The 208,502-nt window shown below is 40.1% G+C and overlaps 9 protein-coding genes across 22 annotated transcripts in view; 6 read left to right on the top strand and 3 right to left on the bottom strand.

The window, feature by feature from the left end:
* Positions 1–4,712, bottom strand: part of pkd2 (polycystic kidney disease 2) — a 12,421-nt gene extending 7,709 nt beyond the window's left edge. Inside the window, exons 1-3 of one of the 2 annotated variants that reach the window (XM_050044975.1) lie at positions 3,745–4,712; positions 2,761–2,874; positions 164–297 (exon numbers count right to left, since the gene is read on the bottom strand). In XM_050044975.1, the coding sequence (XP_049900932.1) occupies positions 164–297; positions 2,761–2,874; positions 3,745–4,168 (672 nt within the window). In that variant the 5' untranslated portion in view covers positions 4,169–4,712. The remainder of the gene's footprint in view (positions 1–163; positions 298–2,760; positions 2,875–3,744) is intronic. The other variant, XM_050044974.1, reaches the window with a different exon arrangement.
* Positions 4,713–7,850: 3,138 nt separating this feature from the next.
* On the top strand, positions 7,851–19,343 carry g3bp2a (G3BP stress granule assembly factor 2a). Of its 2 annotated transcripts, none has more exons than XM_050044018.1 (13): positions 7,851–8,031; positions 9,974–10,092; positions 10,177–10,258; positions 10,739–10,912; positions 11,165–11,255; positions 11,396–11,501; positions 11,644–11,824; positions 12,203–12,304; positions 13,156–13,258; positions 13,350–13,409; positions 13,578–13,709; positions 13,827–13,954; positions 16,056–19,343. In XM_050044018.1, the coding sequence occupies exons 2-13, from the start codon at positions 9,998–10,000 to the stop codon at positions 16,335–16,337; spliced, it is 1,536 nt and encodes a 511-aa protein (XP_049899975.1). In that variant the 5' UTR covers positions 7,851–8,031; positions 9,974–9,997; the 3' UTR covers positions 16,338–19,343. The 2 variants fall into 2 exon arrangements, with proteins under 2 accessions (XP_049899975.1, XP_049899977.1); XM_050044020.1 differs by having other exon boundaries at positions 7,852–8,031; positions 13,827–13,945.
* A 6,752-nt stretch (positions 19,344–26,095) lies between these two features.
* Positions 26,096–51,576, top strand: uso1 (USO1 vesicle transport factor). 5 transcript variants are annotated; one of them, XM_050044209.1, is made up of 27 exons: positions 26,096–26,351; positions 29,008–29,094; positions 31,006–31,070; positions 31,200–31,276; positions 31,533–31,544; positions 31,820–31,873; positions 34,156–34,256; positions 34,345–34,447; positions 34,619–34,674; positions 35,548–35,668; positions 35,795–35,973; positions 36,075–36,215; positions 36,322–36,410; positions 36,490–36,644; positions 37,275–37,480; positions 37,632–37,652; positions 41,707–41,817; positions 42,091–42,209; positions 42,750–42,931; positions 43,036–43,157; positions 43,250–43,388; positions 44,698–44,864; positions 47,028–47,084; positions 47,458–47,556; positions 47,651–47,755; positions 47,972–48,187; positions 50,404–51,576. In XM_050044209.1, exons 1-27 carry the CDS (start codon positions 26,286–26,288, stop codon positions 50,476–50,478), a joined length of 2,925 nt encoding a protein of 974 aa, XP_049900166.1. In that variant the 5' UTR covers positions 26,096–26,285; the 3' UTR covers positions 50,479–51,576. The 5 variants fall into 5 exon arrangements, with proteins under 5 accessions (XP_049900166.1, XP_049900167.1, XP_049900168.1 ...); XM_050044210.1 differs by lacking the exon at positions 31,533–31,544; XM_050044211.1 differs by lacking the exon at positions 37,632–37,652.
* A 2,074-nt stretch (positions 51,577–53,650) lies between these two features.
* On the top strand, positions 53,651–125,664 carry coro2aa (coronin 2Aa). 4 transcript variants are annotated; one of them, XM_050043868.1, is made up of 13 exons: positions 53,651–53,889; positions 59,427–59,615; positions 98,235–98,435; positions 103,782–103,898; positions 106,360–106,509; positions 107,049–107,228; positions 109,394–109,510; positions 111,900–112,004; positions 112,091–112,187; positions 113,314–113,426; positions 113,567–113,657; positions 115,512–115,771; positions 118,682–125,663. In XM_050043868.1, exons 2-13 carry the CDS (start codon positions 59,601–59,603, stop codon positions 118,814–118,816), a joined length of 1,581 nt encoding a protein of 526 aa, XP_049899825.1. In that variant the 5' UTR covers positions 53,651–53,889; positions 59,427–59,600; the 3' UTR covers positions 118,817–125,663. The 4 variants fall into 4 exon arrangements, with proteins under 4 accessions (XP_049899825.1, XP_049899827.1, XP_049899824.1 ...); XM_050043870.1 differs by lacking the exon at positions 59,427–59,615 and having other exon boundaries at positions 118,682–125,664; XM_050043867.1 differs by lacking the exon at positions 53,651–53,889 and having other exon boundaries at positions 59,334–59,615.
* A 2,710-nt stretch (positions 125,665–128,374) lies between these two features.
* Positions 128,375–136,200, bottom strand: anp32b (acidic (leucine-rich) nuclear phosphoprotein 32 family, member B). The gene is made up of 7 exons (XM_050043898.1): positions 135,969–136,200; positions 133,442–133,591; positions 133,227–133,349; positions 132,167–132,359; positions 131,707–131,831; positions 131,533–131,599; positions 128,375–128,595 (listed from the first exon to the last, which is right to left on the bottom strand). The coding sequence occupies exons 1-7, from the start codon at positions 136,020–136,022 to the stop codon at positions 128,513–128,515; spliced, it is 795 nt and encodes a 264-aa protein (XP_049899855.1). The 5' UTR covers positions 136,023–136,200; the 3' UTR covers positions 128,375–128,512.
* Positions 136,201–140,432: 4,232 nt separating this feature from the next.
* On the top strand, positions 140,433–142,835 carry hemgn (hemogen). Of its 2 annotated transcripts, none has more exons than XM_050043891.1 (4): positions 140,433–140,600; positions 140,993–141,071; positions 141,538–142,208; positions 142,354–142,835. In XM_050043891.1, the coding sequence occupies exons 1-4, from the start codon at positions 140,537–140,539 to the stop codon at positions 142,458–142,460; spliced, it is 921 nt and encodes a 306-aa protein (XP_049899848.1). In that variant the 5' UTR covers positions 140,433–140,536; the 3' UTR covers positions 142,461–142,835. The 2 variants fall into 2 exon arrangements, with proteins under 2 accessions (XP_049899848.1, XP_049899847.1); XM_050043890.1 differs by having other exon boundaries at positions 140,434–140,600; positions 140,993–141,083.
* Positions 142,836–145,187: 2,352 nt separating this feature from the next.
* Positions 145,188–152,159, top strand: trmo (tRNA methyltransferase O). The gene is made up of 6 exons (XM_050043877.1): positions 145,188–145,369; positions 145,629–145,777; positions 147,948–148,122; positions 148,968–149,125; positions 149,351–149,944; positions 151,743–152,159. Exons 1-6 carry the CDS (start codon positions 145,281–145,283, stop codon positions 151,976–151,978), a joined length of 1,401 nt encoding a protein of 466 aa, XP_049899834.1. The 5' UTR covers positions 145,188–145,280; the 3' UTR covers positions 151,979–152,159.
* Positions 152,160–153,328: 1,169 nt separating this feature from the next.
* spag5 (sperm associated antigen 5) lies at positions 153,329–166,763 on the top strand. 3 transcript variants are annotated; one of them, XM_050043851.1, is made up of 25 exons: positions 153,329–153,390; positions 153,910–153,972; positions 154,066–154,194; positions 154,286–156,579; positions 156,671–156,863; positions 157,031–157,147; positions 157,303–157,395; positions 157,499–157,633; positions 158,023–158,142; positions 158,246–158,338; positions 159,110–159,244; positions 159,365–159,458; positions 159,560–159,707; positions 159,877–159,927; positions 160,426–160,600; positions 161,262–161,395; positions 161,895–162,063; positions 162,370–162,511; positions 163,904–164,150; positions 165,267–165,399; positions 165,512–165,592; positions 165,900–166,049; positions 166,175–166,249; positions 166,403–166,483; positions 166,566–166,763. In XM_050043851.1, the coding sequence occupies exons 2-25, from the start codon at positions 153,934–153,936 to the stop codon at positions 166,635–166,637; spliced, it is 5,100 nt and encodes a 1,699-aa protein (XP_049899808.1). In that variant the 5' UTR covers positions 153,329–153,390; positions 153,910–153,933; the 3' UTR covers positions 166,638–166,763. The 3 variants fall into 3 exon arrangements, with proteins under 3 accessions (XP_049899808.1, XP_049899807.1, XP_049899809.1); XM_050043850.1 differs by having other exon boundaries at positions 153,355–153,455; positions 166,566–166,762; XM_050043852.1 differs by having other exon boundaries at positions 153,386–153,423.
* A 1,842-nt stretch (positions 166,764–168,605) lies between these two features.
* foxe1 (forkhead box E1) lies at positions 168,606–170,543 on the bottom strand. Of its 2 annotated transcripts, none has more exons than XM_050043884.1 (2): positions 170,372–170,543; positions 168,606–170,224 (listed from the first exon to the last, which is right to left on the bottom strand). In XM_050043884.1, exon 2 carries the CDS (start codon positions 170,198–170,200, stop codon positions 169,106–169,108), a length of 1,095 nt encoding a protein of 364 aa, XP_049899841.1. In that variant the 5' UTR covers positions 170,201–170,224; positions 170,372–170,543; the 3' UTR covers positions 168,606–169,105. The 2 variants fall into 2 exon arrangements, with proteins under 2 accessions (XP_049899841.1, XP_049899840.1); XM_050043883.1 differs by having other exon boundaries at positions 170,376–170,543.
* Between the last annotated feature and the right edge of the window lie 37,959 nt (positions 170,544–208,502).

Genomic DNA, 208,502 nt, shown 5'->3' with positions numbered 1-208,502 from the left:
AAAAAAAAAAAAAAAAAAAGATGGAGCCAGGATTGTGAGCTGTATTTCTCATGTGTGTCTGCACACTCAACCCTAATGAAAGTTGCATAAATTTTCTCACCTAACTCACATCAAGAAGGCTAATAATGTATTTCCAAAAATCATGATGAAATTTGCATTTTACCTTCCAGAAATCCTCCATGGATGAGAGGCTCCTAAAAGTGGAAGGGTCCCCAGCAGACAGCGGTGTGTCCAGGAAAAGCTGAGACATGACTTTGGTGTAGTAGTACATATTGGCACTCACCATCCCGTAGGTCACTGCAGAGCAAATCACAATACAACATGATCATTACTATGCGCGATATTCCTGTTAGCATTTGTTACAATGCAGAATGACATTTGTGCTTTTTGTTTGTGTGACACTGCCAAGACCTGACAAACACAAAAACTAGTTCAAAATTAAACTTAAAGGCGCTGTATGTAACAATGTGGCCAAAACGGTTACTGCACTCAAATTCAAAATACTGCCATGAGTCGTGTCCGCCCCCCCTCAAATTCAAAATACTGCCATGAGTCGTGTCCGCCCCCCCCTCCCCTACAGATTCGAGGTTGCTGGACAGTGGCACGCTGGAGACTGATTTGTTTGCCCACAGGCGGCTGCCGTGGCAGGGCGGTGTCGCCGTGTCCTTGATCTTCGGTTTTTCAGCGGACCGTTCGAGCAAGTCCGGCTTCTCTGCTGCTAACGCTGCTGCCGGGATACAGCTGAGGAGACTGCTAATGCTATGTACCGGGACACTGCTAATGCTGCTTGCCGTGCTGCTGTAGCTCAGTCGTAACTGTAACNTTCTTACATATAGCTCCTTTAATTTAGTTTCACCTATACCTTACTATTTCCTGTAGCACTACTGAGTACTCATCGGGGAGCAGCTCTGGAAACTGCATTTAATAGTTGTGCTCAGCCTGGCAGAATATGCCTCACTCCAGTCTGCTGGGAAATCATTTCCTGATCCACCCTAAACCACAGTTTGGCATTTTTCATTGCAGCAAAAACGAGAGTAGAGAAACTTTACCATTACTTTTCTCATCACACACATTTTACATGTGCGATTTCCATCAATTTTTTTACCAACCCAAAATGCAGCCATCGCATTAGTGCTGTCGTTGGAATCTAAACCCACTGATGAGTGTCTGAGATTTGATTTTTAGCTGCCAAAACCATTAAGCAGTCACTGTGAGCATGGAAAATATCTCTTCAGCTAAAAGAAAGGTGCCCAGGCTGGCGTATTTGGTGCCACATTTTAAAGAGCTCTCTCTGACTCACTTGGATCGACTGTCAGTTCACTTCAGTCCAGGACTAACTTTAAGGGCTCAAGCATGTACTTTATATGTATGCCACCAAAATGGTGCACATATTTTGGGCGTGTTCCTTAAACCATGTGACCATTTATAGCTGTGTTTACACCACAAGTCCTAATACCCAATGTGTATATGTTATTACATGTTATAGTATACTTTTTTGCAGTTATGATACAAGTAGTCAATATACTTTACTGTCTGGAACTAACAGGAAATGATGCAATGGGTGCTGAATGGAAGTGCTTTGTTTGTTTGTTTGTTTGTTTGTTTGTTTGTCTGAGATCTTCCTGGAGCTGTTGCACCACCATGAACAATTAATTTAAATATTTTGCCACTTTAAAAAACAAGCAATTAGGCATACTAACTGTTCTGAGATTATGTAATTTTGTCTTTTTTTTCAGTGTGAAAACACTAGATACCATCTACACAAAACACCTAATGGAATTATTAGGCAAGCCAACTACTAGGCTGCTTAAAGAAATGGGAATTCAAGGCCAAGACCAACGTCAGGCCATCAAAGCCCTCTCTGGTGCAGCCAAACGGTCAAGCCGGTGGCTATGGATTAAGATGAGACACACCACCTGGGCCCCGAAATACCACTAACAACAGCAAGTTTCAAGGGACTAAAAGCAGAGAAGGCGCACCTGGGATGCCAGGTTGTGCCAATGAGCCCTCCGGAGGTGTTGTGGTGAAGGGGGGTACCCACCTGATAACCCCAATGAAGATTTTACCCTCCCTAAACCCCCACTCCCTCCCCAGGCATGTCTCCAACTTTCACTCACAATCTTAAATCTGTGTGTTGTTGCACAAATGAACAGTTAAACTCCACCTGGATTAAAGTTAGGTAAATTAATCTCCTGTTAGTTTCTTCTCTTTTCTCACCTCATCAAAATTAAGGGAGTAGAGGGAGGTGGCGTGTACGGGGAGAGTCCAGTCTGCACAGATGTCTCTGCTTGGCTCTGCCTCCCCATCTTACTTTTCTACCTACCTATGCTCTTTCCTACTTTTCTATCCATCTAACCTTAACCCTTTGGCTCCCACTCGAAATAAACCCTGACAGTACTATTACTCCCACTCATAGTCTCAAGTATGTGCATCGAGTTATTATAACATCTAGTGAACAGTATGAGGAATGGAACTGGAACACAGTTTAAGACTGGAGGGTGGGCTGTGTATTAACAGAGCCTTGTAGCACATGATTAGGCTCCACTAGAACTTTTTCCCTATGTTAGTTACTCACTAGATGTGCAGGTAGTCCAATCCAGTGATGACTACCTAAACATTCACATCAGTTCAGTTTAAAATTGCCTTGGGTCACATTTATTTCTCTCTACTTATCACAGATGAGTCATTTCTGAAGGGCATGCCGACCAACCTTTAACATAAATCTTATGTCATTTTGCAGGATTTTGCTTGTTTACTTACAGATACAGATAGTGATGAGGAATGTGATATATGTGATCATCTCCCTCAGTACGTTCCTGAGGTACCTCTCTCGACTGTTGTCACTGTCCTCCATCAGCTCTGTGCCCCACAGAACTGTAAAGAAAAAACAGAGATTCGACAGGACATCAGCATACCGTAAAACTTCAATTAGTGGCCCGGGCTATTATTTGCTTAAATCACTGAACTCACCAAGCCTATATTTGGGACAGGCGTCTATATGGGACAGGCCTTTAAATCCTTTTACACAAAACTACATTACATTGGCTACACTAGGGGTTCCCAAATGTTTAAACATTAGACCACTAACCTCAGAAAATGTGAGATGATTTAGGAAGACACTGTAAGAAAAGGGAATTTGTAAAATCACTTTTTAAGTGACAGATCAAAGAGTTTATCCTGTTTTCCACTTAACTGTGCTTGATTTTCTTCTTTCTATTATTTTACCTTATATGACTAAACTTTGTTTTACCTATTCTGGTCCAGCCAATGCCTTTGTTATATAAGCTCACCATCTGGGTTGATGTTATATTTGATTATATTAATTTGCTGTATGAAACAAATTTGTTTTTTTAAAAGTGCTCTATAAAGATCATTATTATTATTGTTACCATTACTATTATTATTATAAGTTAGCATTGAACTTTAGTAGATGGGTAATGTAGGGGCACTGATAATAATAGTGGGGAGGGTAATATTTCTAATGGCAAGTGTAAATATAATATGGATAAATGTATATTTACAGAATGGGGGAAACTATGACTTTAAATCAGTGCCATAACCCTACAAATCTGATTGACATCTTACTGTACAGTGAAAAAGCTTGATTTACTTTGGTATGCTTGATAGACACTACAGCCCTAAACCCTGACTACCATTTATTTATACATTATGATCATGTTATTGATCTGTAGATAATAAATAAGCTATTCATGTTTAAAAGAAAACATAAAAATAGAGACTTACTTCTGATCTTGTGGAGTATCTGCTTCATACAGCTGCGGTGATCAAGCCTGTCCTGCTGCCGAGCATCCACAGTCGGGGTCGGGTACAGTCCTCCCCGGGCGATGTGGGTGCTGCTGCCCGCGCCGGTGTAGCTGCCCAGGCCGCTGCTGCAGCTGCTGCTGGAGGCCGTGGACACCGACCTCCTCCCGGGGCTCGCCGGAGGCCAGTCGGCTTCCATGATCTCATCCTCGGGCTCAAAACCCGGGTTGTCCCGGCTCCACGCTTGTCTGGACGGAGGGGACGGGGTGCCTATGACTCCTCCGAGACCCAGGTCTTGATGCTGGATGTTCTCCATCTCTATCCCTTCGCTTGAGTCGAGTCTGTGGGGCAGCCGGCCAGGCTGGCTCTGCGGGAGCTGCTGCGGTCTGACTCGGGATGAACTCATGGTCCAGTTAGCCGTTATATTAATCTGGTGTGGGGCATCTGAGAAAAGCTAAACCTTATAGAGAAACGCAAAAATCTCTGATAAACGTTTATAACGGTTGAAGCATGTCGAGCACCTCAGAGATACTCAACCGTTAAACGCCTAAAAACAAAGCTAATTAGAAGTTATTTAGCTAAATAACCTACACACATAAAACGTTACACTATACGTTAAAGTCACGATATAAGCATTTAATTAACGGTTTCCTGCTCCTCATAGCAACCGTTAGTAGTTTTCACTCTCAACTAACCGTTAGCAAAACTTTCCGATCCTCAATTCCGTCTCAAAAAACGATGTCCTCCGTTACAAAGCGATGCCTTTAAACCGTTTAAAGTTGTTACCTATTAAACTATTAAAATTACCACCTAATTAGCCCTTTACATGTCGCTGACAGCCGCATTAAAACTGCCGTGTTTATGTGGACGAAGAAGAAGAAAGATACTTTTCTTGCCCCAGGACAGCCATCTTGTTCTTGAACTGTTCCCCTAAAAAACCCTCTCGAGCTCATTTGTGTGGGACTCAGATTACATTAGGAGTCATGGCGTCGCAGTAAAGGATGGAAAACACCTCTGTGGAAAACATTTTTCTTCACTGACGTTTTTTATTTCTCAATTATTAACGGCTAAAATTGACAAATTGCAAAGATTGAACTGCTTCGGGTTTATTTTTGTTGTGTCGTAATAATCTGAAATAAATTCCTCAAAGTAATAATTTTCTTTGAAAGCTCATTTAAACCCTTTGTGGCCATCAGGAAGCCTTACATTTACTTGAAAATGTTAAATACAGTGTTGAGATGAATATAGACATTACATACTGCTACGTTACATAACCGCTGTATGTTTGGGTCAGCGGTTGCCATGACAACAAGGCACTTAGCTAAGAGGAGCTCATTGACAAGAGGTCTGCATGTGAACCTGCACTGCAAATGCAAAGCCAAGAAAAGGGAGCTTTAATGCCTATTATGGGCAGTAAAGATTTGCACAATGAAACGACGTTGCAAAAACTGAGAAAATGCCATTTTAAAATGCTGTAACAGGTGTTTGAGGACAAAACCACAACTGTAAGTGGTTAATTTAACTTTTATTTTTAACAGCAGCAGTAGTAAAAGTGAAAACAGAATTTCTGATACAAAAATATAAAATATATTCATCAAGTCAAATATCAAAACTACTCTAAAGGGTGAGTTGTCATACATGTACAGAAAAAGAATGTATGGCAAATAAGTCTGCAAAATATTATTTTTACAGATAAAAGTAATTGTTCTATTTATCATTCTATTTAAAACAATTAAAAAGAATTGTACTCAGAAGAAACTGTCTACCCAAGGTGTACCCAGGACATCTGATAGCAACTGAAAAATATTTCACCAATATGTTGTGACTCGTTGGCTAGTGAGGCTGGTAACTGCCAACAAAAGTTGCACGCTGGACTAATATTTGGATACATTTTACAGAGCTTATTTTAGAGTTTCCTTTTTGAATAAAGCAGATAAGCTGCTGATTCTCCAAAAATGTGCTTATTTCAGACCTATTTTACATCAGACTGTTATATAAATCTGATAACACTGATAATACCCGAGTTCACTTTAGCAATCAATGAATTGTTTTACATTTCAGGTCAGAAAAAGAGTAATTTCCCAGTTGATATTACCTATTATTAATTATGCTGACATTGTCTATCAAAACACATCTCAGCTTGTAAGGTGAGGTGAGGTAAGGCATTCGAAGCAAAATATAATAAAGAGACAGGGTGAATTCCTGATTTCACACTACTGACTGATGGGATAGTATAGATTTTGCACACTTTAGCATGAACTTATCTTAGACCACTTAATGTAGTGTATAATTCTCTGTAGATTTGTTTTCAGGTGTCCATACAGAACTCATCATTGCACATTCATATGAATCATTGAATTGGTTGTAGCCTAAATCTAGAAGGCAGTTTCACTATACGTTCATTTTCAAATGTGTTCATTTCAATTGTCCCTTATATTTGGAACAGTTTTTGACTCCATGTAGTTCCTTATATCCATTCAGACATGCAATATCCCTTTCTCTTTGTCCCAGAATTTTCAAAGATGGTATCACTGCTATGGTTGTTCAGACCTTTACCTTTATTGTCCCTCAAGGGGACAATACAGAATACAGAAAAGTACATCATAAATTACAGTTAAAGGAATATGGTGGATTAATGGAAAAAGGAGGGACCTGATCTCCAAATTCTTTAAAAATAAAATCATCAACTCAGTAAAAGAACAATATAATTTCTACATAAAGTCAAAGTCAAATAAAAAAAATTAAACCAGTCCTCCTCAATATTAAAATGTCCTTCAGGATGATTTGTTTAAATTTGTGTCAAAGGCTGGTTAGGCAAAGGTCAGTTCACTTGCTGAGTTAGGCTACATTTAATCATTGGATTGTACTATTTCTTATTTGTTTGTTTGCTTGTTTGTTTTGTTGTGACTCTTGATTTTCATCAAAGCAACAAAATGCATAAATCGACATGCTTCTGTTACATTTTTTTTTTTTTTCAAATTCAGGAGTTTTTATTTTATTTGATGTTGTGATATTTTATTTTATTTTTTATTTTTTTTGTAACCAAAATGCTGGCTCATGAATTGTCTGCTTTCCAAAGTAAGACACAGAGCTTGTTTTACCACTTGGTGGCGCTCAGTATCCAGACATGTGAAAACTGCGCCAGTGACAACACTAAACATCAGGATCTGCATCCCCATTATTAAATTTATACAAATTTGTATCGAAGCACAGTTCTTGTTTGACACACAGTTTATCACAAAACAAACAAGACAATGATGCAACAGGTTTTGCTCCTTACAGCAGTTCAGATAGCACAGATAGAAAAGCAAGATGAATGGTGATAGAATACTCATAGAATAAAGATAAAATACAAAAAAATAAATATCAGAATTAGAAAACTATAAAGTACTAAATTTAGACACAACTATACACTCAATACTATTTACAATATACACCTTTCACTTATGCACATATGTTTAAAAGAATATGTATATATAAATATATGTATGGAAAATATTATCCAATGTATGACTAACTTATCCCTCTTGTTTGTCATTTACAAGAACAAATCTCTGCAGCTGCAGTGACCATTCATGAGGTGACACAACCTAGTTTTATCATTTTGAAAAAGCTCAAACCAAATATGAGATAACCCAGATGACAATAATAATTGGGAATAGGATGTAACTATTCTCACACCTTATGATGAGTAATCTTCATGTACAAAATCCAGGAGTGCACCTCTAAGACCATGGGAGAACATGTGTACCAAAAAGGCCAGTTTTCAGGAATATTTGGTAAACATGCAAATGTTTGCAGATTATATTATGAGGCCATAAACTGCATAAAATTATAAAGTTTTTGAGTTTTAGGTGAGCAAAACGGATAGTAACAGGAAGTACTATGGGAGACAACAGTGTGTTTGTCAACACTACAACAGTCTGGTCCAGTGTGTGAGTGTTTTTTTGGGACAGCATTAGTAGAAAGTTTTGGGGGCGTGGTTATTTGTTTGGCGTCATAATTTATGTTGCCTAGTGTAAACAGTCCATTGGCTGAATCTGTGTGATGGGGGTTCCCTGCCCCAGATTGCAGGGGTAAAACAATAAATAGAACCTATCACTTTAAATCTTCAATCTCTGGTACAGCAGAGATCATATACTGTTAGTTAGTGGAGCGACGGATATATCACCACATACACCTAGGATATATTTCTAAACAGTTTACAGCCGGTTACTCCTAGAAATTTATTACAAATAATTCTGTCTACATAGATAGGTCTTTCATAAGGTAAGTAAACCATCCTGCAAGCTAAGCTACGAGACGGCTGACAAGCTAACGTTAACCGAGCGAGCTAACGTTAGCTGCATTGTCTGGTCAAAACCACGACTACTCGACAGGCAGGCAGTAATCAATCAGGGTTGGCAGCTAGGTGTGTCGCTACTGTACAAAAAGCCTACATGAACCGTTTGGTTAAAAATTACGAGTGTCAATTAAATTAGTCAAATCAGCCGTCCTTTGTTTTCCCAGAGCTAGCATAGCACTGAACTTGTTTCATTGATAAAGCTTCGACAGGCAGCTAAGTTGGTGTGACGCTAATTTATTTAAAAGTTTGAGCAAGCTTTTTATATCGCTAGCGGTATGTATCGATTATTACGGAATTAATTATAAAGTAATAGTCGATGTAAAATTCAGAGCCTCTCTGGCATAACATGGACACACTTTAATGGTGCACTACAATGGCTATCACCGGGCTCAACGTTATGTCTGTTTGGTGGGTTTCCCCGCTTACAATCAGTTGTGTGTGTGTGTGATAGTACGGCAAAGTAACATCGTGTCATATGTCCATTTTTCTGTGTTTACGGACTCTACCAATATGTTCCTTGACATATGTTACTCCCGCATTTTGTAAAACTGACAGCCGGCTGAAAGAATAACGACGACGCCACAAGTTAGCTTGAGCTAACGTTAGCTAGCTAACTAGCATTGCCGCAAGCTTGGCGTTGATTTTCTAAATGCCGGGGCTAGCGTTAGCCATTTAAGATGACAGCGGAGAGGCCGGTAGTGTAAAGTCTATATTCCCTCCGTTGTTTTTACAGTCTGGATAACGTTGATATGGCTGACAGCGTGGGCGCACAATTTCTAGGAAAGGAACATACGATGGAAATCATGAATCTGTCATGTCGTGTGGCTAATGAATATGCGACAAATGTCAGAGATGGGAAAATGTTGTTAGCCTTGACATGAAAGGCCTAGCTCACACAGCAGGCCACTTATCTACAAAGGGGTGCACAGCTGTATGTAACACATGATGTACATTTTTAAAATCAGGATTTAATTATAGTGAAGTTAATTTTCTCTGCTGCCAAACTTGAGCGCAGCACCAGTCGCTTCCCTTTTTATCTACAGCCGGTTTCCCTCTTTGTCTCATTGGATGAACGTGATGGCGCAGTTGAGTGTTAGCTTGTGTGCTAGCCAGCTAGCTAAACAGTCAGCTGTCTTGTTTCTGCCATAGGATTGATGTGGGTCAGATGAAACGTGGGAGTGAGACAAAGAAAACGAAACGATGTTCAGTCAAAATGAATTGTTCACATTTTTAACTTCCTGTTTTTGCTACTAAAACCTATTCGGTTTACCTGAGGTACAGCAAACGTACATGTGTACTAATATGGACTTCCTTAAAATGGCCTGACCTCAAACAACTCGTATAGCTGTCTTACTGACGTGATCTTCCAAGTCTTTGCCTCTTTCAGTTGGTTACAAACGTAGTAGATGCCTCTCGCTAAAACTAATGCAGTCTGATAGAAACAAATCCAACCTTTCTAAAAGCTGAAATGTCCAGTTCTTGCTTGGGTGTTGTAACGTTTAGGTAATGTTGAGGCTGCAATTCGTGTGTGATGCTGTTGAATTGTTTTGTGTTACACCAGAAATAAAACATCAGGATGAAATATGAGAAACACCTGTCAGTATAATGCAATATAATTCATCTGCACTAAACACAACAACGACCGTGACCATTTATTTCAATCAACACCTCTCTTAAACAAAAACTAAATAAATAAAATGAAGATAATAATAATCGACAGGAAGGAAGGGTTTATAATAGGGCTGTAGTATTAGACTGCTTTTTTTTTTTGTACCGGTCTACCTCTTAAAATACCAACTGTGTGTGTTATCGTCTTTTTCCAGATGGCATGATCATAATTAAGTTCTTGTTTATCTTCTGTTTCAGCACTTAATATTGTTTACCAAAGAAATGGTGATGGAGAAGCCAAGTCCCCTGCTTGTAGGGCGGGAGTTTGTGAGGCAGTATTACACACTCTTAAACAAGGCACCAGATTTCCTGCACAGGTAAACGCCGAAATGTGATGTGATCGACCCAAATTCTGTGGGTGTTAAGAATGCTCTCTGACTGTCATATATTTGTGCCATTAGGTTCTATGGGAGGAATTCTTCCTATGTTCATGGAGGACTCGACCCAAGTGGGAAGCTGGCAGAAGCGGTTTATGGACAAGCGGTAGGTGCAATACATATTCAGATTGAAAATACTGTGTAGAGTGTCTGACACAAGGTTATTCATAAGTATGATAATATAAGTATTCCTTTTTAATGAAATTAAGTAGAGCAAAATTAATCATTGGCAGCATTTGAGGAAGAAACAAATGTCTGCCTTTTTTGTAACAACCTTATATTTCCATATATCAGTATTTCTGGCAATCAGGTCTGACCAAAATGGAGTCAAATATAAAGATGTGCATCCTCAACCTGCTTTCAAGGCTGAGCTGAATAATAACTGTGAAAGTAAACCACACTGGGGCAGACCTCAGATTGTAGATAGCTGCCAAATTCTTTAAGTAAATGGAAATCAGCATTAATCACATGCAATGCATATCTTTTTTAAATGACACGATAATGTTAGTTTTTGCAGAGCCGTCCCTTCCTTTTCTCTTCATAATCTTTGTTTGTTTGTTTATTCACTTGTCTCTGCATCTTGTAGGAAATCCACAAGAAGGTCATGTCCCTGCAGTTCAGTGAATGCCACACAAAGATCAGGCACGTGGATGCTCATGCTACACTGAGTGATGGAGTGGTGGTGCAAGTCCTCGGAGAACTGTCCAACAATGGTCAGCCAATGAGGAAGTTCATGCAGACTTTTGTGCTTGCTCCAGAGGTGAGTACCCCTCTACCTTTCATTACTGTTAACAGGCATTGAGGTTGAGTTATAACAGCAGTAACAGATAATTATCTCTATTTATGGCTCAATAAGTGTAAATAGAAATTTTGGACATTTTATTGAAGCTGGTAACAGGGGAAGAGCTGCTGTTGCTATAATGAATTGGTCCTTGATCTGATTTTTAAAATGGACCCTTAAACATTGAAATGTGTGTGGATTTTTTTTTCTTTTTTTTGTACGACAAATTAGGGTTCGGTGGCAAACAAGTTCTATGTCCACAATGACATCTTCCGTTACGAGGATGAGGTCTTTGGAGACTCTGAAGCTGAGCTTGATGAGGGTAAGATGTTCATAAATATCCCCAATTATTATTTTTTATTTGTGAGCTATCTTTCAGTCTGTTCATGGGTAAATGTGAGGGTGCTGTTGAAAATAACTTCTCAATTATTAATACTTAATTATTTTCTTGCCCTCTCTTAGAATCAGAGGAGGAAGTTGAGGAGGAGCCAGAGGAGAGGCAGCCGTCCCCTGAACCACTTCAAGAAAGCCCCAACAGCACCACCTATTACGAACCCCACCCTGTCACGTATGCTTAAACTTAATTATAATCTCAGTAATACATATTACTTTGTTTCTCCGTAAGAAATTAAAGCTTCTAGCATAGAGGATTTTGCCTTTATAAACATACTTTTCTGTTGAAGTGACAACATGCTTTTTGTGCACTGTAGTAACGGAGTAGAGGAGCCCATGGAGGAGCCAGCTCCAGAACCCGAGCCGGAGCCTGAACCTGAGCCCAAAGTAGAGGAGATAAAGCCTGAAGTAGACGAGAAGGTTCTGGAAGAGATGGAGGAGAAAGCACCGTCACCGGTCCCTGTGGAGTCCCCACCAAACACACAGGAGCCTCCCAAGGTGAGACTGATGTGTCTCTGCGTTCTCAGTCACTTCTCTGTATCACATTATCAGGGTCCACACTAGTCTGCATTCATGACTCTAAACTGAAGTGCCCAAATCCCTCTCCTTCAAGTTAGGTTTTTTCTTTGATGAATCAGCTATGCTACATGTTTAAAGACGACTTCAAATTAATAAAAAGCTGTTTGTGTCATTGATGTTTGGCAACTTGAAGACAGTTCCCACACAGGGAAAACCTATTTTCATGTGTGTGTGAGTTCCCACACAGGGAAAACCTATTTTCATGTGTGTGTGTCTGTGTGTGTGTCTNAATATTACAGTATGGTATTGAGAGGTAGTTGTTGCAGCCCTAACAGTGCATTACTTCATCCCTCACAGACATTCTCGTGGGCCTCGGTTACCAGTAAAAACCTGCCTCCTAGCGGCACAGTCACCTCCTCTGGAATGTCACCCCATGTTGTTAAAGTTCCAAGCTCACAGGTAACCAACTAACACTAGACGTGACATTTGCAGCATGTCATAAAACTTAAGCATTTTTCTCATAAAACAAATTGTCAGCACACATTATAAATGGGTCACTATACAGAATAGCACCACAGTGTTTCATTTCAAATACATAGTGCATTGAAGACTAGATGGTGGTTAATTGCAGCAGTGCATTTGAAGTGAATGTGAGGAGGTCGATTTTGTGCAATGGCACTTATGTAACGAAGTGTTCAGGAACATTAAGGTTTGCCCTTTTCAGACATCAGAGTCCCACAAACTCCAAATAAAGGAAATTCACTTTACACACGTGTTTTAGACGGGAGAAGGTTTTCTAAAAAAAAAGGGTTGTGGTTTTGTTAGTGTCTGTATTTATCCCTCAAAGAATATAGCTGACTGGGGGTTTGTTTCCGGACCTGCTGCCTGCTCTCTTCCAGTGATGTGGTCTGTGACGGTGGGGAGTGAGGTGGAGGATACACTGATTCAAGGCTCCCGCTAACGTTAGCTACATAGACGTGAACATGAAGCCGGAGCCTTCTGCTCCAGTTAGCAGGCGACTAAACTACTAGCAACATTTTTTCTTTATCTCTGCAACGCTTTGCTGGTATTGACACATGAGAGTCATCTTGAATTCCAGTCAAACCTACAGCTTCATGTTATCGGTCAATATACAATACAAATATATGATTTAACAATAAAATAAAATGGGTATGGGGACAAAAATGGCCTCAGACAGAAGGTGTAATTCTGTTTATATTACCTTGTCTGGAGCGCCATGTGATAAATGCAAGGATGAATGGATGTGCAGTTCATTTAATTTTTTGTGTGATGCTCCTCTCCTCACACAGCCCAGAGTTGAAGCCAAGACGGAGACACAGACAGCACCACTACGGCCCAGAGACCAGCGCACACGGGACAGACCAGCCTTCACTCCGCGGGGTCCCAGGCCTGGTAATGCCAAAAGTCATTCCACAGATTAATGAATGTCTTTAGCTTTTCATTTGGTTTATCCTTATGGCGTACATGTCTGTGTCACTCTTAGATGGTGTTGCATCTTCGGAGTCACAGACGGGAAAACCACACTTGAGTTTTGTTAACAAAGGTAAACATTACCCTTGAAGTCACATCAAAATGAATCTAAAACCCTGTTGTCTTACACGTGGTTTGAGTTTAACGCTCTTCATGCTGGGAATTTTACATTTCTGGATTTTTTTTTTTTGGTGCATGTGAGCTGATGTGATGTGTTTTCCCCCACTGTTCTGACCTGCAGGTGGCAGGGGAGAAACTGAATCCGGTGAAATGGACAGCAGGCGGATCGTTCGGTACCCAGACAGTCACCAGCTTTTTGTTGGCAACCTCCCACATGACATCGACGAGAGCGAGCTCAAAGAGTTCTTCATGAGTATGTTAACTCGGAAGGCAACATCTTGTCAATACATTTTCCATGTCCTGTAGAAACCAGACAAAGCTGTTTTTTTGAGTAAATATTGGTTGAAATACACTGTTTCTTTCCTTGCAGCATATGGAAATGTTGTGGAGCTGCGGATTAACACCAAGGGCGTCGGTGGGAAGCTTCCCAACTTTGGATTTGTGGTCTTTGACGACTCTGATCCTGTTCAAAGAATCCTGGGGGCCAAGGTAGAAGGGGCATGTATTGAAATTTCATTACCCACTTTCATTGGTGGTGGTTTGGTGACACACATTTCTACAACTAGTTAATGTTAGTGGGGATAAATCCCTACATTAAATATCTCAAACATTTGTCTGTCATAGTACATATATAATGTTTGTTTCAAGCACGCAATTAAGTGTCTACGGTTGTGTTCAGACCGATTGAAGCATTGCGTTTAAAAAAACAACAACAAAAAAACACGAGCTGCGTTGCTGTGTTGAAACAGGTGCAGGTGATATTAAATATGAACCAAGAAGAGCTGTTTGAAGGCTCAACAAATATCAGGACGCAACACTGCTTTGAGGCAGGATATCATGACCCTGAAAAGCTATCACTTTCAGCTTTATCTTAAAACTGAAAACAGACTGCCACCGAAGCGTCATATGACGTGCATCAAGTCCCACTCCTTGCTCCAATAGCAAGTGTTGCACTGCAGCTCGTCAACAGAAGATCACACGCAGTTATTACTGTTCTTAGTATAAAATTTGTACTTCCACCTCTGCATTAAGTTAAAATCATGTGTGTAAAACCACTTCATCAACTTGATTTCTCACCTGAAGAGCCAATCTCCACAGCTGTGGCTCACAAGGCAGTATATTCTGGCCGTTGTCTTTATAATGTCAGGATTGTGGGCCATAGCTAGTGATATTCCTCAGCCTCGACAGATAGTGTCTCCTCATCCATCTTCAACACACTCAAGGGTAGGCTGTACCTGACTCAGAAATATGCAAGTTGAATCAGATTTGGCTGTTGAATACTAATATTTGATCATTCAGAGTTTGTTTTTTTCCCCATATATAAAGTTTTAAAGTTTGAGCAGGGCTCAGTGGAACACTCAATGTGACAGCTTCATTCATGTAATATAGTAAACAAACTAACTGCGCTAACGACAGGTCAGAAATGTGTAGCAACATTTTTTGCCAACACTAGATCTCAAAGGACTGTGTCCTGTTAAGATGCCGTGAGCTGTAAATTCACAACTTCTCAACAGAAGAGCGAAGAAAGTGTTTTCTAAGAGTGCAGAGTCTCTTTTCCTCTGTGACGCTACCTGTGTGTCAACAGCAGCTTGTACCAAAGAGTAGCATGAAAGTAGAGTGAAAGTCAAGAGCTCTCACTCAGCAGCAAAATCTCGGGACCAAAATGTCTCCAGAAGTACACTGCACAGTACACTGTCTTTCACAAAAAAGACTGCTTTCTCAATCTCAGTCAGTTGAGGGGTCTTCAGCTACTGACTTGAATCTCCGACAGTGACGTGGGTGTTGCTAGTGCACCGGCTTTGGTCCCTGTTTACTTCCTGTCAGCTCCTGCATAAACAAACACCCAAACAGGAAATACAAAGGGACTTATGTAGAATGTTTATACTGTCAAGTTTGAAAAGATCTATACATCCATGGTGAGGAGAGGAGTCGAGCTGCCACAGGAGAAGAAGAGCTGCTAAGGTAGTCAAGATGTACAGGCAGGAAATTTCATTTTCAGGGGCAGCAAGGCTGGAAATGGGAGAGTGGCATGAAGTGTTGGCCTTTCTACACAAAATGTCCCAGGCCAGAGAAAAACTGACACTGGACATTTATAGAAAATCTATTTACTGACATCAGAAATAACTGCCCTGTTTACAACCTGTGTGTTTGGTATGTGAATAACCAAACTTGCTGTCTTTTGTCACGACAACCGTGAGGTAAACAGGAAGAAATACTTATGTTACAAAGTAATCCACCAGGAATGTGCACTTGCATGTGTTTGATTGACAAACGTGTTGCTGTAAACAAGTTCAGCTGGGTCACACATTTTTGCCTCCACTGCAACATCAGATTTGCCTCTTTCAGATGAATAAAGGGGCTGCATTTTTCCCACGCTAGAGTCGGTCTGAACACAGCCGTAGAGATGAAATAGTTTCACTGGCAGGGACACAGAACTTGTCAGGTCAGACCAGTGTGACACAGCAGTGCTTACATGGAGTCTGGGACAGATTGACAAACTTGTGTGTGCAAACCAGTGAATGATGTGGGTTGTGAAATTGACACAGGGAAATATTCAGTACCTGTTTCGGCTCTAGTGACCGTGCTTTTCTCCCTGCAGCCCATCATGTTCCGAGGTGAGGTGCGTCTGAATGTGGAAGAGAAGAAGACGAGGGCGGTGCGTGAACGAGAGACCCGCGGCGGAGGAGAGGAGCGCCGGGACATGAGGCGCAACGACCGAGGCCCTGGAGGTTCGAGAAGCATCGTGGGAAGCGGAATGATGCGAGAACGCGACGGGAGGGGACCACCACCTCGAGGCGGGATGGCCCCCAAACCTGGCATGGGCTCTGGAAGAGGCTCCGGCGGCCAGGGAGAGGGTCGCTTCACAACCCAGCGCCGCTGAGAAGAGCACCACCTGCAGTGTGGAAGTAGTTCCGTGTTCTTCATCTTCAACCGTTCTCGTTAACGAAAAGAAATCTTCATGTATAAACGTATATATTTGTTTTTTGTTTTATTTTTTATTTTTTGTTCCCTCTTTGCTTTGGAATGTGACAGCCTGTCAACCTTTGTTTGTGAAATAGACAAAACATAATAAGCAAACAAAAAAATTTCGCTTATTAGTTGTGAGCTGAGCATCCTTTTTCGGGTATCTCAAGAATTCACAAACTTTAATTTGTAAATTCGTGAAAAAAGGCGAACCAACCAGGAGTAATCTGCCACATTAGGAGGGACTGATGAGACTTTTAACTACGATAATACAGCCCATCATTTGGAAAAGAGATTATATGCCTTGACTTAACTGGGGCGCTGCTTCACGAAATCCCTCTATTGCACATTTTATATGGTAGTTTTCTGCCCGTTACTGTTGGAAAAGAGTGAGATGCAAAATTTGTGCAGTTCCAGGGGAAAAGCTTGCCTTTTACTTTTTTCCTTTTGAGAGACCACTGCTTCAAAATTGCATAATGCACTCATCAATATGCACTAATGGGTACTTTTGTCGTATTACATTGACATCCATGCTCGGAACGCAGCTGGAGAGACCTGTTTTGTCTCAAAGCGATACGACTTTCCGGGGCAGGCCTCGCTCACAGCCGGTCTGCTGTGACCAATGTACTTTTCACACTTTTGACCCAAAACTACGCTTCAATTACTGCTGGATGGACAAGATGACAAGCAAATCTACATTATATTTTTCCTCATTTATAAATCGACTTAAAAAAAACAACAAAAAAAAGCTCAAATCCTGGACTTTCACCAAATGAGTGGGGGGACAAAGGATAAACAAGAAACAAAGTTGAACAATAGAAGAGTGGTGGTAACGATGGCGGCTCGCTCTGTTTTTTTGTTTTTTTTTTTCCTTTCTTTTCCTTTTTGATTCCAAGTTTGCTTTTCTCCATGTTTTTCCCTGCCAGCTAGACCGCGAAACTGGGACGGACGACACCTTCCCTCCCTCTTCCCTCCCTTCCTCTCTAAGTGCGGAGTAACAGAATAAATGTACAGCAAAAATCATAGTTTACTGTATGTTTTGTTTTCTGTGTATATTTTAATTTCTCTCTCGACTTGATAAAAGCATGAATGGTGCCTTCTATTTCACCTTTTCCAGTCTTACTGAAGCGGTTCGGGGCGTTCAGCCTCCTAATACGGAGCTGCTCATTTGGGACTCTTATGTTTGGGAGCAGATAGGAAAAAAAATTGCAGTATTCACGAGTTATTTCAGGTGCATATTTCATTTTTTCCATACTGTTTTACTACCTAAGATGATCTGCTGTGAGTTTTGTACATTTGTTTTGTATTGTGTCTGTTCTGGGTTTTGTAGAGACAGTAGGTGCCTCCAGTTCTGTTTGATGTTAAATGGTTAAGAGGTACATCTGAGAACAACCCCCCCCCCCACAAAAAAAGGTACATTAAAGATGGTGGCAGTGAAATGCTTGCTCCGTGGTTTCACAAGTCATAGCTCTACACAACTGTGATTTCAGAGGACTTAAGTTTTCAGTTTGGAAAGAGTTAAACGTCTCACAATGTGATTGAGATTCTGTTGATCCTTATGTTCAGGCTGACCATGGCTTTTGCAGCACTCGGGTTAATCGCTGGACTCAAAAGTTGTCAGACTGTTCTTCTCTCGGCAACAATTTTGTAATGACCTGTGTGGGCAGGCTGGCCGTACTTCCAGCCCTACAGACTAGCAAATAATTGTGCTCACTTTTTTCTAGCCATTTATGCATTTGTATTTTCATATGCTGATTATTCATTGTGCTTATTTTATTTTCATTTTTTCCATTCAAGGCAAGTGTGATCAGGTTGCCATACTAGTAGTCTCCCTCTGGTCCTCTGTTTTCTTTTGTACCACTCGGCAGGGAGGGAAGACCTTTTGGTTTCAGCTGGAAAGGAAAACATGACAAACATGAGATGTTAATTTTTTTTATTTTTTTATTTTTTTTTGTTAATCTTGCACTGAAATGGGAAATGATATCGATGTAGCATTTTTCTGGACAAATATACTAATGAGGTCTTCCTTGTCTGGTGGTATTGCACTATTTACAACATTTCTGGGACAATCTGTCATTTTGAACACAGACTCCAAATTTCTCATCTGGCAGTGAAAAAAGAAAATATTAGTGCTCAGCATGATATTATATTCTCTCTCTTTTGCAGCTAAAAAGATTTGATGTATAGACTCGGCATATTTTAGTTAGTTTCCCACAGAAATGCTCGGCTACTCTCCCCTCGTAGTTGAGTTCAGTAGTTTTCAATAGAGAGACTCTTAATTTGTTACCATCAGTCGTTGACCTAAAGTCACAGAAAAATCACAGCTGTTTGGTCCTTGAGTGTTTTAAACAGACGGTTTCTCACGGATGCCTCTACCACGAATGTTTATTTGTCAGGTAATTGCTTAACTTGAGCACTTGACTGCAATCATACTTTTTACAGCAATGGTCAGTGAAGAGGGTGATGAAGAAGAGCCATCATGCTTTCAGACCAATTTGTGCTTTTTACATTGAAGTGGTGGTAAAAACGTTTGAGGATCTAAATTTACAGTTGGGTAGTTTATTCTTTTTCACTGAGGTTTTTGACGACCCAAACCCTTTTCCAAACGTTTAAGGATCCTCAAAAGAAAAAAGAAGAAGCTGTAAATTAATTTTCCTGTGGTTGAAAATGCAGTAGAGTGGATCCTCATTGTGAATCATTCCAGTCCTTTTTGAATGGAAATAGAAGTACCTTCTTGGCTTTAGCAGGTGTGGTAAACCATTGGCTGCCATCTTAATTTTACTGTGTTTACCCTTTACTTGTTGCTAGTACAAAAGTGTTGCAGGTGGAGAATCTTTTTATTTTTTCTTTTGTTCTTTTTTCCTTTCTATTTTGAATGTGTTGGACTTAACATACAATAAACTACTGATATCAGCACCACTCATACCGTTTGTCATGTTTACAGGTTTCTCCATAAAAGGTAATACCTAAATAAGCTGTTATTGTGCATTGCTCCTGGCAGGTTTGTTGGGATCGCTCAATCGCAAGAAGAAAATGATGGCATTGTATGTTTCTGCCACACATATGTTAACAGTTGCATGTTTCATTTGTGTCGTATCACTGTGATGTAGTAAATGAGGTGACTTTGGGGAGGTCATTGGGAGGTGGAGGCAAGGTTGGATGTGACACTATGGCCAACTTGCTGACCCCAGTTTGAGATCAACAGGCAAAACCAGTTGTGTTTTAGCAAGTCGTTGTTTCCAGTTGGGATAGTGCCAAGAAAAGCAGTTGTTTTTTTTGTAAGGAGGTAGCAGGGATTTTGCCCCTAAAGCTGTGTATTTTAGCCAAAATCTGTTTTTTCCAAATGATAACCAAGTGGTGTTTGTGCCTGAACCTACCCACACCTAAAAAACAATGTTATAATAATTTGATAATTTACAAATTTAATGTAACTGTGATTTGCAGAAACGTACAATGCCAAGATTGGACAGATTTGACAACTGAAGTTGATGCAGAGAAAACTTGCATGATTATTTGTTTTTATCTTGAACAATTTGCACTTCAGTTAGAACCCAGTTTTTACTATCAGCCCTGTCTGGAGGCATTATGTTTTCAGGTTGTCCATTCGTCCATCCTTTTCTTGTGAACGCAATGTCGAAGGCAGTGGTTCCCAATTAGGGGGTCGTGGGTCCAGTCTGAATGGACCGCGAGTGACTCGCAAACCTGTCAAGTTTGTAAAAAAGCACACTGTATTTTGAAGTACAGTGAATATACAGCACAGAGCTTTTATTTTGAAGTGCCTTTTCCTGCTGTAGAGTGAATGACTAATGGACAGCTATTTGACAGAGACAGCAAACCAACTCAATGACATGGCCAAACACAAGTATGACGCTGAATGTATTAAACTGTGTGGACCTTGAACTAATCTGGACCCGGTGGTTGGACCAATTGGGAACCACTGGTCTAAAGAACACCTTGAGGAAATTTCTTCAGATTTGGCACAAACATCCATTTGGACTTAACGATAAACTGATTAGATTTTGATGGTCAGAGGTCAAGGTCAGTGTGACCTCACATCTGTCCCATACTTATGAATGCCAGAATGGAATTTCTTTGAATTTGGCACAAACGTCCACTTGGACTCAAGAATGAACTGATGGTCACAGGTCACTGTGACCCCACAAAACATGTAGTTGGCCATAACTCAAGAAGGTATATGCTAATTATGACAAACATCTCTGGTTACGATTCAGTGCCATACCTCAGACATTTTGTCAGATACTGAATTGGTGACACCAATCTCGGGTGACCATCTTTAAACTGTGTGGATTGTACTGATCTTCTGTGCTGCCGGGTTGAAGACGTGTATGACGCATCCACATTTTGCCAAAAAATTCACTTAGTACCCACCACATATAGAATACACCTGTAAGTCTGAACAGACATGGATGTAAACTCCACTGGTTGGCAGAGGCTTACAACAGTGAGGTGGTTATGCCGCATTCGTTTGGCAATCCAGGCCGGCCATCTTCATTGTGACGTCAATTCTACCGACTCGGTCTACCTGGACCTTGCCCGAGTTTGATGACGAGACCTCCGGGTAGAACGGGTGTTCTTTTGTACCTTTCCGGACCGGAAACCGTATCAATCCCGGTTCCGGCTACCAACAGAATGCAGCATAATTTTAGATTTGCAAGCATTACACTTATTTAAAATTAAAGCGGCACTCCACTACAGCTCAAGATCAGTTTACTTCTGTGGCTCTGAAAAAGCTTTGTCAAGTCAGGATAAAATCCCTGCTAGAAACTTAAACACAAAGCCTGTGTAACAAACTGGGGGTGTGAAATATGTGGGTGTTCACCAGACAGGTAGGGCTACAGATGGATTTACATTGTGGAATGCTTCTGGGCTACTTCTGATAATTTGGTGCTTTAACTTTGCAGCGTTGGTGGCGAAAGCAAACAAATCTGTAAACACACTACATTCTCTGTTTTCCTCGGAGACTCGTCCTTTAGTGGATTTGGAATCCATAGCTTATCAAGCTAGCGAGACTCAAGATTAGCCACTGGCAACATTTAGAGAAAAAGGCGCCAGGTCATAGACATATGACACATTTTAGTTGGTGAAATGTTAGAAAGTTTTATTATTTGGTGTTTAGGCTGCACACTTTTACAATCAGAGAATGTAAGCATCACTTTAGGCCTACAACAGTAATAAATGAAAAAGAAAATGTTAAAAAAGAAAACAATCATTTCCATATATGTTTTTTGTCAAAGCCACATGTAGCTGCTGGAGAGGGGCTAAAGAAGTAGCCTACCCCTGACCCATACTTTGGACTAAAGGTTTGGATGTCTCAATTTTGACCATTGATTTTAAGTGTCGTCCCTCCCAAGTCCCCCTACCGCCCCACTAAAGTGGAAGTGCAGTACTCAGTGGAGGTTTTGACCACTATCAGTATTATGGAGAAATATTTTTATGTGTGGCTCCCCGTTTTTTCGCTACATGATACACATGGTTGCACATTATTTTACCGATCTACAGGTGGGAGTAACATGTCAAGAAACACACTAATGAGCCAGCAAAGTAAATTAAGGAGAGAACAGCAAGCCAGTGAACATAAATGTTAAAAAATACAGAAAACATTTGAGAAAAAACAGCTTTTGTTTTATAATAAAGGAAGTATGTTCAACATGTTGATTAACACTGTTTGTTTTGGTGAATAAAACTGAATGCAGAACAGTAACAATAAAACTCCACCCACAGACACCTTTAAATCTGAAAAATACCCTTAGACTGAAAGTTAGTAACTGCATGCATGTAGCCTCACATGTTCAAAGGGTTTAATCAGTGTCATCCTCCAGCATCTCTTCAGTCACTGCGACTGCCCTCTTCAGATGAGTCACTGGATGTGGAATCAAACCTCCGAGCCTGAAGAGGACGTCTTTGATTTCCTGTTGGATTGTTTTGAGGGCGCACTGAGAGGAGTTTGTCTCTCAGGAGATCCAAGAACCACTGAGGAGCTGGGAGAAAGCCAGATGCACCAACAGGTGAGTGTTGAAGAAGCTGACCGGCCCCTTGTCCGTACACATATGACCCTCCTCTGACTGGAGAGTGGAGAACGTAGTGAGGCATGATAGGCTGGTAGAGGACATGAGATGGAGGGGGAGGAGGAGGAGGAGGAGGAGGAGGAGGGCGAGGAGGAGGAGGAGGAGGAAAAGGAGGAGGCTTCTGTCCTGGTTTATTGACAGAGACTGAAGGTGGTGGAGGAGGAGGAGGAGGCTTCTGTCCTGGTTTACTGATGGAGACTGGAGGTGGAGGAGTGGTGCTCACAGGATCATCAGTGTCAGGAACAATCTGACATGGAGGGTCCTCGTTTCTTGCCTCAGCAGCAGCTGAGGAAATAAGTAATACAGATAATATTTAGCAGGACATTTAAGTTCAAACATGTCGTGCTGAGAAATTAATTCATGTCGTACCTTGTTTGCCATTTCCTGAAGCTTCTTGGTGATAGTTGGCGACATTGCGCCTAACAGGAAGAGCCCCTTGAAGAAGAGACAGCTTATTATTCCAGGATCTTATAAATACTGAGGTCACAAATACTTTTTTAAATGAATAAATACAAATTATTTGCAATGATTTTATTGGATTTACAACATTTTATGTATTAAGTTTACTGTTCATAATAAAACAAATATGTTTAAAAGAATAAATTAAAATTAACAGAATTTATTTATTTATTTATTTACTTATTTTTAGCAAGTCTAAGATAGTCCAACTAAATGCAAAAGAAGAAAGAAAAATAATCTGAAAATTCTGCAAAAAAATATTTTTGGCTATTTTCCTATCAGTATGTACCAAAACATATATTATTTGAATTTTAAAACCTTTTTTTTTTTTTTTTTTTTCAGTTAAAGGCCCTTAAAACCCAATTTCTCAATGATCATATGAGCCATGGGGTCCTACAAGAAAACCTAATGTTTTGTTAAAGTTAAAACAATTTTGGTGATTTCACATTAATGTCTGTATTTGGTTTTTATTGTGCTTTTTTCATTTGCTATAAGTTGGTGATGCTCTGCCAGAGGAAAATTAAAATTAATAAATAAAATAACAGTCCCAGTGAGTCAGATCAGTTGAGTTTTTGACTATTAAGCTTATAATAAATAATAACTAAGGATATTTTTCCGACTTTAGCTTTGGTTGTTGCTCATTTAGTCGTAAATATTTAATGTTACACTTAGATTTTTACATTTTCAGAGGCTCCAACTGTTTACCAGTATGAAGCTCTGAATGTTGTATCTAAGAAAAGTCTTGTGGAGACATAATTAATTCTTTTTTATTATCTTAAAAGACAGAATTGAATATATGTAGCCTAAACGATACTGGAATCAGCCTACAAAATATATGGAATTTACACAAAATGTCTCTGTCCTTTATACAGTATATATTACTCCTAATGATGTGTCATGATGGCCGAATCGAGTCTTACCTGTGTTTTGTGAGCACAGGAGAAAAATCAAAGCCGCTGTCGTTTTCAGATCCATCGCTGACAGAAGACGTTTCCTGAGGACCCTCTGAGAGGCTTTTTAAAACACGATGTGACACCTTATTTGTTTTGTTAATTTGTTTGTGTTATGACTCAGGTGTTGTATCACTCTGTATATACTGTAATTATCATGTATGATCTCACTGGATTGCATCACTGTATCAACAGAATCTTGATGATTACTTTAATCACTGAGTGTACAGGACTCAGCCTGTCTTATTTTTCTTTTTAAGTGTGGAAAAACAAGTTCAGTGTTTCAGCTCTGTGAGAGACACAAATAAGAAGTACAAGATAGATAATGCAGACCTGCAAAGTATCTAAAATTAGATAAAACATTAAAATGCTCTTGCATGTATTTGTTGGTGATAAAAACACCATAATACAACATCCTACAATAATATAACTGTATGAAAGGAGCCATTCTGCTTTATGAGAAGGCTACTTTTAACACTTTAAATTACTTTCTTGTGTATTTTACTTAAGTAACATTGTGAATTCAGGACTTTAATTTGTAATAGAGTATTTTTAAACCATGGTTTTTCTACTGATTCCATACTTACAGCACTACATGTTTATGCATCAGCAATAATACTATACTGATAGCATGCTAAAGTGGCACTGACAGAAACCTCTCTTCTGCTTATTGACTCCTTTTATTTTCTATATTTATTTATATTTTGCAGAAGAAATACCTGTACTGTCCAGTGGTATAAGGTAGTTACCGCAGGCCCCAGTCCACGCTACTGTGACGGGGCCTAGTGCACGCTAGTAACTGGTTATAAGGTGCACAAACACACTACAGGCAACTGTTTATAAAAAAGGCCAGAGGAATCTAATTTAGGGAGCTTTGCTATTTATTTCTCTTGTTTGTCTCTCTCTCATAATAATAATAATAACAACAATAATAATAATAATCTGTATTTATAAAGTGCTTTTCAAAACAGAGTTACAAAGTGCTTTATATGTCAATAATTAAAACAGACAAGATATAAAAACAACAGCTTTAAAAAGAACTGATAAAAACCACTTTAGTGTATAAAAACGGAGGAAGTAAAAGACAGTTTAACTTAAAACTCGAGTACAATCGGGAAAGGCTCTCTGATAAAAGTATGTTTTAAGACAGGACTCAAAAGAGATCACTGACTCAGCTGACATGATTTCCTCTTGTCCTTTCTTACTGCTGCTGACTGCCATCTGGACTTACAGATGTGCTCAGCTTTTCAGTCTTAAAAGATCTTGCACATAAACTAGTTACTGTATTGTATCGTCTTGTCACATGATTGAATAGAGACTTGACACTAGAAGTGTCAGTGAAAACTGTCCCCAGATAATTAATACAATTACTCTGTTGGGTGAAATACTTTTAATTAAAGCTCAATCAAGTAAAAAATTGAATTTATGTTTCCTGAAAAATACTGTGCAATCTCAATTTCTTATGGAAAAAAATCAGTGCTGCAAACCATTGTAAAGTAGCACAACATAGCATGAAATGGGAGAAAATTAGTTATAGTGAAAAGTGGAATTATATAGAATTATAACTACACTCTACCTGTCATATAAACTCATTTATTTATTTATATTTTTTCACAAGTGCCATTAACTTTTATATGTCATTTATATGCCTTTTCTTTATCCACTTTGGTCTGTGTAAGTCTAACTTTTGTTTTGTTTAATTTGTTTTTGTTTTGCCTTGATTGTCTTTGTGAGGTCATATTGTCATGTCATGTTGTGTGATCTGTGCTTTGTGTATTATTTTTTGGCTGTAATTAAAAAAAGACAGTAATCATGGTGGATATGGGTTTGCATTTTTGAGGGCATATAGCCTATAATAAATGGCACTATTTTTAATTTGATGTGAGTTCTTTGAACACAGGTGTAGCCCCCCTCCCCATCCACCGGGACCCAGTGTAACAGCACTGCCTGCACTGTCTTTATTTACGCCCCTGGTACTGTCAGAGTATTTTTGCATCATTTTGCATTATTTCTTTCATTGCTAATTTTGCATTACCTTTCTCACAGTGATGACCTGAATGAAACTGGTCTTTGTGTCAGTGTATGAACTTTCACACACACTATAATCAATGACTTTTTCTTGCCCTTTAAATAACTGATCCCAATTGTCTGCTGATCAGCCACGTATCGCCACGTCTGCGCGCATGCGCAGTATTCCCATAATTGTGTTCCGGGGTCGATCCGGGCCGATCTGTCAGAAAATCTTCAGTTAGTATCGGTTTTTCCTTTCACATTCATATAGTTATCACACGGACGACTGAGGGAGTGTGTGAGGGATTTTGTCAGAAGGAGAGACGCTTTGAACACGGCACCGAGAGGACGTCTGTAAACATGAACTTCTTCAGAGGAGTGATGGGTGGGCAGGCAGCCGGGCCGCAGCCGTCCGGAGCGGAGACGGTAGGAAACCAGCCCGGCTAGCTGCGGCTAGCTGCGGCTAACTTGCTAACATTTCCACCGCTGTGTACCCGACAAGCTGAGTGAGACACGTCAGCAATAAACCGTGTCTATCATACACCGAGGGTTATTTTTCTATTTCTCCTAAAAACACCAAGAATGACATGTGAATAAACTGGAGCCTGTCTAAATTAAAACAACGAGCTAGTCAGGAGGCTAATTAGCTAACGTAGCATACCTGTCAGTCAGCAGCAGGCTGTCTGACATATGTGCTAGTGTCTCTACGTGTAGCTGTAATGAATGGGGAAATGAATGAAAGAAGACGGACAGGAAGGACATTAGGAGTATTAGCTGTTATTCGCTCAATCAAAAATTTTCTACAACATCTTTATTTTCAATAACCTCCAACATAATTCATGTTTATAAGCAGCCTGTCAGATAAGTCATTCTATTACAGCACCCTTTGCACTCTGCACCATTGCAGACGTCATTGTGTTACTGTTGTTTACATGTACTTATATACAGTCTGCTTATAAATATCCGTGTACAAAGTAGTCAAATATTCATGCTCACATTGATAAGCTTTGTTGTCTGTGTTTTTGGCTGTATTTGTACATTCAAAGTCAGACTCCTTGTATGTGCACAAACACGTGGACTTTAAAGCTGTTTCTGATCCTGAGCAGAAGCTAATATACTGTAAAACTCCAATTTATAGCCTGGGCTGTTATTTGCTTAAACCACTGAACTCAACAGGCTTATATTTGGGACAGGCATATATATCTGGGACAGGCCTTTAATTCCTTTTAAACAACAGCAAATTTTGGAAATACAATCAAGTTGTGTTTTTGAACCAGTATGAATATTACGTGTGTAAAAGTTAGACTTTGAATAACATATCAATTATGTTACGACACTTGTTTCACAGCATCCGAGGATGACAGCACCCGGCACACCGACACGACCACTTTTTCCTGTTATAACAACATTCATAACTTGGATTAATTTTCATGAAAATCACATTTGATTCTCTTGATTGGTGGAGCGCTACTGAGTAAAGGAATAAGAATAATTTACCTGGTAATCGACAACTTCTGAGGAAGGCAGCAGTCCCCACTTGTTTTTTGTCATGCCGGTAAATCTGAATGACTTAGGGTCTTCTCTGGTGCTCATGGCTTCAGTAAAATGAAATTAACCAAGCTAACAATGTGTAGCATCTCCATATTGACAAAAGTTAAAACATTTATATTTGTATGCACAATCCAACCAGCTAACGAACGTCAACAGTCCCGTTTTATACATCCAAAGAACTTCTATTAAAATGACTTGCTGGGCAACCAGACCAGGCGTGTGATTGAGACAGGCCTTTATTTGTCAAAATGTGTAGCTGCATCAGGCTAGTAAAAGGGACTGGGCGTTTATTTTGGACTAAGCTTTTAATTGATGTTTTCTGGTTTATTAACATTCAGTAAAAAAGATAGAATTAAAGGCATTTAGTGTCAAATAAAAAAAATAGGCCACCTTCTTGTAATGCACTGTCATGTAGATCTGCAGCTGATGGTTACTTTCATTATTGATTTATCTATTTATCACAGGGATACTCAACTGCCCTGCCCAGGGGCCACTTTTGTTAAATAACAGGAGGCCAGGACCACTTAATAAGCAAACATCAATAATATATATCTGAGACTGAATAAATGAGATAGATCCAGTGGCAGCAAACCTGCACAGGTCAGGTGTTCACAAGGGCATTTCTAGAATTTGAGGACATTCAGCTATTAGCCCCAATCTGCTGGCACTTCTTTTATAAATAAACTCTATTTTGATGCTTTATTATGCACTCTGGCACCTTATTTATTTACATTCAAAGTACAAAAAAAATTGCAGTGTGAATCAGTTTAATTTCATTGTGAATTAGAAAATGGTCAGCAAGCTACCCTGCACCCTATCGCAGACCACATTTAGCCAACGGGCCATAAACTGAGTATCGCTGTTTTACTGTCTACTCAATAAATTGGTTAGTCCATAAAATTGTGAATATTTTTCAACACCATCTCAGGTTCAAACATCTTCAAATTGCCTGTGTTAAGCACTCAAACATATTCAGTTTCCAGTGATGTAAAATTAATACAAGTATCAAATCCTGATAGGGTGTAATCCCAGTATGAAACACACCTAAGCCTAATGTACAGCAGCATGTGAGATGCATGAGTTTTGCAGGCATTGCACGAGTGTCATAGCCACATAATCAGATCCTTGTCAGTAGACATTCCTGTTTGGGCTGTTTGGGAAGGCATCTTGTCCCCCCTGCAGGATGCATAATACATTCATCATGAAACTGTGTTAAAGTTTTAGGTGCCGTCTTTCCTACTACTGGTATTTAAAAAGCAACTAAACATTAATGCATTTTTTCAAGTTAGTAAATCATATTAACTGTCAATTTATTGTATGACTGTGACCATGTTAACCAAAGAATGTTTTTTCCTTTACAATAATTTACAAAGATTACAGGACAGTATTAAAAAATATGCATTCCTGAGTAACAAAATGTTTTCTGTCAATCATCTTATGACCCCTCCGACCACAAAAAGAAAACAAACCACAACATTTTGTGATGATTCTTTGTACTCCATAAAGTAAATAAGGATTCCTCTATCAACAGATTCAGAAGTTGTGTGACCGGGTGGCCTCCTCGACGCTCCTAGAAGACCGCAGAGATGCTGTCCGGGCTCTCAAGTCCCTCTCAAAGGTAAAGTGAAAAGACAAATTTAATGGAAACAGTTCCAGTAGTCGACTTATGAGGTACACATCACTAAAACTAATGCAGTCTAATACAGCAGTAGTCCTCCCATCATTGATATAAATAGGGTGGACAATAAACTAGAAACACCTGTCAGTATAAAAAGCAGTTTCAAAAAGCAAAGCAGATTCATTGCAGAGCTGTTTTTGACTTCAGTAGATATTATAAACTGGTAACTGATTGTGTAATGGGGTTTGTGTGAAGCCACATTCATGATGCTTCCAGTGGGTGTTCAGTGTATTAACCTTTTTTAATTTACATGAGTAGCTGTCAGCAGAGGAGGAAATAGCAGTGGAATTAAATCCCCGTTCCCCTGTATTAACGTCATGTAAATGAGTTGGGTCCTTTGCGAATGTTTTCTCCTCTGTCACACTCTCATGGATAAAGCTCTCATTTGTGAAACTCTGCTGAATGAAATGAACTAATCATAGACATAAACCTCTCGAAAGCCACCTCTCAGTTCTCTTCATGGACAGTTTTGTTACCGGCTGCCACATCAACCATGAGTAATGAGTTTATCAGGCATGAATAAGGGGTTTAGGAGGCACAGGGTTTCACATTAAACCACAGTGGTGTCGGTGCTGGTCGAAAACGCAGACACGGATGTGTTGACTTCCTGTATTTTATAAGAAACACAATATGTATAAGTTTATGAATGTTGTTTTTCTTTGTACACATGGATTGAAATTCCTTTAACAATATCATGTCCTGTCAACAGTAAACCATTGAACTTATGAGTAATATTAAGATACCACTGTTGGTTTATAAGTCATGGATGGTCTGGACCATGAAGAGAAAGCATATAGATGTTATGCACCACTACATATCTAGAACAAACTTCCAGAAAACAGTTTTTTAAAAGGGATAGTTTGGATTTTTTTTGGTTGTATGAGGATCTAGTGTATAGTCAGTTTATTATCTACAGTTGATGTCAGTTTGTACGCTCCAAGTTTTGAGAGAGACAGGAATCAGCGATGGAAAGCAGCATACTGCTGTGGACAGGGGCAGCAGCAAAACATATGGCCTAACCAAAAAGTCATTACCAGTTTAAGTGGACGCTATGTTGAGAATATTATCACCGTTTTACCTTGCTGTCAGAGAGCCCTTTTCTTTGGCACCACATTTTCTAAACCATAGAACTTCCATATTCCTACGCATCTCTCTTTTTCAGCTCGTTCAGTCTCTGTCTGCAAAAGCTCTTCCTCCGCATACTCTGGTTCATAAAGGTATCCTCCTGTCTCCACAGTGAGCCTCATTTATTCTCCACTGTCATAATCAGTCAGCTTTCTGTTTTACTGTATTTGTTGTCTCTTCTATAAACCACTGAAAGTCTGACACAATCAGCTGACCTGTGGCACAGCACAGTGTATGACACAGCTGTGCTTTTGCGTAGGAATACAGACATGATAGAGTTGAGAAAATGTAGTGCCAAAGAAAAGGGGGTGTCTGACAGAAAGGTAAAGCAGTGAAAATATTCTCAGTATAGCATCCATTTTGGACTGATATTGATTTGTTTTTTAGGTTGCAAAAATACATTTTGCTGCTAACCCCCCTCCACAACAGCGCATTGATTAGCTTCTGTGTTGGCATTCCTGCCACATCTCCAAACTGGCAATGTGCTGACTGCCATGTATTGAGGGTAATAAACTAACTATGGATAAGTACCTCATACAACCCCACTTAAAAAAATCCAAACCAACCCTTTAAGTCATGCTTCTGTGTTTATAGCACCTTTTATTGAATTAAATCTGGGACTGTTCGCCCTGTAGCTTATTTGTCTTTATCTTAACAACACTTCGACTTGTGTTCTTGTTGTAAGGTGCTTTACAAATAAGCTGCCTTCCCCTTTATCTTTTGTAGAAATACCGCATGGAAGTTGGCACACAGGCAATGGATCACCTGATTAACATACTGCAAACCGACAGGTATGTTGATGTAGCATTTGTGTTTCTGTGTGGTCATGTTGGCCTAAAAAGAGTTTTGTATTTTGTTCGACTCAAGACAACAAAACCTGTATTTTACTAACGCTCTGCTTCTTCCTGCTACGTGAAAAGGTCTGACTCTGAAATCCTTGGCTATGCTTTGGACACACTCTACAACATCATCTGCAATGATGAGGAGGAAGAACAAGGTATGAAACCCTCCCAGTATTATCAGAAATTAAGAAATTCACGTTCAGTTGGTTAGTGTTTGGAGATAATTCCTCCTAATTGTGTGGCTACTGTAAATGGGGATTGAGCCATTGTTTTGTTTGCATGTGTAAATGACTTAAACTCATGTCAACTGGACATCAGTGAATTTGCATTCCCCTCGTCTGTACACTGATATTGACTGCTTTAGTTAAAGATTCTCGTCTCTCTTTTCTCTTCCATGTTTTAACCCTACAGATGAATCAGAAGGTAAAACTCTTTGACTGTGCATGATGCTACCCCCCCTAACCACCAGCAGCACTTACAAATCATATGTTGTTCTTGGTTGGGTTATGGAGAAAGAGCACATTAATAGTCTTCCTGCAGTGCACAGATTGTAACCAGCTGATGAAATTAAAGTTTGAGTTGTTGTCATGGCATATCTTCACAAGAATCACTCAGCTGATTCTTCAGAGTGGTTGAAATGGATGCAAGCTTTTGGGTGAGGCTTTAAACTTCCTCTTCCCCCCACCCTGCCCTCGCAGATGCAGTTACCCCTCTCCCTGCTTCAGGGAAGCAAAAGAATGTTTCCATGCCTGGTCAGTACTGAAATCAAGCTTTCCCTGCTGTAGTTATAGGAGTGCTATTTAACTAACTTAACTAAAATTAGTTGGCACTAGAGAAGTGACTAGAAGGTGTTTGGGTGGTAACAATAATGCTTCACTAATCCCATCACATCCCTGAACCTCTGTCTGTTAATATGTCATCACTCATTGCTCCTTTGTTTCCTTCACATTTTAATACCTGGTTGTTTTTGCACTGCTGTGGTGAAATTATACTGTTTAGTCTTTTGATTTTTAAAGGTATACTGTGCAGGAATTGTCTCTCCCTTCTTGTAAACACAATATTCAGACTTGGGCCTCCTCCCTGCACTGCTTGTTTCTACACTGCAAGATGCAAGATGCAAGAGTACTATTGTAGGAACGTTACATTTGTTGTAATGGAAAAACCGATACTTCAGTAAGCTAACTAAGCTAACCACTGGCACCTACTGTCCAACAGAAAACAGGTCAACTCCCCGTTTCTCTTCATTCCCATGAAAATGAAAGCCAACCCCAGATTTATTTGCATTTTGGAAGCTTTATCCTTTAGGCATGTTGCCTAGCTTTATTTTTATTTATTTATTTAGTTATTTTTTCGGTGCTGTGTCCTCGAATTTCATAGCCTCTTCTTGGATACTTGTTATCTACGGTCTGGCACTTGGTCACTACCTTTGTATATAGTCCCAATGTCACCTATGTGCTGTTATTGGCTGGGGGCAACACACCATGGCTCAAATGTTGCAGCCCATAAACGTCCCGCACACAACAAAATAATAAGGAAATTAGAAAATGCAGGCAGGGTGCAGAGTTTCTGAGGATGAACACACTGCCAGACACTTCTGCTGTGATTGAGAGGGATTACTTTTGCATTAGTCTATACATTACTATACACAAATCCTACACAGTATACCTTTAAGTGTTTTTTTAATCAGTTTACCCAATTTACAAAAAAAAAATCATATTTCCTCACTTTCCTGTAGCTTTTTGAGATTTGTGAATTGTTGTTAACAAGCACATATTTCAATCTACATTAAGTGATTTTGTTTTGTCATGACATGTCATGTCATGACAAATACGTTAGTGAATAGTTGCCTATTTACATATCCAACACACTGAGAGCAAACGTAGTAGTAATTTGGGATAGTGTTTCTGGCCACCTGGCTCCATTTACCTTTTATTAAATTTTGGTTTCATCCATCGGACTCTTATTTGCCATATGCTTCACCATTTTATCTTCACCAGCCAGTCGCTAGTTTTTTCTGCCTGTCGATAGGTGCTGGGCAGCTGGAGGACAGTGGTTTTATTGGAGTGCTGAAAACATCTGCTTGCTGTGATCAGAAATTACGCTGATGACAGCAGTGAGAGTGAACCAAAACTGTAAAGATGTGAGCTGGAAAACCAAAACAATGAGCTAAAAGAAGCAAAAAAGTGCCTCCTCTTACATTACATATACTCGTTTGGTCCATTGCTAATATGGAGATATTGAGTATTGTAGCTTTAAATGTAATTTTCTAGAGCCACAACATTTTTTGGGGGGGGGTTAGGGATGCAGTAGGAAACAGTGAAACCCTTATAACGTCATCATATTGTGTACATTTGCTTGGGTACGATATTGAAGAATGTTTTCAATAGTTTGAAGTTTCAAATCTCATAAATCGTTTGTTCAACCAAATAAAAACCTTCTGTTTTAATACTGATTCTGAAGCCATAAAATTCTCACACTGTTGCAAACCTTTTTGGGGTTGAAGCAAAAATCTTGGAGACGGATGCATCAAAATATGGATAAATACATCTAAAACTATCGGCATTGCTTGCAGTTGAAATACTTTTTAAGTTATGGTCAGATTTCCAGGTGGGTATACACTGACTCTCAGTGCAGTGATGTTGCTAATTTGTCACACTAAAGCTCTCAGCACACCTCACATTAAGTGTTTATTCCCATGTATAGAATCACTTTTATTGTAACCTTGCTGCGCTCACCCTCTTCACTCTTTTATCCAGCTGTCCCCTCATCTGTGTGCCACCCTTTTGTTTTCCCAGAAGGCGCGTTCACAAGTATCACCCTGAGCATGTGCACATTTCTTTAAAGGATTCACATATTACATATAAAGTCATTAATCAGTAACAGTGATTAAGACTTACCGAAAGATTTGCATATCAGTAAGTATTGCTTTCTAACTCAGGCTGATTGTTATGGACAAACCAACTGGTCCGCTCACTAGACTGTTGCAGGGTTTATTGGAGGTGTTGCTAATTTCAGCTTTCACCTCACTTCACAGATGAGGCTGCCCAGAAGCAGGCTGATGACCTGGGTGCCCAGTTCACAGACCAGTTCATTCAGGACCCTGAACATGTGACTCTGCTTCTCACTCTGTTAGAGGTACCAAACCGTTTCTGTTCCAGTGGCATGTGTTGTAATATTAGTCCAAACAACTGCCTGACGTATTCATGCACTGTATGATTTTTAGGAGTTTGACTTCCATGTACGCTGGCCCGGGGTGAAGCTGTTGACTGCTCTCCTGAAGAACCAGGGTCCCCAGGTGCAGGGTGTCATTCTGGTGAGCCCCATGGGTGAGTGTCTCCGCTCCACATCTGATCACACTGGTTTTGTAATGTCACGATTTTACTCACCATCAGTTTAATATCATCATGAAAAGCTGACAAGTTGCACAAAAAGATGAGTCAGTCTATCAAAATGTCACAATATTTAATCATCCTTTTTATTCATGTGTCCATCCGCAGGTGTTTCCAGATTGATGGACTTATTGGCAGACTCCAGAGAAGTAATCCGAAACGATGTTAGTACTTGTCCCCGCTTTCATGTTAAGACCAACTTAAGCTCTGTGTGAAAAAGTGCAGTCCTTTCATTCATTTCAATGAGGCCTGTCCATTGACCAGCAAAAATAGTTGTTCCTTACTTAATTTGTGCTGTGACGCTATCTTACGCTGCATTTGCCAGTTAAACCAATGTGCACATTCCTGGTGGATTAGTCTGTAGTGTGAACGCTGTATTTACTGTATAGTTTACCTCACTGAACAAAAGATGAAATAACTGCGGCTGTGTTTTGGCATCTGAGAAGGCTTCATACCCGCACAACTATTGCTATGTTTAGCAACATCAACACTTCTACTGCGGTGTATTCAAACCCCGTAAATGGAAAAGTTTTTTTTAAAAAAGCTGCTGACCGGGCTTGCGTCTTAGTCTGGAGGGGCAGAAACTGGGTCTTTTAAAAATGATGACGCAGACACCTACGTTCACTTCCTGACTGGTTCTTATCAGTCTTCCAAATTTGCTTTCCAAATCTATGTTTTCCACAGCCCTAACAATGTTACTGTCAGCAACAGTTTCAACCCAGTCCTCTGTCCAAGCATCGAAATTTGTGGTCTATTTTGCATGTACTGTCCTTCCTCTGTAGCGCTTTTTCTGCAACTATGCAACCAACCGCAGAGAAGAGAATCTGCTTCCTGATTACATTGGCACAAGCATGCCCAGTGTGCATGAATGGTCATGTGATAAGCATTTTTAGGCGTGTCGGTATGGATGGTGATGATTTCTCAAACGGTGCTAAAATGCTTGTGTGAATGGAGATTGTTGTCATTTTAAAGCACTGTTTTAAAATGAAAGGGAACATCAATCAGATGAATGACGACCTGTTTTTCGCCTCCAACAGGGCCTGCTGTTGCTCCAACAGCTGACCAAAAGCAATGCTGCCATTCAGAAAATTGTGGCATTTGAAAACGCATTTGAGCGTCTTCTAGATATCATCACAGAAGAGGGCAGCAGTGATGGAGGTAAAGGGATTTTGAGATTTGGAAGTTACTGATCTTCAATACAGAATTGTCTCAAAGTATTTACATACAATCCCTATATGTCTATATGTCCCTGACTGATTCACACATCCTTCTCCCTCTGTTCAGGCATTGTGGTGGAGGACTGTCTGCTGCTGCTGCTCAACCTGCTGAAGAACAACAGCTCCAATCAGAACTTCTTCAAAGAGGGCTCCTACATTCAGAGAATGAAGCCCTGGTTTGAGGTCGGTGATGATAACTCTGGCTGGTCTGCTCAGAAGGTCACCAACCTCCACCTCATGCTGCAGGTAGCGCAGAACACTCATGTTAAACTGTTGCTTAAATCTATTCACAAATTCAACAAGCACAGTGATGACGATAACGTGATATAATTTTGTTCTGTTCCCAGTTGGTGCGAGTCATGGTGTCTCCAGTGAACTCTCCTGGAGCTACAGCCAGCTGTCAGAAGTCCATGTACCAGTGTGGGCTGCTGCAGCAGCTGTGCACCATCCTCATGGCCACTGGCGTGCCTGCTGACATCCTCACTGAGGTAATGACAGAGAGTACTACCTAATACAGAGAATAGCTCGACTCTTTTGAGACATAGTGTATTCAAGCAGTGTATTCAAGCTCATGATGTGGCCGCTTTCTTTCAGACCATCAACACTGTATCAGAGGTCATCAGAGGCTCACAGGTCAACCAGGACTACTTTGCATCTGTCAACGCTCCTTCAAACCCACCAAGGTGAGATGCTACCAGTGAACCAAGACATTGAATCTCCCATATTGATCTGTACTGATCTCTCCTCTTCTTCTGTCCACAGACCTGCCATTGTAGTGCTGCTCATGTCCATGGTGAATGAGAGGCAACCATTTGTGCTTCGCTGTGCAGTCCTCTACTGTTTCCAGTGTTTCCTGTACAAAAACCAGAAAGGACAGGGGGAGATTGTGGCTACGCTGCTGCCCTCCACCATTGATGGTAGGTTACACTGGGATGAGAGCATAGAAGTGGCATTATCAGATCTTTGTAAGAGTTTATAGACAGTTTGTCCTGATTAGACACCATGTGTTGTCTTTGTACAAACAGTACTCAAGTAGGTTAATACATTTTATGAATGCAGTGTCAGACAAAACAACATATAGGCTCATACAAAACTAAATCCTCTCAATCATCACTTACGACCCACTAGAAGTGTGTGGCAGTGTATTTATCTGCAGAGACTTTGCCCTCTGTCTGTATTTTCCTCATTTTTGCTGTGCTCAGGATGTTCCTGAGTGCGGAACTTTATAAACAGGTTGGCAACCAGGTGCCAGACCGTAGGCAGCACACATCCAACAGGGGGCTTCAAAAATTGCAGACACAGCACTGAAACCAAAACATAAAAGCGAATATGGCAAATCTGGAGTTGGCCTTCGCCTTACATTCGCTGGCGAAACTGTTTGTTGTTTGCAAACAGTAGCCGGACGGGGTTAGGCATTTCTGTGTTGAAGTTACACAATGCACATTACCACACCCAAAGATGGATTAACATTTTTTTATTCTGTCTTCAGCTTTATTTCTGTATTCACAATTATTTATTTACTGACTCGCTCTCTTTTTTCCCCTCAGCCAATTCCATCTCAGCGGGCCAGCTGCTGTGCGGAGGCCTGTTCTCAGCAGACTCTCTGTCCAACTGGTGTGCCGCTGTGGCCTTGGCTCACGCCCTGCAGGACAACCTCACTCAGAAGGAGCAGCTGCTGAGGGTCCAACTGGCCACCAGCCTGGGAAAGCCCCCCGTCTCCCTGCTGCAGCAGTGCACCAACATCCTCTCCCAGGTAGGACGATAACAGCAGCACTTAGCCACAGGAGTAAAGATGCTAACAGGATATGAGTGTCTGGATAGGAAGGATTTTTGGTAGATAAAGGTTAATACTGAAGTGTCAACAACAGTGAATAGAACGGTGTCACATTATTGTGGTTTTGCAGGGAGATAAGATCGTCCGGCGGGTAAGTAATGTGTTTGTGTGTGTGTGTTGTGAGTATTTGGGTAGCACCTACGCTGGTTATTTTGGCTTGGCATCTGTAGAAGGGATCTTGTTGGCCGACTTGTTGGGGGATCTTGCTTCCCTTTTAACTCTTTACTACCCCTCTTTCGTCCCTAACTTACGGCTATGACCCCGTTCTTTCTCATCAGGGTGGCACATGGTTGCGCTCGTCCCCACAGAGTTGAACGCTGTCATTGCTCTCACTGTGTTCACTAGTGGGAAGTACACAAGTGGACACCTAGAGAGGTTTAGAGAAAAGGGGCGCAGCAGCTGTTTCTTGTGGTTTTGTCATCCTAACACCTGCTTTGAGCTGTGACCTTGGTTTGTATGCTGTGCTGTAAGCCCTCATCTGTGTGTTCAGGATGTGTCCTGCAGCAGCTTTTGGGCCTTTCTCCTGTCCGAGTGAGAGATTGCTGCTTTTAGTTGTCTGGTTACTTACATGTACAAATGCTCAGTACAGGTGCCACAAGATTTTATAGTTTATACTAACAAGGATTATTCAAGCTTTACTGTGGATTCAGGTTGTTATAAAATCGATTTAAAGGGAAGTATTTTACAACCTGGACCCTATTTTCCTAATGTCTTCATGCCTAATGCTGTGTTCACACCAAATGTGATGTGAATTTTTGAGTTGCAGTACTTGCACAAGTTTAAACGCTAGAGTATTTGTGTTGACTGGCTTCTTCCATGCGTGAAATCGCTGAATTGATGAATGAACTTAAGCCAGTACGTCCTCGGCGTCATATGTCCCTGGAGGATCTCAATGCTGATTGGGTATCACGGCGTGAATTGGTCACTGAAGTTCAGATTTTTCAACTCTCGCAAATAAGCATACAACGTGAAATTGCTCTATTTGCTTAATTTGCGCCGCTTACTTCATGTATTTTGCGTCATTCTCGTTGCGTCCATTCGCGTCTGATCGTGTCATTACATTACCTTTACGTGTAATTCACTCGGGGGAATTGTCTTATTCGCACCCGGTGTGAGCACTACATAAGTGACTAATGGAGACAACAATTTTTGAAATTGGTCCAGTATTGAGCAAGGGTGCTGCAGCTGGCAGACGTGAAATAGGCTGCAATTTAATCTTCTGAATAATGGTGCACCATCAGTGTGTGTCCATGAAGTGCTTGTTTTTGCCACTGACAAGCTCCGATTGTTACCTTTTGCTTGATCCAGCGTGGTTGTTATTGTGTCTAATCAAGTCTTGCTCAAGAAGAAGTCTTGTTCTGGAGTCTCGTTCGTTGAGGTCTTGCAGGAAGACAATAGACAATTCTTTGCGTGAATCCTTGCCATACTGTTGTCAGACACTTAAAACAACAACCTGAGCCTGTCAGTGGCAAAAACAACCTCTTCCTATTGACATACATATGCCCCGAAGGATTACATTGCAGCCTGTGTTGTGGCTGCTGGCTTCAGTGCTCTCGCTCAATACTGGACCTATACAAAAAAAATTTTGTTCCCAGTTACCTAGACACAAAAGCTTGGGAAAATTTGGTCCAGGTGAAAAAATAAAGTTTTGTTTTAAGGGTTTCAGAGTTGAGATGAAGGTTGAAATCATTCAGCCATACTTAACCAACCCTCCCGGTTTCTCTGGGTGTTACATTGCTCTCCTCATGCGTCCCCTGGAGCTACAAGTTCTTCTTTTTATCTCCCGTTGTAGATTTTGCAATGGGGGTCATTGGCAGTCTGCTGAAATGCACAAACTTGGCTTCACCTTCCCGGTGAAACTCCTTGGTTTCGGTTAATTTGATCTTAAGTGAGGTGAGTGAGTCTGAATCAAGGAAATTGGACTCCTATCCTAGGCAACCAAAGTTACTTTGTCATGTTCAATTGGACGAAGTAACCAGGGGGCCAGCACCAGGGCTTTGTGTAGGGATCTAGTGTATTGTCGGTCAGGCAGTGGGCAAAAGCGGAGGTCTTTGTAAACTTACCTCTGGTGTTACCCCAGGGGATAAAAATCAGCTCTTAAAATGTCTCTTTTTTGTAGAGAAGGAGTTTGAGTACATGCAGGATGTGGAGTGATGTTTGTGTTGTTGTGGCTTCAGGAGAAGTGCAGGTTTTTACTGGACTGTTCCAGTAAGGAGGGAGCTGATCCAGAAGGTGAAGCCCTCACCTGTGGTCCTTAACTTGAGATAATGACTGGAAAAAATGAGATTGGGAACAGGGTGAGGAACTCGGAAGCTCAGAAGTAACCTGGAATATAACTCCTGCTTGTTTGTGTTGAGAAGAGACAGCAGAGGTAGTTCAGACTTCTGAACAGGTTGCCTTCTGGACGCCAACCTGTAGAGGTAGCCTGAAGTAGACCAGTTGGACCAGTGCTAACATTGTTTTTCTCACATCCCTATGAGCCCCCAGGCTGACGAGAATGTGGTCAGTTTGCTCTGACAGTTAAAGATAATGTATTCATGTTAAAACTCATTGTAATGGTGGTTTTTAGTTTTAAAGGAGGAGTTGTGCCTTTATTCTTCTGGCTCGAAACTTCAATTTTAACTGTTAGATTTTAGTTTTAACCACAATCGCCGTCACAAACACACACAGAAGCTGAGTGTATGACTTTTTTTTTTTGACGCAGAGGCCAATGTTTGTTCAACTTGTGGTCATTTTCCTGTCCTTTTGTTTTCCTCCTTATTTTTGCATTTCGTCACATTTGGAGACAAAATCTGAAAAGGTGATTTCGTAAGTTTTTGTAGTTTGTAATGCTGATAAGTTTTAATTTTTACCCACATCTTCATCGCTCAAATCTCCATACTTACAAACTTTCTTGGCATTTCACTTCAGGAAAGACGTCTGCTCTTCTTAAAGCATGATGTGCATTAAGTGTTAATGCACCATCTTATTAGCGGCATCAAAATAGTTTAGAGTTTACAGATTATATTTGCCTCTGCACCGTTTTAATCTGGATTTTTTTTGCATTCCAGCTCCATGAAAATCACAATTTCTTTTTCTGCAGCTGATTGAGATTAATTATTTTTAACTGCTTTCGTGACTTACTGGCACAAGTTTCCAATAAATGTCTGTCTATTGGAAGCTGACTTTTGTAAAGCGGAAATGTAGATCTTAAACCTCTCTTTCTCAAAGCTGTTTTCATGGAAATGCATGATCATTTTTAAACCATCTTTTTTTTTTATTGCAGTTCCTTTTTCATTTTTCAAAAGCACCTTCAGCAGGTTTTTGCTTTGCATGTGCTGCCAGCTAGAAATACAGTAAAATATCAATTCTGACTTTGTGATACTTGGATTGCAAGTCATCAGTCGCTCGCAGAATTAAAATTTCAAACCACAAACTAGTTGAAAATTGTGGTATACGTGATGCCTGGAGGTAAAGATGAGGGCTTTTTAAGGCTTAAAGGACTTTGATTTCTTAATACAGGATATCTAACCTTGTTTGAATATAATAATGTATTAATTTTGACTGTGTCCTTGTTTTTTGTTTGTGATAACCTTATTAACTACTAATGGTTGATGTGATCGAAGTGCTCCCAGTTAAGCTTCAATGGGTTTATTTGACCATTTTCTTATTTTTGTTAACTGGCAAAACTCCCTACATGACAGGATGGGAAGAAAATTGGATTTACTGTTGGAAATGTGCCAACAAAATTAATGCTACCTATAACACCAATTCATAATTAAGCACTTTTGTTGTCATTTTTTCAGCCCCCCCTTTTTACTTTGCTTTTTCCCTGTTTGAATTTAATACAATGGCAATAATTTTGTTGGATTTCTTTTGCAAATTATAATTTGCTCTTTTGAAAAAATGACCAGAACTTTTGCTTAAAAGTCTACGACCAGGATTTAAATTCTAATTAATTGAAATTTTAGTTGCCATTCTGATCATGGTTACGATCACGTACCTTGATGTACGTAACTTCCCACATTTAACATCTTCATTGTCTAAGCTCAAACTATTTTAATAGTAGTAGAATATTACATATTTGGACTCTTCTTAGCAGTTTTTACTGTAATTCAAAAAGCACATGTTGACGTCTGTTTTGTTTTTTCTTTTTTTCTCTACAGGGCAGTAAAGTGCAGACCAGGGTGGGCCTCCTCATGTTGCTGTGTACTTGGATCAGCAACTGTCCGATCGCTGTCACACACTTTCTGCACAATCAGGAAAACGTTCCCTTTGTATCCTTGAAGCCGTTAACAAACCATCCACCAATGAATGTCTGTATTTAATCATAGTTTTGTTAACTAGCTTTAAACTCAGTCTTAATTAAACTTCTTTCAGATGGACCTTTTATTTTTATTTTTGATTAATAACTTTTAGGAATACAGTTAAATCTTCTCAGCTATGTTCTATATAACATTGTATTCCACTTCTAGGTTTAAAGAAAGTGTGTGTTTGAGACAAAAATGTCTGGTGTTGAATGAGTCCTTGACTGAGTGTGACTCCTGCAGCTGACAGCACAGATCTCAGAGAATCTGGGAGAGGATGAAAGGCTGGTGCAGGGTCTTTGTGCCCTGCTTCTCGGCATCTGCATCTATTACAACGACAACTCGCTGGAAAACTACACCAAGTAAGTGTCAGCTCACACACACCCTGAAAATAACACAGTAAACACGATCCCTGAACTTTGCATGAACTGGCATAGTCTAAAACCCCAGTTTAAATTCAGTTTTGCCACATATTGTTGTTTTTGGTCGCTGAATTTGGACTCAGTGAAGCTTTATAGTGGGAACACAGTTGTATGATATGTACAGATACAGTATGGGGATCATACAAATAGCTTCTTGTTCTACTGTAGAAACGCAAGTGCTATTGCAATTTCAGTTTGGATTTAATTATTGAGGTTTATGATACATAGCTACAAGTAATGATCTTTACTTTTTTCTACTTTACTATTACTGTGACATCTCTGTGAGTCTTTGTTGTGCAATAAATGTGTATATATAGTATATATTAACATTTAAAAACATGCATGGATACTTAATCAGGATTTTCCAGAATTGTACCCTTTTTGGCCAAAGTTCATCTGACTTAAATCATGTCATCATAGTGTTGGTTGAAAAGCTGTGTCCTGTTTTAAGACGTGCCACGTTGTCTCTGTCCTCCTCAGAGAAAAGCTAAAGCAGCTCATTGAGAAGCGCATTGGAAAGGAAAACTTTGTAGAGAAACTGGGCTTCATCACCAAACATGAACTGTACTCGCGGGCGGCTCAGAAGCCGCAGCCCGTCTTCCCGTCTCCGGAGCAGATGCTGTTCGACCACGAGTTCACCAAGCTGGTCAAAGAACTGGAGGGTCAGTCGCAAATAATCCTCCACGTCCAGTGATAGTTCATTTATCATGGCAGTAGCAAAGTCATTTGGTGTCTCATGAATTACTGTTCTCCCTGCTCTGAACAGGTGTGATCACCAAAGCAGTTCATAAATCCAGTGAGGAGGAGAAGAAGGAAGAGGAGGTGAAGAAGACATTAGAACAACATGACAACATTGTAACGCAGTATAAAGAGCTGATCAGAGAACAGGTAAACAACACACTTATTCTGCGGGTGGTTTTATTTGTCATCTCTGCGTACTTGACTGTTGACTGATTTATTTTTGATTGTGTGATCCTCAGGATGCTCAGATCCAGGAGCTGAAGGAGCAGGTAGCATCCATGACGACTCAGAACGAGCAGATGCAGAACACAGTCACCCAGCAGCTGTCTCAGATCCAGCAGCACAAAGATCAGTACAACATCCTCAAGCTAAAATTAGGTGGGTTCACCTGGCTGGTTGAGGTTTTTCTGTCCTTGAGAAAGAAGTACTCTGTGTCTGGTTTGTTAGTTGAATAAATTGCCATCCCAGCTGATAACATTTTACTGCTGCAGTGCCAAGATACGGGGCAGCAGTGATATGCAGCGACATCGCAAGATACAGTTTTACAACTGTATGTGCACAGGGCAACAACACAGATACAGTCATTATTTAAAGGAACACCCACAAAATATCACATCCTTAAACGTTGTGGGGGAAAAGAAATTATTTGCTATCATGCTGAAGAATTGCATTGTCTCCTGACAGAAATAAACTCCAAAATCCAGAGGTAAAGTTTTTTTTCCCCATGTTCCTGTGTCTAAGTGACTAATAGGAACAACATTTTTTGAAATTGGTCCAGTACTGAGCGAGGGCAGCGGCCAGGCTGCAGTGTAAACACTCACGGCATGTTTGCACTGCCAGTTTATCTCCACTAAAAGTGACTTATTTTCTAGGTTGGGTGGAAAAGGGACAGTGAAATAATTACTTTCTGTACAGTGCTCTTGTGTTTCACCTGATACAAGCCAGCTGTTGTTCTTTTTCACATGCCTCATCTACATTTACGAGCTCCTTTCATTATGATCTCCTGTTCATTAGCACACGTCCAACTGGTTAATCTCCTTGCACTAGATCAGAGAAAATTTCCCAGAGGGTGCGTTTTTGTTTCCCCCTCCTCTACTTTGGGAACCTCAGCAGTATTTACTCGTGTCACGGAGATTGTTTGTCTCTATGAGCATGAATTAGTGTTGTTAATTTTTGTGTTACTGGGCTATGGAGTTTCATCTGTTTTCATTAGAAGAATGAGAGAAAGTAGAGCAGAGTGTGTAGTAGAGACAAAGGAAAATAAACCTGTGTTCATTTGGGAAAATGGCTGACAGGCTCAGATTATTATTCAAAGTGTCTAACATGTTGGGAAGGATCCCTACAGAGATGCCCAACTCTAGGCAAAGAAAATTAGTCCCTGATTCAAACCAAAGCAAGTGGACTCTGGGTCTGAAAGCTCCCTAAAACAATCTGAACTCGTCCCTTAATGTGATTATTTACTCTACAAGAACCACACTAATAAATCATCCAGGCTGATATAACGGGTTGTGTGCCATCAGATTTTTTAAAACTCCTGAATAATGAAATCCAGTATCCCTAGAATTATGTCACCATATTTCCAGTAGCTGATGTTGCATTTAGTGCATGTGTGAATATCTGTAACATCGACATCTATATGACATTTTAACTGAGTGTGTGTGCGTGTGTGTGTGTTTTATAACTTCAGGTAAGGACAACCAGAGTCAGTCTAACAGCCAGGGAGAGAGCTCTCAGGTGAACGGGCTGCAGACGGAGGAGCTCACACAGCTCAGAGAGGAGGTGGAGGAGCTCCGCAAGCAGCACTCACTCCTTCAGACACAACTCAGTGACAAAGATGCACTCATCAACACCCTGGTTAGTAGATGTCTATGTTCCGTGTGTTTGTTTGTGTGTGCAAGCTTCAAGTGGAGGTGGTTGAGCTGTGTGGGCAAATCACACACTCCTCCAGACACAGTGACACACTGGGCGGAGTTTTGCCTCAGACAGCAGCGGTGGTCACTGTTCAAACACCAGAACATGATTGATTAGCAGACAGACTAATATTCAAGTCATCAGTAATTAGTTGACTTTATTACACAAACTGTGTTTAGCTATCTCTGGTTGGATCTATACATAACATACAAACAACAGACAGACTTTAAATAATACACGACATGCACTGAACGTCTGACCACGCCTTTACTGTCATGGTAACAGACAGACAACAGTACAGTAATAGTCATTAACTACAGTTTTCATACAAACCAAACCAAGCTAAATCAACAAAAAATATCACATCAAAACCTTAACAAAACACTTTGTGTTCATTTTAAGAATTGTATGTGTCTGTAAGACTGACTGAATCAGGGCCGGGACGCATGCCACGTCTTTAGCCGCCTGGAAAACACAAGATCGGGCGCTGGGTGCTACCCTTGTGCCAACTCTATGCCAACTTTCAGGGCGCAGAGGCAGGTTATGAAGTTACTAAGCAGGCATAACACGCACTGAATCATAGCCTGCTTGCCTGATATCTTGAATATGGAGCTGATCTTCGTCAAGGTGGTTTTTAAGTGTGTATTAGGCCTAAAATATTGTCCATGGCACATATTGAAAGCTCTGGGTAGCCCTGCACAAAATAATCAGCGTCTTTCCCATATTTATCACAGACTGATATTTACAGAAGAAAGGGAAGATACACCAGCTTTGATCTGTTGTTTCTCGTCACATGACATGCAGTGCACTTTGCTGCGTTCCAAAATCTCAGGGTGCAGCCGTGCACCCTGAAAAACGGGCGCTTGGGAACGCTTGCGTGCCGTGATGGCATCACTTTTGCTTTTAATGAGTCTTTTGCGTGTCTACATTGAAAAGAAGGGATTTGAGAGCACAAAAAATGTGGCATGTGTACCGGCCCTTAGAGCTGCAACAATTTGTTGATTAATTGATTAGTCAGTTGACAGGAAGTTATTAAGCAGCTATTTTGTTAGTCGATTTATCATCTAAGTCAGGAGTCAACATTTTTCAGGCCAAGGACCCTTAGCTCAAAGAGAGAGGGAGCAGGGACCCCCTACTACATACACTTTGTAAACTGAGTTGCGGGGTGCCAAGTAGCTCACCTGGTACAGCAGGCACCCTGTTTACAAAAGCTACGTCCTTGCCATGGCAGCTGCAGGTTTGATTCAGACCTGCAGCCTCCTTTCCCACTACCACTGTCCTTTCAATCAAAGGCCAAAAAATAATCTTTAAAAAAACAAAATTGAGTTTCATTTGAGATTATTCTCTTAGTATTTGTCTTGTGTGTGCTGGCCTGTAACTGCTAAGTCAGCAGCAGTTGTAGCATAGCTATATGCATTAGCCTGACCCTTGGCACTGTTGCTGGTGGTTTCTTAGGTGGACGGTTTGTCAGTCTTTTGCTTGAAAAGTTACAAAACGATTCATTGTGGCTCACAAGAATGTCCGTACACTGGGAATAATAATACAGCTAACTGGCCAACATGTTTCAATAGTACATAAATGTTAGCTAACCAGTTCACCCTGCCATTATAGATAAGTGCCACACAGTCATTTAGCGTTAGCTAGCTCACATGACGGCCCATGGATTGATGTTAATGTATATATTCAGACATGTTTAAATTCTTGAAAAAAAAAAAAAAAAAATCAATTAAAACTCAAATTATCAATCAATAATTTGGCGGCTCTCCTGCAGTAACTCTGACAAGTTTCAGATTCTTCAATGTGATGATTTGCTGTTTTGTTTTTTTATCACTGTAAATTGAACATCTTTGTGTTTTTGGCTGTTGGTCTGACAAAGACAAGACATTTAAAGTCGTAACCTTCGGCTCTGGGGAAACTCTGATGGACGATTTTTGCAATTTCCCGACACTCAACAGACAAGGAATAAGAAAATAATCAGCACATTAGTCGACATTGAAAAATGTTTCTATTGCAGCCCTATTCTGAATGTAATCCTACAAGTAGAGTTTTACTTTCATCATATTGCCTCACTCATGTATTTTGTTTCCTCTGTGTGTGTAACTGTAGCAGTCAGAGAAAGCAGAAGGTTCAGCAGCAGGATCAGACAACACAGAACTGCTCAAGGTAAGTTTCATCACTAACACACTTCCCTCGTGTTAATTCTTTGCTTGTGGGCAGATGTGAAAGGGGAGGGCTGGCATCTATATTTGTTTGTAAGAGATGAAACCAACACCGTCGTTCTTAATTCTTTTCGACTTCCCTGCCTTCTGTTACTCAGCCCAGAGCCCATTTGGAATGTCATCAGCCTTATCCCTAAAAACCTTCATCTATGTTTCATCATTTCATTTCAGTCATTCAGATTCATTCAGGACCCCCTCGCAAACGAGATGTTGCATCTCAAGGGGTTTATCCCGTCAATAAAGAAATTTCAATATTTCAAAGATTTTGTACATGACATGTATTTTTGTAAGTGTTGTTTGACTGTTGTCTGTTGCAGGAGCTGGAGGCTCTGAGGAGTCAGGTTCAGTCTCAGTCGGCAGAAATCACCCAGATGAAGACAGAGAGACAAGAGCTGCTCAGAAGAGCTGAAGCCGGGGTAAATATCAGGCAAATGAGACATTTTGTGGCAAATACATCACATTATTCTTGATGGATACTAAATGAATCAACCTCCCACTGGTGTCTCTCAGTCTTCGGACGCAGTCTCCAGCAGTGACGGTTCATCAGATGCTGCCAAGATAACAGAAGTAGAGAGCAGACTGGCAGCACAGACGACCGAGACAGAGAAACTCAAGGTGTGTGGGAAAAACTGTTGCAAAAAAATGTCACCCTGATGCACTTCCTGTATGTTTACACCAGTTGGCTCTGATCTCTTTGAAATGTTGTATTTATTCATTATATATTTTATTTCCTTGGCTCCCATTATTTGTATTTATGGATTATTCTATTCAACATCTACACCCTTTTCTACCTGTCTATTCTGTCCTCTCCTTCCTCCTCCTTGGTTTCAGGAGGAGGCTAAGAGCCTGTCGCAGAGTCGGGCGGAGCTGGAGCAGCAGCTGGCCTCAGCCAACAGCACGGTGGCCATCCTGCAGACGGAGAAAACAAAGCTGCAAACAGAGGTGCAAGAGTCCAAGAAGGAGCAGGACGACCTGCTGATGCTGCTGGCAGACCAGGACCAGAAGATCCACAGTCTCAAACAGAGACTCAAAGACCTCGGAGAGACGGTAGACAATCAGTATTTGTTATGTTTGTGGCGATTGAAGGTTTCACAGATAAGAGTAAAATCCAGGAGTAGAAAATATGGAAAAATATCTGAAGTGTTAGTCATTGCTCCACTTAAAAAGGATATTTTTGTTAACTTTAGGTGTATTTAAATAAATATTGAAACACACACATCGGGATTATCGTCAGAAAGTGGGTTCAAAATATATTAAAAAAACATAAGTATAAAGGAAACAGGCACACAAATGATTTTCTGAATGACCTCCCTGCATGTTTGACTAAATGCAGTGTAAAAAAAAACATGTTTCAGCATAAAGCCGTACACTGGAGGATTTTAGAAATGATATTGTCAAATTCTAACCCCTACTGTACAAGCAGATCGTCTGGGATGTGAAGCCAAAGCTCACGATTTATGTGCTCACACTGTATGGTCTGATCGTCAAGCCACGATCTGAGTGCACATACGGGGTTCCCACGGTCATGAAATTCCTTGAAAAATTATGAAATTGGAAAAACTGGAAATGGTTTGCAATTAATGTCACCAGTATCATGCAATACATATTGGTGTGTGCAGCTTGTCAGCGACAGGATTGTCTAACAAGTGAGCAAAGTTAGCAAGCGCTAGCAGTTTGCGTATTTGCAAATGCCTGCGAAGTGAATGTTTAATATAATTTGGCTTTCAAATGATGAATATGATACATGGCTCAAGCGAGAGGCAGACTGTAGCTGTGCTGGATGTACGCTCTGCACCAAAGCGTTTGACATTGGCAACATGGGGAAGCGGCTCTGGTCAGTCATGCTATAAGACAAAGCATCAAGATAACCAAAAGGCTACTTAACAGACTGCCAGCGTCAGCACATATTTTGTGCCTGCCATCCCCAGGCACAATAGTTGTGTCCAGTGTATGTGTACACACAAAGGCACTCTGTTCCACTTCATGCTATATTTTCACTACAATGCCTGTCACAGAGCACACTGGAGCAAGAACCTCATTATGGTGCCCTATGATAAGGTAAGGTAAGGTAAAACTTAAATGTCCGCAGGGGGCAGTACAAATACATAACACACAGAATCCAGTATCACACACTGTCAGGGGTAAATCATGCACAGTTAATGGTCACCGATGGTTAAGAAAAGCGATCACAGACAGATCGTTCTACATTTAGGGAGGCAGAACCTCCGCCCTGATGGAAGCATCTGAAACTCAACATGGAGGGGATGCTGAGAGTCCAACCAACACAATAGACCGAGCTTTAGAGGTGACCCTCTCTTCACACAGATGCTGGAGGATACTTTACAGGCCTATATTACTTGAATTGAGTCATGAAAAATAGGGGCCAAAATATCATGGAAAATTTGCAGAAAAGTTTTGTGTGGGAACCCTGGCTCATACTTGACTGTGTAAAATAGAAAATAAAAAGGTCTGTTAGCTCCAGTGGACCGTTTTGGCTATTGACAACTGTCAATAAAGATTAATTTAAAAGCATCAGGGCTGCGGGCAGGTAAAAGTCTCTTTTGCTATCAGAGTCTCGCTTCACTTGTAGAGACAGACGTCCCTAAAATAGCTTTAAAGTTCATTTTTGTCTAAGTTTTGATTCCTTCTCTGTCTTCAGCATGCGCACACAAGTTAGCAAGTTAGCAGAACCAACAAACTAGCTGGGTATAGGTTACACTGTACACCTGATTGACTGAGAAAAAGGGCATCTTGATCTTGGGGAATTGAGTTGTGGCACTGCTTCAACTGTGTGAGAAGAGCCTGATGACACCCAACCAGAATTTCTGACTCGCCAGAAATTGCTCTGAATGACCAACGGCAAGGTCGTGAGCAGTTGATCAGTCCACGGTTGGTCCTCACTCCCCCAGTACACTGCACGGTAAATGACACCTGACAAAGCTGAATTTTTTTCCCGACCATAACAACAATCGGGTCAGACACTGGCTCAAATTGTACAGTGTATATCTACCTCATGTCCTTAATATTGTCCTCTATACTTACTCATTAATTTTATCTGACTGTCGAGACACAAAATAGACTGAAAGCTTTTATAATCTTAAGCTCTTCTCTCAGTTTAACTTCTTATCTGTGGTGGTAGTTTTTGGTAGCAGAGATGTTGTGAGTAGTGAGCTTCACATCTTCAAACAAAGCGCTTTGTGTCCTGATCACTCAGCTGCGTTTCGTGTGTTTGCTTTAGTTAGACTGTGGCACTTTCCTTACAGGTGGACGATGAAGACGACCTGGATGCGCGGGACCAAACAGACGACGACTACGAGGAGGATGAAGATGAGGACTAGAGGAAAAAACACTGAAAGAAAAGAAAAGGAGAAATGGGAATATTTGTCTGCCAACAGGCGAGAGAAGAAACTTTGCAGAAACACACCTGAGAAACTTAAGAGTAGGACTAATGTACCGGTGCAGTTTCTCTCCCCAGCTGCCATGCGATCTTCATTTTTCTTTACCTCCTTGTCACATCACATGTACATGTTAGTTGTTTGAATATTTTTTTTTTCCAAGGATTCAGTTTTCAGTGGCGGCGGAAATATTTGGACATGTCAGTGATTCATCTCTGCTACTTTTGCCATCAGCTTGTGATGGATTTTACCAGTCTTGTGTTTATTGTAATGTACCGTCATATAGTTTGTAATCACAAGAGAACGCTAGGTTAATATTTACACACAAGTCATCTGGAACATTTAGAGAGGAGGATTTAAGATGTAGCAAAAAATGCACCTGTAAGCAGATTTGTTATTATTCTCGTTTTATCATAAACACGATGCAGCCGTTAGGAATCTCCACAACCCTGAATTTATTTTCACACCTCATTGGTTTGAGTTCAGTGTGTATTTCAACACTCTCTTTTTCCATTTCACTTCGACAACACACCCTAACCGCTCTACGATATGCTGCAAAAACACTGACAGAAAACATGTAAAGACAAAAAAGATATTTTTGCAACTTTTTGTCCAGTACTGGCATCCAGCTTCTGTATGATACTGTGTAACTTATCAGTTTATGAACCACGTTGAGATGAATAAAGAATCTATCAGTCTGAATGCCTGAATGGAGGCATAATTGTAGATAAATAATTAAATTTTACTAAATCCACAGTGAGACTTTTGTGTTTGTTTGTTTTTTTCGGGTCATTCATGTCTAAATATAGGACTGGATAACTTTTAGAGATGCCAACACATACTGTAAGCATCTTGTCAGTACTAATATGAGACCTGTATTGAAATATCTTTGTGGTATTGTCATGTCCACACCACCAAACATATTACGGCAAATAATGGCAATGATCGCTGATATTTCTTGGACATGAAAATGTGAGAAAGATACTGTCCCCTGCAAAACTCTTTTTGTTAATGTAACTAAATAAACCAAACGTGTACACAAATGTTTCTGGAAACAGGACATATCTAAATTCAAGTATGAGTGAAGCTTATAAATCTGATCAAGTATTCAGTGGCAACTTCGGGGGGGGGTATGCCTTTATTAGACAGCGATACACGAGAGAATGCAGGAAACGAGGAAGAGGGATGCAAAAAATGTCCCAGCAGGATTTGAAAGGGGGACGTTTTGGTTTGTGGTCGTCTTTATCACTAAACCACTGATTGGTTTTTGACATTCGCTGCTTGATGGATGGTGGAAAGGCAACCAGATGGTGTTAAAGGAGAGAGAACAGAAAGAAACATAAATGATTAAAGAGGCACTGGATTATATATCACGGTTATTGTCAGTACTGGTATATCGTGACACCCTTATCTGATACACAGGCCTTTTGTGACTAATAATCAAACAGTATTATAGTATAGGTTAGTGGTTCCCAGCTGGTCCTGCCACGGGGTCCAGATTTCTCCGTAGTCATTAGTTCAAGGTCCACTCAGTTTAATATATTCAGCGTCATACTTGTGTTTGGCCATGTTGTCAGGCTAGTTTGCTGTCTCTGTCAGGTAGCTGTCTGTTAGTCGCTCACTCTACAGCAGGAGAGGGCACTTCAAAATAAAAGCTCTGTGCCGGGAATTCACCGTATTTAAAAATAAAGTGTCTTTCGGTCCATTCAGAATCGACTGGCGATAACTTTTGGACCACGACCCACCAGTTGGGAACCACTTATACAGACATTATAATAACAGGTAGACAAAAAAAAAAGATAATCCAACAATTAAAAATTCTTACTGAACTGCTTTTACTGGAAACAAATATCAACATCAACACTCTAAACTGCTCAGTTACAGTGTGCAGCCATTTGTCCAAACGTGGTCACCAAAACCTGAAAAGAAGGCTGTTCAGCTGTCCTCCAGTTCATCAGAATGATTTCAATCTTGTCCTGTCCTTCATTAACTGCTGAAAACAGATAACACCTTACAGACAGTCAAATATATGGCCCGTGGGCCAGAACCTGCCCGCCAAAGAGTCCAATCTGGCCCACTGAATAACTTCGCTCATCTAATATTGATGCATGTGTGAAGGCTAAGAGGTGCCAGGTTTCAGGAGCAAGTTAAACAGTGAGCATCCTACATCCTCACATTAAATGCTGCTGCAGAGGCTTTTCCACCCTGACCAGGATACCATTCTCTGAAAAAAAAACAATGAATACTTACTGTCATATTTTAGGATATTGAACATTGTGTAAGTTAAATTACTGTCAATCCACAGCTTCAATACAAACAAATCTGTCTCACACACAACATGGGTGGAACATTATGTGTAAGGCACTGCCAAAACTTTTGATTTGTAAATGGTTTGTAAGGCAGGGAAAAACAAACATGTTTCGTCACAGCTTCATCTTTAGCTTGGTGTGATGCTGCCATCATTACCACACAGGACTATTAATGTATGGAAAAATGTACATGTCATGAGAGTGTGTAGCAGACTGACTGGATGTGGAAAAACAGACACATTGAAGTTGAAATTATTTTTCTTCAGGCTGTTCATCATCTGTGTTATAAATGTATACACTATTTTAGAATATACGTCTTTACCCTAAAAGAGAGGGAAACATTTGGAGGGGTTATTTTTAGTTATTATGCAATGGTTTCACTGGTCTGGCCCACTTGAGATCCAGTTGGGCTGTATGTGGCCCATGAACCAAAATGAGTTTAAAGTTTGGCAGCATACAAACAGTGACCTTCAACCTTTACTTAATGCTCTTCCACATTTTATAAAAGCCACAGAATCCTTTAAACAAAGTCTGTTAAACCTAACGAGAGGCCAACAGAAGCAATCTTAAATTTGTTGCTCATTTATGCCGAGGCAGCGTGAACAAACCCGCAGCTGTGTTTATGAAGTTGTGTTTGTTTTACACAGCCCAGACAAGTTGTTAGAGCAGTTAAAGTATTCGACCCCTGTAGCCTCTGGGGGACGAGGAGACACACTTGCTTCGGGTAAACCACGCCTAGAAGAAAAGGCGCTGGGAGCAGCCTGAAGATCTTGATTGCCATGTTTCCACACAGCCCTGCCCAGGTGACGAGGCGCCCTGCTGGATCTGCTCTACTTCAGCCAGCGGTGTGACGTCTGGTCAGGAGGAAACTTCCTCTGGTTTTACACACTGTGTTTGCACTGTAAGGTTAATATCTGAGGCAGAGTCCAAATCTAGTGATGAATTTGACAAGCAAACATGCCGTGGAGGTTTTCCTGGAGGAGGTGACGGGTTTGTCGAGTCTGTGACAAACCAGAAATGAGGAAGCGTTTTGCATACAGCCCAGGTAACAAACATTTTCTGTCATTAACATAGCACCACAGACTCATACATCAAGTCCTCTGCTGTACCAGACAAACTCGTAGCACAGGGCTCTCTGTATGTTTAGCCTGAATTCCCCCCTCATGCAGTTTGTTGCAAGTAATTCAAGATGCTTTTTCAAATCTTGTTTGTTTTAGGAAAATCATATTCGTCTGTAGTGATGAAGATGTGATGTTTCTATGTGATGTGAAGGTGCTGCTCTTCACCACAGTCAGTATGACCGCCACATGGTAGAAGAGAGAGAGAAGCTAAACATCCTGCTGAGAGCAGTTTAATGTGTCTCCTGAATGACCTCAGAAACATCCAAAAAATGTTAGTGTTGTTAATCAGTGTTAAAGGGACAGTTCACCCCAGAATCAAAAACACATATTTTTCCTCTTACCTGTAGTGCTGTTTATCAGTCTAGATTATTTCAGTGTAAGCTGCAGAGTGCTGGAGATATCAGCCGTAGAGATGTCTGCCCTCTCTCTGATATAATGGAACTAGTTGGCGCTCGGCTTGTGGTGCTCAAAGCGCCAAAATATACATGTGAAAACTCAACACCAATGTGTCCTTCCAGAAATCATAGCCTGGTTACTCAAGATAATCCACAGACCTTGTTGTGAGCAATTTCATGTAGGAACTATTTTCTCTCTAATGAGCTACACCCACCAACCGTATCACTGCTCAGAAGGAAGCGTGCATTGACTCATGGACGAGAGCCTTGTGCTTGTCACAGTTCAAGGCGTTAACAGTCACTACATTTACATGGCATTAGAGAAAATCGATTTAGCCTGACTAAAACCGGACTTTTAACAAACATGCCAACATGTTAGCCCGACTGAAATCGTACTAAAATTCCTCAAAGTCGGACAAACACACCCAGATAAGGAGTATGTATACAGTCCATTGGATCCAAACTGGCTGAGGCTCTTGGCGCATGCTCCACAGTGTCCGCCCCAGGCTTTGACCCGGAAGTTGAATAGCATTAAATGTGTAACAGAACATGGTGAAATCTACATACAGAACCGTGCCTTTTTGGAATGAAGAAATGTACAGAGCTGTAAAGTTGTCCATCATGGTACCAGGTTGCTGCTAGCTAACTGTAGCTAACTCATTTGTCGATTGTTTGTTCTGTGACGTAATAGCTCAACCAGAAAAGGTCCAGTTCTTACAAGCTAAAGGGGGCATATTACCACCTATTGCAGCGGAGTCAGGCATACTTTTGTCAATAAGTTGATTCCCCTCCCGTGCTTGTGCACAGGAACAAGAGCAGTGGTTCAATTAAATGTCACAAATGTCACAAGCATGTCAGAGATATATTTAAGCGCTGAGCCACAGAGTGATTTACACACAAGCAGCAAGATTTTGAAATCAGTTCTCTGAGTGACAGGTGACCAGTGTTAAGATTGTAGAACTGGACCTGTGTGCAAAGTTTTGTGTATTTTCATGCATGGGAAGGCAGATGTCATGGTAGGAAGAACAAGAACAAGAGGGACCTGCAGCACAGCAGCTTTGTTGTGTCTCTGATGTTCCTCCTGGTGGCCTCCTGCTGTCATGATTTAAAGATTAAAGTTGTTAATCTTTAAATCATGACTCCTCTTGTGATGGCTGTGTTTCAACACTGGGGGGCAACAAACACTCTCAAATAAAGATATGCACCAAACATCACTCAATGACAAGTGGAGTTCTTTAAAATATTTCATGACAAAGGTAAGTGGGATTAAAACAAGCTTGTGTTACAGCTTTAAAACCCTAAAAGCTAATCTGACATGAGTGTTTAAGTTTCTGTAAGAGGTAGGGCTCCAAACATTAACTTTGTCTCACCTGAGCGAGTCTACACGACACCATGAATCTGAACATTATAACGTTAAATCTCAGAGTCCATGTTGTATCTCTTTTGGAATATGATTTTTATTAACAAACCTGTAAAAAATAAACAATATTGTAATTTAGAGAAACATATACCCCCACCAAAATTAGCAGATAAACAGAAAAAAATCATTACATGCATAATATATTTATGATTCAAAGAGACCTTCAAAGAGGTGTAATAAGAATACATGTTTAAGAACACAAATATTTTGCACTTAAATTGAAACACGACACAAATTGCCATTGATTTAAAGTGAACCCAGATGAAGTCACTGCACCTTTGAGCATTTATGAGTATTTTTTTTAAATGTTTGACTAACAACAGGCGTGACCAACTTACTGATGCTTTTGCGTTACAAGAAACATATCAGCACCTGAAAGTAAAATAAAAAACAAATATAAACGGATCAAAGGGAACTTGTTTGGAGGCTCTCTGAAGCTGCGTCACTTCTCATGTTAGAAACCCTGAATCAGAGGTAGTTCTCCAAATCTATAAAAATGTAGAGTGACAAAAAACAGAATGTATGTTATTAACAAAAAACAACAACAACAACCTGGCACTGCTTTAGAGACACAGTAGTCATGCGTATTATATTGGAACAAAACCATGAACAAAATATGAGTAGTGTATATGTATGTGTAGTTCACACATACATGATAAAAATTAGAAAGATACAAATTGTTTGGATTCCACTGTGTAAAATGACCATTTATGCAAGTAAATCAACCTGTTATGTCACAAATGCTAATAAAATGTATCTAAATCGCTTAAATAAGGTTTATGAAATTACTGTAAATAAATTCTATGTAGTTTAAATATGTTAATCAACATATCTGAAATACATAGAGATAACAAAGTTTACTGTTCAAAGTATTTAAAATACTCAATAAAGTAAATTTAGTAAATTGAGCTACAGTCAGTGTTGGGAAGGTTACTTTTGAAACATGATATGTTACAAATTACATGCTACCCTGATATAATGTCATTCATTCATTCATTCATTCATTCATTCATCTTCTAACTGCTTCATCCTCTTGAGGGTCGCGAGGGGGGCTGGAGCCTATCCCAGCTGACATCGGCAGGGTACACCCTGGACAGGTCGCCAGACTATCACAGGGCTGACACATAGAGACAGACAACCATTCACGCTCACATTCACACCTACGGACAATTTAGAGTTATCAATTAACCTAATCCCCAATCTGCATGTCTTTGGACTGTGGGAGGAAGCCGGAGTGCCCGGAGAGAACCCACGCTGACACGGGGAGAACATGCAAACTCCGCACAGAAGGGCTCCCACACCCGGGATCGAATCAGGAACCCTCTTGCTGTGAGGCGACAGTGCTAACCACCACACCACCTTGCCGCCCAATATAATGTCATAAGTAATGTTAATATCTAATTGCTTCATTAAAGCAATAACTTTTCTAATAAATATTTTAAATTTGGCAATAAAGCTGAAAAATGTCGGGAAACAGGCTGTGTCAAAATAAAGCATTCCTGCTCTTCTGGAAGATGCAAAGCAACAGAATGAATGTTATATTCTACATGCAAACTCTTTACCGAAAATAATATAGTCGCATGTAACCTTTCACCAACATTTCAATAAGTGAACGTAATTTAATTACATATTTTTTCACAGTAACTGATTACAGTTACATTTCTTTTGTTATTTAATTACTGTAACTAGTTACATGTAACCATTTAATCTCTGGCTAGTTAAACTAGTTAAACACTGGCTATAGTTACATACATTTACAGTCTATTCATCTCAGTTTTATTTGAATTAAAGGTCCAGTGTGTAGAATTTAGAGCCATCTGTTGGCAGAAATGGTATATAACATTTATAACTATGTTTACATCAGTTTATTATCACCTGAAAATAAGAATTGTTCTGTTTTCGTTTCCTTAGAATGAGACATTTATATCTAAATTCGGAGTAGGTGTAGCTGCCTTGACATCACCCACTGGTTTGTCGACTCCTGGTTTGAAGCCTCAAGTTTACACCGTCGCCATCTTTTTTTTTTGCAGCCAGAAGTGACCATATTTGAATGAGAGGGTGGAGCGTAGAAGCAGGCCGTCACTAAAGCTGCCCTGCCCTCAAATATACGTAACCTTGGGCATAGTGTTGTCACGATACCAAAATCTTTGTTTCGGTACCAATACCAATATGAATTTTTTTTCAAAGTACCGGTATTTTCCAAATGCAGTATAGCACCGTTTGGAATACTCTAGTACCATGCAACACTATTTGGGCCTTAATAAAATGCAAATGGATGAGTTACAGGGGATTGACTCTGTTTTGGAGCCAGCCTCAAGTGGCCATTAGAGGAACTGTAGTTTTTGGCACTTCCACATTGGCTTAATTTTTCAGCCTTGGAGGTTGCTGCTTGTCTCTTCCAAGGAGTCGGCCATGTTGTTTCTACAGTAACAAAACAGAAGCAGCGTTGTAGACTGTGGTTCTCTCTGCAACTATATGACGCTACATCCTGACGTGGACAGAGAATTCTCCTCACGATATTATTGAAAAATTCCATTCTGCCATTATTTAAATATCTTTGTCGTCTCCTATGGTCACTTGAATTACACTACACTGCCTCCACTGTCTTTGGTGGTACTGCTCCATTTCGTCGGTATCCACAAGCTTTCAGGAAACACACACAAATACAGACAAAATGAACGTCTCTGTACCTAATAGGGGTGGGAAGCGCCAGAGGACTTACGATACGATATTATCATGATACATAGGTCAAGATACGATATTATTGCGATATGCTGAGCATTGCAATACAATATATGCGATTGATTACGTTTTTGCTCAACTGCAAATTATGATCTTTGATTTAAATGCCGATGGCACATTTCTGATTTCTCTCTCTGGTGCCTCCATCTTTGTTTTCGATGAACAAGAGACCTCTGCTGACCTCACCAGGAAAAAAAAACCATCAGCACCATCTAGTGGACAGAAAAATCAATTGATTTTATTAATCTAGTAGCAAAATTTGTATCAAAATGTGTATTTGCAAAAATAATAATGTATAAGAGATCGATACCGTATCTGTGTATCGATACAATATCACCATGCAAAATATCGCGATACTACACTGTATTGATTTTTCCCCCCTCTCCTAGTATCTAATCTTTACCCTAAATGAGCTGTTCCTCTTACACACTGGACCTTCAATATTATTATATATCATATTATATCTAGTAGTGCTTTTTTGGTTTATGTTAGAATTACTTGACGTAATTGGATGGAATTTTTAATGTAATGAAAAATAGACTAAATAATTTATTTGAGTGTACATAATAAATTTTATTTCGCCTGATGAGAGAAAAAAATCAGCTTTGAAGCGGATTAACTGTTGTTTTATTTTGAAAGATCAGTTTCTAATGCACTTTTGGTTTTTTATCACTCTTGAACGATACAGTATGTTTGTAATCAACCTGGATTGCCTCGCCCCTCCCTCCTCTTCCTCCTCCCTCCTCTTCCTCCTCTCTCGTCGCATCCTGTGCTCCATCCCTCCTCCTCCTCCTCCGGCTCTTGTTTTCTTTTTTTCATGGTGACAGTGTGGTGTGTTCAGGAGAGACATGCTCTGTCTGTGAGCTTTTATTTTTTTATATCATTATTTTTGGGGACTCTCAAGGTCGAGCCGAGCATCATGACTTTAAAATGACCACAATGCCACAAGCCCCGGTGTTATAACACGACTCGTCTCCGCCCGGCACCTCCACCACCTCCACCTCCACCACTACCGCTGCACTTCACCCAGTCCTCTCCAGGGAAAACTACCACCACCTGCCGACGCCTCTCGCAACATATGACCGTCTCAAAGGTGAGTTTACTTCAGTGTGAAGTCCTGCAGCATGTTGGTGCTCGTCATGCTGCAGGCGTGTGTGTTTACAGCGCTGCTCTTCAGTATAAACGGATTGAGCTGCTGCTGCTGTGAGTCGGACAGTTTTATTTTAGGCTTGATACACTTGCAGCGTGCAGCTCTGCCATGCGGCTGCTCAGCCTCCTCTGACCGGGCAGGAAACACAGCTCCAGGGTACAAGTGTGTGAGGAGGTGTTTGAGCTGCTTGTAGAGGAGGTTATGTTGCATGTGTTTATATCTCTGTCACACAGACCAGTGAGCTTATTTAATGGTGCTTTAACTTGCAGACACACTCTGAGCAGATTCAGTGTGTTGTTTCATGACACAAAAGTGCACAGCTGTTTCAACTGAGGCTAATCACACTTCTAAATGCTCCTTTACCTCACTTGCATAACTTCAAATAAATATGGTCAATGTTTAATAAAACTAAGGATTATTTAATTAATTGTTCTGATTATAAAAAGTCAGAAAACTGGCTTAAAATGCTCAGTATTGTTTCCCAGAGCCCAAAACATAATCTGCAAAATTCTTGTTATATAACAGTCCATAACCCAAAGATATTCAGTTCACTGTCATATAAGCAAGGGCATAGGTTTCATTTTAACATTTGGGGGGGTGGAGCTCCTGGGCCAGAAATTTTGGGGCATTAAACTCCTTTTCAAGATCAATTTATGGTGTAAATATCTTTAATTTTGTCAAAATAAAAGTCCTTTGCGACTATTTGGGGGGGAAGACAAATGCACATTTTAAATATTGAGGGGGACGTGTCCCCTGCGTCCCATCCAATGTCTACATCTATGTGTGCAAGACGAATAAAATAATGATTATAATAACGTTATGTAAATAGCACCTTTCAAAACACAGTTACAAAGTGCTTTACAATAAAACTTAACACATTTTAAAACACGAGGAGAGTGAAAAACAAAACTAAAATGTCATAAAATGTCACCAAAGTACCACTCTTGAACACTTTTGACGAAGGTGCAGGTGGACCGAAATGTTATTGTGTAAATTGTGAAGCTGAACAAGAGCAGTGTGCCGGATTTTCTCCTCAAAGACTCAGGTGATATTTTCCAACGCATCTGCATCTGACACAGTTGGATGTGCGAATACCTTTCTTCAAACCAAAAAAAAAATCTCTGTCCCCTTTAGTCTTCAGTCTGGACTAAAGGGGGGGGGATCCTCTGCCCAAGGATCTCAAACTACACATGGGTTCATAAGGGACAGTCAGGTCTGAAATGTAATCTGGAGCCAGGCCATGAAGAGCCTTAAAAGTAAATCAATAAGATTTTGGAATCAATCCTAAAACCGACAGGGAGCCAATGAAAAGAGGCTGAAACTGATGTGACATGAGAAGTACAATATGTTGTCATTTCAAGATTTTTTGATTAAGACAGGAATAAAGTTTGTCACAATAACTTAAGATGTGAAGTGATACAAGCATATACAACAGTTTCTGTATCTCTAAAAGTTAAAACAGATCTTATTTTTGCAATATTTGATAAAAACATGAGTTGAAAATTTGCTAGAAAGACTGGCCGAAACTGTCAATTTCTGGTTTTATTTCAGTGCTGATGAATTATCTGCTGATTGAAACATCGATTTATCTAGTGATCATTTCAGCTTTAAATTAAGCTGACCATTATTTTGTTTGACGAACGCCTGAAGCTTCCCCACATCCCTCTTTAGTTTAACCACTGAAATAGATTATTTTTTAGACATAGTTACAAAAATCTTTAAAAACGTGCAGCAGATAGACAAATACTTATTTGTTATTAACTAAAAAAAGACCGAAACTACACACAAATTCATATGTCACACAAAAAGACGTGTCAATTCAGAGTTGATAACTTGACTGAAAGAAAATCAATTCACAACAATACCTCATTTATGAAGCAGAAATGCTGCCTTCATCGTTTCAAATTTGAGAATTTTGTGTGCTTGGTGGGACAAAACAAACTAGATCATTTTTTTATATAATCGATTATGTAAGTAGTTTTCTTGATTGATCAGTGGAAAGTTTTCGTCATGAGAATGTAGAAAATAGTTTAGAATAGCTATTATTTCTCAGAGCACAATGACAAATCTTTATTCATTTCTTGTTTTATCCCATTAACAGCCCCTCCCCAAAAAGTTTGCTATCATATATGTTAAAGAAAAACATCAATTGAGACTGAAATCATTGAATATTTAGTATTTTTGCTGGGAAAAAATGATTTAATAATTAACTGATTATCATAAATGCTGATTAATTTTGTGATGACTGACTGATAGATTAATTGACAAATTGTTTCAGCTTTTAATAAAACAATTTATTTTATTTCTGAAGGTTTCCCACATCTCAATTTAGAAACCACTGATTTTAATCATTTTAAGGGGTAGATCATAAAATCTATACAAATATTGATTGACAAGAAATGTCATTCACTGGAAACATCATAATATTCTTATGTAGTGCTGAAACCACAAGTTGATTAATTGATTAGTCAAATCGAATAGAAAGAAAAGTAACCCCCAATAATACTCATAATTATTAATTCTTTAGGTCAGGTTTCTCCACCTTACACCAGCACATTTAATATCTTTGTTTTGTTTTTTTTATTTGTTGGACAAAACTCAATTTCAATTTATTAAACAGACCGCACAGTGTGAGAAAATGAATAAAAAATTAAATCTTTGGTTGCGGCCCATCAGCAACAGTATCCAGAATGCACTGTATTGTACCCGTTTGGTTCATAATGCCACCTTCATGTCTGCAAACACATCATTAGTTAGAAGTGAAATCTATTATGGGGCTCTGTGGGTGGCTGTATTCTGTCCGTCCACCAGTTCACCACCAGATGGTTCATTGTTTTTACTCACTTTTGTCTGGACGGACGTAAACAAACTTAAGACAAAAGAAGAAGCAGTTTGAGAGCTCTGTGTTTAATGACCTGAGGCTAATGTTCACCACATGTGGAAGCAGTGGGAGAAACTCAGGACCTTGTGCCAACTGGCTCTTCTGGTGTGGCATCACTTCCACAGAGGAAGGTCCAGGGCGTTCGGACTGTGTGGCCTCGAGTACAGTCTAATATTGGTCCGGTCAATAATTCAATGTTATGAATAATTTAAATGAACTCTAATGTCATGAAGTAAACATCAGCATGACAAGATTATATGTGATTGATGTCATCCGTAAATAACCACAGATACAGAGACGTCAGTTAATACACTTGGCTCTGGATGGTCGGCCTAAACAAAGATCTGTATGTCTGTGTACTTACGAGGGCTCCACATTTTTGGGGGAATACACTTATTCACTTTCTTTCTGAGAGCTGACTGTTAGTTAAATGTACCTATGTTAGGTACAGAGCTGAAGACTGGAGGCAGTTAGCTTAGCTTAGCATAAAGACTGGAAACAGGGGAAATGGCTAGCCTGACTCGCTCCAGACTTCACAAATAGTCCAGATTTAATTTGATTTTCAATTCGATATCGATTTGATTGGGGAAATTTCAGTAACAATACCAATTTTCACTAGAATGTGAAAGGTGTTCAGTGGCTGCTGCAGCACAATAAAAAAACTACAACAAAATGTAAAAAACTAAGCTAACAGTTACAGATGAAAGTACAGGTAATGTAGGAGTTTCTCAAGACTACGGTCGTTTATGATTTAGCATCTACTGGCGAGATTAACAGGGTTAAAGCTTCAAACATCTGTATAAAAAGGCCTGTATTAAAAGATCCATCTTGGACTTTATGAATCGATATTGGGTCATTCAAATGAAGATCAATCTGAATTGGATGAATGGATTATTTTAACCCGGCCCTATAAATACACCTCCCAACAGTTTTGTTGGAAAAGATATATCTTTTCTATAGTTACTGGACACAACTCTCCCTAAAATCACATTTCTGTTTGTGTTACTGTTAGCTACAGATTTAACCAATTAGGTGTAATGTGCAAACTTTAGTTTTGGAGTTTTATCTTTTTACAGAGCCATGTCAGTCGTTGTCCATGTCCTCCTGTTTCCAGTCTTCATGATAAGCTAAGCTCATCATTTTCTGGCACTAACTACAAACTTAAACACGCAGATGTGAGAGTGTAATCAATATTCTCATCTGACTCAAGGCAAGAAGGTGAAACACTGCACTTCACAAAAGGTTTAATTATTTCTTTTGAAGATCAAAGGTCATGTCTAGGCCATAGATTTAATATTTTATTCAGTCTAAAAGGACAGTTCACCCCCATTAGGCTATTACTTTAGATTGTTTTTGTGTGAGTTGCAGAGTGTCGGTGATATCGGCGCAGAGATGTCTGCCTTGATGGTGCTCAACCTGTGGTGCTTTAAGTGGCAATTGAAAAACTCAATAGCAATATCTCTCTTCAGAAATCATGACCCAGTTACACAAGGTGATCCACAGACCTTGTTTTGAGCCAACGCATTCTCACTCCAACCTTGTCACATACCGATGTTTGGTCATGGACTTTCCACGTCCAGATGTGACGTACAAGGTACTTCGGGTGTGTTGGTTGTCGATGTTCTGGGACGCCTTGTCAAGTTCTGCCTGTTACATGCATTGTCTTCTTTTACCGCTTACATACACTCTCTTTGAAAAATGTCTTGTCCCACCATGTTTCCTCCTGACGCCACCAGCTGCTGTTAAACTTTAATTCTAACTGGCCGCGTATCATGCGGATGTTAAAGGACGGATTTTTTCAGTGGTGTCTGATGCCAGAAGTCACTGCTCAAGCGCCGGATTTTGACGACTTTGGAGTGAGACTTGAGCAGTTTCTGTCTGCCAAGCTACCCCTGCCAACCATATCACCACACAGAATGAAGCATGCATTTACTCATGGACGAGAGGCTTGTGCTTGTAAGAGCGAGATGTAAACATTAATGGCGTCCTCCTTGGCTAAGCTGTAACGTTAGCTAGCTCAGTGCTGCTAGGTGGGTATACAATTAGCGGGTGTAGTACAGTAGAAAAAAATTGTTTCACCATGAAACTGCTCACAACAAGGTCTGTGGATTATCTTGAGTAACCAGGTCATGATTTCTGGAAAACGTATTTTTTTTGCTGCTTTGAGCACCACAAGCCGAGTGCCATCTAGTTCCATTATATTGCAGAGAGGGCAGACATCTCTACGGCCGATATCTCCAACACTCGAGAACTTGCACCAAAACAATATTGATAAATAGCACTACAGGTGAGAGGACTGTCTCTCTAAACGCTGTTATGTAACACACTGCCCACTGCTCTGTCCCAGTTACTACACTTTGGCTTGGGCGGACATTGTTTGATAAGGTTGTGATGCAAATGTATATGTAGGCCCTTCGTGATTGTTGCTAAGTAACCTGTGGGTTGTAACCACCAGCTTTTCATTCATAAACCCGCATGGTGACCGTGAAAGGCAGTAATGTGCTGAGTGTGACAACACGAGTCCTGACTTCTGGAGTTGTGTGGAGTGAAGAGGTGTCGTGCCAGCTCTAGATCCGTCTAAGTAGGCCTGTCATCTACCTAATGGCAAACTGCTGCCAAAATCAGCATTAGACTAATGAGTTTGCGCTCTAACTTGTGGGAAACAGAAAACTGCTGCAGCCAAAAATAAACCTCACCGGGCTTTAAACTGGGGTGAAACAACACATCCTCACGGCTCATACTATTTTTTTAATGAGGAGTTTGTTGTATTTAAGGACATTGTACTCTCTTTTATTTGATTCTGCTCTGTCTCTAGTGAAATCTGTTGTGCACTTTCATGTCGGGCCATAAAATGCTACCTTTTATCTCTGGCATGTTATCACAGACTGTTAACACATACCTGGGATTCTCCCACATTTGTCCAACCTGTGACTGGTGCTGTTTGCTCTGTAGAAGCTGAGCTGTATACAGACCCTGTAGTTTTTTCACTCAGTTATTTATTGTTTATCCTGTACTATAGTCGCCCACGTCAAAACAATAACTAGAGTTGATTTCAGGTTTCTGAGATGATACAGTTACAAATATCAAAGTCCTACCGTCTGTAATAACTGCTGTGAATTGCAGGCGTGCTTTTAAACAAACATGCCCTCGAGCCCGAGGGCGTTATTGGCCTATATTTCTCTGCTGTTGTGCTATAAAGTGATTGCCAAATAACAGAAGGTATAACCTGTATTCTGGACAAACAGTGTGCCTTAATTACCTCAGACGCCTGTTGATGTTTACCCTTAAGATCGGACTCTGAACTGCAGGTGTTTTCGATCTCGTGAAAATGAGACAAACTGTGTAGGACGTGTTGTACTGGAGCTGAATCAAACAACAGACTGATTTGTTGACAGAAAAATCTTATTTTCTGTCAACTGTGAGATTCGGTTAAGTTTTATATTCAAAAATACCTCAGATTCATTGGTTCCAGGTTCTCAGATGGAAATATTCAGTGTTTTGCAGTCTTTTATGAAAGATGGGATTTTGTGGGATTTGGGACTGTTAAGCCAACGTGGATATGAAGTGCTTAGTGGAGCAGTGTTAGTAATAATTTGAACATCTACAGTTCCTTGACTTTTGGGCATTACTTTGTCTGCCAATGACGATCATGTAAAATGATAGAAAGCTCTAGAAAAAGCTACTAAATAGAGAGTCAAGATAAGGGCTGAATACCATTTTGGGGCACTGAAGCTTGGGTCGTAATGATATTTGAAGCATCAATGGGACTCAGCGGGACCGCCAGCACCCAACCCCACTTTAGAAGGACTTAGCGCTGCGATGTGTTTCCTTATTAATAACGCGGGACACCACATGTTGGGCTGCAATTTGACTCACCTGTTCCTTCTCCCTGTCAGACAGCCAATGGCGGCATGGTGGTGTAGTGGTTAGCACTGTCATCTCACAGCAAGAGGGCTCTTGGTTTGGACCCAGGGTGGGGGAGCCCTTCTGTGCGGAGTTTGCATGTTCTCACCGTGGGTACTCCGGCTTCCTCCCACAGTCCAAAGACATGCACGTTAATTGGTGACTCTAAATTGCCCGTAAGTGTGAATGTGAGTGTGAATGGTTGTCTGTTTCTATGTGTCAGCCCTGTCCAGGGTATACCTGCCTCTCACCCAGTGTTAAGTGGGATAGGTTTCAACCCTCCCGTGGCCCTCAAGAGGATAAGCGATTATGGAAAATGAATGAATGATGATGTTTCAATGACTACGTTGAGGACACTTGCCCTGATGCTCGCCACCCCCCTCTCAATTCAGTTTAGTGGTGGAAGTACAACGAAACAAATAATGAAGTATTCAAATACTGATTTGGATGTTGATTACCAGTGACAATGGCAACAACTGAAGCTTCAAAGTTTTGGGTCAGCCCTAGTCAAGATTGAACTTGATGCTGTTGGTCAAGCTAAACAAGACAGAAAGATGAAGCTGTGGGCTCTGGGAGATTGTGACGGGTCCTATTTTTTTTTTTTTTAAATTAAATTTTTTTTTTTAAACTACTTTCTGACATTTTATAGAAAGGCAATCAAAGGAACATAGTACTTTCAAGTTTCAAGTTCTTTTTTATCATATGCACAACAATTACAGAGAAGCAGTCCCTGGCAATAAAAACCTTGGATCTCAAGCTCGCACCAACAGTGCTAATTATGTATAAAAAAAAGAGAATAAAATGATGTAAGTAAAAAAGAAAAAAAGAAAAAACAGAGACAGAGAGAGAATGTAAGCTTAAAAAAGTCCATGTTAAAACAATGGATAAAATAAAACAAAATATGAATAAATATAAATAAATAAAGAAATCTTAATAAAGTAATACAATTTGCTGGCTAATTAAATGAAAATAAATATCGGTCGCAAGCTGATATGGTTTTGATGTATTCTCACTTTAATGCAAATGACTCAAAGGCCTCAGCTGATAAGAGGAGGTCCAGCTGTTCCAGATGCACAGATATCTTACACGCTGCTCTCCAGCAGTGTTACGTCTGTTGAATGTGTCGAGTTTGTGGCACTTTGATGGCTCATCAGCTGTTACTCCACACTGAGGTGAAGAAACCAATTAAAGGGTGGCAAGTCGTTATGTAACCAGGTCAGACTGTCGAGCGCTGTGTGTTTATGTGCTGATGAACACAGGACGGTAATAACCTCCAGCTTTATGGTTAATTTAGAGGTCTGTGACTAATTTATGTTTCAATATTATCAATGAATCCCAAGATAATCATATTCAAGAAGCTGGAACGAGAGAATATTTGACATTTTAACCCTGCTAACACCATGGCTCAGTGTCAGGCAAAGTATATCGACACTATTTAATGCTTCAGTGCCTCTTGATATCAGAGCTGCACATACTTTTCAGACAAATATCCCAATGTACATGCAGTAACGTGGAATATAAAACCCATTTAAACAGCCTATTGTTGACTTCAAGACGAGAGAACCGGGGGAGCTAATGCTAACTCATTACCTGGTTTAAGGACTCATTCCTGCGGCACCACTGGCCTCAGCTGTACTCTGTGCTCAGTGCTAATTAGCAGATAGTGGTACTCTAACATGCTAAACTAAAATGGCCATAAACACATACCCGCTAAACTATCAGTGAGTTAGCATGCTGACGTTAGCATTTAGCTCAAAGCACCACTGTGTCCGGGCCTCACAGAGCTCGGCTGTAGGGAATAGTTTAGTCTAAAAAGGTAAATAAACTGCGATGAATGACCACCATGACTTCAAAGTGCCTCAGACGCCATCTTCAAATTAGGCTATTTGTTAGCTAACCAACAGATATTAAATGTTCAACAGTATAAAACGAGGGAAAACATATTTGAGCAGCAAATAAAAGTCTGTTAGCAGCAACTAAAACTGTGTGTGTGCCCTGTATTCCTATTTGCCTTTATGCTGAATTATATCACTGATTTAGGAACAAGTTACAAACAGCCTGAGGGTGAATGAGGTCACCTCACATGTCCTCTGTTGCTCCACTATCAGAGTCAAACCACACATAATGCCTCGAGGTGGTGGTGGTGGAGAACCTGATGCTTTCACTACATGATGCCTCATACATGACTATACCTCCAGAACAAAGCCCCCAGGGGCCTGAGATCTCTGACTCCACCACCATCACCATCACAACCATCACCACTCCCCATGTGGTTCACTCCTGACTAAACCCTATAAAGACTTGCCAGAGGGGACTTAAAGTTGTTTGTGCCCACTGTTCTCAAACCGTCAATGAACCTGTCGATACAGATCCATACTCACTCTGTCAGGATTCTTAAACAATGTTACTTAAAAACATGTCAACTAATGCTTTTTGTTTTGATCAAATACAAAAATCCAGAATCTTAGAACAGGAATAATGTTTCCATTGCTTTCCTCTTAAAAATGCAGTTGAGTAATTATAATCATCCTATGTAACCCTTGCTAAACAGTGAGCACTCTAATTATTGACGTGATTATGAGATAAGGTTAAATGCTAAAATGTAGTGTAACAGTAGCACAAGTAGTTAAGAGTCATATTCAGCAGTATCTGTACTAACACTGGCTTATTGCCTGCTATGAGATGGTCGTATTTGCCAGAGCCAGTACAAATGTGGGCCAAATATTGTCTCGATTAATCATCTATAAAATGTAAATTATGAAAATCGCACAATTTGTTATTCCTGTTTTGTCTGACCAACAGTTGGATGAACGGAATGACTTTATGTTGAATTAATAAAAAAGACTAATAAAAAAAACAAGACAAAGATAACAGTGTCCGAAGAGGAGTAGGTAGAAGAAAGACTTATACTTACTGGCCCTACAAATGACAAATTCCTAAATATATCTTTATCTATTATTATCTTTAATTTTTACTTTTTCCTCTTTAATCTTATTCATTAAATGTCCTTTGATTCTGTCTTGTGCTGCTGTGATACTTGAATTTCCCCCTCGGGGGATCAATAAAGTATATCTTATCTCATATTTACAACAAATATACAACTATCCCCAGTCTATTTACCACCTATTTAAATGAACAAGTAATAAACCCAGTTTATTCACAGTCAAAGTACCACCCAGTGTTACAAGATAAATATGCACTCCCCTAACAACCTTTCCTCCTCTATATATCTGCCAAAAATATATTTTTGTGTAGTTTTTTAAATTGATTTATATTTGTGCATTGTTTCAGTTGACCCAAAAATATTCAGTTTACAGAATACAGCAAGTCTTCACGTTTCAGAAGCTTTTCACATGTTGAACTTGACTCAAATGATTGATTGATTATCGGAATAGTTGCCAATTGGATGGATTCAGCTGTGTTTTGTTCTGATTCTTCTCTTTACCCTCTTTGTATCGTATGATTCTGATCTGTATAATCAACACTTTACCAAGCGGGGCAGATGTTTAAAGTTTAAGTGGATTCATCATCTGAAACTTTGTGTTGTAATCAACTATAATCTTTGAAATCACAGTGAAGATGATTGATGATGGATTTTTATATTCACTTGGTGCCTGATGCGCTCGAGGCAGCAACCACACTGATTCAAACAAATCTGCCATATTTGAGTGCACAGGCTTTAGGAAACAATCTGCTGGTGGATGTTCAGGATGATTACTGTACTCGTCCTGACAATGGTTAGGAAATCCTAAAATGCCCTTATGTAACCGGAGAGTCTGCACGTGACCGCAGAACCTCTCACTGTTATTGTCACACGCAGACCGCCTGTAGACCACCAGCTTCCCCCTGAACCAAACCAGCCTCTGCTGTTTCTTGTCACCGCAGGGCCGGCTCATTGACACAACACAGCGTAATGATTCCTTAAACAAAAGCTTTAAAAGATGTGTTTGTGTTTCTCCTCTTTAGTGTTACATCACTGTCGCTCAGATCAGTCATGGCAGGTTGTCCTGCACGTTTCTGACATGACAGCTGTCCGACTGTTTGAGGATTATCTGCTCCCACATGGAGCAAACAGGGAGGGGATTACTTAAAAAAATACAGAGAGAGGGAGTCTGGATTTGTGCAGTGTCGAGTGTGCCGTGCTTTTGTACAATTTTTTCAGGCAGCAGGGAGGCGACACTGAAGGCCACAAGAAAGAGGAAAGCTCAGCGCTCCAGTAGGACACAGAGTGAACCAAACTGTCTGTAATATGACACTGCTGGTCCACCTTTAGTGTTCTGTAGTTTCTTTGTCTCATGTTAACTTTACATTGGAGTCACAGACTCAAGGGTCCGATTTTTAAAAATAAATCTCGCGATCTTTGAAAGACCAACGTCATGTTTTTTTAATTTTTTTTTTTTTATTTACTGCTACAGTAAATATATTTTCAGAATCCTCAAAGAAAATAATCTGTCTTTTAACCCATTTCTCAGTTTAAGACTGTTTCCTATCCTAACGGCTGAAATGACATCTGCTTGTTTTATTTGACGCAAGAAAATAAAAACAAAGTATGAAAAAATTAATAAAGTAACTTGAAGTAGCATCAATACAAAGAAATATGAAAAAAAAACATTTTTTTAATTTGGGTCATACTATATGAATAAGGTAATAACACGTTATCTCCGGCTACTAACTTCATTTGGATTTGGACATCCAGTAGAGCAGCGATTCTCAAAGTGGGGCCCGTACTTTAGAATTAGTTCATAGATGACTTTCTAATCTGACGAATCTGTATTGATTCTTTTGTGTTCTGTCACATACCTAAGACAATGGACTTGGAAAAAAAACAAGGCTACATCAGATTATTCCAAGGGACATATGTGAAGATGTCCCCGGGGCTAAATGCTTTGTTGTGCTCACAGTATTTCCTTTACATCTATTTATATGAACTGCTGCAATGCATGACATGGTTACATGTGTGCATGTGTGCATAGGAAATATATGGTCTTGGGTTCATCTAGGTCTCCATGTCCGTGTCCTCCATTGATCCCCGGTCACCCTCTCAAGTTCATATGTTCAGGCTCAACAGTTTAAGCCTAACAGCATTAGTGCATGGAGCATAACAGGGGTAAATACATTTATCATAAAAACATCTTTATAATAAAAATGGGTCATGAAAATCAAAAATAGAGCAGGAGGTGGTTCCCAACCTTTAAAACAAAGCAAAGTTAACTAACATGTATTTATAACCTGTTAACACTAAAGAAAGTGATTTTTTTTTTCACCTCCAGATTATTTTTAACAACATTTATAGGCCTTAATAGGATAAACTATGCAGTTTGTAACAAAAAACAAAACAAAACATCTTTCCCAACTTGTTGATGATCTTGTGGCCACCAGTGCAGCTTTTATTTTATCGGTTCATTTTGATCTTTGGCTCTTCTGGCGAAGTCCATCAGCGGCTACAGGATGTATTTATTTAAGCAGTAAGCAGTCCTGTTTCAGTGTGTGTGTGCTCCTGTTGTTTTCTGGACTCCGAGGGTCTTAATCGAGAAGCAGATGGGTCAGCAGAGTCTGATTCATTATTCATGAAGAGAAGATGGCCTCTTACACTTAGGCCCTGTGTGTGGTGTGTGTGTGTGTGTGTGTGGTGTGTTCACCGTATTGATCCCTGAGCCCTAAAGTAGCCTTAATGGTTGTATCTCATGAAAAATGCTGTCGGAGCAAATGTATGTTTGCTCCCTGACAAGACGACTGTGTACATTTGTTTGTTGGACTCAACAGGAGCGATAGAGTGAATGCTTCAGTATTGTTCAACAGGGTTTGTAACTTTAGTCCATCACTGATGCAGACAGAAATATCTCAGCAACTATTGGATGGATATGAAGAAACTTTGTGCAAACAGTCATGGTCCTCAGAGGGTGAACCCTTGTGTTTTTGGTAATCCACCAACTTTTGCCTGATTCCATCAGCATGTTGACATTGTGGTTTTTAGTCAGTCTCTGAACCCTTCGGCTGTCAGTCTGACAACGATAAACCTTTGTGAGCCACGGCCAATATTTCGGACTGATCCGATCTCGCAAGCTTCCATGTGCCTCTCATTTTGACTAATCGCTATAACCAGATATCTGCACATGACAGCAGATACATTAAAAAAAGCTAATAAAAAGCTAAATTATGGGTGCTGAGATTTCATTTTGTTGTTCTGCCTCTTTTGCTCTCCACACAGACTGTTTACCTGCTACTCACATGTGATTGTTCAAAACTATTAAGACTGTAAACGAACCAGAATGCTTCCAATATCAAAACCTCATCTCGTTGCCTACAGATTCTGCATACATATGCAGATACTTGTAGGGGTGTAAATCACCAGTTTCATCATGATACAATATTATATTAATTCTTTAGACAATGATACGATATTTGCCAATACTATAAAGTCTGCCACAATACGCTTACGATGTGATGCGATCCAGGGATCTATGATCAGTATAAGATGATATCATCTGCCCATTTAACAGAATTTATTAAAGAGGAAGCTGCCACCCCTTTGTTTTTTGCTTTTGGCCATAAAAGATAAAAACAACACATACGTAATAAAAACAGTAGTAGGGTTCATTTTAAACTGACTCCACAAACACAAATAAAACAGCAAATGGAATAAATATGCCTTTTGGGCTTTCTGTCAGAGAGACCTTTATGGAAGAGATGTTTTCATTTTAACCCAAACCATCATCTCACGCCTAAAATTTCAGGACTATCTGGCTTAAAGACCTGAAGGCAAACTTCTCCAAACAGCAATAAGGCACAGATTAAAAACAAGATCATTTAACAAAGGTTTAAAATTCAGCTCAATAACAACTGTTAAGGTTCATAAACATGTCAGATGTTTTTTGCCAGTCACCATTATTAGCTCACGTATGTTTATATTGCATAAACTAGCCTAGCAGCTAGCGGACATCTCTCCAGTTATAACATAACAAATACTGTGTATAATTCATACTTTTCTCCCGACAGAACAGCGTGTTTGGATTTCAGCCTGCGTGCACGTTCTTTCGCCCCAACATCGTTGATACAGTTTTATACATGTTTTATCTCGTAACGGTATTGTATACGTACGGCATGTCCTCCGTCTGTCGACCCCTCTTTTCTCTGAAATTTCTCTGAAATATTTCCATTCTGCTGATTTATTCCCGAGTAAATGACATTATCCTCATCGTCCTTCTCTTGGCTGTTTGCCATCTGCCTGCTGCTGTTTGAGGGTGACACAGACTTTCAAAATAAAAGCATATCCTAAAGATGACAATATGGATCGATGTTTTCACTTTGCATAGATGATACTGGATCGCTGATCACTGAATCAATACATCGATCCAGATAGATGGATCATGACACCACTAGATACCTGTTTATAGAGATTAGTTTATAGTGAAATGTCTTGACTTCTGTTGGATGAATTGCCATGAAATTTGGTACCAACATTTATGTTTTGTACAGTAAACACAGGAAGGCAATCCAGGCACTCCATTACAAAAGCCAACGTGTTTCTACCACTGTAGGTCTTCGTCAGGGCTTTAAAAACAGACAGCAAGGGTGTGGCCTCACCTATATAGTAACAGGAACTAATGGGAGGCAGTCACATGACCTAGATACCAACAAGACAGGTGACACAAATCTAAAATAAAGAAAACACAAAACCAAAATGTAAAATACCATGAGGTGAGCATATTATGTTCTGTATGTTGTGATTGTACGCTCCTCACAGTGTTCTTATAGATGGTCTACTTCTCGGTTTCAGATGTCACAGACACAACACGCCAGCATTCTGCACATTCTGTGTGTCGAGTATCACAACACGCTAATGCAGTTAGCTAATGTGGTTGATCTGATTAGCGGTGGCCTCCCTCAGCCTGATAGCGGGGCGTGCACTGCAGCGGTACGCTGTCTGTGTATTGTTTATAGAAAGAGGCTGTGCCTATATAAAGGCAGGCTAATCCCCCTGAGTCACAGAAAGTGAAACTCACCTTGACTACAGTTACTATGGTTAGGCTGGATGGATGGGTGGCCTTGGCTGGTGACGCTCACTGTATTAATTTAAGTGTGACTTGTTTGGTCTGTGCTGAGGAGCAAGTCATCGCCTTTGCTGAATAATTGATCACCCGTCAGCGTATTTGTCATTTAATATTTATCCCAAATAGTAAAGTCTGCAATAAAATGCATCTCTTTAGCATATCAAATCCTAAGGCAGAGCTTCTGAGCTAAATTTAGAACATCAAACCTCATTTTTTGCCGTTGCATATTTTCCTGCCTCTTCCTTCTTCTCTTTGATGCTGAATATTTTTAATTGTGTCAGGAGCTTCTGCTGCAGAGGCCACTGGCTGTCTGCTGAGCAGCTTAGCTTGGCTGTAATTAATACTAGATAACAGGGACCCTCAGGAGGCTACGACCTGAGACACAGGCTTTCCTCTGTGCTACGATGTGACATGATCCATAATTATAATTACCTCGTAGGATGTGGGGGAGAATTTCCTTTTAATTTTTAAGTAGCCTGTAATTTCTAATAGGACAGCTCCATTTTTTCCCTGTTCTGTCAAATGAAGACCAATGGAAACATGTCATGTGCTCTAATTGCAAAGAAAACAAATACATGAGCGCACACAGTATATATTTACAGATGAAGACGTATATAAGGATATAGTCTCACTTTTACGACTGATATTGGGTTGTAGTATAAAGTAGCATAAATTGGAAATACCTCAAGTACATGTATCTGAAAATTGTACTTAAATTAAGTACTTGAGTGATTGTACTTAGTTGGAGCAAGCATGGAGCCCACACTGTAACTAACAGCACTCCCTGAAGAAACATTATCATATTTTTGGACAAATGAAATAGTGATTCCAGAGAGAAGCAGACAGAGGGGTCTACAGTCTGTGTTTGAAGGATATATCCAGGATGTCAAACTGACTCAGCAGCAACAACAGGTTAAAAAGACAAAGATAGTTAGAAGCTAAAGCCGAACTATAGGCTACAGATCACAGTGTAAAAGTGAACCACCACATCACTGCTGATCGCCACAGAAGACAATGAATATAAAGGGAAACTCTGCTGATATTGAACCAGCTGTGTGGCATCACAGTGTGTGCAGATGAACGGTGTTTGGCTTCCCCTCCGTGCCTCTGCCAAGCAAAAGCAGCATGTGTATACATTCAGTAGGCTATATCTTCAGTAGCTAGCTAGCTAACCCTACACTTTTCAGGGTCTGATTTTGGTTTTGGAACAGGGAAGAAACGTATATCTTTTTCCAACCTCTCCAGGTAACAAGTATCATTAATACACGACGTGCCCCAGGCACAACATTTAGCTCCAAATCCACAAAACCAGCCTGAAAATGAAGGAAATCTGAAGCGACTGCATTAGAGTCAATGGAGCACAGTTGAGTTGTTGTCGGACCCTGGTCTGAGCTGGTCCGATGCTACGTTATGATTGGTCAGTCTGCGTCCGGGGGCGGGACTTAGCAAAGGCGCTGTTCCTGGGGTCAGGAGACTGCTGCTCATGTACCGTGTGAACTTTTAGCTTTGTTTTTAACCAAGTCATGTGACATACATCAAATTTACTTTAACATACTTGTTAACTCTTATGTAAGTTAAGTTACGTAACAAACAGACTTATTTCAACCCAAACCATGATCTTTATTTTACACCAACCAAGTTGTTTTCTTGCCTAAACCTAAAGCTGTTTTGGTGACGAAACCTATGTTTCCTGTGAACACGCTGTCTGAACAAAAAGTGTAATTTTGATTCTAGTTCTTGTGTCATTCAGCAGACAAATCAACAAAATGAAGAAGATCCACTTCACCAACAACAACAAAGGAGAGTAGTACTTGACAAACTGCTCGGTGCCTGAGGTTTAACTGTTTGTGTCTCTCTGTCACAGATCATTATGTGTTGTGCGCACTAACCTCCATCCAGCTTGTCTTGAGGCTGGACCCTCTTAAGCCAATAAAGGAACTGATTTAGTTTCCAGCTCGTCAAACCCAGCTGATGTTGTAGTAGTACTCCTGGATGCCAGACTTTTGTGTGTGTTCATCTGAAAACTTATATTCTTTATTGTCTACTATCATCAAAGTCCACACAAAATATTCAGTAACAAGATTTTAACTTTCATGTGAGTCTCAGTCGTTTAAAAGTGAGTGAAATGCATTTTTTCCCCGAATGTTTCTTTTGATGTAAGTTCAGGAATTATTGGCTGTACAACCTGTGTTTGGCTGCCAAAGTTGATGTAAGCAGGTGAGTGAGGCTGTGATATCACTGAATGGGAACAGCTGTGTTGATGCAGATATTGGAGTGAATCAGATATGAAGGAACGTGGTGCGCTGCACAGGCATGCTAACATGTGAGTCATGTAACATTTAAGCTAACAGGAGGTGAGATCACCGTCACATGGTGTACTTTAGTCGTCCATATGATGAAATGTGGCGTTTTATTTGGAACCACAGACATCTGCAACATAGTTTAGAAATGACTCCAGATCATCTTATCAAATACTTTGCTGCCCACATCACTTCCTGTTTTCAGATTGCAATCGCCTTTTTCACAACTCAATCATCACCTGACTGAACTGACGTGACTCCACCAGGGGAGGCTTTGGATTTTTCTTTCTGAAACAGTAGCTAGAAACAAACTCAGACCTGCAGCAGGGTTCCTAGGCAGTATGGAATTTGATTTCAGTAATTTCCAGGTCAGGAAAAGTATGGAAAAATACGTGTCTTCAGACTGTTGCCCCTACTGTGTTTTCTAAAATATGAAATTTAGAATGTCTAAAAATAAATAGATCAAAGCAGAGTGTTTTTCATGTTGTTTGGAGCAGGCAGCGAGCAAAGTCAAATTGTTTAACACACTGTGAGAGAGTGTGGGCCAGAGAGAGATGTATAGCGTCTGACTTAATGCACACTCCAATGCAGAGCTGCTCTACACCGGTACGTCACAGCCTCACAGCTCTGACCCAAGTGCCTTTAAGTGCCAAATTGCACATTGTTTCTTTCCATATGACGTCATACATGGGTGTGCTGTGCAGATCGAGGGCAGGCAGCTGGTGGCAGAGACTACCAACACTGCACAAATGTCTATGATTTGTGCTGTTTCAATTGATCATATTGGGATAAAACAAAGGCCACTTTAGTTGGATGTAAAAGGGGGAAGTGAAAGATTTAAAGCGTTGTGTTGACGTGCCTGGAGTTGGATGCAATTATAATGTGATGTGACAGCTGCTGACAACTGACCCAGATTTTTAACAGCGTTTCCCCAAACCTATGGGAACAGGTGAGGTTTTAGGTAGAAAACAGTAGCTCAAGTTAGCTAATGTTAGTTAGTAACGTTAGCGTGACAGTGGTGCATCCATGTACAGAATTTAGATATAAAAGACAGTTGTACTCAAGCACATTTACTCACCCTGCAAAAAAACAAAACAAGACAGCAATCCTTTCAGTCATGGACCCAACTGCACACAAAGTAGTTATCGTCCACTGTACTCTTGTACACTTTCATCAGCTTGCAGTATAAAGTTAATAATGTCAGGAGGTCTGGAGGATAAGGTTGTAATGACAATCGTGCCAGCACTGGGCAGATCGGCCAGGTTGTGGGAAGAATTACTCTTCTTTCTTTCATCCAACATAAGTTATGAAGTCACCTTCCTCTATCTCCACCTCACACAGTGTATGGATTTATCACTTCCTGTCCTCCATCTGAATTTCATGCATCATAATAGTCACATGATTGCAAACAAGCTATCCAGCCATCTGCAACAGAATTTCAGGAACACTGGTCAAAGAAAACTTTATTTCCATTTGCAGTATTATAATCGGTGGCATGGCTCTGTCCTGGGGCCCCTCTGCCTTTCCTAGGCCTACACAGGAAGGCTTTTCCACGCACCTACATGGAAAGCCTAAGGCAGGGAGAGCAGCAGCAAAGACCCCCGGGAACAGAACAGAGCAGCATCAATGACAAACAGAAATGACATTGATAAGTCAGACACAATATGAAAAGGAGGAGCTGGGGTGGAGGCGGCTTGCAGTGGAAGCAGCAACAGTAAGCAGGCAAAAGCAGTTTAAATAGGGCGCCCTGAATGAGACTCACCAATTGGTTGCATAGAAAGGAATCATGTGATCTATCAGCTGACTCCCTTCCATCAATCGGCTGCTCCATCAGTTGACTGTGCTCAGTTTGAGATCAGCTGATGTAGCTGGGATGTGAGCTGAGCTTGACATCGTGTCCTGCCTGAACTAAAGCTATGCTCAATTAGTTGGAAAGAAATGCAGGAATATCATTAAATTGGATGTCTGGGTGAAGAAACCTTTATGACTGCGTTCATCATTGTTTCCATGGATACAGTGAATAAGGAAGACTGCACAGTTGCCAAGAAAATTAAAATTATAATTTACCTTTTTTCCAACTTATTTTCAGTTCTTATTTATAAAAGAGACTAAAAAATATGTGGAAAACAATAATATAATATGAATTAAATATGTTATGGGACAATAATACAAGTAGAGGTAGCACCGGTTAGTTTACTTCCTCTTAGAGTGGAGATGTTTGGCAGTGAAAAGTTGTCTGCAGAGGAGTGTGGACTGATCAGCCACAATGGATAAATGCACGTTTTCTGACGGTTGGCTGTTTGTACTCAGAGGTCAGATATGGTCTGAAAAATCTGGTGTGGAAAAGTTTGGAATTTTGAAGTGGAAGATGTGTTGAAACCCTGTGGCAGAGATGTTAGCCAGTGGCTTAATAAGTTTGCTTTAGTCACACCTTTACATGTTGAGACACATGAGCAGATTATGATCTGAAACTTGATCATTCATGTCTTCATTTTGTTACTGCGGTTGTTTTAGGAAGCTTGTCCTCACAGTTGTCTGGACTCACACGTACTGCACATTTAAGTCTTGTTGCAGCAGTGAGAAGGTTTTATGTGCTTTTTTTTATTTTGCAGTATATGTGTTGGGATTTGCAGATTTTCTAGAAATTTGTGAGAACGTGTGAGAACTGAGAACATGTTAGGAGGTCAAATGGGGCGATGGAGCAGGGGCGTCATGCAACCCCAAAATGTGAGGGGGCACAGTGGATTGGGTTCGTGCGCTATGCGCGCGCACAAATTTTTTTGGGGGATGCCCTCAAATCACTTATTTTGGGCCCCTGCTGCACAATGCCTTGAGGTTGGATAGGGCCCAAACTCAAAGCTGACCCCCCTGTCCAGACACACACAAACACACACACACACACACACACACACACACTTAACGCATCTACACCTTGCCATGTAAACTATTTTATGTAAGGAGGAAAGGAGTTTTTCTCAAACAAACCCTAACAGCTAGGAAAATATTGCAAACATAGCTAAGCTTATTGTATTGCATAAAATATTTGGCTACACACTAACGTTAATACACACAAACGTGAACCCAGGCCGGTTCCCACTATTGACAGCAAAACGTAACGTGACGTAGATAACATTAGCCAATGTTATTGGCAACGGCGTGCCAAGGCAATAAAAAAGGACACAATCATACACACTCACCCATCTTGTTAGGCGGCCTAACGTTGAAACACAGATACACCAAAATAAATCCCGTCTCAAGTTTTTCTGATACTTCCATGGATACTCCCTAGGCTACTAGTAGCTGATTAGTCAGGCTAACGTTACAGTTCAGACATTATAGGCTAACGTTAACTAGGGTTGTGCCAATGGGCGATCCGATCGCCCATCGGCGATAGAAGGGTTGTTTCACGATGTCTTTTTTAAATGACGATGCAATCGCAAGGTGTGGGGGGGGAGACAGCACGTGTGTGGCGCATGCTGACGAGATCGAGGNGAACAAACCAAACAACACAATGTCAGGAGAAATTGAAAAGATATGCCGTCTATGTAAAGTCAACTTTCTAATTAAGGAGCCATTACATGTTCAAGAGTTTTATAAAGCTGCTCAAACGCCAAAGAGAGGCTATAAGTGAACGTTTCAGCGGCGACGCGTAATCGATGTGTTTATAGCTTACCCGGAAGCCTAGCTGTCAAGCTGGTAAGATCGGCTGTCCAATGGGAGACCCGGGTGGCTAAAATCCAATGGGAAAGCTGTGAGTGGTCACATGATCGACCAAAGATCGTTCATTATCAAGATGGTTGCTCTGTTGCCGTGTGTGATCAATACTAACAGGAAATCTCCCCTAAATCCTAATAAATAATGTGTAAATTACCATTTATGCATTTTATGCAAGTTACAGCCACTAAATGGGCCTGAGATGAAGGAGATTATTTAGAACACATTTCACTCAATATGACCACTGATCATAGCTAGATGGTAAAATAATAAGTACGGTAAAGTAAGTAAAATAAAATTGGTCGGAAAAAAAAAAAAATCATCCCTCAAATCTGAGGGGGCACGTGCCCCCTCGGTTTCTATTGACGTGACGCGTCTGCGATGGAGTGTCTACTTTCCAGCTGGTCCAGTAAATTTATCACCTAAAAAATTCAAGCTGATTCATTACACGATCCAAAAACTTCAGCATCGATATTGTGGTAAAATTGTATGGTTGGAGCAAGAAATGGACATCACAATTTACTGTACATTGAAGGAGTCTATCCCAGCTGACACTGGGCAAGCGGCAGGGTACACCCTAGACAGGTCGCCAGACTATCTCAGGGCTGACACATAGAGACAGAAAACCATTCATGCTCACATTCACACCTACGGACAATTTAGACTCAGGAATTAACCCGAAAACTAACACTGACACAGGGAGAACATGCAAACTCCACACAGAAGGGCTCCCCCACCACAGGTTCAAACCAGGATCCCTCTTACCGTGAGCTGACAGTGCTAACCACTGCAACACTGTGCCGCCCACAGTATAAATGAGAACATTTTAAAATGTTTTTCTGTGTGAGGACTTGTAGAATAAGTGTCGTCCCTGTGTGTTTGTGCAGGTGTGGCTCCTCATTTGCACAGAAAAGCATTAAAACCACAGCAACATGCAAATAAAAAATCCATTGAAAAACCTTGACTTTGTTTTTCTCATGTGCTCGGTACTCGCAAGCTGGTGCCATATAAAGTGATGCATAATGTTTTTTATTTTGAGGGAGGTGTTGCCCTGAGCAGTCATTTAGTCATTTATTTACTCTCTGAGTGACACTTGTAAATTAATCTGTCTTTAATGGAGGTTTCTGTGTACACTGGACGTCAATAGCTCCAGATGACTTATCCAGTTATTGACTGCACCTGTTCAGCTAAGTATATGCCTGAATGGGACTATTTGCTCAGTTGGTGCAAACACTTGAGCATTTAAAGCCCACAATGAAATACACTCAGCTCAAGTGCAAAAAGCCCAAAAGCCCAAACCCCAAACTGAAACACAGGATTGCACTTGGCACTGAAACCAGGTGTTTTACAGTCAAAACAGAGACAGACAGCTAATCAGGAATGACAAAGTGAGGAAGGGAAGGTCATTGTGTCTCTGTGGTGTCAAAGACTCTGGCCTATTTTCTCACAGCAGCCAGCTATTAGTCTGCGACTGTGTGATCTGTCATTAGAGAGTGAGCCTTTGTGGTTCCAGCTCTTTGGAAAGAGTCACAAGCTTTTAGGACTCATGCCCTGTCCTTATTGATAATTGCCACACGCACACACACATGCACACACGCACTAGAAACGCCAAGGTTTGATCCAGAGCCAAGAGCTGAATAGGAGGAATTACAGTGTGAGACAACAAGTGGAGCCTGGGCTGCCAGTAAAAGGTTCATAAATCAGAGCCGTCTGTCTGTTTTGATAAGAGGAGCAGATACATGGTGACACTGGCCGATCACTAACACTGTCTGTCTGCCAGATATCTTGGGCACACCTTTGGCACAGTGATGTGTGTGTGTCATGTTTACCCTGATTATACCAACCACAGGTCTCTAAGGATTTCCAGGAAGTGTCAGTATCTGTATAATTATCTTGATCTATTCTTCAGACCAGCTGGTTTAAGATATATATAAATATATATTTTAATTCTACAGATAAATGAGGTTACATGATATATGTCTATTGATGTTCAAGTTAGGTGTGTATTCAGCGCTCTCTCCACCGAGTTAAACCTTGTTCCCTTGATGAGCCAACCACATTTGTACCAGTTTGTGTCTTATCTCAGAGACAGTGTGTGTGACCGTTGGACTCTGTTGTGTATTTGGGGAGAGACATGTTTGTGGCTGGCTGTATCAGCAGTGTATACGTGTGTGTGTGTGTGTGTGTGTGTGTGTGTGTGTGGTAAGTACATTCAGGCCTGTCACAATAACCACTTTTGGTGTACAATATAATGTCCCAGAACTGATTGCGATAAACGATGCTATCGTCATTTTAAGACCATTTTATGCCACTGATCTCATGATAATATAGTAGCACAATAATGCAGGTACAACTTTTCAAAGAGCACAGAACTTTTAACTCTTAATAATGTTCAGACGTTGGAAATAGACAAGGTATTCTCAAAGAACAGTTTGTATGATTGTATGGAAAATGTATGCAGGATGTATGATATCCTTCAAATTGAGGTTAGGTGAGGATGTACCTTAAAGTGACTCAAAGTTCACATGGGTCCGAACACGTGACTCCTGGGGAAAGTCCGGGTTTTTGTGACCCATTCACTGCCCCAACTTGCCTCCCTTACAAGACCGTTCAGGACTTGGAATGGTTACCTTAGTAATGTAGTCTCATAGAGCGGTTCGGATGATATCCTACAAAAAAATTCATGCACAAGAGTTCGTTCGATATCCTACGAATTTGCACCCCACGAATGACATTACATCCTTAACGTTCAGTCACGTAATTTACGGAGGTTAGGTTTAAGCAATAAAAGTTACTGTGGTTAGATTTAGGAAACGAAACATGGTGAGGACGTATCTTAAAATGACTCAGGCTCTGTCAACAAAAAATACACTCAATTAAATTTTGTAGGGATGCACCGATTTATCGGCTGAACATTGGTATCGGCTGATATTCGCCTTGTTGATTGCCATCAGCCTATCGGTTAATAAGATAACATTAAGCGTTGGCAGTGGCTGATGTTTTTCTGTTTTGTCACATCAATTTTGCGCAGGCTAAAAAGCAGAGCTCATGCAGCTATGCAGAAGTAATCTCTCTTAATCTTCACTTATGATCCATAGAACTGAGTTTTTCAAGAGACTCTGCCCTCTGCCTGTATTTTCTTATTTTTTTAATTTTTTTAATAGGCGTGTACCCTCACAGCGCTCAGGTGAGGTCGGGGCTTTATAAAATGGTGGCAACGAGGTGTCCAGGAGGCAAAGTGGCAAAAAATACACAAATATAGCGAGGTGAAACACCAAATTAAAATGAATCTTGGGTTGGCTTTTACTTTCACTATTGCCAGCGAGCATTTTTACAGACAATAACCAGCAACGCTGCACAGTGTACCTTTTTAACTCTTACCAATTTAGAAATTTGTTTTTTTAACTTTACCTTCTAATGTTGGAATTTTAGTCACAAGTGCTTAATTTTAAAGATAAATGCTGTACTTAAGTACAATTTTAAATGCAGGACTTTATTTCTAATGGCGTGTTTTTTTACAGTTTAGTATTGTTATCTTTACAGAGGTAATTTAGGTAATTTGTCCTACCAGTCTTTATTTATACAGGGCGGTCCAATAAGAGCAGTTGATTCTCGTGTGCATGGATGCCCTGTGTACACAAGAGAGTAATCAAACAAAAAATCTAACATAAAACGTACAGGCTGCAGGTTAAGGGTGAAACTGAGAAAGGTAAAAAAAAAAAAAGTCATTAAACCCGCAGGAAATACCTACACAGAACAATATGGGTTAAAATTTAACCTTAAATATCTGTACCTCACTACCATCTAACCACTGCAGGCAAAAAAAACTCATCATGATCTGATTACTTTGAAACTGGCGTGCAGGCATGCACGTTTGTGCAATAACAAAGATTGATCTGCCTCGCGGCTACACCCCCGTTTGACCGTGTGAAGGCCAGCTTATTTCAGCCAGCCCTGCTATCGACCTGTTAGCTCTCCTAGCCTCCAGTGCTAATGTGCCATTATGTAATGCTTCAGTTTGCCTTGGAGTGATTACCACCGCTGTCAAGCTGAAGCCATGTGAATGGCTGCATGGGTTTTGTAGCAGCTGGGAATTCTGCCAAACAATTTAGTCAATTGAATTTTGAGCGCACATCATATCTTTTTTTTTTTTTTTTTTACTTGAAGGTTCTTGAGTCTGAGGAGCTTCAGATTGAACTTCACAGAGGACAGATGGTTTTAGAGGGACGGCCTGAGATAATAATATTAAGTGGAAATATAAGTTTGGTGTGAGAACGTGTGGCCTTCACTCTTACACAGTGCCACTTATGAATGAGTGAAAAGACGCACAGTGAGTCAGGATTTTTTTAAAAGGTAATAGAATGCAGAAAAAGTGTCCCAACTTAAGTCTCGTTCAGATCTAGATTAAAAAACTGCATTTTGCCTTTATTACAAGGGAGATAGTGTGCAGGTGACAGTAGTGTATTTTCTACCAATTGCAATTCGGCAACAGATACAAACACAGCAAAGAGATAAAACCATACAATTAAACAACACTTGTTCAATGTGAAATTAAAGAAAATCATAGAATATTAAAACAGACAACTGCTAGTCATAGGCTATATTAAAAAGATATGTTTTTGAGTTATTTAAAACTGTCCATTGAGCCAGAAAGTCTAATATTTTAAGACAGTGTTGAATATTTTTGGATCATAGCAGCTAGAAGATGCATCCCCAAAAGTTTTTGTAGTGACATTAGGAACAGTTTAAAGAGCAGCTGTGGAGGATCTCAGGGGTCATGGAGGGACATAAGGTGATAGGGAGTCTATGATGTAAGAGGGGCGAGGCCTTAAAAACTACTAGAAGGACTTTAAAATCAATTCTAAAAGATACAGGGAGCCAGTGTGGGTTACGTAAAACAGGAATCATATGGTCTCTCTTTCGGTTTTTGCTAAAACCCTGGCAGCAGCCTTATGAATGATCTGTAATTTTGCAGTAGTTTTAGGTAGACCAGTGTGTAGAGCGTTATAATAATCAAGATGACTGGAATATCTCAGCCTCTATGTGTAGTCCGATAAGTCAAGTCAGGTGTATTTAATCAATCAAAAAAAGAGAAGAATCTGCAATTAAATGGATATTTATTGTCATTTTTCAGGCAAAAATGCTCGACCAACGCTAAATGCTTGCTGGCTCCATCTTTTCAGATCTGAGGATTTACTGCTCTTCTTTGTCATTCATGATAAATAAAGTAAATGACATATCTTTGGGTTTCGGTTCATGTTCAGACAAATCAAACAGTTCGAAGGAAGTGCTTTTTGACGTTTCATAGGCTGAATAAGTAATCAAGAAAATAAACACTAGTTGCAGCCCTACTTGCAAGTTTCTCAGCTTAGTAGAAGTACAATACTAAATCACAGTAATAGCCCTTTAAGCCACTGCAGGCCATGTGGATGTCCTATTTTCTATTTGGGATTAATGAACTCCTCTCCTGCACTTTTATTTCCCTTCATAAATTTGGGGTAACTTGCAACAGTATCTACTGAGCAGTACTTGCACTCAAACTCATTCCCATTCATTATTTTAAAAAGCTGTTTAAAGGAATACTTTACCCCCAAAATGATCATTTGTATATGAGGTACTTGTCTGGTGTAACGTCAAAATGGTGAAGAAAAGTCACATTTCTCACATGTCTCCATGGCAAACAAAGAATCTAAAAACAGAGAATGAATTGGAGTAAAGGGGGCCACATTTAATATCAGTGACACTAAATCAAAACATTTGATTACAAACTCACACAAATTGTGCAGTATATTCCAAGTGTCATTTATCCAGTCGTATGCTTAGTACTTCTCAGACACATTAATTTTCACCAAAACCTTCCTATTTAAAATACTTCGGCATATCAGTCTCACACACTGATAAGTAGCACCCCAGGGCGACTCAATGGAAGGCATGAGCAGAGTTCAAACATGCACGTGCCCAGGCGCGTTACTTGTTTATGCGTAGGACTGTTTTAGAAGAAGTGTTTTAAATACTTAAGTTTTAGCAAAAAAGCATGTGTTTGGGAAGTATTGAGCATTCGATAAATGAGGCCTATTTCACACGTACACGGGTTTGTTTAAAAGTGTAGCTTTTGGCCTTTTGCCCACATGCAAATTATGTTTAAGTCACCAAAAACGGACCTTTTGTAAACATGTTGGTGAAGATTCTCAGTCATCCAGGTCATGGTAATTTAAAGTGCTATATCGTAGGCAGCTGGACTTACTTGAGTTTCTTGAAGATGTTTCAGCTCTTGGAGGAGAGGTCTTCAAGAAACTAAAGCAAGTCCAGTACAATGTAGCACTTAAGATGACCTTTTGTAAAAGTACGTCGAGGGTTAAGATTTTCAGAAACTCCATTTCCAGTGCTGATGTAGGGAGTTTTTGGCTTATTAAGTCAGAGTGTGTGCCGTTATCTACTTTGTTAGGCATCACAAATGAAGCAACATGCAGTGATGGATGTGAATGTACAGTTACTCTTCCACTATATTGAGGAACAGAGGTGTCAGAATGTGCTATAAGCCCTGTTTCCACCGAGCGGTATGGTACAGTTCAGTTCGGTACACATTTTTTCAGTTTCCACTGTGAAAAGTTGTGGATGGTACTGGTAGACTTGTTTCGTATCGTCCCCATTTTTGGTCCCCCCTCTGTTGGGGTACCTAGCACACAGATCTGGTACTAAAAGGTGGAGCTGTGAACACTGCAGTCTGTTGATTGGTCAGTAGCGGACGGTCACTCAGTTTTAATAGTAAACTGTAACTATAAAATGAAAGGATGTTTTGCTGCCTCTCACAGCAGCTGGAGTCGGAGAAAAAAATAGCTTAATTCACCGGGCCAACTGCTGGCGACTTTTAAGGTGGAACGTTAACTTGTTGTGTTACTCAATTCATGAGCTGTAGACGTGAATCCATCAGCACACCTTAAATATTCAACATGACAACTCTGACCATTACTTTAGTTTTTATATGACATACAGTTTTAGTAATGAGTGGATCTTCAAGCTTTTAAAAAATATATATTAATTTCTACCGGGTTATGTGAACTGCATATAATCTAATCCTCACTTGGAGACAAAAAAGTGTTGCAGAGCATTGCTCCTGTGGGCTCTGGCAACAGTAAACCCAAGAGCTTGCCTGAGAAGGACTAAATACACAAACCTGCTCTTTTTAAATATAATCGAGAGACACTCCCACTGCAGCCTGATTTGTTTTGTTCTGAAAATGCTGGCGTGCAGTCTCGTTCTGTGGACGATTAACGAGGTGCAGACTTCCATCTGTTTCACCGGTAATGAGGAAATACAGTGAGTGCTGGACAGAGCAGTGAGTGGCAACAACCCCGCCCACATTTAAGAGTACTGTTTGCGGTGGAAACCCTAGGGTCTAGGTACCATGTCTGAAGGGTTACTTTTGGTTCCAAAGGTACCATACTGAAAGTGTTTGGTGGAAACTTTTTCAGGCTTTTGATTGGCCAACATCATCTTATTCCTCTATTCCCTTCTGTTGGCTTGGCATGATGTTGACACGGGATGAGTAATTGACATTCAATTGATCATTTTTGGGGTTAAGTATTCCTTTAAATGCAGTTATTTGCCTTGAAAGAACTTTAAATTGACTCTATGTTTGAAAGGTGCCACACCAGTAAACTTAACACTTCTGTCGTCACCGTACTTCCCTAAGACTATCTAGGGATAGACATTTATGAGGTATCTGTGTGTTTATTAGCTATGAATTTAGTAAAAAGGACACGTCTGATGAGTCATTTTATCATTGAGCAACAAAGGTGAGGACGACCGTCTTTGCCTCTGTCTCTCCCTCCTCTCGACCTCTCCTTCTCCTTAAAGATCGAGTGAGAAATCCTGATTGAGCAAACACTGTGGAGGAGTGACGATTGGGAGCGGCGCTCAGAGAGAGGGAGTGTGATTACCTGCTGCTCTCTCTCTCTCTCTCTCTCTCTCTCTCTCTCTCTGTCTCTCTCTCTCTCTCTCCTTGTAGTCACCTCCCTGTCAGGGAGTGTACACACTCCTGCGCTCTCCCCTCCTGCTTGTTCACACACGTACTCGGCTTCATGCTGCACACACACACCCGCTGTCTCCTCTGACTGTCTGTGCACATCAAAGAAGAAGCTTGGTCAGGACTCTGCTCGGACAGGAGTGTAGTACGACTTGGACAGGCTCTGTGTGCGTGTGTGTGAGTGTGTGTGTGTGTGTGTGTATGTGTGTTGTGCATGTGTGTGTTTGTAGAAGCAGTGTTGCTCCATGTGCTTGAGATAAAGCAAGCGGAGTGATTTTTTTTTTTGGTCAGGGTTTTTTGCCACTCAGATTAAGAACTTTTTCTGGCTCACTGACGGACCCGCTGCTTCTTCTAGTGCCAGTGTCGACTCTCTCGACAGGGTGAGTGCTGCTCAGCTCCCAGTTTGACTTTCACACACTCCCACTTGTTTAATTGCACTCTTTTTCCATCTCTTCCGTGTTGTCTCTTGATTTCTTTCATGCCCTACTCCCTCAGATTCTTCAATGAAATTCTGTTATTGAGCTGTTACTCTTTAGACCTCTGTCCACACAAATGTATGACTGTGTGTGTGTGTGTCTGTGTGTCTGTGTGTCTGTGTGTGTGTGTGTGAGCTCACTTTTTCCCCTGGGGATTCAAAGTGAGTGTGCATGAATACAGGCTTGAACAAGATGAAACAAAAATCTGTCTTCAACCGTTCCTCGCCTCCTCGAATCTGTGCATATTTGAAAAACTATTTTTATAAAGTTTCCCTGCACAGTGCAGATTTATTTGACAGCAGCCTCTGACTTGCGCTCCTTTCTAGTTTAATTATCCTATTGCTCAAACTTGGACAAGTAGCCACTCATTCGCTTCCATAAGCGTGGAAGTAGTTTCTATTTTTTGCTGACAACCAAAAGAAAGAAAAGAAAAAAAATGTCAATATGAAACTGAAGCCGTTCCACAACAGTGAAAATGACATCATCATCCACCGTCCCAGTCAAGTCATCTCCACCACCACAGATGGCTATTTATGGCGGCGTCCACCCTTCAAAACACTACCATTCGCTGAAATATGTGCCTTGTGGTTTGAATCGCAGTCTGTTTGAGGTCTTTTCATTAAGCCTGGTATCCTGTTTCTCACGTCAAGGTTTATGAACCTATGAGCATGCAGAGCTGCTCGTCACAGCTGTGGAAGTGAAGCTCAGGGAGCTCCAACCTCAAGACTTTTTGGGTTCTCACCAGACTGTGTCCCTGTAGCACCCAGTATCACAAAGGCAGGTTTTGCTTCCTGTTTCATCAGATAGTTCCTCATTTAAACAGGAAAATGTTTCTAACTTTTGCAAAGTTTTATATTTAACACTGATGCATTGAGCAGGTTGTTAACTTAAAGGTCCAGTGTGTAAAATTTAGTGGGATATATTGGCAGAACTGGAATGTTGAATGTGTAATAAGTATGTTTTCATTAGATCAAAAATCAACTTGAAATAAGACTTGTTGTGTTTTTGCTACCTTAGATTGAGCCATTTATATCTACATACAGAGTGTGTCTGCCATGTTGTTTCTACAGTAGCCTGGAATGGACAAACCAACACTGGCTCTAGATAGGGCCATTCATGGTTTCATGTTGGCCACCGTAGTTTTCCTACACACTTGGTGCACGGGAGTTTCAGTTGTTAGATTAGACCTTTTAAAAAAGGGTTAAACAAATTTATATTAGGGATGTTCGCTTTTAGTCGACTAGTCAATGAAACGTTGCTAACCTCACTAGTCGGACAAAAATAAAGTTATTGCTAAAACCATCATTATTTTATTGCATTCAACCAGGCATGTTTCCTAAAGACTGATATTCTTAAAAGAATTTCCCAAAAACTTCAGTAATTCTTATTTGTTAACTTTTATTTCATGAGTTGTTGTTTTGCAGGGTTAATTGCAATGTTCATACTGCACAGTGCAAAGTGCCATACTTTTCAGCGGCATCTAAAATACGATTTGGTTATTAAATATGATTAACAATTTCAAATGGCTCTTAACATATATGCTATGTTCTTTCAGACAATGTTTAAACGTGTAGATGAAATTGTGCTCACGTTTGACTGTTTTCTGAGCCTTTTCTTTCTTTTAGACTAGTTGAGGAGTCAAAGTTTAAACTTCCCTTCAAACGTCAGGGAAAATGTTAGTCGTGAGAAACATCCCCACTTTATATTTGAATCAATGAGAGAAAGAAAATATCTTTTGGTGTTTGTACAAAGACTCTAGTATTGTATTGGTACAACACACAGCCTGACTTATGTGTGTGTGTCAGTATCTGTGGCCTGTATCAACATATAATAAGACTCTTGAATGACACATGAATGTTCTTTAGCAGTTAAAATGGACACTGAAATAGTGAACTGTTATCTACGAGGCAATAATAGAAAACTCCCACTGATTTAATGTGATACCTGCCCTTATAAAGCATCAATAGATGGATGCAAACACCGTCAGTCCTAAACAAACACCAGTTAATCCTAACTTCGGTCTCATTCTCATAGGTTTGGCAGTTATCTCTACCTCTAATAACGATGGTACATGCACCAAGTAGATTGCTGAGATCTGGGAATGCAGTGTCTTAAAAAAAGCCTTACTTTGCACATGACACTTTGCAGTCAGATGATTATACAGGTTTTAAACAAACCCGCAGGTTAGCCGAATGTATTTGAAGAGTAAAATTAGGATTATGAGGATCAGAGTTTACCGACTCACTCTCTGGTCCAGCTTTGGGTACTTGCTGTAGTCATGCATACACAATTTTCCTGTGCAGTGAGGGATTAGTACCAACATTACAGGAGCACTCACTTGAAGTGGAAATTAACACGTTTTTTGGTTTTAACCTATCATTATGAAGGAAATGTTGATTGCATGACATCATGACTAGAGCCTGACTGATGCAGGTACAGTCTATTTATATCTGTATCTATATCTATAGAGTAGTTTTCATATTGGTGCTTATCAGATAACATGTATGCTGATACTGATGCAGATGAAGATACCTGTGACAGGCCAATATTGACTGACTTTATTGGCCAACCGGGATATCAGTCGGGCTCTAGTAATGGCTATAAAATCGTGACACCATCAGTGTTTCAGTTGTTCCCTATAAGCCTCGCTTTCACAGTGCAGTCCTGTCTGCCACTGGGTCCTGACCTCCCAGGAAAGTTAAGGCTTAATTTCAGGCACAAAGGAAACACGTCAACCAATGCACAACCAAAACAGGAAGAGGACAGCGCTTTTGTTTTCCCTGGTAGCTTTCAGTAGCTATCCCTAGTCACCAAAGAGTGTCAGTATAAGTTTTTTGCAGTTACTGTCCTCAGTAGTGGAAGATGGCGGATGGTGGCACAACCAAAGTTTTTAGTAGTTAGGCTCTGAGGAAAATATGTATCGATCTGGTTGTCTTTGTGACAGTGGCGCCAACAATAATACCGCTTGGAAACACTAGGGGGGAAAGTTGAAAACTTTTTCACTGAAATGTTTTACCACCAAATAAATTGGCTTGTGTTTTTTTGCTGCCTCTGACTTTAAAGTAAAGTTACTTTGTTCCCAGATCTTCACAGTCATTTTAATGGATATGATGGTACGATGACATATAGATATGATGGTCAAAACTCCAAAAAACAAGATCGTAATGATCCTTTAATCATAGCGTCATGTCCAGTTGTAACAGACTTCTTTATCAAAACCTGGTGCCTACATTACCCACAATGCAACTTAACCGCCAGCATATTTATATTATCAAACTTGGCATTTTCAGTTTTATCTTGTCTTTGAAATAGGCTGGAAGAAAAAGACCAATTTGGATCGCTCCGCTATCGTATTGACCACAGATTCACAGATGCTGCCAAGGGACAGAGAGAGTCAGTGCCAGCCTGATTAGGAACTCACTAGCCTTCCAACACAACACATTTATTGTCAATATTTTTAAAATACATAACGTAAATCCCACTGCAGAGTTGTTTTTCCATCCATGAGTTGATTGGCTTCATTCATATTTTCCACACCCTGCCCACTGGACTCCTGTATACGTTAATCATTGATTCACTGCTGTCTGTTGACCTGTAAAACTGCCTCCTAGAATAAAGGGCTATTGTGAGCTAATCTGGACATCTAAATGTGTAATCATGGATGCCATCGCTTGCAACAGTGCTTTAAAACATAACAGCATGGTGTCAGATCATGACACTTAAGCGGCATATGTTGACACGTTGGATGAAACAAAGGTCTGAGATTTACTTTTGCGTGGGTTTGTGCGTGACTGTGTGGATATCTGTACAAATACACCCCCTTGTAGAAAATGTGGATTCATAGTTTCTCAGAAGTCATTTATAGCTCACATATATACGCTGCATACATGCCCAAAGCTCGAAGATCCCCCAGGTAAACCCACTCACAGACGGACACTCAGCCATAGTCTGTCTTATCCTTTCATACTCATTCACACGTGTGCTCTATAGCAAATGAAGCAGCTATTGGATTACCAGTGTGGCTGTTATCCTATTACAAGACAGAGGTTGAGAGCTGTCATCTGTGTGTGATAGCAGACAGTCTGAACTGGGGGAAGTGTGTCTCACACACTGGGATAAGAACAATGAGTAGGTGTACATACATATTGTTAACATACTGGCATGACGTGTGTTCACACCTGTACTTTCCTCGTCTTTAATTTCACTTGGAGCGTTTACAAAACATTACATCGACAGACTGAGAAGGCGGGGCTGCTGCATGCTTGGGTTTATAAGGAGTGGGTTTTTGGATCAGGTTTGGGGTCGTGAGGTCGTCATTGTTAGGTCAAGAGAGGGCCAAAAGTCCTTACAGAGAATCAGTTGGAGGTACTGATAGTAGATGTTAGTCCAAATTGTATTTCTGCTCATACCTTCAGGCCCAACGGTGCTTAGGTAACCGATATCTTGACACCAGTAAGTAAACTTTGAACTCCCCCTCCTCCAGCACCGAGCCTTGGCAAGCCAGAGAGAGGAGTGGCTGCTAGTGTACGCATTTATGAGTTATGAGGTGCTTAAAAGACAGCCTGTAGGTGAGGAATAGGTGCATACGTATGCTCTGCACGTCTCTATACAAGTTCAGACCCACACAGAACCTCTGGCAGAACAAACCAGATGTACAGTATTTCTTTTTTTAAAGTCATATCTGTATTTTCAGTTTAGTTTTATGACTGTTTTTACAGCCCCCTTATTGCGGTTGCTGCTGTGACTCACTGGTCACGGACTAAAATAAATTTCCCTCTGACAAAAAAAGGGCTGTATTTTTTTATGTTATTTTGCCAGACACAAAGGCTGTCAGAGAAGCCGTGTGAATTAAACAGTTTTTCTGCTGTCACCGAATGTGCCTGACGGTCTTTTGATCAGCAAGAAGCCGGTGTAAAAATAGCCGGAATAGTGTTTTCGTCATCAGTTCTGTAAGGCAGGCCGCCCACCATGCAACCCTGCTGTGTACCTGCTGCAAGACATAGCTGAGGGGAAGCTGCCACTGGCCTGATTACAACCTGCTTTAGATGTGACAAGATGTCTTAGCTTTCCGCCCTGGAAGCCTCTCCCTCTGGTCTTGTAAGCCTCAGCAATACATGAATGCTGATTATATCAACCCAGATGTGCACGACATAGCATGTGCGCAGCTTACTGAGCATTGCACCGACTGGTTGATGCATTCAAAATCTTAGTCAAATGTAGAAATTTAAAGCGGATAACAGTTTGTTTCTCTCAGTGAGGTGTAGTTGATTCCTCTCATGCCTTCATGGATGTCAGCCTCTCTTGTAGTTTGGTCTGTTTAAGCTCCTACAAGGAAGTTATAAATATCTGTTTTGTTATTGTGAAACAGGGCAGGTGTCTTGTCTTTTAAAGGCTGATAAGAGGTGATGATGATCAAGAATGTATTTAGGATGACTATGCATTGCAACACATGCATTATCAGAGACAAATGAGTTTACATAATGGGAATAACTGACAGCAACTAAAGCAAATCACAACATGAATGCATTTCAATTCCAAAGTATGTGTAAAGAGGCACAGGTTCCCATTAATAGTTTGATTACTTGAGGTATGCAGGCCACGCTAGCGGTGTGGAGCTACAAATGCCACGAGTTCTTATGACTTTGGAGATCCTGAGGGTTGCCAACTTCTTGCCAACAAGAGCGGGGCGAGTTGGGTTATATGAAAATACTCCCGATGCATGCATGTCTCATATTACTGTGAGTTATGGAGAAAACCCGATTGCAAAAGGTGCAGTTGGCCTTGTACACATTCTTACTCACACATCCCAACCATTGATAATAATTGTCTCTTTCCCTTCTGTAACCCCTCCCCCTTTTTTGCTGGTGGACTACACTCGTAGTTGCAATTTAAGCATGTTAGCATTTAGCTACAAGCACCACTGTGCCGACGTACAGCCTCCCTCACCCTTGTTCAAGCAAAAATACCAAACATCATCATTGCTGCTTTTTTTCCTAATAATATACTAGATATCTTTGGGTTTAGGACAGTTTGTCAGAGAAAACAGTTGATTTAAAGACATGTTTGTAGACTCCATGAAATTATTTGTGGCGAGAAATTTTCATGATTTCCTGTCACTTACAGACAAAAGGATAATTCATATATTAGAGAAAATTATTTTAGGATTAATCGATAATGAAAACGCTGCCACTTGTTAAATTTTTGTTGCACTGTTTCCACTTGGCATGTTTGCAGTAATTTGACACATAACTGTTACAGTATTTATTGGACACTTTTTTATTATTGTGAGGAAGTTGGGGGATGTCCATCTTGTGCAGGAGCATTTTCTTGCTGACACTGCTTCTTGTAGGATTTTGTACATTGAGGAGATGCAAAATCTGTTTTTTGTTAAATGGGAATACTGCAGGTTTAGCTGCCAGGGTGGTCATATGGATGTGACTGATAGTGTCTTGGAAGTAGCCAGACTCTTAAACACCTGAGACGTTTAATGAAACTCATCTTCAGGTGGGGAAACATTCCAGTGTGACAGCATGAGGCTCTCTGCCACAGCCTCGGGGTAGAAGGTGAGAGGTGGAAGAGTAAACCGAGACATGGGGAGTCACGATCTCCACCCGTGCATTTCTGTTACTCAGAGACTCTCCTGCTTTGTTTATTTTTTACCAGATATTTCTCTGTCTGTCAGTTTGATTCCTCATTCAGCTTCTTTCCAGCCACACCTGCATCACACCAACCAAATGCTGTTATTTTTACTACACTCACTGTGATGTCGCTCTGTTTGCATCTCGCTTGTATTTATTTAGCCATCATCTGAAAGGCCAGTGGGCAGTGCACATAAAACAGCAAAATGATGTCATTGTTTTTAGGACTGGATTTGTTGTCAGGTGATGTGACAGTAGGAAAACTGTAATATTTAATGGGTTTCATGTTTTGCTTTGCTCCATTTCCATTGCCCCTTTGCTTCCTTGCTCTCACTGTGTTGTTGTTTGGATCCATTTTTTGCGTTAACATCTTGTCCGTCAACCTCCACCACCCCTAATTCATAAGTAATGACCATGCAGCAGGCAGGCAGGGAGCCAGGCAGAGTAGCAGAGTAGACATGCCGGCTGGCCAGGCCTGGTCCCAGCGGACTACAGCCACTTATCTCTCACAATAATGACATATGCATCGACTGGCCTAAGAAAAGTGGCTAAAAAGAGACTCAGGATTTGAGAAGTCTCACAGCTCTGTATTTATGCACTGTATTATAATTGACTCAGTTAGTGTTTTTATTTGGAGACTGACCAAGAAATATTAATAAAGTCAGAGTAACACTGACATTATTACACAAGCCATCTGTTTGTGACACAAACATTACATTCATGACCATGAACATTATTTTCAGCACAAACAAATTATCTAATGAAGAAAAAAACAAACAGTAAACTCATAAATCCTGTTCTTAAACCATAAACAAAGTCTTCACATGAATCATTTGCCAATGTTTTGATGCCAATTTAAGGTGTATTCCACTTTATAGCATCAATATTTAGATTTTCTTTGATAAGTGCTGACCTTAATTTGATATAAGAGCCTGTTTTGTGTTCCTTGATACAATCCAAAATACAAAGCTTGGAAGTACTGACATAAAGAAAAAGTCACCAGAGTCATCATTATTGTTACCTGGTTCTTTAGATGCCCACCAAACACATGTTGACCTAAAATACAACCCATATACTTAACAAATATCTGTGTTTTAATTTTAACACATTGCATTGGCTTGACCCAAATGAAGCGATTCGTTATTTACCAGCAGCCGTCAGACTTTAAAAAGCTTTTCAGTCAGTAATTGTTTAAGTATATATTTATTATTCTGGGACACAAGAACAGCTCAGTTATCGTAATTTAAAAATAAAGAGTAAGGCACAAGCAAAAACTCACATAATTAACAAATAATGGGAAAACAAGTGGGACTAAAATGATACCCTGTGGAACACCGAAACATGGCCAGAGACTGAGTTTCACACAAATATCTATAACTTCCTGATCTTAACTGTTGACCACATCCTGAAATTAACCATCCCCAGCACACCCTAGTGTATTTGCATAGCATATTTCCACACAAAGGCAAGTCAAAGTGCTTTACATAATGCATAGAAGGGATCCTTTGCCGATTTTCAACCAGCTTTGTATATAACAATATGAGTAGTATATGTAAATAAACGGTGGTAAGACAATAACTTACTCCCTAAAGAATAAGTTACACTCTTTCTATAAAATATGGCAACCTTTTGTTAATTATATGGAAAATCTCCCATCCAATATAACTGAATGACTGTCTGCATATTCTGTCTGTTTTTGCCACACAGATAGAACTCTAATCAAACTGTAATATATGAACAAATATTCAGTTTTTACATTGCCTATTTCTCACTTGAAATGTCTTCAGAGACATATTTTAACTTACTTGTTAATTGTAGTTCAAATTGTTTGTTACCAGCCAACTGCCATATTGTTTGTGGATGGGAAACTCACATTACATTATCCACCAGTGGGAGTGTTGATTGGTCTGGTGCGGCATAGTGCATTCTGCTAGTTGTGTTTTTTCTACCTCCCAAGGAATAGCAAATGCCGCAGCCCTTTTTCTCTGGTTGTCTTGGTAATTTAGCACCAATTTCAAAGTATTTGCGCCAGTCTTCTGCAGTTTTATGAAGAGACCGTATTTCCAGCATTGAAGTACTTGTTTAAAAACATTTAAATTAAATGCAGAATGTATCAATTTTGCAACAACAAATTAAAAAAGATTAAAAAAACAAAAGAAATGCTTTAAAGTTGGATAATGAGTGTTTGAGGTTCAGTCAAAGGTGGTACCTTATTGTTTGTTGTTCTCATTAACACTTAGCTGCAGTTATTCTGTTTATATTGTTACTGTTGTTGAATAGAGCAATTACTCTGGCATGCTTATATTACTGGTGGGTGTGCCAAACCCTCTGTAGAGAAAAATAACCTATGTAATTTGCATGTCAGGGAATTTCCTTACTCATATCACTCCAAAAGCTTGCCTGTGCGAGCACGCCAGCCTGTCTTTGTTGCGCATGAAATCAACCACATCTATCATTACTTGAGAGAAAGGAACAGGAGTATCAACACCTATAAAAAGCTCCATCACCATAACTGTGAGAGATGATTCTCCTTGACTGACCTCTCCTCCCTCTCTCCCTCCCTCCTCTCTCAGATGACATGGCGCCCTCAGTACCGCAGCTCCAAGTTCCGCCACGTGTTTGGTAAGGCCGCCACCAAGGAGAGCTGCTATGATGGCGTGCCAATCACACGCAGCGTCCAGGACAACAACTTCTGTGCTGTCAACCCACGTTTCCTGGCAGTCATCACTGAGTGTGCCGGGGGAGGGGCCTTCCTGGTCCTGTCTGTCCATCATGTGAGTATCTCCATCTCATGGCAGGCTTTACTGTCTGATGTCAGCTTTTTAAAGTGACATGTGCATGTTTTCACTCAGGATGCTGATAATGGATACTGTAATATGTTTTGTCGATATATGCTGAGAAGGGGGACAATTTATTTACGCTACAGGGGGAAATTAGGGAATATAGATACAAATTGCTTTGCTCCAGAGCTCTGAATCTCCACTTAATTCAATGATTGAATCAAGTCTGGTGTTGTACACACAGTCGGACATTTCTCTGGGTGGAAAGTTGGTAAGGTTTACCATGGAGGTTGTAGTAGATGGTGGTTTTGTTGTACTGGCCTGCAATGAAATGAAAGGTGCGATGGGGGAAAATTTGACAGGGAAGAACTTCATTAGCATAAACAATTGCATTGCAAATAACTTTGCATCCTCTCCACAGCTCCACACATGAAAAGCTCCCAAACAGTTCTTCTTCTAAGACACATCTCAGGTTTTTTATAATCCATCATAAAAGTGCAGCTACATTTAAGGTTCAGTTTTATAAAAATAACTGTGTCATATATCTGCTGAAACTGTCACTATATCCTGACAGTAGCACATGAGGCAGATAATGTGTGAAAAAATAAGGTGCCTCCGGCTTCTCCTAGTGCTCCTAATGGCTTTTGCAAGAATCCACTGCACCTGAATGAAAACAACCAATCAGAGCCAGGAGGAGTTTCTAAGGCAGTGTCAGTCACTCCTCGTGTAGACGCTGCACAGCCCCCCTGCCCTCCACATGCTGTTTCTCAGTCAAGCTCAATATCTTCAGGAGGAGTTTTGCAAACACAGTGTCTGAGAAACAACAACCATCAATGAAAAAACTACCCATCTATCCTATCCCAACAACAGCGTCACGGCAAAGACAAGTAAACAGAAGAAGACTGTCAATGAAAAGCTGAGTTTTGCTTTTGCAGGTCTTCTTCTGTTTACTTGTCTTTGCCGTGTACGCTGTTGTGGCAGCGCAGCTTCTGCATGAGCAGTGATGGTGCATTTCATTTGCACTGGGAAGTCGGAAGTTCCATGTTCCCAGTTGAAAATTTCAGCTGGATTGCCCCCTGAAATCTGATTTCCAACTGGGAAACCAACCACAACCTCGAACTCCAATATGGCTGCTCCGTGTATCAACAGTAGTGAAAGGAGTAGCGAACAGCCGTGAAAGCTGGAGTAATATACTGTTTATTAGCCTTGTGTCTCAGTTGTGTCTAATGAAAATTAGATGAAAAAAATACACACAGTCCCATTCATCTTCTATCTCTGGACATGTTGCTATGATATTTATATGCACAAAATACTGTCCAGTGCTCTGTTATCAACTGGTATTGCTACCATGGCTAACCTGGCTTGAATTGGTATAGCTAACAGCCTTGTGGTTTCCAACTTGTTTTATTGGAGCACGATCAACTTGGGTGTGACGTCATTTCCAATTCTGACCCCTGACTTCTGAGGTAAATGAACAGCATCATGACTGACACTGCATGAGAGACTCCAATTACCGCGGTAACTTATGCTGAACAGCTAATCTGCTCTAATACTTTATTAGAAAAATAATCCACATGCTGTTAATTGGCTTCAGTTATTATAAATGCACCATTTCAGTCAGATAGTCCTCATCAGTCATTAACTATAGGAGTGTTTTATGTGACATATTCAGAGAAGTTTAATCATCATCCAACTTAATAGCAAAAAAATACTCTATGCTAATGTCACATACAGCCTAGTGATACCTCATGTAATTTAAGTCTTTGAGATTTGAGATTACAGATTGTAGTTTACATCCCATGCTACTGACACTTTACTGTCTCGCAGTCCCAGACACTTACCATTTCATCTCATGATATGAAGCAGCCTACTTCATGGTTCTGATGATGTTGCTCGCAATTAACACCCCCGCCTCTGTCACGTGAACACGCTCGTTGCTGGATAGGAAAACCCAGAGTTGACTGAACTAGCTGATAACCAGCTTTGTAGTACCGGTTATCCAAATGACTAATGTTAGGGTTAGTCAAACCTGACAACAAAAAGATATCCAGGGTAAGTTGAACTGGCTTCGTAGTACAGGCCTCTGGCTCTGACAAGTTGTTTTGGTTTGGGATTCTTGCCAGTGTCGTTAGAAGCACTGGGAGGAGCAAGAGGTGATTATCTGTCCCATGTGCTACTGTCAGGATATAGTGACAATTTCAGCAAATATGATAGAAAGTTATTTTTATAAAAGTTGCATATTAAAGCTTTAGTGAACAATAGTGACAAAAAAAATCACAATATCAGATCGACACAACAGTTGTAGATGTTATTGTATGGTTGACCTACAGTAATGAACGTTTAGGTCAGCATACTTATTTGATTTCTGTGAAAAACATGAACTACTCTCAGGAGATGCGTCTCTTGATACTGATTGTTTTGGGCAAAGCAACACAAAATAATCCCGTCTCCGAAACAGAAAACACAATGTCAATGTGAATAATAAAGCAAATCATCAGTATCGCATACACATTTTTTAGGAGAGCCGGTTTTAAAGCAAGATTATAGTCCTTGTAGTTCATCATCATTTTTTTGTTTAGCTTAAAAAGATGGTTGATACAGTTGCCAGTGAGCAAACTGCTGCAGGTTTCCTCCAGTTAGACATACAGCAGGAGGAATTAGGTAAATCATTGTGAAAAATTGCACTTATAACTGAAATGAGCAGATGCTTTATTAAGTTTTGTCTGCAGTAAGAAATTATTTTATTAGTTTCATCTGCTGAGTATCCATTGTTCATGGTTCCTCTTTGCTCCTGCACACACAGTGCACCTGGAAGAGACAGCTCTGCTCTCAGATTATAAATAGGACGGCAGCAGTGGAGCCGAAATAATCTCTAAAAACCAGGGAACCCCCGACAGATAATTCACCTCAACCTAAACATCGCATGTGGTCTTTTTTTTCCTCCTCATTATTCTGTCTTATCTCCCACACCAACCTCACCTTAAACCTGATCAATCAGACGCTCTCCCTGACGTTATTTATGCATATTATCACATCCACCGGTGTTATCAGTAACAATAGCGATCTCTCAAATAAACCGAGCCAGACTTCCTCACTCGTGTGCTGCCTAAATTTACAGTCCTGCTGTATATCTCCAGTCTGGAGCGATCCATCAGGCTGAACACCTCTCCCTGCTCTCTCCCTCTCTCCGCCTGTCTCCATCTTCTAAATCATCTCGGTGAATTATCACCACCCTCCTGGCATGGGCAGGAATTGCATACAAGCTTAGGAATGACATAACTCATCTTTTGACCCCCCCCCTTCCCCTCCTTTCACTGTCTCGAGGAGGTGAAACTTCCCCCCTCTGCCGCCCTTCACCTCCTATCTTTATGTGTGCACTCACAGATAAGCTATTGTTCTGCAGAGAGAGCAGTTAACAGACACCAATACAAGAACACAAGTGCTGTGTTCTACTTACTCCTGCATGTGTTGGGTTTGTTGGAAAGCACAGGTAATGGTTACGTCATTACTGTGTTCCAAACACACCTCAACTGCACAGTAATCTCGCCCGCAGGTGTGTGTGTCAGCAGGAAGGTTCTGTTCGTACAGACTGAATAATTAGTGATCATGTTGAGGCAGAAATTCTTCAGAAGGACTCAGTGGCTGCTCCTTTGTAACAGGATCAGCAAATATCAGGGCGTGTGTCACAAACATTTTGTGTAATTCCACCTGCAGTTTGAGTCATTTCATGTTAATGCCAAGATGAGTTTGTGCTGGCGGGCCGGCGTACTTGTGCTAACCTGCACAGATCATCCTGTCCTGTCCTTAGATATTTAGAAACTAGCTGGCTGTCTTTAAAGCTGCTGTATTTGATATTTTATATTAAAGGGGAACTTTAGCCAGCATACAGATCTTGGGGAGCTGCATGGAGTCTGATAATTGCCCAAATTATATTAGTCAGCAATGGTTTGGGTTAAAGACTACAAGTTTAGAAATAAAAAACATCTGTGGGCATGTCTGTCTAATTTGTACTTCTGTGGCTGTGCGCCTACGCATTCTGTGCAGGCTGGTGCGGGCACCTCTCATGTGCACTATATAGTACTGTGGTGGATTGCGTGTAGCATGTAATTTGACACGTGTGTTGGGGTCAGAACTCTTTTTGATTTGGACCTGTGGTTTTCAAATTCCTTCCCAGGAGGTCTTTGATTTATTTGTTATTTTGAGAAGCCAGGACAGTAATGTATAAAAGGCCAGTATCTTCTCCCTCCTGCACTCTCGCTGCTTTTTGCTAACTTTTAAAAAGTTTTTGTGACTTATGTTTTTTTTTATATGTAATCTTTAGAAGCGGGATCATACAAGTGATAATATTCTAGTTTACTCCGCTAGCCTTTCTTCGAACTGGTCCATGGTTCTTATTGTTGTAAAGGATGTGAAGTAATTGAACTTTCGCTAAGCCCCGCCCCTTTGTAATGGTCCACAAGCTGTTGGAGTAAGCATGGAGCCCACACTGTAACTAACTGCACTCCCTGAAGAAATATTTTGGAAAAACTAAACCGTGATTCCAGAGAGAAGCAGACAGAGGGCTCTACAGTCTGTGTTTGAAGGATATATCCAGGATGTCAAACTGACTCAGCAGCAAAAACAGGTAAAAGAGACAAAGATAGTTAGAAGCTAAAGCCAAACTATAGTCTTTGCGAGCATGCGTAATTCCGTCTCCGTCCACACAAGATGAATGTACACAACAACCGCATGCTATTGGCTCTGTTAGTTCACACTGTTACACTCAGCACCCAAGTAGAAAATTTTGAGCTGTTGTACGTTATTTTAATGAGCAAAGACGAGGAAGATAGTTGAGTTATTTTATGCGCTGTTGCTCTTTGCTGATGACGCTGTGGTATTTGGTTTAGGTTCTCTGTAGATGCTTGTGAAGCTCCTGTACCTGCCATACAAACATCAGTTTGCTACAGGTTTCCACGTTTTCTCAAGAAAATGAAAGACGAACCCACAGATAATTAGCATCCGACCCTGTAGTTCCCCTTGAAGCTCTACAGAGGCTATAAGTGTGTTTTAGCTCATTTTTGGTTTAATGGTCCACAACAAATAAGATGTAATGTGTAAGAGAGCTTTAGAAGTGCTGGTAGTCAGATTTTCTTACCTCTGTGGAGAGTGTGACCAGCGTAATTTTCATGCTAAGCTAACTAGCCATGGATTTACTGTACAGACATGAGAGTGGAGTCAGTCTTCTCTTCAAGAAAGCAATTGAGCACATTTTCCCAAGAGTCAAACTATTCCTTTAACCCAATAATACACATGTCAGTTATAATGTCCTGTGTTTTATTTCTTGTTATATTTGTGTATCAGACAGGTAAGGTGGACCCTCACCACCCCCGAGTATCGGGCCACAGAGGCAACGTGTTAGACGTCAAATGGAATCCCTTCAACGACTACTGCATCGCCTCCTGCTCTGAGGACGCCACGGTCTGTACACACACATAAAGTACATTTTCAAAATGGTTCACTGACGTGTTATCATTTCCCCTGGAATATGTGCATGTAGCGGCAGGGATATTGTTTTATTGCTTCGCTGTTTAGCCTTCAAGATGAACTAAAAGTCATTCCACACATTCCTCAGCTCTGACCTGGCACAGAACGAACCTCTGTACACAGCGAGAGAAAGGACGAGTCAACAGGGTTTAAGGCTGTTTTCACTGTTGAGAGTGTCATTTATTTTTTGTATTCAGTCGATTAGATTATTTCTTTAGTGCCTATTTTTCATAGATTTAGAGGTGTTGAGTGAAGATTGTTTTTTGTGTGTGTGATTGCAGAGGTGGAGGAAGTATTCAGATCCCTACTTAAGTAAAAGTACTGATACCACACTGTAAAAAAATACTGGTACTCTGTTACAAGTTAAAATCCTGCATTGACAATTTTACTTAAAGGTCCAGTGTGTTGGATTTAGGCGGATACATTGTCAGAGGTGGGATATAATATTCATAACTATGTTTTAATAAGTTTATCAACACCTGAAACTAAGAATTGTGTTTTTGTGAGCTGTTAATTTCTACATAAGGAGGTGGTTCTCTTACACGGAGTCCACCACATAATTCTACAGTAGCCCAGAACAGACAAACCAAACACTGGCTCTAGAAAGGGCCATTCATGTTTTTTCATTTTGACTCTTCTGCAACTTCACAGTTAGATGCCACTAAATTCTGCACACTTGACCTTTATGGAAAAGTACAACCCCAGTTTTAAAAAAGTTGTGAGGCTGTGTAAAACGATGATAAAAACAGAATGCAATGATCTGAGAAAGTTTTTCATCTATATTTAATTGAATACAGTCCAAAGACAAGATATTTAGTGTTCAAACTGATAAACTTTATAGTTTTTTGTTACTGATTATGAATTTGATGCCTGAAACATGTTTCATAAAAGTTGTGACAGGGGCAACAGCAGACTGGGGAAGTTGTGGGATGCTACAGCAGTGAGGCTCCGCAGTAAAAGAGTGCAGGTACTAAACTGGCCTGCCTGCAGTCCAGACCTGACTGCCATTGAAGGTGCATTATGAAGCACAAAATATGACAACAGAGACTCCGAAGTGTTGGGCCACTGAAGTTGAATATCAAGCAAGAATGACAAAGAATTTCACTTTCAAAATGTCAACAATCAGTGTCCTCAGTTCCCAAATGCTCACTAAAAGTTGTTAAAAGAAAAGGTGATGTAACACAGTGGTAAACATGCTCCTGTCCCTTTTTTGCAGTGTGTTGCATGCATCAAATTTAGAGAGTGTGTATTTACATTAAAGTTTACCAGTTTGAACATTAAATATCTTGTCTTTGGACTGTTTGCAATTGAACAAAGGTCAAAAAGGATTTGCAAATTATTTCATTCTGTTTTTATTTTAAGTTTTACACAGAGTCCCAACTTTTTGGAATCGGCGTTGTAGGCAAGCATAACCAGGAAAACATACTTGAAGTATTTAGAATAAAAGTGCTTTGCACGAAAACTGCATTACTGTTAAAGCAAGATTTTACTGTTTTACTGTCGTGATGATCTTTATCTGTTTTGTACAGGATTGTAACTAATGATTATTTTCATTATGGATTAATGTGTTGATTATTTTCTCCATTAACAGATTGTTTGTTTGGTTTGAAAAAATTCTGAAAATAGAGGAAATACCATCATAATTATCCAAAGTGACACCTTCACAGTGCTTTGTTTTGTCCAGCCAACAGTGCAAACCTCAACATTATTAGAATTCAATTAGAATTATCAAAACAATGCAAAGGAAAAGTGGCAAATCTTCACATTTAAGAAACTGGAACCGTGAAATGTTTTTTTTTATATGAAAACAAAATTTTCTGTCTGTTGACTAATCAACTAATAATTGTTTCAGCTGTGCCTGTATATAGTGTTTGGTAGTTTAATTTATGATAACACATCAGACTTTATAAGCTCTTAAAAGGTTTTGTTTGCAAAAATCTGAATTTGTAAATCATAGTGCAGTAAAAAAAAATACAGTATTTCCTGTGGAAGATTTCTCCTTCCTTAAAAATAGCCTGGCTTTCCATGAGTCAAAGTCAAGGATCATAAGGACCTTTGTGATCTTAAAGGACAATCATGGACATAACGTTATCTGTGATACTACAATGTAACCTTGCTTCTTCTCGTTTTGTTTTACACAATGTTAAGCATTTTATCTTCACCTATAGTGTCCCTGCCTGTTGTCATTGGTTTTGTCCGCTTTTTTCTTTTCATAAAAAAATAATAAAAATCAAGTATATAAAAAAAATACAATATTTCCCTCCAAGATGTAACAAAATAAAATTAGAACAGTATGTAAAGAAAAGACTCATGTCAAGTACCTCAGTTTTGTACTTAGTTACATGCCACCACTGTCTGTTTGTTAATGTGTTTTCCTGTGCATGTGTATCTACAGGTGAAAGTGTGGGAAATCCCTCCTCATGGCGTGCTGAAGACCCTCACAGTACCGTGGAAGGAGCTTCAGGGTCACAGCCGCAGAGTGGGCCTCATCGAGTGGCACCCGACTGCTAACAACATCCTCTTCAGTACGGCCTATGACTACAAGGTAACACAACCAAACACACACACTAACACAGACACAGCTAAAATGAATAAGGAGGACACACTGTAACTTTTACTGAAAGCAATTATGTATGACAGTGCAGTCAAACAGGTCGCAGTTGTTTGTAGCAGCTTGTTTCTGGTTAACAAATCATAATATAAATTGCTCCAGGCGACAGGCCTGAAACAAGTTCATGATCAAGTATGACAAGGACGCCATATATAAGCACAAGAACTCAGATTACTTTCACTCTGAGCTACTGGTTTGTTGCAAGCGGAGATGTGACCAAGACAGCTTCTCTTACAAGTAATAAATTCTAAATGACAAATAGTCCGTGTCAAACTGCATCTGCCCTGAATATAATATAGAAACCAAGTGAGGTTAGGTCACACAAATAAGGAAATTATTTCAGACTTTTTAGTGGACTGTCACAGTATTTATTTAACTAGATGAAACCTGCTGTTAGTCTGAACATTTATAACTTCAGTAAGTGAATTTCCTACAGAAAGATCCAAGCCTCTGTGTGCCTTTCACACCCGCAGGTGATGATCTGGAACCTGGACTGTCCTGAGCAGGTGATAAAGAACCCCGTGCGGACAATCAGCCACCATACAGATGTCGTCCTCTCGATGTCTTTCAACACAGACGGCAGCCTCTTCGCCACCACCTGCAAGGACAGGAAGGTCCGACTCATGGAGCCACGCTCAGGAAACCTCCTCCAGGTGATGCTTCGTGTGTTTGTGTGTGTGTTATGTGTTGTTTGTGTTTTTAGACAGTTCTGCAGTTAATTTTGGACACGCTCTTATTTTTAAAGACCATTACCACAATATGCACCAGCTCATCTAGTGTATCACGTCACTGCAAAGAAAACGTGTAGTTAGGGCTGTTATTTTTGGTTTTGTTCTTTTAATAAAGGTCCAGTTTGTAGGATTTGGTAGGATTTGGTAGAATTTAGCAGTGTGGTTGCAGAACTGAATTTTCTGCCTTGTGCCAAGCGTGTAGGAGAACTACAGTGGCTGATGCAAAAATGCGAATGGCCCTATCTAGAGCCAGTGTTTGGTTTGTCCGTTCTGGGCTACTGTAGAAACAACATGGCGAACTGTGTGGGAAAGGACCCGCTCTATATGTAGATATAAACGGCTCATTCTGAGGTAACAAAAACACGTTTTCTTAGTTTCAGGTCAACGAATGAAAACATAATCATGAATATTATGTACCATTTCTACCAATAGATGCCCCTAAATCCGACAATAGCGGACCTTAAAAACAAAGAGGATTTACAAGAGTTTATTTTAGATATTAAAAAATTGATAACAAAATCTAATTTAAAAAAAAATAATAATACAAAAATCTGGGTAAAAGTTTTTTTAAATGCGATTTGTAGTAAAAACACTCTGTAGCTGATCCGTTTTTTCAAATTAATTTTAAGGACTCATTTTTTGAGATGCACTCTTCACAAAATAACCTGATTTTAATTCAAACTGCGGTGAAGAATGTATTACTGGGCCTGAAAACACAACTTTTGGATATGGCTGGACAAAAAAATCTGGGTTAAAATTAGTTAAATTGATATTTTCCTTGGTAAAGAAACACCACCAATGAAGGACCAATGGTTAACATGGCTGTGAAATCTTTTCAATGAAGAAATTGACTCACAAACTGAGACTACAAGAAGCACAACTATTAAGAAAATGGAAAAAATGGACACTTTACAAGACTCAAAAAGACGACACTGGACTGGAATGATAATCAGTAGATACACTAATCCTTAAGGCAGTAAAAATGTGTACTTGCCCAAGCAGGTTTTGTTTCATTAGCTCTTATTTTCTCTCAATTATTCTATTATGCTGTTGTAGCTGACATGTCAATGTCACAAAAAATGTTTTTAACTTAAGCTAAGATTCAAGTGAAAAAAACTATGTTTCTTTTGAAAATCTAGATATTTTCAATCAGTAAAACCTAAAAACCACGAGTCTTTGTTGCCGCGTACGATAGTCAATAGTACTATAGCCAATAGTTGCATAAGTGGGAGTTCCCTGCTCCTTTTCCCCTTCCCAGCCTGGGCACCCATCCAGCACCACACAGCCAAAACTGACACCTCTGGCCTGAACATAACTCCGCAGACCTCGGGGTCACCAACCAGTGACTCACACACTTTATATCAGTCTGCTCTCACTTTCCCTCGCCTGCCAAACAAGCTCACCTGGAAACATAAGGAACATTACGTCACAGTGCCGTAGTGTTGAGCTGAAAGTCTTCTAACATTTTCATTTATCTGCTGGTATAATGGAGGATAGGAACAACTTATGTAATATTGTTAATGTCTGTTCCAAAATAATTGGACCCCAGCAGAGAGACTTGCATTCCCTCTGGGAGAAACGTGTGGCCCAGAAGGCAAAAGTAATAGTGAGGCAACCTGACCACATCCTGCCCAGTGAATTCATTGTAATGACCTCAGGTCAACGCTTTAAAGCACAGATAATCAAAGTCCTTCATTCCTTCTGCTATCAGGCTGCTGAATGCTGACAGAAGTTTATTTTAAATGAATATGTGTGTGTGGTTTATGATAACTTGGTTTGTTCAGGTGTCTTTTTTGTGACTTTCTTGGGATTGTACTTAATTTATGAATCAGCACTGAACTTGAACTGCACTTGGTCCTTGTGTGCACCTCTTGCCCATATACTGGCCGATTGTCTCTGACATACTGTTGTTTGCTGCTGTTGTAAGATGGTTGTTTGTGTTTGTGTCTGTGCTTCGGATAGACTGGAGAAACTAAATTGCCTTTTTTAGGACAAATAAAGGCGTCTGAATCTGAATCTGAATCTGAATCTGATTATTAGTCCACAGCTTTAATATTAAACGCATAATATATGTTGTGTGTTCGCAGGAAGCCAACTGTAAGACGCACAAAGCCAGTAAGGTGATGTTCCTGGGTAACATGAAGATGCTCTTCACATCAGGCACTTCACGCTGGAACCATCGACAGATGGCTCTGTGGGATCAGGTGAGAGAAACTGACAGCATGGGAAGTATTCTGTGACAAAATCATCTCATCTCAAAGGACCACCTTATGTCTTTTTTCTTTACCAGGCTTATGCCTGCATCTCATGATCGTCATCTCTGAATGGAGCTGGATCAGGTGTCAATATGTGGAGTTTCTGTCATGTGATGACAAACACAGTCACTTGTTATCCGGTGACTGAAGCTCCACACTGTGGTCATGCAGTGACACCTGAACCAGCTCCATTCACTGATGAAGACCATGAGATCAGCTATTTGTGGTCACTACAGGCTTTTTTCTTTTTAGTAATCATCTCAATTAATTCAATATTAAATTTGTTACATTCTTGGACCGCCAGTCACTCATTGCGTGTTACATTGAATCAGTGAAGAAATCTTTTTCTCACATGCCTTAATGGTGAGGGGAGAATCCAAAAAAGGTGAACATTCTTTTAAAATTGAAGTAAATAGTGCAGGTGTTAAACAACAGCAAATCTATATCAAAACATCTGTTTACAAACACTTTCAGACCTTGTGCAGTGTAATCCAAGTCTCATTTATCCAGCTGTATGCTCAGTGCTTTCCAAACACATGCATTTCATTAAGAAGTAACGATATAAAACACTTCCGCCTACGACTCACGAGCTCTGCTTGAGCAGAATTCAAATGCATATCTGTGCCCAAGCACACTCCTCGGCCTTGACTGTTTTTTACTGACCTGTTTTAAATCATGTTTTAGTGAAAATGCATGTGTTTGGGAAGTACTGAGCAAACGACTGGATAAATGAGACTTGGATTGTTCTGCATAAGCTCTGAAAGTGTTTGTAAACCGATGTTTTGATATAGCTTTGCTGTTATTAAACGCAGTCCCCGTTTACTTCAATTCATGTGGACTGTTCGCCTTTTTGGGATTCTCCGTTCACCAAGGGGGCATGCAAGAAAAAGTTTTCTTTACAAAATCAATGGTAACACGCTGTAATTGACTGATATACAAATGGTCATTTTGTGGGTGAAGTTGTGAGCCAAGATATAAGAACAATCCTCAAAGCAGAGAATTAATAATTTGAAAAAAATGAAATGATGGGCAGCATATTACATCACAAGTCTAGTTAGCTGTATTTCCAGGAATACATCATGATAAATATTGGAGGCCAGGACAATGATAAAATAAAAAAGAACAGTTGAATATTGAAATAATTATAGAAAAGAAAAATAAACCCTTTGAAACCTGGAGCGACATCACTTTTCATGTGCTGATTTCAGACGCCTTCAAACCTTTGATCCCTGAGCAAATTGATGTGATTTCTTTTAAAAACATGAGAATAAAGGCAGTGAGCAACTTGGTGAGATGTACCCCACAAATTGCAAAACAAAAACATAGATTTATAAAGTTATTTAAAAACAAAATCAAGACTCAAGATTCAAGTTTCAAGAAGTTTATTTTCATATGAACAGAAGAAAACTCAGCGGTTTGCACCGTGCAATGAAATTCTTAATTGCCAGTCTCCCTTCACATAAAACAATAATGAAAATTAGAATTAAAGTTAGATTTCAGAAAAATAGCAAAAACAAAGATATACGTTTAGAAAGGGAAAAAAAGCAAGAGAACAACTATGTTCGTAATTATTATTATTACTAGTACATTTTAGAATTAGGTTACAGAATTATTTTAATTTTTAAGCACTCTTTTCAGGTCATTTCTCTGTTTGTTTTGAACTTTCTTTTCTTTGTCTGTCTCTCTTTTTTTATTTTATTTTATTTTTTTTAACTAATTTTCTTGTTTTAATTTGATCTTTTTACTAATTTCGTGCTCATTTTTTTTGGTCATTTCTTCCGTCGTTGCTCATTGCCTTCTTCCCAAGTTTCTAAAAGAAATCAAGCCAATTTGCCCAGGTTTCAAAGGGTGAAGGTGAGGTATGTTTAATATTTTGGACATTAAACTTTGGGAAATAATGTACAATAACTCATTGTTTCATCTGTTCTGCTCTAAATATCCTCACGTCTCAATCAAACACTTGGACTGTAGAAAAACCAGATAAAAACATGCAGCACACTTTCGCTCTTCCACCCGTCTGTGTGATCTCATGTCTGAGATGCTGCTCAACATTAAGAGGAAACTCTCTCTGTCACACAGCTCTGCCATCTAGTGGACAAACTGGTGAACTTTGGTGTGTTTTGATGTGTGTGTGTGTGTGTATGTGTGTGTATCATGGGTAGAAGATTATAGCCGAGGCACGGATTAGGGAGCACTCAGTGTTTTTAATTCAGCACTGGAGAGTGCTTCTTATATAGAAGTGGATTTAAATGACTGAGTGTTTTGATGATAGGGAATGGTGTCCATGTTACTGGTGCTTAAATGTGTTTTTTTTTTATCTGTGTGTGTGTCTTTGTAGGACGATCTGTCTGTGCCTTTGTTAGAGGAGAACCTGGACGGTTCATCTGGAGTACTTTTTCCTTTCTATGACCCTGACACACACATGCTCTACCTTGCTGGGAAGGTGGGTGTCTGAAAGTAAGCAGAAAGTGTCCATACATTCATATATTGTAATATTATTGTTATAAAGACTTCTCTTGTCTCTGTCAGGGTGACGGAAATATCAGGTACTATGAGATCAGCTCAGAGAAACCGTATATACACTACCTAACAGAGTACCGCTCGCACCTACCTCAGAAAGGAGTGGGTAAGAAACACACACACACACAAATACACTGCTACTGTGTACTTTATTTTTAATCAAACCTCAGTATGTGTGAGGTCTCATTTAACTATTTTCTCACTGGTATGTGTGTAAAATGCGTCTGTTGGGAGTCTCTGACTGCGTCCTGACCGTACTGACTCGACAGCACCTGTAAGCAAAGCTGCTGTGCAAATAACCCTGCAATATTTGAATAGGCAAACCAGCTGATCACAGCGAAGTCGTAGGTCATTTAAAGTGACAAGCAGACAGACAGACATGCACTTATCTTTTAGACTTTAAACTCAAGAATATTGTCGGATGGAAGATGTTCAGACACAGTTAAGAAACCAGTATTACTGGTAGTTTTTTATGGAACTGAACAGCAGCAGCTCTTTGCTGCTAAGATACAGAGACACAACTGAGATAAAAGCCACTGTTTCACCACGAGAAATGTTTGCAGGCTCAACATGTAATAAATGTATCAATAGATCAGATATATTCGGGCATTGAGGTCATTTCTAAAAGAACATTTTGTTGTAAAAACAAGTCCAGGTTCAAAGCACAGCAGAGTACACAACTGAAACCTTAAAAATATGGTGTTCCCCAACTTCAAAGGAGTCCGAAAATATAATCGATCATTTAGAAATTAATTCCAGATTCATTGTGAAGGTCTAATGATCAATATATTTTAATTGAAGTGGGTGTTAAAAGGGTTAAAAAGCCGATAATTTCTTTACTGCTCAGGGTGAGTGTGGTCCTACTTTGCCACCTTTGAATTTTCCATTACAATATGAACATATATGTGCAGTTGTTAAAGGGCTTTTAACACTTCTGCATATTGCAAAATGAACAGCACTTAACTCTACATCAGTGATACTCAACCTGCAGCCCATAGGCCACATCTGGTCAGCTTGTTTATTGAAAAAAAAGTGCTGGAGGGGCAACAGAGGACTGGGCTCTATCTGTCGTCAAATCTTAGAGATGCCCCTGTGTACACCTGACCTGTGCAGGGCTGCTGTGACTGTATTTGCCTCGTTGTAAAGTTGCTTGTTTCCACTTCAATGCTCATAAAAATACAACCAAAGATAGTAACGTACATCATATCCTCGGCCTGTGTGTCTTCCTGTAGGCGTGATGCCAAAGAGAGGTCTGGATGTGAGCTCCTGTGAGGTGTTCAGGTTCTACAAACTGGTGACAATCAAGAGTCTCATTGAGCCTCTTTCCATGATCGTACCCCGCAGGGTGAGAGAACATCGATCCACACAAACCACAAGCACCACAGCATATAAAATAAATGCACCCAATTTTACCGTAATGTATTACGGAGATCTAATTTAGTGTCTGTGTACATGTGTTTATATGTGTTGTGTATGTATTTCCAGTCGGAGTCATACCAAGAAGACATTTATCCAATGACGGCGGGTAACAAACCTGCTTTGTCTGCAGACGAGTGGCTCAGCGGCATCGATAAAGGTCAGAATTAATGTGTGTGTGAGACATTTGTATATGTTGGCAAGCTGCTGAGGGATTTAACAGTCTGGTGGTGGACTGCTCCAAACTAAATCATAATAAGGGTCCAAATATACCTAAAAAGAAAAGCAAATACAAGCAGGGCTGGGTGGTGAAATACGGGAGAAATGATTTGGTATTGAGACGGTCAGTACAGGCAAAATGAATCCAAATTATGTTATGTAAAAAATACAAACTCATGTTACATACATTTAATTTTCTCCCCTACTGTGTATAACATTTAATAAAACTCTTCACATTATTAAAAACTTCTTTTCATTTTGATTTTGTCAACAGATATTTTTATCATCACAATACAATAGTCAATTTATGATACAATCAAATGGTTGCCCAGCCCTATATTCTGAGTACATACTTTAATTTACAACTTTTCTTCACTGTTTTAGTTCTATAGTAGCTCATCTATTGGTAGATTAAAGATCTACTGGTAGTACCTTAAAAGGTAGCATTGGTGTTTTTCAACCTGGACCCTATTTTCCCATGTCTTTGTATCTTATTGACTAATAGGCACAACAGTTTTTGAAATTGGTCAAGTATTGAGTGACAGGGCTGCAGCCAGAATCCGCGAACCACTTAGGGCAATTATGAATCGTCAATGTATGCCCACTGAAAGTGCTAATTTTTGTTGCTGACAGGCTCAGATTGTTATTCTCAGTGTCTGACAACATTATGAAAGGACCCTACAGAGATCGACCTTTATGTGAAAGAGTAAGATTTTCTTTTGTTTAACCAGGAACAGCCCCAGAATCGTCACCAGACTCCATTGAAATAAACTGTAATTTTAGCGTGTATAGAGCCAGCATATTTTCACATTTAACTGTTTGAGTGAGGGGTTTGTTTCAACCAAGCCAGAGCTGGTGATTGTTAAAATAGTGAAAAGACAAACCAAGGCTGTTTTGTGAGTTTTATTTTGTTTCTGTGGACTTAGAATGAAGTGTGTTTTATCATGATAAAATTATTGTTTATTTAAATGCAGTTAAGTGGCGATTTTGGGGCTGTTTTCAGTTAAACAAAAAGGATCTTACTCTATCTTTGTAGGGATCCTCTCCATAAGTTGTCAAACACTAAGAATAATGATATGAGCCTGTCAGTGGCAAAAACAAGAACTTTTAGAGGACCTAAATTAACGGTGCATAATTCTTCCTCGTGGTTACATTGTAGACTGTTTTGCAGCTGCTGGCCACAGCACTCTCGCTCAATACTGGACCAGTTTAAAAAATAATTGTTGGCATTAGTCACTTATGTTGTGTCCACACAAAAAAATGAATTTTGAATGGCAGAATATTTTGTGTTGACTCGCTTCATATGCACAAATAACTTACGTCAAATGCGCGTGAAATCGCTGAATTGACGAATGAAATTCCATCGGTATGTCATCAGCGCCTTATGTCCCCGGAGCATCTCATTGCTGATTGGCTTGCAGCGTGAATTGGTTCTTTTTTTTTTCAACTCTTGTGAATAAGCGTGACACAAAATTGTGCAACTCACTTCATTCGTGCCGTTTCATTTGCGTATTCTGCATCATTCACATGGGTCCATCGCACCGCCCAGCAGGAACTCACCTCTTATTGCGGGGCGTCGGTGGCTAAGTGGATAGAGCAGGCGCCCCATGTACAAGGCTGTTGCCGCAGCGGTCTGGGTTCGACTCCAGCCTGTGGCCCTTTGCTGCATGTCATTACCCCTCTCTCTCTCCCCCCTTCACACACAATAATAATTCATCAGATTTAATCACTGAGAACATTTTCTCAGGATCATTCAGCTCATCTCCGTCCTCTTGTCTCTCTCTTTGTCTTCCAGGTCCGGTGCTGATGTCTCTGAAGCCTGGAAGTCAAGTAGCAGAGTCGTACTCAGAGATGAGCAAGGTGACTGGAATCTCGCAGGACACTCGCAGGTCTAACAACAGACCGGGCATGCTGCAGGTGGCGTACATTCAGGACCAACTGGGAACCAAAGATGGCAAGGAGGACAGCAGCGATACAGGGGACGACAGGGGTCGGACACCTGTTAGCAACGGGGAAGACTTCACACTTTGCTCTCCACCCAAGACAGAGAATGAGGTATTTGATGATTTTATATCCTGCTGTTTGTACACAATTTTTTTAAAACCATGTCAGTGTTATTTATTTATGACGAAATAAATAATTTCATAAGTCCAACTAAAGAATTAGAAATGTGGCCTAAACTTTTATATTGTTAATGCACTAACCCTGAAAATTACTGACTGAGATAAAACTGTTTTCTAACCACAAAATTAAAATAGAATTAATTAATAAAGAATGTCAAGACTTAAATAAAAATCTAATCAAATAGTTGTCACTTTGATTGATGTTTAATTGGCCTCTTTTAATTAAAATAATACAATTACACTGTCAGCAGTAAATAAAAACTTGAATTTAATGATTTTTTTTCCAATAAACATGAAGAGGAGGCTGAGTACTTATTTTTAGTCCTGTCAGGCTGCGTAAACAAGCTCCACCAATCAGGTCAGAGCAGTCTCTGTGTGGCCTGAGGGGCAAAACCTGGGGTAAAAAAAGCCCACTACGTACCAGCTGCTGCTCAGAAAGCTTAAGGATAAGGCCGGTGATGTTCTATATTTTTGTTATTGACAATAAATCCCATGAAAAGACCAAAACCAACATTAAACTAATCCTACTTAAGTATTGTCTCTGTATGCAGAGACTGATAAATTTTATTGCTCTGTATCCACTGTCGACTAAAATAATACATGTGTGTGTCACGGTTCCTTCATTACAATAAACACAGGCCCTGCAGTTTATTTCGTGTCGACTGTCTACTGCTGTTTGAGTGATGTTTGCTAAAAACTACAGCAGGCCTAGCGCTTTTCTGGAGCTTACCGAAATAGATAACAATAGAAAAATAACATTCATAAAGTGAGCTTGCACTTTTGAGCCATGACTGAAGAACGCAGAGTGTAAACATGTAGCTACGTAATGTTAAACATAATCACCTGACACATCTTTGTCATCATTAGGGGACAGTAAGGAATTTTAAAATGCCAGCTATGTTAGAATGAATCACCAGTACGCAAATACCGACAGCCATACTTAGCAACCTTGAGACGTGAGACCTTAAAAATAGGGAGTATTTTGAAAACCAAAACTGTGTGGTTTGAGGGTCCTCCCCCAGAAACATGTGAGTTTCAGAGACTTTGTTTCCTGTATATTGGTAACAAAACAGTAAGTACACTGCAACAGCATTTTTATGTTAAATACTTTTAATTTTACTTTTTATTCTCATGAAAAAATACAGAATAATTCACCCCTGTGGTGTAAACTTGCTTAAATCTCTGGCATACCCCTTGCACCTCTACAGCTCCACCCTCGTGTCCAAATATTTGCATGTCTGGTTGGAGAAATTTAAGATGGCGACGGCCAAAATGCCAAACTGGAGGCTTCAAAACAGCAGTTCACAAACCAATTATGGCCATCTAGACATGCTTATCATAGTTAAACGTGGCGACAAGGCGCATAAAAAGGCGCAAGCAGCTTACTTCCGCATCACGTGTTTGCCAAGGAATGTCATTTGGTGCAACTGTATGGCTAAGACGTAGGGCTTTTTGATGCTGTACAGTGTCAGTAACAGGTTCTGATAATGAGAAGCAAAAAAAGGTGTGGAAATGTGTCGTAAATTGGGAGAAATACAGGCGAATTGTGACCCTGGGAAGAAACTGTGCGAGGGTAATGACAAACGAGAGTCTCCTGGAAGAATCAAGAGGGTTTATGAGGATGCCAATAGCAGCACTGTTTGTCTCAGAGTTTACTTATTTCAGGACTGACCAGTCAGGAACTGATATTAAATTTGTACTGGTTCTTGATACCCATCCTTTATCAGCATTAACCGGATTATGACAGTTGGATGGTGAGTAGTCTCTTACACAGACGCTGATGATGTCAGCACGCTGGCTGACTCTGTCGTCTGTGGACATTCCCATAGGAAAGTTGTAATAGAACTAGCGCTGGCTCCCAGCGGCAGTGATGTGACTGGATCCAAATCCGTGTACTTCTGTACTTCCTCGACCAACGGCTGATTAGCTTTGCCTTACACCCGCCTACACCGGAATTGCTGTTCCCTGAATTGTTGTCTGTAGTACAACAGAAAAGGAAGTGTTCAGTGCATCGCAAGAAGAGATTAAAATGGATATGATTTCATTTGATTCAGCTATATTGCAGAGCTGCAACGTCCACAAGATTGGAGAAATTAAGGATTTACAGCGTGCCGTACCTATGGCAACGCTGTCACTTGGTCTGGATATCCCCGCCCATTTCTATTACAAAACGAAAGGCGAATGTCCCCAGACTCCCATTCTGAAGTAAGGGAGGCTGGTCACGTGAGACTAGATGGTGAGAGGAAACGGTTCAGAGAGATTTTAGTAATGTAAGGTAAGGTTTAATGTCCCCAAGGGGCAATTTGGGACACATACAGTAGTCATGAGTACAACAATACAAACACATAGAATCCAGTATCTCACACTGTCAGGGGTAAGTCATGGACAATTAGTGGTCACTGCTGGTTAAGATAAGCATTAGCAGACGAGACGAAGGACAATCTGTGCCGCTTAGTGCTATGTTTAGCGAAGCAAAACCTCCACCCTGTTGAGAGACAAAAGACTGAGCTTTAGAGGTGGCCCTCTCTTCATACAGATGCTGATGGTTATTTAAAGTAACACCACTGATCTTACAGCACAACTTGACCACCTTCTCCAACTTGTTCTTGACAATGTTAAAAGAAACGGACTCAATAAAAGCAGAATAGAATAATTTCATGATTGATTGAAACTCCTCAGCTTCCTTAACAAAGAGTAGGTGTTGGTTTGCCTTCTTAATTAGTACATTCAACTGAAACTGAAGCAGTAAGAGTACTTAAACAGTGTACGTGTCTCCTCCGTATCTGGTGTAAATTAAACCCCTGATATATTCCACTATATTGTGCATGTGTTTCATCCGCAGCTGCGTCTGAAGTTCCACAAGCAGCAGGAGGAAATCCGACGGTTGAGGGACCTCCTGAGCCAGAGGGACGTCCGCATCAAACAGCTGGAGCTGGAGATTAAGAACATCAAAAACTCCCAGACTCACTCACTTTAAGACTTGCCCCGAGCCACGACCTCACCTTCACCCCCTCGTGGGAACACATGCATTACTGTACAAACTTAACCCCGTCTTCAAACCACCACACCTCTTCTTAGGGTCCTGACTCACCTCTTCTCCTCTAATGAGCCCACCATACTCACCGCACACACGGGGGTGATTTCAACCTCGACTTTGTGTTTTCTTTCTGTCTGTCAGTTTCACACAGGGTGCACATATTCTTTGTTGGTGTACATACACTCAGACACGGAGTCTCACCCAGCTGTAACATGATTTTAAACTCTTTGCACCTGTTGACCCTTACCCCTTTTATTTTTTATGCTTCACAGCTATGCAAGTTATTGTAATTTTTAGCTTTTTTATGCTCTTTGTAGCTGAGAGATAAAAAGGATGTCTGTGCCTGTCTTGACTGAATGATGTGGCTGTCTGCGTGCTGTTTGAAAGTTGTTGCAGGGCTGGAGCAGACATCCTGTGTGATTGTACGATAACGCTGGATTTATTTTCTATGCTTGGTGATTGTTTTTTTGTTTTGTTTTTTCAATATTTAAACTACTGTAAGTGGAGATGGCTGTGGTATTTTAATGTATGTGTGCTTGAATGAGAGCGATCTAAATGAATGACAGTATCGTGATCCCAGCTGTGTTCATTCGTTCTGTTGAGCTACATTTTTGTTTTTAGTTTTGAATGACTGGAAAATTGGTGACAAATCAATCCGTTTCTCAGCAGCTATTGTGTAAGCCATTTCTGTAACTGATGCCATGTAGCAGTTCTTAATTTTTTTATTTATTTTAAAATACAGTCAAAGAAAAAAAAATTCAATTTAATCAAGTACTTGAATTCGCGATTGTAATTTTGGAAAATACAGCACGCAAACTGTTTTAAAAAGGACGGAAAGCCTGCTTTAATTTTTCCTGATGTGGAGTCACTGTGAAGAAACAGTTTAAAGCCATTGCAGAGCCACAGTCCTGCACCACCTCTGGGTTAGTTTGTGTTCCACGAGTCCTGAATGTGTTTTCTTCAAGACGGTGGTTTTATTGTAAAAACCTGAGAAACCTGAAACATGACACTGGGGGTTTCTACTCGTATTTTAAGGGGACAGTTCACCCCAAAATCAAAAATACATATTTTTTTGAGTGTTGTAGAGATTTCTGCCTTCTCTCTAATGTAATGGAATTAGACCGCACTCTGCTTGTGGTGCTCAAAGCGTCATAAAGACATACACTGAGCCGAGCTTTTGATCTGAGTGATTCATGGATGGGCTCTGCCGTCGCTGATTCAACTTGATGAGTTGGTGGGAAAAAAGCCGGCCGCGACAATTAGGGCCAGCAGTGCAGGACACACCGCATCTATTAGGGCAATAGACACTCACCGATGGCCTAACATTGACCGACGGCCAACTTTCAACTTGGTGTGTCAGGGCCTTTAGATTGTACTAACCGGGCAGACGTTGAACTGACCATTTGCTGGGATGAGTGCGGGATCGGAGATGGCAACAACAGACAGTCTGCAGAGTCAGGACAGTCCAGGATCAGACCTCTGGTGCAAGATCAAATTCATACATTGTTTGACTGGAGCCGTTTCAGTACTACTTGGTACTGGGTTATTTTGATCGATATCTTAATTGGAATCAAGTACCAATACCGAGCCCTACTTAGAGTTAATTTACAGTTTAAAAAGCAGCCTACACTCAAGGTCTATTACTCGCTTGTTCTAGAGCTTTAAACAGTTTTCATAAGTAGATGAATTTTGGAAGTAAGTGGACCTTGAGTAGAGATTGATTTTAATAACTGCTGTTACCAAAGTCAAGAAGACATAAGATCAATTTTAAATCAACAGGGCTGATAAATCCTAATTGGACAAGGAGATGGATAGAGAGATTCCCAGTATGATGTTTCAGCTTTGTTAGAAACCTCTTCACTTCATTTCAAGTGTAATGACAAAGCCTGGACGAGGCTCGTGGAACAGAAGTGAGCTCAACAGGGAGACTTCATCCCTTAATATGAACATTTTACTTACATGTGACAGAGAACTCATTAATTTTTTTGAATGCTTAGCTTTGATGATCTGTCAATGCAACCGCAAAGACTTACGTAACTGTAAAATGTACACAAATTCACACCGAGCAGTCAGTAATCCTAATGGCATATAGAAATGTGTTTTCTCTCAAGGAAGTCCTCAATGATGTTCAGTTTTTCCCATGGTGCTGTCAGACCAGTTTCTCATATATGTCGCGTTAAGAATTCAAACATTCCCTCGTCTCTCACCTGTATGTTGAGAGCGTCAGTTCTCTGATTGGCATGTAAATATGCATCCATGTTACTGAAGCGCTTGCAGATATTAGGCAACACAAACAACATAGCTGTACACCCTACCATAACCACTCAGATACAGCACAAACTATCATGCATGCCTGTGTTTATGTAGTCAGAGGCACAAGCACCATAATGATATTCCAGATTTGGCTTACATTTTATTACCACTCGTCAAAGATGTAACAAATGGAAACTGCCACACCAACCCACACACATACAGACACACTGGCCTCAATACAATTGTGAACCTTTTGACCTCTGGCAGAGACAGTTCCAGCACAGCTTCATCTCTGGCTGACTTTTGTCCAGGAGCAGCTACGCCCCGGCCAGTTTAAACTCTAAACCACCACTGCTGCTGGTGGACGAGTCTCAACACATTCCCACAGTGCACTGCTGTTTTTACAGTCGGTCAGTGGAGTTGTTCAAGGACTGATTTGGCTGTTTGATCACATCACAACAGTTGAAGGTGACTGATTGTACTTGCAGAGCCATTCCAACCAGCGTTTATACAAAGAGATTTTTCCCCATCCGAAAAAATATTTTATTTGTATTTTTTTTTTTATAAATGTCCTGCCTCTCAAAAGTCTGCCTGGAAATGCAAATGACAAATGATTGTTTAAAATGTCTGCCAACACTGTGCATCTAAAGAACAATCATTGGTTAACTTGGGAATTCAATGCTTGATGCAGTTTATACCACAAATAAATACTGCACATCTCTAGCTAAATAACAAAGCAGCTGCCATTTTTGGGCCCGTTTATTCAGCACTGTTTTATAGTGACTGAACTGTCAACAGCAGATTGTGTTATATCACACACTATCGAAATGTTTAATAACATATAAATAAAAAGATTTTAAAATAACCATATGAATAATCGGTGTAATAAAAAAATCCTTAAAGAAATTATTAAAATTAACTAATTATTGTGAAATGTTATTTCATGATCATTTTTCATAACCGTTGTATTGGATATAGTTTTGATTTAATTATAGACATGTTATTTTCAAAAGTCTTTTTTTAATTTTAGTGTGACAGTTTTTTCTAATAACGCATTTTTTAACGTGTTTTTTCTAATAACGCATTTCATATTTATTATTATTTCATCATTTATTATTATTATTTTCATTATTTCATAACGTCATATTTCAATTATCTCTGCCTCTTAAAGGTCCAGTCAGTGTGAGGGATTTAAAGGGATATATTGACAGAAATTGAATAGAATATTGATTACTATGTTTTCATTAGTAAATAATTACAATCTATGTGATTTTATTACCTTAAAATGAACCGTTTATATCTACATATGGAACAGGTCCTCCTCCCGCCTCTTTCAACAGTAGCCCAAAATGGACAAACTTAACACTGTCTCTAGATAGCCCCATTCACGGTTTTGCCTCGGCCACTATAGTTCTCCTACACGCTTGGCAGACTGGAGAAGTTTCAGCTGGCTGCAATCTGCAACCTCACCACTAGATGCCACTAAACTCCACACACTAGACCTTTAAGCTTTCAAGCTCAACAGTTGCTACCAAACAAAGCCAGCCAGCTCCTGTTAGCTAGAGCAACAACAATACTAATATAATTCTGAATCACCCAACTAGAGGCTTCTGCTGTAATTTAACAGGCACAGTCAGCAAACTTCTGTAGCTTCTAAGTTTGGCTTAACTAGGTGCTACACATGCTATCTACTTAGCCAGTTAGCCATCCAGGTAGGTAGCATGTGCAACCTTGTTAAACTAAATAAATAAAAGGGAAATGTTGGGTTGTGAAGCTTACTTACTCAAAATAGTTTCTGATTAATGATCGACTAATTAATCATTTAAACTCCAATGTTTCTATTCTAGCCTATTGTAGCTTAAACCTCTGAGAATAATATACCTCAGGAATATTCCTGTTAAAAGCCCCGTACACCCACACACAGGTGTTTCCACTTACTGGCTGACAATCAAACTGTCTTTACAGTCCCAGTGAGAAGGCTTTTAAACATCTGTGTGGGTGGACCATGGGTGTGCAGAACCTTTAAGCACTCAGGTATTGTTAATTCATATACTGCCGATTCATATTTTGGAATAACGTGAGCTATTCAGTCTTGTTAAAGGGGCATTCCAACAATTTTACACATTAATAACAGGATAATGCCAAAGTAGTGAAACAGTAACACAAGTAGAGGCGCTACTGGGGCAGGTTTCACGAGGATATTTTAGACTGGTCTGTTGGGTAAGGCCAGTCTTGACTTACTCTTAGATTAGTTAGTTAGTTCAAAAGTCATGCTACTCCCACTTAACAGTGGCACAAACCAGGGCTGCGATCAGCCTCAAAAAAATGTAGCAATTGTTTATTTAAATGGAAACGGTAGCACATGAATACCTTGTTGTGTTAATCAGGCGCACTGCCAGTTAATATGGTGGCATTAATTCAATTCAAAGGGGCTTTACTGGAATGGGAAACATGTTACTTAGCCAAAGAACGTGTGAAATAAAAACAAAAATAGTCCATACAGTAAGTAAAATCTATTAGAATTTGGTCACTGCCAATTGGGTAACACCTCTGACACACCCACCAAACAAGAGGAAATATACCTCAAAGACCATTCACACCATTTCAAGGAAACATGTTCAACCCAAAAAACGTAGCCGAACGGTGCATACTGTTGCCCAGGTGTTTCACCTGATTTTGAGTTTTTCTTTCCTTTTGGACATCTCTTTCTTTGCATCTTTTGCCATGTTTGTAAGTCTTTTCTGTGTTCTTGTAACGGTTTGTAACTGTTGAATTTCTCCAGAAGGCAAACATTTTCTGTTGGAGCGAAGAGAGATGAGTGGGTTTGGCACAGCTGCTCAGTCAGCCATGTTTTTTAGCGAGGAAAAAAAGTCCTAGTTTACCCACAATTCACAAAATAGACAGCTTTGAGCAACTCATGAATTTCAGCGTCTATCTGAAGTCTCAGTAAGTCCATTAGTCAGATCCAAGCCTTTGTGAAACTGGCCCCTGTGATACCAGAGCAGGTCAGGCTGTGGAGGCAAAACCTCTGATTGTACTGAATCAAGTGAGGGTGAGTTTTATAGGGTATAATTTCAACTTTCATTTGTAAGGGGAAGAATGCTATGAGAACTCCTCAGGCTGTCATAAAAGTTGAATAATGTCCTCTGTCTTCTTTAAACAGTAAGCCTCTGTAACAAACTGGTTGTATGGATTTTTAAAGACATGACTGTTTGCCAGTTAGGGAGGGTCTCACCAAAAATACACTATTGGGTGCATTGTGGGAAATGTAGGATGCAGCATTTCAGAAATTGGGACCAAAAGGATATTATGACCACTAACTTTTTGAGGTCACCAGCTTAATTCAAGTGCAGCACTAAATTGTTGGAGTATCCCTTTAAATTTATGAATGACTTACTTTAATTCGATGTTTGTAGTTTTGGTGACATGTTCCTATTTCAAAGCTGATACTAAGACAACAAAATAACGACTTCACTGCCAGCTAGATCAACAAATACCCACTCATATGCTTCGATATCTGTGGTGCACCACCCTGTGTCAGTCAGTGCCTCACGTGTGCAGATAGAGTATAATTTCAGTCTCCACTTGTTATACATTAGTATGAATTATTAACAATAAGCAGCGTGGAATGAAAAAGGAAAGCCATTTCTTCACAAATCTTTTTCTTGCTGTTTTCTTCATGTTATCTTATGAACGAATCACCACAATGTTGTGGCGCAGCGATGATTGCTTTGCTGTGCTAAACACTTCTAATAGATGGATCATCATTCTGTTGCTCTATTATGAATGTGGCCAATACCAAGTCCTCAGAAAAACATCTCAACAAGCCAAATGAGAACAACAATATCAATCCATTCCAGAGACCTCTCGGTATTAAGGCATGCACACTCTGACAGTTTCTTACAATATACTGGAGCAATAATGTAGCTGTGGAGTCGACTGTAGAATTCACTGTCTGATTTAATAAAGTATTTCATTAAAGGGTTGTTGCTGGGTTCATATGAGCCTCACTGTGCCTGGTCTGCATGCATTTTGATGCAGTTATTGTGATGTCTTAAAATTATGTTAAATGTACTAAGTTAAAACTGAAAAAGATTTTACACCCTTACATTTAATATTGTTTCTGAGATATTAATCACATAAAATATAACTGAATATTTCTGGAAATGCAGTTTGTCTCTTCTCTAGTAGATCAGAATATTATCTTACCTAAAACAATAAATTAAAGTATAAAAACATTTCACTCAGTGGCTAAAACCCATTAATATTTGAGCAGAGTTAGCTATATCTGTTGCACAAACAGCAGGCCCTGTATCTTCCTCAGTTAACTGTTGACTATTTGGAGTATTTCAGGCTGCAGCATGTAGACGGTCAACATTTTTCATCTGTACACGACTGCCTGACTTGTGTTTGAAGTTAAAAAAAAAAAGGGCTCCAAAAGAAGCAGCAGCCCGGAGAAGATCAGCAGCTTTAAAACCTTTAAAAACAAATTATTGCTCCTCAAAAGCACTGTAATGCAGTTTAGCTGCTGTTGTTGGGCTGAATGTTAAAAATAAAGGCGTTACAGACCAGTGCTCTCCGTCTCAGGGTGACATCACTGTTCAAGAAGATTGAAAAATGATTATTTTGTTTTGTTGATACAATACAGGCTACAAGCAGTGGCAGATATGCCCCTTGTGGTTATGCTACTCTGCTTTTCCCCAAAGAAATCTAATATAATTGAGTAAATGTTCTTTTGTTCTCCTAATATTCTATTCAGAGTATTGAAGACCACGTTTACTTGTTGGGGGTCCTTGATTTGCAATTAGAGCAGCACAGATTATTACAGCATGGATTTAAATTTGTCAGCTAAACATTAATTCTGTGAACTCTGCTCCTGCTTAGTATAACACAAATATATTTCAAGATTAGTAATACTGTTTATGCCAAATAAGTTCTATACCTTTGTTGTGTAATTTGAAAATTATTTTTGCCTCTTTTCAGGAGTGAAAATAATGCTCGCCATTCTGTGTAAAAGGTTCTGTTGTGGAATAGGGAGACAGAGTTGTCTCGCCTTTAAGCTAGCAGCGGAGGTAGTAACAGTGCCAAATCAATGTTTGTGTAAAAGGGTCACCCAGCAGTATGGGACAAGTGTGACATTTGATGACATGTCATGTGTGCGACCCACCAGTGGGAGATTAAGAAAGCAGCTTGCAGCAGTTAGCAGCTAACTCAAAGAAGAACAGCAACTGAAAATGTCCGCAAAATTTGGAAGACAATGAGGTCCGCAAGCTCCTTACCCTCCGAGCAGAAGTCGAGATCAGCTGCCATAAAACAGGGACAGTAAATGATTGTGATTGCCATGTTACGCCATTGTTATTGTTTAGAAAGCGCTGCCAATGTGTTATATGACACACTAGAAGCCGCCGCTGTCATGCTGTCCAACTCTTTTGCTTCTAGCATGCTATCTAAATTCCCACACTACGGCGGTATTATACCTGTGTTGTTTGGTTCTGTATAAAAAAGCAAAGCCGGCATATTGAAAAGACTCCATTGTGGCCCTGTTGCGGGATCTCAAGGGCTTTAAATACAGGTACATAATAGTGTCGTCTCTACAGGATGATTTTGCAACTATTATGTTATCCCAAAATGATGTACAGATTTTTTGGCATTCTGTAATCTCAAATGGCTTGAAAAGTAGTGCATAATAGCTACCGTAAACAGGAAAAATCTCCCCAAAGGAACACGCACCAGGACCCCCTCAGGTTTGGGCTGAGCCCCAAGTGTTTACGTCGGGCTCCGCCCCTGGCTACAAACTACTACATAACTTGTGTGGGAAAACTCTTCTGTCCTAAAACAATACTCACATAACCATGTCATTCAAAGTTTGGGTAAACTACCACTGGTCCTCAATCTGGGGGTCGGGCCCCTCCAAGAGGTCACAGGAGGTCATTACTGGTTAACAAGACAGGAAAGGACAAAACGTGTACTGTATTATTGCTGTATACAAAATGACTTATGTCTTGTCTTGTGAAATCCTCGACATTTTAGCCTCTTTAGCCCTGAAAACGTTCTTCAAATGAGACAGTTGGGACAGATTTGACTGCTCAAAGCTCACAGAGATACGCAGGCTGTGATGAGAGGCCCTCCAAGCAGACATCACTTTGTCAAAGGCTTATCAAGCCGAGTGTGGCAGGGAACCACCACTGTACTTATTTTTCCTGTCCATAGAGGTGCTGGAGTGATCCCTTCCTAGACCAGTGTAAGAGATGGGGGACAAATTGTGAAGTCATCATTCTGTAGACAGGAAATTTAGCCTTCGGAAGTCTGAGTTGGCCACATCAAGTCTTAAAAAAAATCTGGCTTTGTGTTATTTACAGATGGAATTGCATATTGAGTATTGATTAAATTAAGTCAGACTGCGGAGGCCTCATGAAGTATTTACAAGCAAACTTAAGAAAGCAATCTTGGGATTTTGTCCCACATCTTCAACACTGGAATCACTAGAAAAGATCTCCTCATGAAGAGTATGGAGGAGTAATGATTACAGTGACTAATAACTATTTCCACAGACAAATTGGCATGTGAGGATTGTATCAAGACAGACTTGAGAAATAAAAAAACGAACCCTCTCATTTTAAGACTAGAAACAAAGCCTTTCCTGTGGACTGCTGTCTGCAGTCACCATCAGCGCAGAGAACATAATCACAGAGTAATAGCAGGGGTGGACAAGGGCGTCACATCATCTCTTTACATTGACTTTGGGACACAATAAAACCAAGGCAGGAAGAGAGAAAAGCACAAAATGTTAACATTTTATTTACAAAGTTGTTTTTTTTGTCATACAGAAAGTAAAAATGTAGCTACAACCTTGATTTGTGCAACAGGCGGCCACACTAAAAATCATGGCTCGCTGGTTGCACAGCTGCTATAGCAATAATTTTATTGGGAAAAAATAAGGAACAGAAAAAAAAAAAAAGACAAAAAAATGAGAAATAATAAACCCAACAACAAAAAATAATTCATCCAACAAAATATTAAAAGCACAGACCCAAAACTAGATACCAGTCCCAAAGTCCTCACACGGGAATACATAAAGAGGGATCGACAGTGAAATTGTGGAATGCTGAGTGCTGGGCTGCCTGAGAACCTCTGGGCCGTGGGGTGGGTGAGGTGGAGGGTGTTGGGTGGCTCTCAGTTCCATGAGGGAGAGGGGGGAGAAAAAAAGGGGGCGGCAGCTCCACTCGGCCCACCCATCCGGTACAGTCTTGCCCCTTAAAAAGAGCTCAGAGCTGGGGGGGTAGACGTGGATTACAAAGGCGGTGTGAGTTGTAGGAGGGCGGACGTTTGGGTTTGTGGGGGAGGAAGGGTAACTCGGTAGGCTCTCGTTTTTCAGTTTTGCTCTTAATCGTCGTCTTCGTCGTCGTCATCGTCGTCCTCATCCTCTTGGTCTCGCTTTCTCTTCTCGCCTTTGCGAGCTTCTGCTTCTGAGAGGCAAAGAGGAAATCTGTGTCATGTGGTGTCATATGGTGCCACCAAACTCCAATTTTAGCACAACAGCAACTACAAATCTAATATTCCATTTGCAAAAAACAACAGCCTGACTCAGTCCAAGCCTTTAATCATGCAGGAATCACAGCATGCTGGATTTATGCTTTTCCTTTTTACAATCTTAACATGATATAATCTTTATGTGTTACATATCTCAACACATATGCAGAGCTCTTAACATTGATTAACTTATATCTTTCAGCATTATTAAAGACATCCTCTGGTGGGATCTCAGGGAGTCTGGGCAGTGTTTAAGAATGGTCACTATCATGTTTTGCTGTCTCTACATGATATGAAGTTACACGATTAGGAGCTGAAAATAAACAGTGTCAGATATGGATCTTCAGTATTGACATTTTTCAGGAATTAACCAGCCCTCACTCCTCAGATGTTGCATTAAACAATTAACATTCTCATATCTTTTTGTCCCCAGAGACAATACATAATTTATCCCAGTACAGTGTCTTGTTTTAGTCATAATGAATGGTCAGTAATGGGTATGATCACTGTGGTAGTCTCTTGTTAAGGCCCTGTAACCTCTCCTGTGCAGAGCAGCCTCAGTAAGCAGAACCACCAGCAGGTGTCATATTATTCCTGATATCAAGTTTTTATCATTCATTATCAAGTTCGCTGTGGTCCCCACATATGTGCGTGTACTCACTATTCCATGCACACATTTCTTTTATTAAAAAGCTGCAGCTTAAATACCGTTAAAAATACAATTTGTTTCCTACATTTGACAATTGACCTTTGATTATTCAATAAAAATAAATAATAGAGAAGGGCTGGGCAATAGAGAAAATCAAATACCACAATATTTTTACCCAAATACCTTCATATCGACATTGTGATGATATTATTGGGCTGATTATTGGTGCTTTCACCAAATATTTACACAATGTAATGTGGATGTGATGACTGAGCAGCTGGAGCAGTCTGGTAAAATCAGGAAATTACATCACTTCACTGTCATGCAACCTTTAAAACCACTAAAGGCCCTACTTTATGACGCTATGTAGAATTATTTTGCACCTTTAATTTTTAATTCTAAAAAGTAGCTTTTTAAGACTTTTTCAAGATAATATCTGATGTTTGCTTTTCTTGTTCAAGCAAGGCAGGTAAGTATAAAGGTAAGTAGTATATGTACGTTGTCCCATGCAGAGGCTTGTTTTATATAGGAATATGGTTATTAGAGTGAGTCAGGTTAATCTACATTTTGCCAAAACGTAAGTGCAAATATAAAGTAAAAAGAGTATTAGGTTCAGTGGTGGGTTTAAAGATTTGTAACATCAGAAATGTGAACTTTTACGCAGAAGAACTTGACTCATTTTGACAAAAAGAAATTATAAGATGTAAATGAAATTAGTTTAAATGTTATTGGAAATTCACACTTGCCAGCAAAAGTGAAAGCCAACCCAACATTCACGCTCGTTGTATAACAAGCTTTGTGCCTCACTTTATTTGTGTTTTTTCAACAATGTGTCTACAATTTTCATAGCTTTTCCTTGGATGCCTGCTGCTTAGAGTCTGGCACCTGGTCGCTACCCTTTCATACAGTCCTAACCTCACCTGTGCGCTGTGCCCAAAATGAAAAATGTCCCTAACACAGCATAATAAGAGCACAATAAGGTAACTCAGGCAGAGAGCAGAGTCTCTGCAGATAAATACACCACCACACACTTCCAGTGGGTCATCAGTGATGACTGAGAGGAATTACTTTGTATTGTTTTTTAAGAAAATCCTGCAGAGTATACAAATCACAGTAAAATTTTTTGATTTGGTAAGTCGTGTGTTCAGTCGCTATGTTACATGACTATCAATGGATTCTGGTCTCTGTCTGCAGTGTTCATTGCAACAATAGTTCAGTGCCTTTTTAATGAAGAAAGATTGCATGATTCACTCTAACGCAATCTATAGCCCCTTTTACACTGCAAGATTTTCCGTGAATGTTGGGCTGTTTTGCTGGCAAGCTGTGAGCGTTTAGACACACAGAGCCAGATTGGAGAGTTGATCCGAGGCGCCCAATTTTCCGCCTCGTAGGGTAGTCATATTGGCAGAACCCTTTTAGTTTAAACAGACCGAGGCGGCCTTCTGCAACGGGAGGGGCTGTTGATGACTTGTGGGAGGAACTGTTGATGACGCCGCATGTGCGAGCCACTGGCGGTGGATAAACAGGAAACAAGTGATAGCAGGAATTAGCGAACAGCTAGTAGCAAGAGGGAAACGCAAACCTGACAGACACTGTAAAGATGAGCAACTGGGGAGACAAGGAATTGCGCGCCCTCCTTGCCCTCGCAAACGAAGAGGCCATTAACTGTCAAATGATGGGGACGATGAAGAACAGGCCGACTTATGAGAGAATCACCAAGGGACTGACCAGCCACGGCTTCCCTCCCACATCACTGTTTACGTCACACGCTGAGCTACACGTTTTGTTACTTGCTCACGCCCCCCATCACCCTGAAAAAGGCGCATTCTGTATAAACAAAAGTAGGTAGGCGGCATTTTGCTGCACTCCCCGATTTTGTTTTTATACTGCCAATGCTGAAAAAAGACTGATTGGGCTTTCCTGCAAATTTGCACAATTCCTATCTAAAAAGGGCTTATGAAAAATCTGTGAAGTTTCCTAATACTTAATGCTCCTGAAGTACAGGGCAGAATAAGAAATGTCCCACCTATTAGGACATACAAACATAAAACAATTATTTGCCCTCCTCCAGAGTTTGGAGTTGTGACGGAGAGTTTGAGGAACTGTTGTGTTGTACGTAGAGTAGTAGTTTACTGTGTTGAAATAAGTTTTCAAGGTGCTTTGGCTTGAATGCATTTTTTTAATGTAAGTGGGACTGTGTTCAAACCACAGAAGTAGTACGTACCGTCTTCATCGTCATCGTCATCGTCATCCTCTTCATCCACTTCCCCATCCTGACCAAAGTCTTCCTCCTTGGTAGACAAAAGTGTACAAGTTAAAACAGAAACAAGGAATCCAAACTCCATGTAAGACGATTTTCAGCCAAATAATTCTGTCGAGCTTTGTGTTTTTAAATTACCTCATCTTCCCCGCTGACCTCATCGTCATCCTCTTCTCCTTCTACCTCCTCTTCGTCTTCCTCATCCTCCTCCTCCTCGTCAAAGTCCTCCTCCTCTCCGTCCTCATCTTCCTCCTCCTCTCCCTCTGCAATACAAAGGCAACAACAGCCGGTCAGCCACAGAGTGGAATCATGCAAAGTCCAACAGTTATAAAGTCCACGTTCAAAGTGAAGGGCGCAGTTTATTAAATAGTGTTGCTATGGAAATCAAAACAAAGGTTCAGGCAGGCAGCCATGATGAGGGTGAACTGTATTCATATTATTTAGCGGTGTATTCATCTCGTGTTGGTATCTTTACAGCGGTTGTGGACTTCTGCACTGATGATGATTTATTATTGTATATTACTGCTTTGCTGCCTTTTTTCAACTGTCTCGTAAGGTGTCCTTGAGCCACCTCCGAGATACTGGAAAAACTTCTCACCTTCATCTTCGTCGTCATCTACGCCGTCTCCATCCACCTCTCCGTCAGAGTCTGAGGCTTCCCTGTCCTCCATGTCGTAGCCATCCAGGTAGGTGAGCTGTGGCAGCAGCTTGAACACGCTCTCTCTGTAGTCATTCAGGTTTGTCACTTCACAGTTGAACAGGTCCAAACTCTTCAGGTTATCCAGCTTTTTCTGTTGATCAGATGAAGCGAGGTGCTGCGATGAGAAACTGCTGCATGTCTTGACTTTATGGTACTAGCTGCTAATGTGAGTGTGCTGTGTAAGGTTGGGTGATAGGTGTTGTAAAATGGATATTTATATGCAATATCAATTACAAAGAGATTTCACTGATAAGTTTGGTTGTGTTGGGACACTGTAAGGAGAACTACTTTGTGGAAATGATGGATTTAGGTTTTTTCAATCAATGTAAACTAACTTGATTTGTAAGATACATCATTATCTGGATCATCAAGAAAAAAAAAAAAGAGTTTGCATTTGTTTTTATATTTTTATTTTAAATCTATTAAGTTTCTCGACTGAATATAGATAAAAAAATACATCACAAATTCCTACACCCCTAACAAGGAGAATCTTATATGCAGTTTGCTCAAAGGTCTACTTTTTTGTTGTTGTTCTTGTATGAATTTCCAGTCATTATTTGAAATTCATATGAGTGAATATTAAATACATGTGCTACTGATAAGGAGAATCTCTCCTGAACTCTTCTTAGGGTCAGCTGCAGTGTGTGTTTAGTGTCAAGAACAGATTAAATATTGATATCTGAATACAGATACACAGAGCAGTGCTGGAATTAGAAACATGTATGTGATTTGTATGCAATGGGTTGGGGTAATAACAGCTAACTAACTGTAATCATATTTACATTAATGACATTGTGTGCATAGAAGTTTTTGTCTAAATATTTAAAATGCTTTGTCTAATTATGATGAATCTGTCACAAAAAGCACCATGTCTGCCCCCACCTAAGACAGAGTAAACACACAGCGTACAGTCTGGAGGCATGTGGCGTGTTGCTTCTAACATGTCTGAAAAACATACCAACGGTTCCAATGTGCTGATGTCTTTCAATTTGTTGCCACTCAGGTTTAGATGTGTGAGGTTGGGGAGTTTCTCTGCTAAAACATCAAGGCCTCCGCTGATTCTGTTGTCACTCAACTCCAGCTGAAAGATGGTGGAGAGAAACGTTATGACAGCAGACACTTTATCACAATACTTGCACAGGAGGTACCGGGGTGAAACATCATTTTTCTTACCTTTTTGAGTTTTCCTAGTTTAGGCAGGTTGGAAACTGACATTAAGCAAACATTTATCAAACTGAGGAACTCCAGGTTGACAAACTCAGCTGTGAGGCCTTCGATTTTTCCTTCAGCTGATCGACAATTGTCAAGGACGAGTTCTCGTACCTGAAATATAGATAAATAAATATATTACATTAAAAACCAATACAGTTTAATGCAATTAGTGAAACTACACTTGCTTTTATTCATCTGTAATTACAATTTATGTTGAAATAAAATAAAAAATATTGCAAAATGTTTTATAAAATAGCATTTCTGAAACACAGTTATATAACTTTGTGAACAAATTCATTAAAACAAGTTGGCAAACAGCATAATTATAATGTGTTTATTAGGGGGTGTTGTTGTTGAGCAAAATGGCCCTTTACTTGGTGTAAAGTAATTAAAAGCTATTTCGTAGTTGGTGTAAAATATTAGAAAAACAAGTCTGAAGGCGGAGTTACTTTGACTCAGTTAAAGCTAACACTGGTTGCGCAATTCAGTGTCGGACAAAAACGTTGCAAAAAAAGTTGCTGTCAACCGTCAAACATCACGATTTCTCAACTAAAAGCACCGAAACGGATCCTGTGTCTCCACCTAAAAACACCCGTGTGCTCCGTTCACCCGAGCACCACGGATAATGTAGTGATTTCGTGGAAACGAGGAAGAGAAAGCCAGTAGCTTCCCATGGCCTGCTGATGCAGTCACTAATGACAAATGCAATGATTTTTAGTGAGCTAGCTCGCTACAGGCTAGCCATTGCCCCTTTTAAACGCTGCCGTGCAGCAGAGGAGCAGCTACAGAGGTCTGTCTGCCCGCCATTAGCCAACCCAACAGCAACGGAAAGGATTGCGAATACACCCTTAGTACAGATTTTCTTTTTTTGTCGTTAAACCAGCTTTCATGGTGGGAAGTGGAATATTCCTTGTCGTCGAGAGAACGACCGTTATTGCCAGTTTGTTACAGGGCACGACGTCGTTTTCAGGTCGAAGTGGCGAAGGAAATATATTGAGAACGGAAATTTAGTAAAAACAAAGATGGAGACAGTTCCTTTCTCCCAGAGCTTCAAAGACGACAGAATGACAACATGGCGATTCCTGAGACACAGTATGCAGTTCTCTGAACACTTCAATGACAAAAAAGTGCTGCCTAGAAAGAGTAATTACCGCTACTTACACGCTATCTAAGTGATTTTAACGATGTTAAACGAGTTTTATATCGTGCATGAGTCGAGAGGAAACGCCGACCGTCGAGTTTTTGGCTGCCCACGCATCAAGCGCGGTGCACTGGATCTCCGTGTCATTCAAGCAGGCTGGCTCGGTTAATGAAGCCGCTGGCCAACACATCGATCCGTTTAGTGGCAAACAACGCCAAGTTTAGCTTTAACAGCCATTACTAGTCGACAGAACAGTTGTGTTTGGGCTTTTTAACATGTATATAGGTGTATTTTGTTGTCTTTGCTCGGTGTAACGAGGAGGGTAATATGGCGGGAACAAAAATACTAAGTTAGGCTGCTGCTGCTGCTTGAATGGCTGCGACTCATCTGATCACCAGACTTCATTAAAGAAGTATGCAATATTTAGCAAATGGATGCAACGATATGAAAAGGGGGTAACGCAGCTGCTGTACGAGCGTGTTAGCTATTTTTGGGAATAAACCGCTGCACACTCCCTTTAAAAAAACTTGCAACAGCTTAAACGTGGCTTTTAAACAACCCACTTTAACAGGAATGGCTGGCTACCTGCTACAATGCGTGTAAATACCAACTGGCTTTCGGTGATAGTAACAGTGGCTTAACGTTAAGTGGTCAAGGTATGGATGACTCGTGAATCAAGCGACTGTTTTTTGTTGTCGCTGCTGAATCTGGCCATTTGATATTAACGTAGTCCACAGAAATTTCAGCACATAACTCGTGATCGCCGACGGCCCCGTTAACATGTAACAAAAACTCATTTTCAGCACCGTGGCTTCGGAGTTGTAAAAAAAGCATTTGTGTTATTTTAAAAAGCGCCCCATTTTAGCAGTTATGCTAGCAGCAAACATGGCTACCAAGGTCTGTATAAAATATACCGCTCTGTGAATGCCAAACGCGGCGCAGGAAGCAAATGTGTTCACATATCAGCGTAAAAAGAAGTTTACTAATTGTGGTACAACGGGGGAGTCGAGCTGGATCGTGTGTGCACCACTGACCAAGGAGGCTGCGAAACGGTTAAAGCACTGCAATAATGCCAGCAAGCTGAGGGGGAATCGCCGTTTCAAAGTAACGATTGAATATAGCTTTTCTCCTCTCCTTGCCCCCATACGCCCAATCCAGACCAGTATAAAGGATTAAGCTTGTTGTGCGAGTGTTTTCCGCCCTATTATGAACGAGAAACACAACCTAAAGCCCATGTGGTCACCATTACGTTAGCCACACAGGTCACTCGCAAAGCAAAAAAGTAGCAAGCTGGCTAGCAAGGCTAACCAGAAAACTAAGGGTTGGTTTTAAAAAAGCACGACTCACATCAGACGGTGTCCTGTTTCTTAGCTCCAAGTGGATCCTCTTGCTCATGTCCATCTTGCCCTATGAAAGTAAAACTTTTCTCTCTTGGGTTTTGTTGGGATCTTCAGTCCAAAGGCAGAGATGCCCTAATGGAGGGAGAATATAGGACTGTATAATGAACTGAGCCAAACGCTAAGTTAGTCGGAGAGAGGAGAAACCATGGAGGGAAACGGGACTGAAACAAAATATATGCTCAACAGCGCCATCTGCGTCCAGCACGCCCATCGCCTCTATAAAGGCATTGCAGTCACAAAACATGACGCTGCCCCGAAACGGTGCTATGGTGCAATTTATTTCTGCAAGGAAACTACTGTACTATGTTGAGTGAATTCAAGAGGCTTTTGTCTGTGTAGTCAAATTTATTACACACAAAAAAAAAATGCAGAACATATGTGTGCAGCTAAACAGCATTCAACCAGTCAGACGTCGATAAAGTAGGTCATATGGTCAACTTTGTTTATCTGCTTCTCTTAAAGTTCTACAGCTTGAAAAGATACCCACGTTTCATATATTTAAAGTCATATTCATATATTTTCATATGCAATGTGTAAATAAGGTGAAAACCCAACGTGGTGAGGAATTCCTGTGTTGATCCTCACTTAAACCTGTTGCCTTCCTTTGTTTGCCAGATGCATATTTGCAATTGTAGCCCAGCCAGTGATGAATCTGTAACCCTTTGTGCCCGTTATGATCAATAAAGTGCACAGTGGATAAATTGTGTTGTACTTGTGGTTCATAAATGCCAGATTCCTTTAACCGTTTGGACGTCCTGCGAGAAAGGAGGGGTGTGTTTGGTTTGCAGTAAAGAGAGCATTGTATATGCACATGGAGAGCAGGGCACCCCCTCCAACCCCACCCCCCTTTACTTCCTGAGACCCCAGAGCCCTCAAGTAGAAGTGTACTTAGCAGGAATTGTTGATTTTTATACATTAAATTATGAATCAGCAATTCTATTATGTATTTAGTAAAATTATGGATCTATTTTAAGGTTTATAGTGCATAGATATAACACACATTACCACAGGATCCAAGCTATAATGCCAACATGTCACTGTTAAAGGTACATCATCCTAATAGTTTCTGCTTTGTGCAAGTTTTATGTAGGCTACATAATACATGAATATAACAGTTTTTTAATCAGCGCTTGGTACTTAAAAATGTGCACCAGAAGGTGGCACTGTAATATCTGCTATGACATTCCTCAAATATGAGATTCATCGTGCAACAGTAGGGGTGTGTGTGTGTGTGAGTGACAGCCTTTTCTGCGCTGTGGCTGTAACAGTAGTGCTGATAATAATCAGTCATTTGGAGAGATGTGGATACTTGGAGGAAGTCCATCCTTGTGTCTGCGGGACATTTATCAGCTGAGGAGTTAACTGTGGTCTTTTGGCCAGCTGGAAATCAACACTGATACTGGAGATGCTGGAAACTGTTCAAGGTTGTTTGCATGTGTGATTATAAGTGTGTTAGGTTTTGTTTGATTTTACTAGTGGGACAGTTTGTTCATCCTAGTCAGTGTATGTCAGAGAAGGAGGTTGTGATACTTGGTATTGCATGGGCTTTGCAAGATGAGTTTTTTCAACATTAAAATCTATCCTGGACAAAACAGGTGAATTATATTTTCCACTGCATCCATGGATGGATTACTGAACAGGCTTACAGGACACAGGCCCAGGGACCTAAAGTGTCCGGGGCCCCCGAGTCACCTGCAAACTGTCACTCAAATTAACCTGTACCAGCCTCATAGAGACACAAAATGACCACAAAGTGACACAAAAAGACCACAAAGACATGCAAAGGGACAACAAAGAAACACAAAACCACTAGAATGACCTGCAAAGGGACAACAAATGACCAAGGAAATAGACAGATATACCCCAAAAAGACTAAATGACTTATAAGAGACAAAAACAACTACAGAGAGACACAAATTTACCTCAAACAGACACAAAATGACCTCAGAGATTCACACACAACCACAAAGAGATTCACAGGAACTATAAAGAGACACAAAACGACCAAGAAAGACACAAATATACTCCAAAGAAACAAAAAATTACTTCAAAGACATAAAAATGACTACAAAGGGATACAAAGGAACCACAAAGAGACACAAAACATCCAGGAAAGACACAAATATACCTCGAAGACACAAAATGACCCCAAAGAAACATTAACAACCTCAAAGAGATGCAAAGAAACTACAAAGACACACAAAATGACTACAGAGAGACACAAAACGACCAAAAATATATATTTATCTCAAACAGACACAAAATGACTACAAAAAGATGCGAGGGAACTACAAAGAGACAGAAAATGACTAGAAAGACCTGCAAAGGGACTATAAAGAGATGTGAAGCATTTAGAAAGACATGCAGAGGGACGACAGAGACACAAAAGCAACAAAACACAAATATACTTCAAGGAGATACAAAATTAGTTCAAAGACACAAAAACGACCTCAAAGAGACACAAACAACCACAACAAGATACAAAAAAACTACAAAGAGATACAAAATAACCCAAAAAGACACAATCATACCTCAAAGAGATACAAAATGATAACAGAGACACAAAACTACAAAAAGATGCACCACAAACAAACAAAAAGATGCACAACCATCCCAAAGTTCATGGGTCTTGCTCTTATATAGGAGAAGTAGTGGGGCCTTTTGCATATCTGTGCACAGGGGTCCATTGCCTCACAGTCCGCCCATGACTGCATCTTGTCTGCACTCATAGGTTCATCCATATAGAATGTACTACAGACAGACAGACAGACAGACGGTAGTTCAGATTAACATGCAGTTCTCTTACTGTAATTTTCTGAAGTGTGTGTGAACTGAAAGACACTCCTTGAATTTAACCAAGAGACCCTCAACATTTCCCCTACAGTGCTGGAGGCAATTGGCGGTTGAGTGTTATTTACTCTGCTGGGCAGCTTTTTTCTCTGAATGGCTCAAACACACACATCAGGGCTCAATGTGCTGTGAGAAGATTGAGAACACACCCCAACTGAGCAGCTCTCCATCTGTGAGATAAGATGGGTATGCCCCTTCTCCGGCTGAAGACAGGATTTCTGGCTTGGTCTCTAAAGGCTATCTGATAGCTTTTCAACACAGCAGCCTACCCAGAGTTCTTTATAACACATTGCATTATTAGAACAAGACAGATTTATCACAAATAAAATGTTTTTTAGTATGTTTAGTGGGGATTATTGTTATTTATACAAAAAGCAACATGCAAGGCTTTGGAAATTTGCCATTTTTTTAATATCATATTCAGAGTTTCATATAACTTTTGACCTGTTTGTGACTGCCACGTGTGGATTATGAGACAATGAACCCCTGAGCACAAATAAGCAGAAGGCCCCACCTCTCCTAAATAAGAGCAAGACACATAGAATCTCTGTGATAACATTGTGTGTGGTCATTTTGTGTGTCTTTGAGGTCATTTGTGGCCATTTTGTGAGTCTTTGTAGTTGTTTTGTGTCCATTTAAAGCCATTTTGTGTCTCTTTAAAGTCATTTTGTGTCTTCACTGGTTGTTTTGTGTCTCTTTAAAGTAATTTTGTGTCTCTTTGTCATGGTTTTTGTCTATTTAAAGTCATTTTGTGTCCCCTTTGGTTGTTGTGTGTCTATTTGTCGTCATTTTTTGTCTCTTTGAAGATTTTCTGTCTTTTTGTGGTTGTTTTGTATTTCTTCGTCATCATTTTGTGAGTCTTTGAGGTCATTTTTTGTCTCTTTAGGTTCATTTTCTGTCTTTTTTGGTCGTTTTGTGTCTCCTTGTTGTCATTTTGTGTGTCTTTGTAGTTATTTTGGACCTTTTTTTCATAAATTTGTATCTTTCGGCAGTTTCTTTGCATCTTTTTGCGATCTTTTTTGTGTCTCTTTGTGGTCATTTTGAGTGTTTTCCTGGTCAGTACGTGTTTATTTGAGTGACATTTTGCAGGTGAAGGCCAAGGGGCCCTCTGACACTTTGGGCCCCTTGGCCTGTGCTCAGTAGGCGCATTCAGTCATCAATCCAGGGTGTGTGTCAACAATATTTAGCAAGTTAAACATTGAATAACAGTTTAAAAAAATCAGTACTTGTGCCATTGATAAGCAACAGCAGCATTATAGTTTTATTATCAGCTGCAGGCTTGCCCATAAACCTGTCTGCAAAACAGAGGAGTCTCTTTTAATTTCCAGTCTGTACATTGGTTTTATTAAGGACAACATTTCAGTCTAATAATCCATCTTCTACATGCATTTCCCCTGTCACCACATAGCGTAAATATTCTGTCCCTATCTGCCCTCACATAACTTGCTCCGGTCATTTTTTTCTGTCTGTCAGTACTGTGCCAACTCCTCCAGCTTCACAAATATGATAAGACCAAAGCTGCAAGAACTCTTCCAGCACTACGGTAATGGTTAACCAGATAATTCACGAAGGGGTGGGAATAGAAAACAGTCAGAAGTTATTCTGTCTTCTGTTCTGTGCTTGCGCGCCTTCAATGAGTTGAATTCATTCATAGCAGGACTCAGAATGGAGGAGACGTTGCAACAAGAGACACAAGAGTCGGAATATAAAAATCCCAATGAGGACCAAGGTAACTTTTACAATATTCTTCACTTTTTTTTTTCTTTTTTTTTTTTTTTAAAAGTTGTTACTGCAGTATTCCTGCACTAGAAAGTTGAATGAACCGGTTATTCATTCGCATGCTGTGTGGAGGCTTTTGGTCAGCTCAGACAGAAATACTTTAATCTACAGATAAGCTGCTGTTACTACATATGAGAGACATTTTTAGCCTTTATTTAAAGTATAGTGTGGAAATGTTCCAGTCAAAGACTTGCCAGTGTGTAGCTGAAAGAAAAAATGTCCATAAACACATCTTTATGTGCCATTCGTCACTCACATTTACTGGTCATGCATAAAAATATACTTCTCTGTGTCTCTATGATTTCATACGGCCCTTGATATAATGTTTTCTCTGTTTTATAGGTGGGATCCGTCGCAGGTTGCGAGACAGGGACCTTCTCAGGAAGAGAAAGGCTGAAGCAGAAGAGAAGGAGACTAACCAGTGGGTTTTGGGGTAAATTTATAGAAAAGCACAGTCAGTGTGCAGTGACCTACATTTACAGCTATGTTCATGTTGACTAACTGTCATAGGTTTAGCAGTGCGGACAGTATGTACTAATGCAATGATACAGTGAATAGTTGTTTTGAAGCAATGCAGAGTAAAAATAAAAAGCATGATTGATTGATTCAGGAATGTTTAGTGAGGCTGCATTAACAAAACTTGCAGTATATAACACTGCACTGTACAATGCGCGGTTGAAGCATTATCAGCACTCCAGCTGCTTATCACTCCTCTGCTTTATATTGAATATGGAGCAAGAGGAAACCAAAGGTTGCTCTGGTGTTTCTATTGACGCCCCAGATCCAGGTCAAGGACTTTGTACTATTAGCTTTTGCCAAAGAATCACAAAGAGCTGTATCAATGTCCACTTTTGTTTGGGTTGATTACAATTGCTGCACTCTCTCAGGGTGGAGAGACAGAGGAAAAGACCCAGGGCTGATGGTGGCACGAAGAGGAGGGGAAGGCCCAGGAAGAGCGAGCCCCCACCGGAGATATCTGTCATTCTGGAGGAGGCAGAAAACCCTCCAGATGCTCCTGCAGTAGTGGTGGTGCCTGAGCCTGCTGAGCTCATCCCAGATCAAACACCAGGCTCTCTGACGCTCTCACTTGCTGTGGAACCACAACCTCCAACTGTCCTTGCCGCCCCGGCTCCTCCACTGGTGTTTGGATCCATCCAAAGCGCCGTCTTTGCTCCCACTCTGACGTCTCCAGCTTTCGTTGACCCGACACCAGCCTCTTTTTCACCATCAGCTCTGGCTCCATCTCTAGCTGCAGCTCTGGATATGGCGCCAATCCCTGTCCAAGAATCACCTGTCCAAGCTTCAGCTCCAGCTCCAGCTCCAGCTCCAGCTCCAGACACTGTCCCAGCTCCAGCTCCAGACACTGTCCCAGCTCCAGCTGTGACCCAAGCCCCTGTTCCAGCTGCAGATCCTGCTCCTCCCACAGCTCCTCCCCAGGTGGAGACCTTCTACTCAGAGTCTCAAGGCAGGGAGCTCCTTGCCCCAGTCCTGATTGAGGACTTGGGTCCAGATGAGGAAGAAGACATTGCTCCATCTCAAGACAAAAAGGCTGATGAAGGTAATACAGAGGAAATTATAATTGGCAGGACTCAGGAGGATGAATGGTGTGGAAATATAAGAACATTTGCCTGACTGAAGAGTTTAATTTGTCTTAATTTTAACTGTATCCTGTCTTTTTTTTTATTTATTTATTTTTTTTTTAGAGTTGACTGAGACACCGTTGATCAACGTATCCGAACAAAACGAAACGTTCTCAACTCTAACCTTGACCTCAACACCTCCTCCACAAAGATATTTCCAAGGATTCTAATTCTCCAAAACACACTTTTCAGATACTGCCTCGACTCAGACTACATCCTCTTTGTACCTGAGTATAATTTTGGTTAGTGTGCAGCCTGTTGGTTGCAGAGAACAAACACGTTGAGCATATATGCATTGCTTATTTGACAAATGTATGAATTCAAACCCAACCTGTATGCTTATTTATTCTGGTGGTGTGCTTCACTGCGAAGCTCATGAATTCTATTTTGTATTTTGCATTTAGTAAACTGCAAATTTTGCCTGCTTGTATTTAAAAGTAAATGGTATAAATCACTGGTAATGATTGTGTTTGTAATTGTGGATTTATTTGATAGACTTTTGTAAAAGTTGTTTTTCACCGAATAAAATAAAAATGCTTACAATCATCTAACTGTGGTCATTATTATTATGTGATAAATGTGTGATTAGTAATACAATAAAAGAGATTTCCTTTAAATTTATTAATAGATTTTTATTAATCCCTCTATTTACTATCTTACAAAATGTGTGAAGATCATAGATTATAATGGTGTGTTTGTACAGGCTCCTATGAGACAGTCATAAATGTATTGTATTTTATTATTGCTTAGTTTTTTGAGGATCTTTCTGCTTTTGTATCACCCAGAATTTGTCTTTTTTTCCACTTAGATGGAGAAATTTAACTATGGTCAAATTTTATCAGATGAAATACAAATACTCTAAAAAATAAATCTTGTTTTCTGCTCTTATAGGCCTTTGGAATAACTGGCTTTACTTAATCTGCCTGTAAAACTTTTATTTTGTTGATGATATACTGAGGTGGAAGAGCATTTTGATACAGTGCTGAGGAGTAACTAGTTACATGTAAACAGTTATATGCAGTTAAATTACAAATTAAATCTAACTGTAATCAGTTGCAGAGAAAACACGTTATTAAATTACAGTTATTAATCAAAATACTGGTGATCATAAAGGGGTTACATCCACTTTAACTTAGCTAAAAGTTTATTTGTAGAATAAAACTTTAATTCTGTTGCTTTGCGTCTTGTCATCATGCAGAAATGCCTTCTTTTGGCAAAGTCTATTTCTGGACATTTTCAGCTTTATTGCCCAGTTTAAAACATTTGTTAGTAAAGTAATTAAATGTAATGAGATACAGTGCTTTTAGACAGTAATTAAAATAGTTACATTACTTATTATATTTTTACCTAGGGTAACTAGGCCTAAACTGTAGCCTTACATTTCAAAACCTTACCAACACTGACAACACCATGATGTCAAAATACTCCATTACAACTAGAAGTGGTGGAAGTGGAACTGTAACTACTTTATATTCTGTTTCATCCATGATAATGCATTGTATTAAGTGAGACAATGTTATATGTTGTGTAAAATCTGAATTTGTAGAGTGTCAATCTCTCAGTTTAATGCAGGAAAATATTTCCTTCTGAGATACAAGTAAATGCCTCTAGTGTTCTTAATAACTGGATGTCCTTTTAGATTGCAACTTTGCCTCAAGTTTTGGCACCAAATCACACATTTTACGATCATTACATTCATGTGACTTAAAAAAAATCATTTCTTCTTCATGTGTTCAAAGAAGTCTTTTAAACTGTATGCCCTGATTTGTTTGTTTGTTTATTTATTTTTTTGTGCTTTGTTGTATTTTAGATAGCCTTGTGTAACATCTTGGCCAAGGGACAACAGATGAGAAATAGCCTCTGGGCTAATTCTGGCATTGTTATATCACTTTGTAGTCATGTTGTGTCTTTTTAAAGTCATTTTGTGTCTTTTTTTTGGTTGTTTTGTGTCTCTTTGAAGTCATTTGTCATTTTCTTAGTGGGTTTGTGTGTCTTTGTGGTCCTTTTTAGTCTCTGTGAGGTCTTTTTGTGTGTCTTGAAGTCATTTTATTTATTTTTTGGTCATTGTATCTCTTATGAGGTCATTTTGTGTCTCTTTTAAGTCATTTTGTGTGCTTTTTGGTTGTTTTGTGTCTGTTTGTTGTCATGTTTTGTCTCTTTGAAGTGTGGTTGTTTAGTATTTCTTTGTTATCATTATGTGACTCTTTGAGGTCTCTTTAACTTCAGTTTGTGTCTGTTTTGGTCATTTTGTGTCTCGTTGTAGTCATTTTGTATTTCTTTGTAGTTGTTTTGGACCTTTTATTTGTACATTTCTGTCCTTTTGCAGTTCCTTTGCATCTTTTTGTGTCTCTTTGTGGTCATTTTGAGTCTTTTTCTGGTCAGTATGTGTTTATTTGAGCGACATTTTGCAGGTGAAGGCCAAGATTACCATGTGTATTTATTAATTTGCACTGTCCCTTCTTAAAATAACTAAACTAAATTAAAACAGACTAAACTAAATGTACCCAAAAGCAATACTTGAGTAAATACATTCCAACACTGACTGTACAGTGTAATGTTGGATGCTTTTGTGTGGGCTTCTTGTTCTGCATTCTTCAATAAAGCTTGTTAAAAAAAATAGTAAATAATGAGCCATAGTTGTTGCTGCCCTCTGCTGACATAACACCTGCAGTGCAACTTTATCAATGACTCCTGCAACATTCATGCGTAGTTCATGCTTACTGGCCCCAAGTAGTGTTTTCTACCAACGTGTATGTTACAGTACACATTACAGAGTATAACATGTTGTTGTTGAGCTGCTCAGATGAGCTGTCAGTTATTATGTGATCACCTGAAACACTGCTGGTTGGCCAACAGGAAGTCAACATGTGCTTCCGCATGGAGAAACACCCACGTGTTTCGTCAGCGTGTGGGTTTGTTGCTGTTTAGCAGCAGCAGCTAGTTAAAGGCTAACATATTGAAGACTGTGTGTTCTCCTATATAACAGTAAGATGAGCCCTGTGTGTGACTGCTGCGGTGAGCACATTAACAACCTGAAGCAGCAGGTTTCTGTGATGAGAAAAGAAATAAAGAACCTGAGGTATGTTCACAACACCGCACATTGAGTCAACAGCTGGAGACATGAGTGCACCACTGACCTTTGTGACAGCTGTAACTATAAATGTTTCTCTTTAGACATGGTGTATAGTAAGGTTAAGTGACATCTTATCAATATGTTTTCTGTTATGGACGTTTAGTTCTATAAGATTTGCCCTGTTTCTTTGCAGACATGACATTCATAACATAATACACATATTATCTGTACCACTGCTGACATGGTATGTACTCTTCTTTAACAGGCAGATGTTGGACAGTGCAGTTAGAGCTCAGCGCAAACACATGATATCCATTCAGTCGGCTGTGTCAAAGATTAGACCCTGTGAACCTGTTAAAGACCAGCCTCCACCACCACCACCAGCAGTGTCACCACAGGCTGCACTAGAGCAAGGTAATTACCATTAGTTCAACTGTGCAGTCACCCACAGCAGTGATGTAAAAGACAGGACTTCTGCAGGAGAACAAATCTACAGTTTTTCTTCATCACATCACATAAGAAAGAACTTAATCTATCCTAAAGGAAATTTATGTGTCAAAGATGCTCAGTATACAAAGTAAAATAAATGATAATAATGATAATAAACTTTATTTATATGCACCTTTCATACAAGAAATGCAGCATAAAGTGATTTACAATAAGGGCAGTATAAGCACTGAGTGCTTCACATGAAAATAGACATAATGGACACAAAACAGTGTAAGACATGGAGTTGTAAAACTATAAATCATAATATCAAGTAAGATTTTTAAAGAGTTGCAGCAGCGTGAAACGTAGAAATAAAGAGTGTCAGACCTGTATCAGGAAGTCAGAGCTAGTTAAAGGTTAAAGTGAACAGATATGTTTTTCCATTCTTTAAAAAATATTTAGTGTTAGCGTCCCTGGCATCTATAGGTAGTTTGTTCCATAGCTTTGGGGCATAATTAACAAAGGCTTCTTCCAACTGTTGCTGGGAACCTACAATAAACCAGCAGCAGAGGATCGCAGTGTTCTTGGAGGCAAATAGTTAACAAGGGAGTTAGTGATGTAGCTCGGTCCCAGCCCATGTGGGGCTTTGTGTATAAGGAGGAGGAGCTTAAATGATGGGCTTTGTCTTTATCTTTTAATGATTGATTTTTTTAATTGACTGATTAGTAATTTAGTTACAAAAAAGTCACTAAAATAGTCAACAAAAAAGTGCCAATCACAGTTGTACAAGGTGACATCTTCAACTTGTAACCCAGCAGTTCAGAATCCACATAAATTTACAGTATAATGAATTAGCAAGTTTGATTATTTTTGTGTCAATCGATAAATCATTTCAGTTCTTAGATAAACTTGTATACTGTATATGTATCATTTATATATACAGTACATACTGTAAAACTTCAATTAAAAGCCTAGTCCTTTGTAGAGAGGTGGAGTCCTGTAATGAGTTTGTATCCTTCTTCTATTCCCATCCCACTTTTATACTTTTAAGTTTACTCTATTTATTTATTTACATTTTTTCCCTTCTCTTGCTTTTCCCTTGTTTTTCCTTTTTTTTCTTCTCTTTGTACTCACGAGTGCACATGTAGTCAAACAGGTTTGTTTGTATGTACACATAAACACATTTATTTATTAATCATTATTATAGGTATCTCATTTACTTTCTTTTTCCTCGCAAGTGTGAATGTCAGGTACATCTTACTGCACTTGAACACTTCACTGTACGTATCTTAAAACTGGATAGACGTTACTTTGTACAGTGATCAAAGTACTGTGTACTGTGTGAGCCATGTAAAAACTGTATTGCTTGTATAAAATGCTGAATAATGTGGAGTTAAAAAAAAGAAAAAAGTGAAGTCCCTTCTACTAGCCTGGTGCAGCTACACATTTTGACAAATAAACGCCTGTCTCAATTAGACGCCTCGTCTAGTTGCCACTTAATTTATTTATTTATTTATTTTTTTAGAAGTTCTTCAGGTGTATAAAACTGTATTGTCGGCTATCTCAAATCATGTGTCCATTCCTCGATTACCCTGTAAGTTATTCATATTTCTTTAGTCCATAAGGGTCCTCAGATCAAAAGAATCAAAAGGATTTTTCATAAAAATTAATTAAGTTGTGAGTATTGTTTTAACAGGATAAAGTGGTGGTTTGTCGGTGCACCAGGTACCTTAATCCTCGAGTACCCTAAGTCTCACTCTCTGATGTGCTGTCTGTCAGAGCTAGATCAAATTAATGATTCATAATTGATTTATTATCTGAAGCCAAAATTTTAAACAAGTAATATTCATAGTGGTTTAAATAAACAGTTCAGATCTTTGCTTAGCCACAGTTTTATGTGAAAGGAATTAAAGGCCTGTCCCAAATAGAAGTGATTTAAGCAAATAATAGCTCGGGCTATTAATTGAAGTTTTACGGTAGTTCAGTAAAATAAAAGTAGAAAAAAAGATGCGAGGAGCAAAGTATAAATGACAGTGGAACTCATGAATGAAGGTGCAGAGTACTGGTTACTGTGTTATAAATTACAAGCAGCAGAAAAAAAAGCGTTGTAAATGTTATAAAGCGTAACTATGTTGTTGTCTGTTTAACACTCCAGGAAACATCCACACAGTCCCGATTGGCTACATCACCTCCTGCTTCTCTGTGAAGAACGGCACACCCAGACAGCCCACCATTTGTGGTCCCTCCAGAGCCGAACTGCGCATCCAGCAGAGTGTCTTCAATAACCCCGAGCACGCTCTGGTGGGCCTGGAGCAGTACTCCCACGTCTGGTGAGTCTCATACAGTTGGTGAACTGCATGCTTGAACTTGATCTCTGTGGATCTGTCACAGTCCAGTCCATAGTTTGGAGTTGCAGTGAGAGTAGTGTTTTTGTAGGCCATTGGGGAAGTTCGATGGATAGATGGATAGATAGATGGATAGATGGATAGATAGATAGATGGATAGATGGATAGCTGGATGGATAGATGGATAGATGGATAGATAGATAGATGGATAGATGGATAGATGGATAGATAGATGGATAGCTGGATGGATAGCTGGACAGATAGAGATAATCACCGTATTGAAGTGTTGTGGGTCTTTGAGGTGTGCCTACAAACTCAATTTGAATTTTAATCTTCAAGAGTCTTATATACAGTTGATACACAAAGCATTTTCATTTTAGAACTTGAATGCAACAAAGTATAAATTAAAACCTGTTAAAGTGCGTTTTCATTGAGACATTTGAGGTGAATTGCGGACTTTCCCAGCAATTTGCCTCGGGACAAATGAAGTTCTATGTTCTGTCTTCTAGCTTATAATTTCTTACCTTGAATGAGTAGTCCTTCCACCTGTCTTATAAGAGTGTATGAAGCCATGTCAGACTGCTACTAAGGGCTGTATAAACAACTTTATTTTGCTTCTTTCAGGTAATATTTGTAACTTTTTTCTTTAGCAGCACGTTTTTGTTGTCTTTCTATATATTGCTTGTAGACTGATGATTTAGGATTTAATTTTCCATTTTGCAAACAGTGTTTTGACCCTTTCGACATAACCACCTTCGCACACATACAGACTTTATGTATCTATTGTTTATTTCATGCCATATGTGTTTTCCACATGTGGTTTCCAACAGGATCATCTTTGTCTTTCACAAAAATGGGCACCTGAGTTATAAAGCCAAAGTGAAGCCTCCTAGACTCAACGGTCAGAGAGTCGGAGTGTACTCGACACGCAGTCCACACCGACCAAATGCCTTGGGCCTGACTTTAGCTAAACTTGATAAAATTGTAGGTGAGTAAATGTGTCTACTCTTCAATGGCTACTGTGTGTATTTGTCTTTGTGAGGAGCTTTTTACAAATTTGGCAGAATGTAAACATGTTAGCATTTTTAAACTCTGAATACCAAATTGTTTTTTCTTGTTTCCAGTTAAATTAAATATAGTAGAAGTCTAATATTCAGTTGTCAAATTTAACCTCAGCCACAGAAACAAATGCATTCCTGCTTATATTTTCTAGGTGACACAATACACCTATCAGACATTGACATGATTGATGGCACCCCGGTCCTGGACATCAAACCCTACATCCCAGAGTACGACTCCCCCCACACCAGGATGGGCTCTGAGCCTTATGATTCAAACACAGAGCGACCACAGGCGACTGCTGGGTCACCAAAGGAGTCAACAGACACATTTAACCTCCACAAGGAGTCAGAGGAGCAGTCAGACCTAAAAAGTGGAAGAACTGATGATGATGACTTGAGGAGACTTCTCTCAAGAGACAAATCCGAAGCCGATACTCCAGTCACAGATTCATCTCAGTCAGTCACTGCTCGGTTCTCCCTCCACAAAGACCTCCACAATGTGCTGGAGGAGGTCAAGGCCTATGTGAACCAAGGTGACCTTTGCCAGCTGAGTTGTGCCAGCGAGGTTCAAGTGTCAGATTTCCCCAAATCCAAACCACCAGAGTCGACAGTGGACCACCCTTGCTATGGAGAGGAGGCCTACAGCACCATCGCTGGGTGGCTCAGAGAGCCTCCTGTTGGCAGTCTGGAGGTGCGCTTCACCCCAAATGCTGAAAGGCAGTTAGCAGACTTTGTTCCCACGTCAGGTAAGCCAAACTTTCAACACTACCCTTTTTAACAGAGAAAAGGGTGATGTTCTGTTTGTGTCCACAAGAGGGTGCTGTTATGAAAGACCTGATTATGAAACCAGGCATCCAGTAACAAAATCCGCTTTATTGGAAAAGTGTGTGTACACAGAGAGGGACCTGTGACTCCGGTTTTAAGTTGCTCTCAGTGTGCTCACGCAGGATAATTTACAGTCGACATACAGCTAAAATCAGCGACAGCAGAGCTAAACAAAAACATGACAAAGCAGAACCAGTATGTCCACACAAGTATGTTACAAAACAGGTGTGCAGTGGGTGGTTATGTATGGCAGAGGTTCCTTATCCTTTTTCAGCCAAGGACCCCTGACAAGATAAAGTATGTAACAGGGACCTCCTCATATATGTCCCTTGAAATTATTTGACCTATTTTACACTTCTATCATCTTAGTCGTGTTATACAAGAGAAATGTATTATAAATATGCTAAACATGAATTAAAAATGTCTGCGGCAAGTCAACACAGAATAACCACAGGAAGTAACACTGGACATAAACAAAATATCAAAGGCAAATCAATTAAATATTAAAGTAAAGATTTTATATCATACTTATTTAATTTAGATTACAGCTACTGTTGGTAACTTCTATGAAATAACTCTTTTTCATATGTGCTGGAAGTGTCACTCCATCCACACAGTTATACATGAGACAGATAGTGAAAAAAATCATGTACCTCCTCTTCCTCCTATTGCCTCTAAAGGCATTTGCTAGAATTTACTGTAGCACTGAAAACAACCAATCGGAGTCTCTAACGCAGCTATCAGTCATGTCAATCACTGCTCATGAGCTGCAGTCAAACTGTCAAACTTTCTCACCTCAGATGTTTTCAGACACGTGTTATTGTACTGTTTTGCTGTAAAATGAGAAAGCTTGTGACCCTGCTGCCTTGTTGGAAATAGTAATGCAACACACCAAGCATCACCGAGAGGCCAGAACAAAACATTCTTATTTAAACAGTACTAAAACAGAGTGCCCCAGGAATGGGTCCTAAAACTCGGAAAATTTCACACTCCTAGTTCCCTTGTCTTGAAGTCAGTTGGTTTAAGAATGGGTTTTTGGTCCAATGCCTGAAATAATATTTTGAATATTTTGTTCTACAACATAAAATACATCAGTAAATACCCCACTTGCGAATTTTGAAGCTTTTGTATGTCTCAAAATGGCGGTTGCTAACAAGTGGCTACATGAGACTACAGAACTTCAACATGCTGTTGTGGTGGCAACGCCAAGGTCATGTGACTGTGGTGTAGTTTGTTTATAGCCCAATGGTAGATTTTACTTATGGTGATTTCATTTAGACTTCAAAAATCACAAAAGTGGTGTTCTTTGTGAAGATTATCTTGCTGAACAAAACATGTAAGTATCATAAATGTATTTTCTATAGAGCTTCCAATGGAAATCCAAGGGAAAAAAACCCAGAGGGACCCAGGGCACGCTAACTTCCACCTATAGAAAAACGTCATCCCTAGAGCACTCTATAAGTTGAAAACATTTGAGGCAACAAATAGGCAGGACTCCTCAGGTCTGATTGGTTGTTTTCATTCGTATACAGTAAGGCCATTAGAGGCACCACGAATTGGAGGAATATATTTTTTTTTTAACAGATTATCTGTCTAATGTACTTCTGTCAGGATGAAGTTATATTTGACACTGATGACAATGATGGGTGTATAAATAATTCACAGTATAACAGAGTGCTTCCACTGAAAAAAACCCCCATCAACTTCCATGTCACACAGGAGCCTCTGAAAGTGACAGACCCAGATTCAAGTTCCTGCGCAGTCCGGAGGAGGCTGCTGCGGCCATCAGAGGGGTGCTGTCAGCAGACCCACGGTCAGTCTACAGGCGGACACGCTGCAGAGACAGACTGTTTTTCTTCACCCTGGACACGGCTGACATCACCTGCTGGTTTGGACAAGGCTTTGCTGAGGTATTGCAGGTCCGACCTGTGGAGCAGCACGTTGCCTCAATGTGAGAAACTCTGGAAAGACTCAAAAACGAAGCCTGTCAAATGTTTCTCACTATTTGCAGGTAATTTCTCTACATACAAATGTGTATTTCAGTGGTGTGATTGATCATGTAAGCTTTCTTTAAATCAGACATATAAAAGATGTGGAACATAACATTTTTTATCTGTAGAATTAATAAAAGATTTTTGAAACAAATGCTTTTTTGTTTTTTGTCCTTATCTGCTCTGTTACTGACAGGAAGTGATAATGGGGCAGAAATGGTAGATAATAAAAGATGTAGTTCATTTCTATGGCTGGTCCGGTAAAAATGATCTAGAATAGTAGTGACTGTACAAAGGTACTACACTATCAAGCTCTTCTCATGAAGTATTAATGGCTTGACCACTTGGCCCGCACATCTTCATGATTTCGAAAATTGGTTGCATGTTTACCTTTGGTCAAGATTTCTTTTGGTTTCTTCTGGTGTAGATTTCTTTGTTGTATCATTTCCATTTTCATATCTTTTTTCTTAATTTGGAGGAAGTAAATGCCCCTCTACTCAACTGAATCATCATGAATGAGTGGACTTTTTTGTTTGTTTTTTTTCTTGTAATGTATCACTGGTATAAGTCATAACCCATACTACCAGTGACTACATCACTCTCTAACTATAGCTTTACAGATGTGTTTTTGAGTCGGGGGGAGGAAGAGAGTGAAATCGTGAAATTACTCTTTAAGCATTGAATTTATATAACTTAAATTAGGTTATTACCTTCAGCTGAAGAAGCCTTACCATACTTTTTTGGATAAAATTAAAGGTAACAATGACAAAACCACTGAGAGTCATCTTTTGAGAAATGTTTGGTGGAAACACAAATACACAGTGTCTAAGAAACAGAGGAGGGGATTGAATGTGAAAAAGGGATGTGACCTGAATGGACAGGTGAAGCAAAAGAGTATTTTTTTTAACTTTAACTAAAAGGAAGGCTCTGATTTAGCAGGTTAAATATCAAAAACGTCTTTCATTAGAAGGGTAGATGGTGACTATTAAGAGACACAATGATGGGAGTCATTTTTATGTTTGAAAATGTGTAATGAAAGTGATGAAAAGTGTCATGAGATAACATTTATTTATTACATTATTTATTATACTTGGCGCTACATAAATAAATTTAACTTGACTTTGTTTAAGCATATAATTCTAATATGAATACCTGCAGTAAAAGGCAACACAGAAGACAGTTGTAGTTTTTATATAATAACCAAAAACGCCCTGGAGTAGTGACATTAACTTCCTGTTGAGGGCAACAGTGTGTGGCAGCACGCGATACGTGCGCCCAGTGCATCACACAACCAACGAAGAAGATAAATGGACCAATAGCAGAGCTGACATTTGTGTTTTGAATGAAACGCGGTTGATGGCTGCTCGACGCTAAGGGTTTGTTTACCCTGCTCTCCTCACTTTTTCAACGTTGGTTAAAGTTTATTTGTAAAAGTTTGAAGGTATTTTTCTTTTACTTGAATTCACAGATTATATACTATAGTTTGGTGAGTTTAAAATGTCCGTTAGCTGCCGTTGTGAGACGTGTACAAACTAACTTTAGTTAACGTAACTTACGTTAGCTTACGACGAGTTTGCTAGCCCTCCGCCCTTGCTACAATTATTCTTACCAACACACTGTTTGATAATTTAGTGTTACACTATACTTACAAATTAGGTTTGGTTAGCTGTTACCGCTTATGTACGCACCAATGAGTATAAACGTTACTAATGGTTCACTGCCTGTACTCGATACGTAACGTAATATCAATGACGTTAGCTTTTAACGTTATCTAAAGTTGGCTGGTTAACATTTCTCTTTAGAAACCGTCCTATCTTTAGCATCAACCAAGCAGTTCAATCAATTTTCTTTTTTAAATACACATTTAATATGAAATTCTGTGTCTTCATTTGCAGTAATAGTTTCACAGCTCCACAGTAATGTCCTCCAGGAAGTCAAGTTCCAGTGGGGAAGGCTTGGTAAGACTTTTGTGCTCTGCTGTGCACAATTTATGTTTTTAAATTATGACCAAACAAGCTTATAATATTATGTTTGACTTCTGTTGATGTCAGCTCTCAAGCAGATGTGGAGAGCGCACCCCACTGAGAAGTCTGCAGAATGAAATGCTGCATCTGCCAACGCCATCATCGAGACTCAAATCAAAGTCATTGCTCAATGCTGATGTTGTGAAAACGCCCAAGGTGGGTTCATACTAATATGTGGAAAATGCTCATGTTGTTTACACATTTCTTTGTGACTTTTTCCTTACCTTTCATTCATTCTAATCAACAGGGCGAATCTAATCTTTGTGATCCAGAGCCCCACATGCACTCTCCAGCCACCAAAGTGATTCAAATCAGTGCTTCCACTGTTGATGTGGCAGCTACTGAGACAGCTTGTGGACTTGGAGATGTAACATTTAAATCCTTCATCTGTCCTGGTGGGGAGGTTGAAGTTACAGGCTCTTCACAGTGTGCAGAGGAAGAGAGTATCATTTTGCCCAAGGATCAGGCAATGAAAACCATGTGTGAAACACAGGAAACAGTCATCTCTGACAGTATGATAGTTCAGTCATGCAGTAGTCACATAGAACACCCCTACTATAATCCTGAGATGAAAGATGCTTCCGTGGTTGACATTAACGCAGCATGTCTCCGTGAAAATTCAAACACTACACTGGCCGCTGGTGGCTTGGATGACAGATGTGCCACAGAAGATTTCAGAGCTTTTCAGAGTGACTACTGTGGAAAGAAAGACATCACTTGGAAATCCTTTGTTTGTGATGGGGGTGAGGTGGAAGTTTCTGATGTCACCAGACTTCAAGATGAGACCATTCCTCTGCCTAAGGCACAGCAAGGTGAACCTTTACAAGAGGACAGCATGAATACACCAAATCTCTCTGTCTGTGGCCAACTGTGTGAAGCAGAACATGCAGATCATCCCTACTGTAGCGGTGAAAATGGTGATCATGTCATCACCACTCCCTCTGACACCGCAGGTAGTCCTGAAAAGCCTGCTGATGGACTGAGTGATGTCACTTTCAAATCATTTAACTGCACTGGAGGTGTGATTGAAATTTCACATGGCACCAGACTTGCAGATGAGACTGTTCCTCTACCAGCTGACCAAACTGGGACCTGCAGTGAGTCGTACAACTATGGTCTAGATCCAAGCGTGTTAGCTGGTGACCAAGATGTACAAAACGGTAATGATCATTTGGATCACCCATACTGTGTTATTGAAAATTACCCATCAACCCCAAGTGGCAATCATCCCATTTCCCAGGAGTCATTACCAGTCAGACTTGATGTTGAGGATGAGGTTAAACAGATAAGCTTGGTGGAAACTAATAGCCAGACTGGCAGTCAAGAGGGCGTTATGATCAGCTCTTTCATCAGTGCCAGAAGTGAAGTAGTAATGTCAGATGACACTCAGAAGACTGTCCCTCTCCCTGACGACCAGGCAGTGATCTGCCAGCCGTTGGACAACAATAGTGTACCTACCTCTGCTACACAGGATCACATTCAAGGTCACTATGAACAACCTAACAGCCAAATGGATACTGATGAAATTGTGGTTGATACTGATGCACCAGCTATCAGTACATCCTCACAGACTCACACGTCTTTGAAGGAATTGGATCATGAATCTGTTAACTGTCAAATGCAAGAGGCATCAAAAAAGGACTCAGTGCATCCTGACGACAGTGCCTTGCCTTCAGTGCTTCACAGAACTGAGTCTCCAGACTGTAGCCCCACTGCAGCTTCAGCAGAGACTCCTACACCTGTGGAGACACTTGTGGAACACGTATCTCAAGTGCAAACCAGCAGTGAACCCCGAGAATCCAATGAGGCAAAAGACAGCGAACTCGGTTCATCTGGAAATGGACCAATTCTCGGTAACTCTGCAGAAAACCCCCAGTGGGAAAACCTCCCTGATGCTTTGAAAATGCTGTCAGACCGTCGCTCAGTAGCATCAGCGTTTGGGATCCTCAGTCCTGTTGTTAGGAGAGCCTCTCTCGCTGTATTAAAGGCTTTCAAGCGTCCTGCCCTTGACCAGTTTTTAGCTGATGAGTCTTCTCTTGAGGTTGAAAAGAGCGTTGTGGCTCCGTCCAATGTCGACCCAGCTGTGTTGTGGACAGAGCACTTGGAGAGCCCCATGCCACATCCTCGGTTTAACTCTACAGCATTAGATTGCAAGCTCCAGCCAGACCCAGTCCCTGAGCCAGTTGAGGATGGGGGTGTAAAGCCTTGTGCAGTGCCTCAGTCTGAAGTGGAGAAGCCGGCTCTGGATATACCTTTGATTCCAGATGGTCCCCTTCAGCAGCAGCTTCGGCAGATGGCGGAGTTTCTTTTCTTGGCATCAGGAAAGATGGGACCTGCTGCTGTCTCTGCTCCCGTTCTGCCTCCTGCTGCTGTCACGGTCCCGTCGGCAAAAGCTACTCCTGTAGAATCCCACAGCATCTGTGTGGGCACCACTCCTGTTAAATGGTCAGACCGCAGCGTCAATACATCTGGCCAGTTTGAGAGAAAGAGGGATTTCTCTGTGGTGGATTCCTGCACTCTGACCGACCCTCTCCTGTGGAAGTAAGTGTTGCCTCTGGATTAGTTAGGCTGTATATGACATGGTTTCTCTGTGTCTGCCTCTCACTGTTTCCTTCTGTTGATGTGCTTTCAGTGTACCTCCAGGCAGCCTAGAGGGTCTTCCCAGACAAGAGCTGGAGCAGAGGTTAAGGTCGAGCATGATCATGGTGGAGGCTCTGGTGCAGCAGTTGGCTGCATCCAGGGCTAGTGGATGTCCTTCTGCAGGCCCTGCACCGTCAGACCTCAGGGAGAAACTAGTGCAGACAGACCACACTGAGCTCAGTCAGGTAAGGACACACTCCGACATCTATAAGGGTTGACAGTGGGATATGTGAAGCGTTTAGAGTTTGCACTCTTGTAGGTTTAATTATTTCGCTGTGATGACATCTTGAGTTTCTTTTAGTTCATCCACAATCTCTGTTTTAACGGATTATTTGTTTTGTATTTTATAAAGACCTCAATGCACAGAGACTTATATTTGGAGGCTCTGAGCAGGATTGGTGAGTTGGAGTTGGATGGAAGTTCTCTGCAGAACCTCAGCCAGTGTATGCAGGACATGAGGGTCACCATGGTGAGACATAAACAATCTGTAACACATGATCTGTGCTGCAATGCCATGTTTAAACTTTATAGATAAAAGGCACTGGCACATGCGTTTTAATGATTTACATTAGTGAAAAGAATGCATTGAAACGCCTGATTTTGTTTGTATATTTGTCCCAACAGACTTCTTTGAGCTGTGACACAGATGCTGCTCTCTCTAATATGAAGCAAATAGGAGACGTTGTCAGAGAAGACCACCAAAGCCTTGTTTCACATGTATGTAAACATGTCTTTGCCATCTGACATCAGTTGCATGCTCTTTGTGTACGTATCCAGTGGGTATGAATTAGCTGATGTGTGTTTTCCTTGTGTTATTCAGTACGGTCAGATGAAGTCTCTGTTAGAGAAAACAAAGAAGACGCAGACAACAATGACGCAGAAGGTCCAAGATGCTCTTCACCAAAGAGATGACATGAGGACACAGATGGAGGAGGCCTTCACAGCCAAGGAGGCAGTAAGTTACAGTGACAAATCTCTTCACCTAGGTAGTTCAATAAATGTTTTGTCTCCGTACCTATTCCTAATTATTGCTCAAGTGGTTCTGCTGCAGGTTGAGGATTTTTTTTATTGGTATTGTTGAGGCCAGTAAAACCAGGGCTTTTGGCTTTGCTTTGGTTGTGAAAAGATAAAATAGAATAACTGAATAATTCCTGTGCTGCTATTGAGGACAAATTAAGGCATTTAAAGAGTGGTAGTTTTCGGTCTCTGGTAATGAAAATCTTCAAGCAGCCTTACAAAGAAAATTTATAACATGTTTGTTGTCGGTGATTATTTACAGCAATATGCTTTTTGCTTCTCGTAGCATCCTTCGTTCCAGGAGCATAAATGTGTTTTTGTCTCCAGGCATTCAGTGCGATGGAACAGCTGAGGACACACTGTGCCACAGAAATCTCAGCGCTGGAGAGGATTGTTGGGTCTCAGCAAGAACTGTCAGCTGCCCTAGACCAGACGTACCCTGAACAGGTACTTTACAGAGAACAGGCAACAAACAGGTCTATTTTAATCTATTCAGCACAACATCCATCAGAGTGTATTTAATGTCTCTTTTTTCCCTCTTCTAATGCAGGTTGCATTAAACCAGGCCCACGCTGAAATGCTTAAGTCTGTTACTGATGTTTTGTCCATGACACTGGAGGAACAATCCACTTTGATGAAAGAAGTATGTTTTATATCACTTTTTAAAGGTGAATGTTATAAGCGCTGTAGGCATGTAACGGTACCATCAAGCATGTCGCAATCTCCAAAAGTCACCGTCTGCCAAAAGCTACAAAGATGAGAAAGTTTAAATTGTTGTTTGATCTCTGTGGCATTTGCTCACAATATAATAACAGCACAATAGTACTGTCATATAATTATGGTCTTTAATGTGGCGTTTGAGTGGATACAGCATTTACGACTTTGTTTTAAATGCATTAATCAGGGTTCTCGTGGTCATGGAAAACCTGGAAAAGTCATGGAATTTCACCATCACATATTCCAGGCCTGGAAAAAGTCAAGGAATTAGTAAAAATCATTTAAAGTTTTTTGGCAAAGTCATGGTTTTCTGTTGTGTGTCATGAAATTGTTACAGTAATCTTCTGTGGATAAGGTAATAAAACAGCAAATTTATTTTCTGTAGCTGTTGACGTAACGTAGCTGTAATGTGGATCAGTGTTTGACAGCGTTTTGTTTACCATCACATACGTTTCTTCATTTTCTCCACGTGTTTCGTCTCTCCATTTTTATGTATGTTAGTGAGCTGAAAAAATGTTTGAATAGAGTTTGAAGCTGATATGTCAAAAAAAAATGCCAGGCAAGTTTAGCAAGGAATTTCTTTTATGGCTCCATGAAAGGTCACGGAAAAGTTTTTAAAGTTTTGTCCATGAAAAATTGTGGGAACCCTGATAAATGCTCATAATACAGATGCTTTTGTGTGTTCATCTTGTCACAGCTCTGTGCAGTCAGAGGTCTTCTGCAGAAAACTGCTCCCATTCTTCTGAAGCTGAATGAGAAGGCAGCTGCTGCTTTGACCGAGAGGGACGAGTATCTCTCTGCAAGAGACCAAGCTGTTGAAGAGAGAGAGCAGGTCTGATGTTTATAAATTAATTCCTAAAACTGCTGCAACTCTTGTCGTATGTGAATGATGATGGCTGCAGATCATGAAGATGACTCTCTTTGTTTTTTTACATGAACTTGTACTCAACAGATTGAAGAAGAATTGGACCAAGCTAATATGAATCTCCGGACTGCCAGAGAACAGATTGGTGATTTAAATCTGCAGGTGACAATTCTGACCTCAGGTAAAAAGATGAAATAAATATGTTCTACTTTTCTTTTCAAATTGTTCTTCCTTATCAGCCTATAAAAGTGCTAACATTTCCTTGACATCCTTACATTTCAGAGATGGGTGTGCTCCGTCAGAAGCTAACAGAAAGAGAGGAAGAGAGGGGTCAGCTGGAGAGGAAGGTGACGGAGCTGTCTGCTACTGTTTCCTCCACTTTGGCCTCCTACACCTTCCTGGAGCAGGCCCTTGGTGCCGAAACTACAAAGTATGACACCCACAACAACACTGATGTGCTAATAACATACATGTGCTCAGGAACATTAAAGGAAACATATGGTGAAATGCTACTGAAACATTTTTATCAAGGGGGATCTTAAAGAAGCAGAAACTGAGTGATGCACAGCTTGGTGCTAAAAAATGCATTGTTGTTTCAGGTTGCAGCAGTCGTGGAAGGACATCCAGCTCACCAATGACAGAGCCAATGAGTAAGTGGTGACTATGATTTTGTCTGTTTATTAGGGGTGGAACAATAAGAAAATGCATAACAATACAGAAAGCATTTCCGTTTGAAAGGGGCCAATGATATGATCAGAAAGTTAAAGCAAAATCACATTGGAGATTATCTGAGGGAAGCCTTTGTCAAAATTTGGACTAAAACTTGTCACAGATTTCTTTCTATCCCTTGATAACTTTCTGAATGCATTCATAGGCCAGTTTAGTAAAATTATGTGTTTGCAAACACATTGGGTTTGGGTGGAGAATCAGCTCTACAGGCATTAATGGGGCACTTATCCTTACTGCTGCTGACAAGTTGCCCTCACCAGTACGCAGTGAAGTTTCCCAAAATAAGAGTTCAAACTACTAGAATTATGACAGAAGAATGGGACCAATAGGCGACCTTGTTCTTTCCCTGCCACACATCTACAAATGTCACCTAAAATACTGAAACTAGTGTCCACTGCCTGTGTTTTGTCTGCGCCTAGATTGGAGACGTCACTGGGTCAGTCGGAGCAGCGTGTGTGTGAGTTGACTCAGGCTCTGGCTCAAAGTGAGGAGCAGCTCAGTCAGCTGCAGGTCCTCTCACAGTCCCAGACCATGCAGATCCAGCAGCTCCAGGATCTTTGCACACAACTCAGTGGCGTGCGGGATATGAACGAGGTAAGCTTTTAGATTATATTCCTAACAGTGGGGCTGTACAGTATATCATTGTTTATCATCATTGTGATGCCAACTTTTGCGATAAACACAAAAGACTGTGATATTGCATGATGTGGGGATTTTGTTTGAGTTAGTTGAAAGAAAATATATATTGCCCTTTGTGTTCATGTTCATTTAGTTAAAAATGTTTGAAATCATTTTCATTTCATATTTTAATTCAGCGAACAATTTGTTAGTTTTTCGCTGTACACTTAAAGCAGCAGAAAGGCAGAACTGAGTACGTTTTAATATCAGTCACAAGTAAAATCGGTATGGCGATATTCAGTGTTATTGCATATTTCCCTTATCATTCAGCCCTGACTTACAGTACTTTTATTAGATTATTGATTTGGAATTATTCTATGATTTAGGCCCTCTTGCTGCTGTAATTCATTTTTTGTTTATTTACCGAGTCTGCTTGTTGTCTGGTCCTCCATTCTTTACCCGTAGTATCACTTGTGCTTTTTAGCCAACATGGAGCTGAGTTTCTTTATTCTTTAAATTTGAGCCTTTGTTGGTAACATTTAAAAAAGATTTCAAATGATAGCAGTTATTTTTTGATCTAAAAATCAAGTGTTTTTTCAATAAGGTGCTGTCATCATAGTACGTGTTTGTGTGTCAGTTCTTACAGATGGAGAATGAGTTGGCGAGGGAGCAGGTGGCTGAAAGTGAGCGTATGCTGAGGGCCAACCTGCAGGGGCTGCGGGAGAGGAACATCGAGTGTGAGGACCTGAAAGGAGAACTTAGTCAACTTGAGTAAGTTAACAGCACCCATGGAATCACCTTTGCTTTTTTATCTTATAAAGAAAGCCAAAATGTATTAGATGATGATGTATTGATGTGCAGTTATAAGTGAGAAATGTTGATTAGATCTGTTTGAATTACGGCAGCATTTTGTCATCATCCAGTGTTTTAGGTTACATAAAAAAAAATTTAAAAATTTGTGCTTTGCCTACAAAGTTCTTTGCGGCATGATAAACTTTATATATTGTGTTAGATACCTGTATTATATCTGTTAAACAAGCTTTTTAATAAACAGATTTGTTTTCATTTTGTGTGAATGAAGGTAGCAAATATAAAGCAAAAGGAAATAATGGCTTTATAGTGTATTTGATCAAGATAAAATCCTTAGTGTGTAAACAAGTCTTCAGTCGGCTAAATTTAAACCTCTGGTGCTAATCTTACAGCAAATGAAAGCTGTTCAACATTTAGTCTGTGTACTAAATGTTAACTTGTCTGTGTATGTGTGATACAGGCTTGAGAACAGGAGTCTGCAGGAGGAGCTGGAAACCACAAAATCCAGAGCCGGTGCAACCCAGCTGGAGCTCGGAGAGAAACTGGCACAGGCAGTCACTGAAATCACTTTGCTACATCACACACTGCGAGGAATGACCAATGAAGTACATGAAGCTCTTAATGACCAGGTAACGCAAAAGAATACATATGCAATTATCTGTTTAGAGAGATTAAACACAGCCTAAAGCAGAAGAGCAGCTGGATTTCACCACCTTTGTCTTACATACGTGCCCTCGCTGTAACTGTAGTCAACTGGAGAATGAGCCTCTAATTGTGTTCACGTTCAGTCATGTGAGAGACTCTTCAGTTCTCGACATGCGTTGGCTCAAACTTCATGGTTTACAAATAAAAAAACTGAAATGAACTGTAAGTAAGTGGACTGTAGCACTGTGGAGAAAACACATTTTCATGCAGGCCTTTATGTCTTACTTTAGAAACCAGAATCACTATTGGATAAAGAGTCTCAAGTCCTCAACTTGGAGCGTCGTCACCCTTCGAGCTCCTTTGTCGACAGCGTCATGGTTGCATTAACTGCTGAGAAGGAGGAAGACGGAGCAGAGACACCTCTTGAACCAGGTACTGTAGCTCACCCTGCATATGTCTTTCATAGTATAAACTTGTTACAGCTTTGATTTACTTATAAAAGCAGTCAGTTACTCAGCAGCTGGTTAAACCCACGCTGGTAATCAGTCTGAGTGGGTCAACCTTGCATCATCCAACCTTGCTTCATGATCCTCCTCCTAACCTTAGTGAAACTCCAGTCAGACACTAATTTGCTGAACATCTATTTCTAATGGGGATGAGAGCTGATATGAAAATTTTATTTAACATGGTGTAATGTAATTGTAGTGGTCAGCAGGTGCAAACAAGTGTGTCTAAACGGTGACATGAGAGATTCACCTGTGACAGCAGTCTGATTTGAATGGCTCAAACCTGGGTTAAATGAGTGTTCAGCAGACCCATGCCATGTATATATGAAAGGGGAGTATAAATATCTTCCTGTGAAGAATGGTTAGAGTCAATTTCCCAAAATTAACTAAGAATGTTTCTTAGCAGGAGGTGAGAAGGACATGCTCTCATGCTGTAAATGTCCTTTTCCTTAATACTCTATTACACTTGTTCTTCCCACATTATCTGCTGTTGCAGTTATGCTATTTCCCTCACGGATAATGTACGGCTTATATTGCTCTCTGTATTTTGAATTAACACATCTCAGAGTAATTTTGAAGCAGTTATTGATTTGCAGAAGTAGCATTGTAGTTACGGGACCCATAGTGACGCTGAAAGTTGTGCATGCCACATTTAATTACATGCCTCAAACTTAGTTCAGCGGCGGCTTAAATGTCATCTAATAATTTAAATAGTAGGTTCAGTATTTTTCAACCTGGACCCTTTTTTTTCATCTTTTGGTGTCTAAATGACTCAGTTTATGAAATTGGTTTAGTATTGAGTGAGACCGACTGCAGTGTAAACACTCGGGGCATGTTCGCAATGTCTCTTCTTGTCCGCTAGAAGTGTTTGTTTTTTTGCCACTGAGAGACTCACATAGATATTCTAAGTGTCTGACAACTTATGGAAAGGATCCCTACAGAGATAGATCTTTTTCTGAAATTTAAATGAAGTCTGGTGGCTTTGGCGATTGTGGTCTCGGGGCTGTTTTTGGTTAAACAAAAAGGATCTTACTCTCTAACTAACAGGTCTGCTTCTGTTGGGATCCTTCCCATAACACACCTAGACACTTATAATAATAATTTGAGCCTGTCAGTGGCAAAAACATGCACTTTTAGTGGACTTACATTAACGATTCATGAATACCCTGAGTTGTTATGTTGTATCCTGTTTCGCTGTTACACCAATTTAAAGAAATGTTGTTCACTGAGACACAAAAACGTGAAAATCAGATCCAGGTTAAAAATTACCAAATTTACCCTTTAAGGCAATCTAAGTTGTAGTTGACTGTCTCTTCAGTCCCCTCAGACTCGCCTGAGCCACAATGTGCACCTTTGTTCAGCGAGACGAGCGCCTTCACCCGCATCACAGCCGTCACCCCTAAAAAGAATCTGAACGCAGTAGAGTTTGAGCCCGAGGAGGACGATCAGAGCAGCCTGGCAGAGCTGCTGGCTGGCCTGGGCAGCACCGTCACAGAGCTCCTCAGCAACCTGAAGCTGCTGCGACAGCGTAAAGATGCTCAGCTGGAGGAGCTGCGCAACACCATGTAAGTCCTGTAAAATGTGTGAAATAAAAATGGCTTTTTCCCATATGGGAATCTATTTATGGATTATAACTCATAAATGTTGGGCTGAAGGTAACAATAGTTTTAATTATTGATGGTCACTTAATATTTTTTTAGATTCATCAATGAACCACTCTGTTGATAAAATATAACGCCCAACACAAGTTTCCAGATCAAAGGTGTGGTCGTCAAATTATTTTTTTCGACCAACAGTCCTAAATGAAAATATATTCAATTTGCAATTATATAACAGAAAAAAGCAAAAAGTCATTGTGTTTAAGAACCTGTAACCAGAAAATGTTTGGCATTTTTTGCTTGATAAATGACTTGCATCGTTATTGATCCATAGAAATTTAATCTCCAATATTTTTGATTGTTAATTAAGGAACAAATCCCTCCAGCACTAGCTATATTGCTGCCATGTAATAAGACTGTACTGCTGCTACTAATAGACTATTAGTTGGTGAAGTGATAGGAGCACCTAATGTGAAAGACACCTTACTTCACTTCACCATGTTTTAGCACAGTGGTTCTCAACCTTTTTTATGTCAAAGACCCCTAAACTGATACACATTAGGTCACAGACCCCCTTTTGATAAGATTTCACTTCATGATTCTGTCATTGTAAACTCCTGTTGAGGAGATAACTGAGGAGAAAGTGAAACCTATGATTAGAGTAGTTGCTCTTATCGCTCCTACTTGCATTTGGCTCCCTTCTAAAGTGATTTAAATACTGAAAACAAGCTATTCCTTAGTTTTCTGGGTCCGGGAGGTCCTGAACTGGACCCTTGGTTGAGAACCACTGTTTTAGCATACAGGGCCTTTGTCAGAGGTTTGGTATCGAGATCTGTAACAAAGAAGAGGTGATAATAATTGTCTTAGTAAATATAGCTAAAGATTCCTGGATTTATGTTCTATGATTTTTGCGTCTGAGAGAAATGAATCAGGGATTTGCCACGTTTTCTTTTGCATTAAGTTGAATTTGTGTCATTTTTAGAAAAAAAAAGTATTTCTCACAGAAGCTTAATGTAAAAGTCCAGCCTGTGTATGTCTGTATGTATTCCTTCTTTTTCAACGTTATCTCATGCATTGTTCCAGCTCTGGCCTGCAGGTGGAGCAGCAGGCTGCAAACAACAGACACGAGGCGGAGGTGTTTGAGCTGAAGCATCAACTGAGCCGTGTGAACAGCCTGTTTGAGAAGGGAAATCAGGCATTGCAGCAGAAAGCTCTGGTAAGACCGACTGTGAATAGTATGTACTTCATCTGTGATGCCTGGCAAAAATTCAAAATGAGTTTTTTAAAACCGTGCCGACTTCTTTAAGAGATGACTTGTCTTTACACAGGATGAGAAAACTGTGGCAAAGTTGGTGGCGGAAATACAAGAGACCCAGGAAATCCTCAATAAACACAGGACTGAGAGTAACGTAAGGAACAAAATCTTTATTTTTAAAATACTCAGAATACAGTTGGCTATATGTATGCTACAGGAGGCTGTGCCCTCAACGTCTACACCATTTTGCAACCAGCTCTGGATCAGGTAGACGAGATGGATGTCTTTATATGTATAGATATAAGCCCCCACATCCTTTTCTTTTCTTCATTTTTTAATTTCTTTAATTTGATTTTTTTACCCCCCTTTTTCTATGTTCTTTGTGTGTTTATAAATCATTTATCATTCTTTTATTTATATTCTTTTATTTGTAATTTTTATTTCATTCATTATTTCCATAGGAATTGCGGAAGGAGGTGGTTGAGCTCCGTCGTTCGCTCCAGCAGTCAAAGGCGGAGTCTCACTTCCTGCGGGGGGAGCTCAGAAAAGCTGGTAGCCAATCAGCTTACCCGGCACATTTCATGGAAGAGAAGATCCAGTTGTTGAGAGAGGTACGATCCCGTCACTTATGGTGGGAGCATTGCCAGATAGTGTAGTTTTGATACCTTTTTAGGCTGTAATTGAGCGAACACTTCAGGTTCTCTAACACAGGTCCCTTTTGATATTTTATCTGCAGGTGGAGAGACTGAAGTTGAGTCTTCAGGAGGCGGAGCAGGCCAGAGCTAAACTCCTCGATAGAGCAAAAAGATCTGTAAGTATTGGCTTGATGTGCTGTATCAGTTACAGACACTGCTGACTATGTAAAGGAATAAAATATTTTCATATTTAATAAAAGAGCTGAAGAAGCGTCATTTAAATGAGGATGTAATCCAGTATGTTCATGATGTTGTAACGTCTCTTACAGCAACTTATCTACCAGACCAATCAGCAGAAAATTGAGAATGAGATTCAGACGTTAAGCAGAGTGATCAATAAAGTCCGAGAGGTGAGGTGCCTTCCTCTGTCATGAATATGTACGGCATGTGTGGATATTTGAGATAATGACTGTGCTCATTTTCTCCACACAGACTCTGCACGCTTTGCCGGTGGTCGTGAAGAATTGCGAACAACTCCAGCAGCTTGTTGAATATATCGGCTGACGTGTTTGTCGTCACCAGTGTTTATTGTATTTATGTCTGTGTTGTGTTTTAGCTGTAAGTGTTCATATTTTTAGTATGATTAAAATAAAATTTTAATATCTTATGGATTGTCTTTGCTCCTTATGTTTGTTTTTTTTATTTCAAGAGCAAATGATTATTAAAAATGGTCAAAATGTTTGGCAACTTTGTGTCAGCATGTTTAATATTTAAAATTGCACACAAAGACGTATGATTGCTGAAAACAGATGTGTGATGCTCCAAGCTGGACATTAAATTTGACACATTTCTCCAGTGTCAGATGTCAGACCTGTGTGTTCAACGCTGGGTTTGTATTTTGTTTAGATTTCATTCATTTCTATATCAAAGCAGGTAATTAAAAACTTGCCCAGGATTTAGTTAAAGCCGTCAGATGATGATTCATTCAAAGACAAATGTGGGTAATGATCCTTGAACCACACACCTTCCATATTTTCACGTTTGGTTTTTGGTTATGACGTGCAACCCACAAAATACACAACCTCATTCAGAAAATTGGTCCCATCTGCCCGCTGTGTTTACACAGTATCTTTCTCCAGAAATGAAATGTGTATTTAACTTCCTCTGAAGAGTTCAGCAGTCATCAGTAACCGTCGGCTCAGGTGCAATCATGCTGTGTTTTCATGGACAGTTGAACTTCACCTCAAATGTGTAATGGATAGAGCTGCAACGATTAATCCATTAGTTGTCAACCAATAAAATAATTGCCAACTAATTTGCTCATTGATTAATCAGTTGAATAATTTTGTTGTTGTTGAGAAAAACAGTCAAAAATCTGACTCCAGCTTCTTAAATGTGAATATTCTGGCTTCTTCACTCCTCTGTGACAGTAAACTGATTATCTTTGGGTTGTGTACAAAACAGGACATTTGAGGGTTTTATCTTGGCTTTCAGAAACACTGATCAACATTTTATAAACCAAACAACTAATCAAATAATTAAGAAAATAATAACCAGATTAATTGACAAAACAATTTTTAGTTGCAGCCTTCCATCAACTAACAGCTCAGTGTTACTTTGCACACTAATTTCCTGTTGATGTTTGTTAATGTCAGGTAAGCTTCTGCAGGCTACACCAGAGTTAGTTTAAACCTCTGTGATCCTTGTTTTAGATAGCGCTTGTCTGATTTTATAATATTAAATAAGTGCATTTTGTTAAAGTCTTACCACTGGACCGTAACTCAAGCTGGTATTCTTTAAAAATCATTAATCACTGTCTTCTGGACGACTGCTGATTACTGCTATTCTTATTTAATCCACACAGATTTTAGGATTCAGTGGCACTCAAGAAAAACTAGCACCCTTTCAACCACAGATACTTTACTGGGGAAAAACATCTTATCTGTCAACAAAGCTTCTTTTCTGATCGGAAAATCAAGTGTCTTCACTATAATGAAGCGTTTCCTTACAAGTCTCATCTTGTCCGATATGCAGACTTTGCATTAGGGAGTTTTCTCGTGTGGAGATAAAGGGCTTGTGCTACTTAACTTTATAGGCTGAAATATCAAATTACAAGTCAATTCATTTTCTTGATTAAGGGATCTTTGTGGGAGATTAAGTGTGTCTATCTTGTCTGAGTGCTGTGTTGATGTCTGGACATGATAATTGGGGCTGGTCACGGTGACTGGTAATACTGCGGCTCCAGACAACACTTCAAACCAGCTGAGCTGAAACACTGACGAAAACAACGAGAACACAAAAGAAAAGATGTTTAAGGGTATTTTCTTTGTCCGTGGTGGTATATGTCTCAGTCTGTGTGTCCTAGTTATTTTGTAATATATTATAGTTGAGTTACAACTGTAAATTCAGTATGTGGCAAACCAAATTTTCAACCTTGGACGTGATATTTTGGCACAATTTCTTAAATTGTCAAAGCAATAATACATCAATAATTTAAATATTTTATTCTTGAAGAACCAAAGTGCTATATCATTCTGTTTATTTCCAAAAAGACAACATCATATGCATTTTCATTTGGCAACAAAATACATGCAAATGTACTAAAGCTGACGTTCTTCATACAAGCCACGCATTGCAAAGCTTATGACCATGAAGCACAATAATTTATACTAATATCACCAGTAACGTAAGTATTAAACCTGCACATTCAATTCATGACAACAAAAAAAGAAGTTGTAACCACACGACATTAGATAAACTTTACAATCACATGCTGTGAAGAGGCCTTGACACTTAAATCCAAATTTATAGGCCGTAACTCAGAGTAAATTACCATCAACATGGAAAATGGGTTGTGGGGTTAATGTGGTAAATCACAGTTGTGTCAGGGTTGGTGTTTTTAATCAGTCTGTTCAGATTTGTCCTTAACAAATGTCATGAACAAAGAAAAACAGTAGTTTGTGCACAGAAATGTCCGGCTCAAGTCTCTGATGTTCTGTTAGCATGCTGGTGAGATGCTCGGATCTAGAGTCTCAGATAGCAGACACAAACCTGTCCATATTTCCTGGGTATGTGGGGTGTCTCAGGTAGCCCCCAGTGTTGGTGATAGGACCTGCAGCACTGTTATACTGGGAGAAAGAGCCCAGCTGCACTGGCGAGACCCTGCCGTAGTGGTCCATGGGCTCCATAGACCCGTGGGCTGAGGGATGGAGGCGTCCTGTCGCTGTGTACCCCTGGCTGTGGCCCTGTCCGTACGAGCTCTGGTGTGTAAGGTGGTGTGGGTGGCTGTTTGGCCCAGAGTAGGTGAACCCAGGGTGTGTAGAGGAGCGTGATGATACGGCCCCTCCGCACGGTTGGCTCTGGAAAGCTGGGGCTCCCAGGCTGCAGGGACTGGATCCATTTGTGAGCCCCTCAGGACTGAAGGTCCGGCCGGGCTGCTGCATCACCTCTGACCCTTGACCTCCCAGCATGCTCGCTGGAGTCGGGTGTCCTATAAGGTTATTGATGCTGAACATGCGGGTCTGACCAGGACCGAACCCAGGAGGAGATGAGGAGGGGTAATAGGCAGAGGGCAGCTGCTGCCCGTAGGCCGGACTGACCGTCATGTTGTTGTAGACTGAGTTGGAATATGCAGCCGATCTTGCAATCTGGACAGGAGAGAAAACTGGTGTCTCATGGACATATGCAGCGTAAGTGCTCAAGTCACAGCGCTTAAACCTCTTCCTGCGCCTCAGGAAGCTGCCACTCTCGAACATGTCCTCTGCGTTTGGGTCTAAAGCCCAGTAGTTGCCCTTCCCTGGCCGCCCCGGCTCTCGGGGGATCTTGATAAAGCAATCATTGAGAGTCAAGTTATGGCGGATGGAGTTCTGCCATTTCTTTGAATTGTCTCTGTAGAAGGGGAAGCGCTCTGTGATGAACTTGTAGATGCCCCCCAGAGTCAGCTTGCGGTCTGGAGAGTTGGCTATGGCCATGGAAATGAGTGCGATGTAGCTGTACGGGGGTTTCCCTCTCTGGAGAGGTCTCTTCCTCCTCCGACCTCTGGGCTGCTCCTCCGTCTGCGGTGGAGGGTTGGAAGCAGGCAAGGTGGTGTCTGCTGGAGAGTCTTTCTCCACTTTGACCACCGGCATTGTTATGAACACTTCAGAAATGTCCTTTAAAAGACAGATTATAAAATGAACTTAACTTCACAGTGTTAGTACGTCCACAGTTCCCTCTGTCTGATTAAATCCTTGACAATGGAAATCAAAACAAGAGATCAGCCCTGCACACAGAGATCACATTTGTTTTTAACAACTCACTGACTTAAAGTCCAAGTCCAGCAGCTCTTCAGGTGCAAGTTGCTTTTCCCAGGAGATCCTGCTTCATTAAACGCCGTGCTTATTTATCTCGTCCACACAGATTGTTGTCAGGTGAAGTTTAAGAGTTAAGGTGTGAGAGCGCCGTGTATGGTGTTCAAGGTGTGTGTGAGAATGAGTCACTCAGCCTTACCTGAAGAGTGTATTACCTCCACTGAGCACCTGAGGGGCCACACCCCCCTTAGCATCACATGCTCTTGACATACCTCAGCTCTATAAGGATCTATTGTTCACGTTCAACAAAGTCTGCATACTTTGTGGTGGAAATTTCTTTTTCAGAAGTTTTTGACATATTTTTAATGTAACTGTATTAAATGTCTGACTTCCTGAAATGGCAAAAATATTTACTGTCTCAGTCAGAATCTGCTTTTTTAATTACATTTTAAAAGTTTTAACTGTTCAGGAAAAAATAAGCAGAATTTCTTAGTGTTCATTTTTGATTACTTTTTATGTATTGTCTTAAAACTATTATGTATTCTTTGCAGCACCTTTTTTTTCTCAGTTTCATAGACCAGAACTGTCAAAACAAACATCATTTCCTCTTGATATTCAAATTCCCCTTTAAAGCCGACCTCAGTTTATTTTAAAAAGTCCAAAATGGTCCATGTTGTTTTGACGTTTAACACTAAAAGACCTCTTTAGTGGTAACTTAACCTACAGGTTGTTTTTCTACCTTGCTTCCTTGTTTGTTTTGTGCCAGTGGTTGGACAAGCCAGCTGTGTTAAGAGATGTAAATGTTTTCCAGACAAAGGCAGTCGTGTGATTTCAGCATGCAAAATATAGGCCATCATCACAATCCCTGGACGCAACCTGAGAGACAGGAATAACCAACCCTCATCGAGATATTACTCAGTGAGATTAGTTTTGATTGTGAGTGCCTTCAAGGAATTGGCTGTAATTTGTGCTGGACATATTTTAAAGTCAGTGTCGTAGAAGTTTTTTTTTGTATATTATATTTCTGCTGCACACACCAGGCTCATTCCTGGAGAGTCTAATCTGCGACAGATCTGCTTTGAAGCTGATAATAAACACGATTAAATATCAGCGGCTCCAGTGATGGAGACAGTGCCGACTCTCTGAGCAGCTCTGTTGGTATGAAGTCAGGGGACTCCGCAGGTTTAGGGTTCACCACCTTAATCTCTTAAACAAACAGAGTAAAACACAGCAGCACACTCCCACTGCTCATCACTGGGGCTGGGTTAGCAGTGCGGGCATGTGTCAGAGCGGGAGCGTGATGAGAGAACGAGGGTTTACTCAGAATAACAGCCTGATGAAAGACTCTCATGGGCTGGACCTGCAGCGCCTTGTTACATGATGGGGTGGGGTTTATTTAGGGGTTAACATGAGGTACCTGATAGTTTCGATTCAACTTTGTAATTGTAGTTTCTAACAAACAAACATAGTTGTGTCATTCCAACACTGTAAAAAAGAATCCAATGATTCAACTTAAAAAAAATGTAGGTAACAATTTGCATGCATCTTTTTAAGTCGGGCCAACTCCGACCCTACAGAATACATCCTGTGAGTCTCAATTTGTTTAGTACAATCAACATGATTTGCTTTGACCTCGAAAAAACTTGGTTGAATCAATTCAATGTTTATGTTTTGACCAACCTCTTAAAATAAGTTGCCAACTGACTAAAACATGTTAATAAAACAAATGTAATGCTGAAAATCTTCTTTATTTTAGTTATTATCCACTAACCCCATTAATTATTTTTTAGAGTGAAGATTTTGCATTGTCCTAAAAAAAGGATAAGAAATAAGAGATAATTTTAAAAGTTATAGAAAGTAAATAAATAAATTGAGGTCCCACAGTCATGAAAAACCTGGGAGAGTAATCATCACATTTTCAATGCCTGGAAGAGTCATGGAAAAAGCATTGAAAGTTTTGTAAAAGTCATGGAATTCTGTTGTGTGTCATGTAATTGTTACAGTAGTTTTCCATGGACAAACGTCTATTCTATTCTAATATAACGGCAAATTTATTTTGTGAAGTTGTCGACGTAGCGCAGCCCAAATATGCGTTGGTGTGAAGTCCGTCATGTATGTCTCTTAATTTTCTCCCTTCGTTCCATCACTTCCCTCATGTAGCTATGCCAACTAGCTTGAAATTCTGTTTGAATAGACTTTGAATCTGATATGTTTGGAAAAACTCTGGGCGAGTAGGGCAAAGAAAAAAATTATGGGTCCTTAAAAAGTCTTTGAGGATACCTTTAAACCTTTATAATCTGTCAGTACTTAGACAATACTTTATATTTAAATGTGATTATTATTATTTATAATGAATGACTATTATCAGATAACAAAGGAGTTACAGTTGCGGAGTTGTCCAGTGACTGATGCAACATCTGTCACGGTGGTGTGACTAAGCCACTATGTTTAACTGAGGGTGCAGTTATTTAATATTAAAAGATGTTTATATTACCTTAGTCTGTGATTGATTAACATCCTATTATTTTTGTAGATATTTTATTTAGTTAAACCCAGTATTCAGCTCTCTTCACAGAGCATGGAGACAAAATATTTTCTTAATCTGTTGCTACTGCTTGATTTACATTTTGAAATATTTTTTTTTATTGAATTGCAAATGTTTAATTGTGGACTATACTGTGTGTTTATTAGTAATCTATGAGTACACTGGGATTTGTCTTAGGTTGTGCATGTATAAACTGTAGAGGGCTTAGTGTGTGTGTGTGCTTGTGCATGGGGCATGCAAAGCTACCTGACACCTCCGTCAGTGACAGCCGAGCACTGGATCACAGAGGATACCAGGGGCTGCACAATTTATAGGATTAAGATTAAAATCGCAATATGGCTCAGTGCAATATCAACATCATAGTAGTTGCATTTTTTTGATAAAGGTAAAATGTGTCACAGCATATCATTATAAATGAAGCGTAGTGGTGCTACAGAGATGTCCTGGCCTGCAAATAATATTCCATTATATCCCAGACATAAGGCACCATGCTTCTCTGGTACAGACTGCAGCAAAACTCACCCCATCATCATTTTTTATATTATTTTTCAGTAAAATTAATGTAAAAGTTACATTCAAAATTGTGACTTACAGTACATCTTAATATCTTAAGAAATGATGGGAGATTCCTGAGGCCCCTCTCACCCCTTAAAGGTGCAAAATTGACGCTTGAGCCAAGTAAGTGACTGCTTATGCTACTGGAGTACCAACATACACGTCTTTCTCCAAGAAAGGGAGAGGGGGTTGCAAAAAAGAAAAGAAAGAAAGCAAAGGGAAAGAATGAAAACTGACTTTGGAAAAAAAAAAAGATTCAAAAGGCATGGAGAGACATGGATCAAGAGAGGAAGGGCGGGGAGCCCACAGAGACTGCTTATGCACAGGGCCCAGAATTTGGTGCTACGCCCCTGCATGGATAATTCCAAAAATGATTTAACTATAATAAGGTAACTAAAAGATGTAAATGTAAGTTTGGAAAACCATGTTTTATCTTCAGTATTCCTATTTTCAATGCAGTCGTTGAACTGTCGGAAACTGTTAACTGCTGTAACAAATGCAGCCACGTTCACGTTTACGTTTTTTTCATTGTGCATGCAAAGCTAGTTTTGATATTTTATTTCATCTTTATTTTAGCAGGTATATTCCCATTTAAATTAGAAGTCTCTTTTGCAAAGAAGTCCTGGCCAAGACAGCAGCACAACAAGTTTCACATGAAGGATCAAACAGACTAAAAACACAACAGTAAAAACTAAAAGAATAAAAATTTCACAAACAACAAAACAAGAAACAGACTTAAAACAAACAGCCAGTTTACATCAAACAATTGAATTAGCAGAGGTCAGTGGCCAGACATTTGCATTCAGGGGTCAAATAGTGCTTAATCCTGTTTTAAAAATCTCCAAGCCAAAACAGAGGTGCCACTGCAGTTCTTTGAATGTCCACAAGAGGCTGGCTCCAGACGTGAGTCAATCCCCATAGACCCCCATGTTAAAATGCCCAACTTACAGCAGAATTAAACATTTACAGCCTGATACAAAAAACGGTTATGGTCTCTGTAGCTGAATCTCCCCTTCGTGACACCTCTATGGGGGGTGAATTTTTTCACCCGTTTACATTAAGGTTTAAAGTGAAGCATAATTAAGTGCTGGGTGCTTTGAGTGACAGGCTGTCTGCTGATGGTGTCCACGGCTTCTCAGTCAGACCTCGCTCCTCCACAGTGCCAGCCTCTCACCCAAACATAGTCACTCCTGGCTCTAAAAAAACAAGATGGCGCCAGCTGAAGTTGCATTCACAAACCAGTGGGTGACGTCATGGTAACTACGTCCATTATTTTTACAGCATGGGGTTTATATGGCACTTTATTAGCTCTGGAAAATTGTGTTGGACATCTGTCACCTTTTCAAGACAAACTATTGATTGAGCAATTCACTAGAACAAGAATCAACAGAAAATACTTTGTGAAAAAAATAAGCCTTAGCTGCAGCCATGCAGTTAATACTGTTGCTGGCTGGCATCTGAAAACTTATGAATGGGAGTGTGGATTTTCAGTTTCGCTGTCTTATCTAAATATCAGCTGGAATAAAAACAGACAGAAAAAACAGATGCATACTTAGATAAATGTTAAAAAAGCAAGGATATAAGGATGCTCTTAGATTATTCAAAACAATATCTAGACTAGAGTTCACATCTGTAGTTTAAAGCAAAATTTAAAAAGGTGTCATTATTTCCCCCCAATCTGTGTGCAGATTTCTGTCGTCCTGCAAGAGGAAATTCTGCTGCAAGGTACATTTTAAAACAACAAAAATACAATAAAACAATAAATCAGAGAAAGCAGTAAAAAGTGCAAATATACTACAAATACAGTACATAAAGAGTTTATAGGTTTAAAAACCGTAATCAGCAGGAAAAAGGATGAAGTGTTTATGGTATATTTCAATATTGCATGTAAAATAAATGAAAAATAAAAATTTTAACCCGTCTTTAAGTGCGTTTTTAAACAGTGCATCGGTGGCTTGAAGACACAATATAAACCCAGGGAATATCACATTGACTTAATGCACTCCTATCCAAATGACTGTAATAATGTGTTTGATTGTGCGGTTTCTTCACATCAACTTCTGACAGATGTGATGGACATGCAGTGTAGTTTGCAGCCGACCTCACCCTTTGCTTAAGACAGCTTCTTATGCTTATGGCTACAAACAATTAGTGGTGAGTAATTTCTCAGGTACTCGTTGTTACTGGAGCTCAGGCTCATAGTTGCCATAGTTTGCTTATGCATCACAATCTGGCACTCGCACAGCATCCACTGTTAATATTTGTTCATGAGCCTTTTATCTCAGTGTTCGTGCTGAATGGATTAAAAATATGACTTATGTTGCTGAAAGGTGACTCTAGTGTCAACATTTGTGATCAAGAATGTTTTTATAACGTGTTGATGTGCTGCGTGACTTAAATGATTCTCAGTTCATGCATGGATTGTGCTGTGTGACCTGAAAGGACGGTTCTCATTTTGGAAGAAAACAAACTTTCACTCTTTTGAAAAACAATATTTTGACTGATTAACAATGAGTACAAGTCTTATAATTATAATTTGATTGCTTGTTTTTTTCTCCACTTTTAAAATTACTTTTTATGTTTTGACTCATTTCATCCAAGTACGTACTTTGTTCTCCATGATACAGACTCATCTCATCATACAATATAAATAAAACAAGACAAAGAACCTTGACGTAAGCATCATATATAAATCAATACCAGTATTTTTAAGTAAAGAAAAAACAGAAAGCTAATAATAATGGTAAGTTAGTAAGAAGTGAAAAATAAGCTGACATTCGTCAAAATAATAATCATTATAATCATAACAAAGGGAAATAAATACTATCATAGTAAAGTAAGAAGCAGCAAATAAAAGGTAGATGAAAGTGAAACGATTACATAACAGTTTCCCTAACTCCACCTAGTAATAAAACATACTGCTCCAAAGCCAAGTTTTATTTTCCACTTTAAAGCTGCTCTAATCATTTTTATTTTAGCAACTAATGAAACGACTCCTATCGACAAACCCACAGGGAATTATCGTTGAAATCTACAGTTGCCTTCAGCTCTGTGGAGCTTTTTTAGCATCTTTCAGCTCATTGTTTTGGTTTCATATCTCATAACTTTACTGTTCAGTCTCATCAGTGTCATTTCAAGACTTAACAGGCAGCTCTTTATAGCAAAAAGCTCTGATAAACCCACTGTACGCTGCCATCCTATAGCACCAAACAGCAGAAAGTTAGCAGCTAGCTGGAACATTTAGCTGCTAAACAGCCTGGGAGATATTTCTCCCAGGAGTTAGTGGAGACCAAAACAGAGCAGCAGAGTGAGTGCAGGATGTACCTTTACTTGGTGGACAATAATGTTGATCCATATCTGCTGGATGTGTAAATAAGTAGCTGTTTGCTAACGTTTACATATAGCGGCACAGTGGTACAGTGGTTACCATTGTCACCTAACAGCAAGAGGGTTCCTGGTTCGAACCTGGGGTAGAGGTGGGGGGTTCGAATCCCCTCTGTGCGGAGTTTGCATGCTCTCCCTGTGTCAGTGTGGGTTTTCTCCAGGTACTCCTACTTCCTTCCCTCCCACAGTCCAAAGACATGCAGGTTAATTGGTGACTCTAAAGTGCCCATAGGTGTGAATGTAAGCGTGAATGGTTGTCTGTCTCTTCATGTCAGCCCTGTGATAGTCTGGTGACCTGTCCAGGGTGTACCCTGCCTCTTGCTCCAACCTATAAATGCAGCCTGAGTCTTGGCGCCCATTGGCTATTGGTCTGGGGGCAACGGCACATTGGAAAAGTTTTCCTTGTAGGCTTTCTCCAAGGAAACTCTTTCTGAGAAAAATCCATTCATTTCAACCTAAACCACAACTTTTTTCCTAACCTAAACCAAGAGATCCCTTTCTGGTAGAAAGCCCCAACTGTGGGGCAACAGTCAGTATTTCAGGGGTTCCGGTGTAGCCAGCTGATATCCGGCCAAGATGCCTAGTTTGTGCGCTGGTCATTGTTTATAGTCTGATGTCAACTTGACATGTGAGAATGGAGTTGGAGTTGAGAGACAGCGTCAACGACCTGATTATCATATGCATATGAATGTAGATGAATTAAAAAAAAATTAAGCAAATAAAAGGCTAAACCGTCATGAGACAATAGCCAGTGGGTTCTGAAACTGCATTTCGGCCAATGTGTTCTGCCTCTTTGGCTTCCCACATAGACTGTTGACCTGCAAGCCAACAAAGCCCACTCAAATGTGATTAGTCAAAACTGCTCAGACTATAAATCGACTACAAACCAGAATGTTTCCAACGCCAAAATCTTGTCCTGTTGCCTTCAGATTCTCCATTCATATGCAGATATCTGTTTATACAAATGACTGCAGCCTTAACTTATAGGAGACAGACAGAATAATAAATCGCCTTATGAGAAGCTACTTTAGCTCTGAAGTGAGTAAATCACAATTACAAACATTTTAAAAGGGGGGAATGTTACAGACTGTCATTAGCTACAGTATAATGTGCTCTGGAAATTAGTATTTTGATGTGTGACAGATGTTAAAGCGAATTAAGAAGCCAAATCATATAAACCACAATTACAGGTACATCAATCATAAATGAGATAAATTAAATGTGCAAATATGAATGCATTACTATATCTCACTTTGCAGTGCTTTATATGGAAATTTATTCACCTTAAAGTTGACATTTATTTTTCATGAGTTTTGTCTGCCCTTTGTGCTCTCACACAGCGACTCAGCATGCATGCAAACTGAGTCTCGCTGTTGAAGTGTACTTGGGTTTGGCATCACTGAGTATACGTTAGGGCCACCGCAGCTAAGGGCCCTGGAGCCATGCATTGATGCAGCCATGAGAGGCCTCCACCTGTCCATCACAGCACAGCGAGGAGATACAAATGACGGCTGGAGGCTGGGACAGCTGCGCAGGGGAGCAGGGCTGCAGCCAAGGCAAATGAAGAGCACTTCACTTTGTGTCTCACATATACTTCTGGCTGTGCCAAAGAGAAACGGCTCTCTCCAAACAAAGACAAACAAATTAGACATTTGAATTTGAACACTTAACTTTAACCATTTGATGGCTGGATGTATACAGGTGGTGGAGGACTTTAGCACTGATACAGATTGGAAACAGGACACGTCACACAGCAACGTCCAAAAATAGGTGAAAAGAGCAGATAATGGAAAGCAGATAATCTTTAGAAACGTCTTATGTCACAAGTTCAGATGTGACTTTTAATTTGGCGTATGGAAAATATTGCTTGGAGAGCTAAACGATGAACTGAAAGTCACTATGAAGCTCCTTAAAGCTGCAGGAGCTGCAGATTCAGCAGATAATTCTCTGTAGGTTTGTCTCTCTGAGCGACTCCTTTACTGTACCAGCTGGATAAATGAGATAAATCTGCTTAATGCTTTTTCTTATACTATGTGTACCTACATGTTTATTCCCCTTTGTCAGTGTGTGTATGATAGACACATATGTACACACACACACACACACACACACACACACACACACACACTGATTTAACGGCAGGCTCCCCGGGCAGTGCAGTGCTTCAGTTATGTAAACTGGCCCGGGTTTGGAGCAAGTCAACCGTCAGGATTTTGCATCCTCACCAAGCCCCTGCAGCTGCTAATGCAAACAAGAAACTCTCACTTGCTTCACAGTGGCCTGGCTGGGTCAGCATACACACACGCACAAACTCAGGCAAACAGCAGTAGACTCAAATACAAATGAAAAAAGCTTAATTTTACACCATAATATCTTATGTTTGAAAACAGGGAAACCTCTCTCAAATTTCTTTATGCCATTTAAAGCTGTGGCAGTTTTAATTTGGTGTTCTTGGGAGAATTATCCCATAGTAAACTTTGAACATATTGTATTTTAGGTTGAGTGAGAGAACACTAGACTTTAGCACCTCCTCTTGGCTCTGTTTTCAGGCTTCAGAAAATCTGGGCCGTGACAGGAGACTTTGGCCAATCACAGGTCATTTGGGAAAGAGAGAGTTTCTATTGGCTGTTCTACAAATGCAGATGCGCGAGCATGTACTTTTGGCGAAAGCCTGATTCAGTGGCAGAGAAACCTGCAAAGACAGTTGCTATTTCAGCATTGTTAAAGCCGCTACAAGGAACTTTTAACTGGATATGCAATAGTCTCTCGTTTCTGCTGATGTCTGAGCGTGACCTACAACAGCAAATGAGACCATCGGTGTGAAGATAAGCTATTTCTATATAGTGTATATCCATACCTTTAGGAAACTGTGTCCGGGTCCGCACCAGGTCGCTTCCAGGACGAAACGATTTACGGCACTCAGACGGCACACTTCATCTTACCTAGCTGCTTACATTAATGACTCTTATAAATAGTCGCTATTCCTCCTCCTCGACCCGATGTCCGCGGGGAGTTAAAATAGCAGCAATCATCAGGTAAAAGTTCTGTGAAAGCACTGGACTCACCAACAGTTAGCCATGTCTCCGTCACACAGAGAAAATCCAATCCTCGGGAAGTCAGGAAATCCTTCAGGATAAACGTTTTGTTCGCTAGCGATCTAGCATTTACCAGCCCAATCCTGGCAGGAGCCGGCGGGTCCACGGCGTTAGCTGTCCGGGGAGCCACACACAGAGGCCGCAGGTTGCGCAGATTCACCCCGCGCCAGCGGGGACGAGGAGAGCAGGGGCCGCGGGGCTGGAACACCTCATCCGGGCCGACGACAGGTACCAGCCAGGCGTCGACAGGGTCCAGCGAGTGCCGAGAAATAAAGAGGCGAGGCACCGCTCCATACTCAGTCCAAGAAGCCGTGGAAGTGCTCGCCAAACAGGCTTTCATCCTTACCAGCCGACCGCTGCGTTTACCCCGGCGGCAGTGGCGCTTATGCTGGAGAGTTGGAGCTGGGGTGCGGCAGAGGTGAGCTGGGATCCCCGATAGGAGCGGGGGCAAAGTTTCCCCGTCATGTTGTTTCATTCATCCCCAAAACAAACACATGCGCGAGCCAGGTAAGCGTCTTTACGACAATACGCACTAGAGCTCATGGGAAATGTAGGCTTCATTCTGGCAAAAACCGCTTTTGTTCACAGGGTCGCCAAAATCAACTCAAAATGAAAATTCCTTGTAGGGGCTTTAAACTGCCTACATTTTAAAGCAACCAAAGGAAGGACGACCGACTTATCAAAAAGAGAGTCTAAAAGAGAGTCTGACCGCTAACCAAAGCTTATGACTAAAGGTTGCAGCTTTATGTTTACGCTAATGTTATATACAGCCTCAAATCACAAGGTCCTTCGCTGCACTGTCTGCCACTACAGGCCACCTCACTGAGAAGTAAGCAGGCAGCAGCTCTGGAGACTGACCCCAGTCAGTGGCTGCTGCAACCTGAATTCAGCTAGTGCAAACCCCATCTCCGCATTGCTCTGTGACTTTCTGTTGCTGCTGTTACACAGGTTAAACCTCTGCTGTAGGCCACTATCTCGCTTTGACACCCAGCGCTGCAGAGTTTGCCCTGGCCGAATTCGAGCCTCTAACCCTGTCGACTAAAGGGCGGCCTCGGAGCTGCTGCTTGCTCTCCTCTGGGCAGAGCAGTCCACAGTGGTGGGAAGTGAGGTGGAGGGATTGTGGAGTAACTACCAAGCTAATTTTTGTCTCGTTTGTGGTCTGATAAAAAGAGAGAGCGGGGCAAGGGGCTGAGGGAATGCGGTATGTGCGGCTCTACAATTAAATAAGATTCAATAAATTAATGTATGGGAAACACTGGGTTACTGTATGAAGTGTGAGCTATCTGGTGGGAGGGGCTTAGGATAGAAAGGGGAGAGCTGCAGGAGGTGAGTGTATTTTCAAATTAAGCCTTTCTTTTTCTTTAGCTTTAAGGAATGTCTGTGCATTTTTAGGAATATATTTCTTGGTCTTAATTTAGACAACAAGATATGAACTCTAAAGTGACTATTATTAATATATTCATAATAACAATGTATTACATGATAATGTGAAAACATTGTGAAAGGGATCACTCATAGTGATGAACCTACAGAGGATTATCACCTGAATCTGCATCTCCGCTCAGCTTTACAGAGCTTGAATAAGGAATTTCAGCTTCTTGTTTAGCTGTCTGACTCACAGTTTTACTGTTCTGGTTCATTCTTACTGCTCTCATTGCGCCTTTTTTGGCTTCGGCTGGCAGCTTTTTTTGGTGAAAAAGTTTAAAAACCCACTATAAGTGACTAGCTGCTGAACAAAGCCAGGCGGAAGAGCCAGATATTCCCCTCAGGAGTTGGTAGAGACCTAAAACAGAGCTGAGATGAGAGTAAATATTGGCCTTACATTCATCAGATGGCCAAAAACACAACTCCGAATCAATAATAAAGTTGCTCTATGTTTGCTGGATGTGTAAATAAGCAACTGTCTGCCTGCAAGTTTGCCATAACTGAAAACAAATCGCAGGTTAAAGGTGTGATCAGGTGTAAAACTGCCCGGAGTGGGGTGTCAATCTAAAAGAGGAGTACAGAGTGGTGGTCATACATTTACTGTACAACATAGAAAGTTTTGAGGATCAAAAAGTTCAAATCCTTGACAAAGAGGACAAATGGTTTGAGTTAGAAAAGAGGTGTTCTTACAATGCTGCTTTAACTTCACTGCTTCTGCATTTCATTAGCAAAACCACTGGCCCAGCCAAAAGGGGACATTTCATTTAGTGGGAGTCTTTTAAAAGCCCAGACACACCAAGCCGATGTCAGAGAACTAGCGGCAACAAGAGCCCCCTGCTGTGTTGCCTCTTGTTGCTGTGTCGTGGACAAAAAGTTGCACATGAACAAACCAAACCGCGGTCAACAAGCGAGTATATTCTGCGCCTGTGTGAGAGGAAACAACTCTCCACACCAGCAGACAGCAGTTGTCTGCAATCGTCATTCAAAACGGGGAACCGGAAGACTCTCTTGATGCTAGTTAGCCTGTCATATTAACAACACAATCCAATGTTGAAAAACAGAGCATTTTGCTTGTGCATCATTGAACAATAACACAAATCATCACAGAAAGTTTCTGCTACAGAGCTCAATGGATAAGAAAAACAATCTTATCTCACAACATGTTTGTTTCAACCTCACTTCCTCTTGACTTTATGTCTTTGTTTACATTCCTCACTTTCATTTCTCTTCTCATGCACTGAGCGGAACTGCCAATAAGAGTTATTTAATTCACCAACGGGCTCCGCTGAATCAGTTGGAAAAAAAGGTGCCGACGAGGGCCAGCAATGCCAGACACACTGCACCCACAGCTCACCAACGGCCCAACTTTGGCCGACCTTAAGACCTCAGTGGGCCTGAAACCCCTCCCCCGTCACGCACACATTTTGAACGTCTCAAATAGTGTCGCTACGTCAGACAATTTTTATAACTTCTCAAAACCAACAACATGACATTCACACCCACTTACTGCCGTGATTTCCCAGCTATGTGGAGGTGAGGTCAATTGTCAGTCTTCACACATCTACTTCTGTCACTTTTTGTGCGCATAGCCAAGCGCAACACTGTGAACGCCTTCCAGGAACTACTCTGCAAACGATTATGGCATCTCCCTCCACTCTCTGACGGCCAGCTTTTCACCCGGCCTTTGAGAGTGGCCATTTGAAACAGCTATAAACACTTTTGCCTTCTGGCATATTCAGACACATTGTACAAACTTGTTCTTCTTGAGCATAAATCGACCTCAAGACTAAAACAGTGCTTTACAGACTTCATACTGACAAGCAGTTCCACATTAATTCACACTGTAATTCATGTGAATCAGTTATATGACTAGTGTGTAACCTCCTGTTTTCTTCTGTCTGCTGTCTAATAAAGGCCCCAAAATATCAAAGATGTATCAGTAAAAAATGTTTATCCTCAGTCACTGCATAGCACTACGATAGACAATTTAATTTGGATTACAGGCCACTCTGGAACAATACAACACCTTGAGGCCTTCATACTTAAAAATACCGGTTGTGGTGTCTGTTAAGGCTTTAAAATGTGAAACTGTGGTTTTCAGCCACAATATCCATGTACACAAAAGCCCGTTTCATGCCAACACCAAACAGTTTAAAACACAATGGAACAAACACATGTCCACACCCATCAGAGTCAATTACACACGGTTAAATAAATTTGAACTGCTGCATCAGTGCCAGACCCTGCTGCAGCCCTGAGAACTCAGCACACTGCAAATAGACACAAGACAAGCAATTGAAGGAACATCTTAACGAACTTCACAACACACAAAAACATCAACTTCTCAATCCAGGGTACAAAATTAGCACCAGCCACGAGCCAAATGCTGGTAAAATGCAAATGGCTGGTAGATTTGGCAGCCAAAACAACAATGGTAGTCTACTGAGTGGTGGGTAAAATTTCAACATCGACTGGCCATTTGGCAGGTGGAAAAAAAGTTGATTTAGCACCCTGATCATCATCATCAAAAGTGCTGCAAGAAGCTCACAACACAACAGAGACTATTTCCAGGGGAAACTAGAAAGTGATGCACACAGCTGGGGCACATTTGTTGTTGCTATAGTTTCTGACTTATGTTATTGAACACAGCTATCCATCAGTGGTGTTGGAAATCAGCTAAAATGTTGCTTTTTTTCTTATTTTGTACATTGTAATTCCATGATTCAGATAATGTTACAGATTTAAGACCTACTACTCCCAACATTGTGCATCATTTTTGAAAACAATTTCTGTTCTCTTGTGAGCTTCTTGCAGTGCTGATTGATGTTTTCATGTGTTGTCAAGTTGGCAAATGTTTTCTAAAGGCCTAGACACACTAAAGTAGCAGAGCTAGCAATAATGACATAGCATGTGTCTTTGCCAAAAACATGCACATGAACACACTGCAAAGACTTCAACCGACAGCCAAGCAGCACGTACGTTCTGCACAACTCTCCACACCAGCAGACGGCAGTAGTCTGAAATCACCATTTAAAAATGGAAACCGGAAGACCGTCCTGATGCTAGTTATCCAGTCAGCACATTAACAATACAATCCAGTGTTGACAGAACAGAGCATGTTTACCATGCACCAGTGAATAATAACACAAACCATCAGGAAATGTTTTTGCTAAAGAGCTCAATGGATTTTAAGAAAAAAATCTTACCTCATGTAATAAGTTTGTTTTGATCTGACTCCCTCATGACTAAGCTCTTTGTTTACTTTCCTCACTTCTATTTTTCTCCTTGTGTGCTGAACTGAACGGCCAATCGAAAGAAATTTAATTCACTGCTGAATCTGTAGAAAAAAAGGCAATTAGCTCCGAATGGTGCAGGATACACTGCAGCGACAAGGGCTACTGACACTCACTGACGGCCCAATATTGACCGATGGCAAACCGTCAGCTTGGAGTGTAAAAACATCGAGTCCCAGTCCACATGTACACAGGCATTTTCGAACTTTTCTCCCTCCTTCATTCTTTATAATAAATCCTGTCCATACAAGCAGTGTTTTGAAAAAAAATAAAATAAATCTCTGTTCAATCGGAAACCCCAAAACACAATGCAGGATGCTGTTAACATAATGCCAAACCAACAGGTTGTGATAACCCTAACCCTAAAGCCACGCAAAGAAAAAGCAGAACATGGTGGCCAGTCGGAAGCCTGAAAAAAAAGCTATTACTGGAAAGCATCCTACAGCAGTGACCTTCGTAGCGTATTCTGACACCTCTCTTCTACAATATAGTGGAAGAGTACCTGTGCATTTAAGTAAAATGTGTAAAACGTCCTATTGGCAAGGTGAAAGCCTACACTATTAAGGTCATGTCTGCCATTGCACTGAATGTTGCCTTATTTGTGACGCCTCACAAAGGAGATAACAGCACACGCTCTGACGTCACAAGCCAAAAACTTTTTCATGTCAACACTGAAAATGAAGTTTCTGAAGATCTTTACCCTGAATAAGTTTTACAAAAGGTTTGTTTTCAGTGACCTAAAATGCAGTTTGTGTGTCGATGAAAGGCCAAAATCCATAGAAAAGGCTACGCTTTCAGAAATACTTGTGTATGTGTTCTCAAGTTGGTGAAGATGTTTCATTTTCTTGAGTTGTTTTTATCTGCAGTGTGTTGACCTCACCGTACAGACCAGCTCCTTGAGACAGCCAGCGACACTCTAATCAGCACTTGTCAACTCAAACTAATTATCACTGAAAAAGATCAGCACAAATGACTGCTGGAAGCTGAGAGGTGTAATTCCAGCACTGAGTAAAACATCTGAGGAAGTGAATATCTTGGCCATAGGCAATGAAAATAAACTCCATTTATAGATTTATAGATTTGCTCTGTTAATTTATCAGCAGATGATCAAATTATCTACCTTTTAAATCCGTTTTCACCGCCAGTTGTTGATCAGGTTTTCTCTGTATGACTCATACAGAATGACTCACCCACACCTGATAGAGACAGTATCTCTCTCCTGCACTGTAACAGAGCTCACAATTATAGTCATGCCTGGTTGCAAATGTCAGTGCATCTATGTCAGTTGGGCTCTGTTAGGATCCATGTGTCAACACCTCATAGATGTCTCAGCCTGCAGAGAGCCCAGGCGGCCGCACTTGAGCATTTTTACCAGTGCCTGCACCTGAATGGAACCTCGGTTGCACAATAGGATCGCACGTTAGGTTGGTCATAGAAGTCGAGCACTATCCTCCTTATTTTGTTCTACTTCATTAACACGGATTCATTTCTGTGTGTGTGTGTGTCTGCTGTCTGACAGCCAGGCAGAGAGGAGGGTGGAGGGGGGAAGAGACAGAGGAGATGTGTTGTAAGCACACAGAGAGCTCTTGTGGCTTTGGCAATGTATTTCCCATGAAGTAAAGCTATTGCTGTGTTTTCCCTTGAACTGTGCGGTGCAGAAACTTCCGTGTGTGGGCACGTAATGGCATGCAATGCAAGCTACGAAGTGATGTAATTTAAAAGCAGGTTACATTACTCTGTTTTTAAAATGCTTTTAAAGAAAAACTTCAGTCATTTTTTTATGAAATAAGTAATCTTCTTGCTGAGAGTTAGATTATAATGTTAACACCTGCTGCCAACAGCCACTTAGCTTTGCTTAGCTTAGCACAACGACTGGAAACAAACAGAAACAGCTAGCCTGGCTCTGTCCAAAGTTGACAAAAACTGCCTACGAGCACCTCTAATGCTCACTAATTAAAGTCTTGTTTGTTTAATTTGTAAGAAGATTAAGATATAATCTTGCAAACAACCTGAGGGAAAACCACAACCTGTCGTTTTTACACTTCTGGTGGTCCGGGGATTTCATTACCTTTGGACAGAGCCAGGCTATCTCTTTCCACTGGCTCCAGTCTTTATGTTAAGCTAAGTGGCTACTGGCTGTAGCTTCATATTTACAACACAGACATGAGAGTGGTATCGACTGTCTCAGCAAACTCTCAGCAAGAAAGCAACAACGTATATTTCCCAAAATGACACAAACACAATAACAAACCCCCACTAAAAACTGGTTATCTGACAACTGGGAAACACTCACCTTAACATGACATTAATACCTGTAAGTACATGGTCGAACTACATTCATTACATGGTCTCTGTTGTCTGTGTGGGAAACGCACCCTGCCAAAACCATACCTCCATTACTGCAGCAATAATGGGCTGTTCATTTTTTAAGTCTTTTATCACAGCTTGATCATAATCGCCGCTTTGGTCGCAGGTATTGCAATTTGTCAGTGATGCACAACAAGGCTTTTGTGTGTGTCATTGCTGACAAGCTTTCACCGCCGCCTAAATCCTCTGATTCCTAAGCAGGAAGATACAGGTATTCATCCAGCTTCCACCGATATCCTTGAGCGCAGTGTCATGTTTTCTCAGCTGTCAAACCCCTGACATGTCTTTTTAAGCTTGGCAGATGGAGCACTTGTGGAAAGGGCCTTGGCTCTGAAAATGCATGTTTGTCATTGTACGATGTTAAACCTGTTGATTTTTTTTAATATGAAGAGATGATTGATTTTTATATAAATGGATCATAAACAGTAAGTAGATTTTGAAAAGCAATAGGTAATACCTCCTTTTAATGATAAAACTGCAAAGTGCACTGGTTCCCAGACATTACTGTAGTTTGTGAGTTCTCAACTTCAACCTAACTTTATTGTTCCCGAGTAAAAAAAAAGGAAAATGTTCTTAGTACCCACATCCATGCAAGATACATAAAACATCATAAAATAAATAAAACCTGTGGTAACAAGACTGAGAGTCTACAGCCACGTTAGCGGCTCTGTGAGGCTGCACAGTGGTGCTTTGAGCAAAATGCTAACATCAGCATCATTGTCTATGCTTAGCAGTTATAGTGTTTACCATGCTCACCATCTTAGTTTAGTGTGTTAGCATGCTAACATTTGCTAATTAGCAGTAAACACAAAGTACAGCTGAGGCTTAATGTCAGTAGTTTTGCAGCTAATTAGTCATAAAGCAAAGTATTGGACAACAGCCAAGTTGCTAGAAGACAATGTTGGCTCTGTGCATCTCTGCAAACCACAGATATAATATATTCGTATGTTTCGTATGTATCATGTCAACGTTTCTTTTGTGACGTTTGTGACAGACTTTGTCATTAAGAGGTGGAGGGGATGGTGCAGGGGCGTAAACATAGACAGTGCAGGCAGTGTGGTTGCACTGGGGCCCGTGAAGTTGGGAGGCCTTTAGAAAGAATGGGCCCTCCAACAATGTGTTGGGTGGAGTATGGGCCCTTATAAGTGATTGTCAACTTGGAAATATGCCGGTGTTCATGCAAGAACTCTCATTAAATCAAAAACAGTGCCATTTGTTATATATGTCCTTGAAAAGGGCAAACACATCATGTCTTCTTTTCTTTTTTTTGTAAAATAGTCAAGAGAATCTATAACAAAATTATATGGGCAGCATGGTGGTGCATTGGTTAGCATTGTCGCCTCACAGCAAAGGGTTCCCGGTTCGAACCTGGGTACTCCAGCTTCCTCCCACAGTCCAAAGACATGCAGGTTGGTGACTCTAAATTGGCTGTAGGTGTGAATGTGAGTGTGAATGGTTGTCTGTCTCTATGTGTCAGCCCTGTGATAGTCTGGTGACCTGTCCAGGGTGTACCCCGCCTCTCGCCCAATGTCAGCTGGGATAGACTTGAGACCCCCAACAGGATTTCCTATTTTCTTCAGTATTTTTGTCATATACAGATATGCAGTGATGATTGTAGGGTAATATGTATGTTGCTGTTATCCAATGTCAAGTCTCCGATCATGTGATGAGACAATACGTGCACAATAGCATGTACTTGGGCCCGTCATAATAGCGTGCCCTGGGGCCTTATGCCATTGGGATGGTGGATGACGTGACACGTAGGCAAAATGCCTGCCAGGCTGCAGACCACTGTTCAAGAACAACAACCAACAAAACCAGTTGTGTTTTAGTGAGTCATTGCTATGTCTGCCAGTAGCTTTTTAGCCACCAAATGTGCCTGCTTTGTAGTGACACTGTATCACTGTATTTCCTGCTTGGATAGTGGCACAAAATGCAGTTGTTTTTTACAGAGACATTGTTGCATTTCCAGCAGGGACCTTGCCCCCAAAACTGGGTATTTTAAGCCAAACATAATATTCTTATGACCAAGTGGTTAGGTTCAAAGTCTTAATGTAATGTAATGTAGTTTCCAAAGGCACGTGGAGATACAACTCTTTGGTCTTTTACAAGAAGAAGAGAAAGAAGGATAAACATAACTTCATGTTGCATAAATGTTTTTTCTTCTTTTCAATCTTCTTAATCATCTCATTACCCCGAAATTAAAAACCACACACACAGTTTGTTGCTCCACCTTGTGAAGTGTTCTTTACACTTCTGTGTGAGATGAGAATTTAGTTTGTTTAATAATTAATAATGTTTTCTAGTTTGCAGAGCTGGATGAGAGTCCGCCTTGGTTCTTTGAAGGTGAAGATAAATATATCCTGTGTTGTTGTACCTGAATGTTAATGAGTAATTATAGGCCATTAGTCAGATATTAGTTATTTTAAGTTTCACGTCACATTGTCTGGTTACAGTTTGTGCCAGGCTAATTAAAGCTGTACTCCACTCAAGAAAGATAACACACACGCGAAGGCATTGGTGGCAGCACATCTTCGTGCATGAGTTGACTGAGAGACTTGAGCATGACCACTCAAACAGGATGTGGTGCAGAGCAGTCCACTTTAATGTGTGTGTCTAGGAAAGACAGAGAGGTAGCAGCATCTTGTGTGTTGCAGGTCTCACGCATACCTGTATCTGGTTTGTGCAGAGGGAGGCTGCCCTTCTGACTCAGCCTCGCATGGTAATTTGCCAAAGAGAGGGAGAGAAATCTAGACTGGTATGCCTTTTCTTTCCAGTGCCACCTGTGTTTCTGTTACAGTGGGATTTGTACCTCCTCAATCACTGACACATGTGGATTATCTGTACTTAAGGGAAAAGCCAATACAAGCCACATCTTGTGTGCAAGCAATCAGGCACTCAAACACAACATATCTTTCCCTTTGTGGGCTGAATCTTCTAAAGATCTGCTACCAGTATAATTGCTGTAATTAGACCTGGAAAAAGAATGTTATTTCAGTGTAACCCTCTCCAATTGTAAATTTAACACATTGAAAAAACACACTGAGACACCCTGAAGCAGTATTGTCTTAAAAACAGTTTTAGATCGATGTCGTATGTGACATAATGTGAAATTATTCTCCTGTTATTTAGCGAGTTGGATGATAAGTCGTCTTTGTGGTTTTGCCATAAGGTGCCCAGGGCTTGTGCTTGGCAGAGACGGCCGAACTCAGGTGCAAACACAGGTTAAAGTTGGGTCAACTGTTGCGAAAACATAACTAGAGAGTGAGTAAGCCAGAGAGAGAGAGAGAGAGAGGAAATACTGTTGAACAATGCTAATAATCTCCCTCATCAGAAACCTACTCATCTGGATTTCTCTTTGTGCAGGTGCAGGTGGAAGTCTGCCCCAAAGCAGATACTTTCTTTTTCTTTGTTTAGCTTTCACAGGTGTTGTCATGGTCTGTTCACCATCTATGTTGTCCGGGGGTTTATATTAACTGACATAATAAACTGTATGTCTACTACTATTTATATATTGGTAGAAGAAGTAGTACAGAAGGTCTGTCTGTGGGAAACTTTGTATTCAAATAAATAAAGAGCCGGATCAGTTGTTCATCCATACATTAGTGTCACCTGCTGGGTCAAAAGGGGGGCAGATCATAGATGTATAAAGAGATCTGGATACAGCGTTGGAGGTGGGGCCCCATTAATTCCTATGAAAGGTACAATAGAGCCTTCTGAGCCGACTACTTCTGGTTTAGCCTCAGTTAACTTGAATGTGGATAAAATGATTGAATAGTGCAGCTCCTCTAGACTTTTAAAATGTTATTGAACTGAATGGATCAAACTCCAATATTAAAACAAGTCATTTTGTGGGAGTTGTGATGCTTAAAGCAAATTTACATTTGATTTACAGACGTCTCTTTTGCCATGCAAGTCTATGGTAAAACGTCTTTGGGCCACAGGACATAACATGGCAGATATGATACTACCGTTTTTCCACTACAACAATGGGCATTAAAGCCTGGCACACGTCCTGGGCGCTTGAAAGACAATATTCATGCCCCTGTTAACACCTACAGGCAGTTCAGAGTCGCCAGTTAACCTAACTTGCATGTCTTTGGACTGTGCCAGGACACGTAGCCAGAAAATCCCAAGCCAGGGCGCAGGTTCAAAAACCTCTTGCTGCAAGGTGACAGAGCGCATATGTAATCCCAACATCAATAACAGGGTTTTACGAAATACCAGTATTGACAATAACCATAATGAATAAAAAAATAGTTATTGATATCATGTTAACAATAAACACACGATACTATTGCCTAAATAATCCAGCGCCTCTTAAACCATCTCCATTTCTTTTTGTTCTTGCTTTATCTCCCTTTAAACCCTTTAAAAGTGGTTAGGGTTAGGGTTGCTTCACAAAGAAATAAAAAAAATGAAACAACAACAACACAGGAGCGATCACATAAAAACAGTCGTAAATAGGAGAATGTAAGTAAAATTAGTAAGAGCATACAATATTTTGACCAAATCATAAAACAAAAAATAGGATGCACAAACAACAAAATGAAACAGAAACTAAGCAGTGTGGTCAGGTATGTCTTTGTAATGACGTGCAGTCACATGATCAGACAGGTTTCAAACAAACCTCCAATTTAGCCAGACTTATTTAGAGGACAAAACAAATGTAAGCAGTAAAATTATTTCCCAAACTATCTGTTGTAAACATCGATCACAGTTTATAGATCCAGTTTTTGGTTCACATTGGACCTACTGTGCTTACTGCAGTTGTACATCACAGTGTTCTTGTGCAGTGAGGGATTACATTTTGCACCTCCAAATAAAGTGGTTTATATTCTGCAATCTGGCTAAATTATTGATTGATCATCTGAATGCTTGCATTTCCTAACCTGAAGGACTATGTTGGAGCAATGTTAGCAGAAGCGACAGAAGCAATAGGCACAAGAACAAGACCCAGGTTGTAATAAACAAGAATTATCCTTTAAAAGCAACAGGTACTAAATCTACAGCTTAAAGAGGGATAAAGGAGGCAAGAGAAGCAAAGGTTGTGCAGAGAGGATGGCACACAGGGGGCTGCATCTGCTAATACAAACATGTTGTATTAGCAACTGTGTGAAGTTAAGGATTTAGCCAGGTTATAGGAAAACACATTAATCTGTCTGTGTAAGATTGTTCTAAAACTGTTGTTCAAGAGGATGATGTGTCACTGTTGGACAAGTTATTCTGGATTCTTTTAGAACAGACTTTATTTTTATGTCTTGGTGTCTTAACTGCCCGATAAAGAGGTGAAACCTGTCACAGAGCGCGAGACTGTTCAGCACCTGGATGCAGGCTGAGGCCTTAAATCTGCAGGTATGCAGTTTAAAGATTATAAATGCACAAAGCACTAAAAGCCAAGACTTTGAATTGCGTGTTAGTGGCACTGAGTTTGCACGCTTATGTGCACATGCATGCACATGTGTGTGTGTGTGTGTATGCGATCTGGGCTGTGCTTGCAGGATGATAAACTCAAGCACCCACACTCTGTCATGCATAGAGGAGTTTCAGCTGCACAATGGCAGTGTGATGGGTGTGACTGTCTCCGGGATTAAAGCAGGAGAATAGATCCAGAAACGGACAGGTTCCACCGCCTGGCTCACTCACTCTGCACTGAGACTTCCTCCTGAGTGCAGAGAGGGGAAATCCTGACACTCTTTAATGTGCCAGTATCTGCAGCAGTGGGAGTTATATTTAGTTTTTTAAGTCTGAGCTGTTAAATGTTAAACTGGACTTTTAAAGGTGGCAGGTTTGAGCGTATTCCCCATGTGAGCTGACACCTTTTTTTCATTTATTCTGATTTCTCCCCCCTCCTCCTCAGGTTAATTGATTTGTTTGTGTATCAACTTTTTGTTCGGGACACCATTTGAATGGACTGGTGGATTTGCACACCAAATGTTGTCCCATTGTACTGTTTTGCATGCTGTGCGGCTGGCCCTTAGCCTGGCACCATTTGTCATGAGAGCCCTTCTCTCTGGTTCACTGTTGGCGCACACTTTAAAAACCTTTTTACAAGCGAAACCACTGTGGAGAATTTATGACCAGGAATAAGCTACACTGAAGTTAATGTGCTCAGTCCTGCCAAATAACTCTAGCTCCAAACCCAGTTTATCATATGTAGCCTGGTGTAGTGGAGGGTGAGCTGATTGTTAAGTTTAAATAAGAAATAAATTCCCTGAACAGCCAAACAGCAGTATCATTCTGTCTGCAGGTGTTTCATCAGCTTTAAAAGCTTTTTAATCTATAAAATATATCTTATGACCTTTTACATCATGATATAATCATGACAGTCAAACTTGGGGATTTCTGCATCTTATTTTGCGTATTTCTTAATTCATAATTTTCCAATTTTAGTAAAGTGTTTAATGCAACTATAACGTATGGTTTCTTTTTTATTAATTTCCACAAAACATAGATGTTATTTTTATGTTTGTTTGTTTGTTTTTTTAAGCATTTTGCCTTCATTTCAGGTCATTGTTTACCCCTGCACTGAGTGACAGACAGAGAATGGAGAGGACACTTGTGACTAATTGTTGCTTTTGTCACCTGGAAATCATTTTGCCATTGTGAAAAAGATTAAAGCTTCTACAAAGGGAAAGAAGGGCATCAAAGGTTTCTGTCTGGCAGAACAGAGTAGAGAGATCTGACAAATTATTGTGAACTGGTTTAAATTATCTAATTGAATTAAATATTTAATTACACTTGCCTTTTTTTATCCTTGAGGAACCTCTAACCTGTTTTAGAAAATAATTATATGGGAGTTTAATTGGTTTAATAACTCATTAATTTAACGTTAATTACTACAACTTTAATAGTCTTGGAATGAAAATGGGCAAATATAAAGGAACTGATCACTGGCACAATATATTCAATATTAGTAATACTGATTCAATGACACTTGTGTCAGTGTTGGCCTGGCCTTACATGTGAGGCTACTACATGTGTAAGAAAATTACAGTACACAATTCAATTGTGTAATTGTTTACAAATTAAATACACCAAAGTACTGCGATATTATGTTTTGCGATACTGTATTGATTCTGAAAAATACTAGCGATTTTTAATTAATAATTTACAGGCAAATTTTGTGGCAGTGTTTCATTTTGTGTTGTTTAATCCCTGACTGCTTGAAAGCAGTGTTGTAATTTATCTTCAGCCATTTGACTCTTCCACTCCAACGTAGCAACATATCCCAGGTAGCCAAAATGACTCGGCCCAGCATCGGCCCAAACTCAGCGTGCAGGAAGAAACAAGTTGTGCCACGTCCGGTTACCTGACTCACCTATGACTCGGGATGAATGACACCCCAGAATCAGGCCAAATAAACTGGCCTGATTCTGGCAGCGGTGTCTCGGGGTGTCTATAACGCCCAGTCAGGCCCAGATTTGGCAACCATCAACGGGCCAGAACATGTTTTGGTGTTGGCTGCCATTTTGTTCAACTGCCGTGTCTCAGCCAGAAAAAGCCCCACGTCTTTAACAGCCAAATCTGGGCCAGATTTGGCAAGAGTAAATACAGTAGGCCAAAGCTGGTTCACATTTGGCACCATGGAGCCGGAATGCAGCCAAGTCAGCCGACACTTGGCAGCAAATGGGCCGAGTCCGATGGTGACTGACGTAAACACGAAGAACATGGGTCTATGAAACAGGCACTCATCAGGCTACTAATATTAGATTTTTTTTTAAATTTTATTATTATTATTTTTTTTAAATATGTCACCTTGCTAACAGTGTTGCAACACATCACAGTATATTGAAATGTAAACCCTGTATTGTGATATGTATATCGTCAGGTTCTTGCCAATACACAAGCCTAGTGGCAACATCATGTCACATACCCAAATTTTGCTAATTTATTTACCTATTTTTTTTCTTTATCAAACCACCCACAAGCAACAAGGTCACAAGCTGATGAGAGGGTTACCCAAGTGTTCACATCTGTCACAAACGACATCATCACTCTGATTCTCCCAAAGCAGAGGAATACGCCCTTCCACTGAGGAATGAGGATAAATGACAAGTGTAAATGAGGCCTAGAATAAAATCATGCATGCCAGTTTCCTGTGTGATATGTGATATATGAAAGTCAGAGAGAGAGTCTTTCACAGTCATTGTGTGATGTACTTCAAATGTTTTGGCAATATGAACAAATGCATTGATGCTAATTTGTCATAAAGGTGAAGTGTGTAAGATTAAGAGGGATTTGGTGGCATCTAGGTGTGAATTACAGATTGCAAACGGCTAAAACTTTTCCTGGGTATGGAATTCCTTCAGAGTTCACTGTTCAGGAGGTTTTTATTCCGAGCCGAATTATCCACAGAGGTCTCCTCCTCTCTAAAACAAACGCACCAGGTGATTAAAACCATTAAAAACACTGAATAAACCAGTTTCACGTTAAAAAGTCAGTGCATCCCTGACGCTATTCGGCATCTCGGAGAAGGGTAGCTTACCCACAATGTGCTGTTGTGTGCTCACCCCTTTTCTTTCAGTTAATGTGTGCTTACCTTATTCTGATCCAGATGTTCAGGAGGTTTTTACCGTGAGCGGAATTATCTGCAGAGGTCTCTTCCTCTCCAAAATGAACGAATTTAAACCACTAGAAACACTGGTTAAAGCAGTTCTACGTCACAAATCCGTGTAACTCTGGTGCTGCTTGTTGCAGTTGACCTTCGTACTCCTGTGGCTGATACGAAAATGCGAATGGCCCGATCTAGAGCTAGTGTTTGGTTTGTCCATTCTGAGCTACTGTAGAAACATGGCAGTGCAACATGGCGATCTCCATAAACAAGGACCGGCTCCCTATGCAGATATAAACAGCTCAATCTAAGGTAACGACAACACAACAATTATTATTTTTATTATTTTCAGGTCATTATACACAAAAGAAAACATACTTATTATATGATATTCAATTTCTGCCAATATATCCCCCTAAATCCTACACACTGGTCCTTTAATTGAAGTAAGCTGAAATTAAATTACGAACAGTAGTAAATGTTACCAGGGTTGGTTCAGTCCTCATAGAGCCTCCAACCCATTTAACCCAACATCCACCCTTTGAGGACCGGTCCATACCGAAATGAAACCTGATGCAAGAGAGGTGAGGCCTCACACACACAGGTGGTAATAACATTTTTCTCAGATTATTTGGGGTTAAAAATAGAAAATTTTGTGGCTGCATTTTCACACAGACTTTCTCTTCCTCTTTTGGATTCTCAGTGTTTAAGCCTGAGTGACAGAGACCCTCATGGGCGACAGAGTTGGTGTTGGGAGTGAATCCCGAGCCGGAAACAAGCTTCACCCTCCTTCAGACTGACGGACAAGCATGGCGTCAGACCCCCGGAGACCCTCACGCTATGATTAACAAATATGCAAGAACACACACACACACGAAATACCTTCTCCCTGTTGGCACTTACACGCTCCTGTCAGTCCCCGCCTCCCCTCCTTTTACTCCCTCTCTCTCTCTCTGCTGCTGCCGTAGAGCTGCCGGACCTGTCTTGCTGCCTCGTTTGTCATCTCCAATCACTTGCTCTTTGAGCGGCCCTGACAGACAGGGGTATTAGCTGCCTCTGTCTGGTGTTGAGAGCTGGGCTTTCCTGCTGAATAGAGAAACTATGTATGAACGCTACAGGAAAACATGTAATGACACACACTGGCACACTCCCACCAACAGCTGCTCCCCAGAGTGCATGAGTGTGTGTGTGTGCGTGTGTGTGTGTGTGTGTGTGTGTGTGAGCAGTCTTGATTTCTTTTTCTTGATTATTTTATTTATTTAGCTTTAATTTCTGTCTCTACCACTCTCTGTGTCTATATTCATGCATTTTTTAATGTCCTCTTTGGTGTGTGTTGTTAAGTGTGTAAGAGGAGGAGGAAAGTGGTGGAGGAAGTGCTCACTCGCTTTACTTGAGTAAAAGTAGCATTATCACAATGTAGAAATACACAATTACAAGTAAAAGTCTCACATATAAAACATTGCTCAAATAAAAGTATGTAATTATATCAAACTGTACACAAAATATCAATAATGCAAATGGCTCCTGTCAGTGTTGTAGCATTTTCCAATATTTTTAAATAGTTTCATAGACAGTTTAATCTGTAACATGCATCATATTTTATAGCATCCTTGAATCTTTTACACAGTTCAGCTTAGCGCACTAGAAGAGAAACAGAAGTGAGGAAAGTAAACAAACAACTTAGGTCAAGAGGGTGTGAGATTGAAACAAATTTGCTATATTGTGTTATCGCTAGCTAGTGCATTGTAAATATCATTTGGTCTCTCAACATTGGGTTGTGTTGGTAATGTGCTAACCATAGATGGGTAAAGATACTTAGATACTGGATGCCAAGATGGTGTCTCTTCAGTCCTATGGAATTGTTCGCCTGGTGCATACGCCAAAACTGTTTCTAGCTTCCGGGTTTACTTAGCCGTATGCGGCCCACTGAATATGTGCTAGCCCCATCCGTGAGGTTCCGTTCAGCTCATAAGACTTTACATTACATTTCCTCAACTCAAGTAAAGTTTTTCAAATACAAAACCTCATAACTGACCTTGTTTGCAGTTGGAAGTGTTCGTCAACAGTTTTACAGACATCTATTTTACAATGGTGGTCTATAGGGGGAATGCTTTTTGGGCTGCAGGAGATTTTTGCTGGCAACTGGGAAAAATTGGAAGCAAGCCTGACTTGCTTTTCTGGGGGCCTGGTGCTAAATGGCTTACTAGCGTCTTAAATCTGTGTGGTCGAGCTTCCAGTTTTCCTTTTTGAATAACGAATACAGACTACTGCCACCTGCTGGTGTGGAAAGTTATTTCCTCTCATGCAAGCACATAATTCGTGCTAATTGGTAGTTGGCTGCAGTCTTTGCACTACGCTCAGTTGCAGCTTTTTGCCCGAGACACAGGTGACGTGAGGTGATGCAACAAGTGGCCTGCATTTCCACTAGTTTTTTGATGTTGGTTTGGTCTGTCTGTGCCTTTGGGGGCATTGGAAGAAGGCATAGGGGGCTTTGGGTGCTGGGGTGCCCCCTCCACCAGTGGAGCCTGGTTATAAGTATTTGGTAGGTTTGGATGCTTTGAGATGTTGAGTGGAGTTAAAGTAATGGCTGTCCAGCATGCATCTGTAGTAATGGATCTACTGTGTTAAGGAGATTAAATAGAGTTTCCTCCAGTGTGAGTTTTGGTGGAGTTTTTAGAGTTCAATGCGAGTGTTTTCTTCAAATGCATTTTTTAGACGCCCCACAATAGTATATACAACATATTCAGTATCTTTTACATATGTGAGTAACTAGAAGAACCAGTTCTGATGTTGTGGGAGTTACCTCAGGTTGATGAATATGTAGAACATGTCTGTAACTGGTGTGGGTGTCTCGCGGTCTGCTGTGGTTTGGGGTTGGCCATAAAACAGATGCAGCCTGCCATTCATGCATTAAGGGCTGTGGCTGATTCAAGTGTCAGATATGATGGAGTGGCTGACTACCCTGCCAGTTTAAGCTTGCCATGGCTGGCTAGCTGAGCAGCTGACTGAGTGTGCAGCATCGCCCCTCTTTACACGCAAACTAAATGAATCATTGAGTCCTGCAGACAGGCCAGTTTAGCGTGGTTTTGGAAGGGAGGACTTTCTAAACTTAGATCAAAATAGCTGATCTGACTAAAAACACAAGATTATTTTTAAAAACACACATAAGCAACTGATAAACCACCGCTCAGCTGAAGATCTGTGTCAGCAGTGGTCAAGGTTCATTTGGCACTCAAACACAACAGGATCAGTCGTCAGAAATGTTGAGCAGCTACGTAAGTGAGTCAGTGGGTGTAACACAGGACGGCGTGGGCAGACACAATGGCTGTGAAGGATTTTGAGGAAAACGAGCTGCTGTGTCTGTGGTGCAGCGTCCAAGCAGGCCACCCACTAAGAGAGAGGGTCTGAGGAATGCTTTTTACTGGATTGCTTGTCTTGTCGACCCCCCCCTCCTCTCCACCTCGTCCTCCACCTCAGACCTACAGTGTTGGTATGTGTGTGTGTGTGTGTGTGTGTGTGTGTGGGCGGGCATGTGTCAGAAATGCCATTACATACATGACCTGGAAGAGAGGAGTGTGTTTCTTTGTTTGCTTGGGCATGGATTTTCCACGTGCACTGTGACCACCGGTGTTGTGGTTTTGAGTTGGTGGTTCCTTTTTTTCGTTATTGGCCTCGCTGTTCAAAGAGAGACTGCACAAGACGCCTTTTTCTTTTCTATTACAGGTACAACTCTGTAGTTGACAGACAGAAAACAACATGGCAACAATTTTGGTAATCCATTGATCATTTTAAAATGAACTGAACTCCACTTGTGCATTTAAGAAGGTTTATAAAGCCTTTCGTGGCATCAGAGGGAGCTGCATGAAGTCTGATAAAATGTCTGCTACCAGCAAACACACATACAATGATCAAATCCAACTGTCTGCAGTTGAGTTGCATTGTGGGTAATGTCAGCGCTTGGTTTTAAAAAGGGAGATGAATGATGACATATCTGTTTCTGCAGCAGTTTTAATTTTTCCTGTTATTTTATAGACTAAACGACGAATCGAGAATCAGATTTATCACATTAGTTTCAGCTCTGTTCAGGGTTTTATTAGATTGTGAGTCTGGACCAGACATCCTGTTCAAAGTCAAACCATAACTCTGAAACAAGATTTACGTGAGCATTGTTGTCATTGCCTTTGCAATAGTCATTTGTTTGACAAATTTAGTCTCATGCCAGACCAGCTAAGAGATAATAAAGATATAAGAAATATAAAATACCAGTATACCGGTATCAAGAGTAGGGTATTTATTATTATTGATCTATCTGCTAATTATTTTCTTGAGTTCAATTCAAATAAACACAAGAAGTTTGTGCTTTATGTTTTTCCTATAAAATGTTAGAAAATAGTGGAAAATGACCAAAGTGATGTCATCAGATTGCTTGTTTTGTCTGACCAACTGTCTGAAACCCAATGATATTCATTTTACAGTCACATAAGACAAAGAAAAGCAGCAAATAGATCCTTATAGATCTTTCAGTAATCAATTAAAACAATGGATGATTATTACACACATGTGAGCACTAAATATCTCACTACTGCCTCTAGCGCTTTTAAAAAGTATGTCCTTTTATATTGCATCAAATTTGGCTCAAGTTTCAGCACCGAATTACACATTTGATAATCATTACATTCTTGTGACTAAAGAATCATGTTAAAATCATTTCTTGTTGATGTGTTCAAAGAAGTCTGTTAAACTATATGTCCTGCTTTCTTCTTCTTTTTTGTGTTGTTGTTTTGTTTATTGTTTGTTTGGTTTTTTTGTGCTTTTTTGTATTTTAGGTAGCCCTGTGTAGCATGTTAGCCAAGGGAAGACAGATAAAAAAATAGTCTTTTGGCTAATTTTGGCATTTTTATACCATGTGTATTTATTAATTTGCACTGTCCCTTCTTAACTAAACTAAACTTAACTTAACTCAATTTTAATCTAACTTAACTTAAGTAAAGTAAAGTAAACTAAAGTAAACTAAACTACATCCATTAAATCTGGAAGCAAGAACCAGGAACTGTTCATAAATGCTAATGAATTATAAATGCATTTTTAAACTAGTTGCATATTCATTTTCAATCTTTCTTTTAATCAGCATTGTTACATCCCTAAAAAAGTACCAGGGTTTCCCACCTTTTGGTATTTAGTTAAAGAAACATTTTTCTCTAGAATTCAAAATAAAAGTGATTGCATTATGACTTGACTGACACTCATCTTTGGTGGCAGGTTAAAAAGACTCATAGCTGGAGAAGGCATGGGCGAATGTTCATCAACCTGTACTGAATATAAATGTAGAATGTTATGATAAATGAATGAGCATCACAATAGATAAATATGTTCAAACTCTTTTTGTAAGTGAGCTTTGACTATAGTCACTACCCCCAGCTTTGTTATGTCATCAGTTGCATGTTTTTCTTCTGCCTTCAGTTATGAAAATACAATCTGTAGAGGAAGCTTCTGAACTGCTGAACAAACATATTTACTTTGGGCAAGAAAACATAACCTTCTACTTTAACACACTGGTATGGAGATGTTTTTTGTGCTGAAATGAAAGGAAATAACAGATTTGTGTATTTTTGGCAGCCTCTGATTAAAGCATTGCTCAATGATCTACTGTAAGTGACCTAATCAAGGAGGATGTTTCTGTGTAACACAGACTACAAGTGCATTTGCCTGTACACATCAACAATTGAGGGATAGCGTATACTTATAAAAAATGTCCTTCTAAGATCTTTACTAAATGGTGCAGTTATTACTGGGGCTGTGTTTGACATTTGATTTGATATTGTTGGTGTAACAAAAGTATATTTAGAAAAATGATACCAAATGTAAGCAGGAGAACAACATACTCATGAGTGACTCGTACTGTGTGTGTAACTCCACACTGAGCACTGTGTGTTTGCCACCACTAGAGGGCGCATCACCTCTAGTTTCAGTTCAGCAGCAGAGTGAGTGAGACTCAGGCAGAGAGCTGGCACCGTTTCATGGACAACATTAAAAAGGAGACGCCCTGTATCCACAATATCCACCTGTACACATATGACAATGGCAGTCACTGTATCTTGTGGTTGGCATAAGTATTTGTAGACTTATCTCACCTGCAACATGTCAAACAAAGTGCGAGCTGTGTCTATATTTGCCGTTATCAGCAGAGCGACAGGCCACAGGGTGTGTGACTGTGAGGACGACATGCTCTGATGCTGTTCAAAAGACCTGGCTGACATAGTCTTCTGCAGGACGTTACAGCAGACACCCCCTGCACTGGACCTGAGTCAACGCAGCTCAGCAGCGTGTTTGTGTGTGTGTGTGTGTGTGTGTGTGTGTGTGTGTGCGCAGCAAGGGAGAGCAGGGGTTAAACTGTGTGCATGTAGGGAGGGTGTAGCCAGATTGACTGGTGGTGATAGATAATGGGTGGGGACCAAAAGGTGTCACCCCAGGTTTGATGTTAACTGCCATACAGTTATAACCCGAGCTGGCTTATCAGATCGTAATGTTCCTCCTATCTGATGCACGAAAGGCAGCGTACAGCACAGCATCACAGTTTACACAGTTATTTTACAATGGCAGTTTGATGGCAGACGACAGTTTCAGGGCAAAACAATTCAGGGCTCCTGTAACATGACAACTGTTTTTCATATTTAAATAGGTAATGCATTTGACAGAGTTTATCAGAGCAACATAGCATATTATTCTGTAGTTTCAATTCAATTCAATAGAACTTTATTTATCCTGCTTGTGTCAGAGAATGCTTCAAATGACAGTAACACTAACAGGGAATTTATACTTCTGCGTTGAATCGACGCCATTGCTATGGCGTAGGCTCCACGTCGACGTAGAGCCATAGGCTTGTGCTAATAACGTTAGCATGTTATATTTGTTGGAAAATGTGTTTAGTACAATACAGTTGTTTTGTCAGTGAACTTTGCGAGTTGTAATGGAGCCAAACTGTGTGCCTTTACCTTTGTTAAATGCTGCTGTTGTCCCTGGTTTCATATGAGAAGAGGAAAAGATCGCTAGTCACTAGGCTTATTTATACAATGTAAAATGCCATAGACTTGTGCTAATAACGTTAGCATGTTGTATTTGTGGGAAAATGTGTCCAGATAAAGACAAGTGTATGAATGCTGTGAGTTATAGTGAAGCTGATTTGTGTACTTGTGTTTGAAATTGTCTCTGTTAAGCCATGTTTAGTGTGTGTTTAATGTGTGTTTTGAATAAACTAAACTTAACAGCATTTCACAGGAACCTCTGCCACCGACTAGTGTTTTGGAGGTGTAACTGCCGAGTGACACAAGCTATGTTTCCATCCAAAAGTGATTCGAATCATTGGGAAATAATCAACATTTTTTTTCAAATCAACCAAAACCCGGCTAAAGCGAGCGTATTTTAGTTTGTGCGAATCAGGGGATTTTTAATTCGAATTTTAGCGTTTCCATCATAATTTTCCGATGCAATACTTCTAGATGCGCATCTAAACAGGCTGATGGAAACATGGCTACAGACACACCACCGCACAAGTAAAAATGCTCACAACGGTGTAGGCAATGTGCGTAGGGTCTGCGCACAACCATAAATCCCCTTTCAGTATATTAACCACAATGTTAACTTTTTACAACCAGTAACAACCAGTGGGTTTCCCAGGTCAGGGTCTTTCACTGGGCCCACTTTTATAATAATAGAGTATTAAATATCTGGCAAAATATACAAATACACAAAACAGAAGTGTTTTCTAGGAGCAGAAGCAAAAACCAGTGCCTAACAAAATAAAAAGAGAAACTACTGATATGGATGTTTGTGTGTTTCTTCAATACTTATTTTGGCCACCAATAGGTTTAATCATTAAAAATCAGATTGCAGTGATGTTGTAATGGTGTTAAGATAAGGAGACAAGCTTGCAAACAGAGTTGCGTTGAATCAATGATCTGTGTATTTAATAATAATCACTGAAACTTAAGCTAAAATGGCTGTACTCTGACTCAATGCATGATTCAGTGTTTTGCAGTTTGTATAGTGACATTGAATTAATCAGTTTGGCTCTTTGCATTAAGTGTTTTTAACCTTAAATATCTAATCAAAGCAATTTTAAAATACAGTGATATATCAAAGTATTTAGATTTGGGATGTCCCGATCTGATCTTAAAGATCGGTATCAGGGCCGATCAAAGCTTTTTTAACTGAATGGAATCGGTTATTGACATTGATTGATTGATAGTTATTTCAAACACGCAAAACAAACAAAACAAAAAAGATCAAAATAAAACAAATTAACAATAATGATAATAGTCATGGCTGTGCTGCTGCTGTGGTCCTGCCTGATGCCTCCTACTACTGCTGTTATTATTAGTCATACTTCTATTGTTTTTATACACATATGATTATTATTGTCACATACATATACTAACATATATTAATATATATTTACAACATATGCTACCACGATTACTGTTATTATTATTGTAGTTATTACTAAAATTAATGTTATTGTAGCTATTATCATTACTGTCTGCCCTGCATCTCTCTCTGTCTCTCTCTGTCTCTCTCTGTCTCTCTTTCTGTCTCATTGTGTCATATGGATTACTGTTAATTTATTATGTTGATCTGTTCTGTACAACATCTATTGCACGTCTGTCCATCCTGAAAGAGGGATCCCTCCTCAGTTGCTCTTCCTGAGGTTTCTACCATTTTTTTTCCCTGTTAAAGTGTTTTTTTAAAGGACAGAGGGATGTTGTATGCTGTAAAGCCCTCTGAGGCTAATTGTGATTTGTGATATTGGGCTTTATAAATAAAACTGAATTTAACTGAATTAAAATGAGGGCGGCACAGTGATGTAGTGGTTAACAATGTCGCCTCACAACGCTTGGTTCAATCCCAGGAGGGAGCCCTTTTGTGTGGAGTCTGCATGTTCTCCCCATGTCAGTGAGGGTTTTCTCCAGGTGCTCCAGCTTCCTCCCACAGTCCAAAGACATGCAGGTTAATTGGTGACTCTAAATTGGCCATAGGTGTGAATGTGAGTGTGAATGGTTGTCTGTCTCTATGTGTCAGCCCTGCAAACTTTAACTTCTCTGCCACTCATCAATTATTTCATGAATTTAATCTCTTATACATACATACACTTGCATACTTACTCAAACACACCTACACACACACATATCCATATATACATGCTTAAATACGTATACACACATATATACATCCTTGTGAATTTACACATACGCACATGCAAACATATCAAACATAGTAGGCATGCATACATACCTATACTCACAATATACACACAGTTTATACACAGTAATTCAAATTGTATGTACAAGGTGGATGTCATACTGTGTCAACAGACTAAGACTTGACTGTCGTCTTTTCTCATTCTTATACCTCTGGAAGATAATGTTTTTGTACATCTTGTTGAACTGATTGATGTTTGTGCTACCCTTGAGCTCCTCGTCCAATTAATTCCACGATACAAGATAGATCGAGCCCGATCTGATCCTTTGGATTACATTGTTTTTACTCTGGAATCCTTAATGCACAGTAGGGGCGGGCAATATATCTGTTATACCTAATGTATTGCGGCTTGTTCCTAATGGGATGTATAAAATTACTATATCGCAGACATTAAGTATAAATTGTCATGCCATGTTTTTGTATCTGCAGGGCTTCAGCCTGCAACCATTTAGTGGCATTTTGCAACCATGGAGCACCACTGTGATTTGCAAAGATTTTTAATATATGAAATGGAGAGCTGTTAGTTTGTTTCCTGCTCACAGTAAATAAATCCTCAAGTTAATGGTAAAGTTGGTTAATGGTTTGACTGTCTGCTAACTGCTAACAGCTAACTGTTGAGGGGAAACTTAAAGTTCACAGCAAAAACATCAACACTTTCATAGTCTGCACTGTTTAAGAGGAGATTTTTTAACTTGATTTATATTGTGTATCGTAACATGTAACCTTACAATATTGCAATATATTTACTGGCCATATTGCCCAGGCTAATGCGCAGCAACAGTCTAGCCATTGTCAGCTCTCCAACTCTTCAACTCTCCGTCTCTGTCACTCCATCTCTCCATCTCTCCTTCTCTCCTCCATTCCACTGAGCTCCATGTGTAACAGCAGGCTGAGCCCCGCCTGCCTCAAACACCACACGTGGTAAACAACAGCAAAAGGCAGTATGAGACTGATTATATATGTTATGTACTGAAGTAAGAAGCACTTGTTTCATTGAATTTTAGTTCAGTGTAAGCGTCTCTTGCTTTTTGCTGACATCTATGGCTCACAGTGATCACCACACTACTTGGAAAAGAGAAGGACGGCGGTGCAGAGCTGAGGACAACCACACTCAACACGCCCTGCAAGTCCTCCAAAAGTCTCATCAGCAAAATGAACGTAAAGTATTAAAAGAGAAAGTTCTTGTTATGTTCAATAAAAGGCCAATGTCTGTGTGATTTTAACATTGATGACTTTTTTATGATTTTTTTGTGACATACTGTACTATGATGTGTTTAATGAATTTTTTATGACATACCATACTGTAACTTTTTTAGGAATTTTTTAAATGACATGCTATACTATGACTTTTTTGTTGTTGACATACTACACTAACACTTTTTTATGTTTTTTTATGACATCCAATACTATGACTTTTTAGGATTCTTTAAAATAACATACTATACTATGACATTTTAAGATTTTTTTAAATAACAAACTATACTGTGACTTTTTTGACGTTTTAAAGTGACATACTATACTATCACTTTTTTAGTATTTTTAAAATGACATACTGTAGTGTAGTATAGTTTGAGGTTTTTGCATGATTTTTGACGACATACTATACTATGACTATTTTCATTATTTGTGGCAACATACTATACTATGATGTTTTTTCATGATTTTTGACAACTTATTACACTATGACGTTTTTTCGGGATTTTTGACGACATACTATACTATGTCTTTTTTTTGATGATTTGTGGCGACATACTATACTATGATGTTTTTTCATGATTTTCGAAGACATACTAACCTATGACTTTTTTTCATGACTTTTGGCGACATGCTAAACTAGGACGTTTTTTCATGATTTTTGGTGACATACTGTACAATGACATTTTTTTTATCATTTGTGGCAACTTACTATACTATGATGTTTTTTCATGATTTTTGGCGATATGCTATACTATGAGGTTTTTCATGATCTTTGTTGAAATACTATATTATGATGTTTTTTCATGATTTTTGACAACTTATTACACTATGACGTTTTTCCGGGATTTTTGACGACATATACTATGACTTTTTTTGATGATTTGCGGCGACATACTATACTATGACGTTTTTTCATGATTTTCGAAGATATGCTATGCCATGATGTTTTTTCATGATTTTCGACGACATACTAACCTTTGACTTTTTTTCATGACTTTTGACGACATGCTATACTATGACGTATTTTCATGATTTTTGAAGACATGCTATGCCATGATGTTTTTTCATGATTTTTGACAACTTATTACACTATGACGTTTTTTGGGGATTTTTGACGACATACTATACTATGTCTTTTTTTTGATGATTTGTGGCGACATACTATACTATGATGTTTTTTCATGATTTTCGAAGACATAGTAACCTATGACTTTTTTTCATGACTTTTGGCGACATGCTAAACTAGGACGTTTTTTCATGATTTTCGAAGACATGCTATGCCATGATGTTTTTTATGATTTTTGACGACATACTAACCTATGACAGTTTTTCATGACTTTTGGCAACATGCTATACTATGACGTTTTTTCATGATTTTTGGTGACATACTATACTATGACTTTTTTTCATGACTTTTGGCAACATACTATACTATGACTTTTTTCGGGATTTTTGAAGACTTATGATACTATGACTTTTTTTCGGGATTTTTGACGACATACTATTCTATGAAGTTTTTTCATGATTTTTGGCGACATACTATACTATACTACGACGTTTTTTCATGATTTTTGGCGACATGCTATACTACGTTTTTTCATGATTTTTGACAACTTAATACACTATGATGTTTTTTTGTGATTTTCGATGACATACTATGCCATGATGTTTTTTCATGATTTTTGACAACATACTATACTATGACGTCTTTTCATGATTTTTGGTGACATACTATACTATGACTTTTTTCGGGATTTTTGAAGACTTATGATACTATGACATTTTTTCGGGATTTTCGATGACATACTATGCCATGATGTTTTTTCATGATTTTTGACAACATACTAACCTATGACTTTTTTTTCATGATTTTTTTGGACACTTATACTATGACATTTTTTCGGGATTTTTGACAACATACTATACTATGACGTCTTTTCATGATTTTTGGTGACATACTGTACAATGACAATTTTTTATCATTTGTGGCAACTTACTATACTATGATGTTTTTTCATGATTTTTGGCGATATGCTATACCATGAAGTTTTTCATGATCTTTGATGAAATACTATATTATGATGTTTTTTCATGATTTTTGACAACTTATTACACTATGACGTTTTTCCGGGATTTTATACTATGGCTTTTTTTGATGATTTGCGGCGACATACTATACTATGACGTTTTTTCATGATTTTCGAAGACATGCTATGCCATGATGTTTTTTCATGATTTTCGACGACATACTAACCTTTGACTTTTTTTCATGACTTTTGACGACATGCTATACTATGACGTATTTTCATGATTTTTGAAGACATGCTATGCCATGATGTTTTTTCATGATTTTTGACAACTTATTACACTATGACGTTTTTTGGGGATTTTTGACGACATACTATACTATGTCTTTTTTTTGATGATTTGTGGCGACATACTATACTATGATGTTTTTTCATGATTTTCG

This window comes from Epinephelus moara, chromosome 5, assembly GCF_006386435.1.
Source record: "Epinephelus moara isolate mb chromosome 5, YSFRI_EMoa_1.0, whole genome shotgun sequence".
In the NCBI taxonomy this organism is placed as follows: domain Eukaryota; kingdom Metazoa; phylum Chordata; class Actinopteri; order Perciformes; family Serranidae; genus Epinephelus; species Epinephelus moara.
The sequence above is the reverse complement of the archived record's forward strand: the minus strand, read 5'-3'. Positions and strand labels throughout refer to the sequence as shown.

Bases quoted from the DNA above. Each gene is read 5' to 3' on its own strand.
- g3bp2a (XM_050044018.1), top strand. From the start codon at position 9,998: ATGGTGATGGAGAAGCCAAGTCCCCTGCTTGTAGGGCGGGAGTTTGTG. The intron at 11,256-11,395 runs GTAAGATGTTCA...GCCCTCTCTTAG, and splicing joins TGAAGCTGAGCTTGATGAGG to AATCAGAGGAGGAAGTTGAG. The intron at 13,259-13,349 runs GTAATGCCAAAA...TGTCACTCTTAG, and splicing joins TCCGCGGGGTCCCAGGCCTG to ATGGTGTTGCATCTTCGGAG.
- uso1 (XM_050044209.1), top strand. From the start codon at position 26,286: ATGAACTTCTTCAGAGGAGTGATGGGTGGGCAGGCAGCCGGGCCGCAG. The intron at 36,645-37,274 runs GTAGGTTACACT...TTTTCCCCTCAG, and splicing joins GCTGCCCTCCACCATTGATG to CCAATTCCATCTCAGCGGGC. The intron at 47,756-47,971 runs GTGTGTGGGAAA...CCTTGGTTTCAG, and splicing joins CCGAGACAGAGAAACTCAAG to GAGGAGGCTAAGAGCCTGTC.
- coro2aa (XM_050043868.1), top strand. The intron at 113,427-113,566 runs GTGAGAGAACAT...ATGTATTTCCAG, and splicing joins CCATGATCGTACCCCGCAGG to TCGGAGTCATACCAAGAAGA. The intron at 115,772-118,681 runs GTATTTGATGAT...TTTCATCCGCAG, and splicing joins CACCCAAGACAGAGAATGAG to CTGCGTCTGAAGTTCCACAA.
- anp32b (XM_050043898.1), bottom strand. From the start codon at position 136,022: ATGGACATGAGCAAGAGGATCCACTTGGAGCTAAGAAACAGGACACCG. The intron at 133,350-133,441 runs GTAAGAAAAATG...ACCATCTTTCAG, and splicing joins AACTAGGAAAACTCAAAAAG to CTGGAGTTGAGTGACAACAG. The intron at 131,832-132,166 runs GTGAGAAGTTTT...TTTGTATTGCAG, and splicing joins AGATGACGACGAAGATGAAG to AGGGAGAGGAGGAGGAAGAT.
- hemgn (XM_050043890.1), top strand. From the start codon at position 140,537: ATGGAGGAGACGTTGCAACAAGAGACACAAGAGTCGGAATATAAAAAT. The intron at 141,084-141,537 runs GTAAATTTATAG...GCACTCTCTCAG, and splicing joins ACTAACCAGTGGGTTTTGGG to GGTGGAGAGACAGAGGAAAA. The intron at 142,209-142,353 runs GTAATACAGAGG...TTTTTTTTTTAG, and splicing joins AGACAAAAAGGCTGATGAAG to AGTTGACTGAGACACCGTTG.
- trmo (XM_050043877.1), top strand. From the start codon at position 145,281: ATGAGCCCTGTGTGTGACTGCTGCGGTGAGCACATTAACAACCTGAAG. The intron at 148,123-148,967 runs GTGAGTCTCATA...GGTTTCCAACAG, and splicing joins GAGCAGTACTCCCACGTCTG to GATCATCTTTGTCTTTCACA. The intron at 149,945-151,742 runs GTAAGCCAAACT...CATGTCACACAG, and splicing joins AGACTTTGTTCCCACGTCAG to GAGCCTCTGAAAGTGACAGA.
- spag5 (XM_050043851.1), top strand. From the start codon at position 153,934: ATGTCCTCCAGGAAGTCAAGTTCCAGTGGGGAAGGCTTG. The intron at 159,708-159,876 runs GTATGACACCCA...TTGTTGTTTCAG, and splicing joins CTTGGTGCCGAAACTACAAA to GTTGCAGCAGTCGTGGAAGG. The intron at 164,151-165,266 runs GTAAGTCCTGTA...GCATTGTTCCAG, and splicing joins GAGGAGCTGCGCAACACCAT to CTCTGGCCTGCAGGTGGAGC.
- foxe1 (XM_050043884.1), bottom strand. From the start codon at position 170,200: ATGCCGGTGGTCAAAGTGGAGAAAGACTCTCCAGCAGACACCACCTTG.